The sequence below is a fragment of the Biomphalaria glabrata genome, chromosome 2, assembly GCF_947242115.1.
Source record: "Biomphalaria glabrata chromosome 2, xgBioGlab47.1, whole genome shotgun sequence".
In the NCBI taxonomy this organism is placed as follows: Eukaryota; Metazoa; Mollusca; class Gastropoda; family Planorbidae; genus Biomphalaria; species Biomphalaria glabrata.
Genome location: NC_074712.1, coordinates 38,632,322 through 38,865,623, shown reverse-complemented (window position 1 = coordinate 38,865,623; position 233,302 = coordinate 38,632,322). Strand labels below are relative to the sequence as shown.

General features: G+C 34.5%; 7 protein-coding genes and 1 non-coding gene across 27 annotated transcripts; 3 read left to right on the top strand and 5 right to left on the bottom strand.

The window, feature by feature from the left end:
* Positions 1–1,625: 1,625 nt before the first annotated feature.
* On the bottom strand, positions 1,626–17,907 carry LOC106058614 (N-acetyllactosaminide beta-1,6-N-acetylglucosaminyl-transferase-like). Its single transcript, XM_013216070.2, has 7 exons — positions 17,482–17,907; positions 16,533–16,584; positions 15,408–15,814; positions 6,817–7,082; positions 5,795–5,931; positions 3,535–3,780; positions 1,626–2,019 (listed from the first exon to the last, which is right to left on the bottom strand). The coding sequence occupies exons 1-7, from the start codon at positions 17,512–17,514 to the stop codon at positions 1,724–1,726; spliced, it is 1,437 nt and encodes a 478-aa protein (XP_013071524.1). The 5' UTR covers positions 17,515–17,907; the 3' UTR covers positions 1,626–1,723.
* An 11,397-nt stretch (positions 17,908–29,304) lies between these two features.
* Positions 29,305–36,100, bottom strand: LOC106075637 (uncharacterized). Its single transcript, XM_013236549.2, has 6 exons — positions 35,978–36,100; positions 35,758–35,866; positions 34,384–34,505; positions 31,699–31,737; positions 31,402–31,458; positions 29,305–30,706 (listed from the first exon to the last, which is right to left on the bottom strand). Exons 1-6 carry the CDS (start codon positions 36,036–36,038, stop codon positions 30,633–30,635), a joined length of 462 nt encoding a protein of 153 aa, XP_013092003.1. The 5' UTR covers positions 36,039–36,100; the 3' UTR covers positions 29,305–30,632.
* A 211-nt stretch (positions 36,101–36,311) lies between these two features.
* On the top strand, positions 36,312–36,382 carry Trnag-ccc (transfer RNA glycine (anticodon CCC)). The gene has a single exon. It is a non-coding gene; the product is annotated as a tRNA-Gly (tRNA).
* A 4,226-nt stretch (positions 36,383–40,608) lies between these two features.
* Positions 40,609–94,098, top strand: LOC106075636 (ubiquitin carboxyl-terminal hydrolase 31-like). 2 transcript variants are annotated; one of them, XM_056020446.1, is made up of 21 exons: positions 40,609–40,865; positions 46,621–46,753; positions 47,914–48,004; positions 48,434–48,639; positions 49,541–49,648; positions 49,782–49,870; positions 51,078–51,148; positions 61,943–62,020; positions 63,540–63,653; positions 63,783–63,821; positions 65,959–66,063; positions 74,595–75,251; positions 82,101–82,421; positions 82,707–82,915; positions 83,285–83,402; positions 83,711–83,814; positions 84,754–84,834; positions 85,510–85,636; positions 86,235–86,357; positions 86,548–88,069; positions 88,661–94,098. In XM_056020446.1, exons 2-21 carry the CDS (start codon positions 46,734–46,736, stop codon positions 89,155–89,157), a joined length of 4,680 nt encoding a protein of 1,559 aa, XP_055876421.1. In that variant the 5' UTR covers positions 40,609–40,865; positions 46,621–46,733; the 3' UTR covers positions 89,158–94,098. The 2 variants fall into 2 exon arrangements, with proteins under 2 accessions (XP_055876421.1, XP_013083650.2); XM_013228196.2 differs by lacking the exons at positions 40,609–40,865; positions 46,621–46,753; positions 47,914–48,004; ... (6 more) ...; positions 63,783–63,821; positions 65,959–66,063 and having other exon boundaries at positions 74,102–75,251; positions 83,288–83,402.
* LOC106068743 (methylated-DNA--protein-cysteine methyltransferase-like) lies at positions 70,383–77,911 on the bottom strand. Of its 9 annotated transcripts, none has more exons than XM_013228197.2 (4): positions 77,707–77,911; positions 73,083–73,238; positions 72,062–72,207; positions 70,383–70,834 (listed from the first exon to the last, which is right to left on the bottom strand). In XM_013228197.2, exons 1-4 carry the CDS (start codon positions 77,745–77,747, stop codon positions 70,575–70,577), a joined length of 603 nt encoding a protein of 200 aa, XP_013083651.2. In that variant the 5' UTR covers positions 77,748–77,911; the 3' UTR covers positions 70,383–70,574. The 9 variants fall into 9 exon arrangements, with proteins under 9 accessions (XP_013083651.2, XP_055876422.1, XP_013083654.2 ...); XM_056020447.1 differs by lacking the exon at positions 77,707–77,911 and adding an exon at positions 76,110–76,224; XM_013228200.2 differs by lacking the exon at positions 77,707–77,911 and adding an exon at positions 74,124–74,208.
* A 1,273-nt stretch (positions 94,099–95,371) lies between the features above and the next one.
* Positions 95,372–121,957, top strand: LOC106068745 (uncharacterized). The gene is made up of 12 exons (XM_013228209.2): positions 95,372–95,793; positions 97,153–97,227; positions 101,822–102,009; positions 102,597–102,659; positions 102,797–102,883; positions 104,048–104,167; positions 106,587–106,715; positions 107,666–107,824; positions 108,707–108,812; positions 117,794–117,888; positions 118,708–118,820; positions 119,427–121,957. The coding sequence occupies exons 1-12, from the start codon at positions 95,598–95,600 to the stop codon at positions 121,828–121,830; spliced, it is 3,735 nt and encodes a 1,244-aa protein (XP_013083663.2). The 5' UTR covers positions 95,372–95,597; the 3' UTR covers positions 121,831–121,957.
* Positions 121,958–123,516: 1,559 nt separating this feature from the next.
* Positions 123,517–206,320, bottom strand: LOC106068744 (probable E3 ubiquitin-protein ligase HERC4). 6 transcript variants are annotated; one of them, XM_056020440.1, is made up of 54 exons: positions 206,163–206,320; positions 198,875–199,165; positions 197,237–197,402; positions 190,623–190,699; positions 189,632–189,830; positions 186,578–186,609; positions 185,363–185,454; positions 183,322–183,452; positions 180,975–181,218; positions 180,767–180,891; positions 179,418–179,474; positions 176,211–176,322; positions 173,441–173,627; positions 172,733–172,782; positions 172,403–172,465; positions 172,241–172,300; positions 171,631–171,774; positions 167,975–168,085; positions 167,278–167,418; positions 167,101–167,148; positions 165,304–165,399; positions 164,918–165,051; positions 164,403–164,450; positions 163,788–163,854; positions 163,627–163,670; positions 161,466–161,649; positions 143,961–144,243; positions 143,046–143,211; positions 142,698–142,774; positions 140,987–141,179; positions 139,487–139,518; positions 139,176–139,267; positions 138,723–138,853; positions 138,230–138,434; positions 136,126–136,250; positions 135,767–135,823; positions 133,902–134,013; positions 133,565–133,760; positions 133,311–133,360; positions 132,692–132,760; positions 132,209–132,268; positions 130,423–130,566; positions 129,763–129,852; positions 129,381–129,545; positions 129,165–129,212; positions 128,174–128,269; positions 127,724–127,842; positions 126,937–126,984; positions 126,244–126,310; positions 125,946–125,992; positions 125,137–125,320; positions 124,243–124,345; positions 124,074–124,126; positions 123,517–123,805 (listed from the first exon to the last, which is right to left on the bottom strand). In XM_056020440.1, exons 1-54 carry the CDS (start codon positions 206,236–206,238, stop codon positions 123,650–123,652), a joined length of 6,147 nt encoding a protein of 2,048 aa, XP_055876415.1. In that variant the 5' UTR covers positions 206,239–206,320; the 3' UTR covers positions 123,517–123,649. The 6 variants fall into 6 exon arrangements, with proteins under 6 accessions (XP_055876415.1, XP_055876416.1, XP_055876418.1 ...); XM_056020441.1 differs by lacking the exons at positions 180,767–180,891; positions 180,975–181,218; XM_056020443.1 differs by lacking the exons at positions 190,623–190,699; positions 197,237–197,402; positions 198,875–199,165; positions 206,163–206,320 and adding an exon at positions 187,448–187,552 and having other exon boundaries at positions 189,632–189,771.
* A 5,874-nt stretch (positions 206,321–212,194) lies between these two features.
* On the bottom strand, positions 212,195–231,324 carry LOC106062766 (probable E3 ubiquitin-protein ligase HERC4). 6 transcript variants are annotated; one of them, XM_013221085.2, is made up of 29 exons: positions 231,104–231,323; positions 230,617–230,859; positions 229,585–229,750; positions 229,079–229,155; positions 227,862–228,060; positions 226,984–227,015; positions 226,585–226,676; positions 226,246–226,376; positions 225,477–225,714; positions 224,928–225,049; positions 224,258–224,314; positions 224,051–224,162; positions 223,710–223,899; positions 222,918–222,967; positions 222,764–222,832; positions 222,605–222,664; positions 222,281–222,412; positions 220,787–220,876; positions 220,193–220,363; positions 219,807–219,854; positions 219,012–219,107; positions 218,765–218,883; positions 217,983–218,030; positions 216,738–216,804; positions 216,341–216,387; positions 215,183–215,366; positions 214,993–215,095; positions 214,818–214,870; positions 212,195–214,728 (listed from the first exon to the last, which is right to left on the bottom strand). In XM_013221085.2, the coding sequence occupies exons 2-29, from the start codon at positions 230,849–230,851 to the stop codon at positions 214,573–214,575; spliced, it is 3,144 nt and encodes a 1,047-aa protein (XP_013076539.2). In that variant the 5' UTR covers positions 230,852–230,859; positions 231,104–231,323; the 3' UTR covers positions 212,195–214,572. The 6 variants fall into 6 exon arrangements, with proteins under 6 accessions (XP_013076539.2, XP_055876409.1, XP_055876411.1 ...); XM_056020434.1 differs by having other exon boundaries at positions 224,928–225,046; XM_056020436.1 differs by lacking the exon at positions 230,617–230,859 and having other exon boundaries at positions 231,104–231,322.
* Positions 231,325–233,302: the final 1,978 nt, after the last annotated feature.

Below are 233,302 nucleotides of genomic sequence, written 5' to 3'. Positions count from 1 at the left end.
CAGATGTAGTGTTAAATATCTTATCTTATATAATACAGACGTTACTTCAAAAAAGAAACCAGTGACTTAAATTCTGCTAAGTCTTAGGCGAACCCTGGAAAATCGTTATTCGACCCCCCCCCCCCTTTTTCCAAGGGGGTCGCGATCCACAGGATGAGAACCCCTGCTTTAGATCTAGTAATTAAAATGATATTAATTCTGTGTTTGAACCTATACATAATACAATCGCACTTATATATACATATATATATATATATATAGTCTATGTACCCAACGTTCTATGAAAGACAAGAAATCCAAACCCTCTTGGGCTTCATAGTGGTAATGTCGGAGGTATAGCATTGACTTAAGATGTCAGAGCACGAAGGTTTGCCCTGTTTCTTGTACGTGAACAAACTGCGTCCAGAACTCATCTCAGGCCTTATTAACTAAATCAGCCTGTTAGGTTCTTTGTACACAACAATTCACTTTAATAATATGGTCTTTTAACAGACTATAGCGTACATAGATTTTGTTTTACAGCTAGAAATATTGGTATTGTTTCTTGTTAACATTTAGAACTATTTCCTAATAACTCGGATGACTGATCTAGTAATGCTAACATATTGTATTGGTCAAACTGTGATTTAACAAGAAAATCATTTGCTAAATGCTTCGTGTAACCATTCACACGATTTTGAAAGCACCACAAAATCTTCTGTGTCCAGACAGTTTGGAAGTCATTCCTGTGTCCAGACAGTTTGGAAGTCATTCCTAAGTTGTCACGTGTCTTCATTGGGAACATAAAGCTGCTGGGGATGATCCTAATGAAAAGTTCCTTCCAATCATCTCCACTCTGTGAGCGTTTGGAGTTTTAAAGATTCGTTTAACATTCTGAAATCAATCAAATACAGTCAGACAGAACAAGAAGAGAAAGCGATATGGGGAGAGGGAAACCTCGGGAAAAAAAACATGCAATAAACAGATTATGAGAGATTTTTTAAATAAATAGACATTTCTAGAAAGAGGTACAATGAGGTCACAGTATCGATTCGTGATATTGTCTATGTCAATGAATAATTGTGCAAAGTTTCAACTTGATCCCAGAATGTGGGAGAAATAACCTGTACAAACATTTTACCAGAGTCAGTGATATAAGCTTTGTAATCGAGCAGATCAAGAGTTAAGAACACCAGCTACTTCCGCATCAGAAAGGAGAAAGGGTGGCCTTGATGGAAGTGGGAAGTAAAAATTATTTCAATAAAAGAAAACGCCAGATGTAGATCAATATCTTCTCGTTCTTCTACGTAGTGTAGAGTTGTGTATTTGTTGGAAAAGTAGTTCGCCTTTCTCTCGTTTTACCTAGAACGTTATCAGTGTATTGTCTAAGCCTTAGCGTGTGGGTTAAACGAACCATTGAACTAAAGAACAGAATGATGTGCCCTGCTTGAGACAGCTCATTAAGTAAGACTGCAGGTAAACAGGATCTTTTGAGTAACGCTTTTAGCAGGAAAAAACCGGTCAAAACGTGGTGTCGCCCCTACAAATGCAACTACAGTATTGATTATTTCCACAAACATAGAATTTCTACTTCTTATATTTAAAATAATACAGAGTAACACAGAAGCAATTCAAACACTTGAAAATGTGTCTTGTAAATAGTATTTTATTTTCGGACTCCAAAATAATAATTTTTTCTCAAAATAATTGAATAAGTTCGTTATTTCCACGTCCTAATTCTTGACTAAACATGTTTTATAGAAGACAAAGTGTTGGGGCCTGTTGAATACGTTTGTCCACTGGTGGCTCGAGGCACAGCCGTCAAGAATGTTATATTATAAATGAGTTGGTCCAGGCAGTGTAAAGCCGTGGGGTGATGCTCTATGTCGAATTTGTTCAGGAAAAACTCTTGTCTGTTCTTTAGGCGGTGAAGGTCTTCTGTGGCGTAGATGCAGGTGTTTCGAATATATTTCGTGGAGCATGGACCTGACCACTCCCAAGTGGCGTAGGAAGTTCGATATAGCTTGAGCAGTGATTGTCCTGGAAGAGAGACAAGCTTTTTAAACTTTAAATCAGGCTTATAATTATAGATGATAGATAAGTTAGTCTTTACTTTTAAAGGTATATTGTATTTACAGGATTGAATTTCTATAATTATAATAAACAAGAGTTCCACAATGTGACCTTACAATTCAAACTGTTTAAATTTCTTCTTATCTTATAGGATACAGACGTTGCTTCAAATAAGAAGATGATTACGTCCTAAAGAGGTCCCTAGGTCAATCTAGGCTATGACTTAGCAAACCATTCCATGCTTTAATAGCACTTGGGAAAAAATGTGTATTTGTACAAATGTGTCCCAGCATATGGTTAAGGGGTCCTCTACGACATTTGTGTAATCTTTTATTTGTCTAACAAAAGTTAATTAACATTTCATTTTTAAGTTCTTATTTAACTTGTAGAAATTTCTTTTAATAAACCCTAATACTTTATTTTGCTTTTTTAAATAATTTCATCAGTATGGGAATTCCATGATAGTTTTTCAGTTATTATATTAAGTCTTTATTAATTAATTAAATGCTGAACATGATAAACCATCGTGACGCCGAAAGCTGTCGCAAAGGACAATAAAGCAGCGCTGGCAGCAGAAAAGCAGCAGAGAAAAAATAAAGGCAACTGACTTAAGCTCCAGCTGGAATAGCCAGCCCAGTGTGCAGCTGAACATAAGTCTACACGATGAGGCTTAAAAAATAAACGCAGTGCAAAGCACCCATCACACGTATCCGGCCCTCTCTAAGGACCATCAACAAAAGCTATTGTAGTTTACCTTTCTCATATCCTATGGACTCGAAGATGACTGTAAAGTCTAATTCTCGCTTGAAAATGCCGGCCACATACGTAGCATGGGTATGTTTGGACAGATGCAGATAGGCCTGCTTGTTCCTTCAGCTTTTTGTTGGTTCGGCGCTCTTTCACCCTAGCCACTCTTCTTGCTTCAAATCTCGAGACTCCGAGGTTGACAGCTTCACGCCATGAGGAATGATCGAGAGCTAGTGCTTCCCAGCCGTGAATGGCAATATCGCATTCCTTGAAGGAGCTCTTGAGAGTATCTTTATAGCGCTTGTATTGGCCTCCCTTGGAGCGCTTTCCTGCACACAACTCCCTGTACAGAAGTCGTTTAGGAAGGCGATTGTCTGGCATGCGGACTACATGCCCCGCCCATCGAAGTTGTGACCTTTTTACTGTCGCATTGATACTGTTCATGTTGGACAGTTTTAAGATTTCAGTGTCTGGTATGTGGTCGGACCAACGCACCTTATGGATACTCCTTAGGTGGAAGGAGTTAAACTTTTTGATGTGGCAGGACTCTGATTCATATAAGAATGACGGGAGTACTACAGCACCTAAGATTCAAGTCGTATCCACTAATCAACAAGGCTATTCCTGCACTCAATGATAGTCACGCCATAGAATGTTTTAAGCAGACGTGACCAGATATGACGCTTACTGCTTTTCTTTGTGCATTCAACCTACTTATCTTTAGATTGTACTTACGCGAAGAATTAGCGCTACTTCTGCCTGGAACACTTAGATTATTAGCATAGTTTAAAGTTGACCAGAAGATTTCGTCGGGACTGTAGATCTTCTGTGACCATTCCAGTACATCCAAGGCTATTGGGCTACTCAGAACAAAAGCAATGAATTTTCTTGAGAATGATCCGTAAGCGCTGCCTTTAACCACTTTAAGACCATGGGGAACTGGTGAGTGTGGGATATTGGTTTTGACCAGTTCAAATCGATCTGTTGAGAAGAATATAATGGAGAATGTTTATTTTACTTTTGATGTAAGAAGACTCCTCATCTGCTTGTTCCCATGCGCTGAAAGGCCGCAGCGAGAAGTAAGATGCAGGCACATTTTTTCAATGAGAGGAAAGACGAGCGAATGTAGCGGAGAGACGCAGATAATGAACTTTGCACACGGTCTGATCCTGAATGAATTCCTGGCTGAGCCAATTGAAAATAGTGAGCCAATGTACAATACAAGTGAGCCAATGTACAATACAAGTGAGCCAATGTACAATACAAGTGAGCCAATGTACAATACAAGTGAGCCAATGTACAATACGAGTGAGCCAATGTACAATACAAGTGAGCCAATGTACAATACAAGTGAGCCAATGTAGAATATGAGTGAACAAATACGAGTGAACAAATACGAGTGAACAAATACGAATGAACAAATACGAGTGAACAAATACGAGTGAACAAATACGAGTGAACAAATACGAATGAACAAATACGAATGAACAAATACGAGTGAACAAATACGAGTGAACAAATACGAATGAACAAATACGAGTGAACAAATACGAATGAACAAATACGAGTGAACAAATACGAGTGAACAAATACGAATGAACAAATACGAGTGAACAAATACGAGGAAGCCAATGTAGAATATGAGTGAACAAATACGAGTGAACAAATACGAGTGAACAAATACGAGTGAACAAATACGAGTGAACAAATACGAGTGAACAAATACGAGGAAGCCAATGTAGAACTTGAGTGATTCAACTCAATTGATTCCTGTGCATGCGAGTGAGATACTATTTAATACAAGTGAAACACTATTAGTAGGCCTACACCAAAGAATCCAAAGAAAGATGACCAAGTATAGAGAATATTACGAGAACGAGATGATTTAAGTTCCTTACAGGCATGGTTTATCAGTTAATTTCCATAAGAAAATACCGCATAGCAGTGCCTCTTGTAAAGACCGGTCAATACATTGCTACACTTACAAAACTAACAGGATAACAATGGGGTATATATTTATGAAAACAAAACAAAATGATGGAGACTGTTTGAAACCGAACTCCAACAAAATAAAGATTGATAAAGTTGGTTTGGAAGTGACTTTGTTTGTTTTACGTGTGCATTATTTCATTTTATTTCATTAGGTTGTTGTTTTGTATAAACCCATTGACTACCCTTTGACTGATGGGCTACAGTATTGTTTCCTTTACTTTCTAGCACTTCCTAATGCAATGCTTGTTTTGTTTTTTCCAAAGCTTTTATCAACTCACTTTGTCTGTCTGTCTTGTACACATTTTGTACACATTATTTCTCCCACTTCCCATTCTCTGATCAAGTTGAAACTTTATACAATTATTGATTGTCCCTGACAAAACACGAATCAATTTTAAAAAATTAACGAATTAGTTAATTTATTAGTATTAATTAAGTTTTTTTTTTATATAGAACATGGAAATAAATCTTACAGCATTAAGATATATGGCTGTAAATGTACAGTTCTTTTCTTAATATGAACTTTGTTTTTAAAAGTATTTAAAAAAATATTTTGCTTGTTAAATTAACCGTTTGATCCACACAAATGGCCACATGTGGCCCATGGCCTGCTTATCATTTGACTAATCAACTCATATTGCCATTACAAACCAATAAAACGATTCTCTGACCCTATCCTAGAAATGTTAAGGACAAGAAGCTGTGGCAACAAAAAAGAATGTCTCTACTTTCATTGATGTAACAACATGATGTAGCATTAGTTCTAACACGTGTTGTAACATGATGTAGCATTAGTTCTAACACGTGTTGTAACATGATGTAGCATTAGTTCCAACACGTGTTGTAACATGATGTAGCATTAGTTCCAACACGTGTTGTAACATGATGTAGCATTAGTTCCAACACGTGTTGTAACATGATGTAGCATTAGTTCTAACACGTGTAGAAAATAGTCAACCGTGAAACTAAATTCTCCCAAAGTTTGAGAACCCAGCGGCTTTACCTGTCTTGTTAATTTTAAGGTAACTGTGGATCCAAGATGTCCGCCATTCTATATCTTCCTTGACCGTCCGTATGTCGTACTCAATGTCATTGGAGCCGTTATAGTGTTTCAGGATATTCACCACTTCCAAGTTAGTCCTAGTCAAAGAAAGACAATGAAGTGCATGTCGTGGTGACTAGTAGGCCTACTGCTTATTTCTTTTTTTCAACACAAACAATGAAATAATATTCATCCTTTACCCACTATGTAAGCCTCAAAGCATAAAAGTGCGTTTACAACTAGCGTCAATGGATTTGGTGATTAGGTAGCCTATTATTACATTTCATAGAAATGTATTTCAGGTTACTTGGTTATAGAATTATGACACCAACTCCATTACATTTAATCAGCTCCTCTACAAAGCGACCATTACAACATTTTAAAGGCCTTTTTCAAAAGGGGGAACTACACATGAACATTTTTTCTATCCCGAAATTCTCAAAGTGTGAGTTGCTGCTGCTGCTCAGCACGGGTATATATCTCCAGAAATATTTCCAATAGCTACAGAGTTTCTCATTCAAAATGTAATACTGCTCTCGCAGTGGCCCAATGGTAGGTAACTCCATTGAGCATTACAGATGTATGGTGAGGAAGGGGGGGGGGCTTTATATTTAGGTAACCACTTGATCTAGCATTCTTCAGCTTACTGCCATTCAATTAGGCCAGGGGAAAGTAATTCAGCTTCTTGGTAAGTGTTCTCTAAGCTGTTCATGATTGAGAGACATATAGCCATGTCAGCACGAGAGAACCCAAAGTTTGCACTTAGTTAACGCTCTGTAATGAGGCTCAACATTCACAATGCTTTACAGTGCTCCCGTATCCCAGTCATTGTCTTACTTTAATGTTTTCTTTTCATTTATTTGGATGTTCATTTGGTTTTGTAATTTTAAAAAATTGTAAAATTAAAAAAAATAAATATAGAAAACAACAAGATAATGCATTGTGGTCTACATTCACTGAATTCAGTCGCCATTTTGATTCACCTCAGAGGAAATTGCTGTCCAGGCATGTTGATAGCATACTTCCACTTCACTGGATGGTCAAGTAAATCTTTGAAGCAGTTAAGGTCCGCTTGTAATCTAGAGAATCCAGCGTACACGATGTTCTCTAGCTTGCTGGCCACGAAAACATTGGCCAAACACCTGGACACAGAACGGACAGCGTCCAGAAACTGAACGCTAGACTTAGTATCAACGCTCAGACAATAGACATTGTGTGGCCGGTAGATGGCGCGGAGAAGGAACAGAACCTGGGAAATAATGAAACACTGGTCAGAAAATCAGTAACGTATAGTTGAGTTTGCCTCCAATAGCACATTCAGAAGAAGAAATGACATATATCTATAGCCCTAAGACTCGAGGTTTTCGAGAATATTTAGCTAGACAAGACTATATTTATATGAAACTTGCGGAGTGATCCAAAAATGTACCTACAGCATTACAAAAAAAAAAAATAAATTCAACCATATTGATTCTATTTGTACATATCTTATAATAATTTGTGTACATCTTGTAATAATTAAAATATTTTTTTTTTGAAAATCAAACAGGGACATGAAACTAAAAAGCTATTTAACCTTAGGCCAATATTAAAATATGAGTTATCTGTTTATGACCCCTTAACTCAATAAAACATATAGAAACTAGAACAACCGTAAAATACAGCAGTGAGATTTATAACAAACGAATAATCCCATTTGATTAGTGTAACACCATAAGTAAAATCACTAAACTTTGAGAAACTTCAGGACAAAAGAATAAAAAGGACAACTAGGCCATTTTCAAGATCGAAACCGCAGAGGTTAAACAGAGGTTAAACAGAGGTTAAACTGATCAAAATGTTGTTTTTTTTTCCACAATTTCTTCCAACTATGCATATGAAAGTTGACATTAATAAATTAATGTTCAGGAATATTGTGCGCACCGAGAGAGAAAGAGAGAGAGAGCAAGTAATGGTACTTTGTAACACTGTCATAAAAATACCTTTACTTGCTCTCGCTTTCTCTCTCTCTCTCTCTCTCTCTCGAAAAGAAAAGACTCCAAATCTATCTCATTAATGCTAATAGGATTGGTTTTGTTTTTTATTTTGACAGCGTCTAGAACAGGAGTTCTCAACCTGTGGGTCGCGACCCCTTTGGGGGTCGAATGACCATTTGCCGGGGGTCGCCTAAGACCATCGGAAAATTGAGAGTGGGGGGGGGGGGAATTTTTTATCGGAATTTTTTTGTTTTGTTTCTAATGTCTTGTAACAAGTATATTTGTACCATAGTAGATATAGATTTACATAAGTGGGGGTAATGGTAAAGGACATTACTCAAATTACATTATTACCAAACAAATTATGAAACGATCGTTAATTTTAATCTTCAATTAAAATAAAAAGTGTGGGGGACGAATATAAACAATGGCATACTGCCAGGGGATACACAGGGCACTTTTAGTGAATGTATCCGCCTTGTTGGAAAGTAGACATGTTTTTTTGTTTTAATTGGTTCTTCTTCGTTGTTGTTATTTTGTTCTTTATATAATGGTTATTCAAAACTAGATGCAGCAGACCATATCTCCGTTGCTGCACAATAAAATTTTGAAAAAATTAATTTACTGTCCATCAATGCGTCACCATTGCGGGATCAAACATTTCTTTGGTGAAGATCTAATCACGTCAATAATACGCTATTGTATTAGGCTATAGTCAATGGAAATAAATTCATTATGGAACAACTCATGAACAGGGATCGACTTCGAACAAAAGAAAGCTTTAATAAAAGAAAAGAGAATGACAATTTTTTTAAGGTATAGTTTTACTTTAATAGTTTAAGCATGAATTCAGAGACCTCGATGCAACATTTGTAATGAAGTTCTCTCTGACGTAAGTATTGAGGCCGAACAAACGTCCGAGCTTTGCCGATAACGAAATTCAGTTGTTTAGTTTTGAATCCTGATGAAATTCAGACTTGACTCAGATGGAAAGTTCCATAATTAAAACATATTAGCTTATGAAGCTTCTTATTTTGGTGGCTCTCAGAATCGCCATAGTTCTGAAACCTCACACCATTACCAAGGAGTTATTGTCAGCGGACAAAGACATTGCTCGTTATCATTGGAGCCAGATTTAGTAATACATTTAGTGCAATTTCCATACCTAATGAGTCTATTCACAGGAGATAAGTTGACATGCCTCCTGATATTAAGGAAATGATATCTGCTTCTTTTATAATATTTAGCACCCAGCTTGATGAGTCCACTGGTGTTGTAGATTGTTCACAATTACTAGTTCTGGTATACTTACGATATATACATAATGGCGATTTTAAAGATTAGTTTCTATGCAAACCTCTATAAACGACCTCTACAGCGCGTGATGTAACTGACAAAGAAAGTTAATTTGAAAAAGTAAAAGACCTCTTGGAAAAATATTTGTGTTGTCTGCACAGATGGTGCTCTAAGTATGCTTGGACGTCGGTGTGGATGTCAATGTTTGGCCATTAGAATCCATTGTAACTCTTTGTATGATTCAGCGAAATATGTTAGCAACGCCAATAGAAATGTATATCAATATTTATCTTCAATGTTAGTTGCACGATTCTGGATCAAGTGTTTGCAGTCTATAAGAGATTTTTTTTCGTATCTTTGTAAAACATGTTGTTTTTTTTCTGCCTGTCAGTTATCAAGTTTTAATACAGAAATAAACTTGATTTGAATTCCTAATCTAGTGAAATAAAAACAAGCTCAGCCTTCGCACTAACTTTGGTTGAAAATACAGTCGCAAATTTTTCCATTATTAGTAATACTTTTTAAATTGTAAAATAATTTTGCAACGTATTATAAACACGCAATGAAAAGTAAAACAAGATTACAAAGAGAGTTTGTGTTACACAAACTCAGAGGCGGCCCCCGTCGAAGTCGGATCCCTGTCGGATCTGCATATTCGCAAATAATATTCAAGAGGTGATTTAATTTTGATTTAAAATGTTTTACACGTTTCGGATGTTCCTTCAGAGTTGAAGATAATTACTTCCTAGTCCAAACCTCCCGCAGGACGACGGGGGATGGGAGCGGGCAGGGTTTGAACCCTGGGCCATCCATAAATCTGAACGACAGTCCAGCGCGCAAACCGCACGACCAGGCAGCCATCCGATGGTCAAAAGTAATAATGTTTCAAAGATTCATTTGCCGTAAATTTAAATTAAATAAAAAATAGTAGATTAGTTTTAGTATATTAAAACATTACAATATTGATCAAAACGTTTGGAAATGAAAATCTACACTTTTTTTTTACACTTTAAGTTTAGAAATTGAAATTCTAAATCTTAATCTAGTCTATTTTAGTCTAAACTAGATCTAGAAATTCTAGATCTAGAATCTAGAATAATTTTAATTAGAATATAAATCCAGATCTAGATATACTGTAATAAAAATCTAGATCTAGTTTAAAAAATCTAGATTAGATCTAAATCAAGATATCATTCCTTTTTTAAACGCGAGTCACATAACGAGGCTTAATAAACATTACTATACCGAGTTCTTTTTTCATTTCATTTGAAGAATTAATTCCATATAACGACAGAGGGAAAAAAAAACACTACGTCACACGGCCTAGCTAGACTAAAAATCGCCTTCATCGATACGAGCCATTTATCCGAGTGTTCATTGACTTTGGTGCACCGAGTGCGTTCTTTAAGCATTTCATTTAAAGAATTCATTCCATATGACGTCAAAGGAAAAAAAAAACACTACGTCACACGGCCTAGCTAGAATAAAAATCGCCTTCATCATTACGAGCCATTTATCAAGTGTTCATAGACATTGGTGCACCGAGTGCGTTCTTTTAGCATTTCTTTTAAAGAATTCATTCCATATGACGTCAAAAGAAAAAAAAAACACTACGTCACACGGCCTAGCTAGACTAAAAATCGCCTTTATTATTACGAGCCATTTATCGAGTGTTCATAGACATTGGTGCACCGAGTGCGTTCTTTTAACATTACATTTAAAGAGTCCATTCATATGACGTCAAAGAAAAAAAATTCCATTACCTCACAATAGGCTAGTACCGGTACCATAAAAAAAAATGTCTTTATTTACACGAGATATTTAACGAGGGTTCATAGACATTGGTGCACTGAGTTCTAATAGAATTTATTTAAAAAGGATCAAAGCCGCATTGTTTTTGCGTTTTGTCTGTCAGTCGGTCTGTCCATCATCTTGATATAAAAAAAACAACAACTAAAAGTTATTAAAAATTGATTAACCTTTATTTTACGTTTCAAAACATCCCAATAATTTTTAGGTATGAACACAATTGAAAAGTTTATAATAGATTGTTCCGGATGTTTGTATAAATAGTAAAAGAAAAAGAGAATTTCAGTTAAATGTAATACCGTTAATTAAATTTTTTGGATGGTCTCGTATAAAAATTAGATGTACTACAGCCATGTGGAGAGATTTTCATACCTTACTTTGGTGTTTGGATTCTGTTTTCCCTAAAAATCGGAACATAATATTAACGATAATTAGATTTTATAATGTTTTAGGTAGAAAGTTAAATGTACTGCAAGAGAGTAGTGAGTTAAAATATTTTTCATAAAAATCCGTAAAAACATTATTTCGTAAATGAGAAGATTATTTGTTAATTAATTAGAAGAGTTCAAACAATTATTTGGCGTTAGTAGATTTTTAAATAAATTCGGAAATTTCTGGCGACGATTTGTAAGAAACAAAATCCGGAACTTTCTTTATCGATTACAAAACTTCTATGTTATGTTTTAGCAAGAAAAATAAATGTCTAAAAAGTAATTTTCAGTAATCAATTCTAGTAAATTACTTTTTTTTAAAGCCCTGAACAACCTATTGTCGATATTTTTAAAATTTGTTTAAAGATGAAAATACGGAACAATTTGATATTGATAACCAAATTATAGTGACGCATTGTCAAATAATATAAGTGTAATATTAGTAAATTATGCGATTTCAAACAATTATTAGGCATAATTCATGCTTTATAAAACAATATCCGGAACATTTTTACACTTAATGAAATATAAGTCAGTATAGAGATTTTGATTTAGCATTAATATGCTATTTACATAAAAAACGGAACAACATATTATTGATAATGATAATTGATATTGAGATGTTACGGGAGGAACATTAAAGTGTAAACAGATTTTCAATAGCTTTTAGAGTTCTAGTTTTTTTTATCTAATCGTGACGGACAGACCGACCAACAGACAAAACGCACAAAAATAATCTTCTTTTATTTGGATGTGGGCACTAAACAAAAATAAATAAAATCTGATTTTTTAAAAAAGTTTAAGGAATTGGTTTAGCACCTGATCATGTAGCGACGTTACGCTACTGCACGAAAATCGCTGCATAAAAAGTCCATTAAAAAAAATGTGCGTGATATTTACATACAAAATGCATTATTAGCCTTTATCATCATCATTCCTTTGAGTTCCTCATGGAACATAGGGCCTCGACATAAACACGCCACTCTCCACGGTCTCTTGCCTTTATAAACAAACAGAAATGTTTTCTTTTAATTTTAGCAGCTAGTTGACCAGAAAAAACATCTTTAACTATTATTTATTTTTGTTGTAAACATTTCGTGTACATTTTTTAAATATATTTGACTTAGTGATACTGAAAATACATAAATATTGTACATCTTTGTTAGCATATTGTAACATTGCCTCCCTTACATTTACGTAATTGTTTTAGAATTGGTGTATTTTTATGAAAAAATCGCTTGCATAATTAATTTTATAAATTAAACGGTTTGCTTTTAGAAAACCAAAAGTAGCCATTGCACCTAAACTTTTCAAGCCGCATTTAATGATGAAATAATATTTTTCGTATCTCTTCTAGTTTTCGAGATCTGAGTGTGACAGACGGACAGACGGACAGACGGACATTTTGCACAAACCTAATAGCGGCTTTTTCCCCTTACGGGGGCCGCTAAAAATAAAAATAATAAAATCTGCTTTAAAAAAAATTAAAGCACAAATTTATTTTACACTCAATAAATAGGATACGTTTCTAACCATGAAGTTAACATCATGAATATTAGTTCTATACATGTTGACAACCATTTTATAACAATAGCTAAATCACATTTACCTAGTAAAAGTAAAGTTCCCCTTTGCAACCTTGTGGTCTATAGGGCAGATGATGTAAAGTTCATCTGTTTCTGAGGCCTACGGTTTTACGAGTGTGTTTATGTGGCCAGCACAACGACCAACCGCCTTTACTTTTCCCCAACTAATGTCAGGTACTTATTAGAGCTGGGTGGACTCAAAGGCGCCCAAAGATCCCGAAATTGAAAAACCCAGTCTTCACCAGGATTCGAACCCGGGACGCCCGGTTCAAAAGCCAAGCCCTGTACCGATCAGCCATCGCACTTCCACATTTACCTAGACCTATGACAAAAAAATATGGTTGGGGGTCGCCTTCTAATGAAAAATTGTATTAGGGGTCGCGGAGCTAAAAAGGTTGAGAACCGCTGGTCTAGAAGGAAGTGGAAATGACGTAAGGCCTATTAAAAAATAAGTAGACTGAGTGGAAAAGGAAAATATTGCTTTAAAAATACGGAATTCGTGCTATTGTTTTTGTTAGTGCTTTCTAATTCGACTGCAGCCTTTGGGGGAAATACCGAAAATAAAATACATAGATTTGATACATGGGCGTAGCCCGGAACCCCCCCCCCCCCCCGAAATGAATTAGTGACTGAATTACTGACGGAATTTAGTGAATGATTTTTTGCTTTGATTTTGTTTATTTTAGGTGAGATTTTATTACTAAACCATTACTTGTCCCAGCGCAGCCAAAGGGGTTTTGAGTTTGAAACCCCCTACGAGGGGGGTTTGCAGTTAAATTCCCCTCTTCTATAAAACAAGACAAAAAAAATAATGCAAACGACAATCCCCAAATTCCAAGACCATAGCTAAGGAAGAATTTGATTTAAACCCCCCCCCCTCCGAAATTAACGATAACCCCCACTCTTCAATATAAGACTATTCATTCATCAGTCACCAGATTCTGTGAGTATAGCCAAGAGGTATGCAGCTAAAAACCACCTCTTCAATATAAAACAAAAGCAAATTACAAACTAAAAATTCCATGGGCGTAGCCAAAGGGCGTTTTGAGATTAAACCCCCCATCCAGCGGGGTTTGAAGCTAAAAAAAATACCTTTTCAATATAAAACAAAAATCAAATTACACACTCAAAATTCTATGATCGTAGCTAAAGAAGTTTTGACTTTAAAACCCTTTCCTCCAGAGGGCTTTTTAAAAGTTTAAAACCCCTCCAGATGCTTTTGAGTTTAAAATCCCCCCTATAGAGAGTTTTGAGGTTGAAAACCTTTCTCTTCAATGTTCATCTAAAGCAAACTACAGTCACCTAATTCTGTGCGTAGCTAAGGGGGTTTTGAATCCAGAGACTTTTAGGTTTAACCCCCCCCCCCCAACAGATGATTCTGGCGATAAAACGTACCTTTTCGATATAAAATCTAAAGCAAACTACAGTCCCCTAATTCCAAGAGCGTAGCCAAGAGAGGTTACAAATTTCTACCAGTGGCATTCACTCCATTAATAAAATGCAGTGAATAGTCATCTGCCGAAATTGAAAAAGCTAAATGTGGCCCAACAAAGTTGGCTAAGACGAATTTTAGGAGTCAGTTATAGAGATCGGGTCTCAATGAAGGAAATCCTACGCTGAACTGGGAGTCAACCCCCTAGTAGGGTTGTGACAGAGCGTCGCAAGAGGTTTGCGGAACATGTTCTCCGACAAAATGAATTACGCAAAATAAGATTTGCGATGACATGGAGGCTATTACGAGGAAAGCGCAAACAGGGACACCCTAGTACAACTTGGCGCCACACTTTCATGGAGGTCCTCAGAGCAGGTGGGAAGAGGCTTCAGACATTGCCAATAACAGATTTTTGTGGAAGCACCTTGCCGCCCAATGCGCCGGGTGTGACAGAGCGTCGCAAGAGGTTTGCGGAACATGTTCTCCGACAAAATGAATTACGCAAAATAAGATTTGCGATGACATGGAGGCTATTACGAGGAAAGCGCAAACAGGGACACCCTAGTACAACTTGGCGCCACACTTTCATGGAGGTCCTCAGAGCAGGTGGGAAGAGGCTTCAGACATTGCCAATAACAGATTTTTGTGGAAGCACCTTGCCGCCCAATGCGCCGGGTGGGGGAGAAAAATTCCCCCCAACCCCAAAAATCCTGGCTACGCCCATGATATATATATTCATTTTTAAAAAAATACTGGCTACGCCCATGGTTTGATAGAGGATAGAGCTTGCAGTTTTCCGCGAATTGCGGCGGTCAGCTTGCGTATCTGTCAAAAACGTTCTTAGTGAGCATCTAGGAGCATCTAGGAGGTAAAAGGAACCTCTGTACGAAATTTGATGCTGATACGTACGATAGTTTAAGAGATCTCGTGACAGATCAGTGGAATTTTTGAGTATTTATAGTAAATTCTAATAGATTGATTAACTAAAGTGTTTACATACGTAATGTTTAAACACAACGAAACATTGACATAGAATTAGGCTACCTGATCCAAGTCCTTGTGAATCAGCAGTACGAATGCCAGTGGGAATTCCTTTTCTTCTTGTGAGGCTGCCGGGTATCGATAGAATCCCATATTTTCTCTGAACTCTTGGCATTTGCGGCTAAGAATCAAGTAGTCTTCTGGGAATGTCCGTCTGACTTCCTGTGGGAACTTTTCATTTATGGCGTTACGGCTAAAAGCCTTGTGGCAGTCGATGTCTACCAAGTCTGGAAAACCCACCCACTTTTTCTTAAAGCCTTTGAGATGATCGGTTTGAAATATCCAATCTTTCACCATTTCTCTGGGTTGGTCACATACACTTGCTGGACGAATCTCTACCGCGATATATGAATGGTTCAGACATAACCATCCCAAAAAAAGAACAAGGATTAATATTGCGATGCAAGTCTCTAGGGAAAAGAAATCACAGAACAATATTTAGTTCTGTTTATCTAGAGATAGATTCCAAGATCAATATTACGATAGATGGACAGAAAGATAGATAGAAAGATAGATAGATAGATAGATATATATAGAGAGAGACAAACAGATGATGGATGGATAGAGATATATGGGCAAATAGACAGATAGATAGATAGATAGATAGATAGATAGATAGATAGATAGATAGATAGATAGATAGATAGATAGATAGATAGATAGATAGAGAGAGAGAGAGACAGAGGCAGATAGATAAACAAACAGGTGATGGATAGATAGATAGATAGATAGATAGATAGATAGATAGATAGATAGATAGATAGATAGATAGATAGATAGATAGATAGATAGATAGATAGATAGATAGATAGATAGATATAGATAGATAGATAGATAGATAGATAGATAGATAGATAGATAGATAGATAGATAGATAGATAGATAGATAGATAGATTAATTAGATAGATTAATTAGATAGATAGATAGATAGATAGATAGGTAAACAGATGGATAGAATGATAGATAGATAGATAGATAGATAGATAGATAGATAGATAGATAGATAGATAGATAGATAGATAGATAGATAGATAGATTGATTGATTGATTGATTGATTGATTGAAGAACGGACAGACGCATTGATGGAGTGAGTGATTAAGATGGTATTTAACTTTCAGTGACTCACTTTTTCTTTCGATTTTCAAACATATTCTCTGCTTTCGGAAAATTCTGGTCAACTAAAAAAAAAAGTATAAATTAATTCACAAAATAATAGAAAAGCAAATGTCTTATTAGGAGTGGTAAAGCGCTTGGCTTCTAAACCGAAGGGTCACGGGTTCGAATCCTGATAAAAACTAGGATTTTTAACTTCTTTAGCGTGCTTTTGAGTCCACCCAGCTCTAATGGGTACCTGACATTAGTTTGGGGAGCAGCAAAGGTGGTTGGTCGATGTACTGGCCACATGACAACTTCGTTAACCGTGGGCCACAGAAACAGACCATCTGACTACATCATCTGCCCCATAGATCGCAAGGTCTGAAAGGGAAACTTTACTTTTTTAAATGTCTAATCAAATCAATGTCTTGTAAGACGTCTTTATCAATAGCTATCAACACGAAGAGGAAATAAGATTTTGATTTGATTTGATTTTAGACACATCGGCACAATTTAAGCCATGTCGTGCCTGCGAAGAGGAAATAAATTAAATCATTTACGGACTTACTGACATTCAAAGGGGGCCCATTTGACGGGGCCCCACTGGCCATTTGCCCAAATGTTAATCCAGTCCGACCCTTCTTTTATAGCATGCTAAGAGCGATCTAGTCCAATCTCTTTTGTGGACCAGTGTGGGGGAAGGTAGGCCTATCGTACAATTTCAGATTTTATTTCATTCAAATACTATTTATAGCCATCATGATCAGTCTAAAAAGTAATTAAGCTATTTATACAAAATACTTTTTTTGTTTGCACTAAAAAAAAATCCAAAGAAAAAACTCATTTGGACACTCCCAGAAGCTCAGTTTACTGAGACTTCCCTAGAAGACCAGTTCATTTGGTTTGTGACATGACCATATTTATTATATAGGTCTCCTATTGCAATCCTTTACTAATTCCAAGATATAATTGTTTCTTACCGAAATAAGTTTGCCAATATATTTCCAATACATTACATCCTTTGGCGAAAAGTACACATTATAAATTATTGTATGTTTAGAGTCTAGCTCCCGGGAACTTTTATTAGAAATATAAAACTTGTCACTTGACTATAATACTAATGAATGGATCTAGACTATCAATATAATCTAATCTAGATAAAATCCAGTCTAACTATTCTAAGACTAACATTTAAGTCAATATTAGATTAAATGTAGTCATCAAGTATGTCTAGTTAATAGCTATCTTTCAAAGATCTCTAGCAATTTATCCGTAAAGACTGCTGGGTTTTTATCTCTTTATTATAATTTAATGTAGATTACAATTAAATTTAGAGTGAGTTAATACTATTCTACATAGTCTTGGTCTAAATGTTTCAAAGTAGACCTTAACAGTGAAAGAATTAAGCACTTATTTGTGCGGGTACCAAAAGTTAGAAAATCCGATTTATTCAAGGTACGAACAAATGTACGCATTAATGCGTAAAGCCGAGGGAAGATCGTTGGTTTCCGTTCCTAGAGTCATAACTCGCTATTCTCGTCTGTCTACTTTGTTACACATCACACAACAACCATCAGTAATGCTAAGTTAATACTTCTTGCTCTTGGGTTTAGCCGGAGAGATTAAATTTGTAGGCCTAAAGTAGCAATTTGGCCTAACAGGCCTATACATGAAACACTGAGCTATAATCTTCAAATACAAAATCTTATAAACTACTCAGAAAGACACTAGGATAAAGGCACATTCCTCGTTCCATATGCTAGGACAAATGTGTACAAATACTCCTTCTTCCCTATAGTGATATTAGAGCATGGAATGGGTTGCCTGAGCCAACCAGGAAAACCAGTGACTTAGCAGAATTTAAGTCATTGGTTAACATGCATGATGCATAGGACGTAATCATATTCTTTATTGAAGTAACGTCTCTATTATATAAGATAAGATAGGCTCAAATCCCACCAACACATACACACACACTATTTTACACACTGATCTGTTTTCCATCCAGTCACTGGGCTTCATTAATAAATTTAATCTACGAGAACCAAACAACACCTGTGATAAACTTATCAAGCTACTATTACCAAATTCCTTGGGGGAGGGGGGCATTACTACAGCAAAACTAGTTCCCAAATTGTAAGAGCACAACCCCAACTGAAATAAAAAGTGCTGCGCTCTTGCACTGCCATAAGATCAAAATCATCAAGAGCTTGCCAGATGATCCACATATATTCGTGCAGGTCCTCATGGAATCCAGATGCTATAGAAGGTTTCTAGGTCTCATCTACATTATCTCCCTAACTTTGTCCTTAATGGAACACTTCGCACAGTCTGAGCATTTAGTGGAACACTTTGCTTGTTTTTTCTAGAGAAATTAATTCACGTGGTGGCCTATTAGTTCATTGTTCCAGTAGTTCGTGGAACACATTCAGGCCTCGCGGAACACAGTTTGGGAAACACTGATCTACAAGATCGTTCTAAAAATGATTTGAAAATTCGAAACAGTCACAATGACCATTGGGCCCCACAATGACTTGTTGACCATAGTCAGAAAATACAAATTTAAATTGTATGGCCATATCAAGAGGTCCATAGGGCTCGCAAATATCTTCCTGCATGGAACAGAACAGTGGAGGCAAACAGAGAAAGGATGGAAGACAAGATCAAGAATGGACGGGCCTACCATTGAAAGAGCATCTGCTGGAGGTAGAGAGGATTGGAGAAAGACGGTCTACAGATCATGTGTCTTTCACCCGGCACTAGATTCATTATTAGTAGTTCTCAAAATCGAATTATATGATCTTGTACTAAATAACCAGAATCACTGCCTAAATCTTGTTTTAAACATTTTGTTTAGGTATGGGAAAGCAAAGTGTATAGGTTTGTTTGTTTTTTAAAGTAAACGTATACCTAAGTGAGAGTAGCAAATACAAACAAAAACACATAAAATATTTTTATTTATAAAAGTAATGCCCTTTGTTGTTTTTTCTTCTCTCTATGTATATCATAGTATTATATTGAGAAATAAAACAACAACGATGTTACAAAATACTACTACTACCAGTTTGTTTGATTTCTTATGGCATCATTATTACTTGTGTTAGAAAGTCTATAAACGATGTTGTTTTGTTTTTTTTCACCAGAGTGGTTGTATGGAAAACAATGTACATGCTTAATTTAAAAAAAAACAAGAGAATTCCCTTAAAAAACAATACAAGTTTAACTTTTGCACCATTGGAGCACGCTCAAAACAAATGGTGAAGGCGCTTTTAGTTTTTGAGCTCTAAACGTGAACCCCTGACAGACCATACATAGTTTTTAATAATATAAGTTGTTTCTGTCCGAAATCGTTAAAAAAAATAGAAGGTATTAGAAAGTAGTATACAGTAGTCAGCATTCAATGTGGACATCTTCCATTCATTTAGCCTAAAAGCCTCTAACCCAGCGGTTCTCAACCTTTTTAGCTCGGCGACCCCTTTTTACTATTCCCCACCATGCGGCGACCCCCAACCGTAAATATTCTAAAGTAACAGCTCTTTTGATAATGATATAAAAATCGTAATCATAATGAGGAATTGAGGATATAAGCACCTGTGTGGAAGTCATCTATAATTGTACCTGTGCCAAAGGTTTCCAAACCAAAGGAAATGAATGACTATAGACCTGTTTCACTTACTTCCATTGTGTCTAAATGTTTAGAAAAATTGGTTAAAATGTTTCTTCTGAATGATCTTTGTAATAAGTTAGACCCTTTACAATTTGCTTACCAAAAGGGTAAAGGTGTAGACGATGCCATCCTAAATATTTTAAACTGTGTCTACAAACATCTGGACTTACCGAATACTTATGTAGGATTGCTCTTTATGGATTTCTCATCAGCTTTTAACACTATACAACTTCATTTACTCATTGAAAAGATGAAAGCGTTGCAGATTAGTCCATACATAATACTATGGGCTAATGAATTTTTGACCCAGAGAGCTCAGAGGGTTAGGGTAAACAATGTTATATCTAATGAACGCATAGTTAACACAGGGGCGCCCCAGGGGGCTGTAACATCGCCATTGTGGTTCATTTTGTACACCAATGATTTTCAATCCGATAGTTATTGTTGTTCCTTCACAAAATTCGCTGATGATGCGGCTCTTCTTGCCCTGCTCTCAGAGAGCTCAGACGTAAATGAGTATTTCAAAGAACTAGAACACATTGAGGAATACTGTAAAGATAATTTTTTATTATTAAATGTAAAAAAAAACAAAGAAATGATAATCGATTTTCGTAGGGACAAGAAGGGAAATGATATTGTTTCTGTAGCTGGAGAGACTATTGAAATTGTGCAAACCTTTAAATACCTTGGTACTATCCTAGACAATAAACTAAATTTTACTGCAAATACTGATTATATCAGCAAAAAAGGGCAGCAAAGATTACGACTACTAAGAAAACTGTCCTCGTTTAATGTTAGCGAAAAGGCCTTGGCTATGTTTTATCACGCTCACATCTGCAATATTTTAAGTTTCAATATCACAGCCTGGTATGGCAATCTGAGCATTAAAAATAAAAATAAACTTAATAGAATCCTAAATGCTGCTGGCAAAATCATTGGCAAAAAACAAACCCCATTTGGGCAGTTGTTTGAGACAAACATCTATAAAAAAGCTAACAAGATCCTCGAAATAAAGAATCACCCTTTGTGTCAGGACTTTGTGATTTTACCATCACAAAAGAGATACAAGACACCGATAGCAAAGACAAACAGACACAAACACTCTTTTGTTCCCCTGGCAATCAAATTATTAAATAAGAACAATATGGTATAAACTTTGTCACATGTAAATTATGAGTGAGTCTGGTGTGAATGTACACTTTGGTTTCTAATAGTTATAATGTTTTTTGTTTGGTGTAATGCACAAATTGTAAGACAAATTTCCTTACGGATAATAAAGATTATTATTATTATTATTATTATTATTATTATTATTGCAAGGGCTTTATGTCAATTACGAAATAATATGAAATTATCATCATCATCACTCCTTTGAGTTCCTCATGCAACATAGGGCCTCGACAAAAACACGCCACTCTCCACGGTCTCTTGCTAGCTTTTTGATGGTGTCCCAGCTCTTCCCGGTCTTCTCTGCTTCTTCAAGTACACTGCGTCGCCATGTTCTTTTTGGTCTTCCTCTGCGTCTTGTTCCCTGGGGGTTCCACTCTATGGCCTGCCTAGCTCTGTTGCTGGTATCTTTTCTAAGGGTGTGACCAATCCATCTCCACTTCCTCTCTAAGATCTGAACTTCTATATTTTTCTGTCCACTCATCTCCCACAGTTTGGTGTTTTCTACTTTGTCATACCAGTGTATTTTTAGGATATTTCTCAGGCATCTGTTGATGAAGGTCTGTATTTTTTTTGTTGTGGCTTCATTTGTTCTCCATGTTTCAGAACCATACAGTAGGACAGCCTTTACATTAGAGTTAAAGATTCTTAGTTTAGTCTTGTTTGAGATGTAAGGAGATTTCCAGGTTGGTTTTAGCTGTTTAAATGTCTGACGTGCTAGATTTATACGGCGTTTAATGTCTTCATCTGTTCCACCTGATATACTGACTACACTCCCAAGGTATATAAAATGTTTTACTTGGTCTATTGTCTGAGAATCCAATACTATGTCTCCACTTTGTGTATTGTTTACTTTAAGTACTTTAGTTTTTTGGTGGTTTATTTTGAGGCCTACTCTTTTTCCTACTTCGCTTAAAGCTGTGACCTTTTCTTGCATATCTTGTAGTCTGTGTGATAATAGGGCTATGTCATCAGCAAATTCCAGATCTTCCAGCTTTTGCGTGAGAGTCCATTTGGATTCCTTTCCCTGCGTTAGAGTAGGCTTCTTTTGTGACCCAATCCAGTACTAGAAGGAACAGGAGTGGTGAAAGAAGACATCCCTGTTTGACTCCTGTTGTGACTGGAAATTCCTCTTACAGCTTGCCACAGTGGGTTACTTGGCAGGTGAAACCATCATAAAGGTCCTTGATTATGGTTATTATTTTATTGGGGATCCCATAATGTCTCATTACAGTCCAGATAGATTCTCTGTCGACACTATCAAAAGCTTTTTCAAAGTCAACAAAAGTTGCATAGAGAGGAGATTGCCATTCGACACATTGTTCTACAATTATCCTGAGTGTAGCTATTTGGTTAGCACAAGATCTCCCTTTTCTGAATCCGGCCTGTTCTTCCCTTAGGTGTTCATCACATGCTCCCTTTATTCTGTTTAGTAGGATTCTGCTAAAAATCTTGATTGGTACTGACAGCAAAGTGATGCCTCGCCATTTCTCACATTGTGATAGATCTCCACTCTTTGGTATTTTTATTAGCAAGCCCTTTTTCCACTCACCCGGAGGTGTTTCTGTTAACCAAATTTTGTTGAATAGTTTGTGCATTTGGTCAACTATTTCACTTCCTCCTTTTTTTTAGGACTTCGGGTGGTATGTTGTCAATTTCAGCTGCTTTACCTGTCTTCATTTGTTTGAGTGCATTCCTTATTTCTTCTTTTGTTATTTCTTCCATGTTTATGTCTAGTGTTGGTCCTGCATTTAGATCTGGTGAATTTCGTGGTTTAGGTCTATTGAGCACTTCTTGAAAATATTCTTTCCATCTTTCAAGTTGTTCATTTATTGAAGAAAGTAGTTTTCCGTATTTGTCTCGGACTGGAACATTGCAATTAGCCTTTTTGGTACTGAGAAGTTTGGTGATTTTGTATAGTTGTTTTATATCTCCTTTACCTGCTGCTTCTTCTGCCTGTTCTGCCAGATTATTGTAAAATGATCGTTTGTCTTGTCTAAGCATTTTGGTGACTTTCTGTGAAACTGCTTGGTAATCTTGTTTTGATTGTTGCTTGTGGTTTCTTGTTTTTGCTAGGTTAACTGCCTGTTTAGCGCATTTCCTTTCTTCGATTAATTTCCATGTCTCGTCACTAATCCACTGTTTTTTCTTCTTAGGGTTAAGGCTTAGTACTTCATTGCTTGTTTCAGTAATAATTTCTTTGAAATTTTGCCAAGATTTATCGATGTTTTGTTTGGCCTCATCTAGTTGTAGCACAGCAAATCTATTTTGAAGGGATAGTTGGAATTCCTTTTTAATCTGTGTGTTGTGGAGCTTGTCTAGGTCAAATCTTTTCCTTTTGTTTCTTTCTGTTTTATTGCTAGCCAGCTTCATTTTTAGTTTGGCAACAACTAGGTGGTGGTCTGAGCCAGTGGCGTAGCTAGAGTATATGGTGCCTGGTGCGGTACTCATCTTGATGCCCCCCAAAAAAAAAAAAAAACAACTAATCAATAACATTGCAAAACCTTACTTTTTTGTTTAAAATAATATATATTCATTAATCAAATATTTTTAATTCAAAAAAATCGCTTTTACATAAACATACTACAAATGAATTTTACGCGCTTTCTTGCTGGCAAAAGTATCAATAATTTTATCAATTTTTTCCACCAGCTCTTATTTAATGGACAAAATTGACAAATTAGTGAGTCATCGTTGATCGCAAGTAATTCTTCATCAGTTTAAGTTTGGAAAAACTTCTCTCGCATGTAGCGACGTTTACCGCAATAGTCAAAAATATGCGAATCATGATGACGATATTCGGGACTGAATCATCTAGCTGATCTTTTTTTATAAATTTCAAGAGCTCAACAGGTCCTTGTTTTGGAAGTGCGGAGGCTTCTGATGAAACTGTGACAAACCGTTGAAGCCTCTTTCGCTCCAGCAGAAATTCGTTTTTATCAATGTCGCTAGGAGTACTATCGAGATTGATTTCGACCTGAGGATTTAATAGCTGGTAAGGGGACAAAACTTCATATCTATCTGCTACATCATGAAGTTGCTCGAATCGGGTGATTATTTCTTGAACAATCCTGTCCACGGTAGAATAAATTTCCCTTCGTAGCTCTTCTTTGTGTGTAAGTACAGAGTCGTCACTTTTCTCACCAGGCATCTTTTTCTTATGGCCAATACGTTCTTGAGGTTCTGTACTGATTCTCAGATCTGAACACACGCTTTCGGCAAAGGTAATGCTGGCTTCAGCGATGTTGTGGTGATTATGTTTTGTGTATAATATTGTAAACGGTACGTCAAAGAACCTTGGTTGTAAGACTGAAAGAATTCTATGTTTATTTATTAATTTTACTATTATTTGATTGGTTCATTGATTGGGACAGCGCTTGAAGTTTTGTTTTTGTTGACAGTCGGACCGGAGTTTGGTGATAGCATAGTAGGGGCCATTATAAGGCAGTTTGATAGTTAATGTATATTTAGGAATTCAGCTTTTGTTGGCGTTATCTACAGTTATAATTTATTCCTATTTTCTTTATTAAATATTCTTATTTCTAATGCATCCCTGGTGTTCTTGAAGTATTGCAAAATGTAATGTATCCATGTCAAAGTCATAGGCTAGGAGTTCACAACAATCACAACAGATGTCCTCTCGATTACTACTTAAAAATGTCTCTAATGTTTTTAGTTTGAGTGAGCAGTCTTGAATAGACAATCCTTGTTTTTGAAGGTAGACTTGCGCATCATTAATTTTAGTTAATACAGGAGCCCAAAATCCAAGATAGGTGAGAAAACTATAAGACTGAATAGCAACCAATAATCCACCTGCTTCAGATGTAGTCGATGAATTTTCATCTCTGCTAGTTAATGTCTCCAGAGTTTCAATAATTTTAGAAAATGTATCCCTAACCATCTTGACGGCTTCTCCTCTGGCGCTCCAGCGGGTCTCAACTAAACGTTTAAGGCTAGTTCCGGTTATTTTGATGAGGATATCCCAGCGGTGTATTGAAGTTGAGAAAAAGGCGTGTATTCGGTCCAGTGTACCAAAAAATGTTACCGAATTGACTGACTTCAGCTTCAGCAGCTCGAATTTCTGCTAAATTAAAAGAATGGTTTGAGCAGGCAATGAATAGTGACTTCTAGAATACGTTTTTGGACACCGTAATTTTGACCTTTCATGACCGCAGCATTATCATAGCCTTGACCCCTGCAGTCCATTATGTCTAAGCCATCCGAACGCAGTTTCTCTAGAATCATCTCAGCGATTCCAGCAGCATGCTTGTCCTTTGTGTCGATGAAGTCAACAAAAGACTCACAAACTTGCACCCCGTCATTATCCATGACAGCGTACAGTAAAATTTGGGAAGTTTGATCAATTTTTCAGATGTCAGGTGTACTGTCAAAAATAATAGAGAAATATTTGGCTTGTTTTACTTGCAGTATGATTTATTTTTTAGCGTGATCCCCCAATATTGTAATAAATTCATTTTGTATTTGTGGGGACATGTATGTATTCGGTCTGGAACAAAGCTTAGTTCGAAGCACATGCTCCCTCAAGAGTGGATCGTACTTTGATAGTAATTTTACTAACTCTCCAGGTTTTCGTCTCTTGTATAATCAAATCTTGGGCCTTGTTGTCAATATTGTTCCCTACTCTCAGGCGAACTTCAAGTTCCCTCCAAGCAAGCGATGACTGAATGTGAGCCCTGCTGGTCTCATGTTTTTCTATTTTCGGAGATACCCTCCACCACTCATTGAATCCATCTTTGGATTTAAATGAAGATTTGGTACTTGATCTTGTTGAGAAAAGTATGCAGGGGAAGCAAAATAAGGATTCTTTTTTTTTTTTTTTTTTTGCGAATAACACATCCACTTTCTAAGAACTTACTCAAGTTTTCTAGACTTTCCTTTTGCTGATTCTTGATGTCTATACGCCTCTCTGAATTGACTATCCACACGCTGAACTGTTTCAGATCCTTGAGTGACAAGGTGTATGCGAATATTATCTGTGATGACATCAGGCCAAACCCCAATGTCGTTCAGTCTAGAGTTTATTATCCTGCTTTCTGTATTGTTTACACTGTCTGATGGTTCAGCTTCTTCAGTATGAATTTTTGAGGAGTGTGCTAAAAACATGCTTGTGTGCTGTCCTTTAGTCTATAGAACCTGCGGTATTGAAGTATTTTCTTCTTTTTCATCATTCAGGATGTTTTTCTGGATTCAATGATAACCGTCTCATCTTGCTTTGTTGCTTTTAATAGTTCAGTTAATTCATACCCAATAACAGCTCGCCTATAGTCGGTGGACTCTGGCAATGATGTGACTTGAAATTGTCTCGATGCTTCTTTAGACTTTATAGTCTACCCACACCGGACAGAACCAGAGATGCCGATTTCTCCGACTGAGCTTAAAATGGTTTTGAGGCGCCAGCCTGACTAGTCAGCCTTGAGCATTGTTCATCATTTTTTTTTACGTTACAGTATTACAATTAACTAGTTAGTTAAAAAAAAAACTCGTAGAAAACAAAGGTTAGCTTATTTAAAAATATTGACATTACAATAGAATTATTTCCAAAATTAAACTATAAAGAATCATAAAGAAATGAATATACTAAGACAATTGTTTAGAGCTAGAGTTTAGAAATATATTTGTAAACTCAATATCTAGATTAAACCAATGGACTAAACAATGAAGTAAAAAAAGGTTGGCCTATCTTCTTCTTTATATTACAGAGCATTGATCAGTGTAGTAACAACATATGCCGTGTGTTCGAAATAAATGTAGTAAATTAGATTCAAACTGTTCTATAGCTTACATTGTATTGAAGAAATAGTCAAGGAGATGAAACAAAATAGCGACATGACTAGTTTATAAATCGTTAGTTCATGTTTAAAATACAGTAGTTTATGTTTGCTCGTGTCCATACAATTAGTCATTTTTACTGAAAAGCTCTGGGAAATAGGAAATTAATACACACTGGGGGGAGTTTTGGTCACTTTTGGTGCCCCTCTCCACTTGGTGCCCTGTGCGGCCCGCACCACCCGCACATTGGTAGCTACGCCACTGGTCTGAGCCAATATCTGCTCCTCTTCTGTTTCGTACATCTAGTAATGTGCTTCTCCAGTTCCGCCGTATGGTAATGTGGTCGATTTGATTCTCTGTTTTATTGTCTGGTGAAACCCATGTCACTTTGTGGCATTTTTTGTGGGGGAAAATGCTGCCTCCTATCACTAATTCATTAAATGTGCAGAAGTCTGCAAACATTTCTCCTACCTACAAGAGATGTTTTGATCGTCATGGGAGACTTGAATGCCAAAGTGGGAAGTGACGACAGAGAGAGAGAGAAAAGTATGGGCACCCATGGACTTGGCACCATAAACGAATATGAAATTATAATTGGTCTAAAATGTATTTCTGCTTATAATTAAATTTAATTAAAATTTTTGATGACTACCATTTCAATTGAGCTTTCCCCAGATTCATGTTTTATAAGTATGTGACTATTAGAAAAGCTTGAGAGAAAGACAGATAGTCAACCACACACTGCTGCAACACTGGGGCCCAAGCCAGAGTATAAAAGACAACGTCCATGCACAGGTTGAGCTAGTTCTTGTTTCACAAGGTCAGGAAATCTCTTAGCAGTTTTAGTACGATCACAACGAATGGCTACTTCTGTATTTCAACTTGAAAAGTAACATACTGGAACATTTTGTTTTGCACAAACCTGTTATTGGCTATGAAAGAAAATGTCGCCACACAGACACAACACGATACGACTGAAACTGACATTGAAGAGAAATCCTTTTTCACTGCATCACTATTAATTGAGTTCAATAAAGGTTTTCTGTCATGCCTTCGTAACATCGCCAACTTTGAGCGTGAATGGACTCCTAACAAGGGCAAACGGTAAATCTGGCAGATGAAGTATGAAATATCGTCCGCAAGCATGCGCCACTTTTTTTTCAAAGAAATTATAATTGTATTTTCATAGAAAGCAGGTACTATTGGAAGCATGTAAACATTCATTTTTGTCCAATTGTGTCTGCACAAAGCTGAAGTGTTATTTGTAAAGAGTCGGATGTTTTCAGACAAATGGAGTCATGCTGCGTTTGATCAATGCCATGACGTTTTTCATTGCTTTTGTAATTCTTGTGGCAGTGCGTTACTAGTAGTTGTCGATGAACCATACAATGAGTTGAAATCCAGACCAATATCATTGCAATGAAATCACAAATAGTTGACACGAGATTTTACACTTTCCCAAAATGAAGTCACTTTGATCAAAGTCGCCTACATAGCATAGCGTAGTATTCGTTCCAAGAGGTTTTCAAATTGTCTAAAATACGGCGTATCACTTTCGGTCAAGTTCGCATGCTTCTGTTTCATGGATTTATCTAATAAATTCTGCTGTAACTATCAAAGTAAAAAATACCGTTAAAAAATCGGCAATATATTTTCTTTTCTTAACGTTCTTTGTTCAAGATTCATTTTCACTACCGGTAGCTGTTCCATAATAAAAAATTTAAAAAAAAAATTACCTTCAATAACATGAATTATAAACAATGGCGAAACAATTAATCATAAATGAAAATCCATTTCAAATACCTCATGGCATGCGCAAATTTCCCCATAGAAATAATGTCTAAGATTTACAATTATTTCGTGTTACAAAGAAAAACAAAGAATATTCTGATTCAGTTTTCAGCACCATCTATCCTCGAGCAAAAAAAAAATGTGACTGCCAGTGGGAAAAACTTAAAAATTTCAAGTTTTCCACTTTAAAAAAAAATCCATATTTCTGTTGATCTTAGGCGACCCCTGAAAAATCGTCATTCAACCCCCAATGGAGTTGCGACCCACAGGTTGAGAACCCAAAATGAAAACCGATCTTTGTACCGGACCCCAGTTTAACACAAGATGCATGACATTTCATTGGGGAAAAAAGACAACCACACAGTGGCACAACAAAAAACAAACAAACTTGTATTAAAAATAATTGTATTTTGTATTTGTGTCAACAATTGAACAAATCTAACACAACTCCAGACAAACGGATTCAATTGTAGCCTTCACATGCACCCAGTAGGCAATGGCAACTACACAAGGCACGCTGTATTTTTCACAACAGCTTAATAAAAGCTCACGCAAATTATAAAAAGTCATAAGACTGAAATTGTTACTCACTATTACAGCAGCTATAATTATCAATCACTTGTACAAAATCTCAGTTGGGAAGGATGACCGTATTGCAGCTAATGGGAGACCTCTACACGTGTAGAGCAAGAAGGGGAGACTAACCTCATTTACACAATTCTCATTCTAATAGTCATACAATATACTCTTAGCAACACATGAAAATGTAAAAAGAAAAAACCAACTGAACAGCAGACACAAAAAACAAAGATCAGATCTCAACATGAAATGCTGTCATTCTATTCAAAATGCCACTCTATTACTCATCTCACTACTCACTAACTAGACAAAAAAAATCAATGTCCACTTATTTCAGATTAAAAGATGAAAGTTATGCCTATAGGAATAGTTCAAATAAAACTTGGTCAAACTTGGTAATCCTTTCCATTCAATAATTGTTGAAGTGGGTTAGAGTTCTAGGAACTGCAGATGATATTTATCTATTTAAAAAAATTACATTTATGAATACAAAGTGTGAACAGATTGTTCTACAACTTCAATCAAAACAGAACAACAATTGCTTGACTCCTATTCACCAGTCCTGCTTCTTGTTAATACTTTAATATGTTAGGCATCAAAAATGAAAACATGGGTAGCTGCCATTTATTCTTCTATTTACATTTTAAAAATGTATATTGAAAATTAAATTATGAATGAAAACTGAATGCCACAGTTCAGATTTCTGGACTTGACACTAGCACTGGAAGTTTAAAACAACTGAAATACTTTCTTTTTAAATCAACAAAACAACTTTTGAACAGTGTGGTAAATCTAAGAAATTCAATTATTATAATGACCAAATATGGATGTACCATAACCATATCATTGAATACAAACAAGGAAAACAACTCTAAAAGCTGAGAATAATTATAGAACAAATCCTAAAATAGAATTCATGTTGGGGTATCCCTGTAACATGGATGCTCTTCCATAAACTGCATCAGAAACATTCCAAAACTTGATCTGAATAACCTAGTAGCAGCAAGCAAACAATTGGTTTGAGCTCAACCATATGATGGTCATAGTCCAATTAATACATTGGTTGCTGCTTTTGTTTTTTGTTGTTTTTTTTTAAAGGAAGGTTTTTAATTTCTAAAAGGCACAATAAACATTGGTTCAGCTTGTGGATTTTCCTATAATTGTTAATTGCTTGTTCTCCCAAAAACGCTCCAAATCAAAAGCTTGGTAATCTGAGAATGGAGGAAAATATATTTTCTTATTCATTTCATGCTAATTTTTTTTTTTTTGTAACTTTTTAAATTAACAATGAAAAATGAAATAAGAAGTAAATGTAGTCAAATCAATGAATTATGTTTTAATTAAGCCAACACAACAAATGAGCTCCAATAAAAGCATGTAGTCAAAAAAATGTTTAGTAGACAGGTCATTAATAAAACCCAGACCATGTAAATGACAGACATTCAAACCAAATAGGCACCCTAAAGCAAACATTACCTGAAGGACTAAGTCCAGTCAATAAAGAAAAGACATATTTAGTCTATCAAGCCAACCAAAACATTCAACATTTTAAAGGTTCTGATAACAATTGCTGATATTACAAAATAAACTTAAAAGTAGAGAAAAGACAATTATTCTATCAAGCCAACCAATTAGGCCTGCAGTATACTTTGTTTTTTATTTTAATATACAAACTGAACATTTACAATTTTCCTACAAGTGAAATAAGTGCTGTGTTGTTTTTTCCAATGAAACAAAAAATTCAACATTAGGAAGATTCATATAAAAATGTCTGATATTACAAAATAAACTATTATTGTTTTTTTGTTAATGATATAGGAAATGGAGTTTCAAACAAAGAAATGAATCTTCAATTTTAAACCTTTAAAGAAAAAACTTTAAAGTCTCAAACATTTGCTACACTTACTTGGGTCAGTGCGTCGCTTTGGCTCTCCCCTCTCCTTGTAAATTTCATAGCTGTTTTCTGTTACATCAGTAAAACAAAACCATTGAATAAAAATAAAAATGATGAAAAGAAAAATGTTTTACAATAGTATAAAATTTAAATGCTGTTATTTAATAAGCACAATAATAGAACTCATCATTAGAAGTTAGAATATTTTAAACAGGTAGGTATAGAATTACAGTTATGTCACAATTATGTAATACACTTTCAAAATGAAGAATATCAAGAAACATAAACAATTTTTAAAAAAAAGAATACCTCCGTCTTTGGTTAAACTTTCTTGAACTTTTTGCCACTCTGTACAAAAATAAATAAATAATTGTACAATAAAATGCTTCTATATTCATTACAATGAATTCAGACTATGCCAGAGGTGTGATTGTCAACTAATAAAGCCCTGAGTTGTTTTTTTTTTAATTAATTTTATTAATTGTTGCATATTCTGCGTATTTTACAAAATTATGAAGAAAAAAAATACAAAAGACAAAATAAACTTGTAATGCACACATTCTAATTAAATTTGTAAGTTATTCACATATTATATATAAGTGTATGAGTTTGTGTGTTCTCATTTAAGAATTTAAGCTCAACAGAGGTGGAAGCATAAATCAGAGTAAAAAAAAATTATTTATTCTTTTATTATTGGATATCAATCAAATCAGTCAAACTGTGAGTACCCCATTGGCACCAGAATATTGCCATTTTAACTCTTTTGCTCCAAATTGACAATACCATCGTTGATTTGAACTCATTAAATTAAATTAATGTTTGACTTTATAAACTTTACTTTGTCTTATATAAAAAGAACATGCAGTCGTCTTTAATTCTATAACAAATAAAACATTTTCTGATAACAAACAAAAAAGTTATTGAAGCTTATTCATAACAGGGTAGTGAAATACTACTGAGCAAAATAAAGAATCCCGTTGAAATGTGGAAAATAATTACGGAGAGAAAGAGTTAAAGAAGTTGTAGCACTATAGCTTTTTCTACAAAAAAATGGAGAGAAGAATTCTTAAAAAAACAACTTGAGATAAACTCATGGATGCAAGCAACAGAGCCCCGTTTTGCCTGCAAGGGGGGGTCGGCAATCCCAAAAAACCCGCAAGCATGATGCCTCTTATACTTCTCGACATAAATATATATATATATATATAAATATATATTAATATATATATGTCTTTAAATAAAAACTATAAATTCTAAGCTTTTAAGCTTTTACTTAAATTACTATAATCTACATGTATGTTTAAACATTTCATTTTTTATATATATAATATGCACATAGATAGGCCTACCTACTACCACTATATTAGTATAAATCAAACTTTGTAGCACCTATGTTAAAAGTTAACTCTATTTCAAATAAAAGATCTAATAGATCTAAATATTTATTGGCTGACAGAGTACTAGTCAGTAGATCTTACCAAATATAGAGCTAGTTAACTGGATCTTCTAACTAATAGTAGCTTAGAGTACTTAGACTGATTTTTATACTAGATATCTAGATCTAGTCAAGATGTCATTTTAATTCTATGATAATAGTAACAGAGTAGATCCATCAATTTAAACCTATCTATGTCTAGGTATAATAAAGAAACTAGTAACTAGTAAGTATTAAGTTAATTAAGTATTATGTCTAGACATACAATAGTCTAAGTCTAGACTTTAACTTGTCTAGGAATAGAGTGTCACTAGAGCTACTATTTAACTAGATATTAGATTTTCTCTAGATTTAGGTCTAGACTAGACCTAAATCCAAATTATATACTCTAGATTTAGTTCCAGATCTTGAAGTTAGATCTATATACACACTAATCTAGTACTGCTAGATCATAGAAGTGAGCCCTGTCCCCCTAGCTAGAATCATCTACTAGATCTAGAGTCTTGCCTTTTTTAAAATAAGTTTTTTATTATTAGATCTAGAATCTAGATTTAATTAGATCTAGACTTTACTAGTAGAATATTATATCTGATAATAGATTATAATACTTAAGTAATAGATACGATCTACTTTTGATCTACGCTGCTTCTGCCCAGGGACTAGACCTAGTCAGGCTAGTGGTAGATTGTAACTGTAAGATTCTAACTAATTATTCCAATTATCTAGATCTAATAGTTATTACTCATTGAATTGATATCGCTCTATCATTATCATCCACTGAGACGTCTGAGATGATCTATCGACTATTATACCACTGCCACTACTAGATCTAGTGACTAGTCTAGACAGTCTACCTAGTGCACTAGCTAGCCTGACTAGTCTAGGTCTAGTCCCTGGATATAATTAAATCTAGATCTAATAATAAAAAACTTATTTTAAAAAAGGCAAGACTCGAATTGACTAGATCTAGTTCTATATTATTATATAAGTTTTAAAACTATCGTTACTATGATACTATCATCATTCATACGCCGATACGGCGACGATAATTATGATACGGTACGGTAAATTCGCATTTTCGGGTAAATACTAAATACGTTCAACTTCTAAAATCATTTTAAAATGTAGAAATAGATCTAGATCTCTAGACTAGATCTAGCCTCTAGGTCTGGTTTAAATTTTTATGCCGGCAGATCAAACTTAATAGAATTAGATCTACTTGCTAGATGTAACTTAGGCGTCTCAGGCCGGGGTCATACGGATTTGTTTCTAACTTTTGTTTACGTTTTTTTGATACAAAGCGAAAGTTCGGAAATAGCGCATGCGCTGTAACTTAAGAATTGTAACTTCCTGTCTTTCTTTGAATTCGACTTATTAAGTTTTAGTTTTAAAGTACAAAACGTGAATGTGAAAAAAAAAAAAAAAAAGTCCGATACTGAGCCGGCAATCAGTCGGACTGGCGTTTGCCGGCAACCTTTTTTTTTTAACTTCGATTTAGCCGGCATGCCGGCTATAGCCGGCGATCTTGCACCCATGGATAAACTGAAGAAAAAACTTACGTTTGGTTAAAAAATTAACCATTTCCTGATGATTTTCCTGCAACGTGGAATCCTGACTGACAGAAGGTTGAGGTCTTCTATTTATTGTTCGTCTCTGTTGTTGAAATGTTGGTCTGGGATTGCTGCATAAAAAAAACATAAAATATTTATATATATCATTATCACTTAATTTAGTAAATAGTGTTACAAGAGACGCTGTACAACTTTTCCACATTCAGAGCAAGAGTACTATTGTATAGCTGTACCGGTACAGAAAATTGAAACCTGACCTGAAAGGATCTTCCACTTTTGAGGAGAAAAATTACAAAAGACAAGAACAAACTTGAGATCCACATAAAAAATGGCCTTCTCTAGTAGAGATCTACAAAAGGACAGAATCAATGGGGGTATAGTAGACTTTATAGCTGCCTAATCAAGTGGTAGATCTACATACTCTGGACTGTCATCATAAAGATTCCAAAATCTAGCCCTGCCTGTCACTCTGCTAGTTTGAGCAGAAATATTGTTTGGGCTCTAGATATATTGATCTAGATACTCTAGATCTAATAATTTTCATTTCCTAAAAAAAAAAGGGGGGAACTTACAAGTCATTTCAAAATTTCATTGTACAGCCTAGATTTAGAAGATGCATATGGACTATGAACAGATTAAAGAAAGATCTAGATCTAGTCTAATACTACTAATTTAATAGGTTATAGATTCTCTAGCTCTAGATTTAGACTGTAAAGTTGACTTATCAGACTCAGTTAAAGTTAACAATATGATAATGATTGATGAATCATTTAAGACTTAAAATGACTTCAGTTATCAGTATTCAATGGATTCAAGGAATATTTATGATATTCACCAAGACAACTGACTATTCATTATTCAGTCTATCTAACAATCTAGTAAATATAGTATATAGATCTAGTCATTATAATTATATAAATTATAAATAGTCTATGTCCATATTTATATAGATCTATTAATCTATTACATATGATATTACTATTTTAGTATATAGATTAATAGATTAGATCTATTAGTTTAAGTTTAGTCTAAACTTTCTAAAGTCTAAGCCTAATATATAATAAAGTTAGTCTAGCTAGAGTCTAGATTAGATCCAAATCATAGTATAGTGTTAGTATAGTCTAGTAAATCGAGATCTAGATCTAGACATAGATCTACTCTAACTCTAGTCAGTCTAGAGTCTAGATCTGATTGTCATGTCCATGATGAAAGTCTATCAGGGGTCAAATAGGACAAGTAACTTATTGTAAAAATGGGTAACAACGTTGATATCGATGCCATTACAATACTCATACAGAAGTATTTAGAAATTTGATACTCTGCATAGACCTAGATTCAATACACACAATAATCATGTTTTACCTCATTTCTGCTGCTTGTTCGTCGGAAGCTTCGGTCTTACTTAAAGATTTTGATGAAACTGTGGTGTTTTTATCTCGGTTTTCGTAGCTATCCAGATGTCTTGGAGGCCCTAAAGAGTTTTCAATATTTTTTTAAGGAAAAGAAAATAATACAAACGTAAATTTGATATCTAATTGATCAGTGAAACGTATTCTAACACAATTAACTACAATTTTTTTACCTCTGCTGTGAGCGCTCGCGACAATTTTACTTGGTGCTAAGCCTTTAGTTAGCGTGTACATTGTATGGTGTGTTTACAGTCCTTTGCGCATACCAAATGCGCATGCGGTTTTTGACATTACTTTTGAAGCAAGAGTGTGGAGAGATCAATGCAACTTTTTCATTTTGAAATAAAAAATATGACATAGTGACACCTTTTTTTTTTTTTTTGAAAATATTTATAATCTCAAAATTAGTTTATTATAAAAAAACATTTTTAAAAGAAGGGAGGAAAAAAGCTTGAAAGATGATTTTTTTAAAGCATTTAAATTTATTTTTGAACGCAACGTCATCGAGCGCCGCTGGTGTAGTGGTATCATGCAAGATTCCCATTCTTGCGACCCGGGTTCGATTCCCGGGCGGCGCATGTTTATTTTTTTTTTAATAATTCTTTTTAAATAATTATTTATTACATAATGAATATTTTCCTGTCATGGTTCATTTTTTTTTTAAATTAGAACAATATTCGAGGCCCACATATTTTGCGTTTGTTTGTAAGACTTCTCCAGCTGTCTCTTCCAAAAGTTAGTTGTTATTCTCTATTCCAGATAGCACAAACTGACGCCTGAATCTGAATTTGTCTTTATAGCGATTACGGTGAGGGGGCGAACTCTGTTACGCCGTCCTCCTTTAAATAGCAAATGTATAGATTCCCATACGATTTATAAGATAAGATGCCCTACCCAGTACAGCTGTCATACAAGAAGTAGTCCTCCTACAGCAGTGTTTCCCAAACTATGTTCCGCGGAACTATAGTGTTCCGCGACGCCTGAATATGTGTTCCACAAATTAACAAGTGGTCCACCAAGTGGATTAATCTCTCTAAAAAAAAAAAAAAAAAAAAAAAAAACTAAGTGTTCCACTAAATAGACTACTCAGAATGTGCGAAGTGTTCCATTAAGGAAAAAGTTTGGGAAACACTGCTCTACAGTGCTAGATATTGTCCACACTGGCGTTCAGCGTAAAATGGTTATCTGTAGTGTAGTCTTGACAGTTTTGTACGTATATGCTCAATATGGAGCGCGAGCTCCTTTGGTGATCAGATGCTTCCTTGGTCTCAGAGCCGTACAAAAGGGTAAGGATAGCTATTGTTTTATAGACAGAGTTTTGTTATGCGACATACTCCACCATTCTCTAGTTTGGAGACAATTAATGCTCTCTCTCTCTCTCTCTCTCTCTCTCTCTCTTATTAACTTTATCTCTTCATCAGCGTACTGTTAATTCAATTAACAACCAGGCACGTCTACAAAACATTATTAACAGCGTGTCAGACTCACTGGCGGATCCAGAACTTTGGAGTGGGGGGGCGATTTTTTTCCCAAACCCTAACCCTAACGCCCAGTAAACCCTAACCCTATGCATAAACGTGCGTACAGCATGTATATATATATATATATATATATATATATATATATATATATTCGACATATGAGAACAAAATAAGAATGTTTCTCAATCTTCGGCGAAAAAAACAGAAAAAAAACCCAGTCTTTCTCTTGCAAGCTTGGGGGTCTGGGAGAGCGCTGTAAGCTTCTTAAGTGGGGTTCGGGGCCCAAAAGCGTTTTCTTGCATTTTTCTCTGCAGAAACGCATTCTTCTGACATCTACAGCTCATTACTTATTATTATTTATCACCCCGACGCCAAAAGCGTTTTCTTGCATTTTTCACGGCTGAAACTCATTCTCCTGACATCTACAGCTCATTACTTATTAGTGGTGTTCGGGGCGAAGCCCCGACGCCAAAAGCGTTTTCTTGCATTTTTCACTGCAAAAACGCATTCTTCTGACATCTACAGCTCATTATTTATCACCGGGGTTCGGGGCGAAGCCCCGACGCCAAAAGCGTTTTCTTGCATTTTTCACTGCAGAAACGCATTCTTCTGACATCTACAGCTCATTATTTATCACCGGGGTTCGGGGCGAAGCCCCGACGCCAAAAGCGTTTTCTTGCATTTTTCACGGCTGAAACGCATTCTCCTGACATCTACAGCTCATTACTTATTAGTGGTGTTCGGGGCGAAGCCTCCACGCTAAAAGCGTTTTCTGGCATTCTTCACTGCAGTAACGCATTCTCCTGACCTACAGCTCATTATTCATTCTATTATAAAGTGCCTTTTGAATAATGAGAAAAATATTCTAATATGAATTTATAGTCCCTTAATACATTGCAAATAAAACCGATTTGTTCTTTGAAAAGATAAGATACCCCACATATTTAGATTAAGGTTTTGAAGATCGCCGCCGAAAAAAAAAATTCGATTAATAATTTTCAATAAAATTCTAGCATAAATTGTGATAAATTGTTATAGTCCTAAATTTATTTAACTAGAAAAATATGAGATAGAGTAAAGGTTGGAAAAAGTCGACTAGGAAAAGATTATCTGGCTTTTGAACTCATCTCAACCGTGACTGTTATATTGAAAAATTTCGTTTGAATTATAACTTTTCCAAAGCAAAGTCTTTCTTAAAATAGTTATGATAAATTCATGTCAAATTACACAAACTCTGTAAAATGAAAACGATTAATTCTCGCTCCTTTTTATAATTTCTGCTATTGATTGCATTTTGCATTAAAGAATAGGGGTTGGGCGACTCGATATAAGAATTTACTTTATAGCATATATAAATTATATTAGTGACAGATTTTTGTAATTTTGTAATTTCTTACTATAATACAAAAAGAAAAAGTATTGATTTGTCCGATGGGGGGAAGGGGATTGCATGTATCGCACTTCCACCTGTTTATATTATATAGATATTCGACTAATTTTGTTCACATACTATGATTTCTCCATAAAAGTAGGACCGCCCCCCCCACTCAAAGGGTTTAGATGGGAAGGGCGGTGGAGGTATTCGCTCTTCCCTTTCCAATCGGCCAACAGGTGAACGAAATTATATAAAACCGGTTAAAATACCAATAACAAGTTTTAATCATATAGATATTTAATTGATTCTGTTAGCTAGCTGTGATTTCTACAGATAAATAGGACCGCCCCCCCCACTCGAAAGTTGATGGTGGGGGGGGGGGGCGGATTGATGCCATCGCCCCCTCCCGACCCTACCAAATCGGCCAAAATACTAGAAGGGGGGGGGCGAAATAATCTAAGAATAGGTTGAAATATAAATAATTAGTATATATTATTAACATAAGTAATAAATTCGCATACAAATTGTGTGAATTCTATACTATAATTCGTCCGCCCCCCTCCCCCTCTTCGGGGGGGGGGGGGGTCGACCGAGTGGGGGGGGGCGATCGCCCCTACCGCCCCCCCCCCCCTGGATCCGCCAGTGGTCAGACTGGACCAGCCCTCTTTGAGTCCCTAAGTTCGGAAGTCAAGCACTTTACTGGGGCCTTTATTTACCACTCTGCGACCACGACCTTAGTTACCAAGGTAGCCTAGCTACTTCATTTTACAATACGCACGAAAATAAAGATATGGATGTTTAAACCCATCGGTCATCTGTTTGTTAGGCCAGTATAACAAATGCCATCAAGATTGTTTCGTATTGTAGCAACGCATCTTTATATTTCGACTTCAATAACTTTGTCGTCTTGGCATTATAAGTGTTCATTTGTAAATGCTGTCCTGTCATCATAACGTTGGTGAATCTCTAGCGATTGCGAGAAAACATTAATAATTTTACTGCATTTATTTTGGCACAGGATTCCAGCAATAGTTGCTTTTTATCTTCATCGTTCGCATTCAAGGCATCTGATCCTCCATCAAAGAACATAATTGTTTATTATTCACTTTCACTTCTCGCCATTTTCTCAGGCATATGGACTTCTATTTACAAATACAAATCTTCATACTCCATTATTTAACAGCCCATCTCACAAGGTCTTGGGGGTGCGGTGGCTGAGTGGTTATTCGCTTCCGAACTTATGGTCCTGGGTTCGAATCTCGTTGAAGACTAGGATTTTGAATTTCGGGATTTTTAGGGTTCCACTGAGTCCAGCCAACTCTAACGGGTACCTGACTTTAGTTGGGGAAAGTAAATGGCTGCCTGGTCGTGCGGTTTGCGCGCTGGACTGTCGTTCGGATTTATCGACGGTCGAGGGTTCAAACCCTGCCCGCTCCCATCCCCCGTCGTCCTGCGGGAGGTTTGGACTAGGAAGTAAACTATCTTCAACTCTGAAGGAACATCCGAAACAATGTAAAACAAAACAAAGTAAAGGCGGTTGGTCGTTGTGCTGGCCACATGACACCCGGCTCGTCAACCAACAGAATACCTTAACATCATCTGACATATAGATCTAGATCGAAAGATCTGAAAGAGAACTTTACTCACATATAGGGATATAGGGCCTACTTTTTGTTCTCAAAAACTTGGAAACCTAGTTTTACTGCATCTTAGAAGCTGGCTACACACAACAGAACATGTGCACTACATATAATCTAGAGTTTAATGCTTTTTTTAAATTATTAACTTTTTAAAAGAGTTAATAAACTAAATCTAGAGGTCTAGATCTCTATACAATAAATAGTTTCCTTCAAACGACGAAAGTTTGTGCAGTATAATAGTATAGTTCCATGGTTTGTTCTGTTAGAAGATCGACAGTATAAGGGGAATAAGTCTGTCTTGAGTTCCGTCTATAAAATTCATGTTTACGTTTGTTGTTGAACATTTTCTGGCAGCCGGTTAACTTTGTGAAAAACCACATATGAAACACAAATTCTATGTAGATCTAGACTAGATCTAGTCTGTGGTAAAATTAAACACGTATTTCTCCGTTCTCATTTTAGATTTACATGTCGGAGGGTTCAGATCAGTAATTCTTTATCTGAGATGAATCGCGCATTGCCAGCAGTGGTTTCCAGTTCCAGATCACAGTCACAGTGACAGTCAGTGAGTCACAGTGAAGGCAGTTCTGTTGTCAGTAGATCTAGACTCTAGCTCTAGATTAGATGTATCTAAAACCATCTAGTTTTTCTTCTATAGAATGTTTTTGGGGCTTGAGCCTTATTTGGGCCTCTTGATTTAGTTATACTATACTCTAGATCTTGTAGCTAAGTATAGACTTAGTCTTAGACTAGTGACTAGTATCAAGTTTGCAGTTTTGTTAATCATAATGAATGATAATGTTAATTGTTATGGCATGGTCAGCATTCTGACATTCTCTGGGACTCTGATGATGCTCCACAAGGGCATGTTAGCCATGTTTTAACTAGGTCTCCTTGGAGTGTTGCCAGTAATTTTTACTTTCTGATCACTGCTCCTGGCTCCAAAAGCAGAGTTAAAAGAACCACCAGCTTGCTTGTGTGGGCTCCTTTGAGGCGGAGAGCATAGCCCCCTATCTGCATGTGGGGATTCCATAGGCAGGAAGCCACATCCAAGACAAGAATCATTTAACTTCTGAACTCCTACATAGATGAGGTTGCGCATCAATGTGTTATGCGCTAGGAGGCCAATTGACTCCAGCTTCATCCTGCTTAGTGCTTTTCTTTCTGGGTATGCTCCCATAGTGGCCATAGCCTATGATCAGCTGAGATCCCCAGCAAGGCATCAGTTGTTTTATAATTTATTTAGGAGTTGTCTCTCCATGATGAATGAATTACTCTCCCTAGTTAATGAGTTCCATCTACCCAGGTTTAGAGTTAAAGCTCCTTATATTCGCTTTTTGCAATCATTTCCATGGTTTTAAGTGAATATCCTAACCACTGGCATACCCCAACTCATCCTCCATGACTGCAAACCAGTTGGCCCGCGGCTGTTTATTTGATATTCACAGCTAACCCATAAATCTAAGGGTTTTTCTCCTATCCACCACCAAGGGTGGAAGATGGTAGCTCCCCCAAGTAAAATGAAACATAATCTCCACCTACACATTTATAGATCTAGATAAGATTCTCTATAATCTAGATCTAGTTTAAGTAGTATCTATTTATAACTATTACTGATAGTTATTCTGTAATCTACAAATAATAATAATAATATACTAATATATAGATCTAGATAGATAATATATATATAATATTAGATAGAATATATACACTAAAGTATAAAGTACTATAAAGTATATTCAATATTCTATAATTTATAGTAGATATAGAATTTAACTTAGAAATATAATACATATAATATTATATATTTTAGAATCTAGAATTAGAGCTTTAACTACATAACTAAGTCACTAAAAATTGTAAGAAGACTAAAGTGTCTAAAAGATTAAATATCATTAACATGCTATGGTATAGATCTAGATCTCTCTCTATATGAGTCTTATTACTGAGTCTAGATTTTTTCTAGATCTATAGTAAATCTATATATGCAGAGTAAGCATCTTTGCATCATGTCATTCATAATTAACTACTTTGTGTACTGTCACACTGTGATACTTGCCTGGTTTATCAAATATGAAATAATCAATGGACATGGCCTGTCATGGGTTCCAGAATCATCTGCATTGTAACTAAAAATCTGCGATAACTGAAAATCTGTAAATTGAAAACTGCATATATATTTATTTTATATCTATTTCTTCACCATCTTATTTGAATCAGTAAGCTTTGGGCAAGAGGGGCTCATTAGCCATGGCTGGCTACCCACCTAGGAGAAGGAAAATTCTGAATTCAAACCTCTTCTGTCTTACAGCTATACCCAATTTTGGTAAAGGCTTCGGGAGTCAACCCTGAGGAAAAATCAGGAGCCTGCGACCCTTAAGCAGTTTGCAGCACCCAGTGCTACATCCTGACAGAGCCTGCGCCGCTGCTGACTCCAAACTGCATCGGCACTTGCCGTTCTTTTGGATACATCAACTGTGTGGAGGGGGGGGGAACTTATGTGTGAACGACATCATTCTGACCACAGCTAATGCCCAGGCATTCATCTCATTTCCATGAGATGATCCATAGTCACTTTGTGACTGAAGGAGGCCATACTTATACACTATACATTCTAGTATATGAAACCAATATATTATATATTTAAGGCCTTATGATTATACTCCCTCCTTCTTTCTTTTGCTATGTTACATGAACCTAGATCTAGGTATTGTACTGTACATAAGAGGTCTAGATCTACAGTACTGACAAAATATCACAGCAAGAGGCAGTGGCGTAGCTAGGGTATTTGATGCCCTGTGCGACAGATCCTTATGATGCCCTCCAAAAAAAAACCTTTTAAAACAACGAAAAGTTTCTAATTTTGAAATAAATTGCATTCATTATTTAAGCATTGCTATTTCGCAAAGAATCGATTTTACAAAAAGATGATACAAGTGAATCTCACATGCTTTCTCACCTGTAAACTATCGATAATTTTATCGAAATGAGTTTTTTCCACTAGGTCTTTTTCAATAGACGAAATAGCCATATTAATGTGTCGTAAATTTGTCATCGTTGATTGTAAATATTTCTTCATTAAAGTATGTTTGGAAAAACTTCGCTTGCATGAAGCCACACTTACCACAATAGTACAAAAAAGTATGCGAATCAAGAAGGCAATATTTGGGACTGGCATATTTTATTTTTATAAAAATCTAAAGCTCAATAGATTTTTGTTTTGGAAGTTCGGAGACTTCAGGAGAAACTGCGACAATTACCTGAAGCCCTCAGACAAAAATGGTTTTAGTCTATGTCGCTGGGAGAATCATCGACATTGTTCCATCTGATGATTCAATAAAAGCGACTAAACTTCATATTTATCAACTATATATAACTGCTTGGCTACAGCTTGGCCACCTTACATGGGGGCTTGAGTTTGAATCTTGACTCTAGCAGGATTGTGTTTGCTGAGTGGTTGGAAAACCTTCTCCCAGATACCCCCTCCCCCATAGGTCCACAAAAGAGATTGGACCATTACTAATTTGTAATTTTAAAAATACACAGTTATAAACTTTTCTATAACCAGTGCATTGAACAATGAATTAACATTATGTAAGTGTAAAAGTGTGTTGCCTTCAGAGATTTAAACAAACCTGGTAAATTTGACCCAAGCTGGTCTACAGCTTACATTTAATTTAATTTAAGAAAGAATATAGGACATAGCAATTACCAAAACAAATAAATGGGTTCGTTTTTATTTATATGTGTGAGCAGGTCAGGCAGGCGCGAGTGGGAGGACCTATTCTTACTGCTGCTCAACATTAAATTTTATACAGTAGGCAGATGTTTGCGCTACTGGGTGGGCCCAATCTGTGCACCTCGGTCTGCGACCAAGGGGCTAGAGTCACCTAAGCAACCAGACAGCACAATTAAATTAAACTAACTATTAGAAAGCAATAACGAAACTTTTACTTTAGGATAAATAAAACAAAAGAAACTTTATTTACATACACAAATAAATCAATAATAAAATATAACATTTACACTAACACTACAACTGAACTCAGCAACTAACTAAAACCCTCTAAATCTACACCACTACAAACACTAATAAGAAACCCAAATGTCTAACTATCTTCACTAAATTACACCTAAAAATATCAACACTAAGCACAACAGTACAACAGAACTAATAATGACAGGTAGGCAGTAAATAATGGCAGCTATAACTGCGTCAAACAGGCAGTAGACTAACAACAGTTACAGTAGATGTAACGACAGGCAGTAAATAATGGCAGTAGACGTAATGACAGCATACAGTAGATGTAAGGACAGTTACAGTAGATGTAACGACAGGAATTATAGCCTGCAATTACAAATATAAACAATATTCAGATAAGAAAAATAAAATAATAATGAACTACTTGAATTAGACTGGTCTAGACCTAGTCTAGCGCATACTCCCAATACAAGCATGAGGTAATTTCAATTACCTACATGTAGCTAATAAAAGCAATACATGAGTTTCTAAGCCACAACCAACACAGGTCAGGCTAGACTACCATAAATATAAGCTAGATTTGGCTCTACAAAGGCCGCCATGACAGCGATGCTTAGGGCGCAACCATCTTTTACATTTAAAAAGTAGGACAAATTGCCAACTTAATAGAGCGGTTATCCTAACAATAAAATATTAATAAAAATACATAAGAAACATAAGATAATAAAATATTTACAAATAGACATAGTATAGAAAAACAATAAGGGGGTTATTAGGGATAGCTGGGGGGGGGGGGGAGAGGGGTGACGCTGTCCAGCTTAATGGACCTTCCGGTTCCATCATAGACAATGGCTAACTAAGTAATTAGCCTGAGATGCACGGCACTAATCCGTTTACATCTAAACAATCTAACAACAATCTAACAGCAATCTAACAACAATCAATCCTAATTAAAATATATCAAGTAAAAATAAAACAATTCCTCAACGTACAGGCGGTCCCAGCCGAATATAAGCACAACAATTAAATATCTATTACTTCTACATGGTCACACTGACCAACGGTCAACACTGGAAAAAAGAAAGAACTGACCGCACCCTTTCTATTTATAGAGCCAGGTCATGACTCATACAAACTAACTTCTAAAGTAAAAGAGCTGGCGGGAGACAGGCATGCACTCAGCACTAGCCTAGATAGTTTACAAATTAACAACAGATATAAATAGATAAAAAATTAGATCTAGGATCGCCAGCTCACATATGATTACAATTTGTAGTTCTACTTAGAAAGTTTGTCCTCAGTTTGATGCCCCCCACCATCAAACTGATGGCCTGCACCACCCGCACATGGTTAGCTAGGCACTGGCAAGAGGTCTGGTTAGTAAATGATAATAACACAGATAATAATAACACTATACTGCACAGTAGCCTAATATTTTGTTTAAAAATTACTGTTTTTGACTGATCATAAAGAAATTAAGCAAGGAAGTAGTTATGAAATTTAAAATAAAATCACATTAAAAGTTTTATGCATTATTTTGGTATGTACCATGGAAATCTCCATTTTCATTTTATTTGCCCCAGGCTACAAAAATTGAAATAGTAACAAATTTAAAAATGTCTTGTCTCACAGCAAACTTTTCCTACATTTTATTTAGATTTATAGCCATTTACTTTTTTTTTTTAAAGTCAATTAACCTTTCACAAAATTAAAAAAAAATTCACACATTTTATTGTTTTATTTATTTAAAAAAAAAATGTCAACTGGTTTTACTAGGGTTTTTCATTTTAAAATTAGCATCACCGCACACATCAGATCTGGTATTACATTCTGTTTTTTTAAATCCAATCTTTAAGATTACTTTCAACAAATGTTTTAATATACTGCTTCCTTGTAGTGTACAATTTAGAAAACGAACTAATGAACTATAATTTCAATTTATAAAGAGTTTTTTTGTTGTCTTTTCATCCTCGTTGGAATGTTAAGCAGAATTAGAAAAATTATCAAAACAAACTTCAATGGAAAAAAGTTATGAAAAAAATACACCATTTAGTGGGATGTCTGTGAAGGCTGTACTGCATTTAAATACTCCTTTATCCCACTTTCAGTCAGAGTGTTACAAGATCAGCTGTCGTCATCGAGAAGTACATAGGTGTCAAATTCATAAAGCGCTTGTTGTGTATGTTTTTCGTGTGTGAATGTCGTTCGAATTTTTCATCTATACTGTTATTGTACAGTAGTTACGCTGATGTTGTTAATTGTCAAACTGAATTTTCATTTGATTGGATCAATAAAATTATCTTATCTTATCTTGTATATATATTATATGTCTGTACAGAGCAGATCTCTGCCAGGACAAACAAGGCAAGTATTTGTGTATATAGAGTGGAGAACAAGATTAGCTGGCAATTTGACCAGTCAGTCACATTCTGAACTTCTTATTTGAATTAGATGCTTAAAGTATGTTTTAGGTAACAAACAAATTTACTTTTAATGAACTCATATAAACTATTTACTCTAAATTATATTTATATGTTATTTTATGACTAAAACAACCTTAAAGCTGGTAATATACCTTGTTGATAGAAGAATGATTGTTTAAATCCTATTCACTGAGCTATAATTGTCCATATTATTAGCACTTGATGAAAAAATCATGCCCTGTCATTATATCCCCAATTAGATATTTTTTTCTTAGTCATTTTGTTGTAAAGGCTTTGCCTTTAAGCCCTAATTTCATCTAATATATAAATATGTTTATTTAGAATGCTTTTGGATATGTTTGGCATGTTATTATAGTGTTCCCCATCCTCTCTTCATATTTGTTGAGAAATGAAAGAATATAAGTAAATAAGTAGATATATTATAATGTGGGATTTGTATTTAGTTATATTTTATTTCTATTTGAGATGAGATGTTAATATTATCATGCACATATTGCATGATGTAATGATTAAAGGCCAAGGTGTGGTAGAAATAGTGGAAATCTTTTGAGAGATGAGAATGATTAGAATACTTATGATCATGCCGCTAATAACTTATCTTGTGAAGGCCATCTTTGACTTTTACTTTGTATCTGTCCATCATTCTTTCTTGAATTAAGGCACGTCATTTTTATTCTGATAAATGCTGACTTCAACCCTCCTCCACATCTGATTAATATGACCAATATAAATTTGTTTTAATCCCCATTATAACATTAAAGTTATAAATTCAGGCACTGAAGAATGTCCAATAAAGAGATATACAACACTGGCCAACAAATTACAAATGATGTATAGCAATACGAATCAATGAATCATCATCTATACCTACGTATTGTCTATCTTATTGATTTAGACATGCAAAAACAATTTTTACATTAGCTATAGAAATTAAATATTTATATTTTTAATGACATTTAATTATATTTTTATTTAATGTGTCACACTTTTTGTCATGTAAATAAAAATAAATGAAATATTCTTAATATCATACTTTTACAATTATTATTTGTTGGATCAGAGGATGAAGTGACCAAGGATGAAATAACCGGGTACTATATTTAAACCTATAAAAAAATGTGTTTAAAATATTTTGTTATAATTTTCACCAACTGTGGCTATTGGTCTGTTGAATTTCTCTTTTCCAGGTCTCTTTATACAATGAGTCGAAGTGCACACATTGACATTGATGCTATTATTGCACAGCTCTTAAGTGTTAAAAATCAGCCAGGCAAACAGGTAACTAGTATTTCATTAAATTTTAAATATCTTTACAAAAATTTACAAAAATAAAAACCTTTGATGATTCACTTTTTATAAAGTTAGGGTTGGCTGAGGTTGCATGAGGGACTAATCATTTCTAATGGCTTGCATCACTGCAAAAAATCAGTCAGTCTAATGGAACTCAGCCTCTGTGGATTCCTTATGCACTGTTGGAAGAAGTTTCAAGACTTTTGAGAGACAGTCTTTTTTTTTTTACATATACCTATGAATAGTATCTCCTTGGCCATTGTGAATGATTTTCATGATAACCAAAACAAAGTCAGTTGACTAGGAAGCTGTGTGCTTTCTCTTTATGAACATTATTGTAAAAATCCTTACAAAATTACATCAACCATGTTGTATTAACTGATCTAGTTAAGCAAACCTCCATCTGTATTTATCTAGGTTCAACTTCCAGAGGCCCACATTAGACACCTTTGTGTTGTATCCAGAGATATATTTATGGAGCAGCCTATGTTAGTTGAACTCGATGCCCCTGTCAACATCATTGGAGACATTCATGGCCAGTATGATGATCTGCTCAGACACTTTGATGCTTGCGGCTACCCACCCAATGCTAATTATCTCTTTCTAGGTGACTATGTGGACAGGTAGGATTGTGCCAAGGCAGCATTGGTTTCTTACATAAAGTTATTATGGGAGTAATAAAATATAAATTAGTTGTTTTTTTTAAATACTTCTTTAATGTAAGTGTCAGGTTCCTTTTCTCTGCTTGGTGTGTTAGGGGGTTACTTAAATAACAATAAAGTAGTACTAGGTTAAATTCAACTTGAACTCTAGATATCCAAGGAAAATACAATAATACTTTAATATCCGATAGAGCACAAAAATGACAGCCACTCTCAAGAGAAATAAGTACATAAACACCAGTCCAGGAAACAACTGACTACCAATTTCACTCTATCATACAAGGAAACACTCACATTCAAAGCCATCACGTGTAGACTGTTCACATTCATGCATGGTGAAAATAAACAAAGGGATATAACTCTTTCATACTAAAATAGTAAAAAAGAAATAACACATTCACTCTCACCATACCTGCCCCTGACAGTAAGTTAGTAGTTTTTTTAATTTTAGCGATCCTCAGTCTATTAATCAGATGATGTAAAGCTCATATCATTCTATGGTTTAATGCAGTGCTTCTCAAACTTTACCTGTAATCCTCAACTAGATGAAATACATTTTCTTTGCGCTCCCCTTAGCCAGCTTGGGGTTTGCAGGAGCATTTAAAGTTTTTTCTGTGTTCTGAGCATCAGAAACTTATTTTGCTGCCATCTACCTCACACATATTCTCAGAGGAAGAAAAGAGAAGGTCAAATAAAATTAAAACAAGAAGCTCCAGGCCTCTTTTATCTTGGCCACGCTATAATTTGCTTTCTTGTCTCAACTTGTCTGTCTGAAAGGCCAATCATTAGAAGTGAAGACCTTTTTTTTTTTTGGAGGATGTGAATTAATATAAGTAATATACTTATTTTCTATATTCTATAGAGGACGCCAATCTTTAGAAGTGATTTGCTTACTACTGGCCTACAAGATAAAATATCCACAAAACTTTTTTATGCTTAGGGGAAATCATGAGTGTGCTTCAATAAACAGGTAGTGTATAGTGCAGAAGTTCTGCTAACCAAAGGATAATCTAAAATTAAAAGTTGATTGCTAGACTGCCTCTAGAAACCAATTTAATATCAAGAGCAACTTTTTACTGACTAACTTTAAAACTCTATAACAGAATATATGGCTTCTATGATGAGTGTAAAAGACGCTATAATATAAAGTTGTGGAAAACATTCACTGACTGCTTTAACTGCTTACCAGTTTGTGAGTTTCCATGTGAAGTACTTGTGTCACATCATTTTCCATTTTTTTTCTTTACATTCAGTGATTTGTGTTCTTATTTACTATGGCTTGAGTTCAATTATGGTCCACATTCATTGAATTCTAAAAGAAATAAGCAAGACTTTTTATAATTAAATCTCAAATGAAATGTTATATTTAAGTTATGATAAATTTCAACATTTTATATTAATTTATTTAAAATGTTATAGGGTTAAAACTTTTTTTTTGTTGCTATTGATTATAGGATAATCAAACTTAAAAACTAATAATGATTAAAAAATGTAAACGTGTTTTATAAGTTTTTAAAATAAATACTTTTGTTTCAATGTGTTATTTTTTTTATCAGCCTTTGCAGATTTATTTCTTTGTGAATGTTTGGTTACTAGAAAGGATAACGTTTCCTGTTTTAAGAAAGCACTGTTTTATTTCCATTTTGTTTTAATTGGATGTTAATAGTCTTCATTCACCTTTTTATTTTGTTTTCCTTTAACAGATTGTTAGTGACATTGTTTTGTTTTTTTCAATTGGAATATTTTCTTTAGCAAAATTTATTTGTATCAATTCTTTTCTCATGTTGAAGAAGGTTTCAGTTAGTTAAATCTGTAGTTATCAATTATATTCCCAACATAGCATGTTGTAAGTTTGTTCAAAGGTTGATATTCACATTCCAGTTGTTTAATTTTTTTTTTATACCTTGTGAATGTTGACATATAATAATAATAAAAATAATAATAATAATAATAATCTTTATTATCCGTAAGGAAATTTGTCTTACAATTTGTGCATTGAAATTGAAATATATATGTGTATAGTTAACAAATCAAAGGTCTCTAACTGAAAGAGTAGGTGTTGAAAAGAAACATAAGATTGATATAAACAAGAACAAAACCTTTTTTTTTTTATCTGATAAAAAAATTAAGTAAGAGATTTTATCAATAGAATTGAATTATTCATTGATTAAAAAAAATATTATACTTACTAAAAATGTAGTACTGATGTGATTTTCTAAGTTTATCTAAATTTATTATTGTCTAAAAATTTTGTTGTTAAATAATTACAATTTTTCTTTAAATCTAAAAATATTTCTTTCTGTGAAATAGAAAAAAAGTGTTATTGATTGATGATTAATCAGTTTTAATGCATAGAATACAAAACCTTAATATAGATTCCTTCAATATATTTCCTTCAGCTGCCATTGTAGACTGTACTATATTGTGCATGCATGGAGGCCTTTCACCAGATCTCACAGAACTAGACCAGGTAACATTCAATGCAGAATTAAAGTTAGTTAATGAACGCACTGGTCTAAAGTCAAGCTCAATTAAAACTAAAAAAAAATAACTTGATGCTATCCTACCCTCACTACTGTCAGGGTTGTATTTTTTGCCTTGGCTCATCTGCCCGGGCACCCCTGACAGTCTATCAACTTATTATGTTAATTAAGTCAAAGAAGTAATGCCAGTGGGCTAGCATACAGTATTTAACAACAAGCAGTAAAGTTACGTAAAAAATGTTTAAAGATAAGATATGATATGAATGTTAGTTCATACATAGCGATTAGAGGAAAACAAATAGTGACTAAATAGTCAATATTATATATTAAATACTATTTCAGTGAGCATGCATTATTTACAAATAGATTTTTAACTTAACATTAAGGCATACCTTAGTTACAGTGCAAGCGATACTATCTGGGCTCACACTTCCCCTTAACCAAATACGGCCCATACATAACAACCAAGTATCGTCCCGAGACATGACGTTAAACTGCGCTCCTCTTTCCTTAGCACTTTTGGAGCTCAAAAGTGCCCTACCTCTTTTCTATCATTGTGTCTGCCTCCTCTTTTCCTAAGTCTGCCTTCGTTGATCATCCAGGGTTCGTAGCCACCTTGAAAACCTGGAAAACACCTTGAATTTCATATTAAATTCAAGGCCTTGAAAAAGCCTTGAATTTCGTAAAAAACGGTGAAAAAACCTTGAATTTTAAAACTGGACCTTGAGTTCTTTCCCTCCCGATACCTGGTGTTTATTTTCGTTTTTTTCCCGGTTACATTGAGCTGACCAGTGACGACGCGTCTACACCGCCTTTCACCCACTTGTGAAGCGCGACCTCGTGATTGAAAACGACCTTGGCTCAAGCAAGCATTTCACTTAGCACTATTTTCCTTTCACTGTTACGACTGAAGACGCGCTAGATCTAGTCTGTAGTGACTATTGTCTATAACTAGAGCAATTAGCAGCCTAACGTGAAGGCTACACCCCTCCGGGCCCTCCCTCGCCGAAAATCTTCTTGTTGTAACAGTAAGAGTGACTTCACGTGGAAAGTCCGTATATCATCTTATTTTTGTGTCTTTCTGAGTATTTTATTAGATTTTGTATTTGGAGATTATGATTCAGTGTTTAAGTATAATTGCTACCGGTACTTTACTTTTGAGTCTTCTCACGATCCATCCTTCTCATCTAACTAGAAATAGTATCTAGATTTAGATCTAAGTTAGATCCAGTGAAGATAATTCGCGCTTAACCTGAAAACTCCGTGAATTTTAGTTAATTTAAGGATCTAGATACAGGTAGGGGCCTACATCTAATGTCTAGATTGCTCTACAAATACTCTAGATTTACGCTAAATCACTAGAATCTAGTGAAGATAATTCTCTCACTGCCGTTAAAAGTCCGCGAAGTTTAGTGACATTGAGTTAGAATCTATAGAGTCTAGATCTACGATAGATTCAGTGAAGATAATTCGCACACAGCCGTGAAAAGTCCGCCAATTTAGTGGCTTAATTAGATCTAGACTGTAGAAGCAGTGACAGCCGTGAAAAGTCCGCGAATTTAGTGACTTAGATCTAGACTCTAGATTTACAGTAGATTCAGTGAAAATAATTCGCACACAGCCGTGAAAAGTCCGCGAATTTTAGGGACTAGATTTACGGTGATTCAGTGAAGATAATTCGAAAAAAGTCCGTGAATTTAGTGACTTAGACTTAGATCTAGACTTAATTTACGCTAATCCAATACAATATAGAGTGAAGATTATTCTCTCACAGCCGTGAAAAGTCCGCGAATTTAGTGACTTAGATCTAGACTCTAGACCTAGATTTACGATAGATTCAGTGAAAATAATTCGCACACAGCCATGAAAAGTCCGCGAATTTTAGGGTTAGATTTACGGTGATTCAGTGAAGATAATTCGAAAAAAGTCCGCGAATTTAGTGACTTAGACTTAGATCTATACTTAATTTACGCTAATCCAATAGAATATAGTGAAGATAATTCTCTCACAGCTGTGAAAAGTCCGCGAATTTAGTGACTTAAATTAGAGTCTAGATCTACTGTAGATTTAACGAAAATATTTCGCACACAGCTGTAGAAAAGCCCGTAGAGTTATTTTGGTTGTAATGTACTTAAAACTGATGGAAAGCAAGTCAACTGCTATAGTAAGAATGAAATATTTTTTTTACAAATCTATGTCAATTTAAGAAAATTTCCAACTTCAGATTGCGACAGTTTTAGCTGAATTACATCTCATATTTTTAAAAAGTTATTCTTCTGTAGTGCAAGCTTGTGTGTGTTTTCTAATGTATTAAAAAGTTGCATTTAAATGCTTAGGAAACACTAGAGATGAATTCTTTTTTTTTTTTTTTTTTTGGAGGTATGATTTCAACTTATTGGCATACATTTTAATGTGGGTTTTTAAATTTAATATTTATATATATATATTGTTCTTTTTACATATTAATGTCATATGTATGTAAATATATATACATATATATATTGCTGCTATGGTGCGATGCATACCTTGAAAATCTAAAACTCTACCTTGAAAACCTGGAAAATACCTGGAAAATCATTCATGAAATTGGCTATGAACCCTGATCATCACACTGTCTCCTTAACTTTAAATTCTCACTACGTCCTAGACCAGTCCGTTTGCCGTGGACTGCGACGGGTAAGGGGGGATAAAGAGATCCTGGTGTTTGAGTGGTGGCTATCTGAGGATAAACCACAACAACACAATACTTTGGCTCCAAGTTCCCCTAGACCTGAGACCCAGATGGCCCGCTCTGGGTCAACTGGCTGGTCATGCCGAGCTACCAGCATAGGTCGTCGACCTATGCTGGAGGGCGGTGGCTGGAGGGTCAATCAGGGAGCTGCTGTATCGGACACATGTCCGATGTAGCAGCTGACTGAGTATAGCACCTGTATAGCCCTGGTGGGCTCATTCTGGACATCCGAATGGCCCGTCCCCTTGTTGGACTCGATGGCGGGTGGGGAGCACAGGTGCAGAATTAACGAAAATATATATGGACAAAAAAACACACACAAAACTACTTGCCCCAGACCTATGTCTGGGCAAGAAACGTCGAATTGATGATAAAAAAAGAGGAGGTCCCAAAAAGCTGTGCCACCTGGCCATTATTTCTGGTGGTTAGGTGCACAGAGGAGGGAAAAAGCCTGACAAAGTTGAGCCCTTTTATTATCTATAAGGGACTCAAGTCAGTAGTGGGAGAGCCCAAGAGTGTGTCTAAGCTACACAAATCAATGGAACTCCTTGTAGAAGTAGACAGCAAGACACACTCTGATGGGCTTTTAAGATGCCGAAGACTCTGTGATCTCCAAGTGGAAGTCATGCCACACAAGAGTCTGAACACCAGCAGAGGTGTAATCAGCTCTAGGGACCTACTGGAATGTTCCGAGAAGGAAATAGTGGAGGGCATTGAAGGAGTCACCCATGCCAGGCGCAGGGAGGGTGAGGAGGTCAAAACCGCCACTATTATCCTCACATTTGGAACTAGGACACCGCCAGATTATGTGAAGGCAGGATACCTACGAGTTCCAGTGAGGCCCTACATACCTAACCCCATGAGATGCTTCAAGTGCCAGGGTTATGGACACGGCGCGGCAGTCTGCAAGAGGAACACTGTGTGTGCCAGATGTGCTGGAGAGGGTCATGAGGACAAGGGCTGCACCGCCCAGTTCAAATGCCCAAACTTTCAAGCTGGCCACTCAGCCTACTCCAAGGACTGCCCTGTGTGGAAACAGGAGGTTGCCGTGCAGGAGTACAAGGCAAGAAACGGATGTACCTTTAGCCAGGCGAAATCGGCTGTACTGGCTCTACCCAAGGGCCAATTCGGCTTGACAAAGACCTACGCCCAGGCTGCTGCTAAGATAGGAAGATCCATAGCCACACAGACGGACACATTGACCCCACCACCCCTTCCTCCTCCTCCAACTCAGAAGAAAACACCACCAAAGAACACACCTCTGAAGAAACAAAAAAGCCCTGTTGTCATGCTAAAGAACAGGTTCTCTGTGCTCGCTGATGAGAGCATGGAGACTGAGCAGCATGTCAAAACCAATACTCCGAGAGAACCCGGAGACGTCATGTCTGACACAGGTTCTCCTCAGAGAACCCAGCCAGACACCCCAACCTCTACCGAGTTAGAGGTTGACCAACTCCCTAAGGGGAGAAATCAAAGCGGAGAGGATGCCTGAGGTGAGAGAGGAGGAAATAACCTCCGCTCTAACCAGAGGGATCTCCCCTCTCCAGAGAGAAAGACTTCCCCCAAAAGGGGGTTGTCCTCCTCTCCATCCAAACCCAAGAATAAAAATACCAAGGTCACTGGAATAAAGGGAAACCCCTCCGGGGGCCTCCCAAGGCCAAATAGCTCCAAGTAGGTCATCTAGAATAAGCCATGGATTCCAGAATTGTACAGTGGAATTGTAGAGGCCTCAAGGCCAATTACGAGGAAATGCAGCTACTGATGGACTCTGAGACTCCTGTAGCTGTCTGCTTACAGGAAACATTTCTGAAAGATTGCATCAGCTTCCGAAACTACCGTGCTTACAGCAAGAATGTTGAGGATGCAGAGAGAGCATCAGGTGGAGTCTGTATCCTTGTGAAGGATAGCATCCCCCATGAGAGGGTAGAACTACAGACCACACTACAGGCCGTAGCAGCTAGGATAACCCTTCACAAGGTTATCACTTGCTGCAGCCTGTATCTACCACCAGGCACTCCATTAAACCGAACAGACATGGAGGACCTATTGAAACAACTCCCCCGGCCTTATTTAATCCTTGGGGATTTCAATGCCCATAACACCATGTGGGAATCCAACAATACCGACACAAGAGGTCGTATGCTGGAGGATATCTTCCTCCAACATGATTTATGCATACTTAATGATGCATCACCGACCTACTTGCACCCAGGAACTGGATCACTCACATGCATTGACCTCACCGTATGCGTCCCCGGACTTCTGGACGACTTTAAATGGTCAGTTAGCAATGATCTACGGGGAAGTGATCACTTCCCAATCATCATTACTAACAATCTCCCTTCATTAGGACGACCTCAGCGGTGGAAACTGAATAAGGCCGATTGGGAACAATTCCAAAAAAGATGCTCCAAGGATATCACAGAAAATATCCTCGATGAACAGAACCCAGCTGATACCTTTGCTAGCAAGCTACTAAGTATAGCCAGGAAAGTTGTACCCCTAACCTCTGCAAACCCAAAACGGCCTAGCAAACCATGGTTTGATACAGCTTGCAAAAGTGCTATTGGCGATAGGAAAAAACGACTGGCGGCAATTATAAAGAATCCTTCCCAGGAAAACCTAAAGCTATTCAGGATAGCTAGAGCAAAGGCTAGACAAACCATACGGTCAGCCAAAAGGAATTCCTGGAGAAGTTTTGTCGGCAGTCTGGATGCCAAAACTTCTGCTAGAGCGGTTTGGAAGGCAGTAAGGCGAATCAAAGGGAAAGAATCAAATGCAATAGGGCATTTGAAAAACCAAGGACGAACTGTCACGTCCCCCAGAGAAATAGCTGACTGCCTTGCATCCTCAATAGCAGAAAAATCATCCACTGCACACTACACGCAAGAGTTCCAAAAAGTCAAAACCAGGGAGGAAAGACACCCCATTGATTTCAGGTCAGAGAACAATGAAGACTACAACAAACCGTTCTCGCTTGAGGAACTGAGGGAATCGCTGGACAAGTCACATGACACAGCGCCTGGAGAAGACGAAATCCATTACCAGTTCCTCAAGCACCTTCCCGAACCCTCATTGGCAGCCCTGCTAGGGGTCTATAACTGTGTGTGGCAAACAGGCGCTTTCCCAAACAGCTGGAGGAAAGCCACAGTTATACTGATACCTAAACCGGGAAGAGACGGCTCTGACCCAGCTAACTATCGACCAATAGCACTTACAAGCTGCATCTGCAAAACCATGTAAAGAATGATTAACAGTAGGCTGGTCTGGTACCTGGAAAGGAATAAAGTGATCTCAAACTACCAGTGCGGATTCCGGCAGGGGCGGACAACAACTGACCACCTGGTAAGGCTGGAAGCTTATATTAGAAATGCATTACTCAGAAGAGAACATCTAGTAGCTGTATTCTTCGATATAGAAAAGGCCTATGACACAACCTGGAAACATGGCATTCTACGTGACCTGGTGCTTATGGGGCTTAAGGGACACCTCCCCCGTTTTGTGGAGGAATTCCTGAAAGATCGAAAATTTCAGGTTCGAGTGGGCAACTCCGCTTCTGACACTCATGACCAGGAAATGGGTGTACCCCAGGGCAGCATTCTGACAGTCACCCTATTCAACATTAAAATAAATAGCATCATAAATGCGCTGTCCCCTGGCATAGAGTGCTCTCTGTATGTTGATGACTTTGTCATTCTTACTTATGGGAAAAACATGAACACCTTAGAAAGAAAATTACAGTTATGTTTAAACAAAATTCAGGGTTGGGCAAACTATAATGGTTTCAAATTCTCAGACTCCAAAACAGTTAGTATGCATTTTTGTAATCTAAGGGGACTCCACCCAGACCCTGAACTATTTATACACAAAAAGAAGATCCCTGTCGTGAAAACTACAAAATTTTTAGGCCTCACCTTAGATTCCAAATTTAATTTTCTCCCCCACATTAAGGAACTTAAGAAGAAATGCCAAAAGTCATTAAACATACTAAGAGTACTCAGCCATACGGACTGGGGAGCTGACAGAGATACCTTGTTGCTGCTCTATCAGAGTCTAATTTGATCCAAGCTAGACTACGGATCCATAATATATGGAGCAGCAAGGAAGTCGTACCTAAAAATACTGGAACCAATACAAAATGCTGCCCTGCGTCTCTGTCTCGGCGCGTTTCGTACATCACCTATCCCAAGTCTCCATGTGGAGGCTGGAGAACTCCCCATGGATATAAGAATGAAAAAGCTTGCAATGCAGTATATAGTCAAGCTAAAATCCAACCCCACCAACCCTGCTTTTGACTCCATATTTAACCCCACAGAGGTAGAATTATACAATCGAAGGCCTAACGTCATACAGCCGTTGGGCCTTCAAATGAGAGAACCCATCCAAAATTTAACCCCACCCATTGACCAAATCTCTAAAATAGAAACCCCTCAGAACCCTCCTTGGCTAATGAATAAACCCAAATTAAATTTATCCCTCCTCAATTTCAAAAAAGAAAATTCAGACCCAAGCATACTACAAGTCCACTTTAGGGAACTGCAGGAGAGCTACGGAGATTGTGGCACCATCTACACAGACGGATCCAAAATGGAGGGAAAGGTCACGTGTGCCTGCTCCTTTCGGAACAAAACAATCTCCCGTAGACTCCCCGATGGCTGCTCCATCTTTACGGCCGACCATAGGGATGTCAGCTTCATCTGGGTCCCCTCCCATGTTGGCATTGAGGGAAATGAAGCCGCAGACAGAGAAGCAAAGAGAGCCCTAAATCATGCGGTGTCAGGAACCCAAATTCCCTACTCGGACCTGAGACAAAGTATTGCCTCTGCCACCTATCGAGAGTGGCAGGACCGATGGGAGGCTGAGACTCACAGTAAACTCAGGCAGATTGTGGCGGATGTCAGGTGGCGGCCCACATCTAAGGGTCTGACAAGGCAAGGTAGCACGACCATGTCCAGACTTAGGATTGGCCACACCTACATCACGCACTCTTTTGTACTGAAGAGAGAGGAGCCCCCACTTTGTGAGTACTGTGACTCTCGCCTCACCGTGGAACATATCCTCGTTGATTGCCCCAGATACCAGGATGTCAGGGCGAAATACTTTAGAGTCACTAATTTAAATACACTATTTGATAATGTCGACCCTGGGAAGGTACTGGGTGTGACAAGTCAAAAACTCGCTGTCAGAGTCACTCAAATTTATCACAGCATTAATTAGTATTTTTCATTATTTATTTATTTTATTTTAATTATTTCCCCATCCTACCCCTAAATCATTCACCCGCCACACCTTTTCCGCTCCAGGCTAGACTTAGTTGACCACATTGGAGAAAACCAGGCCAGTCCTTTCATTTATCTGCCCTTGACCGGGGCAAAGATAGACACGTTCTCTTTGATCTTATCGGCAGGATGTCTGACAGCCGCAGTGGACACCACCTTGTGTGGAATGCAAGTCACTCCCCCCCCCTTTTCTCCTACGTCTCTCTTTGATCTAGGAGATTACTCGAGTCCAAGTGCCTCTCGACGTACCCATGCATGACTCCCATCTCAAGTCTAATTCACCAACGTGTAAGATAAATCTTAGCCTAGGACATTTCCTGTGTCCGCCCACATTTTCCAGGCCTTTGTATATAAGGTAAATTAAATCGAGTCAGACTCTCTCTTTCTCATTCGAGCTGAGCTATCGAGTCTGGACTATATCATTTATTCTCACTCCTAGAGGAATACCTGGTGGTAAGCCGAACTTAATCACAAGTTCCATCTTAATTACTTTTGTGCTATTTCCACTGGATATTATCATGTGTATTCTATTATTTTATTTACATTAATTAGTGCATTGTGTATTTCTCACTGGCGTAAGTAGAAAACATAAACATGTCCTATGTATTTATTTATGTATTGCATTAATCTATTAATGCTATGTTGCTCAATTGATCATTGATGCAACCATGTATATATTTGTACATCTTATTTTATTTCCTTTATCTCGGTTGACAGCCTTGATAATTTTACTAGCGCACTAATACTGCGTCTAGAAAAGAGTTATGAATTATCTCCCCTGTATTCATTTCACTCTAACGAGAGTTGCGCCGCTTGAACGGACACCCTCTCCATTCAAGCGCGCTCCATTGTTCTCGACCTACGGTCATATGTAAACAAACCGTCTTGGTCGCCGACCACCGCCCAATTCACCCCCTCCCCTTCTCTTTCTCTATCCACCTGTGTTATTTATTTCAGATTATTATTTCCCCTTTTATGTACATTTTTATATTATTACTTTCCCTTTTATGTACCCTTTTATATTGCTACTATCAGCCATCTATTTTCCCAATCCCATTTGTCATCATCTCCCCATTGTGCTCTAAAGCAATTTTACCAATCTGACGAATGCACCTCAGGCGAGGGCATCGATAAGATGCATGAGAGACATGTCCTAACTTATCTTTATTTATCCGCAGCCTCCCTCAGGTGTCTGCCTATTTATTGGATCAACTATTTGTTTGCTATCCAGAATCACCTACTATCTTTGTGCTTAGTGCTATTCAGCACTGCACTAGCTCACTGACCTGCCTATTTATTCCTTGGATCAACGATCTATTTACCTGCATCTGTGCTTAGTGCTACTCAGCACTGCACTTGCCTACTGAGATCTACTCAACTCTACCACTTGGCGCTATCGGCATTGCCCGCCTATTCGACAGCCCACCTGTCAAGCTATTAGGTGCGACATCCCTATAGATTCAGATCTGTGTGAGACGTCATAGCTACGCCAACCCTCTGCAACTCACTGGACATATCCTGTCAACTACGCTGCCCACGGCAGATCAGCTCTGCCCGCAGTATCCTTGTGCCCACGGTAGCCGGCCACCCGCCCTACTGTGCCCACTACAGATATTAGATTTTGGGGATTGAGACTCCACAAGAACTATATCACCGGCGTCCCTCTATCCGCTAGAGCGCCACCTCCAGCTGCAGAACCTCAAGCCAGGACACAGCCAGCTGCGACATCAACAGGACAACCAGCTAAGTCAGAGGACAAAGTGACATACTCTCTTATTAAATGCAAGAGTGATGATTAAAGCTAGTATTATTTAGAGATAGAAGCAAACCCTCCCCCTTTTTATTCTTATATGTATATTTATGTAAATAAATATTCTTCATTTTTAACTTTTGTATCTATCTTTCATTGCTTTGTCTCGTTGCGTGTCTGCTCCCGATTCATATGCTGATAGGTTGGTGTGTGATAGCTTTAAAAATAATCATCCCCTAGACATAAAACGCGCCAAACACACATCACATTTCCCCACCTGTCACACTGGGCTTTATCCGGGAAGTGGGGCTATCTACGAAGATCTGATTTATGAATTTGTGAACATGCACTATTTACATTAGATCTTTTCCAAATATTTAAATTTTTACTACCTTTACTATTTTAAGTGTGAATAGACCTTGATTTTAATGATATGACTGTATAGAATCTGGTCCTTGGTGTTTAGAGAGAGAGGGATCCTTAGGGGACTGCAGGCACGACATGGCCTAAATTGTGCCGATGTGCCTCAAATCAAAAATCAAATCAAATCAACAACCAAGTATGGCCCATACAAAGCCAACAGTTAATGCTCAGATCAAGCTTGACTACCACAGAGCCTGAGTCCCTAAACAAGACAAATAAGAATTCCTTGTCATTGCCACATGACTATAATGTTCAACCAATTTCAAGTAACATAAAACTTAAGTTGCTTAATACTTGGGAACAACAAAAGAAAGGCTACAACAGAGAACAAGCCATCCAAGTAAAAATACTAGAAGCAATGATGTTTACAAAACACGTCTGTGGAAATAGCGCATAAAATAATGTTGTGCATAAGAGAGAAACACAGAAACACAGAACGAAGAACCAACTCAATATGTGCATGACATTGGTATGGGCTGTATTTGATTGTGACTTAGTAAAATAATATACCGGCTGGTAAAGACATTAAAATGACTTATACAATTCAAGTAGCATAAAGAGTATTAATGAAACACTTGCCTTAATTTTTTTTTTAAAGATTCGCCATCTTCATCGACCCAGCGATGTGCCTGATCATGGACTCCTTTGTGATATATTATGGTCAGATCCTGATGAGGTAATAGACCTATTTATAGACCATTTGGCCTAGTAATCATACTTTACATATGTTATGTATAGAAATCATAATAGATATGGCTATATACCAGCATACTGTGAAGATTTTGAAGTTTATTTTTGAACAGAATAACAGAGCTTTATACTCATGAAGTTTTTTTTTGTTCCTATTATATATTAGTATCATCAATTAAGTGTTATATATCTGGGTTTTTGTCTGACTTGTAGTGTTAGATTTGACTTTTTTTTTTTGTAGTGCTAGATTTGAACCAGCTGTATATAAGCATTATCAATAATAGTTAAAGTGTTGTGTTTTGAGTTTTTTTTTCTGACAGTATAGTATGCATGCACAGTAATGAAACAGCTGCTTGGAAGATAATTGATTATTGAAAAGAATATTTTTTATGTTTATTGATAAAAAGTCTCGATTACTTATGATGATATAACAAACTGCATCTAACACTGTTTAAAAAAATATGCAGTTTTATATGGTTCCTTCCTGGGTCTCAGAAGGATCAAGGCTGCCTTGCATCATGGTTTCTCTTTCAACTGTACTGCTGTAGGCACCAACTTATTTGAGGAGCTGTTGGAGGGAATACCATAAGCTGATAGTCCCAACACAGGGTTGACCCCCTGAAGCCTTAGCACAGCAAGGCAGTGGAGGTTTGAAATCTGAGAACCCCTCTCCTAGAAAACTTGCCTTTGAGGTGCCAAGTATCTGCTTACATCTGTCAGTAGAAACATGTTTACACAAGTGTTTATAACCTACTGGCAGCTTGGGTGTTGGATTTAATTATCAAAAAGTAATTGAGACTCTACTGATCAGTGGCTTTTTAAGACTTTATCTGGGTTTTGCTGAGACTTTATTTATCAAAGACTATTTAAGACTTTATCTGGGGCTAGTTGAGACTTAGTTATCAGAGACTATTTAAGACTTTATCTTGGGCTTGTTGAGACTTTAGTTATCCGAGACTATTTAAGACTTTTTCTGGGGCTAGTTGAGACTCTAGTTATCAGAGACTATTTAAGAAACATGCCACATTGGAATATTTTATAAAGGAGTTAATCCCCATTGACATCTCTATAATCTTTAAAGTAAACAATTAATTCAAAATCTGTATCTCCAAGATTGCATTGTTTTGGAATATATAAATGGAATCATTCAGCACCTTAATTCTGCAGCACAACTGTTTATACACTTCACTGTTTTAAAGTAATTTGTACCATCAATGGATTCTGAATGAAGTCAAATCCATTATCCCACTGCTAATGCACTGTTCTTAATGTTGACATCTATCCCACACTTCTGCTCTTAAAATATGTCTACACCAAGAAGATGCATGTACAGTGTTATGGCAAGGTTTACATTTAAAAATTGTTATATATGCTCTGCAGAGGTCACCTTCTGAGTTTTTGCAAAGTAACACAAACCCTCTTTGTCACCTTGTTTTTTTTTTTTTTTTTTTTTTTTAAGCTCTGTGCATTTATTTTGATCAAATATCTTGTGCTCACAATGTTAGGACATCACAGGATGGGGAGAGAATGACAGGGGTGTGTCCTACACATTTGGTGGAGATATTGTCAAGGAGTATTTAAGGAGGTTTAGTTGCAGTTTAATTGCTAGAGCACACCAGGTTAGTCTCACACATTTCTGAACTCAGAATTTCTTAAAATTTGTTTTGGTAATGAAATAAATATTTAAAGCACTCAACAGTTTTAAAAACTGAACTAGTCTACTTATGACACTTGTCTCTTGTGTTCAGGTTGTGGAGGATGGCTATGCTTTTTTTGAGAAGAGAAAGGTTAGTAAAACTTATTGACTCACGGATCTAGCTTGATGTATTCATTGTTGCGCTACTATTTGGGTCAAAAGATTCATAGTTATAATATTTGAACTACTATTACTTCTCATCTCTCAAAGTCATAGAACAGAGAGAAGTGGGTGAGAGTTGCTGAATGCACATCAATTTGTACACAGCTTATTACTTACTCACCCCATCTGTCTGTCTGTAAACGTTGACGTACTGTTTCTCTCACTTTCCATTCTTGGATCAAGTTGAAACTTTGCACAATTATTTAATATTTCCAATCACACAAATGTATTATTGTTAGTCTAGATCTATTAAAAATTAATTACAATTGATTTAAAATAATTAATGCAATTTCACTCAATATAAGTTCAGGTTTTTAACAAAAACAATATTTGTTTACGCCTGAGCACTTGTACACCTCTTCTGTAGATTTTTAGACATACTTTGAAACTTTATTTTTCAGTGGAGAGCTGTGTTAAATCCTTGGTTTTGTCTGTATGGTAACAAGTTTGAACATGTTTTTTCTCCCATTTCCCATTCTCAGATCAAGTTAACTTTCACAATTATTCACTGAACCTGACAAGACATGAATCAATAAAAAAGAAATAAAAAACTAGTTAATTAATTGTTGGTGACTAATTATTTTGCATGATTTCAAAGTAAGGGGAATAAATGCTATTTATTGATAGATATGTATATATATTAAATCCATATATATATATTACATTTTGACACGTTTTTCTCCCACTTCCCATTCTTGAATCAAGTTGAAATTTTGCTTAAGTATTCATACTAATAGCAATACACGAATCAATCTAAAAATTAACCAATTAGTTAATCATTTAGTACTAAATATCAGGTGACTGAGCCTCGCTCGGATGAATAATTTGTTAAGGAAGGATATATACCCGAAGTCATTTTGAGAATATTTTTGTACCAGGTGGCCGAACCTCGCTCTGTTAAATAATTTTGGAAGGTTATATACCCGAAATCATTTTGGGAATATTCTTGTAATTACGAAAATGAACGATCGGATAAAGACTACTAATCTGTTCTGTTAGTTCCAATTGTAGGCCTAATTGTACATGTCGATTAAATTTAAAGTCTTTTAAGTCCTCCTACAGTCTAGACAAACTACAGCTCACGTCCGTCTTATACTTTTACAATCCATCTTTTGCGTAAAACTATTGTAGGCTTACTATTATTGGCTTGGAAGAAAGTCTTTGCAATGTAACTTCTCTACGTTATAGGGTAAAACATGCACTTAGTGACAAAGTAAAATGGCGCATTTTTTCTTATTAGACTTAAATCATGGCATTAGTTTTCTAAAGAAACGTTTCCGTGGGGCACCTCTGTTACGCCAAACAATATGCTCGTTACCCATACGGGATACGTGCCCTGCCCAGCCTGACTGTCGGACTATAGGAAGTTCATACCGGCTTTTACCATCCATCCATCCTAGTGGTGCTATGGCCTGCTTTTACACATCCATCCATTCAGATCTCTCCTGGCCCTAACTCCAAGCTTTTTACCGAAGTTTATAGTTAAATCAAAAGAGGCTGCAGTGTACGCAAACTCGTTGACCGCTAGATGGATATCATGTTTAGTGTGAGCAAGTAAGGCGTTAAGAAGCTGTGTTATGACCATTTCCTTTGTTTTGGTACATGAGAGGTAGACACTGAAGCATGAACACATGGTAATAATTCACCAGCAAAATAATAATAATAATAAGGCTTGTCTTAGAGTCCGAAAATTAATGAGGGTTGCAGCTGTGACCTACATATCTTGCCACATCCAGGGCAAGCATAACCATTGTCCGCGGTGCTCGATTAAGATTTTCTTTTAGCGTCTGCGTCTGTCCTCGGCAACAATTTTCTTTTGGTCTCAAATGTGTATCCGCGGCCTTGGATAAAGGGAATTCTTTAAGTCCGACAGTTACGCTGGACAGAACAGTATCCTGTATGGGAGACGAATCTCAGACGAACGCATGCCAAAGGCAGTCTTTTTTTTCTTTGTTTACTAATATACAATTCATGAATAATTGTGTGTAAAAAATCATTCCTACTTATTTCTCAAAGTAATTGGTTTGTGAGTTTCAAACAAAGCATGCTTTTTTTCTTTCTAACAGCTAGTAACAATATTTAGTGCTCCCAATTATTGTGGTGAGTTTGACAATGCAGCTGCAGTGATGATTGTCTCTGAAGATCTGACATGCTCTTTTAAGATCCTGAAAGTAAGTTTATGATCATTGCTGGCTTTCTTGGTACCATTGTGTCTTTCATGGCATTCTGATTTCACTACTCTCCCTATCTGAAGCCCAAAGTAGTTGACCAAGTCATGTATAGTGTATTAGAACAAACAATTAAACCTAAATTAAAAAAACAAAGGTATCATGCAAGTCTCTGCTTTCTTCTGATTGTTTTAAATTTTGATTTCTCCATTCTAATATTGAATTTTTGAATACGGTTGTTGTTTTTTTCAGCCATCAACATCAGAGCCATCAAAACCAATACCATCTAAAGGCAAAGTAAGATGAGTTGAGACCACGCTAGAGATGACTTGACAACGTGTATTGCTCATTTAGTCTACATAGAGTAAATACATTCAAAGTCTGCTACTTCATTTACAACAAACTTAAGTAGAGAACAACTGAGACAATGAAATTTTTTTTTTATTTTGAAAAACTGTATCAGTGATTTACAGAAAATTTTTCGAACTTCTTATTTCATGATATATATATATATATATATTTGGATAAACTAAGCAGAAATAGTTTTTAAATAGCTATGCTATCTTCAAGTTTTGTTTTTTTTTACTGTTCAAAACATCAGATGGCACATACATTTTGACTAATCCTCCAAACTTGTAGAGATAAAAATATATTTGTTGTCAATGCTTAGGACTGCAGTGAATGTATCTACTAGACATCTATAGTGAAGTCTCATATTGTTTCTCTTTGTCTAGCTTGCTCTATTCAGTTTTAGTTCAGTGCTGCAGTTTTATTGTGGCATACTAGATAGTATTGACATTATGTTGGGCTTGCTTCTAGAACACTTGCGTTAAATGAAAGCAGTCATCAAAGTTATTGAACTTCTGTTAAATATTCTCTGCATATCTACCCTAAAAATATATTATGGAAAAAAAGTCTTAGTTTCTTTGTATCACACATGTTTTTGTTTTTCATCTTCTCTCTACATGTGTATGTTTCAGTGCATTATTAATCATCCGTTTGAATATTTTTTCATAGACTTAAGTTCAGTGCAAACAGGTTTTGCAATAGTATGAATATTTTAATTAGAACTAGCATTAATGGTAAACCTAAATGAACTTCCTTTCCTGTTTTGAATCAACTATTTTGTTGAATAATCAAACTTGACAAGTAGGGATTTGCTTATTTTGATACATTTTTGTCCAAGTTTTTATAATTAGGGAATATCAACATTTAGGGCCTAATGCTAGACATAATGGGTACATTTTTTTGTATTTCATTTGTTCTAAAAAAAAATTAAACATAAATATAATACCACAATTTTTACTTTCATTAATTTTTCTTTTGCCAGTGAATACATCCATTAGTCGGTGAATTATACTAAAGACTATCAACTTGTTTAAGTATTTACCAAATACTTTAGCAAATACTGTGGCTTTTTTTTTAAATTCCTAAATTATAATAAGTGAATCAGAATGATTATGGCTTTATGCTATTAATAATATGTTAAATAATAATAGTATTATTTTCATCAAAGTATTCAAAGTTTTATCAACTATTTATTTTATGTTGGTAAACATGTGATGGGTTTTTTTTTATAAAGAATTATATTTTCTCTTTTTTTTCATATAGTTAATATATTTCTTGAGTTTATAAGGTCTATCTGTGTATAACATTACTGGCAAATCTGTTTCAACCTTACATTATAATGCCAATATTGTTACCCAAATATTAGAAAATCCCTTTGTAGAATCTTTTTTTAATATGTATTAAATGAGAATTCAAATATATCTATCCCTGTGCTTTTGAACCAATCAGTTTGTTTTTATCTTGTGGATAATGTTTTCCAAGGTTCGGAAATTCAAATCTGAATTCTGTTTTGCAAATTTCACTGTGTGTATCATTGTTTACAATTTTATTTTGTTAAGTCTTGACCTAGTCATATTTTTGCAAATAAATTAATTTTTCTAATTGGGCAGCAAAAAGGTACATTTCATTTTATTATACACATTTTTTTTTTAAACTCTTGCGTGTGTGCTGTTTATAAATGACCAAGACTTTGCTGTTTTTTTTTCCAATGCTACTAAGACTTTTTTTTTTTATAATACTATGTTTTAAAAGTCATCTTTGTAAAATTTATTTATTTGAGGGCACTTAGATTTTGTTTCATGGAGATTCAGGCTTATAATAAATCCTTACGAAATTTATATTATGCATTTTTTTTTTTTAATGGTGTTAATCCAAGTAACAAGTGTACATGACTGGGGTAAAGTAATAATGATTATATGTTAGATTGTATAAATATGAATAGTTAAAAAATTAAGTGGATCTTCACTATGTGAATAAGCCAGATTATTCAGTTTAAAAAGACTTGTTATCATTGGATGCATTTAGCTTGAAAGATATAACATCCACCTCTCAAATCCTCTTTCAAACAAGAGTATTACATTCAGACAGATGTCACAACCTTACAATCTTGTTTCAAAACTTTGTGCACAAAGTTAGAGGATGGCAGCATTGAACTTGTATTTTTGTGCCATCAATAACAAAACTATAGCCTACTGATTATTTTTTGTATACATCTAGATACTACACAGAATCAAAGTTTTCAACTGTTGCTTACATGTATTGGAAGTTTGCTTCAGTCCAGATACTATTCAGAATCAAAGTTTTCAACTGTTGCTAACATGTACTGTATTTGAAGATTGCTTTATATTGACTGTGATAACTTGGTGTGTGTGTGTGTACAATCTGTTGTTGTTGAGACTGCTGTACTGATCATAATAATGAGATGTTGTACTCTTTGTAATATTGCTAAAAAGCAGTTTAGTGGACTTATCATGTTCAGACCTTATTGGAATTTTTTATAGCTTAATACAAAGATAAGAATTATTCAAGAGTTCCAATATCTTCATCTAAAAAGCTTTTTGCAGTGGAGTTTTCTCTAATTAAGTAGCAGAAAATAACCTTAAAGTAAAAACTAATTTATACAATCAATTGATACTTAATTGAACTTGACTAATAGTTCAATTTCAGTTCAACATTTCTTAGATTTTGTTTTGTTTCAATCTCTAATTTTTGGTCCCCAGTAAATGCACTTTTATTTTGACACAGAATATTTATAATCAATGTTTAACTTCTATTCCCTATATGTGACTATACTATGGTTTTGATATGTGTGTATTAATATGTTAAATATAATTTATTCCAATGTGTATCATAATGTGATGTTGACATAGTGCACAAATGGTTTATTGGTCAAACTAAATCCCAATTCTAAGATTGTTTTGAATGTCTGCTGTCATACAAAATAATGCTGTATTTTGTGTGTCTCTCCTGCTCCTTACCTATTTGAACATCTAAATGTAGTCTATCAATGTAATATGCTTAAAGTACGTCTTGCTTAAAAATTTGGAAAGCATATGGTAGGACTTACACATTTGTATGCAGTACAATTCTATGCCTCACTAAATGGTAACATTTTTTTATCTTACTTTGGAGAGAAATAAAATATTGCATTGGCTACTTCTAAATAGAGACATTAGTTTGTTTCGTTGTTTTTTTTTTAAATTAAATATTGTCAGATCATATGATTAATTTTAGCTGTACTGCTAAGTCAATGGGACAAACATTTTCTTTGAAATAAATGGAGAGAATTGTGTTTATTCCAGTGTAGTCTTTAATTGTCAATGTATTGCTTTCAAATGTATTCCAATCTTATTTTTAAAAATGCTGATGTAATACCTTTGAATAACCATATTTAAGTCCATGCTACTACAATTGATTTTATACACTTAACAAACAATAAAATTAAATTATCATTGGAGACCTATCAGCAATGTTACCACACTAAAAATTACTCTAGTACATTTTTAAAAGTTATAAAAATGTATTGATCTATTAAGAAACTGCAGTTACTTGATAACTAACATCATTGTATTTATTTTTATTTGAAACATTTTTTTTTTTAAATCTTTTTATAAAATTCTGTGAATCATTATTTTACACTGTTATTTGAGGTCTTATCTTTTTTTTTAAATTTAAATTTGAATTTTTTTTTATGTTTAGTATTGATGTTTTTATTAGTCATCAATAAACAAATATATTTTGATTTTAAATAATTTTGTTTGTTTTTTAAGGTTTCATTATTTTATTTGAACCATTTCTATAAATGGGCTCATAATTTATCAATTAGCCCAGAATTTTTAACTCTCATTAAAATCATTCTACAAGCACCATCCATCAGAATCCTTAAAAATTTGTCTGTGACCTCTAAATCTATTATAATTTATGTAAAACATTTGTTTTTTTAAATTAACTTAATATATTTGAACAAACTAATGTTTTAGTGAGTAGAAAAAAGTCAATTGTGAATTTATTTATTTTCATTTCTTTCAAGAATAGTTCAAATCTAATCAAATAATAAATATTTTTTATTATTGTTGAACAATGACAGAAGCAGAGCAATAACAGAAAAATGCAGAATTAACAATGTGCAACACAAGTAATAAATTGAATTCCAATATAAAATAAAATTAAGACTCCTTTTCGAAATTGAGAAGCCATTGTTTTACTGTGTTTCTCCTGCCTTTAGCATAATTCCCAACTTCCCCATTGGAACAAATGACTCTGTGACAAGGAATGATGAGGATAAATGGATTGCTTGACATGGCATGTCCGACAGCTCTGCTGGCCTTGACATTGCCACAAAGATGAGCCAAATCTTTGTAACTTATGGTAGTACCGAATGGAGCAGCAGCAGGTAGACACTGCAGAACTTTACTGCAGAAAGTATCTGAAGAAAAGCCTCAAGTTATTACTAAATTTCTCAAAAAAAAAAAAAAAAAAAAAAAAAAAAAAAAAAATGTAACCTAAAAAACATTTCAATTTAGTTTTCAAATAAAACATTTCAAAAGTTGTTTTCTAAGGAGTTAGCTTTAAAGATCAGAGCTCACAATTAGCTGCAGTTTTTTTTCTTCATATAATTTCTTTTAGAAGAAAATCGTTTTCAATTTAGCTGTTCCAAGTGTTCGATATCCTTCTCTACAAATGGAAATGTAATTGAAATCTACAATCATAAATAGGGAATAAGTATTTTATTTTAATTTTCTTCATTTTTTGCTTGGTGTGATATTATGCACTTGCTTAACCTATGTGGCAAAATAATTCTTTGCACTAAACTCTATAATAATACGATGTTATTATGATGTAATAAAGTAAGAAAATAAATTCATTCATTGTTTGAATAAGTAGTTCTGGTTTAAAACACATCCAGTTTTTTTCATTATGTACACTCATATACCCTTTTATTACATTGAATATTTGTACATGTCAAATTTAGTGTGCTTCTTTACATTGTTTATAAAGTAATTATGTTCAAGTTATCATTATATTAATGAGTAATAAATTCTTTTCTTATTTTTAATCTGCATCACATATAAATGAGGAAGCTAAATCACTCATTATGGCTTTTTACATTTAATGTGACAATAACCCTAGCTTCCCGTACCAACTATGGATGGCTGCCTGGTATTGTAGTATGCATCTAGACTGCCATCTTGATGATCCTGAGTTCGAACCCTGCCCACCACCATCCCTCACCGTGGGAGAGGTTTGGGCCAGGAAATAATAATCTTCATCCCTGAAGGAATGTCAAGAATAATGTGAAACAAAGTATTTTGTTGCTTTAGATCAATAACAGTGAATGATTTCCCCTTGAGGCCTTTCTGATGCCATAAAAAAATAAGTGCATAAAGTAACTTTGATTTGATGATTTTATTAGCAGTGAATTAGTAAGAAAAATTATAAACAATGTTGTTGTTTTTCCTATGACAAAGTTTGGTAATCGAAAAATTTAATTATGATGATAATTACCACACATAACCAACACTCTATATAGCATTGAAAAGTAAAGCATAGATTGCAAAATAACCTTCATCACAACAAAAAAGAAGCTGCGGCTAAAAGAAGAAAAAATCACTAAAACATCACAGGAAAAAAAAGGTTTAAAAAGTTATTTTACCTGGTTTCATAACAAATTGGCATAATGGTGGGATATCTGGATCAGCTTTCCTTAAAGAAAAAAAGTTTTTTAACCATTGGTAGCATTTCTCTGCTGGACTACATTCTGTTATATTGGAGGAGTTTGACTTAGCAAGTACAGGAATGCTGCAAGTAAATAACAAAATAAAAAAAAAAAATCTTTTGCAACTATAACTTTAAATTTTGTAACAGAAACATATAATATGCAAAAACTGTGATCAGAGGTGGCCTTTGGGTGTAAAAACAGGGGCTTTGTCCCAAGGCTCTGTCTGAGAAAGCCCTGCGATAAAAATGGATTTTCTTGTGGCTATTAGCCCATTATCAATATGTTATAGACTGAAATACAGTTGGTAGATTTACTTGAAAACTATAAAAGGCCCTGTTAGACTTGCTTGGTCTTTTATACCAGTTACTATAGCATGAATTTTAAAGCTCTGAAGTAAAGTAGTAAAGTTCCCCTTTCAGATCTTGCCATCTATGGGGAAGATGATGTAAAGGTCATCTGTTTCTGTGGCCCACGGTTAACAAGGGAGTCATGTGGCCAGCACAATGACCAACCGCCTTTACTTTTCCCCAACTAATGTCAGGTACCCATTAGAGCTGGATGGACTCAGAGGCACCCAAAGATCCCGAAATTAAATCCTAGTCTTCACCAGGGTTCAAACCGGGGAAGTCGAGTGCTTTACTGCTCATCACCCCGCCTGCTATGAAAGCTCTTTACATGATATTATGTTATTTTGGGTTAGACCCTATGCATATAACACTCGACTGGGGCCCTACCTAGTGTTCTTTACAATTGTACCATAGTCCAACTTTAACTGAACAATAGATTAAAAGGAATAATAAATATCCTTTAAATTCTTTTGATAATAAAAAAATAGTCTATTTGATTTTCGCAACTTTTTTGGTCCTAATTAATGTAGAAACAAATATCAAAATGTTTAGTTTTTACAATGATTTTAAGATAATATATGTCTGTGTTAAAATGACTATGACTCAACTGTTTATCTGGAGTGATTTGTAGGCTGTCATCATTACTAAAAGAAACAGAGTGTAAACCTTCAGAGCAGCTCACAATCTTAATATCTCCAATAGGTGAAGTGACAATAAACTTTGACTCAAAGCAAGAGCAAGTTAGTGAAGAGTGTTTCATTTTCCTACCAAAAAATATATATATATATATATATATATGTAGGCTAATTTTAGCATAAGAATTATAGGAACTATTATATATATATTGGGTTGCAAAAGAAATTAATAGTTGAAAATAAATATGTGTTTATTTATATTGGTTTATAAAAAAATGTATGACTATACTCTACATAGGCCTATAGCTGTTCTATCTATATAGGCCCACATGCCAATATAAATCTAAAAAAATTATATGTAAATTTATATAGGCCTAGATCTAGATCCAAATTATTCTACATAGACATAAGGATTCGAGCCATGAAAAAACAAATCTTATAAAGAAGAACAATTATATTTCATTATGTAGCTTATATTAGCCTATATATATTATACTAATTAATAGGTTATAGGCCTATAATATATTTATCAGCAGATTATCAGCTCATCAATTAGGCCTATTTTGTCATTAAACCTAAATTTACAGCAGAAACAAGAATTTTAAAATATAGGAATATAGGCCCTATTCTATTATTCATAAAGATACTATAATCTCTTTATATATGTATAGGCCATAATATATATATCTAGATAGATAGATATAAATATATAGATAGAACTGAGTTTTTTTTTTTACAAGGTTTTATATTTTACCGCCTCTAGATCTATAGACTAATAATAGACTCTATCTATATCTGACAATCTGACTAGATCTAGATCTAGCCCGCAATCTAGATGTAGGTCTAATAGATCTATATTCTATACTATATAGTAATATAGTTTCACTAGATGTTTTGGGCTAGAGCTAGTGTGGACAAAATATTCATTTGATATTTGGAAAAAAAAATATCCAGGGCTAGATCTAGATCTCAACATTAGGATATAATTTTATATTTATTCTATTCGTTTTGTACGTTGTTCGTTTTTTTTTTAAATCTGGATCATTCATGAGTTTTGTGACCGATTGTCATATAGATCTAGGTCTAGTCCAGATCTATCCCAAGATTCATAGAAAAACTAGAAACATTATGGCTGACGTATACACAGGTGAAATTATTAGTGTTGACCGTGTCGCTATTGTTAACATCACCTAAGCCGTGATGTTTTAAATAATGTCTCAAGTTATTCCAGGTGGTAGACCAAGAGCTTCTTCTGATGGTGATATTTTAGATGAGGGTTTGTGTGGACCATTGTTTGTTAATTTAAACGATCGTCGCAACGACGAATATCGGAAGAACTATGGCAAAGTAGTTCATGTAAACATCAACAGTAACAACGGCAATCGCAATACGAATTGCCTAGATTTAAGTACCGATGCCTTTGATAGCGATGGTGAAGTAAGTTCTCAAAGCCAAAGCAGTTTTGGGACATCAAGACGCATAAAGTTTTTAAAATCTATGCGAAAAGCCGTCTCTCGTGCTTTTGTCAAAGATGCGAGCTCATCTAAGAATGAATCAACATTAAAAAAAGCAGACAAGCTTCGTGCCTGCAACCTATCGAGAATTTGGACACCAGATCTTCGACACTTAACAGAACTAACTCATGGTAAAGTTGTAAGTAGTGATGAAAATTCTGACTTGGGCACAATGTCTTCGAACCGTCCACTGATTACTGACCCAAGTATAGGAATGACATCTCCCAGGTGGAAAGTAACTCCTGGAACTATTGGCATTTTCAATCATGATAATAGTTGCTTCATGAATGCTGTCCTTCAATGTTTAAGCAACACTGATTCATTCACAGAGTATTTTGTGAAAGATTTCTTTAAAAATGATCTTAAAAACAACAAAAATGGGAAAAAGGGTGTATTTCGTTCTAACCATGGAGAAGTTACTGAGCAGCTGGCTCGGTTACTCAAAAGCCTTTGGTCTGGAAAATACACAAGTGAAATTTCAAAGGAGTTTAAGTCTGTTGTTGGTAAAGTTAATGCTCAATATAAGGGAGATCATCAACATGATGCACAAGAATTTCTTTTGTGGCTTTTAGACCGTATACATGAGGATGTTTGTGTATTTTCAAAAAGAAAAACCAAGTTACCCAAAGTAAGTTTATTTAGATGTTTTCTATTTGATATATTAATTTATAATACTACTAGATTCTCTAGTTTAACTTTTATGTAATGTTGCTTGGTTTCTAATTCTTATTTTTTGTTGAATTTAATAAGAGGAAAAGATGCATTCACAATTATTGATGTTTAAAGTCTCCATCCAAGATATTTTCATATTGTTACATATTTCTCTCTTCTGGCGTAATGCATTTGTTGAAACACAAATAAAATCATGCAAAGAACTTGACTATATTCCAATTTCAGTTTCCCATAACTTTATTTAGCCTACTATTCAAAATCAAGCGATATATATATATATATGTCACTGTACAAAAGTAGCGTAAAAGACTGTACCATATCTGTGCTTCACTGTACTTTTTGCACTTCACTCTTTTCAAGTGTATTGAGCCATATTCCATTCTATTAAACTGTTCTAGTCGTACTCAATTATACAGACTCTAGTCCACTGCATTTAACTCTATTCTAGTTAACTTGCATTGAGTTTTCCAAATTTTTTACTGTCTTGCACTGTAATAACTGTCACAACTGTAGACAACTGTACCAAATGTCCTTGCACATTCTCTCACTGCTTTATAAGGTCCAAACAAGCCTCGAGAATATGGCAGAATCATACAGCAACTGTTGCATTTCTATTTAGAAAGATTACATGACCAATTTGAACTATATCTATGTCTTGTAACATCATGCTGAACTGTCTGCTGTGAGGGACGCATGGTGACCTCTACCTGCAGTTCATTTGTAACAATATTTTTTAATTCTTTGTGTGGGCATTTAAAAATGATAGTGTTTTATACTTAATAAATATATATGCATGTGACATACATTCACTCACCTTTTTTTTTCAGGTTCAAATACTTTTTTTTGTACGACATTGCTTGACAGCAGTAAATAATGTTTAGCTGGTTGTTATAATTGTTTGTAAAGCATTCATTATCCTCTGACTGTCTTTTAACAAAATAATAACACATATTCCTTTTTTGACCCAGTGGGGCTAAGGTTTTTACATTATTCTATATATTAAAAATTTAAAAAAAATGATGACTATCTTGCATAAATTTTATGCATCACGATTAAGGACTGCCAGAATTATCTTGATTATTTTTTTTTTATTGCAACATGTATGATCTGTTGTTGCATTCTTTTGTCTAAATTGTTATTCCTGCTTAGACCCTATTCAGTTTGTTGGTTGTCACTTTCCAATGGTTTTTAAGGTTTTTGTCACTGGTGTTTGATGTCTTTGTTGGTGTAGTAGTAGAGAATTTAATCCTGTTTTAAGCGAGTTATTAAGGAGGTTGGTTTACAAGCATCCCAAGTTACATTTATGCTACCATTTATTTAGGAATAGACAAAGACCTTTGTTTACTTCTAGGGAGTAAGTATTAGGATCTAACGCTAGGTTCCATTATCTGATATTAATAGAGTGTTGAGATCCATGATGGCTCATTAATGTTCCAACAATGTTGAGAAGTTTTGCTCCATGTCAAGTGCTAGGAAACTGCAAGGTGCAGAGCACTTAGTCTTAACTAGTCTTAATTGTTACTTAGAAAATTTCAACCATCTATAGCATAGGATTTAGACAAAGATGAACTTGTAGAACTCTGAAGTTATGTCAACTTCACAATGCACTTACAGCATTATATCTCTACTTATTAAATACTGTATGTTTTAGATTTTTCATTGTGTGCAAGAGCAAAGACACTTGCACTTTATCACTTTAAACTGTACACAGGCATTAGTAAATACTCATTTCCACCATTAGATGTTTTGTTAATCTCACTTCTAAGTTGATTATTTCATTATTAAATCACATATATCCAAATAGCTGCATGAGAAATAACCTGTCAGGAAACCCAGGGAAACCAAAATATTGATATTTCCAACTCTTGGGTAATTTAGATTTTTTTTTATTTCCTTTAAAAAAAAAATAATTTTTAAACCTTTCATGATTTTTTTAGGAATGTTTATAGTATAGAGTTAATTGTAAAATAAAATGCAAACTGCAAAAGTTTTTATTGATTTTATTTTAAAACAATTTTAAGAACTGTTAATCATAAGAAGCGTACAGGTCAACTTATCGACACGGCTTGATAGATTTACTTTATTTTCTGGTATTGTAACATATAACTTATATATAATACAAATCAGTTAAGGTTAAAGTTATGTCTTGTACTTGTGGAATTTTCTACATAAATTAGTCACAGCAGTTAATTATGCATACTCTTATTTGTTCCTTGTGTTGAACTCTGTGTCTCAGTGTTTATTTACCAGTAAGTATTTTTATAATGATTCATGGATGTAACATTGCATCACTTGGTTAGTGACATTAAGCAATGTCTAGTCTAGTACACGGTGACAGAAACATGTCTGAATTAACAATGAAAGTTACTTGTATTTGATGTTAAAGGGCTCAAAACATTCATACTACTTACCTGTATTGCTGTGTCCAAAAAAGTTTTCCGTTTGAATACATTGTTTGTGGTGGTGAAATGTAAGACTTTTATTTAATAGGGATGTTGTTGTTTTAAATAAATGTATTTCCATTATCATTGGTTAACATTTCATAACCTTTCTATTTGAGTAAATGTATTGTATACTTGTTGGGCTGTCTTCTGTTTTATGGTCATAGACTAATGGCTATCATGTGGCCTGCATCCTTTGAGTTTTTTTTTTTTTTTTTGTGTCTTTGAATATAGAATATTACTGCAGTCAGAGCCTTCTGCAAACAAAAAATACTTCATGTGGTGTTTAGGCTGCAATGTTCTTAGTTAAATAATTGTTGACTTTTCTGTTCAGACTGCATGTTATTGACTTTCTTTGATGTGTCCTGCAACTTAGATTTTTTGTTTCCCTCTCTGCAAATTGAGGTGATGGTGACCTGAATCTTAGTATTTATTCTCTTATCACTTAAAACAATTATTGACCATTGTTAAGAAGCATTCTTTCAAAATGTAAAATCTGATAAAGGAACATTAATTCACAAATTGAGAACTTGTAAGCTTGTTCCTGTCCAATTATAAGACACATGGCTATGTAATTATTGTTTATTGTTCCAAGGCTATCCTTGTTTATAATCATGGGATAGCTTTTTATTGAATAAAGTATGTTTTCTTTTTAATGCATTGTTTTATTTGGAAAAAAAAACAGGGAGAGTCATATCCGTAAACAACATAATTTTGTTGGGGGAGGGGGGGGGGAGTGTTGAACCAAGGAGATTGAACCAGCAGTCAACAGGTAGGGGTGGGGCATAAGTAGGTCAGGTATTTTCAGAGAGTAGAATAAATCTCTTTTCACTTTGTGTTCGAATCTACTTCTGTTTCATACATGTTTTAGTCACTTATTTTAGTGTATATGGGAATGCCTTGTAGAAACCAGGGGTGATATTTAGAGTAATGTGTTTTCAATGAAATATATCAATAGTTTTCACTCCAGTATGTGTTCAGATGTTACTGAGAACAAGAACTTATGAAACCAAACCTTGACAACGCTGTGTACAGAGGGGGGTCACTAACTTCTGTGAGATTTAAGATTGATTATAGTCTCTTCAGTAAATGTATGGACTTCACCTGAAGGCCTACTGAAACTCCCTGTATACTGGGCCTACCACTGAATTGATTCAACAGTAGACAGCTGAAGGATTCCTCCGTATGGTCTCGAATATCAATAAATAAATTGATACATACACATACCTGCACACTTTACTTCATCTGCCCTTCGAGACCGCAAGCTCTTAAAGGGTTACCTTGACTGTAATAGAAGTAGAATTGGCACTTTCAAAATGGTGTATTTGTATGGGAAAAAAAAAGGTTTGCTTTTATTTAATTAAAAAACCTATAAAAGGCTTCGCTTTCAGAAGACCAAAAGTTGCACCTATTATTACACTCAAAACGATTTTAATTTTTGAGATCTAGAGACGCGCAAACAAAACCACACAAACACACACAACTAGTTCCTGATTTTCACCTTTCAAGGGCCGCTTCAAAGTTTTAGCAAATCTTGTATAAAACTTACTTTTGCCTAATACTAAAATGAATATCATCAGCCATTGTTCACAATAATTATTTATTCAAAGTACAAAGAGACGGAGTCAGCGGAGATCTGATTGTTCGCGCATCTTTTCTTTGTGACTCTGTTCCTACTGGGTGCTACATCGCTGAAACAGTTGTGAAGGAACTGGAAGCTTGGTTTGTATTCAGCAGTGGATCTCTGCGAGGCATGGCTTATACACTGAGTAGAAGGAAGCATTCACTGCTCTTTCCCACAGTTCTTGCTTTAAAACGAGAGTTGCAGCTACCGTGTGATGAGGTCTTGTGAAGCCGCCGAATCATAGGTTCTGTCACATTACTATTAAAAATATCACACACACCCACACCCCCACACACCCCTCCAGTAGCCACCCGGGATATTGACCATTCCTGTTGTACAAGTGTACTGCGAGAGTCGAACCACGGACCGACGTACGCCAGCAAAGCCATCCATCTGCCGGTCATAGATAACTCTTCATAAGCTATTGAATTCTGCGGTCATCTGAATCTTTGGTAAATAGCCCCTCACATTGTGAGCACTAGCCATGTTCAGACGCTCCTCCAAACTTCTACCTTCATTTAGGTCTCGACATACTTTGGTAGCGTCTTTTGCTTAGACCAAAATGCAGTTCATGGATACAAGCAACAGAGTTGAGTGGACCAGTCCTCGAATGCTGTACGCGTTTGATATTCAGTTGTCACACTCCACGCTTTCAACAGTCAAGACACTTTGTCACGCTTGGCCGAACAAGCCATGAAGGATGTTTGTACACATGTACAATCTGTAAGCCATAAATATCTTAAATTAAGAGATACACACTTTTCCCCAATAATTAAACAAAGATTGAAAAAAATGAAACTTTGTTGAAAGATTAAGAAAGATTAAATTGTAGGAACTATATCATCTCATACACACCAAATTGAATTGTTCCGTAGGGCATACTTAATTAGTGAACTTTGAACCAATAATAACGTTATTGTATCTTCGTATGTCGACACGGTATTGTTGTCGCGTGCATGTTTATTGCATTTCTACTTCCCGTTAAAACCGTAAACCACAACAAGGTCAGCGCTACTACACTCAAATCTCCCAGCCCCCGTCAATACTGGTTCACACTGGCCCACAGTCCCAGTCTATGAGTACTGTTGTGTGTTCCAGCGTGCTGTGTACAGCCTACAGACAGGGTAGCAGCTTGTGGGTGCTAGGAAAACAAAACACAAAAGTTCGGTGGGAAGTATTTCGTTCTGGATGAATGCGTGCCCCCCCCCTCTCTCTCCTCACATGTGGCTAGGCTGTACCTGTGGTGTATGGTCGTGACTCGAGAGACATGGTATGTTACAGGCGACCTACTTGTCCCCAGGTACTGATGCTTCTGTTCTCTCTCTCTCTCTCTCTCTCTCTGTATCCCCTCCCCCCTCTTTCTTTCTTTCACTCCCGTTTTTCCTAATCAACCGAAATGTGTTTTAACAGTCCCCCCTTTCTTTTTTCCCCACTCCAAGTTAACCGCCGCAGTTGTTGTTTTTTTTTACAAGAAAATGTATGTAGACTCGATATATTTATCTGAGATTTTTCCTATTTTGTTCCAGATCATGTTACAATTTCAAGTCATTTATTTATTTTGTTTCCTTTCTCCTCTTTCGACTTCTGATACTTTGAAAAGCTAAGGTTTTTTTTTGTCTTTTGAAGTCCCCAATCTCCACATCACGTGGTGGGTTACTTGACTTTTACAACAGGAGTCAGCAATTAGTGAAGTCTAGCTTAACTAGAAATAAAAAAATATATATATATATCAAGTGAATTTTCATTCTCCATTGCTCTGTCTTTCCCACTCAGGCACTGTGATATGTGCTTGCAAATCAAGTCCCTTTTTCAATACTACTGTGGACAACAAATACAACTTTTGGAATTGTGGAGAATATCCATTACAAAGAAAAAATTATTTATTTGTATACATACAATATGCTTAATGAATTATTTTACAATCAAACGAGCAAAAAACTTTGTGCAGACAATAAATAGCTGTCAACTTAAGAACATCTTTGCAATACAATGGTGATGATAGATACAGTTTACAATGGGACACAATATATCCATGATGAGTGTACTGCAAACTTTTTTATTATTTAAAAAAGAAAAATTATTTCTTCATATGTGCTGAAAATATGATACTTTAAGAAACACAAGAATATGATAATTTATGGATGATTAAAATTAGCCTTTGCACCTAGGTGACATTGAACAGGGCATTTATTTTTGAAATGACATAAAAAAAGATGAACTTTCTCTTCTACTTTATTTTCAAAATGTTTGATGTACTTAGTGCTGGATTTACCTTTAAGCAACATAAGCTATAGCTTAGGGCCCTCCCCCACCCCCACCAGGGCTAGTTACAATCATTTTGAAGAAAGAGAGCAGAAAAATGTCCTTATTTGGATTAGAAGGAGGCCCCATAAGGCCTTATCACATCTAAAACGGCCCTCTGTATACATATGTGTCACAGTGTGTGACTTCCTTGACCCTCATTCAAATGCTATGAATGTTTGAAAAACAAAAATTGCTATGCCTCAGAGTTACAAATTATAACTTAAAATTAAAAATTGTCTGCAAAATTGGTTCACTATTGAACTGCATTTACAGATCCAACATGCAGTTTAAAGACATGTCATTGGAATGGGTTGTTTTCTTTTCTTTTCTTAGGGAATATTTCAACATTGGAAACTTGGCTGCTAAATTCTCTGATATACACATACCCACATGTTTTTGTTATAAAAATTCTTATGATTTATTTGTATATCAACAGTTACCTGTGGAAAAGTCAGATGAGGAGCTTGCTATTGAAGCTGCCTCTGTGAATGGGGAAAGTTTTGTGCTGAAGCTGTTCCAGGCATTACACAGTTCCACATTGATCTGCACTACTTGTGGGGAACGCAGCAGCACTTTTGACCCCTACCTATGTGTGTCCTTGCCGCTGCCCCAGAGATGCCCTCGTCTAGTGAATGTGGTGGTGGTTCCACTGAAACGTGGCCGAACAATGAAGTATACTGTGATATTAAACCAGTTTGATAGCGTGAAAGATTTAAGAGAGCGTATAGCTTCTGAAGCTAAATTAGCTGCTAGTCAGGTAAGAACTTAACTATATCAAATGTCTTCATGTTCAAACTTTACAAATTTTACCATTTGTTTTTTTGAGTCATATATGTTATGTGATAATAACATTATAAGTTTTTTACTAGTACTATTCATTAGACATATAATATGTATGTGGTGACTTTTTTTTTAAATGAATAAAAAAAAAAAGGTCTTTATATTTGTTCCTAAGCAAATGTATTTTGGTTTTATGATAACTAGTTTGAAGTCTATATTAATGTAATACATTCAGTACGTTTTGACTTGACTATTTTACTAGTTGCTCTTGGTGCAAATGAAAGAGGATGGCTTTGGTTCAACCTATGGAGATGAACAACCCCTGAATGATGTGGCTGATAGTGACTTGTTGTATGCCATAGAAATGTATTCTAATGATACTAGCATGAATAGTTCTGTACAGGAATTTGAGACAGCCACTGCCCAGATTGTAGTAACTCATGTGGAAACGTTTGCTGGCTCAGGGCGCAAGTGAGTCTGAGATTGAGTTGTTGTGATTCCTAATAGTAACTAATGTTGTACTTTTTAGTACTTGTAAAAATATGCTGTTGAACAGTGAATTTTATGTTTGAATTTCAACCTCCATTAAAGTAAGTTAACATTTAAGTAATTAAAAGCAGTTGGTTAATGTACTGGCCACTATGTAACTTCATAAAGTGTTGACCTCAAAGACAAGAAAACTTTGTGTCCCTTGCATAGATGCTAAAACTGTTATTGTTTTTTAGATCAGTTTGTTTAGAGTGAACTGAATTTTTTAAAACAAAGCAGTATATAGATTTATAGTAGAGTACTTTTTTGTTTGACTTCCAACATAAAAAAAAAATTCTGTTGTTATCATAGCAGCCGATTCAGTTCTCCAATGTTGATTAAAGTACGAAGAGATATTACATGGAAAGAGTTACAAAAGGCAATATTGCTGGCATTAGAGGATTCAGTTCATAAAGAAATATTTGGACAAGTAAGAAGATTTATTCACCTTACATATTTCTTCCTAGTTCATGCTCTTTGACAGAGTTAGATCTAGTGATATGTTTGGACAAGATAAAAGTTAATCCTCTTAACAAGCTACTCTTACTTTGTACTATTTGTCAGAGGTAGACTTTACAGTTGCATGCTTATCTTTGTGTTTTAAATGAAGTAGTGATACTTTAAACCTTTAAATTAGAATAAGAGACTGTCTCTAAGCAATAAGAATTATGAATAGTGAAGCATATGTTTTTATAAATTAATGTACATGTAATTAAGATGCTTTCTTTCTTCCTCTAGAAACTCAGTTTGCTCTTTCAACTAAGAGTGTATGATGGCAGTTCCCACAAAGTTTATTTACCTTCTGATGTTGAGATGCCTCTGTATACACAGATAGTAGAGAGGTTAGTACTTGTCTGTTTTTATTATGGTCTTCAGAGCTGCAATATGCGGAGAAATGTATTTATCATCAAAGTGTTTTGCTGTTTTTAAAAATACAGTCAAATCCAGTAAATTAGACTATCAGTTAATTAGACCAGCCACTTATTAACAAATCGTATAATATATGTGTAATGTTATCTGCTTATTCTATGTGAAATGATTTGTGCTATTTTGTGATGGCTGAAGTTGCCAATTATTGTGTATCTTATTATGAAGAATAAATATTTCATCTGCTGCTAGAGAGTTTGTTTCTGAATATACATGTTGTGGTACTATAACTCAGTAACCATAGTAAAACTATGCAACAACAAAGTTGACGAGGATAAGGATATTTATTAATTGCACAAAGAACATTCTAACAAGTCCAGAAGAGGCCCTTATACAACACAAAAGAACATTGGCGTTATCAGCACATAAAAACATATTACACTAGGAAAGGCATTGAAACTCTGCACTGTTATTTCATGCATTAGAGAAACCTAGGCAGTTCCATTTAGGTGATTTTGTTCAAGTGCAGTTAATGCAGATCATACAGGATCAGATGTTGACTGGAATTGAGTAGGAAATTTTTGTTAATGCTTGGCTTGGCTGTAGTTCCATTAAAAAAAAAAAACTTGTTTAAAAAAGTATTTTTCAATGAATAAGGTTGATTTATTTATACATTTGCTATACCTGTATATTACACAATAAAGGTGTAATGCAAATTTTAAATGTTACATAAATTATAGCATGTCCCACTTTGTAACAAGTTTGCTTAAATCTGACCAATTGGTTATAAGAATTAAAATAATCATACCTTTATGTAGTCTGATTAACTGGATTTGACTGTATTTATTAAGATGACAATTAAGTGATTTTTTTATTTGTAAGATTTTCTACTTCCAATGTTTCTGCTATTCCAGCGCCTACACTGAGCTTGAAAATGAATTTGATCAGCCTCATATCAAACTTGTGGCTGAATGGGATTCCACTACAAAGAAATCGTAAGTCTCAGACATTGTTCAGTTTGTTCAATAAGTTAAATTTAGTGAAATCCAATATCTTATTAATGTTTATTATAATCTATTATACTTGAAGGTCAGTTCTTTAGTTTTGTTTTTTGTTTTTTTTGCTAAGAAAAAGTTAAGAAATAAATTTATAGCTTTTATATTTAGCGCTACTTTCATGCTTAGAGCATGCTCAGAGCGCTATGGGCCAATCTCATTTGTGGACCGGGGGGAGGGGATATCTGGGAGAAGGTTTTTCTGTGCTGCCTTTAGGCACTCAGTAAACACAACTCTGCCCGAGTTGGGTGTTGACCTCGAGCCCACTTCATGGGTAGCCAAGCCAATCCAAGTTCAAGCGTACGTAGCCTTCCGACCACGCATCTCACATAATGCTGAATAAAACCCCCCCACAGGTTTTTCTAATTTTATTATTAACATTACTAGTTTAAAAAAAAAATCAAGATTTTCATTGGTTCAATACATAGGCAATTGGTTATTTAATAATTTAACACTGTATATTAAGATGTTAACTGAATCCTCAATCCCCCCCCTTTTTTTTTCCCTTGTATCTTGAATGTAACCTGATTGAGATGATATTTTTGATGATTGAGGAAACATGAGCTTGTGACCTTGATGAAAAGTTTAATGATTCACTATTTTTGTGTACCAAAGTGTCATCAAAGATGACAGAGAGCACATTGAATTGCATCCATCAGTTGTTGAGGCTCAAAACAGTCTACCCACCCAAGGAAAAGTCACACTGGAAGAGTGTTTCAAATTATATACTCAAGAAGAAAAGGTAAACACCTACAATGAGTTCTGATGATTTGTTACTAAAAAGCTTTATTTTGAAGCTCGATATTTCACTGCTTTAATGTCTGAAGTGGTTCCTCTCATTGCTAACACAGCACTCTCACAACATTCACACAAAACCAAACACATCTTTTGGTGTATGTCTCTAGTAGTCCAGTCTTAAGATTCAGGATGAGTGCAGATAATGTTGGTTGAAAATAATGAATTATAAACCATGAACTGCCTGTCAGAACTAGGAAGAGTGGTATTGCTCTGGTGTAATTCTGAAAGGTTCTTTATTTGGTATAGCCTATTACAAAATAGATTTGATGAATCATATGTCATGACGTATATTTTTTTTTTAGCCAAGTGTCGTACTAGTTGTCTTGAACCATTATTTGTTGCATTAGGAATGGTGTGGTGAACTAATATTTAAATAAACATTTTTCCAGGAACCATAGTTTTTTTTTTATAAATGCTATTTTAACATAAACCTTCATTCATCATCACACAGTCAGACTTGTCAGGAGTGCTATATTGCAACCATTTTCAGAAGCTGCATCAAATACTTTTTTTTAGCCTGGACTCTTTCCATTTACTTTCAGTTGATTGGTGATGACGCCTGGTTGTGTCCACACTGTAAGCAGCAGCAGCAAGGTACTATCAAAACCCTTGGACTCTGGTCTCTACCAGATATCTTGGTGCTGCATCTGAAAAGATTTAAGCAGGTTGTAACTATTCTCATGTTTTTATTATTTTTTGTATTTCACTCCCTTTGCTTCAAATTAGTTTTGTGACATTTTTTTCTCTATTTTTTCAAAATGTTTTTCTTTCTTATTTCTTATGGCTTATGTTAAAAAGAAAAATACTGTTAAGAAATATTTTTAAAGATTCATTTTTTTCTTATATCTTTTTTAGAGTGGTCAGCGTCGGAGTAAATTGATGACTCTCGTTGACTTTCCTGTTGATAATCTAGACATGTCTGGTCATTTGTCACAACGAGAAGGCCTTAGGGCTCCCCTCAAGCGAGACAACTATATATACGACCTCTTGGGTGTTAGCAATCACTATGGCAATATGATGGGTGGTCACTACACAGCTTATTGTCGTAGTCCTGTGGATGGAGTGTGGCGAGAGTTTAATGACAACAAGGTGACAAATCTGGAGGGTCCTATTGCAACTAAAGAGGCTTATCTGCTGTTCTACCAGCGCAAGAGTCTCACCAAGGACATCAACCAAAAGATGTTTACTGGAGACCACTGGGTGTTCTCCCTTAGTCTGGCACCAAGCCTTGAGGCAGAGCCTAATCTGGCCAATGAAGTCATTTCTAAAACTGCCGACAGTGTAAACCATACAAAGCGGTCCAGATCTAGGTCAGTGTCACCTTCCTCTCGTAAACAAAACAGGGATGTCAGTGTTGCAACAAAAAGTCAACCTTTGACCCCGCAGCCACCCAGGCATCCTGTGTTGACATTTTCCAATGGAGTTGACCATGACACTGATTCTAGTCCTGACAGTCCTAATTCACCACCCTCTTTTAGTTTAACTAACAGAATGTCAAGGCCTCTTCAACGGCAGGTGACAGAGTCTCACTTTAAGCGAGAGCGGTCAGCTGGTGCTATCCCATCAAATACCTCCAAGCGAGACCTCAAGAAGGATAGGCCATTGCTCAGCAGGAGAAGTATAGAAGATGATATTAATGGTCTTGATTACAACAGAAACAATACAAAATATGACTTTACTAATGGTGAGACAGGTCAGAAAAGGTCACGTGTGAATGATAAACCCCAGGTGACTGTGATTAGACATGAAAAGTCGAGTACACTTCCAAATAGCCTTTCCAAAACTAATGGCTATGTAGCTTTAGACTCTGATGCTAAATACCCTAGTAGTTATTCTGATGGCTCATACCTCTCTTCTTCTTTTGAACCACCAAGCATTCTTCGAGTGCGCTTGGAAGAAACAGAAAACCAGTACTCCAGGTACGCTGAGTCTGAAGAGGCCAGGCGAAAACTTGCCCAGTTAATAAAGTCCAGCAGCATAGACAGATCCACTGAAGACAGATACCTTGCCAGTATAGATACTATAGAAGAAGAGACTAGCGCTAAAACCAGGAACCTTAAAAAATTAAATCTTCCGAAGCAGAATTTAAAAGATGTAACTCATTTATTAAACAGCGATGTGGGATCTAGACTTGACTATGACAGAGATGAAGAGAGGGACACCATTCTGTTTTCAGGCTCTCATTACAATAATTATGATGATCTCAATAAGTGGAAGAGCGCTAGGACTAATGTACTACAACAGTCCTCGAGACTCAGTGATCAGAAAAAATTCCAAAAATTAGCTCAGCAACATTTTGGCAGTAATAACGATAGACCTTATGATAAGGAGAAATACAGAGCCAGATTTTCTGATGATACAACTTTCAGGGACTCAGGTCAGTATGTTTGTATAGATCAGTTGGAGTAACACCATTTTCATTCAAATTAAACTGTGCTAATAAACATGTTTTTTTTTAAAGCTACAATAACTTTTTCTTTCTTTGCTATGCCCCACCCCATTGCATTTCCACTCTGAACTATAATCTATTCCTGAGTATCAAATGTTAGTCTTAGAGAAACAATACAACCAAGACAAATTATTTGATAATATCTGAATGGTTTTGAATGTAAAAATTACTACAGTTAAATCTAGCTATACTTGACTTCCCAGGATGAATACAATTCTTTGGTAAATCTCAAGTTCTGAAATAATTTAAGTTTTTCCATGTTGGTGGTCTAATGTGCTCATAACTGTAGGAATAGACTCATTAAAAACATCAGCATACAAAACATATTTGAAACAGAATTTGATTTCACCTGAAAGTCTCATTAAACTAGAATGAAAAGATCCACTAATAGTGATAGCATTACATCAACAAGTAGTATAAGTCAGTTTTAACACACATTGATATAAAATTTCATCATGGGTACCATATAGTTAGGTTGTTTTAAGGTTTAAATCACATTTTTTTATTTTTCTATTTCAGATGATCTTGAAACAGGTTACGATGCCCTAACAAAATATGCCACTTTAGGTAGAAAACAAGATATCTCAGACAGAGGCAGACTTGAAAAAGATGCAATACCTCGCTCCAGCACAGATTATGGCATTCAGTATAGTGTAATCAATCCTCAGCCTCCTCCTTCGCCCACTCCTCCTCACACATTACGAGAGGAGAGGACGATCAGCAGCTCTGGCCTCTCATCTCTTCCTTCCTCCACAAGTGACTACTTCTCTTCAAGTCGCCTGACTGAAAAGGAGGTAAACTCCCTGTCATCATATGAATTCCATGGTAGACCACCCCTGGACCAGAGAGCAGTGGCTCATACACTTCCTATTAAGCAGGAAAAGAACCGCTTTAGACCACCTAGAGGTATCTGGGGCACAATTAAATCAAAACCTTCTTCAACACTTGTCAGTAACTTGTCCTCAACAAATGTTGGCAACTTGCCAACTCCATGTTTAAGGGAATCATCAGTTTAATTGACCATTTTTCTTCATTCCATGTCTGTGTATTACTCCATCCATATTTATAGATTTTTTTTAAAATGCAAGATTCTGCTTCAACTGTACATTTTTCACTATTTTCCAAAACAAATTATAGATACTATATATCAAATTGTTCAATTGAATTCTTTGACAAATTTATAATTATATATGTTGTTGTTTTTTTGTTTTTTTTCAGTAGTTCTACACGTTTTTTTTATTGTTTCTGTACAACCTGTCCAAGTTGTGACATTGACTGTAAATACAATTAGGGAATAGTGTTCTAAAGCATTTAAGAAAGTTTTGCCAGTTTCATACATTATAAATTAGAACTGTTTGAATCCAACATTGTTTTCCCTCTTGTGTTGTATACTTGAAGAAATAATGCTTTGAGAAAGAGGTCAGATATGTGCCCTGTACTTAAAGTCATTTGTTTGTTGTCACTTTTAGAACATATGTCACTCTTATCACTTATGCAATATTGTTGGTGAGGTGAAAAAAAAAAAAAAAAAAAGTTGTATATAGACAAGAGACCATGGCGATGGAATCATAAAAAAAACAAAAACTGCTGACATAAATATTAAATTCAGATGTTCTGTGTTAATTCGACGTGTGCATGTGACAACTTCACTGTTTGTTTGTTTTTTTCTGGGCTTCCATTTAGAATCTTCCAATGAGTCAGTCAAATATTGTATTCAGGTGTTAGTGCATATATATTTGTATGTCTCTCCTCTTAAGTGTTACATTTTTCATATTTATGTGCTGGTGTCATTTTATTTGTAAATGTAATCAGACTAATTGAATAACTTTGATATAAGCTATTCCAAAAGCTTTGTAAATAAAGTGAATGAGCCCATGCACTGTCAAAACACTTGTCCTATACTTGAACATTTTGTTATAGCCATGAACTAGTTTATAAAATTGTAAAGTTGTAGGTGGAAACACGCATTTGGACAGCTCTTTTGTCTTGTATTCCTAGGTCCAAAACTTTGTTTGGAAAAAAAGTTGTTCAGACCTATACATTATTCTGTAGTGAAAAACAAAATGAGTCTCTAAACATATGCTGCAGGAAAAAAAGGTGAAAATGTTATGAGTTTAATTGTTATGTTTTTATTTTCAATTTGTAAGTACAAACTATAAACATGTCAAGAATCCTCTTGGAATTTTAATTAATTAACTTAGAAAGTAAATAGGACGATTGTGTTGATGTCTTTAAATGTGATGATTTGTCAAGAAAATATTTATTTTTGAGGATCAGATATAAGGATTGATTAGTGTGAAAGAGTTACATATTTAAGTTATCACAGATCTTTGGTTTTGTAACACAAATAAGGCATCAACTGTTTGTACTTGTCTATGCTGACTTCCTCTTGGGCTCTCCTTACTTGGTTACTCCTCCAACAACAAAAAACATTTGTCTGAATGTGTCTGAATCAACTGTTTGTACTTGTCTATGCTGACTTCCTCTTGGGCTCTCCTTACTTGGTTACTCCTCCAACAACAAAAAACATTTGTCTGAATGTGTCAATTCCATGTTTTTTCTAATTAGATAACCAAAGGACATCATTCATTTGAAACTTGAACATTTCTGGTAGGAGTTAGCTAAAGAATAAAATGCTTTGACAAGGCCACTACAGTCATTAATAATATCATTACCAACATATCAGGTCTTAAAATTACACTAATGGTCCTTGACTTTGAATGCATACCCACACTTTATCTAAAGAAAGAAACTCCAGTTTCTTGGATGGTTCCACTGTGTACAGTGATGTATTTCTATTCTCCTATTTTGTTTTAGAAGTATTTTACATTGATTTTAAACCTGTTTATATATACTCCAATGCCAACTTCTATTCATTGTATGTGTGTGTTATGTTTCTTCATAACAAAATCTCTTCATTTTGTATACAGTCAAAGACTTGTCAATGATTTAGATTTTATTTTTAAGAAGTCATGCAGAGCTTTTTTTTTTTTAAATTTGTAGAGCATTAATTTAATTATATTCTTAAATTGCTAATTATTTATCATAATTTTTAATTTATTACATTTTCTTTTTCTTTTCTGATGATCCATTTCTTTCAAGTTTAAGTCCAAAGATTCAATAGCATCATGTGCTAAACCTTTTGATCCGTTGTTACTGTGTGATGAGATGAACATAACTTTGCCTTGTCCCTTGCTTACTGTAGCTCTAGGAATACAACATTGAGTTCAGAGAATCATGGCTTTCACCCAGACCACAATGTTACGATGGCATTTGTTTTAGACTTGTCAGGATCTCTTCTTTCACTTTGGTTGTGCTTCAAACATTCCGTTTGATTTTGTTTTCAGTTGTCATTTTGAATCCATTGCTTGTACAATCTTAGTGCAGTTTTCCAAAAAAAATATTTTTTTCCCCCTAACTTCATGTATTATGAATTCAAAGTTTTAAGAGCCTCTGCTGCTATATATACTAGGATGAAATAACTGTGCAAAGTAGAGCAAAGACAACGTTACAATGAACTTCTGAAAATATAAAATGAACTCATTTTCACCTTTTATTTTATATTTCATAAAACAGCACATCAATTTAATTTAGCTTGTTAATCATTAAGATTTCCAATTAGCTCTGGCTTAACTCAAATATTTTTTACAATGGTTCTAATAGTAGTGTAGTAGTAAAACTGTTAGTAGCAAATGAAACTTGATTCTGGGGGAAAACAGTCATGTAGTAAACATGTATGGTAAATAGTTGAGACAAAACAAAAATTGTAAAAAAGAGTTGAATTCAAAGATCTTATCAGAGAACATAGAAGTATTCAGATGTATTTATATATCAAAGATGTTATTTATATGTTGCTGTTTTTGTATGTTGTATTAACTTGAATATTTGTCTGTAGACAGAGATTTAGACTCAACATATTGTGTGTGCTTTCATAATGATGTGAGATGACTTGACAAACAATGGGCTAACCTTATGCCATGACCAAACCTTTCTATTGGCTTCCTTCTGAGGAAAAATGTATTATAGGAAATAATGATGACGATTTTGGATCTCATCTGTTTTCCCTGGTAGGGCCCCTCTCCACCCCCACCCTTTTTTCCCCAGTCTTGTTTGTGTGAGAACACTCCCTACAGATTGTAGAAATATTGAACATTTTAAGAATAATGGGCAGAAATTAATCTTTTTTTTTTGTTTGTTTATTTTGAGATTGTTTGCACTTAGTTTATAGTCAATATCACCTTATTTTGAATTCTAGTGAGTCCATTGCAAGATGCTAACAGAAAGAAAGTCATTGAAGTGGAGATCTGAATATACTCATGTATATATATATCAAATAAGTCTATATTTGTTCATTAGGATGATTCACATTGTATTTGTTATGTTATTGTTGTAGCTTACTTCCAGTAAGCCCTAGTGAAGATATTAGATGTTTTGAAAGATGTACTCCAGTGAATAACAGATTCTATGACTTCTACACCAGATACAAGAAATGTTATATGTAAATAATTAAGTAAATACAACTTGCCCCAGAGATTATGTGATCCTTCAATTTAAGTAGAGGAGCCAGTCTGTGTTGAGTACATCAGTCCGAGTGGAGTATCTTGTGGTGATCAGTCAGTGTGGGCAGTACTTGAACAATTGTTCTACTCAGGAATGTTCTGCAGTCCCTTAGAAATTAAATCCAGAAGAGTGGGATCTCAATGCCTATGGCTCATTGGCTGCTCGTTTTATGCCATATTGGCTGTACATGGCTATACTAAATGTCAAGTGATGTGTATGAATATCTGTTAAGGTGTCTGAGAGTTTATAGAGAGACTTTTTTTTTGTTGTCTTTAACAAATGAAAATGGCAAATTTAATTCTTTAAGTGTACATTTTGTTCATATTGTTTTGGTTTTGTACATTGTATGTTGTTTTTGATGAGTGTAATATATCCAAGGAGCTGAATGTAACAAGTGATTGATGTCAATAAGTTTCTGCTAGAACTCAAGCATAATACACTTGCTTGTAGCTCTCTAGTGTGTATTTCTTGTTACTTAACTGTTTTCTTGATCAAACCCATTGGCCATAATTCACTTTTGATTATAGCATTCCTTCAGTTGATGTGTTCCCGGTACCACTAGGACATTCTCTTTGAGTTTGTATATTCTAACCAAACATTTCTAAGAGTCTCATTAGAGCTTGCTACTTTTTGTGATATTTACAACATTCTGTGGGTGTGTTTGAACTCTTTCATTACTGTGAAGTATTTAGCTCATGACATACAAGTCAATTTAGTTGGGACTTTTTTTTTTTTTAATTATACTGGTAACTTAAATTCATTTACATGATACAGTACTGTCCTAGGATAAAAAAGTCACTTAGATTAATTCATCTTAATGCATAATTATACCAGAGCAGCTGTGTAGTCTATTTAGTCAGGATGATCCTAAAAGTAGCTCAATCAAAGATTTGAGCAGCTCAATTTCCATATGCCTGATGTTTATAGATGAATATATCTATCTATATCATAGTGTAAAATAATGTTACCAACAAATGTCTTCTTTTTACCTAGACTATTGACATTTTGACATGAGGATGTGAACACAAAGAAACTTTTTATTATGGTACTTGGTGTTTTATAGACAAAACTCAGTTGTGGAACTAGAGAACTAGTTAGGACGCACAGAATGTGTACTTATAACATTCCTTGCCAACACCCAAGGGATAAGGAACCATTCCTGGATGTTGGTGTTATAGTATCAGTAGATAGACTATGCTAAGGACTGATAGTCTTTATTTTCAAGGGATACATGACTGTATGCTCAATGGCTACTCTAGGTCAGATCATGACCACTGTGTTAGACAGCCATGACAGGAATCTTCTCATTTGGAGTGAATGAAATTTTTCTTTCTCTCTTTTGTAGATTCATTCTTCATTATTTTGTTTGTTTCATAATAAATGTTTTTTTTTTAAAACAAAGTTAAATCTTGGAATGTTTCATGGATAACTGTATTATTGTGTGTTATGTTTGTAATGTTACTGCAATCCTGTTCTAGCCAAATATAGCTCTAGATCTAGAGAACTGGTAGAAAGACAGATCATAAGTGTGGAATAATTTATTGGGTGAATAGTAGATTTGATATTTGACCTGCATTTTTTTTTTTTGTAAGAAGAATTTGTAGGATATTGAGCTGAAGACAAAACAGAAAATGCATTTTTGAAGCTCCAAATAAGAGAATAATCAATATTTAAAAAAAACAACAATGCTAAATCACTTACACATATCTCAATACTGCAGGAATAAGCTCCCTTTTATCTAAATAAAACAGAATTAATTTCCACTAATTGATTAATTGTTTAATTTTTTGTATTCATGTATTGTCATCGACTCTGAAATAATTGTGTCAAATTTCAACTTGATCTGAGAATGGAGAGTGGGAGAAGAAACTTATACAAAACATAATAGGGGAAATAACACCACATATACAGCCACATCTCAATAAATAGCATTTATTTCCCTTTAGATACCAAACAAAATACTTAATTATCAATAATTAATTAACTAATGGTTAATTTTTAAATTGATTCATGTTTTGTTAGGTAGAACAAATAATTTTTAAAGTTTCAGCTTTATCCGAGAATGGGTTCGGGAGAAATAACGTGTATACAAATTGTACCAGAGTGAGTTGATTTCAGATTTGTAAAAACGTTTTGCGGCATGGCTCCCCCTGGCTAGCTTGGGACGAGTAGGCCTACATATTGTTTCAATAACTCCAGAAAGAATCTAGTTTCAGGGTAAACAAAGACATTAAAATATAATGCGCGGACTGTCATTTCGTAAAGAGGGTACAAAGGAAAAGTTGACAATTTTTAATTTCCCCACCCCCCGGGAGCCAAAAAAAAAAATCCCGTTTACGGCCACAGCTCGCTGAAACCACATCATCAAACTAGATCTAATCCTTGTTATTGAAGTGCCTACAACCAACAAGAATAGGTCTAGACTTACAATACTCCAAGGACGCTGGGATTACTACCAGACCCCTACCTGCATGGGGGGGGAGAGCGAGAACTGGTCACGCTGATTGCCCGATATAAGCCCTAAGTAACTGATCTGATCGTTTCTCTCTTGCAACAAATGGCACCTACTTTAATGTAAGCACCTACAAGGCTAACTTCTATTGATGACAAACTATAGTGTGCATTTCTTTATTATTGAACGGAACTTTTCCTTTGATCATTTCTACTAGATCTAATTCTCTTACCAAAAGAAAACAAAAAAGTGCAAAACAATGAAATTATTCTTTTTAGATGGTGGTGATACTTGGGCAGGCCCTAGCGTTAAGCAATTATTAAATTAGACTCTAGATCAAGTTATCTAGGTTCCTAGCTTGACTTAAGAATATATTGATGGCTTTATCAAGGAGATAAGATTACCATCTAAATCGATGCAAGCGCCGAACTGCCACTCCCTCCCATGAATTCCTACACGTTGATCGGTAGTAGGCCTACTACTTGTACCAGTGTGGTTATGTTACTGATGTCCTTACAGATGACCAGTCTGGGGGCTGTCAAGTGTTATGGGAAGACGAATGACACATTAACACGCAAGTGTGCGTTGTTCTGTACAGAGAACGACTGCCCTTCCTATTGTATCTGTGTCCATGACAAAAGTAAGCGTTATATTATAAGTCAATTTTCTTGAGTCTACATGAACTTGTGTTGTTAGTTTAAACTAAAGGTACGTCAAAGTGTCAAACAAGAAAAAGAACACCCCAATTTTAATTCGTAAACAAAAATAAATTAAAAAAAAAAACGCTTATATTAAAAGGCACTAAAATAAAATGTATTTGGCGATGAGTTTTATCCCTTTGGATCCGGTCAGTATAGAAGAGAGGCGAGTGTTGACGTGTGGGCAGCCCGGCACTTGTAATTTTTCCAGCCAGGCTTTTCCCTAGCAATTGAGATATTACTCCCTATCTGACAGCAATGTCTCTGGGGAAAAAAAGAGTAATAGTTACTGGTAATAAGTTCCTAGCTGATTAGCGTAAGCTGGAACGCCAGGGACCACTCGACTTTGGGAGAGGGTCTTCAGTCACATTGAATAGCTATATACTGCCTGCTTAAGCCGAGCAGCCCTCGGACAATAAAGTGATATCCCGCCACAGATTGCCGCACCACGAGCATGGTACGAACCTGTGACCATCGAGAACATCCGAACGACAGTCAAGTAAGCATACCACAACCAGGCAGCTATTACGTCAAGGAAAGCACAAGAAAAAAAAAATCACAGATCTTGAAAAGCTTCAGGAAACATGCTTCCTTTGAACACCTTGAATATTGGTCAAACAGTTGCACATAAAGAAGGTTCCAAAGAAAATCATCTTTCTTCTATTTAAGAGTGAGTTTGTGTATTCAAATAAGAATAAAGGAAAGATTAAACTCGATTGCTCCAAAAATATGTCTTTGCAGTAAACAACAGATTGCAAGCCGACCATTTTCACACTTTAGGCCCATGCCTGTCGGACGAAATACGTGACCCTCCAAAAAAAAAAAAAAAAAGGACATGCCTTTTTTCAACCAGGTGTCCGGCTACCCTAGGCAAAGTTGTATAGCAAAGATTGGGCTTTTTAGTTGATTACATGGAATATTTTACTCATTTGAAATATTTCTACACGCGTTGAAATGATCGATTAGAAGTGTGACAAAATTAGCTCATTAGAATGTAGATGTAGGCCTATTACTTTATTGTGACTTCTTCTTCTTCTTCTTGAAACTGTCAGGTAGAGTTGAGCCTTCGGCTCTTGGAACTCTAGGCCAGCAAAAGTGAACAAGAGCTCTCTCTCACCGGTCACGTGTAGATCTAAGTTGAAGCCTTGGTCCCATGAAGTCCGATCTAACTGCATATAAAGGCCTACATATTTATTTTGTGAGTGCATGCGAGTGCGCCTGTGTGAGCCAGATTGTATTTTTAAAATGCAGGATAAATTTCTTTTAAATTTCGTATAAATCTATGATCCATTTTTCTACAGGTGAAAACAATGCATGCTCCTATCTGCCAGTGATTCCTAATAATACTTTACAGGTGAAGGAAACGATCACTGCAGGTATTCAGGCTAAATGATGTCTCCCTCCACAGCACCATGGCGTAGCCAGGATTTTTTTTCGGGGGGGGGGGGGGGGGGGAGGGGGGGGGGTTTGGGGGATTTTTTTCTCCGCCCCCAGCATTTTGAGTTTAAAACCCCCTAACAGAGGGTGGTTGAGTTTAAAGCCCCCTACCAAGGGGGTTCGAGTTTAAAACCCCCGACCAGGGGTTTTTGCAGTTAAATGCTTCTCTTCTATAAAACAAAACAAAAAAAAAATGCAAACGACAATCCCCAAATTCATATAACACAGTTAAGGAAGATTTTGATTATAAACCTCCCCCCCCCAAAAAAAAAAAAAAAAAAAAATTACGATAAGCCTCCTCTTCAATATAAAGAAAAAAACAACAAATTACACACTCAAAATTCTATGAGCGTAGCTAAAGGGGTTTTTAGTTTACCCCCCCCCCCCTCTTCAGTATGGTTTGAAGCTAAAATACTTCTTTTCAATGCGGTATTAAAAAAAAGCGAATTACGCACTCAAAATGTTATAAGCGTAGCTAAATGGGTTTCGATTCAGTTTTGAATTTAAACCCCCCTTCAGCGGGGTTTGAAGCTAAAAATACCCCTTCAATTTGAAAAAGCAAATTATGCACTCAAAATGTTATGAGCGTAGCTAAATGGGTTTTGACTCAGTTTTGAGTTTAAAACCCCCTTCAGCGGGGTTTGAAGGTTAAAAAAAACTTTTTAATATTAAAAACAAAGCAAATTATACACTCAAAATGTTATGAGTGTAGTCAAAGGGGTTTTGAGTTTAAACTCCCCTCCAGTGGAGTTTGAAACTTAAAAATACGTCTTCAATATAAAAAAAAGCAAATTATGCACTCTAAAATCTATGAGTGTAGCCAAAGGGTTTTGAGTTTAAATCCCCCGCAAGCGGTGTTTGAAGCTAAAAAATACATCTTCATTGTAAGAAAAAAGCAAATTACACACTCAAAATGGTATGAGCGTAGCCAAGCCAATTGGGGGTTTGAGCTTCAACCCCTCTCCTACAGATGGCTTTTTTAAAAGTTTAAAACCCCTCAAGATAATTTTGAGTTTAAAATCCCCCTACAGAGCGTTTTAAGGTTGAAAGCCTCTCTCTTCAATATTATTTCTAAAGCAAACTACAGTCACCAAATTCTATGACCGTAGCTAAATGTGGTTTTGAATTTAAAAAGAAAACAACTCCAAATATATTTTAGTTTAAAACACCCAACAGATGATTTTACGATAAAACTTCCCTTTTCGATATAACATCTAAAGCAGAATAGTCACCTAAATCCAAGATCGTAGTCAAGAGAAGTTACACATGTCTACCAGTGCAATGAAATTGAAAAGCACTAAATGTGGCTCTACAAAGATGGCTAAGACGGATCTTAGGAGTCAGTTAAAAAGATCGTGTCTAAATCAAGGAAATTCTATGCCGAAGTGGGAGTCGACCCCTTAGTAAGATTGTGATAGAGCGTCGCATGAGTTTTGCGGGACATGTTCTCCGACAAAATGAATTACGAATAATAAGAGTTGCGATGAAATCCTAGTACAACTTGGCGCCACAGTTTCATTGAGGTCCTCAGAGCAGGCGGGAAGAGGCTTCAGACATTACCAGTGACAGATTTTTGTGGAAACAGCTTGCCAGCAAATGCGCCGAACGGCTCCGGAGGGTCTAAGTCAGTAAGAATAGCACATTAGGTTTTTGAAATAAAACTTTTTAATAGCAAAATAATGCACTGTAGTTACCTCAGAATATGCATTTAGTTGGCTTTCAATACCAGAAATAGTGCTTGGCGGCGGTAGCGGCCTTAGGGGGTGGCAAGTGGGGCAATCGCCCCGTGCTTAAGGGGGCCCCGCAATCGTAGATTCCCTTGTCACCTTCAGGTCCGAAAACCAGACCAGTTTTCATAATCTAGGACTTGTTGCTCAATATTTCTTGGCAACTATATGATACCAATGACCATGTAAACTCTTAAAATAACATGTTTTGGTAATGAAATACCGTTCAGGTAAAGACCGCACCTTGTACATCCTAATTGGCTATCATTGTTTAACGGTTCACATTGGCATAGCTGGAAGTTACCAATCAAAATCGTTTATTTCGTAAATAAAGAGTCATACAGTACTGTTATGTCGCATTACAGTATAAAAAGAACTGGTTCGTGTAAAGTAAATATACTGTGACTTTAGTAAGCCAAAGAAAAAAAAAGGGACAAGAGTATGTGTGAAGGATTTCTTTTTTTTTTTTTTTTGTACTGAGGCCTAGCTCGTACAGTTATTTCGGCCAATCAGCATCCAGAAAGTTTGACGATGACGTAGTCATTTTTTCTCCAATAGGCTAATGTGCATGTACATCTGGTGGCCGCGGATGTATTTTTTTTTTTTCATTAGAAAGTCGGACCTGCGAAAGTCAATGGAGCACTGTACACTTTGTTCTTATACCAAAGACTAAATGCTGTATTTTCTTGTCCTAGTTAGTTGTTTGTCTCGAGAGCTAATGAAAGCCAAAGTAGTAAACGAAAGTTTCTGCGACTGCAAACATTTTGGTAATAAAATTCAGCAGCACGAGGTTTCTGTCAATCACGTTAAAATGTTTATAAAATGTTTTAAATGTTTCGGATGTTCCAAACAATGGTATGTTTTTAGCCTTGGTTGAGATGCTTGACAAATTCAACCCAACCATGTAAAATGATGCAGGAACATCTTCGACGAATTAAGGACGCCGAAGCTCACGACCAGTTCCTCGGATATAGGATTGAAAACGAAATTAAAGACCCTATGACATATTTTCCCGTCATCCTTGACTACATGCTTGATGCTAGCCACAAAGAACCCATGTCTTTTATATAGCGTTTTGTGGACAGATCAGCTCCAGAAGTTAAGGTGGAGAAATCTTCTTGTGGATGTAGTTAAAAGGTCAATAATGGCTGCCTGGTCGTGCGGTTTGCGCGCTGGACTGTCGTTTGGATTTATCGATGGTCCCGGGTTCAAACCCTGTCCGCTCCCATCCCCCGTCGTCCTGCGGGAGGTTAGGACTAGGAAGTAAACTATCTTCAACTCTGAAGGAACATCCGAAACATGTGAAACAATAATACAGTACTTCAGCGTTAGAAGCGACGATCCCTTAAGCGTGACATTGTACGATAGGTCTATTTATACGCTTTAGCGCCCCGCATACGACATTCGACTGGGCCCCTGCGCACTGCTAAGGCCGCCTCTGGCCCTAGGCGAATGTTATATACGGGGCCTTGAGCCTATTATATACCGTACCACATCATGCTAACGGGCTCGTCCGTCTTATTCTTGCTACTAAACATTACGTAGGTACTGTTCTACTGGCCTTTCACTAATTGCTTACTGTATTGTATTTGTTCTGTATGAAAGATTTCGCCTTTTAAGGTTAATAAACGTAACTAATGATTCAGAAACATTTTACATAAAAATTAACAAATTAGATAATACTAATTTCTGCTAAGCTGGAGTCGGAAAGTAACTATTAAATACGGAGGAGAACCAGTACACTTGTAGTAACCAAATTGTTGCCTTGACGGCTACAGACTACAGACGGGTTCAGTCATGGAACTTTCCTGGCTTGACACTTTGCACTAATAATATTATGTATCTTATCTAACGATGCGCGGTCCAATGCCGAAGCTAAATTGATGTTCTTTAGGAACAAGGTGTGCGATAGGAGCTACAGTTGTCCCATACGCGGCAGGGCTATACAATGGGTTTTCAGAATAGATAATGAAAAAATGACTCCCATATTTTTTTATATGCCCAATGGTATATGCACAGTAGCCTGTTGGTAAAAAATGAATAAGTCATCGCCAAACTTTCTGGATGCTGATTGGCCGAAATAACAGTATAGCACATTAACTGGTTCAATCGAGACCAATCGTCGGTGACAAGGAAATATAAGATCGCGGGGCCCGCCTCAGGCGCGGGACCTGGGGGCGGTTACCCCACTTGCCACCCCCTAGGGCGGTTGCCCCACTTGCCACCCCCTACGGCCGCTATTTATTATTGTTGCTCTAGATCTTTTACAAAATTAATTACACGACTGATGCAAACTAATTGATACAAATACACTTAATATAAGCTTTTTTTTTTTAATTTTTTTCTTCTTGTTCACTATTCTAGTGAGCACAAACTGTCGCCTGGATTGGTCTTTATAGTGCTTCCGGGGGGTGGGGGTGGGAGCGACCTCTGTTACGCCGTCGTCCTGTAAGTATGTGCAGATCCCCCATAGGAGATTGATGTCCTGCCCAGAGCATACAAGAATTGCAGCTTTCTGCAACTCGGAAAGCTTACACATTTTCTCCCTAGTTTGAACACCTTCCCCCAATATTCCCAAAAAGAATGAAATAAATAACTATTGCTTAAAATATAGTCCTAATTACGTTCCAGTAACATCATAAAACCTTTTCCACAACATTTTATATTAAATACCAACCATATTCCATATATCAAACACAAGGTGTAGGCCCATATTACCTGAGAGGTATTTTTTTTGTTATGTCTATACTACTATAGATTAAAAACGTATGTAAAAATTAATATATATATATATATATATTACAAGGTACACCTATTTTGTCTATCAACTCAACTGGTTCGGACAAGTGGACACTAGCCTTACAGAGATCTGGAGTAGTGGACGGTTCAATCTGGAACGAACTCAGCTCCTATTTCAAACTCTATAAATTCGGAAATATCTACGAGATCATTCTTGACCAGACGCCAGACTTGGAAGGAATATTCGAGCGCTTTGTAAGAAACTTTAAGACTTGATTAATATATGTGTAGTGCGAAGTACCATTCCTACATACAGTCTGTTGCAATACTGAGGCCAAGACGATGGAATCCGTTTTGATCTCAGTTATTCTAGATAGTTAGTTCTAGATCTTGTAAACAATCTGTTAAAGATTAGATCAACCTAGACTAACAGTTGTTGATTCTTTATACTAACAGTTCTAGATCTTCTGAGAATCTAGACTAAGAGTTCTAGATTTTCTACATCAATATTGCTAGAAATTCTAAATCAATTGTTCTAGATCGTCTGAATCAGAAACTGTACATCTTCTAAATTAGATTCAGCTTTGTTTTTCATTTAAGTTAGCCTAATTAAATTCGGGCTTGCAATCAGTACAAAAAAAGAGCTCTTTGGACGCAATGCTTAATTAACACTTGAAGAAGTCTTAGTCTTTACATCTTATTCTTTTCATCATTTGTTTAGACTATGTTGTTACGATTATTTTTATGCTATTCTTTACAATGACATTTAATGGATGTCAGCCTTTGTATTCTCCACTCTGAAATATTTATTACAACGTTATTACTTTCTTCCCGAACTCTAGGCCATCAAACTGAAGCAGCTAACTGTAATACTGACTTGTAAGATAGCCTCAAACCCAGACCAGGTGACGATGTTTTCATTAGGTCATTTAATTACTTATAGCCCGGCTACAGTTCTTGTATTTCTTTGATTTATGCTATTGTAGCATTCAGTAATTTCATGACGATAGCACACAAGGCTTCTATTTGCATTTATTTGCAGTCTCATTCCGTCCATCTTGAGATTCTACCAGTCAATGAGTTTGCACCGGAATACAAGGAGGCGATTTTAAAACAGAATGTTTCGGAGGTAGACACGTAGTCTGTTTTGTTTTAATCATTATAACCCATCAGTATGTGCAATGAGGTTATGACGTACAGATAAAGCAAGAAAATGAAAAGAAAGCGTGTTGACATTGTCACAGTCTCGGTTGACATTGCCTGTTATATGTTCACCTCGGGTCATGAAGGTGAAAGACATGTGAATCCTCCGAGATAGAAAGGGGAAGTAAGAATGACTAAATTGACTTTTAGTCAGTAGTATATTTTAATCAGTAGGCCTACATTATTATTATTATTGAGTAAATCTCATATTTGTCTGCTGAAGATCGACTTTGTTTACTGTTCATGTTCGTTGCGTGCTAAGTGGGCACACGAACCCAGCATCCTACAGCATTACACATTCAGCATGTTACAGACATAAATTGCACGTTAAATAAAACAAGAAGTTAGCTCTTGTTATGTTTTATTTCGAAGGTGTCAAAATCGTAGCCCAAGTCTTAGGTGTATAATAATAATATACGGCAGTATAACTTATTTATTTAAGATTGTTTAGTAATACATATATGATATAGGTCTAAGATTTATAAGAATGTATTTGGATCAAAGATTTATAACAATGTATTTAGGCCGAAGATTGTATACAAATGTTTAATTGATAGGAAAACTTTTCATGGACAATTATATTTGAGTGGAGGAATCAAAGAAACAGCATCCAAATAATGGAGAAATAATGTGAACAGTTATCTAAGGGGATAAAACTCCAATATTTAGCCACATCTCTGAATACTGAAGAATTCATTTCCTATATCGGTATCAAACAAAATAATTAATAACCAGTAATTAATTGACTAATTGGTTAATTTTAAAAATTGATTCATGTCTTGTCTACACCAATGAATAAGTATCCAAATTTTAAACTTGATTTGAGAATGGGAGAAATGACGTGTTCAAGCTCTGCAAGAGACAGACAGACAGACAGAGTGAGTTGATATAAACTTTGTAAAACCTTGCTTCGTGCTTAAATTACGTCAGAGCTTTTGATATCGAAATTGCCCGAATTTTTGACTCTGTACATACAGGCGCACAGAAGCAAATACCCAAAAGCACACTCTTAATTTTTTTTCAAAATAAATTGTTTGTCTACGAACTAACGACTGTTATCCAGAGATCTATATCTTCGTTATATTTTCAGAATACTAAACTAGGCTCTGTGATTCTAATGTTAATAAACCTGACTATGGATCGAGATGTGAATCCAGATGGCAGAGAACTTGGGGACTTCGGCATGACAGATTACTTGTTTGACGCCATGGTAATTTGATTGTTAGATTTATTTTGTTCTTAGTCTGCAGGACGCGATTTACTTTTTAGACTTAGCGTACGAAACTATCCCCGGTGTGCTCTGCTCTAGGCCTCACCTCTAGTCCATAGAGTCTTTGGACATAATTCATCAGAAATAGGGATGTGATTTATTTGCATCTGCTTGATTTCCTTCCCGACAGAACAATGGTTCAGGCAGGCCGATGGATTTTCCGTTGGCCTAGAGCCGTGGTCGCAAACCTTGGATGCAGCTCTTTCCCTCCACAAAAAATGTTCAGTGCAGGCCTGAAAAAAAAATAGTGACTATTTTGTTTTGTAAGAGCGCAATACATTTATTTGAAAAGAAACACACAGAAATGAGAAAAGAGGCACAATTTTAGAGAGCATAAAAGCACAGATATTCACTCGCAAACATGTGTATCATTATTTCCGTGGCATTTTTTTTCTACATTTATTGGACGATCAAGGCGACGACGGCGCGAAGGAGGTGTTTTCAATTCATGCATGAGTTATTATCTCTACTGAAGACCCTAAAGAGGAACTTAATGGCCATTTAAAGGACCATTGCGTGGAGTTAAACTATAGTAGGCCTAGATGTAAATGAAAGCTTCGAAAAAGCATCGAATTCTAAAAGAAAAAATAAGTATAACAAGTGTTATACAAGACTCTGGCCCCAAAACCCTCCTATAAAATAAAAAACTGACTGAGCTGCGCGGTTCATATCAAATATAGGATTATTGATCTGAACCCTCCGACATGTAAAATGAGAACAATGAAGAAGAATAATCTGGAAAGGGTTTTAAACTTAAAGCCCTCCTGGATGGGAGTTAAACTCAAACCCCACTTGGCTACGCTCATAGAATTGTGTGTGTGTAGTTTGCTTTAATTGTATTTTTAAGAGGTGGTTTTTAACTTCAAACCCCGCTGGAGGGGATTTTAAACTCAAAACCCTCCGGCTTTAACTTAAAGCCCTCTGGGGAGGGATTTAAACACAAAAGCACTCTTAACTTTGCTGATAGAATCTCGTGTTTGTTGTATGCTTTAGTCTTATACGGGGAAAATATGTAGGTCACAGCTGGAGCTGCGTAGCCACAGGAAGTACTGCATTTCTCATTAATCTTCGGACTCGAAGACAAGCCTTATTATTATTATTATTATATTGAATAGGGGTTTTGTCGTAAAATAACATTAGAGGGGGTTTTAAACTCCAAATCCTTTTGGCTACGCTCATGGAATTTGGCGACTGTCGTTTGCATTAATTTTTAGAGTGTCCCAGACTAAATTCCTACAACAATGACAAATCTTGAGAAACGCACGCATTAGAGTCTAGGTTTAAGAATAGGAGCGAGAAAAGAGAACACAGCAAATGGAATCTAAAAATCACTCGACAGAAATGAAAATAGCCGTTAAATGAAGATAAAAGCTATTCTAAATGTAATGAAAAATATAAACGAATGCCATATATATATATATATATATATATATATATATATATATATATATATATATATATATATATATATATTAGAAAAAGAATTAAAAATAATTATTAGTAAATAACAGATTGATATATTAATATTTTAAAAAGTATATGTAGTGACTTGTGATACTATGCAGCTAATTATGTCATTATTTTGTCACTTAAGGTGCAATGTACTCATGTAGCCTAATATCATTGTGGACTATATAACTCTAACATCAATTGCTTTGGTTACTGTCGATTCTGTTCAATTAGACAATTATCGAAATTCTTCCCAGACGAACAAGCATACTGAAAGCCAGGAAGACTAATGAGTTGGCAGAGTTTAAGTCATTGATTAACATGCATGACAACAAGATTGACATAGGAATACGCGTAGGACGTAATCGTCTTCTTATTTAGAAGTAACGTCTTTATTTTATAAGATACGATGATAAGGTTTGTATTCATTGTTGACGATAAAAATGATTAAAACGTTTATAAGCACTGCACTAGGAACAAATATTTCACTGTAGGCGTGTGGAAAATAAAAGAAATCATCGAAATAAGAAAAACAAAAAAAATATTATCTATATAAATAAATCTATATAAATAAATCTATATAAATAAATCTATATAAATAAATCTATATAAATAAATCTATATAAATAAATCTATATAAATAAATCTATATAAATAAATCTATATAAATAAATCTATATAAATAAATCTATATAAATAAATCTATATAAAAAAAACTAAATTTAAATTTAATCCTAAATAATATTTCAATCTTTCCGTGTCTTGTTCTCCCATTGATAAGGCCACCATTGTACTAGATCGTGCCGCTGACTTTGTAATATTCACATATGACGAATCAATTTCCGAACACATTAGATGAACAATGCCTTCACTTTAACGTAATACTAATTAATAAGCTATCCCTCCACAGCGTGACGGCAAGGAGTACTTTGAAATGAAGGATTTCTCTCAGGGCAGCATCGTAGTGAAGAAACTTTTAGACTTCGAAGCTTTGGTACCAATGAATGCCACACGATTCTATCTCAACGTGTCGGCATCTGTAAGTCACGTGACTTCTTTGTTGATGATAACAGCTTCTGGTTTCATGTCTTTTAATATCATCAACATTAGTGTAAACTGTAATGTTTGTGTGTCACGTTTGGAAAGGGCCCCACGATGCTATAGCTGGAGAGTTCGTGACCCAGGTGGCAGGGTCAATGTTGAAGGCTTTCACCTACGCTTCGAGGGTGTCCCTGAAACGTTTATCTTTGTCAACCTTGTGCTCGCTACCTTCCCTTCGCTGGCCATAAAGAATTATTTTAGAGATGCGTGAGTCCTGCCCATCGCAATTGAGACTGCATCAGGATTGTCTGGATGCTTTGCAGGCCCGCTCTTAGAAGGGCTTCAGTGTCCGGTATTTTGTTTTGCCACCTACCATTCAGTATTTTTGTGAGGCAGATCAGGTGGAAGTAGTTCCTGATCAGTTATTTTGCCTTTCCCTGTATACTGTCCACGTTTCTGAAACATAGATCAACGTTGGGAGGATGACAGCCTGATAGAGCCCTAGCTTGGTGCTTGGTCTATAGTACACACACAGAGACGCTCTCTTATACACACACACATAGGTTACACGTTCTCTTTTATATACAGGCTCATATACACACACATGCACATTCTCATATACACAAACACTTACACATTCTCGTACAACTATACATTACCTTATACTTAAACGTTCATTATATGCTTATATATAGGCTAGATCTAGGCCACATGCATTCCCCTTTAATTCTATACCAAATACAACATTTTCTGATAACAAACAACAAAAACATTTGAAGCTTAATCATAACATGGTAGTGAAATAGCAAGGAGCATAATGAAGAATTCCTTCAAAACGTGGAAAAATAATTAGGGAGAGAAAGAGATAAGATCTGTTGCTGGAGTGACCACTACCTTCAAGGCATTGATATCTGAACATAAACTTATATGATTAATATCTGTCTACAGGATATTCATGGAGTGACCACCTACACGACACTGACTATCAACATAGTGGACGTGGACGATCTGCCTCCTGAGTTTTACTACTCGGGATGTCCAGTTGTGCTCGACAAAACAGCTCCATGTCACGTGGCCTACGAGGCACTACTATCACTGAACTATATCGTAAATAGATCTATACATTTATTTCATTCGACCGAAGCTACGTTATTTAAAAATATGGAATGCTGGTTATGCAGGACCTATAATTTTAGGCATGGAGATTTTCATACATGGCGGAAAAAGCTTTTTGGTGTATCCGGTGTGAATAAAATAAAGGAAGTGCCGATAAGCTATAATTTAAAAAAAGAAAAGATATAGAATAATAAGATAATAAGATATATAACTTTTTTAAAAAATTCATGACCACTTATCCTTTCCCCATCGATACTGATATCCTAATTAGAAATCAATCCACACAGCTATCTAACTATTTACATTCTGGTACTAGTGCTACTTCACAAAATGATTATTATTTATTATAGCCACTTACTCAATATGTAGGCTATCTGTCATCTGGGCGGGACTAGCGTTTATTGTTTTGTTTGTTTTACTTGTTTTGGATGTTCCTTCAGAGTTGAAGATAATTACTTCCTAGTCCAAACCTTCCGCAGGACGACGGGGGGATGGGAGCGGGCAGGATTTGAACCCAGGACCATCGATAAATCTGAACGACAACGCGCAAACCGCACGACCATTGGAAGTAGATGTATTCTTTAACATAGGCCTACAAAATATTGCTCGTTCTAGAAAAAAAGTATTTGGATCCTAATTATATTTAATATAACATAGAAAATCTAAATTATTCTAAATCGACCACATGGTTATGTCTGCGCAGGTTGTTACAAAATATATAGGTCGCAGCTGGGGCTGCGTAACTTCGGAAAATACTGCCTTCCTCATTAATCTTCTGACTCGAAGACTAGCCTTGTTATTAAATTGGATATTATCTGCCTTCAGTTTTCCGTTTAAAAATGAAATAAAGCGGATGTTGTTTTTTGTTGTTAGGGTCCAATGACAGACATCGTTCCCAGTTTGATTCATGCTAGAGACATGGATACTTTGAATACTGAGCTGGAGTTTTCTTTGGAGTTGTCTGCAGGAGAAAAACTAGGTATTGGCATTTGGTTTCAGTTTTGAAGCTGAGTGGTAGGTGTAGTAGCTTCTTAAAATGTATTTGATGTATAGGGTTAACAATTCCCTTTCTAACCGACTTCGACTCTGTAGTAGAGATGGGAATCGAACCCAACTTTTAAAGTTCGGGTTCGGTTTGGTTCGTTCAGATTCGGTCAGGTCTAAAGTTCGGGTTCGGTTTCATGTTATGAAATTATGTAATCACAAAATTACGTACATGTAATAATGTTTAATTCAGTTATTCATTAGATAAAACAGCGATGTTAAACTTTATTCTGCCGGTGGGCCATACTCGTGTCGCGGGCCACAGATCAGAAAAGCTACAAAAAACATTATATACAAAAAAAAAAAAATAAAACACTTTTATTAGAAATCCGTGGATATAATTTTAAAAAGTTTCCCTTTCAGACCTTACGATCTATAGGGCAGATGATGTAAAGGTATTTTATTTTTGTGGTCCACGGTTAACGAGGGTGTCATGTGACCATCACAACGACCAACTAACTTTTCCCCAACTAACGTCAGGTACCTATTAGAGCTTGGTGAACTCAGAGGCGACCTTAAGATCCCGAAATTAAAAATCTTAGTCTTCACCAGGATTCTAACCTGTGACCCTTTGGATCGCAAGCCAAGCGCTTTGCCACTCAGCCACCGCGCTTCCCACGTGAATATAATATTTACACCAATTCATGGGAAGATCCCACTGCAATGATGAGACACCAAGTTGAAGCAGTAAGTCTAGATACGCCCCTTTCCACCTGCTAAATGAAGAGTTGCAATTTGGTTTAGAAGCCGCGTATGTCAGCCTAATACAACTTATTGCCACAGAGGTTCTGTTTGACTTGACAAATTTTCAAATAACTCTTGCTGCCAGTTCGCCATGTCACCCAGCCATACTTCTGGCGGTATCAGCCTCACTCCCACTAGTTTCTCTCAAAGGAAAGAAGTCTCCGCCATGATGTCTAAGACTTCTTTGAACAGGTCTTTGCCAGTGGTGGTCCCAAATGTCCCAATGCATGTTCCTCATAGCAGATATCTTTTCTGTGATTTAAACATTGATTTTCGTACTGCGAACAAGTAGCAAAAGTTGGATATGTCGGCGCTCCAGCTCTTCTGCTCTATCTTTTAGTTTTTTATTGAGTTTTCTGATTGTCATGCGAAATAGAGTGGCCTTTCTATTTTCATGGCACATTTCTTCCATCACTGATAGTAATCACCTCTAAAGCATTGCCCGCATGTCGAAAAAAAAAAGACTTCATTCCACTACATACAATGTGACCAACTCTGTACCATGCCCTTACCGCCGACTTGTCCCTTCTTGGTAAATATTCTCGTCAATCCTCTCATCTCTAGGCGTTTGTTTGCAATTATTTCTTGCTGGCTCAAACTAAGAATGCCGCAATATTTGTTTATCTTTTTGATTACATAATGCCGTTTAAAGTTACGTTCTTTAAAAACAGCCACGAATATCTCAATACTAATAAAAAAAAATATTGGCTTATTTTCGTGCTCCATAAAAGGGGACTTTTCACTTTTCCTGCTAGTCTCTAGATAACCAAAATGATCCAGTTTTCCAGAAATTTAAGATAACTGTCAAATCATCTCACTGAAACTAAGTATTTATTTTGTCTTGCTAAAAAATATTGATTCTGTTCGGTCAAGGTAATGACAGTTCGCTCGGTTCGGTTCGTACCGATCAGTTTTAAAGTTTGGGTTCGGTTCGGTTTGGTCGTAAGTGAGGTTCAAGTTCTGTTCGGGTTCGTTTCCCATCTCAGCTCTGTAGCCCATGGGAACTGTGAGGCTTAGATCTATATTATATGCACAATGTGATGCAAGGGCGGATCCAGAACTTTTGAGGATGGTAGACGATTTGCTAAAAAATAAATCCTAACCTTATATATATATATATTATATATATATATATACAGAGAGAGAGAGAGAGAGAGAGAGAGAATCTTTATTATCCGTAAATAGATAGATTAGATAAAGGTGACCAGATGTCGCATTTTGGACCGTCTGTCACGATTATGTCATGTTTGTTTTTAATCTTTCTTAATCTTTTGACTAATAACTGCAGAGTTACCGCCTTGAGATGTTTTCTTGTTGATACTTTTGTCAATCATACGGTTATCCTTTACAAGTTTAAATAAAGTGGCTACACTTTCAAATTGTTTCAAAATGTATGAGCCAGAGGTACAAATCTGCAAGAACCAAATGTTAAGCAATCCTTGCTAAAGGTTTGGCCCCTATAAAATGAACAAAGAGAAGAAGCAGGTTAGCTATGCCCAAGTTTTGACAGCGTTCATAATAAAATGAAATGGCTTCCCTTGATGATATGATTCTTTGTGCTACCTTAACCAAGTAGTCTTGTGGAATAGAGCAGAATTTCGGGCTACGAAAGACCACGTGGATAGCTAGGTCAGGAGTTATTTAAATTTCATCCTGCTTTGAAATCATGATACTTTCCCCACCATATTCAAAAGCTTTTTTGAAAATCCGCGTGAGAATTGTGGCTACAGTTTGTACACAACATAACGAAAAAATTCCATGCAGCAGTTCTGTTTATTGAGGCACAGAATATCAATGCTCTTGAAGTATCTTCTGCCATTGACTTGGTTCAGAAATGCGTGAAAAGAAGAGCATGAAAAGGTTCCTCCCCAAAGAAGTACGCATGCAACTTACCATTTTGGATGAAGCGAGTTGGCTAGAAAAAAGTGATGTAGAAGCGAACATCTCAGAGAGAGAGCAGCTGTTATTTTCAATAGGTTGCACTGAAAGTTGTTCTATCTTGGAAAAAAAAATATTTACATTATTTTGTGCAGGTCTATAGTCTGTGTGCAGGTCTATAGTCAGTGTGCAGGCCCATAGCACTAGCGGATCCAGAACTTTGGAGTGGGGGGGGGCGATTTTTTTCCAACCCTAAGATTTTAATTATCTAAGACTCAAAGCCCTTGAGGATGTCAATGTTAACAACTGCTTAGAATTAGCGATTACTAAAGAGCAAGTTTGTAACATTTTCAAAAACGTCAACCCAATGAAAGCTGGTGGGCCTGATGGAATAAAAGGGCGAATCTTAAAAGAATGTGCTGAACAACTAGCTGAACCTTTCCAAGATATTTTTTCTACTTCATTACTAAACCATGAGATACCACCTGTGTGGAAGTCATCTATAATTGTACCTGTTCCAAAGGTTTCCAAACCAAAGGAAATGAATGACTATAGACCTGTTTCACTTACTTCCATTGTGTCTAAATGTTTAGAAAAATTGGTTAAAATGTTTCTTCTGAATGATCTTTGTAATAAGTTAGACCCTTTACAATTTGCTTACCAAAAGGGTAAAGGTGTAGACGATGCCATCCTAAATATTTTAAACTGTGTCTACAAACATCTGGACTTACCGAACACTTATGTAAGATTGCTCTTTATGGATTTCTCATCAGCTTTTAACACTATACAACTTCATTTACTCATTGAAAAGATGAAAGCGTTGCAGATTAGTCCATACATAATACTATGGGCTAATGAATTTTTGACCCAGAGAGCTCAGAGGGTTAGGGTAAACAATGTTATATCTAATGAACGCATAGTTAACACAGGGGCGCCCCAGGGGGCTGTAACATCGCCATTGTGGTTCATTTTGTACACCAATGATTTTCAATCCGATAGTTATTGTTGCTCCTTCACAAAATTCGCTGATGATGCGGCTCTTCTTGCCCTGCTCTCAGAGAGCTCAGACGTAAATGAGTATTTCAAAGAACTAGAACACATTGAGGAATACTGTAAAGATAATTTTTTATTATTAAATGTAAAAAAAACCAAAGAAATGATAATCGATTTTCGTAGGGACAAGAAGGGAAATGATATTGCTTCTGTAGCTGGAGAGACTATTGAAATTGTGCAAACCTTTAAATACCTTGGTACTATCCTAGACAATAAACTAAATTTTACTGCAAATACTGATTATATCAGCAAAAAAGGGCAGCAAAGATTACGACTACTAAGAAAACTGTCCTCGTTTAATGTTAGCGAAAAGGCCTTGGCTATGTTTTATCACGCTCACATCTGCAATATTTTAAGTTTCAATATCACTGCCTGGTATGGCAATCTGAGCATTAAAAATAAAAATAAACTTAATAGAATCCAATATGCTGCTGGCAAAATCATTGGCAAAAAACAAACCCCATTTGGGCAGTTGTTTGAGACAAACATCTATAAAAAAGCTAACAAGATCCTCGAAATAAAGAATCACCCTTTGTGTCAGGACTTTGTGATTTTACCATCACAAAAGAGATACAAGACACCGATAGCAAAGACAAACAGACACAAACACTCTTTTGTTCCCCTGGCAATCAAATCATTAAATAAGAACAATCTGGTATAAACTTTGTCACATGTAAATTATGAGTGAGTCTGGTGTGAATGTACACTTTGGTTTCTTATAGTTATAATGTTTTTTGTTTGGTGTAATGCACAAATTGTAAGACAAATTTCCTTACGGATAATAAAGATTATTATTATTATTATTATTATTATTATTATTATATATATATATATATATATATATATATATATATATATATATATATATATATATATATATATATATATATATATATATATATATATATATATATATATATATATATATATATATATATCATTTCTCAACCTTCGGCGAAAAACAAAACAACTGGGGCAGAGCTATAAGGCCCCGACGACAAAAGTGTTTTCTTGCTTTTTTCACTGTAGAAACGTATTCTCCTGACAAGTACAGCTCATTATTCATCAATGGAGTTCGGGGCGAAGCCCCGACGCCAAAAACGTTTTCTTGCATTCTTCACTGCAGAAACGCATTCTCCTGACATCTACAGCTCATTTTCATCAATGGACTTCGGGGCGAAGCCCCGACGCCAAAAGCGTTTTCTTGCATTCTTCACTGCAGAAACGCATTCTCCTGACACCTACAGCTCATTATTCATCAATGGAGTTTGGACGCCAAAAGCGTTTTCTTGCATTCTTCACTGCAGAAACGCATTCTCCTGACATCTACAGCTCATTATTCATCAATGGAGTTCGGGCGAAGCCCCGTCGCCAAAAGCGTTTTTTTTTGCATTCTTCACTGCAGAAACGCATTTTCCTGACATCTACAGCTCATTTTCATCAAAGGACTTCGGAGCGAAGCCCCTACGCCAAAAGCGTTTTCTTGCATTCTTCACTGCAGAAACGCATTCTCCTGACATCTACAGCTCATTATTCATCAATGGAGTTCGGGGAGAAGCCCCGACGCCAAAAGCGTTTTCTTGCATTCCTCACTTCAGAAACGTATTCTCCTGACCTAAAGCTCATTATTCATACTATTAAAAAAGGACCTTTCGAATAATGTTGTACTTGAAAAATATTCTAATATAAATTTATAGACCCTTAATACATTGCAAAAAAAAAAATGATTTGTTCCTTGAAAAGATAGGATACCCCACATATTTAGATTTTTGCTTTGAGGATCGCCGCCGAAAAAAAAAATTATTCGATAAATAGTATTTAAGAAAATTGAAGTATAAATTGTGAGTTATAGTCCCAAATTTATTTAACTAGAAAGATATCAGATTGAGTAAAGGTTGGGAAAAGGCTACTATGCAAATATGATTTGAGTTTAGAACTCATCTCAATCATGACTTTTATACTGAAAAATTTCGTTTGAATTCTAACTTTTCCAATGCAAAGTCTTTCTTCAAATAATTATGATAAATTCATGTGAAATTATATAAATAAACTCTGTCTGGAAATGGGAGGGGCGGTAGAGTGAAAACGATTAATCTTCGCTTCTTTAATAATTTCTGCTAAATATTGCATTTGGCATTAAAGAATAGGGGTGTGGCGACTCGATATAAGAATTTAATTTAAAGTGTATATAAATTATATTAGTGACAGATTTTTTTTTAAATTTTGTAATTTCTTAACTATAATACAAAAAGAAAAAGTATTGATTTTTCCGATGGGGGAAATGCGATTGCATGTATCGCCCCTCCCAACTGGTACAACCCTTTTTCATTTAAATTTACTAATGATACAATTTGAGATTAGAGTATGGTACGACATAATATACAAGGGGTCACATATCAATACGTAGTTTATATTATATAGATATTCAACTAATTTTGTTCACTAACTATGATTCTCCACAAAAATAGGACCGCCCCCCCCCAGCACTCAGAGGGCTAGAGTGGGGAGGGCAGTACATGCAATCGTCCCCCCCACCGCCCACCCCACCGAATCGGCCAAGATACCAGAAAGGGAGCGACATAATATAAAATGTATATTCAACTAATTTTGTTCACAAACTATGATTTCTCCATAAAAACGGACCCCCCCCCCACTCAAAGGGTTTAGGTGGGAAGGGCAGTAGAGGTATTCGCCCCCCCTACCCCCCACCAATCGGCAAACAGGGAACGACATAAAGATCGGTTAAAATATCAATAACAAGTTTTAATAATATAGATATTTAATTGATTTTGTTAGCAAGCTGTGATTTCTACAAACAAATTGGACCGCCCCCCCCCACATGAAAGTGTAAGGGGGGGGGGGCGCGGGATTGATACCATCGCCCCCTCCCGACCCCACCAAATCGGCCAACATACTAGAGGGAGGGGGGGCGAAATAATCTAAAAATAGTTTGAAATATAAATAATTTGTATATATTTTTAACATAAGTAATAAATTCGTATAAAAATTGTGTGAATCCTATACTAAAGTTCGTCCGAGTGGGGGGGGGGGGGGCGATCGCCCCTACCGCCCCCCCCCTGGATCCGCCAGTTGCCCATAGTGTGTATAAATTGCGGGTGTAAATTGCGTTGTAATAACATCTAAGTTGTTGAAAGCAATATTACTCTAGAAAATGTAAGCCTGTTTTTTTTACTCCCCGTGATCAACACGTGCCCCGCTTTTGCTCCTCAAATATCTGGTCACCTTAATATAGACCTAGACATAGATATCTGGTCACCTTAATATAGACCTAGACATAGATATCTGGTCACCTTAATATAGACCTAGACATAGATATCTGGTCACCTTAATATAGACCTAGACATAGATATCTGGTCACCTTAATATAGACCTAGACATAGATATCTGGTCACCTTAATATAGACCTAGACATAGATATCTGGTCACCTTAATATAGACCTAGACATAGATATCTGGTCACCTTAATATAGACCTAGACATAGATATCTGGTCACCTTAATATAGACCTAGACATAGATATCTGGTAACCTAAATATAGATCTAGACATAGATATCTGGTCACCTTAATATAGACCTAGACATAGATATCTGGTCACCTTAATATAGACCTAGACATAGATATCTGGTCACCTAAATATAGATCTAGACATAGATATCTGGTCACCTTAATATAGACCTAGACATAGATATCTGGTCACCTTAATATAGACCTAGACATAGATATCTGGTCACCTTAATATAGACCTAGACATAGATATCTGGTAACCTAAATATAGACCTAGACATAGATATCTGGTAACCTAAATATAGATCTAGACATAGATATCTGGTCACCTTAATATAGACCTAGACATAGATATCTGGTCACCTTAATATAGACCTAGACATAGATATCTGGTCACCTTAATATAGACCTAGACATAGATATCTGGTAACCTAAATATAGATCTAGACATAGATATCTGGTCACCTTAATATAGACCTAGACATAGATATCTGGTCACCTTAATATAGACCTAGACATAGATATCTGGTCACCTTAATATTGACCTAGACATAGATATCTGGTAACCTAAATATAGACCTAGACATAGATATCTGGTAACCTAAATATAGACCTAGACATAGATATCTGGTAACCTAAATATAGATCTAGACATAGATATCTGGTCACCTTAATAGATCTAGACATAGATATCTGGTAACCTAAATATAGATCTAGACATAGATATCTGGTAACCTAAATATAGACCTAGACATAGATATCTGGTCACCTTAATATAGATCTAGACATAGATATCTGGTAACCTAAATATAGACCTAGACATAGATATCTGGTAACCTAAATATAGATCTAGACATAGATATCTGGTAACCTAAATATAGACCTAGACATAGATATCTGGTCACCTTAATATAGATCTAGACATAGATATCTGGTAACCTAAATATAGATCTAGACATAGATATCTGGTCACCTTAATATAGATCTAGACATAGATATCTGGTAACCTAAATATAGACCTAGACATAGATATCTGGTCACCTTAATAGATCTAGACATAGATATCTGGTCACCTTAATAGATCTAGACATAGATATCTGGTCACCTTAATAGATATAGACATAGATATCTGGTCACCTTAATAGATCTAGACATAGATATCTGGTCACCTTAATAGATCTAGACATAGATATCTGGTCACCTTAATAGATATAGACATAGATATCTGGTCACCTTAATAGATCTAGACATAGATATCTGGTCACCTTAATAGATCTAGACATAGATATCTGGTCACCTTAATAGATCTAGACATAGATATCTGGTCACCTTAATAGATCTAGACATAGATATCTGGTCACCTTAATAGATCTAGACATAGATATCTGGTCACCTTAATAGATCTAGACATAGATATCTGGTCACCTTAATAGATCTAGACATAGATATCTGGTCACCTTAATAGATCTAGACATAGATATCTGGTCACCTTAATAGATCTAGACATAGATATCTGGTCACCTTAATAGATCTAGACATAGATATCTGGTCACCTTAATAGATCTAGACATAGATATCTGGTCACCTTAATAGATCTAGACATAGATATCTGGTCACCTTAATAGATCTAGACATAGATATCTGGTCACCTTAATATAGACCTAGACATAGATATCACGCATTAAGCTTTGTACTTCATTTGTTTTCTTTTGCAGCTAATTTACTTCACTTTACAATAGATCAAAGTCTGGGCGATATCAAGGTCACTGCTCCATTCATTCAGACAACTGAAGTGAACTTGGTCGTTGTGGTCAGTTGTATGTGTCCTGAATCCTTGATAATTTTTTAACAATTATTTTAACGACAATTTCAATTTCCAAATTCAGCCCATTTTGTTCGGTTTGGGATTCCTCAGTCTGTTGCCATGAAGTTAAATCATTTTAATTCTGGTTCTAAACAAAACGATTGGGTTACATGTACACATATCCGTCATCAACATCAGCCTTAGACGAAGCTGTCCTATTCTGACTTTATAATTAGTACATAAGTCTACTCGTTAAAAATAATCAGTGCATTCATAAGAGACCTCAGAGGTAGCTTAGGTTATCCAGGTCATCTTGGAAGTCAACTGTTTAAAAGAAAAAGAATACAATTGTTATTCATAACAAAATTACATTTTAACCTTTTGAAAACTGCATTTACACACACACACACACAAACAATCAAGGTCATTAGTCCTTTTCTCTAGCGCTCACGCTCTCTTTCTAATTCTTTAAATCAACGAATAGTAATTTAAAATAGTAGGCTTAATATGCAAATAAACCATCTATATAATATTTCAATCAGTTGTCTTAACTTATATATGAATGGATAATAATTAATATGCTTTAAAAAAACAAAGCTTATATTAGGCGTAGTTGTATCAATTAGTTGGGATCAATCATTTAACTGAATTTGTAATACATCTAGACTAACAATATTAAATATATGAGATTTTCCGACCTCGTTTGGGCCTCAATACCTATTAAACAATTGACCTCACGTGTATTTGGTTCCTCTAGCAATAGAAAACAGCACTTTGAGTGTCCATCTTAATCAAAATCAATTTGGTTCTACTATCTTTAAAAAGGCACGAGAAAAGAGTTTCTTGTCCAAATCAAGTCGAGCATCACTCCACGTGCTGGTGGAGGATGCAATGTTGGAGGTCTTGCCTTTGAAGAATGCTGAAACGACCACCGCAAGGTAATGGGCGTTCAAAGTGTAAGTTGGATTTTAGTAGGGCATTTGTTTTTATTTGAGATTCATGGTTTAACGGTCTCAATACTATGCTATAATAACATTTGTAATTTGTACTAGACGCCTCGTGCTTTTTTTTTTAAAGTAAGCTTACATAAAGTTATCACGTTTCCCAAGAGAAGGTTCTATTTTCTGGGTAAGGAGGTAGGCCTTGACGTTCAGTGTTCTTAGTTCATTAAATTCATCGAGGCAGCCAATCCTCTTTAACTTCCTTAACAAATAGCAGGCAGAGCTTAATGGCCCCATTCTCTACGGTTCCAGGCCTAAAGGTGTTTAAAAATGTTTTTGTTATTAGACAAGTCGTAGAATGTATTTACATAACTGCTAGATCTACTTCAACCTTTGAGTGGAACACATTTTTAAATCTATATAGCCGAATTTTATTTTTAACTCTAAGCAACACAGTAGTAATATTTGTAACACAGCTGGCGATGAATTTAAAATTGAAGTATAAGGTCCATGGATTGTTTAGATTTCTAAAAAAAATACCTTCGTTTTTTATCACCTGTTAGTGCCCATCTAAGTTCAACTCTTTTCTTTTAATTCATATAGCCTGGCCTACCTGTTTAAAGGTGGACAATTCTATGCATTAATAATACACTTGGTCGGAGGCGTCATCATTGTACTACTAATACTGCTGGTCATCTACTTGTGCGTGAGATTGAAGAAGCTTAGCTCTAGCACAATTTATCCTGGAGACTCTCCCGAGTCTGCAATCAAACTACGGCAAGAGCCCAATCAATCAGTTAACAATGATTCTCTAGTTTCTCCTACAAATACTTTTAAAACTGATGACCACATTTCAAATTCAAAGAAAGACCAGCTTGAGCTTGAGACTTCGGGTCAAGACAAAACTCAGAGCTCCTCACAGGGAACAATCGATCTAGTGGACAATAAGGCGAGGCGTCAATCAAAAACATTGAAGAAGCATAGTCTAGATCTAACACTGGAAGCAAACAATCCTTTTTCACACAGAGAAGACACGAGTCTCGGAAATGTGAACAAATCCTGCTTCAACGGGAATGAGAGTAGCACAGCAATTATCACATATTACTTTAACGGCAGACAAAGTGCCGAGTTCCAGTCGAGTCAAAGTCTGATGGGTGCACAGTGCATTGTGCCAATGGAAGACAAAGAGCTCTGGGGAAGGCACATCGTTTCCAGGCAGTTCAACGACACTCTCCTGGACAAGTTTCGCGTCAACAGCGCAAACATTTTAGTGGACCAGGACGTGCGCAGTGTGGGCTCACTGAGGAGCTTCAGTCAGCACATCAAACAAGAGCACGACAGCGGTAGAGAGGGTGACTCTTCCAGCAGTGAGTCCAGCACATGCCTCTACAGCTCTTCTTCTACGACATCCCCTGAGCCAGTCAAATTTACCACCAAAGAACCATGTTCTAAACCACGCCATTCTGGCAAACGTGTAAATATCTGGAGAAACAATTCAAAAACGTGTAAAGCCAAAACTGACAGCGACTCAGAGAGTTTGGCTAGTGATAAATGTAGCCCCTCAGAGACTAAGTCAGAGACATCTTGCTCTGGCAAAGGCCAACCAACAAACAATCAATCTCGAGTTAACACTGAAATAGATCAACCAACCTTTTCCCAGTCACAATATCAACCAGAAGCTTTGACAGCCTCCCAGAAAATGACAGAAAGTAAAATTTTATCAATAATGCCATTGAACCAACATTCTTTTATTTTTATGAGTGATGATTCATGCTCTCAAAAACGAGATTCAAATTTGGCCACTGTTCATCAGAAATTACTTTCTTCTCATCAAAATGCAGATTCGTCAAATCAAAGAAAAAATTCGACTCCTCATAGACGTAATTCACTCCATCATGATTTATCTCTATCTCACCGCAATCACGACTCACGAATTAAAAGGCCGTTTTCCTCTTACCAAAGACCAATATTTAATCGAAAAAGGCGAAACTCATTCCACGTGAAGTCTAACTCGCCCGGACTATTAAGTGGTAGTAAAGAACAAAGCTCAATTCTAGGCACCAATTTCAAGCATGGAGCCAGTACTATTTCTGATCAGTTCCGGAATTACCAGAAAGAATTAAACACGTCTGTTGAACGAATTCCCACTTTATTAAATGCAGACTTGCAATCTCAACAAGAAGATGGGCATCAGAAGCACACAACTTTAAATGCACAATTTTTAAAATCCGCACTTCGGACAAATTCTCGGCCTCACACCTGTCCGAGCGAAACTCACGCAGCCGAAAACTTTCTGATCACTTTGCCAAACAGACCATGGACAAGTGAGGTGAGTGCAGCTAGGCCAATGACATCTCATAAGAAATCTTTTGTAGATGTAAGCGTCACACGTTGTCAGCAAACTTCCCAAAATGCCACAGTGACCCAAAAAGTTCAGGCTCCTGAACACAGTCCAGCCCCAAAGGAAGTCAACAAAGACCCACCTAATAAAAGAACCAGCTCAGGTGTTTCCTTTCATAATGTTACTCGAAGGGATATCTCCAATGCCCGACTTCCTCGTCGCCTTAACAGAGTGAAGAAGAAACGCCAAGATAAGCAGCAGACCTCAGAGAGACGCATCTCTCAATTTCCTGTGAACCGCAACGAAATTGGTGACTCGGCTAGTCGCCACCGTAGCGGAAAGGGAATCAGGTATTCGCACATGTCTCCCCAGCAAAGACCATTTCCAGCAGACCTAAATCAACAGGAAGGGTGCTGGCCACCAGACTTGTCAGTCAAGCCTAGAGTGCGGCGTCTGCCATCACTAGAGAAAAGACCAATACCAGAATTCCCTTGGCCGAATCCTTTAATCATACAACCGCCAAATGAACAGAGAATGCCCACGTGTTCATCACTATATGCAGACACTAATGAACATCTCCTGCCATCAGAGCAAGTTGGGAGACACGAGAGCAAGACTTCACCCAATGCACGCATCAGTGTGACAGAGGGAGACAATACACAGTAAAATTGACTTAACCAGACAATGTTAGTTGAATACTTTCCCCTTAGGACCTGAGATTGATATGCATTAAGTCTTAACTTGATATTTTTTTATTCTGTCTTAAAAATTTCAATAAATATTGAAAATCACATTGTCTGTAAACATCCCTTTTTAAAATTAGGTCGAGAACAAGAACAAATCTTTTGTAAGATAGAATACATTTCATAGAACTATGTCAGAGAAAGCTTCAGTTACAAAATTACAAAAAGCAGGTACAGAGAGCCTCCTTTGATAACGTTTGAAGATGTCTGCTATTTGAAAATTATTATTGTGATAAAATACTTCAGCTTGTTATATACTTAAGATTAAAGTGCCACAAAACATGCAAAACTTAGACTCTTAGAAACAGAAGGAATGAAATGTATAACAAAGCAATTGCTTTTATCATTATATTTTTTATTTGGCCATTACATGATTATTAAGAACTATATAATATTTAGCTTTAGTTTTTTTTAAACAATTATATTATTTCGTAAAATGTAAAGTTACCACCTTGCCATTTAAAGGGCAGATGTAAAGGTTTATTGATTCTAAAACCAATGGTTAACAAGGGTGTAATGTGGCCAGCACAATGACAACCTCCTTTGTTTTACCCTAACTAATGTCAGGTACTTATAAGATTTGGGTGGACCCAGGGCATCCTAAAAATCCAAAAAGTTCAATACCAGTATTCAATGAAATACATAAAATCATAAAACAAAATAAAATCCCACAATTCAGGAGCCAAGCACTTTACCACTCAGACTTTACATCTCCAAACAATTATATTAAATTATCACAAATATTTATTTTTTGCTAATTGACAAATCATGATAAATCTGAACATTAAAGTCAACTCTTTAAATGACAGGTTGTAACAAATCAGAAAACTGAAGTCAACTCTACATAAAGGATGAAAGAACTCATTTTCTGTTTATATTTTCACAACATTTAGATTACTGATAAAACTATTTTAAAACATTTTGTATTCTTTTCAAAAGTTTAGTTAAAATATTGGACTACATTCTGAAATATATATATATATATATTACAAAAAACATTTCCAAAAATTAAATAAATATAAATATTTTATGTATATGTACATATATAAACTGGCAATATTCTTTTCCAATCTTCAGATGAGTTCTTATTTAAAACAGGTACTTCTACAATTAGGCAGATAACATTTTTGAAAAAACAAATTTTAACTAAAAAGAACACTTCATAAATAATAAACTCTATTGAACTTGTAAATGACTACATTTGTTTCAGTCTTTGCAAGTTGGATTATTCAAAAGCATATTCACTGTAAATTTAAACAAAAATATATCCAGCATAAACATTCTGTTACATAAGACAATCAGAACCATAGTTTCAACGAAATAGACAAAACTAATTCTACTGATTCATCAGGCTTATGGTACAATAACAGGATGTACAATAGAAAAATAAAGATTATTATGATATAAATTTAATGACTTAAAAACATTCTCATAATGTGAACTCTTGAAGTATTTTTCAAATTGTGATTTCTATGACGACATACTTAAGGTAATGAAAACTACATTCTTGCCTGTGAGATTGCACTAGCGACCAATACAGTGTTATTTTTTTTTAGAATTAAAAAAACAAATGAATGTTCTCTACTACCCCTAAAATATTGATTATTGAGTTTCACCAAAAAAAAAAAAGAAATGTATGAAAAAAATCCAGACCAACATTATTTAAGCCAATTCTGTTTTCTTCAAAGCCAAAGTCTCTACAACCTTACTTTCAAATGAAACTAAAGCAATATTTCAGTTGTTTACATCATGCCAAAGCCTTCAGTTTGTTGTATGGCCATTAGAAGCTTTGTTTGCAGAGTTTCCTTGTCAGTGTAGCATGGCAAATGTAAAATGTTGAAGCATGTATGGGCAGATGGTAAGAATGAAACACCTCTGAAGTCAAGTTGAATAATTATCTAGAATTTGATTAATAATACAATTAAAAACCATTTAAAAAGAATATTTTATCAAACAAAAATAATTCTTGCATATGGTGGGGATGTTCATGAATGGAGGCCTACCAATAATTAAAATCAAAATTTCTTAAAGCTCTTCTTCTTGTAGCTCAAGGTAACTTTTAGTTGGAAACTTTTACTTGGAGCTTTCAATAAGTGTCAATAACATTGCTTATTTTGTTTATTTATTTTAACAACAAAAATCTCCTATAGACAATGATGTTATTACCTTAACATATTTCATGCCAAAGATTGGAATCCTATCACAACCTGTTAAAAACACTGAAAGATAAAAAATATAGTTTTTAACATAAGTTAAAAAAAGAACCAACTGGTATGTAGTATTATATGATCTAATAAGTTTTCACAAGTCATTACAAAAAGATCTGGAAACTCACATAAAAATTTCTTTTTGTCTTTCAAACTCATTGCATGGAAAACTTGCCAAAACATTTTGATAACTGCATGATCTTTGTTGTAGCCACATTCATATTGAGTATTCTAGTGGAAAAAAAAAAGAATAACTTTTTCACAATTTATGTAATAGATCAAATTATTGAGTGAAAAAAAAAGAGGAAAATATTTAAGTTATAACTTTAAAAGTTATATTAGATCAATGCTATTGTAAAACTCAATACACCAAGACTAATTCTCAAACTAGCTCTAAAACTTAGATTTCTAAACTCAATCCTTAGACTTAGAACAAAATGTTACACTACACTTAAAAGGACAATGGGGTTTCTAAGAATTCCATCTATTTTCATTAAATAAAAAAAATAATACCCCAAATACATCTAATACATGTGTAAACTTTTTTTTCAAAATGAGCTTAACATACAAGAATTAAAATCAGAGTGATGTTTGCTTTGCCAGAGTAAATCAAATAGATTTTGCAAGTAGTGAAGTGTATCAAGGGAGTCTATTGAGACTACATTTTATTAAACTGATAAAAATGCTATAATTTTTTTAAACTAAATTTTATCACTAAGTGTATTTGACTGTTAGGCCCATAATATTTCACTAATTGATTTTTTAAATCAGTTTCAATAGCTAGAGCCTCTAAAAATATTATACAGTTTTATCATGTATCCAATTGTATGATTTATAAATGAGCAATGATAATAATGACAAAATGTTATCAAAATGTAATGACAAGATGTTATCAAAATGTTTAAATATATACATATCTTAATATATAGCCCCACTGTAATACTTAAATAGCAAACACATATCCAAATTTCAAGAGAAATAGCATACAAATACAAAATAATGAAAGAAATAAAAAAATTTACCCTTTCTAATTCATCAAAGTCATAATCTTCATTCCCAACTACCATGGCCTGGAGTTCTTGAGGGTGAAATAAATCCAAGATATTGCCACCACACACACTATGAAATCCTTCACTAAAAGCTTTGAACTGGACTTCTACTGACTTGTTGAATAATTTATCAACATGCAGTTTGGTGTATTCTTCTCTAAAGCAAAAGATAAAATATAAGTTGCTAACACAAATTTTCTAAATGAGTATGTGAACTGAAATAGCATTACCTCTGCATGACCAAAAGTGAAACTTGCATTTAAGAGATTCATCTTTAGTTTTTTAAACTGGTTCATACACAAAAAAAGTTCAATTAATTCTTCCATACAATGTCAGGGTGGAGGACACGCACTAACCATGAGATATATCAATTATATGAAGACCCACCAATAGTGACCGAAATAAAAAAGAACAAACTACGTTGGGCAGGTCACCTTGAAAGAATGTCAGATAACAGAGGAGCGAAAATCATATACAGGCAAAAACCAAAAGGCAGGCGACCCAAAGGCAGACCCCCGAATGCAATGGATTGATGATCTAGAAGCAGATCTGCAACAGCTTGGGGTTAGGGCGTGGAGACTAAAGGCCCAGGAAAGATTTGAATGGAAGGATGTGTTGAAGCAGGCCAGAGCCCTCCATGGGCTGTAGCGCCACTGGGATGGATGGATGGATGGATGGATGGATACAATGTCATGAAGCTACAATTTTTAAGTGAGGTTTAAAAAAATGTTGATAATGGTTTATCTTGTCTAGGAAAATATTTAATTTGAATATAAACTTACTTGTTGGTGTGATTTACTGGCATGTTTTGAAGTTCTGGACATACATCCTGTAAAGTAAGTTTTAGAACAATTCTTTTTTTGTAAACATCTTTTTAATTACTGCTAAAAAAAAAAGTAAATTGTTGTTTCTTTTACACTGCTCAGACATAAAGAAAATAATCATACATGCACAATTATAGGCTTTTAAAATATAAAACTAATTTTATTTTTAAAAGCTTTATATATTTGACAAATGACAAAACTGGTGAAGGAATTATGAAGCTAAAATATAGGCAATACAAAAACATTCAGCATTTACCTCAAAAAAGAAAAGAAATCTATTCTCAATATCAGCATCAAAATAATCCAGTAGGTCTTGCAATCCACTTCAACGAGAAACAAAATTAAAGACACATTTAAAAATGTATTTTTATACCAAATTAGTTACAAGGTCACAAATCAAAACTTGACAATTCTAATTTAACTTGCTTTCATCAAAAGGAAAGAGTGATAAAAATATAATGTTCAAAACATATATTTTTAATAACAATTTCTAAATTTAATGTCTAAAAATAGTTACATTCAAACATTGATTTTTTATTAGTACTCTTGTAATCAAATGTTATGACTTCCATTTCTCAGACATTAATAAAGTAACATTGTATCATTTTTGTTCTAAATGAAAAGTTTATGTTTGGGTCAATTGAAAGATACTTAATTTTGCTAAAAGGTTGGTGTAGGTAGGTGTTAGTATATATCAACAACACATTCTCACAACTTTATTCTCTATTCGCAAGTAGAACAAATTGATTTTTACATGTCAACATTTCTGTTTTTTTTTTAACAGAAACACAGACTTAATGTTTTGACAGAAAAGTTCTCTTTGAAATTGGTTTAAACAATTTTCCAAAATAAATTGTTTTTCTCTTTTAAAATGAAATTACAATTTTTTCTTTTGACTATACTTCAAGGAAAATTAATAAATGTTTAAAAAAAAAAAAAATTACAGTACCTTCCAAAACCTGGATCAAACTCTTTCAAATCATCTAATGTGACAGGTCTGAAATTAAAATCTAATTACAATAAGGATAGTCTAAATTCCATCATCAATCAAAGTCCCCTGATATAAAAGGTATCTTAGAAATAAAAGTACTTTCTACATGTTTCAAAAATAGTCCCAATTGAAGATATTTATTTTTTTATATACTTGGTACAAGGAAAAGAAACTTTAAGGTTTTAAACCATCTTGGTTCGAATCCTGGTGAAGACTTTTTAATCTCGGATCATTGGGGCGCCTCTGAGTCCACCCAACTCTAATGAGTACCTGACATTAGTTGGGTAAAGTAAAGGCGGTGGGGTCTTGTGATGGCCACATCACATGCTTGTTAACCATGGGCCACAGAAACAGGGGCAACTTTACTTTACCAGCTTTTACTATATGCACTCTTGACAAACAGAAATATATGTCAAAGTGTTTTTGTCAAGATCCTCAGAAAGGCAATAGCAGAACCAAATAATATTAGAGCAATGTCCAGGCTGGTTTTGTAAATAGCAAAAGATGCTCCAATTATTTATCTCTGAAAAATGTTAGCATCCCAAAAAATTAACCAGACAAAGCTTTTTTTAACAATAAAAGGCATTTGTTAACATGAAATTGAACAAGCACTGGAATGTGTTGGAAACACATAATGGAATGATAACTCTAGTATAGATCCTGATTGTCCATTGTCATCTAGATAAAATGAATATTGATTTTTTAAACAGAAAGTCTAATGACATAAGAAAAAAGGGGAACTCACTTTTTCAGTAGCTTTTTAAACAATGCTAATGGAAATTGCAGATTAATGATTGTTAAATTATATATTGCAAGTCCACATAAAACACCAACCATGTGAAATTTCTCAGGCTTTTCAGAAGTCTGTGGATTTGATAATATCAATAAATATTGGATAACTAATTCCATGGACAATAAAATATGATGCAGAGAAACTTGTGCCCAACATTAACCCAGAAAAAGTATCATTTCTATCTTGCAAATGTAACTGTCCAGACTTATTTATCAAACTAACAGCTATTTCTGATTTCATCTACAGTGCATTTAACAAACCAGAAACTGGAGCAAGTATTCTTAAACTATACTGATAAATTTATTACTATAATGATTATTTCTTTTAAGTACAAAAATGATGGTGATTCAAAATAATGAGAATCGACATAACAAGTGAATGCCAAAAAGAAAAGATATTTACCAAGGGATTAAACCACTGAAGATTAGATTGTTCATTAATTTGAAACATGCCATAACTAGGATCCAAAACTTCACGTAGAAGCAACAAAAAGAATTCCTAAAACAATAATGAAACTAACAAAAAGAATTACTAAAAAAATAATGAAACTAACATTTTTCAATTCCTACCATCAGCTGAATTTTTTTTTCATAGTCAAAAAGTCAAAAGTAAAAAAAAATTATATTTTTTTAATTTTGACTTTTTATTATCCTATTGAGCTATTGTTGTGTGACTTTTCATTTTATTGAAATGATGTTAAAAAATGATGTACAGTACTTTCTTTGCGTAAAGTGGGTGGTCTCACTTGCCAGTATCAGTTAAACATGCTACAATTCAGAAATGTTAAAAGTTACACTTCTAAGTAGTGAAGTAAAATTATTTTTAATTATGAACAGATTGATTGTATTAATTTAAATGTACATTTAAACTTAATCTTTATTTTTTAACTTTCAAAAGTTAAAAACCAATTTAACACAATTTTTTTCTTTGTAGTTTTTCCCCCCATTGGCTAACAATTGTTTTTTTCTCCAATATTAAAATATTCATATTATGATACACTCAAATACTTCACATAACCTATATATATATTTGAAACATAAATAGATGACTGACACAGTTGCTCTCCCCACTAAGAAGACAATTAAATTGAAAAACTCATTTTCCAGTCTGTGTTTGACATCATTAAATAAATAATTATGAAGGGATTCTTATTGAATATTGCTATTTTACAAGATTAGCTCAAAGACCCATAGCAGACAAGACATCACCTGTTAAGAAGTGTGTAGAATACAGTTGGAGTTTAATAGCAAGGTAATCATCTGTTACCTTCCTATAATCTTCAGACTTAGAAGTTGTTTTTATTATTAATGATTCATATAGTTTAGGTGAATTTGAATTGAGATCTAGATTTAGCTCTAATTCAATCATATTCTTTTAAAAACAAAAGACTTACTTTCCTTACTCCTCCAATATCAAGAGCTTCCTCTCCTGTAAAACTAACCTATATAATAAAACAAAAAATTAATTTGGTAATAACAAATAAGTGAGCTTAATTACATCACTAATTTATTATTTAAGATTAATATTAAAAAGCATTTCAAATGTAAAAAAAATGTTTTTCTTTAGTGCAAGACAAGCAAATTAAAAAAAAAAAAGAATTTCTTATGACCTCAAGTGGTTTCTTGAAATCTTTCCTATCTTTTGATTTCAGTTCAGTTACAGTGTCTTCAATTAAATTATTTCTGTTTATAGTCAGCTGAAGACATCCAATATCAGGATCAAAGAATTGTGCAGGACAAAGATTAGTTGACTGATAAGCTGTCATAAAGGCCTCCTAAGGGAAAACAAACAAAATTGCATTTTCACACATTAATAACAACAAACAAATTAAAGGCTGTTCAAATTTTGTAATAATAATAACAATAATAATAATTATAGCTTTTATATTTATTATAATTATAGCGTTTATAATAATAAAAAGCTGGATAAAAATGACTATAGGCATATAAAAATTTTCTTTCAACTGTGTAATATATACTCCATAAATTTACCTGCATTTGATGTGCAGCATCTGTTTGAAGTAAAACACTTTTAGCAACTCCATCAAACAAAAATGGATAATTGCAGAAATACAAATGTTTCTATAACAATACAACATTTAATGTAGTTAATGCAAATATTCATTTAAAATATAATACATAAGTTTTGCTCATAATAAAAACATTCAGTAGGCCAAACGAGAACGAAGCATACTGCAAATGTGAAACCATACAAGTTATACCTAAATCACATTCACAACAGGTAGTAAAAATTATCTTATATTTTGAGACCATCATTAACAGACAAGGAATTTGTAGAAGAAATGTTAAGATCTTTGTCAATTTCTTTGTAATCTATTTGGATTTGGAGATACACAATTACTGAAGTACACATAATGGCTTAAAAATGGCCTAAATGACTTAAGAGGACCATAATTATTTATTGCCTATATGTCAAGCACGATGGAGGCAATAGTGAAATAATGTTCTCACAAGTTCTTTTAATTTTCGGATATTAAATGTGACAAGCTGACAGAGAACACACAAGATATAGAGACTTTACCTAATGGGGGAGACTAAAACACTCAATTAGATACATTATGATGCAAGTATTTTTTAAGGATGAAAATTTGTTAATGCTAAGCTTGCATATAAAAATGTAAATTTGCAAACCGGTATGGTCACATTCCACAACAGACTTCTATGAATAGTTCCATGTTTCCAGCTGTCATAGTCATCTCGTATATTCACTTTGTCTTTTAGCTCAGCAACATAAAAGTTATAATATGGAATGATCTGACCATGAGCTTCACTGACCTGTATAAAAAATCATTGAAGATAAAAAATGATGGTGGGTTTGGAAGGATCAAAAATATAATTTTCAAATTATTTAATTGAAATATATATTAAAGTAGGCAGCCTCCAACTGTGGTTTTGAACTAGTCCCCAATATTATTGTTGAAGAACACCACACTGGTGGCATCCTTGTAGAGGTTCTGGATAACTTTGATTATGTTTTTATTGATGTTGTACTTTTCCATTGTCGCCCAGAGTGCCCTGTGCCATACTCGCTCGAAAGCTTTCTTGAAATCAATAAAGACATAGAAAAGATTCTCTTGTTGTTGGAGATTTTTTTCACAGAGTATTCTGAGGTTTAGGATTTGTTCGGTTGTGCTGCGAACTTGTCTAAAACCCGCTTGTTCTTCTGATATGATGTTGTCTGCTATTGGTTTTAGCTGGTTTAATATAATTTTTAACAGTACTTTGCTGGGATGGCTTATGTGGTTGATGGTGCAATAGTTTTGATAGAGTTGTAAATTGTCTTTCTTTGGAAGGGTTATGATGAGTGATTGGGTCCAGGGTTTTGGCCCTTCTCCTGATTGCCAGATCTTGTTGCAAATCATATAGAGTGCGTTTATCATGGTTTCTCCTCCCGCCTGTAGAAATCACCAGGAATGTTGTCAACTCCGGCCGATTTTCCCTTTTTCAGGGCTGCTGCTACTTCCAAGCGAAGAATCAGATAGTGGTCAATGTTGGCATTTAGTATCCTGTTAAGTCCCTGTTCAATTTCTTCAATATCTTCCTTGAAAGGATAATGGAAGATGCTCTCGAGGGCTATGATGGTACTGTTAACATTGGAGGAAGAAGAAACACTAACTTGCGCTTCGCAGATGACATTGATGGCCTAGCAGGGACAGAAGAAGAACTAGCTGAACTGGTGATGCGCATCGACAAGACTTCCGCAGCATATGGCATGCAAATAAATGCAAAAAAAAAACAACAAATTATGACCAATATCCAACAGGGCATCAGTATTGGAGGTGAAGAGCTGACTAGTGTTAACAGCTTCAAATACCTCTGAGATATTGTCTCAGATGAGGGAACAAAACCCGAACTACTGGCCCGAATAACTTAGTCCACAACAGCCCTTTCAAAACTGAAAATAATTTGGAAAGACATGGGCTTAACCCTAGGCACCAAAAACAGACTGATGCGCTCCCTGGTCATGGCCACATTTGTATATGCTTGCGAGTCTTGGAGCTAGAGAGAAGGATCCTAGCAATGAAATTGAGATGCTACAGAAGGATCCTAGGCATCACTTTCAAAGACCGCATCAGAAACCAAGAGATTAGAGACAGGATTACTGCAGCGATCGGACCCCATGATGACCTGCTAACTATTGTAAAGAAATGCAAGCTTAAAATATATGACCATATTACAAGATCCATGGGGCTCGCAAAGACCTTCCTTCAGGAAACAGTACTAGGAAAAAGAAGAAAGTGATGGGAGGACAACATAAAAGAATGGTCGGACCTGCCATTGAAAGAGGTTCTAAACAAGGCAAAAGACAGGGAAGAATGGAGAAAGGTGGTCGACAAATCTTGCTTGGTGCCCCAACGGTCGAACAGACTAAGGGATAGGTAAAGGTAAAATATATTAAAACTAAATATTTTCTTACTTCATAGAGTTTCTTCAACATTTCTAATGAAGTCTTGAGTCCTTCCCATCTATTGTTAATCTAAGAATTCAAAACGGAATAAATGAAGAAAGATGCATTTTTTACTTGGACATAAGTTACTTGACACTATGGTATTACAACAATGCAATTACAAAAGCAATAGTCTATTTTTCATCCATCATTCTATAGAATACCTGCATTTCGCACCCTGCCAGTAACATCTATATAAAGAAAAAATACATTTTTATGTAAATCAAAATCCATCCACATGGGATTAATTTCTATTTCTGCAATCTGGCATGTGGATTCTTTTCTTTGATATCAGCCATAAAGGTTTTAATTATATAAACTTATTTTATAAACTATTTTGTATTTATGTTGATATCTTCCAAATGTTCTTTTTCTTTGATCCAACAGGCTTTCCTACATTTATTGTAAAAGCTTAACAGTACTTACTTCTTATCTATACCAATTCCTACTTACTTCTAATTGTTCTGTGTTATTTGAAACATTTGGCGATTGCAGAAAGTAATGAACACATTTTTTGTATATCTGAAAAAAAACAACTATATGTGTAATAAGAACTTATGACCATTTTGACCCACCAGTGGATAGGAATTGCAAAATGGGATGACACAAAAACTTAAATATAGCAGTCATGGTAAACGTTAAAATTAAAGGTTTTTGAGTGAAATCAATAATTCTTTCTTTTAATACATACATAAGATAATGTTGAATTATAATAGTTGCAGAAGCTATTGCCTTTTTTAATGTTATCAAGATCTTTGTCCTTCTTCAGACACAAAACAACCATGGCTCATCTTATGGCTCATCTTATGGCTCATCTTATAGAACTGAAATGGAAGCAGGTAATGACTCCTAATGCCTTTCCCATGTTTATGTATAGCTTGAAAGGAGCAGAGGTTTTGATTCAATGTAGGTTTTTTCTCCAGCCAAGATAAACAAGCAGCTTCTACTCATAGCTTACTGGTTCAAGTGCTCTTCACATGCCCAGTATTTTATTTCAAACCTGCATTATATTCATGTGGGAATAAGTATAAGGCTTATATTCTCAAATTTATTAATTTATAAGCCAACATACCAAAACTAATCTTTTGAAATGAGATGGTTGATTCAGTAGCCACCAGGACTCTGAAAATGAAATTTACACCAAAAAATAAACAAAACAAAAGATTAAAAAAAAAGGATAATAAAATATACAAATTAGATATGCTAAAAAATTAGTTAAGAATAAAACTTCACACTGCATGATTTACCACTGCATTAATCTATTTTATTTGATAATTGAACAATTAATCTTTCAGTTCAATCTATGATACAATAGTGCCAGCTTACCAAACACACTGAAGACAACTTTAAGGGAAAGAACTTTTAGAAGAGACTTGGCAAAGGGACATATTATTGAGCTGTACAACTCAGGCTGATCAAACAAATGACACTCTGGTAATATAAGGTAGATACGTAGGACTTCCATGTCTGCTGGTGACTCTAACAGTGATGGATACAAAGTTTGTTCTATGGCTTTAGATATCTGAAAAATATAAAATCCTACAGTAACAGAAACCTGAGAATAGTAAAAATAGGTCGCTGAGCTTTAAAGGTTGAGAACTGCAGTTTTACAGTATCTAAAATAGAAAATAAATAAATATTTCTTTCAATGGATAAATCTTACTTTTTGTATAATTTCAACATCCAAAAGCTTAAACACTTTATGAAAAAATGTTCTGACAGCATTCATGTCAATGCCATGTTTGGTCCTGGTAGTATTATAGTGCTCTTCATTACTAGAAAAACAGAAAAAAAAAATATAAAAAAAAAAAGGTCCATTAGTGAGTTTTGTCTTCACTCTGCCTTCCAACTTTTAAAAAAACTAATAGTACTGACTTATTACATCAATGTCACAAAACTTTCAAAATGCTTTCATTAACATTTTAATGATTTAAAATTGAAGTCTAATTTTGCATTGCATGCTTTTAGTTAGATCAATTAATAAGAAACTGAAACTTGATTACCAGCTTTGAATAAGGTAATCCAGAATAAGTAACTATGTTTTAAAAATAATAATAATAACAATAATTTTATTTATAAAGCGTTGTTAACAAACAAAATGTAGGCTCAAGGCGCTGTAATAACATTACAAACACAAACATGACAATAGAAATCAAAAACTAATCTAAAAAAGTTTTAAACAAGTAGGTTTTAATTTTCTTCTTAAAAGTGGTATAGCATGTTGTCTGTCTGAGATCAATGGGGAGTGAGTTCCAAACCTTTGGTCTGTGCACTGAAAAAGCCTGCAGACCATAGCTTTTAAGGGAGAAACGTGGCACTACTAAAAGCGTTGAGTCCATTGAGTGCAGGGCTCTCTGGGGGACATATGGAGTAATCAGTTCTCTAAGGTACAAGTGCATCTCATTTTTATATATACACACTGATGACAAAGTGTGGCCACCTTGTAATCGATTCTCGCTTTCACTGGAAGCCAATGGAGTGTGCGCAAGAGCGTAGTAGCAGAATCTTGTCTTGTTTTTCTAAGTACTATTCATGCGGCGTTGTTCTGTATACGTTGCAGTTTGGCTATTTTGTCATCAGGTATACCTGCTAGCACGGCGTTACAGTAGTCAAGGTGTGAATGCCACAGCTAGCGTTTTTTTGACTCCATTGTTGAATATGGTCGGATCTGGCCTAATCTACGCAGCTGCAGATAAAGACCCTTGCAGAGCTGACATGTGTGGGTCGAAAGATAGTGTTGAGTCGAAGAAAACTCCAAGATTCCGCACTACATGGACAAAAGGAAGCTGGCAGTTCATGATAAAAAGAGAATCTGTGTTTTCAACTTTTGAGACGTTGTTCCGAGTGCCAATCTTAATTTTTTTTGCCTTATCTTCGTTCATCTTGAGCTTATTTTCAACCATCCAATTGCTCACCCTTGCAACGGTACTACTGATTTTCTCTGTCAGATGCGACACCTCTGATGGTACTGAGGAATCGTATAACTGTGAGTCATCGGCAAAGAAATGGTATAGGATGCCGCTGAGTGGATATGTATACATAGTGAACAGTACTGGACCTAGAACTGATCCCTGGGGTACTCTGTATTTCAAGAGTAAGCTTGTTGATTCTGTTCCGTTAACGACACTTTTGGTGCGTTCAGTCAGGTAGGATCCAAGCCATTTTAGGACTATTCCTGCTAAACCAAAAAGTGGCAGAGAATCTGGCCATCATAATTTCGTGGTCTAGCATATCAAAGGCTGGGGACAAGTCCAGCATTGAAAGAATTGAGATGTGGCCTATGTTGGAATTGTGAAGTAAGTCGTTTAGTACTCTGACCACTGCTGTCTCTGTGCTTCGGCACTTCCTATATGCAGATTTAAATTCTTCCAAGAGACAGTACTGTTCAAGATGAGAAAAGAATTTGCGCTAACACGATGCGCTCCAGAAGCTTTGACAGGAAGGGAAGATTTGATACCGGGCGATAGTTTTTTTTAGACTATTTTGATTTTTTTTCTTAAAGCATGATCTTATGTTTTTGTTACTCACCTTAAAAGAAAGGAGCCATTGAGACAGGAAGCATTTGAAAAAATGGTGAACAGCTCACTGTAAAAAAAATACATCAAAAAATCAATAATTTAGCTGTTAATCAACTAAAAATGCAGAAATCAACCAGAAAAAATCTTGACTAAAAATCTTATTAGTTAAATTGTGTCTTTTGTTATACACTTTGTCTTTTAAAAATAGCACACACTATTTTACAATCAAGAAGATATTTTGGTGGTAAAGAGAGTGATTCCATTAATGCAGAGTTCAGTTCATTAGAAGATATACATGTATTCAACAAAGCGACTTTTATAATTGAGAAAATGAACCAAAATACATTTTCAATTACTTGCCATACTTACTTGATTGTGTTACCTAAAGTGGTTTCATTGTTTTTTAAATGACAAAGCTTCTCAATTCTATCCTGTGATAAAGTTAATATTTGCCTTGTTGGTTCTTCTAATCTAAAATCATCTGGTTGACATGACTGTAAAATGTATTTGTTTAATTTTTTTATCATACATAAAAATTGCTAAACTAAACTATTCACAATAATAAATTCTATAACAATGCTTTATCAATATAATTACTTATCTATTTTTGTTTAATAAAAAAAAATTCACTGCTCATTTAAAAAAAATTCTAAAAGACTTAATTTCTTAATCACCTATCATATTTTTCAGAGTTGTTTTCTTAAAGAGATATAATCAGACTTTCCACCAATTTTAAATTAAGTGTACTTATAATTATTGCTAAAATTAGACCAAAGATTGTCTTTAAATGATTTTAAAAGAAAAGGTATCACAAAGATTAAACATAATAAAACACCTAGCAGAAACATCCTGAGGAGCCAAAAAGAAAAACTTAAAACAGTTAGACACTGGATATTTCAAATCTGTCATGGATAACTATCTTTCCATACAAAAAGCCACCAGCAAACTTATCAATCATCATTAGACATAATCCAAAGCCTTGTGTCTAATCAGTGGAGGTATGGAACTACTCCTACAGCAGCCTGTGAAATAGACTCCTATATTAAACGTCTCAAGTTAAGGCGCAACAAAGCAGCACTTATAGAGGCTATTGAGAGATACAGAAAGTAAGAAAATGACCATCCTAATAAACTATTGATACAGAGAAACAGAAAAGACAAACAAATGAAGCAAAGAACTCTGATCCAACTTATTGATGAGCTAGCCCTAAAACATCATCTACCTAACAACAGAAGAAAAAATAATTACAAGATTTTCAAACATAGTTAAGGGACATAACTACAAACAACCAATCATTAAAACGCATTTATTATTATGCCGTAACAAAGGAATTTCAAATTTGCTGGAGCTCAAAGTTGGTATGCTAGAAACAATTGAAAGCTATTCACTAACAGCTATTCATATATCAGCTGGTCTTGGTGCCCTCCTGTCTTCCCCAAAAATTAATGCTCAAACTTCCAGGCTGAAATTGAAGCAAACACCATAGCATTGCAGACAGTTGAAAACAAACTCTATGATGGAATACAATCACCATCAGATATTATTATCTTTACAGACTCCCAATTCACTCTGCAAGCATTTACCAGCAGCAACTCATCCGCCCAAGAGAGTTGACAACACTAATCATGATAATCCACCAAATGATGTCAAAATTAAATATCATAATCACATTACAGTGGATCCCTGGGCACAAATTGAAAAGTCTGATAAACTATCAAAGGGGGGTAATCTATGGAGCAACCAGATAGACCAGTTAACTACTTCAGTCTAAGGTCAATGTTAGTCAACAGTCACAATGAGGATTTGCTCAAGCAATGGGCATCAGGAAACACAGGGAGAGCTATGTACAAAGAAATGACCAAGCCAAACAAACTGGACAGTATTAATTCCGCCCCCCTCCAAAAAGCAATTTACTATCTTCCGAGAACAAGACACACACCTTAAAATTACTTTAACAAAAAAAAATCCCACAAACATACCAATATGTAGACATTGTGCACACCCTTATGAAATAGTGAACCATATCCTCTTTAATACCTAATCTTAATTCACCTTAGACTTACTACCACTACAGCCCAACATTACCAACACTGTATGGCAGTGCTGAGCAAATGAAGAAAACACATTTTTCCTAGGCACAGTCTGCAAAAGAGCTAACAGCTCAGCAGCAAAAAGCTGACAAGAAGAAGAAGAACTGGTACTTAAGAAATGTCTTCCTCTGGATAATTAAAACATGGTAATCATACTATATAACTTAATTTATGACCAACAAGGCATTGAGAACAATGTGTTTGCTTAATAGAGGATTGTGTAGCTTTCACATGACAAAATTACCCTGATATTATGTGTCTAGGAAAAAAACTGATAAAATCTTTAAGATAACTGTTTACAAAATAATAGCTTAAGAAGATCCAGATTGTTTTTACAGACATTTTATTTTAAAAATAGATTATGAGAACAAAATGCAGCTTACATCTTCATATATCACAAAGCTGTGATCACCACCAGCATAGATACTTTTCTTTTTCATGTGCTGTGCAGTAGCTGAGACAAAAGTATCTGGTATAAATACTGGAGAGTTTATATTCTCTATAGATGAAAGCCCAAGTTGTCCAGTTAAACCCAATCCAAAAGTATATAGACATCCAGATTTGGCATCAAAAGCTAAGGTGTGAGAGCTATAAAAAAAGATCATTTTGAAAACTCAACAAGTATACTTTATCATTTCTGCAGAAAAAAAATGAAATCTTAAAGAGTTAGATACATTTGGCAATGATTCAATTAAACTAATTTTAATGTCTGCACAAAATTGTAGGATAGGAATCCTAAAATTTACTAAGGCTTTAAAAAAAAAATGTAATTAGTTCAACAATTCTTCTTTTTAGAAAATCATGTGTAATATTAAAAGAAAATATGATATTATCATTTAATATTATGACAAGGTTAGTACATCTAACACATGTTACCTTCCACAAGCAATCTGTGAGACCTCACTTCCTGACAACTCTATCACCTGCCTAGGTAAGATCTCATTGTTGTAACTACCATGGCCAAGTTGACCATAAATACCTGCGCCAAAGGTAAATACTCTACCATCCTGATGAAACAAATACTAAACAATATAAAACTTATTCACCTGTTTTGTAATTAGGTCAATTTTATGATAGTGAATTTTTTGTTTGTTTTTTTGTTTTCCTAATGTATAAATATATTGATAAAATAATTGTATTAATAAGATGTACAAAAATGGAAATTTTTATGTAGAACATTTTATAAATCTCATTTTAAAATTATTATTATAATAAGGTTAAAGCTAACAAAAATGTTACTCAACAACAAAAAACATCAAAAAATAACTTGTATCTTTTACTCTTATTCATTCACATTCCACAAAATATTTAAGAATTAAAATACTCTACCACAGTAAGACAAGCTGTATGGCTTTCACCACAACAAATATATTTAACTCTTTGACTGCGCAGAGGTTTACATTGGTTAGGTGAATAGCGATCTTTAAAAAATAAATTGCAAGGAATCAATAGAAAATCATTTTATTTTAATAAATAAATTAAAAATGAATTCCATTACACTTAAATTTTTCATCATTTTTTAAATTGTAGGCCTAAATGATAATGAAAGTTACAATAATTATAACAAAAACTTTCTAGTTTCACTCAGACTAAAACAAGAGCTGAATTATACAATCAGCAGGTTATAAAATTAATCCTACCTGTTGTGTCATTTAGTCCAAGTTGACCAAAACTAAAAAAAAAACAACAGAAAAAAGGCATCAAGAGTTAACTTTAAACAAACTTTCATTTTGCAACAACATACGATTTAAAGGAAAGAAAATTTGCTTATAGTCTTCACCTCAGTCAGTTCTCTATAAAATTTTGATACAACCAAACCTACTGTAGGTATGAATCTTGAAAAACATTGTCAGCATTTTTTTATGGCAGGAAATAATCTTTAAATGAAAATAATGCTAAGATTATTTATGACATTGGCTTACAAAGTGATATGTTATGTAAAATTTAAAAAATTTTTAAGCAAATTAAATTGTCTTTAAAATTGTGAAAACATATATAAAATAAAGTTGTTACATAGAGGCAAACAAAGAAGACAAAAAGAAAACTTAAACATAACCTCTGTGGACATTGCTTTTGTCATCACATTAAATATGCAAGTCACAACTGGGTTTGTCATACAAAATACTTTGCACTTATCTTTAATTTTCAGGAATCAAAGACGTTGCCATTAATATCAAGGCAGTTAATGGTTTAGAACAGGGGTGCCCAACCTAATTCGACCCCTGGGCCATTATAATTTCTAACACTCATCTCAGGGTCACGTGACCGAAAAGTTATAAAATGAAATGATATTGTTCTGACACTATTTTGTTAGAAACCTATGGATTTGATACTTAATTAATAGATTATTTAACAATTATATTTTTTTTTATGTGTCTGACAATAGCTTCATTTCTCTACTTAAATGTGAGCAACACTGAGTCATTTTGTGGTCTTTTTATCATAAATATTTCCATGGATCCTCCAATATCTCGGAGTAGTTTAACAATCTTTTATTCGCGACTCAAACCAAGAATGCCACCATATTTATTTTATAAAGCCGTTTTTATGTTGTTGTTTTCTTGGACAGCCACACTTTCTTTATAAAATAAATATGCTGTCTGCATGTTCAACAAAAAAGTAAAGATATGTTCACTTTTCCTAGTAGATTCTACGTTAAGAGTTCTGTTTCATAAACACACAAATGTTAAAGATCATAATACCAATCCATCAGAGAAAAAGAGAGGGTATAAACATAGGTAAAGATTCATTTTGTCAACCTTTTTTTTTTTGTTTTGGAAGGGGGATTTCTATACTTGGTGCAGACGTTTCAACAGGCTGGATGGAACCAAATCGCGGGCCGGATCTGGCCTGCTGGCCATAGTTTGGGCATCACTGGTTTAGAAAAATGGTGATGAAAATATTCCCAGGTTAGGATTTCTTAATAAATACCTAAATAAATACTTAATTTTAAGCTACTATTAAGAAACCTGTTATACCAATTAGCTATTCAAAGCATAGATTTAAAATACATTTAATTTTAGTCATTCCATCACGTTGAATCATTTCGTGTGTACCAGAGAGGACTCCTATCTATTGCCATTATCATAAATCTAAATAATATATGAATATTTTACATTTCAAGATTAATGCCCCCCTACCTGTTCCTGCCCCATCCATAGACTGCACCAGACTTTGAAAGGATCAGAGAATGATTGCCGCCTGCAGCAACTTGGGCAATAGGTAATCCTTTCAAACAGGTGATAAAATTAGGTATATTGATCCAGGGACTTTTGTTTGGCCCCAGACCAAGTTGTCCATAGGCATTAGAGCCCCATGTACCAACACAGCCCTCTGAAATGGCATAATATGATAGTTAAATGAATTGCACAATATCAAAACAGTTTCATTTCAGACATTTAGGTCTAATTGGCAGGTAGAGTTCACCCATTTTCTTTGACCAGATGTTTATGAAAAAGTGTTGCTACCAAAATGACCAATAAATAACATGCAAACTATTCAAACATTTTTTTTCCTTCTTTCTTCTGAAAAAAAAAGGGTTCAATTACTCAGTTACTGACAATTAAAAAAAAAGCCATTCCATGCTTTGTATGCTTACACAACCATAACAAGCCAGTGGCCACCTACGCTGTTCACCAAGCTTTCATCATGCTGCTATCAACTGATTTCTAGCTTTTCTTTATGTGTATGTGTGGATGGGGTATAGTATATGTTAATCATGTGAAGGTATCTAGTGGCCTAATACGAGGGACAAAGACCGATTGACAAAAACCTATCACACAACTATACACAGACTAGAAAAGTTACTTAGTTGTTGAGGTTTGGATGATTCTTTTGTGTCCACTGCATGAAGAATATCACATACCAAAATGTACTATGTTGAAGTCTGGACATTGCAGTCACTATCACTTGATATAAAGCTTTTTTTTTCTAAGTTCTAAATGTAAGGGTATCATCGAGTTCTTCAAGTCCAAATTATCCAAAGATAAAATGAAAAAGCAGAAACATAAAATATGAAATACTCTTATGTTAGCAGCACTATCATTTGATATAAAGCTTTTTTTTTTCTAAGTTCTAAATGTAAGGGTATCATCGAGTTCTTCAAGTCCAAATTATCCAAAGATAAAATGAAAAAGCAGAAACATAAAATATGAAATACTCTTATGTTAGCAGACTTCACAAACTAGATATACTTATTCATTAAGTAATTTCCCTTGCTGAAATATTCTTCAAATTTGTGCCTGTTCTCTTCCAATTCAAATGTAGAGAGTCCCAATGGCTTTTAGTAATATTTTTATTTCAAGATGTGTAGACACAATAACATGTAATGAGGTATTGAGAATTTTATAGATATTAAACTTAACCAGAATCAAAACAAGGTAATACCATAAACAGTCCAATACTCTGCCCAGGCTTCACTATGATCATTAAATGGAACTGACATTAGTGACATAATAACTTTTTTGCTAATTACCTGATCTACCATTATGTACAATTAATTGACCATATCTGTTCCATCTTTACAAGTTAGATCAACTCGATCTACGCTATAAAATTCTAAAGATATAAAGCCATAAAGTAATTTTTCCTTATAATATGTATTCACATTTATTATCTGTATCTAAAAAATAGTACCAAAAGTTGTACGTTTCTGTTAGTTTTATCTCTAACATTTGTACATTCCTTTATTGGTTCTACTCTTCTGTTTACAATAAGAGATATATAATGTAAAAATATTACTCTAGGACAACTCTATAAAATTATATATAAGCATTAATTTAAAAAATGACTTTAGTCCTAGAATAAAAATTGCTAGTAGAATTTATAAAAACAAATAATCATATAGCTTACCATTTGTTAAGACAATAGTATGATTATAACCACAAGCTACCTGCACAACACAGGACATGGCAAGAGACTTAACCAATCTACAACAGTTGGGGGAAGAAAATAAATAGTTTCATTGTTAAACATTAATTTAATAGGTGAGATGTGAATATTTATAAACAAACATCTATTCATCAATCACACTAACTTCAAATAGAATAAAAAAAAAAAAACTTAACAGATTTTTTTTTTTGATCATTTTTTTCTAGCCTCTGACTCACAAGATCAAACTACAACAAATACTTGTTTTACATGTTTCAGATGTATCTTCAGATTTAAAGATTACAGCCTAACCCCAGGTTTTATACTTACTTAGGTGTTCCTCTAGAACTTTCTTCCACATCTCCCCTTCCCAACTGACCCTCAGTATTTTTGCCCCATGTAAGAACTTCATGAGCTTGAGTGAGTACAACACTGTGTGAGGCTCCAGCAGCCACTTGAATCACATGATGGGGCTGTAGACCTTCTCCAACTTCACCTGTATAATCATAAGAATTTTATAAGATACCGGTACTTTTAAAAAAATTAAAGTACTAATACATTATAATTTACAGGGTATAACAAGATTATTTGAATTTAATTAACGTTTCATATTTCTTTTACAAGATTTAGTAATGTCCTTTTTTTATGTTATGTTATGACTTCAAGACATAGTTTTTTTTTTCAATTTTTTTTGGGTACATGTCTTTAATGGATAAACCTTTATAATCACAATCAATATTTAATTAAATTTACAAGATTCTTATGAAATATAGACGTTACTTCAAAAAAGAAGATGATTATATGTCCTATGCATGGTCCTAAGTCAATCCAGTCATGCAAGTTAATCAATGACTTAAATTCTGTCTCTTGGCTGACTCAGGCTATATACCCATTCCATGCTCTAATAGCAAAAGGAAAGAAGAAACATTAGTACATATTTATCCTAGTATATGTAACAAGGAATGTGCCTTTATCTTTGTGTCTTTCTGAGTATTTAATTATGTTTTGTATTTGAAGATTATCCAATGTTGAAGGCTACTTAAATTGGTTGTGCAGTATGTGCCAATTAAGAATATCAATACAATGGTCTGAGTACAACCTTATAACAGCCTTCTGTCATTGTCTTCAGCCCCCTACAATGTCCTGCAAGAGTTTTAGGCAACAAATTTCATTTCTGAAGGAACTCAGAAACAAGTATCAAAATGAAGTCAATATTGTTTTCTGGTAATTAATTGTTATACTTGCCTAGTTTATTTAGTGTAGAAAGACTGTCTAATCCACATTGCCTGAAGTCATTAGAACCACAGCTAAGAACTTTGCCATCTTTCAAACACACCAATGTATGAGCTTTACCACTGCTTATACTTTGTATTTCTTTCCCATTTAATGAGTGAACTTGGGTAGGGGATGAAACTGTGTGTTTTGCTGAGCCACCTAGATCTTGATCTATTATATTTAGTCCAAGAGCTCCTGTAGTCTCATCTCCCCAACCAAAAATTACTGGCATTGTTGCCAATTGTTGGTAGAACTGAAATTGATTATCATTATTCTAAATTGATCAATCAATAGGCTATATTAATATTATTAGACCTTATAATAAAGGCTTAATTTTTATTAAAATCCTTAAATTGACTCTAACTAAATTTTAATTTTTAAAAATTTTGTTTCTAACTTATTTCATTTTAATATAATTTCCGTCTATTAGATCTCTCTATCATGTTCATACAAAAAAACATCTAGAATGATCTCCACTCAACTGCCTGACCTAGCCCTGAATCTGGCCATTGATAATTTTGATAAATATCCTAATATGACACCTATAAGTAGATCTAGAGATATATTCGGAAATTACACTGTAACTAGTGTAACCTTGTAGAATTATTTATAGATCTAAGCTGTTTCTAGTTCTAACATCGGGGATTTCTTTCTGCGAAAATTAAAATTAGATCTGCAAGGTTTTTCCGGAATTTATTTACTTTAAAATATTGATATATTGTTTCTAGAGCTAGAGCATTGATCAATAATGTCTATATTAACTAGAATCTTGAATTGGCCAATGTAAAATTATATATATAGATATAGCCTACTCCCATAGATAGATCACCCTGGTCTATAGGCCTATATTGATCTACTAACGCTAGACCTAGGCCTATATGAACAGGACACTGAAAAATAAAAATCCAGATATAGCAAACAATAACAGTTATACTATTAATTATATAGGTCACAGACAAACGTTATTCAGTTTAGCCTACACAAAATATATGATCCATGGGCGTAACCAGGGGGTTGACCCCCCCCCCCTTTTCCGAAATGAAATATAGTGACTGATTTTTTTGCTTTGATTTTGTTTATTTTAGGTGAGATTTTAATACTAAACCATCACTGCCCCAACGCAGCCAATGGGTTTTGAGTTTAAAACCCCCTACCATGGGGGTTTGCAGTTAAATTAAATCCTCTTATTTTATAAAACAAAACCAAAAAAAGAAAAAAGAATGAAAACCTACTACAATCCCCAAATTCCAAGAGCATAGCTAAGGAAGATTTTGATTTTAAAACCCCCTCCGAAATTTACAATAAAACACCCACTTCAATATAAGACTTTCCATCAGTAACCATGATGAGCGTAGCCAAGTGGGGTTTGTATTTAAAACCCCCCCTTCAGCGGGGTTTTGAGCTAAAAATAATTACCTCTTCAATATAAAAAATTTAAAGCAAACTACACACTCAAAATTCTATGAGCGTAGCCAAAGGGTTTTTGAGTTTAAATCCCCCTTCAGCAGGGTTTGAAGCTAAAAATACCTCTTCAATATAAAACAAGATTACAAAGAGAGTTTGTGCTACACAAACTCAGAGGCGGCCCCCGTCGAAGTCGGATCACTGTCGGATCTGCATATTCGCAAATAATATTCAAGAGGTGATTTAATTTTGATGGTCAAAAGTAATAATGTTTCAAAGATTCATTTGCCGTAAATTGAAATTAAATAAAAAATAGTAGATTAGTTTTAGTATATTAAAACATTACAATATTGATCAAAACGTTTGGAAATGAAAATCTACACTTTTTTTTTTACACTTTAAGTTTAGAAATTGAAATTCTACATCTTAATCTAGTCTATTTTAGTCTAAACTAGATCTAGAAATAATTTTAATTAGAATATAAATCCAGATCTAGATATACTGTAATAAAAATCTAGATCTAGTTTTAAAAAATCTAGATTAGATCTAAATCGGGATATCATATTCCTTTTTTAAACGCGAGTCACATAACGAGGCTTAATAAACATTAACTATACCGAGTTCTTTTTTCATTTCATTTGAAGAATTAATTCCATATAACGTCAGAGGGAAAAAAAACACTAATTCATACGGCCTAGCTAGACTAAAAATCGCCTTCATCATTACGAGCCATTTATCGAGTGTTCATAGACTTTGGTGCACCGAGTGCGTTCTTTAAGCATTTCATTTAAAGAATTCATTCCATATGACGTCAAAGGAAAAAAAAACACTACGTCACACGGCTTAGTTAGACTAAAATATATTTTCATTAATACGAGCACTTTTTCGAGTGTTAATTTAATAGACATTGGTGCACCGAGTGCGTTCTTTTAACATTACATTTAAAGAGTCCATTCAAATGACGTGGAAAAAAAATCTATTACCTCACAATAGGCTAGTACCGGTACCATAAAAAAATGTCTTTATTTACACGAGATATTTAACAAGGGTTCATAGACATTGGTGCACTGAGTTCTAATAGAATTTATTTAAAAAGGATCAAAGCCGCATTGTTTTTGCGTTTTGTCTGTCAGTCGGTCTGTCCATCATCTTGATATAAAAAAAGAACCACTAAAAGTTATTAAAAATTGATTAACCTTTATTGTACGTTTCAAAACATCGCAATAATTTTTAGGTATGAACACAATTGAAAAGTGTATATAATAGATTGTTCCGGATGTTTGTATAAATAGTAAAAGAAAAAGAGAATTTCAGATAAATGTAATACCGTTAATTAAATTTTTTGGATGGTCTCGTATAAAAATTAGATGTACTACAGCCATGTGGAGAGATTTTCATACCTTACTTTGGAGTTTGGATTCTGTTTTCCTTAAAAATCGGAACATAATATTAACGATAATTTGATTTTACATGTTTTAGGTAGAAAGTTAAATGTACTGTAAGAGAGTAGTGAGTTAAAATATTTTTCATAAAAATCCGTAAAAACATTATTTCGTAAATGAGAAGATTATTTGTTTATTAATTAGAAGAGGGAGTTCAAACAATTATTTGGCGTTAGTAGATTTTTAGATAAATTCGGAAATTTCTGGCGACGATTTGTAAGAAACAAAATCCGGAACTTTCTTTATCGATTACAAAACTTCTATGTTATGTTTTAGCAAGAAAATTAAATGTCTAAAAAGTAATTTTCAGCAATAAATTCGAATAAATTACTTTTTTTTAAGCCCCGAACAACCTATTGTCGATATTTTTAAAATTTGTTTTAAGATGAAAATACGGAACAATTTGATATTGATAACCAAATTATAGTGATGCATTGTTAAATAATATAAGTGTAATATTAGTAAATTATGCGATTTCAAACAATCATTAGGCATAATTCATGTTTTTAAAACAATATCCGGAACATTTTTACACTTAATGAAATATAAGTCAGTATAGAGATTTTGATTTAGCATTAATATGCTATTTACATAAAAAACGGAACAACATATTATTGATAATGTGTTTTTGCAACGTTTAAGCATGGAAATTGAATGTAATATAATTTAGAAGAGCAAACAAACATTTGTTGGGGTTGATTAGTTTTGCACAAAAAAATCCGGAAAAATCAATTTTTAGATACTTAAAACTATTGAGATGTTACGGGAGGAACATTAAAGTGTAAATCAGATTTTCAATAGCTTTTAGAGTTCTAGTTTTTTTTTAATCTAATCGTGACGGACAGACCAACCAACAGACAAAACGCACAAAAATAATCTTCTTCTATTCGGATGGGGGCACTAAACAAAAAATAAATAAAATCTGATTTTTTTTTTAAGTTTAAGGAATTGGTTTAGTACCTGATCAAGTAGCGACGTTACGCTACTGCACGAAAATCGCTGCATAAAAAGTCCATTTAAAAAATGTGTGTGATATTTACATACAAAATGCATTATTAGCCTTTATAAACAAACAGAAATGTTTTCTTTTAATTTTAGCGGCTAGTTGACCAGAAAAAACATTTTTAACTATTATTTATATTTGTTGTAAACATTTACTGTACATTTTTAAAATATATTTTACTTAGTGACACTGAAAATACACAAAAATTATCCATCTTTGTTAGCATATTGTAACATTGCCTCCCTTACATTTACGTAATTGTTTTAGAATTGGTGTATTTTTATGAAAAAATCGCTTGCATAATTAATTTTATAAATTAAACGGTTTGCTTTTAGAAAACCAAAAGTAGCCGTTGCACCTAAACTTTTGAAGCCGCATTTAATGATGAAATAATATTTTTCATATCTCTTCTAGTTTTCGAGATCTGAGTGTGACAGACGGACAGACGGACATTTTGCACAAACCTAATAGCGGCTTTTTCCCCTTACGGGGGCCGCTAAAAAAAGCAAACTACACACTCATAAATCTATGAAGTAGCCAAGGGGTTTTAAGTTTAAACCCCCCTCCCTTTAGCAGGATTTAAAGCTAAAAAAAAAATACCTCTTCAATATAGGCCTATAGTCAAGCCAAGGGGTTTTTGAGTTTAAACCCCCCTCCTCCAGAGGGCTTTTTTTTTTTTAAAGTTAAAAAAAAGCAAACTAGGCCTATATACACACTCGAAAATCTATTAACGCAGCCAATGGGTTTTGAGTTTAAACCCCCCTTTAGCGGGGTGTTAAGCTAAAAAAATACCTCTTCAATAAAAAAAAAGCAAATTACACACTCAAAATTCTATGAGCGTAGTCAAGCCCTCCTCCAGAGGGCTTTTTTTTTAAAAAAGTTTAAAACCCCTCCTGATGGTTTTGAGTTTGAATAGGCCTACCCCCATACAGAGAGTTTTGAGGCTGAAAACCTCTCTTTTCAATTTTATTCTAAAGCTAACTACAGTCACCAATATCTATGAACGTAGCTAAGTGGGTTTTGAATTAAAAAAAAAAAAAAAACTCCACATATTTTTTAGTTTAAAACCTCCCAACAGATAATTTTGACGATAAAACTTCCCTTTTCGATATAAAATCTAAATCAAACTACGGTCACCTAATTCCAAGAGCGTAGTCCAGAGAGGTTACACATTTCTACCAGTGGCTGGGCTCCATTAATAAAGTGCAGTGAATTTCATCTGCCAAAAATTGAAAAACACTAAATGTCGAAATGGGAGTCGACCCCTTAGTAAGGTTGTGACAGAGCGTCGCACGAGATTTGCAGGACATGTTCTCCGACAAAATCAACTGAAAATGAATTACCCATAATAAGAGTTACCCATATGCTAGGACAAATTTGTACAAATACTCCTTCTTCCCTAGTGCTATTAGAGCATGGAATGGGTTGCCTGAGCTAGCCAGGAAAACCAGTGACTTGGCAGAATTTAAGTCATTGGTTAATATGCATGACTAAATGCATGACGCGTTGGACGTAATCATCTTCTTTTTTGAAGTAACGTCTGTATTATATAAGATAAGATAAGATGACATCCTAATAGAACTTGGCGCCACACTTTCATGGAGGTCCTCAGCTGTGACCTACATATTTTGCCACATCCAGGGCAATCATAACCATTGACAGCAGGTGGTCGATTTAGATTTTCTTTTCGCCGTCTGCGTTTGTGCTCGGCAGCAGATTTTCTTTTGCTCTCAAATGTGTATCCCGCGGCCTTCGTGGGTGACCTCCAGCTGTCTCGTTCTGAGGCCGCATGCAACCAGGTGCTCTATTCTATGTCAGCCAAGGAAAGTTGACGCCTAAGCTGGTCTTTAAAGCATTTCCGTGGGGCGCCTCTGTTACGTCGACCACCTTTTAGTTCACACTAAGCTGCGCACGTAACATATATATTTTATTTTATGTCTTTTTTTTGTATGTACGAATGTCTAAAACGTTACCTACGTGCTTACAATGCGGGTGCAAAAGTGATCTTTCTTTTTATTGCATTGTAGTTTTTTTATATTTTAGTATTAATCAGGTAAAACGACAGGGGCTTGCCAAATTTTAAAAAATCAAAATATTAATTTAACTGACGTGGTTTCAACTTCTAAGTAGAACCTTTCTACCTTAGCAACACGATTAATTCAATAACCTTTTAAAGAGAACATTTTAATGCCTCCTTACCAACGCGATTCTAGATCTATAATGTACATTCTTTTAAGCGACAGAACGGACCAACTTCTGACTAACGTACCATCGTACTATTGGCGTTTTTTTTTGCGTGAACAGAACAGGCCCGCTACAAAACACAAAGATGATCTTAGGACTACAAGCCCATTTCAAGACGTCTTGCTAAACACAAAGATGATCTTAGGACTACAATTTAAGCCCATTACAAGACGTCTTGCTAAACACAAAGATGATCTTAGGACTTTAAGCCCATTACAAGACGTCTTGCTAAACACAAAGATGATCTTAGGACTACAAGCCCATTACAAGACGTCTTGCTAAACACAAAGATGATCTTAGGACTACAAGCCCATTACAAGACGTCTTGCTAAACACAAAGATAATCTTAGGACTACAAGCCCATTACAAGACGTCTTGCTAAACACAAAGATAATCTTAGGACTACAAGCCCATTACAAGACGTCTTGCTAAACACAAAGATGATCTTAGGACTACAAGCCCATTACAAGACGTCTTGCTAAACACAAAGATGATCTTAGGACTACAAGCCCATTACAAGACGTCTTGCTAAACACGAAGTTGATCTTAGGCCTACAAGCCCATTACAAGACGTCTTGCTAAACACAAAGATGATCTTAGGACTACAATTTAAGCCCATTACAAGACGTCTTGCTAAACACAAAGATGATCTTAGGCCTACAAGCCCATTACAAGACGTCTTGCTAAACACAAAGATGATCTTAGGACTACAAGCCCATTACAAGACGTCTTGCTAAACACGAAGTTGATCTTAGGACTACAATTTAAGCCCATTACAAGACGTCTTGCTAAACACAAAGATGATCTTAGGACTACAAGCTCATTACAAGACGTCTTGCTAAACACAAAGATGATCTTAGGACTACAAGCCCATTACAAGACGTCTTGCTAAACACGAAGATGATCTTAGGACTACAAGCCCATTACAAGACGTCTTGCTAAACACAAAGATGATCTTAGGACTACAAGCCCATTACAAGACGTCTTGCTAAACACAAAGATGATCTTAGGACTACAAGCCCATTACAAGACGTCTTGCTAAACACAAAGATAATCTTAGGACTACAAGCCCATTACAAGACGTCTTGCTAAACACAAAGATTATCTTAGGACTACAAGCCCATTACAAGACGTCTTGCTAAACACGAAGATGATCTTAGGACTACAAGCCCATTACAAGACGTCTTGCTAAACACAAAGATTATCTTAGGACTACAAGCCCCCTACAAGACGTCTTGCTAAACACAAAGATGATCTTAGGACTACAAGCCCATTACAAGACGTCTTGCTAAACACAAAGATGATCTTAGGACTACAAGCCCATTACAAGACGTCTTGCTAAACACAAAGATGATCTTAGGACTACAAGCCCATTACAAGACGTCTTGCTAAACACAAAGATGATCTTAGGACTACAAGCCCATTACAAGACGTCTTGCTAAACACGAAGATGATCTTAGGACTACAAGCCCATTACAAGACGTCTTGCTAAACACAAAGATGATCTTAGGACTACAATTTAAGCCCATTACAAGACGTCTTGCTAAACACAAAGATGATCTTAGGACTACAAGCCCATTACAAGAGGTCTTGCTAAACACAAAGATTATCTTAGGACTACAAGCCCATTACAAGACGTCTTGCTAAACACGAAGATGATCTTAGGACTACAAGCCCATTACAAGACGTCTTGCTAAACACAAAGATTATCTTAGGACTACAAGCCCATTACAAGACGTCTTGCTAAACACAAAGATGATCTTAGGACTACAAGCCCATTACAAGACGTCTTGCTAAACACAAAGATGATCTTAGGACTACAAGCCCATTACAAGACGTCTTGCTAAACACAAAGATGATCTTAGGACTACAAGCCCATTACAAGACGTCTTGCTAAACACAAAGATGATCTTAGGACTACAAGCCCATTACAAGACGTCTTGCTAAACACGAAGATGATTTTTAAGCAGAGTTGCCTACAAGTAGACCAACGCATCTTGCGTAATTTGTACGCAAATGGACACGAAAATACGCGAGTACGGTTTATCATCTGAAAATATATATATATACGCATTTGCTCCGCAAAAGAAAAAAAAAATTAAACAAAGCAAAAAGTTGTTGCTAATCATAATGATCAATATAAGCCTAGATCAGTGCGCCAATGCCTGGAAATGGTCTATTTCTATTAGCCTAGATCTACCATGAAAGATACTTTTTTTTTTCGCGCGCTGACTTAAAATAATTACTAGATCTAGAACTTGCTGATGCAAATAACGCGGAGTTCCTTTCTATGAGTCGGTTTATTTGTAGACTCTATATGTCTTCAAACTGATTGGGAATAAATTGATTTAGTTCTAATTCATTTGACTTTTATAGATCTAGTAGGCCTATTTGGGTTAAAACGTTAATATACGATGTCAAGCACTACGAATTTACGTACGTAAATCTAGATTTAAGAAATCAAACTGATATGCCCTGACTAAAATTACAGAAAGTAGGCAGATCCAAATTAAGGTACCATTACCCATGAAAGTTTAACTTCAAAGAATGAAATCTGGGACATTGAAGGCTGAGTTTGCTTACAAAAGAAAAATTTTGCTTAAAAAAAAAAGCATCAAATTCTTTATTAAATCCCTTGTGCTCCTTCAACACATATGTCTTATAAGAACCCAGAATAAAAAGCTATATCTTACAACAGCTAAAAAGAATATATAGGCCTATATTCAGCAGACTCATTAGAATGTCTCATATAACTTTATGCTGTTTGAATTATTTTATTTTTTGGGGGGGGGGGGATTGCCCCATTTCTTGTATATAAATGTGCTTGAATGATTTTAGTCTTTCCCGAGTATATTGTTATGACTCTACGTTGCGCACTGTCATTCGGCGCGACATTGTGTACCAGAGGACACGATAGAGAACAGAGGAAGGAAGATGGCCGATGATTAGAGATGTAAACAAGAAGGCCTGAGATGTGACTCTGGGGTTTGGCTCTAGATCCAGTTTATAACTGATTATTAAACGTTCTGTTTTATATCACTTTCGTTGAGGTTAATTGCTAAGTTATAGCAATTGGTGTCAGAAGTGGGATCCTCAACGAAAGTGGAGAAGAAGGTCTAGATCTAGGTATAAGACATTGAACGATTCCATTTTCGGGTAGATCAACATAAGTTTTGGTTTTAGTTGATCAACGTTTTGATACGGGATGGCGTCTAAGAAAACACTTAGTCAACTGTCATTACAGGAACTTAGACAGGAAATGAGAGGGAGGGGGCTGAACGTAAGCGGCAACAAGAAGGCACTCATAGAACGTATTAGGCCAAGCATCATAGATGAAGAGCAGGATCCGGACACCTATTTGTTTGAAAAAGAACCAGATATGAGGGATCATTTTCAATCGATGCAAGAACAAATGAAGGAAGACCTGGAATCAGTAAAGGATGAACTTAAAGACGAATTAGGTAATAAACTGAGCTCAATAGCATCCTTTGTGACCGAATTGAAAAATGACAGACAGTTTCAAACAACAATTAAGAAATGAGGTCGCTGAATTAAGGTCCCAAATGGTGGGAGATGTTGATTTTAAAATTCAACAATTACGAAATGAAATGAAGGCGGAGCTGCAAAAGAAACAAGATGCGGGTGCCACTGTGACTGAAATGACGGGAAAGATTAAACCACCGGTGTTTGACGGCTCTGTGTCTTGGTCGGTGTATCGATTACAATTCGAGGCGGCGGCGCAAATCAACAGATGGGATACCCAGGCAGAGAAAGCAACTGGTCTTATGTTGGCACTCAGAGGAAAGGCAGCCGAATTGTTACATTCTATGACGGATCGGACAGACTACGATGCCATGGTCAAACAATGGAACTACGATACGGCAATGAACACCTGCAGGAAGTTTTCAGGATGCAATTAAAGAATCGACAACAGAAAAACGGAGAGACATTACAGGAATTAGCAGCAGACGTAGAACGTCTCGCCCGTCTTGCTTACCCATCGGCAACACAGAACTTTTGGATGTTCTGGTCACAGATGCTTTCATAGATGGAGTGCGAGATTCGGAACTTAAGAAAGCCATCCGAATAAGCGGAAAACGGAAAATCAACGAAGCCCTCATCTATGCCCTGTCCTACGAGGCGGCCGAAGTTTTAGCGAGGAACATACACTATTGTCGGACGTTAGATGTGGCGGAAGAGGAGGATCTGCCGAGGCGGATTCGAAGAATGGTAGAAAAGGCTTTAAATGAACGGGAACATTATCAGACCTCAAGGCGTAGTAAAAAGACTTTTCGTTGTTGGAATTGTAACACTCCAGGTCATGTAAGGAGGAATTGTAACATGTTGTGCCAAGGCCAAGGCTGTGCATCAGAACGTCAACCGCTACGATTCTACGGGCTTAGGGAGCAAGAACTGGCAACCCAGAAAATCGAAACTCCGAAAATAAAGACTCGTTTCAGAGTGTTAGAACAAAGCAGAACCTTGAGAGTGCAGGGAAAGATTGGCGCTGGTTCTTATAGGTTCCTCTTGGACACAGGGGCTACGCGGTCGATAGTTGGACCCAGTCTGATCGGAGATCAGGAAATAATACGAGTGAATGACTACACTCTTAAAAGGGCAGGTGGCAAACTGTTACCTATATTAGGACAGGTACGGCTTAATTTTAAAATAGGAAGTCAACCATTTAGTCATGATTTTCTGATCGCCAATGTTGTCGACGACTGCATCCTTGGTCTGGATTTTATGCAGGAGTTCGGTTTATCTCTAAACATTGGAAGTGGAACTGTACAATAAGGACACATAGAGTTCCCATTGCTTGATGATGGTGTGGAAGGCATTCAGGTGAAACGAATCGAACATACGACCATACCAAAATGGTCTAATCTGTCAGTAAACAGGTATCATAAAAGGGACAAACTGAAGTGGACCAAACTGGAAGGCCAGCTACATCCTAGAAGAGCGGAGATTGAAACATCAACCAATCATTGTTGTGGCTATACGGGTAGTTACAAGGAAAGTGTTGGTGGTGGCAGCGCCGTCCATGATCATAATGACAAATCAGATGGGTCTAGCTTTCAAGATAAAGAAAGTGGCACCCTTTTCAACGACAAGCGCAGACCCGAAAAGAAAACGCTAGATGAAGAAACTAGAGGAGTGACCTATAAGCAGAGTGAAACTATTGCTTTCGATGTCCTTGATACGAGTGCTTCAATGGGCATGACCAAATCAGACAACGTTGGGTCTGTGTCCAATACTACTGTTTGGCTACCAGTACTAACTGCAGACATGAGGCGCGGTGGCTGAGCGGTAAAGCGCTTGGCTTCCGAACCGGGGACCGGGGTTCGAATCCTGGTGAAGACTGGGATTTTTAATTTCGGGATCTTCGGGCGCCTCTGAGTCCACCCAGCTCTAATGGGAACCTGACATTAGTTAGGGAAAAGTAAAGGCGGTTGGTCGTTGTGCTGGCCACATGACACCATTGTTAACCGTAGGCCACAGAAACAGATGACCTTTACATCATCTGCCCTATAGACCACAAGGTCTGAAAGGGAAACTTTACTTTACTTACTAACTGCAGACAGGAATCTAATAAGAACTGTACGGGCGGCACCTCGAATGAACAATGCAAATACCAGAAAAACCATCAACAGGTCTGGACTTGACAAACGTGTGTACGTCTGCCTTCACAAAGCAGAGTAAAAGATGAATCAATTTCAGCGGAAACTGGACACTGATAATGTGGGTAATGGACATGTGTAGAAAGGCATACCTTCTGGAGATGGCTGAAAATGACAGTGTGTTTATGACCTGGCCTCCAGTGGAACTCTAACTTTCTTGCCAGAACTTCATCTGCACTGACAATTCTGTAGCCCTGTCGAAAAGCTGGTCATGTTCGGGACGAACATAACTAAGGAGGGGGCAGTGTTATGACTCTACGTTGCGCACTGTCATTCGGCGCGACATTGTGTACCAGAGGACACGATAGAGAACAGAGGAAGGAAGATGGCCGATGATTAGAGATGTAAACAAGAAGGCCTGAGATGTGACTCTGGGGTTTGGCTCTAGATCCAGTTTATAACTGATTATTAAACGTTCTGTTTTATATCACTTTCGTTGAGGTTAATTGCTAAGTTATAGCAATATTTATTAATATTTAGGCAAATACACATTTGCCCTTCAAAATACACATTTCCAGGTCTGGGAATAGACATTTCTATTTTACCATGTAGGCATTGATTTACTTCAGTTTTTCTCAAGCTGCTGGGGAGAAGGTGAGAAGTCCTGACCATTGGGAAGTGTGCGAAGCCGTTAAAATTATTTTACAAGGGTAAATAAATTAATACATGTTATTTCATTTTAGCTATCAATCAACGATTGAATATTAACCAGTAAAATTACATTATTATCAATGTTTACAAACTTAAAATATTTTAAGTTACAAAACTTCGTATCGTCTTCTGTTAAGGACATTTTTAAAATGTTTCGCGAGAGGAGTTTGCAACAATATTCAAAACTTTTTTTATTTGAAAACTTCTCTGCTTACGGGATACGTCTCGAATGGTCGAAATTCTCTCAAGTGTTTAACATCGTTAAGTTTACGACTTTTGTGAAGAAAAAAAATGTTTGAGTTAAGGCTTCTAACTTAATAACACGAAGTTCATTTTAACTTGTATTAAGGCATACGTGCGCTATATGTAACTCAAACATCCTTCGCATAGAAGTATTGACCAACGCTGCCTTCTTTTTTTATTAGACTTATTTTAAACGACTATTTCAAGAAAATACTTCAGTATCGGAACGTCCAACTTCGTTATACTTTAAAATTGACATGGACTCTTATAATTACGGGAAGAAAAATGCGTTGTAGACGACAGAGAAAGAACTGATGAAGCTCAGAACGCAGGAAAGACGGAGATAATAGCGCTTCCCCAGACTACACTTCTGGATGGAGAGGGAACCGGATGCTTCTCTAATACCATCTCCAAAAAGAACTTTTTCGGTTATACAAATCACTTTAAAATTATCTACAAAGCGATATTTCTGAAACGAAAAAGACTTCACGTTTAGCTGGGCGCCAACAGTAAAAGTTTGAGAAGTCGGATGTCTCTAGCATTTCAGATACGGCCAGTACCACCCTTTCTTAATTTAATTTTATGTGACTTGCTATGTTCTTACTTTAAGAAACAGTACAGGCTAGACGTTATGGAGAATGAGTTCCCGAAGATCAGAAATGCTGAAACATGCTTGGGCCCGGGGCTCCGCCCTGAACTCAGATATGGAAGCTTTAAGCGCTCCCCAAGACAAATTGCTGACTAATGAGAAGGCAGACGTATATTTTCTTGTCTAGATGGTAGTCAAAGTTTTAATAACACATCATAATGTTCTACCGTTTCCGTCTAAAAGTCTAACAAAGGAAACATGTTCAGGTGATTTTCAGTCAGTTTCTAGTAAACTTGCATTAAATTTGCAATAACTTTTGAGTAGATGTCATAAACAAAAGGATTTTATAATATAATTGACATTCATTTAACATTTGTACAACAATCAATGAAAGTAATCAGCTCACTTTATTAGTTCAACAATAGGAGCAAACTACGATAGTGATTACTGGGAAATGTTTGAAGAAAGTTGATAAGGGAGGGGTATGACGCTCTGAGTTAACCGCACCGGGTGACACCGACCCTAATGATGCCACTATTCTGGTGCACACTATAACCGTCGGCACAAAAGCATAGTTATAACAATATCTATCTATCTATCTATATATATATAGAGAGAGAGAGAATGAGATAGAGAGAGGGGAGGATACATCCCTGTTTGAGACCCCTCAACTATCTATCTATATATCTATCTATATCTATATAAAGAGAGAGAGAGAGAGAAAGAGAGAGAGGGGGGAGGATATATCCCTGTTTGAGACCCCTCAACTATCTATCTATCTATCTATATCTATATATAAATTATATATATATATATATATATATATATATATAAAGAGAGAGAGAGAGGAGGATACCTCCCTGTATGAGACCCCTGAAATCAAGTCTTTATTTTAGGCTAAAGATCAAGGACTAAAAAATCTAATACATCTGATAGTAATAGATTTAATTAATACTTTGCTTTTAAACTGCAAATAATTATAAGTGGATTGAATATGGCTGTTGGCCCACAATTTTTGGCTTCCTTTCCCTCTTAAGAAAGTTATACATATTTCTATGGATTAGAACTAGCCTATTTTAGAGGCCTATTATTACGTCTTCCATAAGTCTTCTAGTATAGTAGAATGAAGAATGCATGTAGTTTATAAAATAACTTGATTATTTATTCTAAACTTTGCATATTGTGTGAAAGCTCTTTAAATTTAATTTTGCACATATTTGGGTGAGAAGGCGAGGTGGCTGAGTGGTTAAGCACTTGGCTTCCAAACCTGGTGTCCTGGGTTCCAATCTCAGTGAAGATTGGTATTTTGATTTTCGGGATGATTTTTAAGGCGCCCCTGAGTCCACCCAACTCTAATAGGTACCTACAGCTGACTTTAGTTGGGGAAAGTAAAGGTGGTGGTTGGTTGTGCTTGTTAACTGTTGGCCAAAGAAACAGATGACCAATAGACCACATGATCTGAAAGGAGAACTTGACTACTTTTTCTTTTTTTGCACATATTATTGGCATAATTTGCTGTAGAGAGAGAAGCAAATTACACAATAAAAATAATAATCCTTTGGATATATATCTAAATTTATTAATTTATAACTTTCCCTAACAATACAATCAATGGCACATCATATCTGTCACTAAATCTTTCAATATTAAAAATAATAAAAATAAATTTCTTAAGAAAAACAACCAAAAACTGATCGATACATGCTACAAAAATAATGTGTTCACATTTGAGATCAAAAGCCAGAACAATAATAATTTAATAGAAAGAACAATGTAAAGTATGAATCTATAAAGCATAAAATTGAAGAAACTAATCCAGCTGTTAGAGTAAACAATCTAAACTGGTTTATGGAAAGTGCACATTTGACACATCTAGATAATTTTAAACAAAGAATAATGGAAATGAAGAATCCCTAAGCTCAGGCACATTTAACTAAACTAAGCCTGTTGAAAAGAGTTACCATATTTTCACCCATATACCCTGCATACTTGTATAAACCACACAGGTGTATACCATAAACAAATTATGAAATAATTATAACAAAATTGTACAACCTGCACCCTTTAATACCCTGCATGTCCATGACTTGCAGTAAACTTAACAAAAATACATAATGAAAAGACAGTTATATGTATTATTAATTCCTGTACACATGTATAAACCATGGAAAAAAACAAGCTATTAGGGAGACAATTTAAGTTATGGTGTTTAAAATGATAGACATGTTATTTTATTTATTACCATATCAATTACCTGCAATGGTCACCAATTGATAGTCCAGCATGACCCTCCTACAAATTAATTTGTAAATACAAATTTGTATCTTACTGGGTTCCCATTTAATAGTTAAGGGTAAGATAAAGATCAGATTCATAACAGTTTTTATTGTCAAAAAGTAAACTGGGGCTCTTAGTTGGCAGGAAAGATATTTTTAAAAAAAATATTTTAAAATGTTTAATTTATATCTATATCATAATTGAGAGAGAAAATATAATTGTCAAACATGTATTTAGTATTGAAATGTTAAAATAATGCATACATTTTACAAAAATAAATTACAATAAAAATGTATAACATTTAGCTCTCTTGACTCAAGTTTCAGACATTAGAACTGAAGATTATTTTATGGCCTAGCTGAAATCTTCAGTAGAAAAGCAATGGATGGTGGGGGTGGAATTGAAACCAGGGTCATTGTGACCTCAGTCCAGAGTGCAAACCACATGATACATACATAAATTTAACCTAAGAAAATGAGTTCAAACTAATATAAAAAGTTACATTTTAAAACAAAATCCAGTATATCGGATCTATATTTGAAACTGTTCATGATGTTAATTTTAAAATAAAGAAATTGTTGCTTTTTCTTTCATTTGATACTGAATGCCATTTCTGAAAATATGCTTATTATCAGGCTCTTATGAGACCAAATCTTTCTGTTTGTTGGATGGCCATAAGAAGTTTTTCTTTTAAAGTTTCCTTCTTGGTGTATATTGGCAATTCTAAGATGTGATGACACAAGAGAGCCACTGGTAAAAAATCCTCACTTTGCCATGTAGGCTGAATCTAGTGAAGAAAGAATGTTGAAAGAAATGTGAATGTTTTACACTGAAAGAAATGTGAATGTTTTACACTACTCCAAAAGAACACTACACTGGCCAAATGTGCTTGTTTTTTTTTTAATTTCTTTTGTTGCTTTGTACGCCTTTCAATTTTAAAGCTTTGCAGTTCATCTCGTATATTTGTCTAGTCGTCTGAACACCCCAACATAAAAATGAGAACGAAGAAGAAAAAGAAGAAATGGTCTAATTGGTAACTTTTTCTTTTTATTCATATCTTGTCTAATGAATAATTGTGCAAAGTTTTCAACTTGATCCAAAAATGGGTGAGGAAGGAATATCGTGTACAAACAACAAAACAAAAGTAAAACTATTCTCAGATTCCCTAATTTATTTTCAACTTTTTCGTTCAATTTGAAAACATCTTAAGTATTCTGCCTTGATATTCAGATACTGCTTCAGCTACATTGATTTAAGTCAAAGATTAAAAAATTATAAATAAGATTTCAACCACACTCAGGAGTGTTTTTGATGCTAGTAAATTGTGATGAAAATAGCAAAGCAAAGCGTAGGGAGAATTTTCTTCACAATGTTGCACATTCAGACTTGCGTCAATTTAAAAGTTTTTTCCTCTTAATTTACTGCTTTCTTATATAATTTGACTACATACTGTATCCCCTAAATAAGAACCCATGTAATATTTACTTTTGTTTAATATTGGGGATACAAAGAGCAAATGTAATTGTCCTGTTGTGAAATAAGAGCCTGCCATAAAAATCAGTGAAAGACCTCCAATAAAATTTAATAACATACCTGAATGGGTTTCATGCCAAAGATAGGGATACGATCACTGCCAGTCACAAAAACTGAATGTAAAACAAAATTTAAAATTTATGACTTGTAGGTAAAAAAAAATTATCAAGAATGTAATTACAAATTATAAATGATGAGTCACTTACTTAAAAATTTCTTTTTGTTCTCCAAGCTCATCTCATGAAAAACTTCCCAAAACATTTTAATGGTTTGATGATCTTTGCAGTAAAAAAAGGGGTAAATTGTTTTCTTGTTTAAAAAAAAGGAAAATTTCCATAAGAGACCAATAAATACTTCAATAAAGTATAAAACACGCTAACATACCAGAACTTAACAGGACAAACTTTGTACCTTCTCTAAATCTTCAAAGTCATTATCTTCCTCACAGGCTACCAAGGCATGGAGTTCTTGAGGGTGGAATGAATCCAAAACACTGCCATCACACACACTATGAAATCCCTCACTGAATGCATTGAACTGAACTTCTACTGACTTGTTTAAGATGTCATCAACATATAGGTCAACATATTCTGCCCTGTGTAAAAACATGTTTTAGTCATTCATCCAAAATGTAGAAAAAAATATGATTTTCTGCTGACAAAAAAAACAACAGGATGAGGGTACATGTAGTGAGATCATGTTTAGGACAATTAAGCAATGGGCTTGAAATGATTTGAAAAGAACAATCTGTAAAACAGCAGAATAACAGACAGAAGAAACAAGTTATTGTGTTTGATATTATGTATTATTCTACGAAACATGACTTCATAAGCCCAGATGTGATCTACAAATTTTGCTACATCTTATGTAGACAAAGCCTTTGTCTGATCTGACTTGATTGGGATAGGGAAGCTAAAAAGAGAATAAGAGCAGACCAGAACCAGATGGTTTTTCAAATTTGAGTTAATAACATATTTAGGAGCTGTGTAAAAAATTTGTTATAGTAAACACTTTACCATTTTATTTAAATGCTTAGAAACATTTATATTTAATAAATTAGACAGTAAATTCTTGACATCTAAAAAAAATGGGTTCTTTGTAATTATGATTTTAGGTTAGCCATATGACACTCCGCTTAACAATACTGAAATCGAATCTAGATCTAAATAAGCATTGACGGCTAATCCACAGCTATGGTACAGATATATATATATATATAATAGCATTAGGATAACCAACTCTAGAAAAAATGTAAAATTTTCATCTAAACCCCAGTCTGTCCCAAAAAGTAAATGCGTGTGTCTGATTCTAACAAACTAGTCAGTGTAAGGCTAGTCTGGGCTATGTATAGATGGTCATAATAACAAGGCAACCAAGTGATAGTGTTTTTGTGTGTTGAGTGGTCAGGCGAGAAAATACACACTGCCATAGTTAGTCAAGCATAGAGATCTACTCTTAACAAATTTTTTTTCTTTGCATATACCAAGATGTATTATTAAATTTCTTTTATGAAAATGTAAACTTTACTTTATGGTTTTTCGTTATAAGGTAAGTCAATAGATTAAATTAATAGGTTTGAGTGATGTTACATAGAAACCAAGTGAAAGTCTGACAGTTTTGGATACGCAGAAAAATTACATCAGAAAAACATCAATTACTAAGTTATTGAAAATAAAATAAAAAGAATAATATATTCATTTTCTGTAAATCAAAACACATAATTTATCAAAATTGTCAAAACCCTCAGAGTTTCTCTTTAAATTTCAGAACAATTTTGTTCTAGTTTGGACAATTACGATAAATAGGAAACATTTTTGTATTTTTATTAAAAACCTAAGAAAAACTAATTGCGCAGCTGTATATATGGTACTTTCTGTCAGAGAGGTATTATTGTAATTATCCTTTAAAATTCCAAATATTTTAAATATCTGTCAAAAAAGTAAAACAAACAACTGGTAGACTTAAGTGGCAATTATTTGGGTGACAATTTAAGAGACTGCACTTAAGAACCAAAGAGAATGGAACTTTGACTGATGACCTAAATATATATCTGTCTGGTCTTATGATATATGCCTCATATTGTTATCACAATAGTCCTAAGTTTGAACTCTGCCTGCTTCCATCCCTGACATCCTTTAGGAAGTTTGGATTAGAATATAACAATTTTCATTTATGAAGGAACATCCTAAAGTTAAAACAAAATAATAAATATGAAATTGAGAGGACAAGATTTTGTTTGTGTTTTTATTTGGTAACATAAATGGTAACAATCTTAAATCCTAAAGTTATAAAACAAATAAATATGAAATTTGGTGGATAAGGTTTTGGTTGTGTTTTTATTTGGTTAAGTAACATCAATGATCACAATGTAGACCAATAAATATTCTTATTTAACAGATGAGCTATACCTCACTTGATGTATGGTAAATAATAGTCAAGACTTTATTTGTATATATTTCACTTTATTTTAATAGTGCGATTAGCAAATGTATTGCAAAGTGCTTTTCAAAAGACAAATATAATATTAATAACTGAGAATATTTTTAGTACTAAAAGTTAAAAATAATATTACTTGCAAGTGTGATTGACCCTTCTTGTATCTCCTGGAATCAAAGTCTGAAAAAAAAAAGAACATAGTTTTAGGAATTCTTCATTTTCATTTCAATTTTGTTGAAATCTTTTTTCTTTTATTATTTTCTTCATTGAAAAAAAAATTGTATATTGAAAGTATACCTCAAAAAATAAAAAAAAATTGTCTTCAATATCATCTCCATCATAGTCAAGTAAATTTTGAAAGGCTCTGAAATAAAGAAAAAATTGGATCAAGACGTTCACAGTAATGTACACTTTGTGGTCAATAAAGATGTATGAATATACTGCATATATGTTAAAAGTAGTATTTTAAAAAATGTTTTCAAGTTGTTTATAACCTTCTGCATTAAAAAAAACCAAATGTTATTTCTTTTTACTAATGTCAGTTCACTGGTTGAGGAGATTCATTGAAAATCTAGTTCTATGACAATCACTTTCATGTCCTAGAAAGGAAATAACCTTCTTTATAAATTAGACTTAACAATAGTGTGATTTTTGCATATTGTTTTTACTATTTTTACTGCCATGCTAATCATATAAGTTCTATGACAAGAGTGCCCAGTAATCTTAATAAGTTACACTTGTGACACACAAGTTTGATTCATAATTTTCTTTTAAAATAATGCTGTAACATAAAAGAAAACTCTGCATTATTATTTTTTTAAACTTAAATTGTAACCATTTAAATTTTGTTTTAAATTACATATTTTACGTAGCAGTTTAGAGATATTGAAATAGCAGTCAAAGAATTATTACCCTTCCATATATGGATCTAATTCTCTGAAATCATCTTGTGTCACAGGTCTGGAAAAATATCAAGAAAAGAAACTGAAGTAAGAAATGTTTCACCTTTAAATTATATAATATCATATATTAGTTACTTCCACTATGTAGGTGGGGCTGAAGTCACAATATTCAAGGGCTTTAAAATGGACATTAGTATTGGAGGTGAAAAGCTGGTAGGTGTCAGTAGCTTTAAATACTTCAGAGCTATGTTTTCAGATGCAAGGTACCAAACCTCAACTACTGGCCAGAATTATAGACTCAATAGCAGCACTTGAAAAACTCATAACAATTGTCAATGCAATATGGACAGACTAACAGGGATTTATAACTAATAAGTTATTACATAGAACTGAAAAACATTTCAAGTCTAAAACTAAATAGTGAATGATATTACATTGATTCGAAAAACATTAGATCAGATTAATTCTACAGCCAAATAGTCTAGTAGTGAATACTGAAAAACAATATAAAGATATTAAGCCTACTTTTTGAGAAGCTTTTTGTATAATGCTAATGGAAAAGGCAAACTGGTGATGATAGAATTGTAGATTCCAAGTCCACATAAAACTCCAGTCAATCGAAACTTGTTGACAAGTTCTTCGGTTATTGTTGAATTTTCCTGTGAACAAGAGTGATGTTAATTTAACTTTTTGGTTTTATTGTTAAGCTGTTCTTTCTTACCATTCTCTCTTAAACAAAAAAAGGTATTAGCTTTAAATCTTTATCATTAATTTAAAAAATGAAACCTATAGACCTTCAAGCAAATATGCAAATACAAATAATAAGAAATAAATATAAATAAAAAAAAAATATCCATATATATAATCTTATCTATTTCATACTTGAGCATTTATAAGATCATATAACATACCAAAGGACAAAACCATTGCAAATTAGATTTTGGAGCGATTTTAAACATTCTGAAGTCTGGGTTAAATATTTGAGCCAAAATGACCCTAAAGAATTCCTGGTTTGACAAAAAAAATTTTAATCCATTGTTACCAAAATAAAATAAAAGTCTTGTATAATTTTGTTAAGATCAGTATCAAATTTACTTAATCAATGTTGGTGTAAAGGGTAACAAAGTTTTTAAGACAATGATTTAAATGGCAAGAGAATAATAATAACAAGCAAAATATATAGAACAAAAAATTATTTTCAAAAATACAAAGTTTATCTAAAGGGGAAGAACTCCATCCTTAGAGCTATATCTAACAATAATGTACAAGTTATTTCCTTTACTTGATATCAAACAATATAATTAATTACCAATAACTAACTTACTAATTGAGTAGTTTTGTTTATTGATTCATAGTTTTGTTAGGTACAATAAATAATTGCTTCAAGTATCAACTTGATTGGTGAATGCATGAGGGAGAAATTGCGTTAACAATAATTTAAGGGGACTAAACCCAACAAATTTAGCCATATATGTGAATACTGCAGTATTAGTTTCCCTTGTTGCTATTAAACAAAATAATTAATTATCAGTAATTAACTGGCAGATTGGTTACTTTTTTATTGATTCATGCCTTGTCTATGTCAATGAATAATTGTGCAAAGTTTCAACTTGACCTGAGAATGGGTGTGGGACACTAGCAGATGTGGGGGGAGGAGGGGGGCGGTAGGGGCCTGGGATTTCCCTTCTTGTTTTTATTAGCCATAGATTTGGTATTGAAGACAGAAGGGACCACAGGTAGAGATGAATGAGATGATCTATATAATATAAGGTACATATTGATGTTTTAACCCATTTGTATATTATGTTGCACACAGAGTCTGATCGCAAATTTTATCATTAGTGAATATAAAATGAAAAAGGGTTGTACCAGGTGGGAGGGGCGAGACATGCAATTGGCTTCTGCCCATCGGACAAACCAATACTTTTTCCGTTTTGTATTATAGTTAAGAAATTACAAAATTTAAAAAAAGAAATGTCACTAATATAATTTATATATGCTATAAATTAAATTCTTATATCCAGTTGCCCCATCCCTACTCTTTAATGCCAAATGCAATCTTTAGCAGAAATTATAAAAAGGAGCAAGGATTAACGTTTTCACTCTATCGCCCTCTCCCCTTTCCAGATGAAAACATGACATTTAAAACAGAATAGTCAAATATGGCAACAGAGTTTATGTAATTGCACACAAATTTATCTTAGTTATGTTAAGAAATAATTTGTTTTGGAAAAATTTAGAATTCATACAAAATTTTTCATTATAAGAGTAACAATTGAGATGAGTTCTGAACCCAAATATTATTATCCTAGTCACCGTTTTCCAACCTTTACTCAAACTGGTATTTTTCAATTGTATAAAAAATTTTGAGACAATATATATTTGAATCCTAAAAATGCAAAAAATAGAGTAGAATCTAATTGGCCCACTTAATTTCTCCTCCCACTTCTGAAATTGTTTGTTGTTTGTTTTTGTAATTCTTCTTTTCTCTTTTTCAGTATCTTGTGTTGTTTTTACTATTCTACATATTGTTAAATCCTCTAATCTAAATTTTCCTGAACTAATGCAATGTGGTAGGTTATTTATGTAAATCAGAAAGAGTAGTAGTACTTTGTCTCAAAAGTCACATTTTTATTTCAAATTTGATTTCCAGCTTTATGAGTTCTATTTAACAAGTTAGTTTAGAAATAGAATCAAATATTTCTTACTTTTTGTATAACTGGCTGATAAACATCCTCCTCTCCTTGTATTATAATCTGGCAATAAGAAAGTGTGCTTCATTGTTTACCAATCTGATTAAGGTATTAATCAGTAACTTCAAACAGTAGAGTAAGGTTTGATTTACTATGGAACACAATATGAACATAAGCAAAATATAACTTTACCTGGAAAGGCTTCTTAAGGTCACTTCTATTTTTATATTTGAGCTGTTCTATTGTGTCTTGAAGGATTGTACTTCGATTTACAATCAGTCTAAGATAGAGTCTTGAAAAATCTATTAATTGCCATTGTAGATTCATGACATTCTGTTAGGCATATAAAAACTAAAATTATTTATACAGATTATAATATACTATTAATCCTGATTATAATTACAGTCTATCTGACCTTGTTTGTAAGCTCTATCATTATTTTTCAATTTGCATTTGAAATTAAAATGTAAAAACATAAAATCAGAAATGCTATGTAAAGGCACCTCACAACTATTTTTCAATGTTGCCAATAATATATATTGCATACAGAGACTCCTTAATCCACTAGATATATCCTAATCTCAATTTTACAATCTAGATATGATCAAAGTCTGTTGCTTTGTTAATAATTTTAGATATTTGAAATTGTGTATAAATATGTTAAAATGCATATCAAGGTTAGTAAGTAAACCATGTGAATCACAACTGTTTGTCTAAGATAGTTATGCCTTTGAAAATATGAGCCATATGCAGAAGGTAAATTATACCTTAGATGTCTTTTAGTCATTGCAATGGTTTTAATAAAGTAAACATTTTTCAACCAATAAGTTTGTTTTTTTTATAAATGTAAAGGCAAAGCATAAGTCGAATAGCTAAAACAAAATCAAACCTGAGATTTCCCTTCTGCATCCTGCAATTTCAATTCTGAATCACTTTGAAGTAACATTTTTTTAGCTTTTTCATCAAATAAAAATGGATATTTGCTTAAAAACAGACCAGGCTAGATTTGAAAAAAAAAAAAAAAAAGAATAAATATTGTTATAAACCTATTGGGGGCGCAATAGGGTTAACTGTAGGTTCAGCTTACACACTCAGGCAAATCTATCAGGTCAACGGATGTCGATGGACAAGGGACGGTACTGCTAGTACACGCTAATATAACCCGTGTTATGGCCATGTGATCGAAATCCTTCACGGACAAGAGACATTGTGTAAGAAAGAGGAGACCAAGTCAGCCATGAAGTCGGTCCTGGCGGAGTCCTCAAGTGAATGTATGAGTCCAGGAAGAGATAGAGACAGTAAAGTTTAGTACAGTGATGTACAGTGTAACATTTTTAGTTGTTGATGTGTTGCCAATTGTCTAGTACTTCATTAAAGTACCAGATTATTAGGAACTCTTGTTGGCAAGTTCTTGATGTGTTGTGTGTTGACCAGTGTTTACAGAAAGTCTGAGTAGGAGAGAGAGAATAGTAACAATATATATACATGTTACCAAGAAAGACAGACATTGGAAAATCTCAACTTTCACCAGTCAATGTCAACACATACCAAATAAGTCAGAAAAAGGTCAAATATTTCATTACATTCTTGTATATTCAGACGCTCACCAGTGTGAGGTGGAGGTAGAAAAGAGAGGAGACTAGGTCCATAAATAGGCAAACATCTGTCTCCAGCCTGCTTAGTTCAGCTCTATCATTCTTATTCAAGGTTTGAAAGTGTGAACGTTTTCTTTTTTTTTTTTTCAGATACCCAAAATTTGAATGTGATCATTTCTTGAAAACTTAAATGCATTAATTCCAAATAAATGAGAAGAAAACTGTTTATTTTTCTCAGGGAAAGTAACTCTAAACTAATTTCTGGGATGATTTCTGTTAAAAGTAAGTGCAACACATTTTTGGATTACAGACGATTAAAAAATTTTTAATATTAAAAATTAATGATGAAGAGAAGTTAATTGTACTATTAAAACCATATAAAACAAATATTCAGTAACATGTTATCATAGGATACCATAGGAAACTCACACCAGTATAGACCATGAAAGAAGAACACCAATGCTAGTTGCAAGTTAAATATAAAAAAATTACATATGAAGTTGTAATGTTATATTTAAATTTATGCAAACAGTGTAAATGATCGATCCGCAGAAACACAGGGATGGTGACTATTAGTTCATAATGCTTTATCAAGATAATTTAACTAAGTGTGTCCAGCTATGACCTTTGAAAGCTAAGACAGCCAAGAAAGTAGCGTATAAACTTCTTGCATTATTTTTAACTTTTGGTGCTCCAGCAATATTGCAATCAGATAATGGTAGAGAATTCAGTAATCAATATTTTTAACATTTATTGCTCCAACAATATTGCAATCAGATAATGATAGAGAATTCAGTAATCTGAAGTATCTGAAATATGCCCTATGTGAAAAGATGTTAGTTATGATAGTTCATGGAAAGCCTTATCATAAACATAAGACTCAATTGAAAGGGCCAATTAGAATATATAAATTATGCCAACTGCATGGATGAATAATGGCACTACAAATAAACAGTCAGATGGTTTGCCCTTTGTTTAATTTGAACACTACATACCAATATGCCAAAGTTCTTATGAAGCTATGTTTGAGGTTAAACCAAAAAGATGCTTAGCAAACAAATCACAAAATATTGAAACAGAAAAACAGCTTGAAGAACAGGTTAATACTTCTGCAAAAAGAAATTTAGTGGTGGCAATACAGAAAACCATATTTCAAAGAAAACTGTTGAAGAGGACATGCAATTTACCACATCTTCACACCTAGTCATGATTAAACTATAAAAAGAGTGGCCAAAAAGGGAACCTTCTACTGCAAACACAAACCTCACAAAAACAATTTCTTCCTGCTCAAATTGGTAACTGGCAAATATAACTGATAGACTCAAGCAGCTTTACACAAATAAACAGTTCATAATTTGTGAAGAAAAGTAACTTTCTATAAATGAGAATTCTTCTCAAGAAATGTTGCTGAAGCTGCTGCAGCTTAGTCAAGAAGTGGAAGGCAAAAAAGAAAGTATTGCACAAATAAATGCAGTAGTAAAAGCAAGGAACTCTTGTGCAATTTAAAAGTTGAAATTGTCAGATAATTAAGTTTTCACCATTATTTCATTTTCTTATTTAAAATGTACTATTTCTTTGAAGTTCAACATTTACATGTGTTGTTTAAAATGCCAAGTTAGTTAAATCTTAATGAATAACATTATCCAAGTACAATTGCTATCATTCTCATGCTAGAATCTAAAGCAATGTGTCCAAACAAAATTGTTAGTGCACATTTGATTTTACTGGTTTACCAAGATTTTGTTTCTAAGAAATAACTAAAGTAAAAATAAATTCCATTTAATCTTTTCATTTCCTTTTTTATATTAAAATAAAAGCCAGAGTTTTTTAAAAAAGGTCTTTATTTTGGGTAAGGTTTAGAAAACTAAATGAAAGTGTGCATTACTAAAGTATTATCCTAACAATTGTTGCCTTTGATATTGCTATGACACTAAGATGAATGTTTCTTTTTTAAAAGACAAACTTACATCTTAACTTGAAAAAAAGGTATGAAAAATAAAAAAAATATAATGTGAAAAAAAAACATGCATATTTATTTATGTATGAATAAATTGTTAGAATTCTGGTGGTCCTGCGGTTAGAGATAGTATTATGTGTGGTCAGCCCCATGCCAGCGCTAGATGAGTGGTCAACCATGACAACATTTCTGGAAGGATCTGTGTGAATAATACTCAGGCCAATCACATCAGATCATGTGATCAATCAGAACAGTGAAGACCCTATATAAAGAGGAAAGGTTTCGCAGTCAAGATGGTTCACCACAGCATGATTCATGACAACTTGGTTCACCTTACGAGTACAAGACGTCTTGTTATCGATATAGATGATCAAGTCTGACACAACAAACCCAGTGTGTGAAGTCAGTACTAAATAGAAGTCCGGGACAAAGCGGAGAGGTCAGTGGAGTATGATACAGCATTACAAGAATTAATACAGTGGAAAAGTTGTTAATGGTGAAATCATTTGTACAGTCAGTGTTACGTGTTTCAAATTGTGCAGTATTGGCTGTGATTTATTGGACAATAAAGTATTACATTATTTGGAGCACTGAATTGTCAAGTTCTTTAAGTTAGTAATGTTGTGTGAAGCAGTTTGCAGACAGCCTGTATAGGGAGAGTTGTAACAATATTTTCAAATAATATCTATCCTTAAAGCTTAGACCATCTAAATATTTAAGCTTAGATGTTGAAAAAAAAATTCTATAATGGAAAAAAAGTGTTTTTTCTAAATTTTATATTATAAATAAATGGAGACAAAAAACTTTTTGATGATTTTCTTAAAATGTATGTTAATGGTAATGAAGAGAATCATGCATGGAGTAATTAGAAATTTTATACCATTTTCATTACAAACTTCTTATTATACTCTTAAAATGTATCATAATAGTAATAAGGAACATTTTACCAGTACTAGAAGTAATTAAAAGTTTTATACTAATTTCATTACATACTTCTAAGGTTACACCCCAAAAATGATTCTGGTGTTTTTTTTTCAGAGTCCAGTTAGTGTAGTCCTCTTTTATATCCACTTTTTCCTTCAGTTCAGCAACATAAAATATATTGTATGGGAGGATCTCACCATTTGTTTCATTGACCTGTTTATGGGAATAGTTGTTATAAGTCTATTGAATAGTTTTTTTTAATACAAAATTTGACCAAAACTAAATATTTTTACAAGTGTTCATTTGAAAGTTAATATAACAAAAAGTAAATTTCCCCTTTCAGACCTTGTGGTCTATAGGGCAGATGATGTAAAGTTCATCTTTTCTGTGGCCAACAGTAAAAAAATGTGCCATGTGGCCGCCTTATTTACTTTTCCCCAACTAACGTCAGGTACCCATTAGAGCTGGGTAGATTCAGAGGTGCCCAAAGATGCCAAAATTAAAAATCCCAGCCTTCACCAGGATTTGAACCTGGCACCTCCTGTTCAAAAGCCAAGCACTTTACCACTCAGCCACCTTGCCTAATAATATAATAATAATATAATGAATTAAAAAAATGTAATTATGCAGGATGATTTAAAAGGAAATTTTCTGACAAGCAAAAAAAAAACTAACTTACTTCATTTAGTCCTTTTAACATCTCCAAAGAAATGAAAAGCGCAGATTGACATTTACGAACCTGAACAAAAATATTTTTTTAAAGTGTTATTTCTGTAAATTTTACAAAGTACTGGTAATCAGAACTAAATTTCAGCACAGCCAAAATATAGACATTACTTACTTCTAGTAGACTTTTCTTTTGTAACTGTGGTTCTAATAAATATTTGAAACATTTTTTGTAAATCTGAAATGTAAAATGACTACTTTAAATTTAAAATAAATTACTAAAAAAAAAATATAAAAAAATCAAAACTTTGTTATATTGTCAATCTTGATTAATTACTCTTAGTCATACACAGTAATAGTCAAATATAACAGATAAAAAAGAATAATATTTTAAATATTAGAAAATAATTAATTTCAATCCAAGATTTAAAAAAATGAACAACATTGATAGCATTAAAATTGTACAGACTTCTATCAGGTAAAAGCTAAAAGCTGGTGAACATACCAAAATCAATCTGTCAAAAAAACATGCTTGGTTCATAGGCCACCAGAATTCTGATTTGAAAAAAAAAACAACCTAAAGTTCTAGATCATATATATCAATGAATGAAACAAAATAAACTTTTTCCACTTATATTTCAAGAAAATGAAGATATGAAATCAAGTTAAAATTATGAATTCTTATTTCTATTGTTATAATGTATTATCTATGATCCTATTGTAAAACATCTGTTTCTAGGTGCAACATAAAAAGTTCCTGGAAATGTTTCCTCTCTCAGATACATACAAATTTCTGAAGAGTGAGATTTACCTCCTAATTCTTTTATTGCTTCTTCAGATGATTTATCTAATTTAAATATATCTAGCTATCTATCTATATATATATATATAAATCTTTTTTTCACATACAAATTATGTTCCAACTGTAACCAACTGTAATAAATCACTTGAAAATAGTTACAGCAAATTTTCTGCATTACATGATGGTTAAATACAAGTCCCATTGATATTTTATACCAGACCATTCATTCATGATCTTTGGTTTTTTTTATTTTGTTAATTATAAATTGACTTTTAAAAATGTCATAATTCCTTACAATAACCCAATTTTACATAACATAAAGATTGAAATACAGGGAAAACTATAAGAATGATCTAAACAATAAAATTAAAGTTATATTGAGCAAGTGAAAGAAAGTAAAACATAGCTTACTGATTCTAATTAAGTTTACTTTGCTAAGTGAAAGAAAGGACTGAGCAAACGGACAAATGATGGAGCTGTACAACTCAGTTTGATCAAAAAAATGGCATTCAGGTAATATGAGGTAAACACGAAGTGCTTCTTCATCTAATGGACATTCCGGCATAGATAGGAACAAATTTTCTAATGCTTCTAATATCTGAAAGAATATAATTTAAACTCAAACATATTTCTTCAAAATAACAGAATGTCAAAACTGAATGTAACTTTAGATATTATTATATTTATTCCATCCTATAGCTCATGGTAAATCTCTTTTCTTTTCTGACCAAAAAAATATTACATTAATATTTCAAGTTTATTAATTGCAGTTCATAAGATTTTTAATTAAGACCTAGCTGATAAATAAGCTTTTTTATTTAAATTGTGATGTTAATTCATACTTATTTTTGAATTGACAGTGAAGTTGTATTAAAAAAAACAACAACAAATTTCTTCTGATTTCAAAGGTTAAAGAAAACAGTGGCATCACTAGGGAAGTGCAGGGGGTGCAGGCCACTGGGTGATACCTAATAGAGTGGTCACACCCAAATGGAAAAAATTAACTTTTGCAAAAAACAGACAAGTAGCAATATTCAAAAGCAACAAAATTGTTCTATAAGACTATGCCTTATGAGGTAAAAGTCTTAGTACTTGGATAATTTACTTACTCAATGGTAAGAAGTTTTATTGCTTTAGTTATTTTGTTAATTTGTGGATATGGCCAAAATGAAAAAATCAAGAGAAGACTGTAGAACATTTATCATGCTTTAAAAATGAGATAAATTTGCCAGCCAGAATTAGGCTAAAAAAATTATTAATAGGGAATTCATTGCTATGATTGACAAAAAGAAGAGAAAATGGAGAAATTATGACCCAGTACTTAAATAATAACTTCTAAGATTGCAAGGAAGCGAAGCACACAAAAAAATATTTTCCAACCTTGAATAAAAATTCAGAGTGAGTCTATAGCTTTTATAAGTGTTTTAGCAAACCATGTTAAGAATATACTTATCAGAGACATAAATGTTTGCTGGTAATCTGGTATTTTGCTTCACATACATTTCCAAAGTACAAGTAATTAAGATTAAAAATAAGAGAAAATCAATTTAAATGCATGACTACACCTTCCCTTTGTAAGCTATCTGGTAAAAATTCTTTATTAAAAAATGCATCTTGAATAACTTTTTTTGTCACTTTAGAAGGAATGTTTTCTTTCTTTGCCAATTTCACCAACTGATGAGATATTCTGTTATAGGAAAAGATTCAACAATGCACAAGAGTAACTTCAAATTAAAGAGTTAACTATCAACAAAGTGGTGGCTAGGCTAAAGTGCTTCAACATTTTCTCAACAAAAAGTGTGACATGTCAGCTCAAAATGTTATTGAAAAAGCTCAGATCAAACCAGCATGTTAATTTAACAGAAAATTTAATAGCCTAAAAACAAAGATGCCAGACTAAACAGTCAAGTAGACAACAACATTTAATGCTGGAGTACATTGATCCCCTATATGCTGAACCATTTGAAATTGACATGCAGAGTTGTGCATAGCACTTGGAACCCTAAGGCCAGCAAAAGTGAACAAGAGCTCCTTTCTACCAGCCTGAATGAGCGGAGCACACCTCGCATATGCCATTCTATCTGACGGGGGGTGAGACTCTGGGTTAAACTTGAAGTTTAGTTTTGTCTTCACTTCTGGTGGACACAGACACTCCAGACTGGAAATGTGGTCGAAGGCCGCACCACCAGCAACTCTGTCCTTTTACTTTGATCTACCAGGTTAACCGTGTGGGACACGCAATTTATGCAATGGCTCCTTGAGGGACGGCGACTGGACGTTGACAGATTGCTGTGGGAGCTCTTTTACATCCCCACACAGTAAAATGAGGATACTCTCATACCCTCTTAGGCACTCCCACAGGAGTCTAACCCTAACCCCACCAACCCTTTGATTATCATTAAGCCTTCAACTTTTTATTGATAAATGCTCATCTACATGGCATCATGTGAAAGAAACTTTTCAAAACTGAAGTTAATTTTATTAATTAACATTTTTGTTTTAAAAGATTTTTTACCCTTTAATGTATTTTTGTTGTTGCATTATGCCATTCTTTGTCAGTACAAAACTAACAGAATAATGTCAAACTGTTTCTGCTAGAAATGCTACCAAAGAAAGCATGTTCTGTTGACGCTAAATCTGTTTCTGATTTTAAAATTTAAAATTTTAATTTATGTAATAACTAATGATACAATGTCAAAAACAATGAAATTTTAAAATAGAGTTGACACTCAGTGTAACAATCAATGAGTGTAGGTAATTAGCTTTTTGTATTTAACAAATAGAAATAACCAATGGAAGTTTTTATTGGGAAGATTGCGTGGGGGGGGGGGGCGGGAGTTGATAGGGAGGGGGCAATACCCACCCAAGTGATGCCACTGAGAGAAAGTATTAGACCTAGCTAATTACTATCCATTTCTATTTAATTCATTAAGCTGTCTAGTAAAAAGCTAATTTGTTATTGTGGCTACTAAGTAATACTAAATACTATTATTGTTTGTGGGTTAGTTTAAATAGTTCCAGAATATAACTTTTAATAGGCAATATCATCCCAAAGCTTATTCAAGATGCCATTTTTTATATATATTTAGTTTAATGGTTAGTTTAGTTGTTGTATTTTTTATTTTCCCAATTAATAATTAGAACAAGAAATTGAAAGGAGGAATGAGAATGTGATCTTTACCTTTTGTCTGAGTTCAACATTAGAAAATTGAGCAAACTCTTGAAAAAATGTTCTGACTGCACTCATGTCTACACCATGTTTTGTGATGTTTGTATTGTAATGTTCTTCATTTCTGGATCAAAGAAAAATAGGTAGAAAGAAAATTTAAGGCAATTGAAACTATCAAATCTAAGCAATGCCTGATGCTAAGCTATGCTTCAATTTAAGCCGCTCACAATTTGTTTAGGATTGAAGATGTGAAAAAAAATTAAGACGTGAGTCTAGGCAATTATTCTGCATGGCGTTGTGCTGTGAAAACTGGCACACAAATTGCTGAGGAAAAGAGAACAGCTGCTGGCAGGAGAAAAGCACCAGAGATGAAAAGCAAGGCCAATGAAATAAGCTGGAGTAACCTGCCCAGTGTGCAGCTGAACATTCCAGGCTCACATAGGTCTCACCAGCCACATGAGGAGGCACAAAACCCCAGTGCAAAGCCCTCAGCCCCCTGGATGACAAAAGTGGTCATCATTGAACCATGATGGACAAACTATATGTATAGATATATAAATTCCATTGTATGTCATGGATGGCAAACAGAAATGATTACCAAGGGTAAAAAAAAAAAAAAGTCACATGTTGGCACAAGTCAATTTTATTACTATCCACTAGGGGTGCACCGGATAGTACTTTTTGATATTCGGCTGGAGCCGAATATTGCAGGATAATGAAATTTGATATTCGGCCAGAGTCGGAGCCGAATACCTACATTTTTTGTGTTGCTGAGCATTTTGCAAATCTGTTAAATAACATACTTATATTCGTAATAATTGTTTTCGTTTTATTTACCTTATTGCTTTAAACTCTGTTAATGATTGATGAATTAAAGCTGAACAGTATTTATAAACAGATAGGCCTATCAAGAACTAATCTGTTTAGCATGAGTGTGTGTATATGTACAAGTCCACCAACTGTAAAGGGGTGTGTGGTATGGACAATGTAAAATATGTAAATATATATTGAACTAGTTACTAATGTAAATCTCTCTAAGGTAAATTACAATCTGGCTTGTATAGTGTTCTTGAATTTCAGACCAACATCTATCTGGTCATCAGGCTTGTAATTTAAAGTTCAAGGACCACTTCTGGTTCTGGCTTGAAGGGTTTAATACTGATGGTAACTTCTAGTTAATAGTTGGAATCTGAAGCGTTGTAGGTCAGTATTTATTGTTTTAGATTAATTCATTTGCGGTAAACGATATTTTATTAAACTATTTATAGCTTGGACCTTAGATGATGCTGAAGCATAGATTAAATTGTAATTTGGTCTGTTATTGAGATCTATATTTAAATCTACAGTTATATAGATATAAGAGCATTAGGAAAAGATAATAAAAAAGCACAGAATTAAACCTTTGGGTGTAAAAAGTCGTCCTGGCCTAATACACAGTGGCTAAGTACGCATTGTAAGTTTAAAAAATCAGTACCGGTAATAAGAAGGAGTTACTTGACACTCAAATTATTAAGAATATCATCATCAAATCAAGATTAAGGCGGGAGTAAATATTCAAGTTAACACGTTAGGAAAAGTGATTTATATCCAAGTAATCAAACTAGGCATTCGTGAAGGGGTGTGGCCTTTGGTCCAGCCACGTGATAGAGATTTTTCTCAAAATAAGCAAACTCATTGTCTGGTTACTCCTGTTGAGGTGTGGCTTGAAAGACAGCCCCCTAATTAAGATTAGCTACCAAGTAAACAAATTCAGTTCTCTTGGGTGATCTCTAGAGAGTACCTACGTCCATGGTATTTGACTTGGTGGTCACCTGTCTATCAATGAACTCAATGTGATGGGCTAAACAAATAAAAGGGGGTGGAAGTTGTTCATTTCTACCATTGTTACCTGCGTAGAGGTGTGGCTTGAAGTCCAGCCCCCACCCCCTAATAAAGATTCTTCTCCAAGCAAACAAACTCAGTGTGACCTCTAGACAGTGTCAAAATGTTGACATCTGGCATAATGTGGTCACCTGTCTATCTATGAACTCAATGTTATGGACTAAACAAACAAAAGAAGGTGGGGGTTGTTATCTCTAACTCTGGGGATATACCTGCACATCTAGATATATGTGTGGTCAGCATGACATAGTTAAGCAATATTACACTTCAACTAGCCCACTCAAAGGTCAAGACAAAATTTTAAAATGTGCCAGCCATCACTGCTATGTATGTAATGCGAATTTAAAGTATAAGTTTTATTTCTATTTAGATGGACACACCTTGTCTTTGTACTAAAAGATGGTGCATAGTCACAGTTTTAAAAGCATATTCTTTTATTTGAAACATAAACGTTAATGTATTTTAGAACTGACATTACTGAATCATGTCCACTTTATGAATATTGGCAGGTTTTTATTGACAGAGATTTAATTTGACGACATTTAACTGTTCCATTCATTAAGTATGAAACTTCTTGTTCGACATCGTTTATCAGCGTGGACTACCCTTATATTGTTTGCCTTTCGCCTGCGTTGTTTTGTTATTTAAGTGTTTGATGTATCTGGAAAAGACTTAGCGCAGCGGAACCTAACAATATTAATAGAAATATAGGTACTACAGTGTAGTTTTTACTATCCAGCCAACTATTCGGCAGTGATATTCAGCCGAAGCAGAATAGTAAAAAATTGACAAATATTCGGCCGAAGTCGAAGCCACTATTCGGTGCACCCTAACTATCCACACCCTACCTTTCCCGCCCAGAGTAAAAATACCAACTTAACAACCAAGTCACAAGATAACAGTGCAATCGGAATCATGGACAAATGACATGTAAGTGGAAAAGTGAAGAGAATGTTTTACACCACAACTTTCAAGTAGTTAGAGTATTTATTGCTTAAATAGAAGGCAAAATAAAATCAGCTAAGCTACAGCTTGATAAGTTCTGTATCATGCGGAGGTAGAAATTCAAGTTGCTATGCATCATCTTAAACACTGTCAAGCATTGATGAAATGTATTAGAAGTGAAAGGATAAAACTAATACTTAAAGTTAGTAACTGTGGTGCATCAATCAATTTATAAGGTTGGTTTATGGTTTCAGGCCATGAATGTTAGCCAAACCAAAATTTAATGTCCTTCAAAATTAAAAAATAAAACTATGTGGCTTAGATTCAACTGAATATGGTATTGATGCAGTTTAAAATTTATTAAGATATGGAAAGAATGAAGTTTTAACTTACGGTAAAAGAAATGAGCCATTAAGACATGATGCATTAGAGAAAATTTTTCTCATCTCTCTGAAACAGAAATGCTTGCATTTAATTCACACATAGGTATACAAATATTTTACATTTGAAGATTTTAATTTTTATTTCAATTTTCTGTTTACACAAAGAATATACTGGGGGATTCTAAACAATTTCATAGTCATTAAGTTAATATCAGCTTATTTAGAATTTTTAAGAATAGATAGTATATTAAAAAATTAAATATTCTGTATAGTAATAGTATTAAAAGATCAATGTTAGCATTAATTCTTATAAAACATTATGCAGCTGCTCCAAAACTACATAACTTTTCTTGAAACCAGTATTTCTCACCAAATACTCTGCTACTAAAATGCTTCAAGAAGACAAATTTCACCTAAAAATTGTACCAGAACACAATATTTATAGGTTTTACAGAATCTAAAATGTTGAAAAAAAAATATCAATAAAAAATATCTGCATTTCTTCTTTTTTTTCTAAGGATGCTGAGACATAAAATACCTTTTCAGTGCTGAACAAATAAACTTCATGCTGAAGCATGATGACTAGAGTGAGAAACTAATTATATATACGCACAATAAGCAAGAAATATCAAATGTTTTAAATAAATGTAGAAAAGCTAATTCAATGCCATATTACAGATATATCTTATATATTAAAGACGTTTCTTCCAAAAAGAAGATAATTATGTCCCACACATTTCATGTGTCGATCTAGTCATGCATGTTAATCAATGACTTAAACTCTGCCAAGTTTTTGGTTTTCCTAGCCAATTAAAAAAAAACAAAGTTTGATTGTCAATGCTAATTGTACCCACATGCCTTGATTTAAATAATGAAGCTTTAGTGGTTCTGCATTTGTTCTTCATGTAAAAAAAATTAGTTCACGTGCTTAGAAATAGGCTAAATATGCCTCACATCCCTTCAATAGTGGATAAATTAATTATACTGCATTGTTTTAGATTGTTAGGTAAATCAACATGTTCAATGAAATTTTTCTATACAAAAAATTAGAACTAAGCAGATAATTTAATATTTTGTATACCTAGATATCAATGGCGCAAGTCAACTCTTTTGCCATTCACACGTTATCCTCTTCCAGGACAAGGAATGGAAAAATGAAGAGAGTATCTTACATCACAAATTTTAAGTGAAACAGCTTGCATCATTTAAGTATTTAAGTTTTAAGTATTTTTTAAACTAAAACTTTAATTAGTGTAAAAAAAACTTTTTATTTTTCCATATCTTTAGCTATGAAGACAAAAAACTTTTGGTAATATTCTTAAAATGGACATTATTGGTTATTAGGAGAATCACACTCACTCTATAAGCTCATAAGAAAAAATGTCATTCTTCTGAAATGAATGAAGCATTTCAATTCTGTCCTGAGATATAGTTAATATTTGCCTTGTTGGATCCTCTATCCTGTAATCATCAGGCTGACACATCTGTAATATATAGTCTACTAAACAATAAAAATTGTAAAGATAGATAAACTAATATTAAACTCCTCTTATAGCTTTAAACTCACATCAATATCTTCAGCTATTACAAAACTGTGGTTGCCACCTGCATGAATGCTCTTCACTTTCATGTCTGGACCTTGATTGTCCACCTGCATGGATGTGTGCTGTGCAGTTTTTAAGATAAAAGAACCAGCTACAATTACTGGTGTGTTTTTATTCTCACTAGTTGAAAGTCCAAGCTGTCCACATGCACCAAATCCAAAAGTATAAAGGTGTTCAGATTTGGCATCAAAAGCCATTGTGTGATTTCTAAACATAATTGTAAGCAGAAAAAGTTAGATAAAAAAAATTGGTCTATTCTATCTATAGTCATTTTATACAACTAAATAATTAATTATATTAGTTTTCTTTTAAATTGTTTACATGTTCAACCACTGTTTATATTAGTTTTAGTAACTTGAGCAATCCAGAAACAAAAATACAAGGCCTGACCCAATGTTTAATAACTTTTCTTTTTGTTTTTTTTACTGTAAGAAGTGGTTTGCAGCCTGCATGTAATCCTGCACCAATTTTTTGTTTATGAAGAAATGGATGTAAGATTTTATGTTTTTCATTGGCATGGACAAATTTGATGAAACGTATGACAAACTTCTAGACCATATCAACAATGTTTAAAATTTAAAAAATTGTGCAGAATGTCACATCAGGCCACACAAAACTTTTGCATAATGACAGACTTAATCACTTTATTATGAGTATACTTAGCAAACAAATAGGACAATAGATGTATGCCTTTTAATTTTTTTAAATTAGTGAGACTGGAACACAGTTTATTCTAGAGCAAGTTTAATATTATACAAATGCTTGTACACATATATATGTGTTGGCATATGGAACAATCTTTTGTGTTATACATGTCTTCAACAGTGTAAATATATCACTTTGCAGTCCTCCTTTAAAGTTTAAAATTGTTGCAATGATCAGCATTTGAAGATTTTCATTTACATCCTGAATGTCAACAAACAGATTCTAATTCAAGCCTACATCAGCTCCATAAACATAAAAGTCCTCAATACATTCAGTTTCAGGAAACTTCTAGGTTACGGTTTGGTAACTCACAAAATGATCTAGTTAGCAACATGAGGCTAAGTTTAATTTCATAAGACTTTCCAAAGGTATGACAGCTGGGAGTTATTTATCCTTGTGTTGCATTGACATGAACCATTCACATAAATGTAGTGTAAAACAAAATAAAAATACAGTCTGTCATGTAGCGTAAAGCAGCTGTTGAATTAAGTTTATTTTTAGATTTCTGCAGTGCCTGCAGAGCAAGATCATAGTTATATTTGTTGATAAGGTACACAAAGGTGCATGCGTTCAATATAATCAAGTATTGTTTCCGCAATGACACTAATGGTAGTTGTTTGTTTATTGCTGATTGAGGACCTAGATCTTAATCAACATGGTGGCAGCAGTGTATTAATGATCAGAGGTAATCATTAACCAGTATATAAAGGTTTATTGTTTGCCATAAGAAATAGACAACAATTACAGGGCTATGCCAGACAATGGTGGCACGAAATTTCCTTCCTGTACCCAAGCCGCTTGAGTTAGAAGGTAACATGGCCGTGAATAGGCAAAAGTTTCACTGGAGCTGGTGAAACTATGAGTTAGCCACTAAATTGGCGGAAGAATCAGAGAAGGTCAGAGTGGCCACTTTTCTAACAATTATATGTACAAGAGCATTACTTCCAGACCATAAAAGGAGCTGGGGAGCCATTTAGCAAGGTGAAAAGAGTTTGTTTGCTTGAAAATGCAGAGAGAGGCAGATGGTAAAAAGTATTTAAAGGACTGATATATTTAGTTGTGACCTTGAACGACAACAGTACATTTGTTTAATTAAATTGTATTGTACACTGTGTATATTATTAAAGTGATACCTAGCTCCAGAATTACACCTTTGTATTTATTGTTGAAGGATCTTAGTTTGTTTGAATCCATAGTTTACATTTGAACTTCGGCATCACAATATTGTTTGAGTGTACAGTATTTGTTTAAAAGTAGAAATCTATACAAAATTATAACATCAGAAACGCATTGTCTAATCAACATAATCTCATCATAATATCTAAACATCATCACATCTAGCACCCAGATATAAATATCATTACACATTCTAACAGCCACAAAAATCTGTATTTGTTTACTCAGAGTAGTAAAGAATGTGTTGTTTTTTGTTTATTCTGCATACAAATTATATTTTTAAAAGTAGATCCTAACAGTAATTGGACAATGATTGCAAGATATTGATGAAGACATAAAAACAGAGAAGCTAATTTTTAAAAAAGACAGTAAAAATTATATTGATATGATAATTTAATAGCCAAAAATGATTAAAAGAAAATTATTCACCGTCCACAAGCTATCTGTGAGATCTCACTTCCGGACAACTCTATCACCAGCCTAGGTAAAAGCTCATTCTTGTAACTACCATGTCCAAGTTGACCATATGTACCTAAACCAAAGGTAAACATTCTACCATCCTGAAAGCAAAGAGAATCTTGATTTTTTAATTTGTATTTTTGTATCATTACAAAGCTTATATCAACTCACTCTGTCTGGTAAGACGTTTGTACACAGTATTTCTCTCACATCTTATCTCGAGTTGAAATTTTGCACAATTATTTCTTGTACCTGACAAAACAAGAATAGATTTTTTAAAATAATTTTGTTTTGTATTGAACAAGAGAAAGAAATTGTACTTGACTGATGTGGTGGTATAAGTTAAATTAGTCCCATTGAGGAGGCTTGAGCCCTGAGAGAACAAGTTTTTTTTGTTCACTGTAACATTCACCCAGATACCCTGCTTTCCCAACTGGTCCAGACAACTGACAGCATCAATAGGTATTGAGAAAGCTAAAAAGCATGAAATTGCGCTAAACAAAAACAATTGGTAACAATATTTCTAATCACACAAGTTTATTATTGCTAGTCTAGATCTATTACAAATTTGATCACAACTGATACAAACTAATTGATAATATTATACTTAATATAAGCTATGTTTTTTTTTAAGTATTTGTTATGTTTTTCTTGTTAGGTTTTGTAAATTGAGTAACAATAAACCTTAATTCACCTAAAACATTTGTAATTTATTTACAGATCATAGCTTTATGTGTTATGTAGATAATTATTCTGAAAAAAAATTAAGAGTAAGCAAAAATAGTATAAAATATATAAAAGTTATTTAATAATCTTCTTTTTTGAAGTAACATCTGTATTTTGTAAGATAAGTCTTCAGCAGCCAGCATTTAAGAGTCACTGAGATTAATTTAGCATCTACAATACACTGAATTGCAGGTAAAATAAAATTATATTAAGAAGGAATGTCAGGATCAATGCTGAAGTTTAAGAGACATTTGTAATGGGTCTGTCATAACATCATCTTTATATTCAGCAAGTTGTCTTGTTTTGTTAATGTAAAAGATGTCAACAGAATGAGAAATTCGACTGTTCTGACACAACAAAAATAGATGGGTAGACTCTAGGACCACACTGGCAAAAACAAGTTGAAATGTCTTCCTCAAAAGAAAACTTTGGATTAATATAATGCAAAGGCCTCTCATGAAAACATTATGAAAAATAAAATGTCCCATAAGCCTAATTTAATTTTCTTAACATTAGAAATAATGTCATTTTTTATTCATTAACACTAAAATATAAGTAAAATTCAAATTCAAAATTTTGTCCTTAAAAAAAGACCTTGGCAGCACCATACACTTCCTAGTGATGAGTGCCTCACAGTTTAAAAAATGCTGGATTATGGAAACAATTCCAAATTTTAAAAATTTGTCCCTACTCTGGGAGGCAAGTTGGAATTTTTACTAGTCCACATGTAAAATCACACTTCCTTAAAAAAAAAGGCTATGTTTATTCTTTTGATATCAGTACATTTAAAATTAAAATACTCTAACAAGTACTGGTAATAATAGCTTTGAAATGTTGAATAAAAAATGTTTTTTAAAATGTGTTTACATACATTAGTTATAGGCTGTAAAATAGTCTTTTTTAATTTGACAAAACTTCAGACACCGACATTTGGAAGGTGGGGTGAAGTTGTTTTTCTTTGTTTGTTTTTTTAGCTTGAAGTTATTTCTGCACTATTCTGCTTATCACTGTTGCTAATTAATATAAGTATTTCATAAGTCTTTTTTTAATATCTGGAAGGGATAATGTAAGTAATTATAGATACACTAGTTATATTTTCCAATTTAGTTTCCACATTGTAATACAAAAGCCACCTACATATTAGCTTTTAGTGCTTACTAGAGGATACAGGTTTTTTTTCAGTGAATGTTATTTTCAGAATAAGAGCAAATTAATTTTAAAAAAAGGGCAGAACATACAAACTATAGTGTTGAAGAAAGAAGGCTTGAGGAACTAAATACTCAACCTTTGTAAGACATGCAGTATGATTTTCACCACAACAAATATATTTTATTTTTTCATTACGCAATGGTCTGCATTGATTAGGTGAATAATGATCTGTTGGACAAAAAAAAATATTTATAATGTCATATATTCTGTATCATCTGAAAAATGTTTTTTAAATTAATGTTTTACATTTGGTACTGATAATATTATTTCCTTTTTGAGTTCATAGAGTTTTTATTACATCACAAAATGCATTCAGAAGAGGTTTCTAGGTAACTTTCAAGTTAATAAAAAGCAATAAAAATTTATTAGAAAATATATAATAATTAATTGACAAATATTTTTAAAAAGCAGAAACTTGACAAAGTTATAAATGCCTATCAATTATTTTGAAATAAGAATTGAAAAGCAGAACAATTGTCATATAGTGTAATAAAGATTCCTCTTCTGCAGCACTTCTAGGAGAAGAGACAATAGAACAGATGTGGCAGAAAGTGAATGAAACAGTGACTTCCCCACATGCCAAGAAGTACTAGGTCCAAAGTCATACACTCACAAGGAGTGGATTTTAGCAGAAACTCTTCAGAATATCAAGGAAAGAAGAGAGAAGAAAGCAGGCGTGAACAAACAACAGTAAAAAAAAGAGCAAAAGGAAAAGCACAAAAGAATATGCTGAAACAGATAGGAATGTCAAGTGTAGCATCACTACATTGAAGCACTGGCCAAAAAAGACCTGTACTCAGTCATCAAACAAATATAGGGAAAATTTGGCAAGCCAAAGATCATACTTATGGTGGAGTCAACAAAACGTTAGCTGTAATACTTTCCCATCTAAACAGTACATGGACCTAAGGTTTGGAACTCACTCCTCATTGACTTCAGACAACATACTTCACTAAATTCAAGAATAACCCTAAGACCTATCTGTTCAAAACCTTTTTAGATTAGTTTTTCATTTTGGCTGTCGTGATTATGTTTGTAACGCTATCACAGCACGTACAGCCTACATCAAGTTTGTTGACAGCTATCTATAAATTGAATTATTATTATTATTATTTAGTCAGCATTTTTTTGAAAAAAAGCAAACATTTCATTTGTAGAAACCACTGCTCCTGTTGAAATTTTACACTGTGTTAAAACTAAATAAAGTTCAAGTTATCATTTTATTGCTGAGTTTCTGTGTACATTTATCACTTATTTCGACAGCTTATTAAATGTAACAAATATATCTTACCAACTGTGTCATTTAATCCCAGCTGACCGAAGCTAAACATATAAAAAGAACATATTTTTGTTTGTATTAAAAAGTTCTTACAATAAATACCATATTTTAAAATCATTTTAACTTAAAGCATAAAACTGTAATTAGTGAAAGGAATTTTTAAATGGTTCCTGGTCATTTCATCCTTAGTCACTTCATCCCCTATTCATTTTATCCACTGGTCATTTCATCATCTAATCCATCAAATAATAATTGTAAAAAGTATGAAATCAACAATATTTCATAAATTTATTTTTATTTACATGACAAAAAGAATTACCATTAATAAATCAGAATAGAATATAATGTCATTAAAGATTTTAAAAATTAACATCTTTAGATATAGTTATGTAAAATTGTTTTTGCCTGTTAATTGAAATCAATAAGATAGACTATTGCTTGTAGGTACAGAAGATGATTCTTTGATTCGTATTGCTGTAGATATTTGTAATTTCTTGGCCAGTGTGTGTATTTCTTGAAGTTAGCGGTTATTAGAATAAATGAAACGTTATATGACACTCTCATATTTAAGAAAGAACGACAAATATAGTAAAAGATGGCCTTCAGGAGATAAGTTATCAGCGGCAAGATCAAAAGTATTCTAATTGTTCTCATCTCTCAAAAGATTTCCACTTTCACCACACCTTGGACTTTGATGATAAATTATGAGTGCAGAGCGGCATTATCATAATTATTCAAATCATACTTCTATCTCTCAAAAGATTTTCCCTACTTCCAACACATCTTGGCCTTTGATCATTACATCACGCAATATGCACATTGTATCCCTACAACAAACAGAAACACTATAACTAAATAAACTCCGCATTACAATATGAATACTTATTGAAATATATTCTTTCATTTCTGAACAAGAGTAAAGGCATCCAGAGACTATCCCTCTTGAAAAAATTAGCTGGCACAGATTGGGGAGCTAATCACAACATCCTGAAAAAGACATATACCAGTTATGTAAGACCTGTACTAGAATATGGTGCCACAGCATGGGGCTCAGCAGCCCCAACCAACCTAAGAAAAATAGACAAGGTACAAAATATTGGTCTAAGGATAATGACAGGAGCAATCAAAACAACACCCATAAGAGCTATGGAGGAAACCGCTGCCCTGATTTCTCTGGATGAAAGAAGAGAAATAAAAATCCTTTCCCAATTCACTAAATTGGAAACCTTGGAGAGGCACCTACTCAGAACAATCCACAAAACTGGCACAAAAAAACATCTCAAAAGGACCAATTTCATACAGGAATCTCTAAACCTAAAAAAGAAACACCAACTTGAAAAAATTACTCTGGAATCCTCGATACACTATAATGAATCTCCACCCTGGGACGAAAGCCCTCTTCCTACTATAAGGGACCATATTGAAAACATAAAAAGAAAATCTGATTACAGACCAACAGAGCTCAAGGAAATAGTGAACTGTTTTCTACATACCAATTACCCTAGCAATCAGTGGATCACAGTTTACACGGATGGCTCATCCCATATAGCCACCACAAATGGAGGAGCTGGAATACTTATCAAATGGCCAGATGGAGGAAAACTAGAAAAATCCATTGCAACTGGAGAGCTCTCTGACAGTCACAGAGCAGAAAGGGAAGCACTAGCACTAGCTGCTACCATGCTAGCAAATCATCCAAGTTCCCCTCACAGTCAGATTGTCTTTCTAACAGACGCGAAAACAACCCTCCAAAGCTTGCAAAACTCTGATTCCCCTTGTATTAAAAACCTCAGAACAGCACTTACAAAGCTCAACAACAACAGCAAAAAAACTGTTATTCAATGGATACCAGCTCACATACAACTAGCAGGAAATGAGAAGGCTGACACACTCGCCAAGAGTGGGAGAACAAACTCACAAGTAAACTCTGCTCTCTATCCAGAAGAAATGAAGAAATTAATTGTAGATAAAATAAATGAGAAATGGACGAGCTCCCATCCAAATCACAAGAAAGATGATGCTTACTATAAGCTATCCCGACAAGACCAACGTCTAATCTTTCGACTCAGGACCGGACACAACAGAATGCGACAACACATGTTCCGGAAGCTCAAAATTGGAACCAGTGAAATCTGCCCATGTGGAGTATCACCAGAAAATGCCGACCACGTCCTCCAAAACTGCTCTCTCTACCAAGAGGCCCGTATAAGACATTGGCCCCAAATCACCCCAATAGAAAGAAAACTATATGGAGAGCTCCCTGATTTGGAAACCACTGTGCAGTTCATCTCATGTATTGGTCTAGTCATATGAACACTCCAACATAACAATGAGAACGATGAAGAAGAAGAAGAATGAACAAGTATGAAGAGAGTTGGGGAACACTATATACACTATAATAACATGTCAAAAATATCAAAAAGTATTCTAAATAAACATATTTATATATTAGATGAAATGAGGGCTTAAAAGTAAAGTCTGAACAGCACAATTGCACAATGACTAAGAAAACAATATTTCATTAAAAATGATGTGACCAGGGATGAAGTAATCAAGGATGAAATGACCAGGGATGAAGTGACTGGTCACCTTTTAAATATAGAGAGTTCTGATAGTAACAGTGAAATACATAAATGTTCAACAAACCTCTAAATGATTTTATGAACACAACTGTTATTTCAAAGTCTACTTATTTCAGGACCAATGCAAAATGTGGAAATTTAGTAATACTTGGTTGCCATTGTGTTAAATTGAGTTCCAAACATGCTAGAAGCTATGATATTTTTTTTTAATCTAGCAGATTTTTAAATTTATATACATTTAATTTCTGTCATGAGAAAGTAAAACTGATAGGTCATAAGTTCTGCCTTTATTTAAAAAATAAATTCACCTTTTTTCTAGAGTATATTCTGTGACAAATTGCAAAACTAAAAGTCTAAATATTAGACTTCTTTGAGTGAATGAATTATGAAGCTCTCTAGCAGGCCTACACACAAATGATTTCTCTAAGCTACTTACTAGGTTTCTTCAACAAATATGAATTCTACTATATATTTTTGTAATTACCTGTTCCTGCCCCATCCATAGACAGCTCCAGATTTGGACAGGATAAAGGAATGATTTCCACCAGCAGCCACCTGTGCTATAGGTAATCCTTTTAAACAATCTAGAAAACAAGGCTGATTTCTATGTTTACGCATATAGTTATCAACACCAAGACCTAATTGTCCAAACATGTCAGCTCCCCATGTAGCAACACATCCTTCTGAAATACAAAATAAATTTTGTTTTTTATTTTAAAATAATTTGATTTAAAATATCATAATGTATTGAGTAAGACATGTGTGTTGAAATAAAAAATGATAAAAGTACTAAAGACTTAAAACAAATAAAAGCAAGGGACTGAACAAATAGTATTACCAATAAATAGAAAATAACTCCTGCATATATGCTAAAAAAATACCTGGCATAAAGCACAAAAGTTGGCTAGTAGCTAGAAAGATCGGGTTAGTAATTTTTTTTATTTAAATAGAGTTTTCACTATAATTAGAAACTGTATCTAATTCTGAATAATAATTAGTAATTAGTTTTTAGAAAAAACATTAAGATTAGTGTGTGTAGTGTGTGTAGATGAACAGATCCTTCCAGAAGTCCTTGAAAAGATATTTATGTTAACAACTATAATGACTATGCTGGTCATTGAATAAAAGAAAGTTCAAACTAAGTGTCAAGAACTCTGTAACAATCCAGAAAATCTTTTTAGGAAACTATAAAAGGAAAGCAAAGCTAGCTATTGAGGTCACTAGTCATTGGTCACTAGTTACTAATCATTTCTAATCAGTCTTTTGTTCAGCAATTATTTAACAATACTTGTAATATATATATATATATATATATATATATATATATATATATATATATATATATATATATATATATATATATATTTATATTCAAATAATAAATAAATATCATACACAACTGTAGACCTTTTTTTTTCTTATCTTAACAGGCACACTGCAATGAGACAGAAATAATTCATATAGAATTAACTCACCATCTGTTAAAATTACAGTATGATTGTTACCGCATGCAACTTGAAGCACACAGAAAACAGAAAGAGATTTTACCAACCTAATAGACAAACAAACAAAAATTTGATAGCTTTATCAACTTTTTTTTCTAATTGGGTACCAGTACATAATAAAATAATGACCATTTACAAGCATTCCTAAAAAAATCAAAGGTAAGATGTCCATATTATCCTAATTATATAGATTTCAATTAAATAAGTTCATTTGTTTCCATAGTCAATACAGATAACCTTAAATGTATGTTCAAATATTGTCCAAAACTGAAGAATTTCTATTAATGATTTTGATGTTTAATGTTTTTTTTTTTTAAAGTACTTGAAAGGATGTAACATAATAAAGAGGATTTTTAATGTCTACTCTTACTTACCAAAGAAGAATTGTCTATTAATTCATTGGCTGAATGGCTATAAAGAGTCCACCTAACTCTAATGGGTAAATGACTTTAGTTGAGAGAAAGTAAAGGCAGTTGGTCATCCTGCTCTTTAACCATTAGCCAAAGAAACAGATGACCTTAACATCATCTGCCCTTTAGTCTGACTGCTTGGTCTGAAAGGGGAACTTTACTTGAAAAGATATTGTGACGTAATAAAAAGGGTTTTTAATGTCTATCTACCATTACCAAAGATGAAGTGTCTATTAATTCATTGTGTTAACTATAGATCTATATATAATAATATAGTTCTAGATCTAGTCTACATTAATTATTTCTCTGTAGTAACAGAACAATGATAGTTCTCTAGTCTCTACTCCTCTAGCATATACGTTCTTCTTCTGTATGATGAGTCAATGAGGAATGGTTTAATGTGTTAGAAATATTTACATTTTCTGCCATGGTTGTTTTAATATACAAAATCCTTCTTACCTACTTAATAATAGTCGTTTGTCATGAAAAGAATAAGACAGAAAGTCACGAATTAAAATGCTATATTCTATACTTAATGTAGAACATTATTCGCCACTCAAAATGTTTTAGACTCTACATGTTTCGTTTCGGATGTTTGATCAGAGACCAGTGCACTATAATCGATTGTAGTTTGAAAGTTGACAATAGCAAGAAAGCATGTGAAACATTAAAGGCTTTAATCAACACAAGACAAGTTAGAACCACAGTGATGGAAAATAACGATGGATCTTTTCTGACTGATAAGAAGTTGTGCTTAGAAGATAAACAGAAGGTGGCAATAGATCTGTATAACTTAAGATAATTTCCAACAACAGTCTAATTAACAAAACACATTGGGACAACAGAGAACTTTGTAACGCTCCGATTCTAGAGTCAGAAGTAGAGGAAGCAATAAAATCAGTGGCGTAGCGAGGGTGACCATGGGGGGGGGGGCTTGGCTTCTTTAAGGGCACCTGCATGTTAACATGAGCTAATGTTCTTAATAAATATATGTCTAATGTGTGGAATACATGCAGCATGGTCACTAATTTACATAACAACATGAATAGCAAGATAACATGGCATTGGCTTATTAATATTTAATGTAATAAAAAATAATTGGGCACTAATTTGGAAGTCCCCCCCCCTCAAGTGGGAGCTCGGGGGGATTTTCAAGTTTGGACCCTCCCACCTCCCCACTGAATAAAATCACTTAATCCCTATGACATCAGCTTTCCATAAAACTGTATTCTTCGCTGGTGGTCTGTACTTCTATATGGTTGTGAAAGTTGGACATTGAACGCTGAGGCTGAAAGAAGAATCCAAGATTTTGAGAGTAAATGCTACAGAAAAATACTGGGTATCCGATACCAGGAAAAAGACAAATGAGTTTTTACTTTTACAAGTAAACACTTTGGATGGCATAAGGTAGTAACCCCTTAATACTTTGAAGAGACGAAAACTGAAATGGTTTAACAATACTCTAAGACATGGCTCACTATCAAAAGTCAGTTACAATGGAGGGAGCATTAAGAAAGGATCGTCCAAAGAAATGCTGGCTGGATGACATAAAAGAATGATATCCTGCTAAAAACAGCTACTGACCGGGAAAAGTGGAGGGATTTGATTACGCTAACAGTCACAACACCCCTACGATGAAAGTCAAGGGACAGATGAGAGATGAGTCCAAACGTCCCGCAGGACGATGGTGGATGGCAGCGATGATTGTAGGAACCCACGACAATCGAGGAAACCGAACGACAGTCCATCGCGCCAGTGGCGTCACTAGGGTCGGTGTCACCCGGAGCGGTAAGCTCAGTGTGTCACCCCCCCCCCCCCCAACATGAGAAAATCTCTCCCTAAAAAAAAAAAATTTTGTTGTTGTTTTTGTATGTGTGTGTTTTTACAATAATACTGTAAGCAAATAAATTATATATCTGTTACACCCGAAAAAATGGTTTTCGATTCTATTTTATAAAGTCGTTGCTTTTGTCATTTTATCAATAGTTATTTCATAGATTAAAAATGTACAATTATTGAATTGAGAAGCATTGAGTTGAACATATTTTTTTATCAAAAATTATTTAAGAGCACCTTACGAAAAATGTTTTAATTATACTAGTGTTTTTCAGCTGCTTCCTAAAAGGCAATGCAAGCACTGAACAGGTTTACGACGTCATGCGAAACATCATCGAGCAAAGCCTGGAGTACCAACAAAGGAAGTTGATCAGTTAGGTAGATTTAGAACAAAAAAGTGTGATAGCGTCCATCGGAATCAATCATGAAAATAGCAAGAGAATATGGCATCTCTCAACAATTTGTCTAGATTCAGCGACATGTCTAAAGCAAATCAAGCTGTTGTGTCACAACAGACGATGGAATTCTTCAACATCGAGACGGATATGAGGTTAGGGTGTATCTTATCCCCATTTCTCTTTCTTGTAGCCATCGACGATCTCATAAAAACACATTAAACAGGCTGCATTTGGGTTCCCATGGCGTAAACTAAACCGAGTTTGATTTTGCAGAAGACATAGCATTACTTTGAAAATTGAAATACAATTAAATATATACACGAGATGACGGATAAAAACACCCTCAAAGTTATGCATATTGTATGCAGGTTACCCAAGACCCCCATAAACATTGGTCCTACAGATCTTGAACAAATAGAAAAGTTCACATATTTAGGGATTGTTTTCATAAGGGATGAAGATGCATATCATGGTATTGCATGTCGGATTGGAAAGCAGGAGCCGTCTTTCAAAAAGTAAGGCTTATCTGAACAAACAAATCAATTACACTGGAGATTAAAATTCACCTACTCAATACAATCATTGTTCCAGCAGCCAACTTCGCTTCGAGGCATGGAAGGTTGAAAAGAGGCTAAGCAGTGATGGCTGAGAAGGATCCTACAAATAATATGCCGAGATGATGTTACCAATAGAGAAATCTTTTCACGCACAGGCATTCGTCGTCTAAGGAAATGGCGATTGAACGTCGATTTACATTTGTGAAACTTATTAGACAAGACGTGACACGTTTACCAAAGTCCGCCTTAACATGAAAGCCGAAAAGAGGAATGCAAAAACATGGCCGTCCACGTCTAACATGGCGTCACACCTTTTTAGAAGTCCCTAATTCCGTGGACACCAGCTGGGAAGTGGCTGTGAAAGTCGCTTTAGAGACAGATTTCTGTGGAGAGAGCTTGCAGCCCTACGTGTCAAAAGGCGCTAGAGGGGTGCTTAAGTCTATGTGTTTCTTAACACTTTACAATTAAAAAATGTTACGTTCGCCACTCAGCTGGTCAGAACGCCTTAAGCTCACACAGAGTTATCCGGGGCGAAATGAAGTTCCCGGACGCCAAGCGTTTTTCTAAATTTCTGAGCTTCAGAAACTTTTTCTCTTGGGACTAAAATGCATTATTTTTTTCATTTTATTACAAGATTACAAGTAAAAAAAAATTAAGAATGTCTGGCACATGCTGATACTAAACTGTGAGAGACCAGGCAGCTAGCAAATTATCAAAACATTAAGTCATAATGGAGTTACTTCGATTATTTTTCTCATCTCAAGCTGTAATAAGATTAGTAAGGATTAATACTGACAGTGTGTAAACTACAGGAGAGCTAGTAGACGGCTAATGGCCTCTGACAACCAGTCCAGCTCCTGGCCTTCACTTATGGCTCAGATAACGAGTTCGGTGGAACTGTTTTCACTAACACGAGAAAGGGCGAAGGCGAGTAAGTGGCGCCTAAACCAGTATGCTTCCGGGCAAGAAGGTCTCGTTTGCCATGGGTGGTATATAAATACCCACTTAGGAGAATTCAAACCTCTGCTGCCTTGCAGCCATAAGCTACCCAATCATGGGGAAGACTTTGGGAGTCAACCTGAGGAAACATCAGGAGCCGGCGACCCTTAGGCAGATTGAAGACCCCTAATGTTACACGATGACAGCGCTTGCGACGCCGCTGACACCAAACCGTATCGGCACTTTCCGTTCCATTATATACATCAGCTGCGTGGAGGGGGGAGGGGACTGCTGTGTGGGCGACATCGTTCCGACCATAGCTAATGCCCAGGCATTCATCTCATTTTCTTAAAATAATCCATTGTCGTTTCTCGACTGAAGGAAGCCATAAAAAGGATATTGAGTTGCCCCTAGTACCCCCCCCCCATTCTCTAATATAAAATGCAATCATTAGCAATAAAGATAAATGCAATCATTAGCAATAAAGATAAAATGGAGAGATGACTTTTATATTATCGTTTTCATTCAACCAACCCTCCCCTCTATCGACAAAAAAAAATAACTTATAAAACAGAATAGTCAAATATGGCGACAGATTTTATGTAATTACGCATGCTGTCATCCTCCCTACATTGCTCTATGCCTCAGAAACGTGGACAGTGTACAGAAAACATGCAAAGAAACCAAACAACTTCCACATGACATGTCTAAGAAAAATACTGAATGTCAAATGGCAAGACAAAATACCAGATACTGAAGTCATTCGAAGAGTGGGTCTGCAAAGCATTCACACAATCCTGATGCAGTCCCAGCTGCGATGGACAGGACACGTCTGCAGAATGGAAGACCGCTGCATCCTTAAACGACTCTTGCATGACCAACTAAGCGAGGAAAGCTCTCGCAATGTGGTCAAAGAAAGCGCTTCAGGGACACCCTCAAAGCTTCTCTGAAGGCGTTCAGCATAGACCCAGCGACCTGGGAGACAGAAGCACATGACAGAGCACCATGACGTCGCGCTGTGAAAACTGGCGCACAGGTTGCTGAGGAAAAGAGAACAACGCTGGCAAAAGAAAAACGCCAGAGAAGAAAAGCAAGGCCAATGCCACTAGCTCCAGCTGGACTAACCTGCCCAGTGTGCGGCTGAACATTCCGGGCTCACATAGGTTTCACCAGCCACATGAGGAGGCATAAAACCCCAGTGCAAAGACCTCAGTTCCCATCGAACCACGATGGACGAACTATATAATTACGCATGCAAAAAAATAACAAACAATTGTCTTGCTGTTGTTAAGCTGTATAAGTGTTGTCCTAAGTCGGACCTAAGTAGTTTCACATTGGAGGAATTTTAGTTTTTCAAGCTCTGAAGAACTTTATTTTTGCATCGGTCAGGAAAACAATCTGACTGTTAGGCGTACTTGGGTGATAATTTTAGTTTTTCAAGCTCTGGAGGACTTTTTTTTTGCATCGGTCAGGAAAACAATCTAAAAGTTTGGCGTGTTTGGGTAGCTGCAAGTTCCCTCTCTGCTATCAGAAAGCTCATCAGTTGCAAAGCACTTGATTTATTAATGATTTTTCTCCATTGGGCCATTCGTTGAGTATTTCAGCTCCTTCATTTGTGGTGGCTTCTTCACATAAACTCTGACTCAATGGTTGTCATAAAAATGAATTTGTAGAAGAGAGTTCACGAAATTCTTGAGCTCTGTAAGATTGTTGTCAAGTTTTTCTTTCTTCTTATGTGATTTTTTTAAAACAACATATTTCTCCAAATGACATATTTCTCTATACAGTACCTGAGTCAACCTTGTCTGGTAATAATTTAGTATTTTTTGTATTGGCACAAGTTACATTTATTATAGATAAGAAAAATCCACACATAAAAAAATATCTTTGCGAAAACTTTTGCAGTGATTCTTAAGGCAAATTAATATTTACTGTTTGGAAGAACTACTTCGTTGAATAAATCCTTAAATGACATAATCTCCATAGCAACGGATGGTGAGCTTGCAAACCTTTTAAAACATGATAGAGCATCATGGCGGTAAATCAGGAGGCCGCGAGAAATCTGTTATAAGTTATAAAATGGTTTAATGTATTAATTTACACCTAGAATTAGCGCGGGTCCTATGAAAGTGCGGAGCCCAGGTTGCAGTGGCCTTAGGCCGGCCCTGCAAAATAGCGGCGTATGCTACGCCATGGGTCGACTAGTAGTAAAATAATATAATAATGTATAAAAAAAATGGATTGGAATCTATATCACAACTTGGGATAGAAACAAATTTAAACTCTCTATTTGGTTGTCCAGCAATGTAGGCCTACCACTGGAATGCTTTTTCGGGTAATATACTTGTGCTATATAAGTACAAAATTATAGAGTAATGCTATAAAATTAAAACCAAATTGGCAAGCAAATATCCAAAGATAAATACTGATAAACAGCGACTTACGTTGGTGTAGCTCTAGAGCTTTCTTCGACATCTCCCCTTCCCAACTGACCCTCAGTATTTTTGCCCCAGGTCAGAACTTTATGATTTTGAGTAAGTACAACACTGTGTGAGGCTCCAGCAGCCACTTGAATCACATGATGGGGCTGTAGACCTTCTCCAGCTTCACCTGAACAATATATATATCATGTTATTTGATTGATATTCAATGTGATTTGAACTTGTCAATCATGCAGGTGTTACAGTATGAATACAGAGTAGAGATGGGAATCGAACCCAACTTTTAAAATTCGGGTTCGGTCCGATAACGAGTCTAATTTGGGTTCGGTTGGTTCGGTCCAGTCTAAAATTCGGGTTCTGTTCACTCCTACTAATTTCTCCCAAAGGAAAGAAGCCTCCTCCTCCATGATGTCTGAAACTTCTTTGGACAGGTCTTTATCAGTGGTGGTCCCTCAATGCATGTAGCTTATAGCAGATATCTTTTCTGTGATTTAAAAATTGCTTTTCTTTCTGCGAACAATTAGCAAGAGTTGAACGCTATCAGATGTGTTAATGGTAAACATTTCCAGCTTTTCTACTTTATCTCTTAGTTTTTAATTGAGATTTCTAATTGTCGTGCGAAAAAAGAGTGGCGGCTTCAACAGCATTCTTATTTTTCATGACACATTTCTTCCATCACTGATAGTAACCCCAACTAAAGCATTGCCCGCATGTCGAAAACAAAGCTTCATTTCACTACTTAAAATGTGACCAACTCTACCAAGCCCTTACCGCCGACTCATTTATTTTCTTGTCCCTTCTTGCTAAATATTCTCGTCAATCCTCTCATCTCTAGGCGTTTGTTTGCAATTATTTCTTGCTGGCTCAAACTAAGAATGCCGCAATTTGTGTTTATGTTTTTGATTTCATAATGCTGTTTAAAGTTACGTTCTTTAAAAAAAAAAAACAGCCACAAACATCTCAATACAAATCAAACATATTGACTTATGTTCGTGCTCCATAACAAGCCAAAGATCTGTCCAACTTTTCCTGGTAGTTTCTACATTCAGACACTACTTTTCGTTTCTTCGACTCTCCCATTTCATTAACGCTCAAATATTAAATGTTAAGGTACCATTCGCGGTGAATCAAAAGAATACGACCCAAAATTATCCAGCTGTTTTTCAAAAATTAAAAATAACTGTCCAATCATTACACTAAAACAAAGTTTTTTATTTTTTCTTACAAAAAAATTTTGCTAAATCTTTGATTCAGTTCGGTCAAGGTAAGGACAGTTCGTTCGGTTCGGTTCGTACCTATCATTTTTAAAGTTCGGGTTCGGTTCGGTCGTAAGTGAGGTTCGAGTTCAGTTCGTTCGTTCGGGTCCGGTTGGTTTCCCATCTCTCATACAGAGTGATACATTGTGGTTGCAAATTGTAAGACTATAGAACAGTGCAGTAGGAATAAAGAGAGGTGCAAACGGGTTGTTAAAGGAAAACAGATTAGAAACAAAAACAACTGAGAAGATTGATGATTTTCGTTTACATCGTAATATGTGACATTTTTGCAAATATAAATGTTCAATATAGCCTAATATTTATTAGAGAATTAATTACTGGATGTAGCATAGATTTTCAATAGACAGGATATACTAATACTTGCCTAGTGTTAACTGGTTGAGATTAGTATCTTGTCCACATTGCCTGAAGTCATTAGAACCACAGCTAAGGATTTTGCCATCTTTTAAACACACCAATGTATGACCTTTACCACTGCTTATACTTTGTATTTCTTTCCCATCTAATGAAAAAACCTGGCTAGGAGAACATATTGTCTTTTTTTCCCAGCCATTGAGTCCTAGTGCTCCTGAATTTTGTTCTCCCCATGCAAAAACCACTGGCAACGTTTTTTTAAAAGGTGACGAACAATCTTGAAGTGAAACATGTGGAAAAACTGAAAGAAAAAAAAAATTAAATACAGCTATAAAGATTTTTGTTTTTCAAAAGAAACAAAAATGGAGATAAAACGATCAAAAAGAATTTTACTTTGAAAAAATCTGCCAAGAGAATGCAAGTTTGACAAGCTTCGTGATAAACTTAGAGATCAATTAGTATAGGCCTAGGTGGAATACAATTGGATGGAAAGAGAGAGAGACTTCTTAAAGATGTAGGCCTAGACTTGACTCTAGAAAAAGCAGCAAGTATAATATTGATAAATAAAGAAGATAACAAGCAAAATAAATAAGAATCCTTTTTTAAAAAAAGCAAAGGGAAAGAAATACGCACTTACACCTACATATCTCAATAATGTAGAAGTTATTTCCCTTATTTGATGTCAAACACAATAATTAGTTACCAAAATTAACTAATTGGTTTTTATTTTAATTGGATCATGTTTTGTTAGATACAATATATGATTGTTTAAAGTTTCAATTTGATCCGAGAATGAGAGTGTGATAAATAAATGTTCAATTATCAAAGCGGACGAAACCCTACATATCTAGCCGTATCAGTAAATTAAAAAAAAAGTCAAGTTCCCCTTTCAGACCTTGTGATCTATAGAGCAGATGTTTCTGTGACCTACGGTAACGAGGTGTCATGTGGCCAGCACAACGACCAACCGCCTTTACTTTCCCTAACTAATGTCAGGTGCCCTTTAGAGATTGGTGGACTCAGAGGCGCCTAAGATCCCGAAATCAAAATCCCAGGATTCGAACCCAAGACCTCGGTTTGGAAGCCAAGCACTTTACCTTTTAGCCTCCGCGGTTTTGTGAACACTGAAGGATTAATTCGCCATGTTGGTATCAAACCAAATAATCAATTATCAGTAATTAATAGATTAATTTTTTTTTTAATTGATTCATGTCTTATCAATACAATGCCAATGAATAAACGCGCAAAGTTTCAACTTGATCCGAGAATGAATGTTGGAGAAATAACGTATACAAGCTTTTTGCCAGACAGACAGACAGACAGAGTGAGTTGATATAAGCTTAAAGCTTTGTAAAACAAACAAAAAAGCAAGTCATCTGCTTGAGGACAAGATGTCTGTGATTCGATATCACGGGGAACATAATTGCCCATCATATAAACAAATATGTCGAGACTAGAACAGAAGAAATCATTGGGCTGTATCATGTCGTTCACAACATTTCAAGTTAAACAACAAAAAGTGTTACCTAATGCAGTACAAGACAGACCATGGACAAATATGCAATTGTTTTTTGGAATGGCGGAACAATGACAACTTGTACCGTATTTTCGCGCATATACCCAACATACGCGTATAACCCACACACGCATATACCCGCACAAATTACACAAAAAAGAGTTTTTTAAAAATTTAAAAAATCGTAAAACCAGAGCACGTATATACGCCGCATGTTAAGAATCAATTTATAACCCAACTGCTGCTGCCAACATGCTTCGCTTATTGGAAGAAGACAGTAAATATGATAAAAGTCTCGATGCCTTCCCAAACTATAGCGAGGACAGTGATATTAGTGAGACTGGCGATTGAATGTAGTGCATGCATTGTAGTCTTTGCGTTTTGTCATTGGTATATTAAAGATTCTCTGCAGCATCGGTATTATTAGTTTTCTTGAAATGCATAATTAGATGTTCATAAAGCTTTTCAATGTACATTTCACAACCACAAATCAACTTAGAAGGGCCCACTGGTAAATCCATAGTTACCGTCACGCTATGTTTAATAGTAAAATAATTTGTGTAAACCCCGAACCTTTGTATACCCCGCACAGCTGCAATGTGGGCGGTAAAACTTGTATAACCCGCGGGTTATATTCGCGGCCATATAGTAGTATTCTCTGAAATCAAGCGACTTGAAAAGTAAAAAGCAGAATATGTTACGAGGGTAAATTAACTTAATCAGAGGAGACAGTAAGCCACGACATGCCATTAGACAGTTGTATATACAGGTCTGGTCGACGTGGCAACAAGCTATTGGTCTAAACAGACTACAGGTTGTGACGTTGCAGGTCAGTGTTCAGGCCTTTTATAACGATTGGTCTCGGTCTACTCCACGTATTTTTTTTTATTTGCAGTAATCACAAAAGTTACTATTTATGGCCCCTAGTGGAGATAACAACTGTTGCCACCTGAACGCAGCGTGGATGCGAATGAAATGAGTTGTGATTCGTGCATTGAATGGAAGAAAAATGGATTGACCCAAACAAATATTATTAACACTCTATAAAAAGATTAAAGGGCTTATATTATACAATATAAAATCCTTGGCTCTGATGACTCACTAACTGATAATCACTATATTAATCCTCCCTTAAAATAGAAAAAAAATATAGGCTATAGCCTGGGAACCAATCAACGGGCGTAGCCTTTGGATATTGTTAGTTGTAGGCTAAATAGGGTTATGGAAAATGAAAAACATACAAATACTTAAAAAAAAAAAAAACAAAGCTAATAGGTCTACGAAGTGTAATTGAATCTTGTATAGTCATGTAATTAAGTTTGTAATAGATCTAGACTGTTCTATACCAACAACAATAAATCTGTGCGATTAGAAATATTTTTACCAATTGTTTTTATTTAGCGCTATTTCATGCTTTTAGCTTTCTCAATGCCAGAGGCTGACTTAGCAGAGCGTGGGGCCCGGGCGAGTGTCATATGCGGGTCCCTGGGCATATATATACAGTACCGTATCACGCTAAAAGGCTATATATATATAGGCCTTATTTTTGCTACTAAACATAGTAGGGCCTACCTTACGTAGGTGCTGTACTATTGGCCTTTCACTAATAACATGCTGTATTGTAATTGTTCTGCATGAAAGATTTCGCCTTTTAAGGTTAAAAAAACGTGACTATTGATTAAGAAATATTTAGCATGAAAAATCGGCAAAATAGATAATAATAATTTCTGCTAAGCTGGAGTCGGAAAGTAACTAAATTACGGGGGAGAACCAGTACACTTGTAATAACCAAATAGTTCCTTAGACGGTCACAGACGGATTCAGTCATGGAATTTTCCTGACTTGTCGCCTTGCACAAATAATATTATATATCTTCTCTCCCGATTCGCGGTCCAAATGCTGAAGCGAAATTGATATTCTTTAAGAACAATGTTTGCGATAGGAGCTACAGTTGTCGCTTGACGTTCGCAGATCTGACTTTCTCGGAAGAAAAATCAGCACGGGTTTAAGGGTTTTCATCAAAATAAATAATAAAAAAATTCACCCGCCCTTTTTTTTTTAACACGGGTTTTCCTCGCGGCCACCCGATGTATATGAATACATCCCACTCTGTGACACCAATGGCTGTAACTGTGCCTACAGCCAGCCCAAAGAACCTCAACGAAAGGGATAGATCAAAACAGCAGTTTAATAATAGAATAATAGTCGGATCACAAATGTGAATTAGAGTAATAACGACACTTCTTAGTAATAACAACACTTGTTTACATGGGCCATCTTAAGGCATCTTTGACTTCCCCTGTTTCTTCATCCTGTCATATAATATACAATATCGCGCCTAATGACTGCGCAATGTAGAGTCATAACAATATTGTTTGTTACTTTAAAGCGGCAACCTATAAAGAGGACTAGTTCAGTTTATAGGCCTACCACTACTTCAGTCAAGTACAATTTCTTTCCCTTGCTCAAGATACCAAACAAAATAATTAATTTCTTGTGTTGTCAGGTAAAAGAAATAAATGTGTGAAATTTCAGCTTGATCCAAGATTGGGTGTTATCTTATCTTATAAAATACAGACGTTACTTCAAAAAAAATGATGATTTCGTCCTACGCGTCATGCATCTAGTCATGCATGTTAACCAATGACTTAATAACGTTTACAAACTTTTTTACCAGATAGACAGACAGAGTTGATATAAGCTTTGTAATAAAAAAAAATAGATACCATAGTTTAAATTAGTTTAAATATATTTTCGACATGCGCACTTGTGCTTAGAAACTTTATAATAGTATTACACGTAAAGCGACACACAAAATAATGATTTATAGGGTTGAAAGTATTGTTATAAACTTGGTGGTGGCACAGAGAGGGGTAGTGGTGTGTGTGTAGTCAGACGACGCAAATCGCCCCAGGCCAGCGCTAGACGAGCGGTCAACCGTGACGAGTTACGACGATCGGCCGAGACGAGTATCAACATGATGGTTCGGGAAGGATCGACATCGTGAACAGAGCTCAGAAGTGTCACGAGGGATGTAGTCATCTGACCACCCAGAATGGTCGAGCGACGTTCTGCCCGGTTCTAGAAGGCCAGTAGGGACCCTATATAAAGAGCGAAGGTATCAGAGGCCAGTGAGTCACAACGTCCCGATCTACAGTTCGTTACAACGGCTCAGTACAAGTCCGAGGCGAGACAGAGAGAGACCAGTGCAAGAGTTGACACGGCGGAGAGATATTTGTACAGTCTTGTGTTACGTGCTGCCAATTGTACAGTATTGGCTGTTATTTATTGACATTAAACTATTACGTTATTTTGAAGCCCAGAGTTGTCAAGTCCTTTAAGTTGGTGGTGTCTGGTGCAGTTTGCAGAGAGCCTGGATAGCGAGATTCGTAACAACTGGTGTCAGAAGTGGGATCGGATCGGATTGGATCGGATCTACTATGGCTCGTCTGAAACTGCTGTACGAACTTGAATTTAGAGAACTGAAGGAAGAACTCCGTGGACGAAGGCTGAAGGTATTTGGTAACAAGGAAACTTTACAAGCCCGCCTCCGAGAAGACATGTTGGAAGAAAAAGAAGATCCGGACACATATCTTTTTGAAGTCGAACCTAACTTGCTGGAACAGTTCACCAGTATCATGCAGGAAAAGATGGCAGCTATGCAGGGACAGATCGCCAGTAGCAGACAGGAGCAGATGGCAGCTATGAACTCGGGGCTGGAATACACCAATTCCAAGATAGATGCCATGAACACCAAGATAGCCGCCATGAACCAACGCATACCTGCTGTGGAGGAGAGGATCATCAACTCAGACGTTCGTTCAGATGCTAAAGCCAGAGAGAGGCGCCTTGGTGGTGATCATGAGAACCCATTGAAACCTGACGAAGCCGTTGAGAGACATATGCAAGTCGAGAGATACCAGCCAGGTCCGAACCTAACAGACGTTGGTCCAGTTGCCAAGACTGGAGAGGAAAGTCCTGATGGTGGTAAAGAGAATCCAAGGCAGTCTGACGGTGACATTGTTGGACATTTGAAAGACGAAAGTCATCGACAAGGTCTGAAACCAACAAGTGATTGGCCCGATACTGAGACGAAAGAGAGAGGCCCTGATGGTGGTGAAGAAAGCCGAATGGAGCCTGAAGCCGAAAACGAGGGACCTTTGCACGAGGAGTGTTGCCAACCTGCCCCACGAGCATGCCCTCCAGACAAGGCTGAAGATGATGACCTGTCCCACAATTCCCTGTCCTGTGGATTTGAAGCCCATCCCAGTTCTTCTTCGCAAAGCCCTATGAAGCCACCTCTTTTGCCAACGATCTTGGTATCCCCAGCCCTTACATCTTATACCTCTCCATGTGTCAAGTGGCTGTCCTCAGTACCGACCGACAAGAGATCGATGCAACCACAACGTCACTGCAACAAGAGGACGATCAACCGGAGGAAAAGAAGAAGAAGAAGGCGTTTGCGTAGTCCAACGTGCATGGTGATTCTACCAAGAAATAACTGCAGCCACATGAAGACCAACTCGCGGAGAAGAAGAAGAAGGCTACTTTTGTTGAGTGCAACATGGATGACGATGCGACAACGACATCGATGCAACCAGATGAAGGCTAACTGGAGGAGAAGAAGAAAACGTATTCTGAATTCAACGTGGATGGCGATGAAAGCACGACGGCGAAACAACCAGGTTAAGGCCAACTGGAGGAAGAGAAGGAAGCGACCATTGCTGACTGCAACATGGATGGCTCCATCAAGCTCAAGAGGCAAGCCAACTGCCACTGATCGACCCCCGCCTGCAGCGATGAAACTTTACAGCCAATGTCATGATGTTGATTCTGTCCGGGACGGACAGATCTAAGGAGGGGGCAGTGTTATAAACTTGGTGGTGGCACAGAGAGGGGTAGTGGTGTGTGTGTAGTCAGACGACGCAAATCGCCCCAGGCCAGCGCTAGACGAGCGGTCAACCGTGACGAGTTACGACGATCGGCCGAGACGAGTATCAACATGATGGTTCGGGAAGGATCGACGTCGTGAACAGAGCTCAGAAGTGTCACGAGGGATGTAGTCATCTGACCACCCAGAATGGTCGAGCGACGTTCTGTCCGGTTCTAGAAGGCCAGTAGGGACCCTATTAAGAGCGAAGGTATCAGAGGCCAGTGAGTCACAACGTCCCGATCTACAGTTCGTTACAACGGCTCAGTACAAGTCCGAGGCGAGACAGAGAGAGACCAGTGCAAGAGTTGACACGGCGGAGAGATATTTGTACAGTCTTGTGTTACGTGCTGCCAATTGTACAGTATTGGCTGTTATTTATTGACATTAAACTATTACGTTATTTTGAAGCCCAGAGTTGTCAAGTCCTTTAAGTTGGTGGTGTCTGGTGCAGTTTGCAGAGAGCCTGGATAGCGAGATTCGTAACAGTATTTATACGTAACACATGTTAGGAGAAAAAGCTTCTCAAGAGAAAACATCATGTTATAGCATCTAGATCTACTCTAGTGTAGGCCTATATCTACAGACGATAAACTGCATGTTAAAAAAAATAGTATTGATGCTGTTTCTGATCATACTGACGTTTTGGACTATTATTTAAAATTGTTAACAAGCATTTAGGGCCTATCCCCTTACAGACCATCAAATATATCGAATGTGGGTAACATATATGACAGAATTAGTTCTTTACGCTTACTAAATCTAGCTAATTAGCAGGCCTATTAGTTAATTAATTATAGTTAATTAGTTACGTTATTTCAGTATTTGAGCTTTTGATCTCGGTCTACTTACTTAAACTCACGATCCTAATTATAAAATTAGAAATATAATCCACGTAAAACCAATAGCAGCGACTCAGAATTGGCATTTTTTAAAAAAATAATATTTCTGGAGAAACATTTTACATTTTATATAGCCTACTAAACCTTTTATTTTTTCAATGCCACCTCTGGAAAATCCCTATTTTTGGCTAGTAGACCTATCGTCATCACCGTATTTACCTTGTAAAGATATTGATCTATCTTGTGCATGATTACGTGTACATGATTATGTCATTATTGACAACGAATCATAGATCTAGACCTACCTAGCCTAATTACTCTGAAATGGTTTCGAAATCAGTCGAGCATGCAGATGTACATCATTTTAGATCTAGTTCTCGTAGGCTACTTCTATTTTTCAGTAGTTTCATTTTCGCTTTTTTTTAGGCCATATACCATTCTAAGAATAATGTAAACGAGCGATATCTATCTAGGCTATAGAATCTTTATACTTTATCAATAAAATGCTTTGAAAATAAAGTTTGAAAAAAAAAAAAGGTTAGCGCTTTAGCCGGTTACTTAGTGTTATGATAGGTCTAGATCTATAGGCTATAGCTATACCTATTAATACCCTACTTTTAACAAAAAAATAATATAAAGGCCCACAAGTAAATGCTACCCCCCCCCGGGCCGGATTGAAGGGAAGGCAGTTTGGGCTACATCTACTACAGCCCAGGGGACTCCACAAGAAAGGGGCTTCACAAAAGAAAAAATCTATATTTCGACGGGCCAGAAACTTTTTCTTTTGTTGAACAATACTTAAAATCTTACAGTTGGCATCACTGTTTTTTTTTTTTTGTTTTTTTTTTTTAAAGTGTCGGCTACTAGTTTTCGGATAAACCAAACACAATGTGTAAACCATAGACTTATATTGGTGTAAACCTTTAAAAAAAATATTTTTTTTTTACTAAAATATGCATAATAAATGATTTTATTTTTTTAAAACGAAGGAGAATTACATTTAGTTTACAAGTAGGCCTACTTTCTTTTATTATAGGACATGCTTTTATATATAATTTTTTTTCAGTAATAAGTCGATTTTTTCGAAAAAGTGTAGGTACCTCCACAAAAATTCTGCCCTGTTGCCTCAAGATATCTAAATCCGGTCTTGCCCCACCCTCCCAATACATTCGAACTTCTTTCCAACGAATTCTATCTAGTATCTACATGGGCCTAGCTAGGATTTTTTTCGAGGGGGGGGGGTTGGGGGGGGGGTTTGTCTAAAAAACAAATTATATGTATTTATGTGTGTGTGTGTACATAATCTTTGTTACATTATGAACCTTCATTCTTTCGGAAGACGTTTATTGTGCCCTAGAATAGGTTCTTCCTAGAGTTAGTGGAAAAATTGTTGATTCTCGCAATTACTATCAATTTAAGGGGTCTGGGGGAGCGCTAGGAGCTCCCCCAGCGCGGGGCGGAGCCAAGCACTATTTCTGGTATTGAAAGCCAACTAAATGCATATTCTGATTTATCTACAGTGCATTTACCTGCTATTAAAAAGTTTTATTTCAAAAACCTAATGTGACTTAGACCCTCCCGCGCCGTTCGGCGCATTTGCCGTAAAGCTGTTTTCATAAAAATCTGTCACTGATTTAGACCCGATCTCTATAACTGACACCTAAAATCTGTCTTTTTGAGACATATTTAGTGGGGTTTTTTATTTTTATTTCGGCAGATGATTATTCACTTCACTTTTTTTTAAATGAGCCCCGACACTAGTAGAAATGTGTAAACTCTCTTGAATACGCTCTTGGAATTAAGTGACTGTAGTTTGCTTTAGAATAATATTAAAGATAGAGGTTTTCCACCACAAAATGCTCTGTAGGGGGATCTTAAACTCAAAACCATCTGGAGGGGTTTTAAACTTTAAAAAAAGCCATCTGTAGGAGAGGGGTTTAAACTCAAAACCCCCAATTGGATTGGCTACGCTCAAATAATTTTAGTGTGTTATTTGCTTTTTTTTATATTGAAGAGGTATTTTTAAGCATCAAACCCATCTGAAGGGGGGTTTAAACTCAAAACCCTTTTGGCAACGCTCATAGCATTTTGAGTGCGTAATTTGCTTTTTTTCTTACACTGAAGTTGTATTTTTTAGCTTCAAACCCCGCTGGCGGGGGGTCTAAACTCAAAACCCCTTTGGATACACTCATAGATTTTAGAGTGAGTAATTTTCTTTTTTTATTTATATATTGAAGAGGTATTTTTTAGCTTTAAACTCCACTGGAGGGGAGTTTAAACTCAAAACACCTTTGAGTACACTCATAACATTTTGAGTGTATAATTTGCTTTGTTTTTATTATTAAAGAGGAATTTTTATCTTCAAATCTCGCTGAAGGGGGGTTTAAACTCAAAACTGAGTCAAAACCCATTTAGCTACGCTCATAGAATTTTAAGTGTGTAATTTGCTTTTTTTTATATTGAAGAGGGGGTTTATCGTAAATGTTGGAGGGGGTTTTAAAATCAAAATCTTCCTTAACTGTGCTCTTGGAATTTGGGGATTGTCGTTTGCCTATTTTTTTTTTGTTTTGTTTTGTTTTATAGAAGAGGGGGATTTAACTGCAAAAGCCCTGGTAGGGGGTTTTAAACTCGAACCCCTATGGTAGGAGGTTTTAAACTTGAACCCCCCTTGGTAGGGGGTTTTAAACTCAAAACCCCCTTGGTTGTTCTGGGGCAAGTGATGGTTTAGTATTAAAATCTCACCTAAAATAAACAAAATTAAAGCAAAAATATGTCACTAAATTTTCGATCCCCCCCCCCCCGGCTACGCCCATGAGTATCTGTTACGTTGAATTGGACCTGCTCGTAAATTCAAGTAGGCCCTTCACTCGCACCTTTCCCCAACTATCCGCCTTTTAGAGTCCTGTTTACTGTTATGGCACTATTAGGAATTTGGCGCGAAAAGTAATTTGTTTCATGTAATATTGATGTTTTACTTAGAGACTGACGTGACTATTAAAAACCAACACTATGATTTAGGAAAAGTCGCGAAAAGTAAACAGAAGACTTTTGGCAGCTCAAGAAATAGAGTAAGGTCGGCTTTACTTTCAGAAGTAGATATTTAGATAATACAACAATCGACGGTTCTCTTCATTACGTATTAAACTTCGTGTTCGATTTCGTTAATAAGTGTTGATTGCCTTCATATTGTTAGCCTTTCGCCTGTATTATTTCGTTATAATTATTAAGACTAAATCACTTATGATGTCTTATCTGCATGAGACACACACAGAGCTGAGGCGCCTAACATTACAATATCTGACTATTCTTCTGCTTTAGGCCTACATTTTAAATTCGAAATATTTGAACGTTGGGGCCTGTGTTCTTTTTATATTATAGGCCTACCCTGTAACCCTTTAAATCCTAATGGTAAAATACATCTCCCTCTTATATATTTCTTTCTTTTTTTTATCGCCACGACTCCCGCTTCTTAAAAAAAACAACACTTTAATTCTAGTATTGTTACTTCTAATTGGCTTTAAAGCGCTACCCCTCTCAAACATAGACTTTAAGCCTGTGACTTCGATGACCGGTATCACCTACTCCCCTTCCCTCCAAACAAGAACATATATCCTACACTGTTCAACTTTTTATCTGAAAAGCTTTCTGAAGCTTTCCTGGTGGAGCCCTTTTTTATTATTGCATCCTGCGCATCGACCCCCCCCCCCCACACACACACACATTTTAATGCTCCCCTAACACAATTTTGGATCTTAAGTAATAGTTTGATACACTGAATTAAAATGACTGTCACATACTAACACATATTTTTGACCTGAGAATTCTAGTATCATTTTTCTCAACCGTCACCACCCCTAAACAATACTACTACATACACTCACTGACTTCGTTTCTTAATTCAATTTAAAAAAAAAAAAGATATGTCATAAGCTCTATATATGTTGCTTTTGGTCTGACCCCTTTTTTTTTGTAACCACTCTGGAGTTGTAACGCGTTCTCACCAATGAATACTATTATCTATTAATATTTGAATAGAATACAAAAGCAAGTTACGCACCAAGCTGTGCTATTGAAAGTTATAAGGACGCATATTCTTTCGATATGTCGGCTTTAAAAATAAGTGGGAGAATGAGGGATTATCTATGAGTGATCAGGGCCACACACACATTCACTCAAATAAATTATACGGTTTTTTTTTTAACAATGTCCTTCAAAAACAAATGTTAGTAGGCCCAAATTCAAAGCTGATAAAAAAAAACTGTTTACTAGAGCTCCTAATCATAGGATTATGTTTTTTTAATTATTATTTTTTTGTCTTTTGCATTTCCGGGTACAATTCTAACGTTGAAAGTGCATCTCTATTGATCAACGAACAGTGAACTATAAAAGTACTTGAAAAAAACAACACACCTTTGCTTCAATTATTTTGAATCGATCGTGTTATCAATTATTTGACCATATTATCTAGGTTTGTTGTTAATAAGGATAAACCGTTATTTGGTGGACCTTACCTTTTTGAGTACGATCCGAGTGTAGGGTCTACTAAAGAATTTTGTCATCTTGTTGCAATCTGTCCTTTGTTTTACTTTTTTTGGAAAAGTTGGAGGGAGAATTAAGGTTTCCGTGCTGCCTTTTCAAAAGCGATTTTTAAAAAAATTGCTCGAGCCTTAATTCGAACCTTCATGGTGGAAGGCCGACATGTTTTTCCACTTAGCTATTAAAGTACATATAAAATATAATTTATTATTACTTAAAAAATTTTAACCAACGACCTAATTCTCTACATTATATTGTGATTATTGTCACTAATTAATATATTAATTACACATAAAACAAAATTAATTAATTAATTACGACTAATTGATTCAATAACTTTTAAAAAAAAATATTGATTCTTCATGTGTTGTCATCGACAATAATTGTGCAAAGTTTCACCATGATCCGTGAATGGGAAGAGAGAACTGTGACCAGACAAAGTGACCTGATATAAACTAAGTCCAAATATTTTCTCCGTTAACTAACTGCGAGCATTTTTGTTCCCGTCAAAGTTAAGTCTACAAACCAAAGAAAATGTCCAGACATTCTTCATGGACGTGTGAACGAGAAACTAGCGGGAAAAGTCGCTCATCTTTTATCGAAGAACTAGTTAGCCCAATGTTTAAAGTTTACTTGGTCTATTTTTGTCCTCCTTTTTAAGGGTTATATTCTCCTTCATATCATCCATCTGGAGTTGTAAGTGGGAGAGTGATTACCAAGTGGTTAAATGTCCGTATGGAAAAGTAGCTATCAAGTGATTAAGTTTTCCTATGAGAGGGCCCCACACACCATCAAATCGGACAACAAACTAGAGGGTGTGGGGCGGCATAATCTAAAAATTGGTTACAGTTTAAATAATTAGTATATATTATTAATATAAGTAAAGAAATTCCCATACAAATTTTGTGATTTCTCTACTAAAATTCGCGGGCCCCTACCCCCATGGATGTGCCAGTGTGGGAGGTTGGTTACCAAGTGGTTTTAATGGCTGAAACAAGTTGCGAAAGAAGGCCTGCGTGAAGAAAAAAGAATGCAAAGGCATGGAGGGCATAACAGCACGAATAAAGGGCAATTTAGCTAGTCTAGATAATAGTCGGACACACTCCAATAGGCGCTAACTTTGGATAGTTTCGATTGAATTACTGTGCCAGATCCCTCCACAAAGGAATGTACAATAATTTTAAGAATAATTACTACATTTTTTAGACTTGTGCACAATAGAGAGATGGATCTGGTTCAAGGTCAGGCTTTATTCTTGTAAGGGTTAGGGAAACCACATTCAGATGCTTCGAAGTATAGGCAGACATAGGACACACAATTGTGGATGAGTTGAAATTATTTTAGTTGCACACATTTTTTTCCAAAAGAATTCTATTTGGGTAAAACTAAGGAATTTTAAATACTTTTTTTTTAACATGACAGAAACACACAATTAGAATTCATATTAAAATAAAAAAGCTACAAGTGCCATATAGTTTTTTTTTAGCAAATCAACTCATTAAAAAATTAGAAATAGAGCTTTGTTTATTCTGTCACATTTGTTTATTTATCAGTTTGATTTTCATTAGATTTCTAAACTGTTATGCTAATTAAAAGCATTTTTTCTTTTGCGCTGAATGATTTCCATCTCTATAATGAGTTTGTAAAAAATAACTAGATCTAGATCTATTTATTAGCCTCAAGAGAACAAAACGTTTGTAAAATCAAAGTGAGTGTATTTTTGCACCTTTTTAGTTTAATTATCTTATAAACTACAGACATTACTTCAAAAAAGAATATAATTTTGTCCTAAGCATTTCTAATGTTAGGAGGCATGGTGGCTGAGCGGTAAAGTGCTTGGCTTCCAAACCAGGGGTTCAAATCCTGGTGAAGACTGGGATTTTAAACTTTGGGATCTTTGGGTGCCTCTGAGTCCACCCAGCTCTAAATGGGTACCTGACATTAGTTGGGGAAAAGTATATGCAGTTGGTCATTGTGCTGGCCACATGACACCCTCGTTAACCGTAGGCCACAGAGACAGATGACCTTTACATCATCTGCCTTATAGACTGCAAGGTCTGAAAGGGGAAATTTACTATTTATTTCATATCTCAATCTAGTGTCATGCATGTTATGCAGCTTTACACAGATCACTAAAAATTTCACATAAAGTTCATTTAGTAAAAATTCATTAAAAAAAAAACAATAGAGAAACTTTTTCTCTTGTATGATGATGTAAAAACAAAAAGTGAAATATCACTTGATCACTTTGATAACTGATAAAAATTACTCTTTTAATGAGGCATTAAGTCAGCATTCATAACAGTGTAAATGGTTGGTAAATTTTTTTCTTCTAATAAGCATCTCTCTGTTCACAACCAATCCTTATATAATAACAAAAAAAGGCTATTACAATTTATATAATTTTCTTCATAAATAATTCATGAATGTCATTTTTTAAAAAGTAGTAAATAAAGCTACTGTCATGGTCACACTATAAGTATTGTAAGTACCAATTACCCCAAGGTTGAACTTAAAAGGCAAAATTGTGAATTCAAATTGTAAGTCAAAACGAAGTATAAATAAGTAAATAATTATATGCTCTTATTTTGTCACATGTGGAGCCTACAAATACAATTTATAATATACATTATTTTTACTAAGCATTATTATTTTACAAGGAAGAAAAGAATGTATAATAAATGAAACTTGATAAGTGATCACAAAATATTCCTGTTGCATGAGCCTATAAATTTAAATAGTTTTGGAGTTTAAAATGTAGATTAGTTGGCAATTTTAACAAGGTACAGTAAAAATCTATTTAGAAATCATTAAAATAAACAAATAGTGTCTCTTTTTTTCCCTTATCATTAATATCACAGCAACACTTATAAAACAATCTGAAAAAACAAAGGCATAGCTCTTGACACTAGAATCAGATTGATGTGATCCATGGTCATGGTCACATTCTTATATGCTTGCGAATCTTGGACGCTGACTGCAGAACTAAAGAGGAGGATCCTAGCAATGGAATTGAGATGCTATTCAGAAAGATCCTAAGTATCACATAGAAAGACAGCATTACAAATGAAGAGATTAGAAGCAGTATTAGTACAGCGATTGAACCTAACAATGACTACCGTCAAAAAACATAAGCTAAAACTCTGTAGCCATATCACAAGGTCCTCAGGGCTTGCAAAAGACATTCCTTCAGGGAACATTACCAGGAAAAGAAGAAAAGGAAAACAGAGAAAACGAAGGGAAGACAATATAAAAGAATGGATGGGCCCGTCATTGAAAGAGATTCTATCCAAGTCAAAAGACAGAGAGGATTGTAGAACAACAGTGTGTTGCCCCAACAGTCTAAAGAATAGGTGAAGGTGAAATTACTACCATTCCTCAATGGTTCATTTTTCATAATTTTTTTTTATCTCATGAACAATTAAAAGTGACAAGCAAAAGCTTAATAAGACCTTAGAAAAATACATTAAAAACTAATGGTCTAAGACTAAAAAAAAATATTTGTGAATGATAGCTGTCAAAATGGTTAGGCTGGAGTGCTATAGCATAAAGAAGTTCATGGAATTTCAAGGCATCAAAATATTTATGAAATAAACTATATACCAGAGTAGATTGAGTTAGACTGATGAATAAAAAAAAACAATGTTTTACTTGAGATCATTTAGTGGGTCACTATGATATTGATATAGAAAGAAGATTATAAAATGGTAAAAATCATCCCCTAGTTTTAAAATCTTATTGAAATCTATTTGTCAATAATGAAAAATTGAAATGTCTTAGCATGGAATATCATTATTTTTTTTTTTTTTTTTTTAAGAAATAAAAAAAAAAAGAAATGTTATAAAGCTTTCTGGTATTTGAGAATCTTCTTTCTCAAGGATGTTTCATCTCATTCCAAAGCCTTCAGTTTGTTGAATAGCAATAAGCAGCTTTTTTTGCAGAGTTGATTTTTCTTTATAAATTGGCAAATGTAAGAGGTTGAAACAAGTATGTGCTGAAGGCAAATATTGTTCACCTCTTGTATCAGGATCAATAATTATCTGTAGAGTAAGACAGCATTCAATGAAATGTCATTCAAATTTTGCAATAGAGAACAGAAATTAAAAGCTGAAAACTAAAAAGTGTTTACCTTGACTTCTTTCATTCCAAAAACTGGAATACGATCACTGCCAGTCAAAAACACTGGAATTTAAAAAGCAGTATAAAAAACTAGTTTAAGAAAAGAACTAAAATTTCAAAATAAATTAAAACAGAATCAACATTCAAAAAAGAAATTCATTAAATATTTTTGAAAAAAAACTTACATAGAAATTTCTTTTTGTTTGTCATACTCATTGAATGAAAAACTTCCCAAAACATTCTAATAGTTGGGTGGTATTTGTGATAGTCTAATTTGTATTCTGTGTTCTTGAAAACAAAATGTGTATTGTTATTAAGATTAAATCAAGAATACACTGAACTAAAAAATGTAGATCATGTTGGAAGACTAAATACCTTTTCCAACTCAGTGAAGTCATAATCTTCATTCCCAACTACCATGGCCTGGAGTTCTTGAGGGTGAAATAAATCCAAGACTTTGCCACCACACACACTATGAAATCCTTCACTAAAAGCTTTGAACTGGACTTCTACGGACTTATTCAATAATTTATCAACATGCAGATCTATAAATTCTTCTCTGGAGAAGCAGAAACAATCAGATAATAACATTTTAAAAATCAGATAATAAAAGAAGTTAATGTGGAAGGCTGATTCAGTCTCTCAACATGGTTTTTATCCATTCATGTTGGACAAAAAGGCCAAATTAGACACAATGGTGACCTATCTGATTACTTCCCCATAGTAAATGGCTTAAAGAAATATTGTATACTTGTTCCTAATCTGTTTGCTATCTTCTAAATCTCAACACTAGACTATAAGTATAACAAAAAGGAAATGGGGAAATAAAGGAAGCCTTTGTTTTGTTTGATGTAATGCACAAATTTCCTTATGGAGCTTAAGCAAGCAATTCTTGTATGTATGTATGTATGTATGTATATATATTATAATCTTGTTAGCTTGGACTAGGAAATAATGTCAAAAGACAGCAATATTTAAATGAAATGTTTACATGTAGTTACATCAACATCAGAGATCTAGTAAAAATTACAATAGACTGGTCGCCATAGTTTTTCTATGTTGTTTTTAGTTTTATTAACTCATGTATATCATATTTGAAACTATATCAAAATTGTTTAATTTATTTGTTTTCTATCAATTATTATACTTTAACCAATTGAATTACTAATGTTGCTGCAACAACATGTAATCATTTCTTTTTATATGTTTACCATGATAAGCACATTTGTACCATGCTGCACAATTTAACCAAGGATTAGCATCAAGGGGAATAACTTAGGGGTAAAAAACAAAAGCATACTAAAAAAATCATTATTAAATTAAAGTTGAAAAAATCAATTGTTTTATTAATCAATAAATATTACTCTCATAAGAAAGAAAAAAGGTTTGATATTTTACAAATGATAGTTCTATTTATTTTACAGTGTCTTTAAACTAACTTTGTTTACTTTAGTCTGTGATTATCAATTAACTGGGATACACTACTCACAGATGTGCAGATGAAATGATATGGATGCCAGGCTATAGACTTACTTATTTGTGTGATTGACAAGCCTGCTTTTTCCATCAGGACATAGATTCTGTTAATGAAGTTAATGTGTTTGATTTAAAATAGTTCTTAAAACTGTTTCTTTAATTTTATTCTTATTTCATTGAAAGTTATAAAACCACAGTAATGATTTGGCATATAAAATATTTTGAATTTTCAATAACCTAGACATGTAAATATTGGTCCTCTTAATTGTTTTGTTTTTCTCGTTCCTCCATTTTCTAATGTTTTGTTTTTTTTCAATGATTAATAATTATGTTAATCTTTTTAGTTTTTTTTTTTCAGCATTTTTTTTCCATACTCATTTCAGCATTCATTAGCTAGAGAAAAAGACACTGCAACATAGAAAGAGATAAAATTTTTCAATATGGGCAATTATACCTCAAAATCTAGAAGAAATTGCTCTTCAATATCATCATCATCATAGTCGAGTAGGTTTTGGAGGCTTCTAAAATGTCAACAAAAAAAATACATGCATTATTTTATATTATTTTATTTTTAATACTGAGTGAAATATTAATAGGACAAAATTAGGTGCATTGCTGATATTTTTACATTTTTTAATGTTTGTGGTACTAAAAAAGCTGAATTTGTTTTATTATCTTAAAGACTACAAACATTTCTTCAAAACATAATTATGTCCTATGCATTTCATGTGTCAATCTAGTTATGCATGTTAATCAGCGATTTGAACTCTGCTGAATCATTGGTTTTCCTGGCTGTTTATAGTCACGCATGTTAATCAGCTATTTAAATTCTGCTGAATCGTTGGTTTTCCTGACTAATTCAGGCAGCTCATTTCATTCTCTAATCGCACTTGTATGAATTGTCCTAGCATATGAAATAAGAAATGTGCCTTTATCTTTGTGTATTTCTGAGTATTTCATTAGGTTTTGTTTTTCTATTTGTAAATCATGGTTCAGTGTTTTAAATATTATTGTTACTTTACTTTTTATTCTTCAGTCCTGAAGTATCTCTAAAGTTACTGATTTTACAAATGGCATTACTCTAATCAAATGTTAAAATTCATTTGCTATAAATCTTACTGCTCTTTTTTGCATCTATTCTAGTCTCTTTATGTTTTCTAGAGTTGAGGGGTCCCAAACGGAGGATGCCTATAGTAATATTGGCCTAACTAAGGTTAAAAATTTCTTTTAATAAACCATAATGCTTTAATTGTTTTTTTTAATAATTTTATCAATATCGGGGGTTCCCTGATAACTTTTAAATTATTATTACTCCTAGATATTTTGAATTTTTAGTCTGTGTAACTGGTTTACCATAAGTAAAGTAAGTAGTTTTTATTTTAGTTTTGTTGTTACTCTTAATAACTGGCATATTTTTGGGTGACTTTTGTTCCTGAACTAATGCTATTGGGTAGGTCATTTATGTAAATTAGAAAAAGTAGTGGGCCTAAGACTGTTCCTTGAGGTTTTGATTGATGTATTGGTTTCAAAACCTTTGAATTTTTTATTAATGCGCATTTTATAGTCACACACATTTTTTTAATGTTTATAGTTTCTTTTTTCAACGGCCAGAATCACAGATTTTTTTTCAAGAATATGCATTACCAATGAAGTAGACGTAGTTATTTAACATTGAAACGAATACTTTAAAAAATATTACCTTCCAGCAACAGGCTCTAATTCTGTTAGGTCATCAAGTGTGACAGGTCTAAGTATAAAGATATGGAAACTTTTTAAAGTCTATCATTAAACAAATGTCATATGACAAATTTACTTAAAATTTGTAACTTGCATCTCTAATATTCTTTACATTAACCTTTAGAGAATTTAAATTTAGCTAAAAGTTATTGATGCATTTAAGTTGATTTGAAAATAATGTAAGCTTACATCTTAGAATTCATAAGAATTAAAATTATTGTCAGATACAGAGGCATACTAGTTCTTTTTTTTAAAAGGAATTTAAAGCTCACTTATTTCTATAAAAAAAAAAAAATTTACGACCATTGTGCTGCCTACCCAATGAGTTTTCATCTTTCCATGACATTTTTTTTTTAAAGAGAGTAAAACATATACAGATCTAGTTAAAAATCAGTTTAGTATTTTGATTAAGCAATAAGTTTTTAATGTGTCAAAAAAAAAAAAGAAAATGGAAAAAAATATATATTTACACACAGCTATTGGGTTCACAAAATATGTATCAGCTCAAGCTTTCATTTATATTCAGGTAATTAAGTGACTTAATTGGGATGGAGCTTCTGACCAAATTGAAAGAGGTTGCTAGGAAGATAGCACTTCATGGATATTGATATTAACTTCCATGTACTAAAAAGCAAAGATCCTGATTACAAACTGACTATGAAAATGTAACTGTTTGACTTGAGAGTACCAAACAAAATGACAACACAATATTAAAAAATGAAACATATTTTTAAAACATATTACCTTTTTAGCAACTTTTTAAATAATGCTAATGGAAACTGAAGATTTATCATGATAAAGTTGTAGATTGCAAGGCCACATATAATTCCAAACATATGAAACATACTTGAATCTTTGGATGACTGTAGATAGTAAAACATTTATTCTCAAATACAGAGAAATGCATCTCTTTATTTCAATCTTGTTTCAGTTCTTGTTTTAAGAATAATAATTTTAAAAATATTATGCTATCAGCAATAAAGTTACTTACAGAAGGATCAAACCATTGAAAATTGGAGTCTTCATGAAGTTTAAACATGCCATATTCAGGATCTAGTAGTTTACGTATAAAAAGCATGAAAAACTCCTGTGAAAAGGCATGTATATTTATAAGCTTAAAAAATCATAATATTATACAAGTAAAAAATACTTTGGAGGCACGGTGGCTGAGCGGTAAAGCTCTTGACTTCTGAACTGGAGGTTCTAGGTTGAAATCCTGGTGAAGACTGGGATTTTTAACTTCTGGATCTTTGGGCACCTCTGAGTCTACCCAGCTCTAATGGGTACCTGACTTTAGTTGAACAAAAGTAAAGGCGGTTGGTCGTTGTGCTGGCCACATGACACCCTCGTTAACTGTAGGCCACATAAACAGATGACCTTTACACCATCTGCTCAATAGACCACAAGGTCTAAAAGGGGAACTTTACTTCTTTTAAAAAAAAAAACTTACAAAAGAATGTTCTTTTAAATTGCTATTATAAAGCACAACTTTCATGCTTAAACACTATGGTCCATGTCCTTTATGGACCAGTGGGGGGAGGGGGGGAGAGGTATCTGCAAGAAAGTTTCCATGTTGCAAATACAACTCAGCCACACATGCCATTTTTTTATTAATGAAAGATAATTGGAATATATAATATAAAAAATTATAAAAAACTGAAACAAAAAAAACAACTATTTAGCATATAATTAAGATTTAGATATTTGAATCACTATGCTGCCTCAAAATTAAAAAAATATTATTAAAGTTTATTTTGTATATAAAAACAGAACTGAGGTAACTTACTTTCCTAACTCCTCCAATATCAACTGCTTCCTCATCTTCAAATACAATCTGAAAAACAAAAACTTAAATGGGGATGCAGAACAAAGTAAATGTGCAATGTCATTAAAATAAAAGCACTCAACTAGAAGATATTTTCATATGTTCAAGGAATATGTCAAACATGCCTCTGATGTTGCTTGTTTGGGATGAAAGCTGAATGCTTTCACCGAACTCAACTCAGTATTCATTAGCACAATGCCATGATGTCCTCTGTATTACAACCCTAGCCTCTTTCATAGTACACAGGTTGTATGGAGTATTTTTATTAGCACATAAGACAATATCAATGCTGCATACACACCAAAAAAAAAAAAAAGATGATAAAAAGCATGTGTTCTATGTTTTACCTTCAGAGGACTTTTTAGCTCTGTCAGCTCTGTTTTTCTCAGTTCTTTTAATGTGTCTTCTACTAAAGTGTTTCTGTTTACTTTCAGTTCAAGGCATCCAAGATTAGGATTGAACCATTGTAGTGGAAAAAATGACATTAAATTGTTCTGTACTGTTCTTATACGAGCCATCTACACAAATATAGTACATTTTAAATGCAGAAGGGCACTTTAAAACCAACTAATTAAAATAAATGTGCTAAAACAAATGAAAGGAATTGAATTTAAGCTATAAATACAGTTTTTAATATGGATTGTAAGATTAACATTGAGGTGATTTGATGGAATGATGTATACGAGTAATGTAGTTATATGAATCCTTGAGTGGACTGCTAAAAAAATGAAATAAAACATCTTGATACAAAATTGAGTAAGTACAAAAAGTTTTTCAATTAATTATTTTAGTTCAACATTAATGGATGTCAAAAATATATCTGATAAATTGCTTGTAAGACACACAAAAAATAGATTGAAAAGTAAAACAAAAATTTTACAGTAATATATTTTTTAACAATCATTCTGATTACTTATACATTTAATAGTTTATGCAATTACCTCCCTTTGTAGAGCAGCATCTGTTTGAAGTAATACACTTTTAGCTTCAGCATCAAACAGAAATGGATAACTGCAAAAGTAGAAGGCTTTCTAAAAATAAAAGAAAACATTGAATTTTATTAAACATAAAAAGGTTGCTTCTTTTTTTTTTTAATGAAAACAGAATATGAACGTCAATGTTTTGTTTTTAACCTTCAAATAAATTGTCACTTGAAATTTCAACATAATTTTGATTATAAAAACTGAAAAAAAGAGCTTAAGTATGGATTTACAGGTCTTGAAAAAGACTTATATACAGGTATATAATTTATTACACATTTTTACCAAAAAACAAAGCATAAAAACTTTTAAAGTGTATATGTAACTGAATCAATACTGTTTCCCTCAAAATGTTAAATTTAAAAATTAAAGGCCATATTGTCTCAATTAAAAAGGTTAATTTTTCATCACAGGATAAAATGTAAGAACACTGGCATTTACAGTGTTAAATTTAAATGTACTAATTGTAATGTAATGTTTAAATAGAGTTTGTGGTTTGATCAAAGTCTGATACTTTAATTCTCTAAAAAAAACCAGTCCAAATGTTGTGACTTGTGTGGTGATCCTATCAAATAACAACTCTTAGTTCTGTCTTGAAACTTAAGTCATCTTCAGTGTTCTATTCTATTCAGCAGTTGTTATTATATAGAAAATTCTACAGTAATTTTCAAAACAAATGGAGAGCAGATCAACCTGTTTGTTTTTGTTTTGTAAACAGGATTTTCCTATTTGAATGCCAAAAAGCTAAAGCTTTTAGTGTATGTAATGAAAAATTTGGTGGAAAGTTGGCTGGGTGGTAATGTGCTTGGCTTCTGAACCAATAGGTCCTGTGTTCAAATCATGATGAAGATTGGAATTTTTTATTTTGGGATCTTTAAAGGTCCTCTGATTCTAATCAGCTTTAATGGGTGCCTGCAATTAGTTGGGAAAAAGTAAAGGTGGTTGGTCATTGTGCTGGCCACAGAAACAAATGGCCTTTACATAATCAGCCATATAGATCACAAGGTGTAAAAGGGGAATTTTTAAAATGAAAAATTATGTAAATGTTAACCCAAAATCTCTTGTCTTAGTAACACCATTATGTCTATTGAGATGGCTTTAAGAACAATGTGCCAAGTAGATGAATAATATGCTACTTATAAAATTGTAACACCAGAAAAAATATTAGTTACAAATATATCTTGTTACCCATTTAGCTTAATGTATTAATTAAATTGGTGAAAGTCTAGTTCAAAGTTATACCCATCAATTTAAAGTACTTTATACCTAAGCGGACTTGTTCAATATCTAAATAATCCCCTCCCCCTTTTCAAAGAGAAAAAAGAAAATCTTGTTCAACAATGACTTAAAAAAAAGATTTTATTTATTACAAACAACTCTTTTCTGCAACCAAACTAAGTCATCACAAACACATTTACTCCACACAACATATATGTTACCATATAGTTTTCAAACCTGTTTAATTAGATTTGGGAAAACAGATGCTTGGACCAATGTGGTGTAGTCATTTATAATATCCACACTGTTTTTCAATTCAGGCAAATAGAATTTATCATAAGGAATAATCTGATTATGAGCTTCATTGATCTGCATTATAAAAAATAAGTAATTAAATTATTCAAAGAATGACATTTTATTTCAAATTTTATTAATAATTTATTACCACACAAAATGTAAATTAAATATCAAATGAATAAATGTTTCAAAATGAACTGTAAAGCAAATTATTTTACAAAAAAGAATAATTCTATGGCAAATTAAGTTTGTAGCAAATCTTACCATATAAAGCATACTCAACATTTCCAGGGATATTAGTAATCCAAACTGAAGGGTCATATACTATAGAAATAAAACAATTAAAATTCATGTGAAAGCAGTATTAATAATTCTAATATAAAAATGTTTCAAATGATAAGATGTCAAAAAAAAAATACTTACTTCATCTGTGCTGAATTCATGAACTGTTACTGGTAAGTGGAATACATATTTTATGACATTTTTGTAACTCTGAAAAATTGGCATAAATATTTTGAAAAGGTTTAATAAACTTTTGTTACAATTAGTTATTTTTTATTGGATAAAAGCTACTTACCACAACTAATCTGTTAAAAAAAGATGGTTGGTTTAGTACCCACCATGAATCTGAAAGTAAGATTCAGAATTGGCCAAATAGTGTTAAAATGAAGAAACCAAAATTTGAAATTTATTTCTGTCAAAGATATGTGCTAAATAAAACAGCTTAAAATATATGATGTAAAATATTTATTCTAATTCCTAATCCTAAAGATGATATAATTGAGCATTGGAAATGGAGCAAAGTTATTATAGGTGACTCCTGATTTTATTAAAATTTAGAAATATATTTCTTTATTTCATTGCACTAATAACAACATGTTTTTTTTTCCAAAAATTTATAGGGATGTAAATATAATGATGGTTAAAAATTTTTTTACTTGCAAGTATAAAAGTTGTCTATTTTTTTAAAAGATTTTTGTGTATTTAATAGTATGAATAGAAAATAAGGGTACGTAAAGAGAAACCAAAATTTTCAAAATAAGTTTTTATCAATAATTTTTAACCCTTAAGCTATAGCTTTAACCTTTTCTTCATAAAATACCACAATTTTCTCTAGTGTAACCAATTTGTTCTTTTTATATTCAAATGATATGCATTTTCTACTTGTTCAAACGATCTAAAAATCATTATTTGAAAGATCAATAAAGTGAATTAAGACAATTTAAAATGTACGCTCTGATTATTTATTGAATTATATATCTGCAAACATGGACTTAGCAATGTACAGTGATTGAATAAAATAAAAATAATGTTTTGCCATTAAAAAAATTGCACTGATATAATAAGTAAATTATGTACTAAAACTTACTGATTTTATCTAGAACAACTTTGCTCAGTGAGAGAAGAGACTTGGCAAAAGGACAAATGATTGAACTGTACAACTGAGGCTGATCAAACAAATGACACTCTGGTAGTATAAGGTAGATACGCAGGGCTTCTACATCAGGTGGAGACTTCAGTAATGATGGACATAAGCTTTGTGCTATTGCTGTTGATATCTGCAATTTGTAAAAAACAAAAATGACTGAAGGACACTGACAAAACAGGAATACATTTGAAAGATTTAACAATAGTCAAACAGTGAAAGAATTATATTCTCTTCTCACTTCTAGATAAATATGTCAATTAAAAAAAAAATCAGAAAATTACCTTATGTATAATTTCAACATTGGAAATTGTAGATAGGTCTTGAAAAAATTTTCTCACAGCAATCATGTCTACACCATGTTTTTTACTGGTAGTATTGTAGTGCTTATCATCACTGGGAGAAAATAAAGTTTTTAAATACCTACCCTTTTATAATTATTTTTTTTTGTCAAATAACAGATCTACGCGGAATATAAAGTTTTCACTTACTCTAAAAGAAATGAGCCATTGAGACATGAAGCACTTGAAAAAATCTGGATAATCTCACTGAAAAAGAAATGATTTATTTCTTTTTTACAGAAAATTTGTATCTTCCTAAACAATTAAGCTGAATTGTATTTAAATTTTTTAAGCAGTTCTTTTATTAGTACCAGTACAGGGTAACTGTATAAAAAAAAAAAGCAATCTTAAAGTTATGCATTAACTTTGTGAACACTTTGAATATTTACACAAAAAAGAGACAAAAAAATGAGTGGGTGGTAATGCTAGCTACAATGTTGCTCACATTTTAAGTAGAGAAATGAACTCCTTTTCCAATTTGAAAAAAAAAGATTAACTTCAAATAACCCATTAATTAATATAAGTACTAAATTCACAGATTTCTCATAATAAAATTAATTTCAAATCAATTTTATTTCATTTTTATATCTTCTTATTGATGTAGCTTGTGACATCAGAGTCAGAAATTAAAAGGCCCGCTGGTCGAATTAGGTTGAGCATCACTGGTCTACATAATCAGGAATAAGAATGAGAAGAATAGATAATTAAAAACCATCAAAGAACAGAAGTGCTTCCAGACAACTAATTAACTGGGCATCTATTCAATTTCTAACAAACTAAGTGAGAAGTGTGTAATTAAATAAACTTGTAGAAATCATACTTAATATCATCTGATAGAGTTTCATTTTTCTGCAGAGACCGAAGCATCTTAATTCTTTCAGGAGTTAATGTTAATATCTGCCTTGCTGGATCTTCTTTTCTGTAATCTTCAGGTTGACACTGCTGTAAAAAATAACTTTCTTTTCATTTTATTTATTGAATATTAAAACATGTTTTAAATTTCTAATATTCTTGTTTATTTTTTTTATCTAAAAATTTTATATACTGTGATTTAAGTAATAGAAAACTATATACATTTCTTTAAACAAGTCCTCAAGAAAATCTTTATATTTTTACAAGACAATCTTTGTATAATATATATATATATATATATATATTTACTTTTTAAACAATTTTCCAAAAAATAAATAAACAGAATAACCACACTTAAATTATTTAAAAATTGATCTATTCATTGAGTAAAAATATTAAATATAAATATACATAGCCTATATAATTAGTTTTTAAAGCATTTGATTAAGAAAATTTCATCTAGTTGTTTTCTAAGCATTAAATAGAACAGAAAATGATATTTGTAATTAAAACTTACATCTTGAGTAATTACAAAACTGTGATCACCACCTGCATATATACTTTTCACTTTCAAATTTAGACCTTGATTCTTTTCCTGCATCAATGAATGTTGTGTATTTTTTAAGACAAATGGACATGGTATAAAAACTGGAGTGTTTTTATTATCTGTTGTTGAAAGCCCAAGCTGGCCAACTCCACCTAATCCAAAAGCATACAAGCGTCCAGATTTGGCATTCAAGGCCAATGTGTGATTTCTGAACACACAAATACACACAAAAAAAGAAAATGTTTTTGTTGTAAAATAAAAAACTACATAAAATATAGTAGTAACAAACAATCAAAAGAACAAAGTTTTTCTCAAGTCTACAACTGTATTTTTGTTTGGAGTTTTAAATACTTAATTAGCGAATTAGTTTTTTTCTTATCTATTAGATCTACTTGCATCATAAGAATTATCATAAGAATTTAATAACAATTATTAACTCATAAAGAAATGTAAGCTTATATAATTTTATAAAATGGCAATAATTAGTTAGCTTAGTGACATTGTTTAAACCCCAAAAAACTTACATGGCATGATCCAGTGGATGGCTGCCTAATCAAGTGGTATGTACTCTGGACTGTCATCTCAATGATTCCAAATTTGAATTCAAATGAAGTAATATGTATAGCATATTTCTTTTAACTTCTAAGTAAATAGTTTAGGTATCTAAAGATATTTATCAATCTACAGATCAAAGTGTTGATCAATAGCTTGACATGAGAAAGAGAAAAAAAAAAGTTACCTTCCACAAGCAATCTGTGACACCTCACTTCCTGACAACTCTATCACCTGCCTAGGTAAGATCTCATTGTTGCAACTACCATGGCCTAGTTGACCATATGTTCCTGCACCAAAGGTAAACACTCTACCATCCTGAGAATCAAAAGCATCATTATACAATTCAAATTATGTCACACAATGCACATGACCAAACATCACAAAATAGAAAGAAATGTTTCCTAGAATCAAAATATCTGTTTTAAAAATAAACATTTTTCAATCTAAATTTTAAAGTGCTTTTCATTTTTTATACTGTTTTTATTTAAATTTTAAACTACATGTCAGAAATAAAATACTCAACCACTGTAAGACAAGCAGTATGATTTTCACCACAACAAATATATTTGATTCTTTGACTGCGCAATGGTCTACATTGGTTAGGTGAATGGAAATCTGTTTTTGAATAAATATATGTGAGAGAGAAATAGTATTACCTTAAATTACATTTCTTACAACTTAGCATTTTCTACATTTACTGTGCATTTGAAAATTAAATTATATTCAATCATACATTTTTCACTTAACCTTTTTGTGCACAAATGGAGCATTGTGGAAAACTAGAAATGCTATTCAATGAAAGAAAAATTGTAAGACAGAGTAACTAAGAAATGCTTCAAATTATACAACCAAAATTTGACTTGGTAGAAGGTTATTTGAACCTAGTAAAAACTTACAAGATGCGTCATAAAATAAATCTTACCAATTGTGTCATTTAATCCCAGCTGACCAAAACTGAAAAAAAAGGTGATGTTTTATCATAAAATTTGAAACTTAGATTCAATTTAGTGACCTTAGCCTGTGTATGTACCTTCTTTTTGTGAGGAGAAAAAACAACAACATTGTTTGCTTTATCATTTGAATGTATGTTGAAACTTTAGTGCAAATTACTCTGTGTTTCTTTTGTTAAATCCTCCAAGGGAAAAAATATTTAGTGCACTATTATTTCTAACTAATTATTTAACAATATTAAAATACTTTATTAAATAGGTGTAACAAAATCTATTTTCAATTTTGAATATTTAGTAATTGTAGCAAAAATTATTAGAAATATTATTTATAATACATATTTAATGATGTAAAACAAACAGAAGTCAAACAACAGCCAGTAAAGTTATAAAACTTCCCAAAAATTTTTATTTTTCTCTGAATATAATGAAGGCTACTGTAGATTAAATAAATACTCTAATAAACTAACTTCCCCAAAAAATATTTTGCATTGCTCCATTAAAAATCAGAGTAATGAGACATTATCGGTGCTAATGCTTGTGAATTCTCAGACTATATGGTTTTCATAATTGCACTGAAATAAGAGAGGCAGATGAACAATAGAAAACCAATAAGAGAGTTCCTGTATCAAGTTCAAATTAATTTTATTTTAAATATAATAAATTATGATAAAATTTCTATATTTTACAATCATATCAATGAATCATATTTATTCTATAGAGTTTATATCCTGTCAACTTTCCCAATAAAATTTAAGATAATAATTTCTATTAAAGAAAAAAAAATTAATTTGATAAGTTTGAAAATAAGTAATCTTGCATTGATAACTAAGATCAATATATGATCTGTTACCTGTTTCTTCCCCATCCAAAGATGGCTCCTGACTTGGATAGGATCAGACAATGATTGCCTCCTGCAGCCACTTGAGCAATTGGTAATCCTTTCAAACACGCAATAAAACAAGGCTGATTTCTATATTTATACAGGTGTTGATCTAGACCGATTCCTAACTGACCAAATGAATTGGAACCCCATGTAGCAATACATCCTTCTGAAAATTCAAAACATAAGTGAGATGTTAAACAATGAATATTATCTTATCTTATGAAATATAGATATTACTTCAAAAAAAAAGATGACAACGTCATACATGTGTTCCTACGTCAATCTAATCATGCATGTTATGTCAAATCATTGGTTTTCCTAGCTGACTCAGGCAACCCATTCCATGATCTATAAGCATTAGAAAAGTAGAAGCATTTGTACAAATTCATCCTAGCATATGGAACAAGGAATGTGCCTTTATCTTTGAGTTTTTCTGAGTATTTTATTAGGTTTTGTTTTATATTTGAAGATAATGTTTAATGTTTTATGTATAATTGCTACTTTATTTACATATTATAAAATACTAAATACATGTTTTGGAACACTATAATAGATAGAAAAAGTGTAACTGGAACTAGTAATACTTTGTCATTGTCATTTTTTTTAATCACAAAAACACATGTATGGGTACTGTTTCAGACAACTTGTGGTATTGAATAAACAAAAAAATGTCCTTTATGAATCTATAAGTGTTGGCAGAGTTAATCCACAAACATATCCTGAGAAACTCTTTACAACAAATGATCCCAATCACTAAAACAGTCATTTTCACTTCCAATCTTTAAGGAGGTGTGGTGGCTGAGTGGTAAAGTACTTGACTTCCAAACTGGGGTCCCAGGTTTAAATCCTAGTGAAGACTGGAATTTCTAATTTTGGAATCTTTGGGTGCCTCTGAGTCCACCCAGCTCTAATGGGTACCTGACATTAGTTGGGAAAAAGTAAAAGCAGTTGGTTGTTGTGCTGGCTACATGACACCCTCATCAACCATGGGTCACAGAAACAGATGACCTTAACATCATCTGCAATATAGATCGCAAGGTCTGAAAGGGCAACTTTACTTACTTTTCCAATCTTCAAAAGTACTAAATTAGAATAGATGATATTACTCGATGACTTTAAAAAGTAATTAGCTTTATTTTTTTTTACTCAAAATTTCACAATGAACATGAAAAAAAAAGACTCACCATTTGTTAAAACCATTGTATGGTCATTACCACAAGATATTTGCACCACACAATGAACAGCTAGAGATTTTATTAACCTGCAAAAGATATATAAATACATAGAAAAATAGATGTATTCTAAGAGTACATAAACAAAGTCTGAAGGTAAAATTAGTTAAAGATGATATAAACACTTTCATCAGGAGTGCTGCGAAAAGCAGGGTGCCCAGACACCTGCACTGTTATCAGCAGTAGATGCCTTTGCTGGCTTGGTCATATGTTCATACACAAGAAGTAGAACAAACATTAAATATCATTAAAGGAGAAATATCAATCTTTTGAATGTACACACAGAAATGACTGAAATGCTGTAGCATAAAATTTAAAAAATTTAATAATGAAAATGAAAAATGAAGGGAACAATAATTTTTTTTTAATTAATCAACATATATTTACATATTCATGATTCAATAAAAAAAAAAAAACAACTGAAAAAACATTAATATACTGATTGGACTTATACTTACTTAGGTGTACCTGTGAAGTTCTCTTCCACATCACCCCTTCCCAACTGACCCTCAGTATTTTTGCCCCATGTAAGAACTTCATGAGCTTGAGTGAGTACAACACTATGTGAGGCTCCAGCAGCCACTTGAATCACATGATGGGGCTGTAGACCTTCTCCAACTTCACCTGTATAATTAGAATCTTTTTGTTTCTTACATGTGTTATTTAGTAAGCTGGTAACTAAGTCATAAAATACTTGGCTTTTAAAATTAGGATCTCAAGTTTAAATTCAATTCAGATGTATGTGTGATTATGAGTTTATCTTATGATATTATTTAAGGAAAAGATAATTGATTACATAGATGTTGAGTTGGCTAGATTCTCATATTATAAAGTGCTAGGTCTGAAAGGAAATCTTTTACTTTTTACATGCATTATATATGTTTAATGTCCCATATTATTTACAGAGATAATGGTAAGCAAATGTGGTAGGCTATTTGTGTGTATGAAGATCAAAACAAATCAAAGCATTTGAAATTAACATCATAAGAAATAAAGATAGAGTAAATAAGTACAGACCTAGCAATCTATAGGACAGATGATGTAAAGGTCATCTGATTCTGTGACCAGCTCAAGGACCAACCACTTTTACTTACTAATATCCGGAACCCATCAGTCAGCTGAGCCCTAAAAATCTAGAAAATGAAAAATCCCAGTCTTCACCAGGATTCAAACTTGAGACACCTTGGTTTAGAAGCCAAGGGCTTACCACTGAGCTACCATGCCCCACAGAGTAGAACTAAGAATGCAATACTGATATAAAATATATAAAGAAACTTTATTATTGAAGTACTTAAAATAAAAAAATTCATATTGTTGTACAGCACATAAAAGTATTATACACTACATTAAAAAAAAATCAATATTTACATCAACAAATATGCACCCTGGATAAATCATTTGATATAACATTATAGCCTTCACTAGCCATTTTCTCCTTTTTTGAGAATTTTCTTTTTAAGAAAAATAATGTTTATATTTTAAACACTTGCCTAGCTTGTTAAGTTGAATATCTCGACCACATTGTCTGAAGTCATTATAACCACAGCTAAGAACTTTGCCATCTTTCAAACACACCAATGTATGACCTGTACCACTGCTTATACTTTGTATTTCTTTCCCATTTAATGAGTGAATCTGGCTAGGAGAACATATTGTCCTATTATCTGAGCTGCAAAGTCCAAGAGCTCCTGAGTTATCATCTCCCCATGCAAAAATGGCTGACATTGTATAAACTTAAGGTGCAAAATGAATGAAAAAGACAGAATGCATGAGAAAAATTTATAAAATGATATAGGCCTATATTTAACAAATGTTCATAAATACTAGTCTACATCTTAAAAGAAATGAGAAAGTATATGAGTAGGTATCTATAGTATATAGGTACTCATCATGTCAGTAGCCTAGTAGGCTATTAGTTTGGAGAAACAAGCTAGACAAGATGACATAATGATTAATTTAATTAACTAAAATGAGAACCTGCAGTCTTTTTGGCTGCTTTTATATCTAGGTCTATAATCTAGTGATAGCTAGAGTATATCTATTTCGTGGCACGGTTTGCACTAGAAATTTCAGCGAATTCTGAATTGCATGATCTAGAAATTAAGAAATAGAAGAAATAATCTAGATTCTATAATCTAATTCTAAATCTAGACTAGAATATGTTATCTACAATTCTAGAACTAGTTTTAGTTAGATTTGTATTTTCAATAACCGAAAGAACGATAAGGGTGTCAGTGTTATTTATAGCTCTATATAATAGGCCCTATAGTCTATCAATATTTTACACCTATTTTTTTTTTCTTATGTTGTTTTTAAACATGCAAGTGAATAGGCCAAATAAAACTATTTCTAATACTTTTCGGAGAAATCCGTTCGTTTCTGACTAGTTCTATTTTAAGAACAGGTTTCCTTGAAAATCTAGACATTACCAAATTAGTTTTGGCTAAGATCAAAGTGTAAAAAAAAAAATTAGATCTAAGTTACTTCTGTATTTTTTAAATCAGATCTAGAATCTGGTTCATGTTTAATTTAAAAAAAAAAAAAAAAAAGAATTTGTAGTATGTTTTCCCGCCAGGATTGTAGGGCTAAACGAATTTGGCGTTGTAATGAAAATAAACATATATGACATCATGTTTATAAATAAACAACGAGTAATCTACAACTTAAATGCAGATCTAGATCAGCGGGTCACAGTTTATATTATTTAATCCTGCTTTTGTCACAGTGTTTATCTAGATATTTATAACTAGCAGTTGCGGCCTTAGCACTGGCGGATCCAGAACTTTGGAGGGGGGGGGGGCGATTTTTTTCCAAACCCTAACCCTAACGCCCAGTAAACCCTAACCCTATGCATAAACGTGTGTACAGAACACACATACACATCATCATCATCATTCCTTTGAGTTCCTCATGGAACATAGGGCCTCGACATAAACACGCCACTCTCCACGGTCTCTTGCTAGCTTTTTGATGGTGTCCCAGCTCTTCCCGGTTTTCTCTGCTTCTTCAAGTACACTGCGTCGCCATGTTCTTTTTGGTCTTCCTCTGCGTCTTGTTCCCTGGGGGTTCACTCTATGGCCTGCCTAGCTCTGTTGCTGGTATCTTTTCTAAGGGTGTGACCAATCCATCTCCACTTCCTCTCTAAGATCTGCACTTCTATATTTTTCTGTCCACTCATCTCCCACAGTTTGGTGTTTTCTACTTTGTCATACCAGTGTATTTTTAGGATATTTCTCAGGCATCTGTTGATGAAGGTCTGTATTTTTTTTTGTTGTGGCTTCAGTTGTTCTCCATGTTTCAGAACCATACAGTAGGACAGCCTTGACATTAGAGTTAAAGATTCTTAGCTTAGTCTTGTTTGAGATGTGAGGAGATTTCCAGGTTGGTTTTAGCTGTGTAAATGTCTGACATGCTAGATTTATACGGCGTTTAATGTCTTCATCTGTTCCACCTGATATACTGACTACACTCCCAAGGTATATAAAATTTTCTACTTGGTCTATTGTCTGAGAATCCAATACTATGTCTCCACTTTGTTTATTGTTTACTTTAAGTACTTTAGTTTTTTGGTGGTTTATTTTGAGGCCTACTCTTTTTCCTACTTCGCTTAAAGCTGTGACCTTTTCTTGCATATCCTGTAGTCTGTGTGATAATAGGGCTATGTCATCAGCGAATTCCAGATCTTCCAGCTTTTGTGTGAGAGTCCATTGGATTCCTTTCCCTGCGTTAGAGTTGGCTTCTTTTGTGACCCAATCCAGTACTATAAGGAACAGAAGTGGTGAAAGAAGACATCCCTGTTTGACTCCTGTTGTGACTTGAAATTCCTCTGACAGCTTGCCACAGTGGGTTACTTGGCAGGTGAAACCATCATAAAGGTTCTTGATTATGGTTATTATTTTATTGGGGATCCCATAATGTCTCATTACAGTCCAGATAGATTCTCTGTCGACACTATCAAAAGCTTTTTTCAAAGTCAACAAAAGTTGCATAGAGAGGAGATTGCCATTCGACACATTGTTCTACAATTATCCTGAGTGTAGCTATTTGGTCAGCACAAGATCTCCCTTTTCTGAATCCGGCCTGTTCTTCCCTTAGGTGTTCATCACATGCTCCCTTTATTCTGTTTAGTAGGATTCTGCTAAAAATCTTGCTTGGTACTGACAGCAAAGTGATGCC

Excerpts from the sequence above, each read along its gene's own strand:
- LOC106058614 (XM_013216070.2), bottom strand. The coding sequence starts at position 17,514 with ATGTATTGGAAATATATTGGCAAACTTATTTCG. Across the intron at positions 16,585-17,481 it reads ATATTGGCAAACTTATTTCG|TTGACCAGAATTTTCCGAAA; the intron begins GTAAGAAACAAT and ends TTTTTTTTTTAG. Across the intron at positions 2,020-3,534 it reads AAGTAGCGCTAATTCTTCGC|GACAATCACTGCTCAAGCTA; the intron begins GTAAGTACAATC and ends TCTCTCTTCCAG.
- LOC106075637 (XM_013236549.2), bottom strand. The coding sequence starts at position 36,038 with ATGTACACGCTAACTAAAGGCTTAGCACCAAGTAAAATTGTCGCGAGC. Across the intron at positions 35,867-35,977 it reads CGCGAGCGCTCACAGCAGAG|GGCCTCCAAGACATCTGGAT; the intron begins GTAAAAAAATTG and ends AAAACTCTTTAG. Across the intron at positions 34,506-35,757 it reads GAACAAGCAGCAGAAATGAG|CAATCCCAGACCAACATTTC; the intron begins GTAAAACATGAT and ends TTTTTTATGCAG.
- LOC106075636 (XM_056020446.1), top strand. The coding sequence starts at position 46,734 with ATGCTTAAAGTATGTTTTAG. Across the intron at positions 83,815-84,753 it reads TATACACAGATAGTAGAGAG|CGCCTACACTGAGCTTGAAA; the intron begins GTTAGTACTTGT and ends CTGCTATTCCAG. Across the intron at positions 86,358-86,547 it reads ATCTGAAAAGATTTAAGCAG|AGTGGTCAGCGTCGGAGTAA; the intron begins GTTGTAACTATT and ends TATCTTTTTTAG.
- LOC106068743 (XM_013228197.2), bottom strand. The coding sequence starts at position 77,747 with ATGTATTCAAACGGAAAACTTTTTTGGACACAGCAATACAG. Across the intron at positions 73,239-77,706 it reads TTTTGGACACAGCAATACAG|GAAAATGAAACACTCTTCAC; the intron begins GTAAGTAGTATG and ends ATTTTTTGGTAG. Across the intron at positions 70,835-72,061 it reads CCAATTTGTTATGAAACCAG|ATACTTTCTGCAGTAAAGTT; the intron begins GTAAAATAACTT and ends GCTTTTCTTCAG.
- LOC106068745 (XM_013228209.2), top strand. The coding sequence starts at position 95,598 with ATGAATTCCTACACGTTGATCGGTAGTAGGCCTACTACTTGTACCAGT. Across the intron at positions 102,884-104,047 it reads TAAAACAGAATGTTTCGGAG|AATACTAAACTAGGCTCTGT; the intron begins GTAGACACGTAG and ends TTATATTTTCAG. Across the intron at positions 107,825-108,706 it reads TACTATCACTGAACTATATC|GGTCCAATGACAGACATCGT; the intron begins GTAAATAGATCT and ends TTTTGTTGTTAG.
- LOC106068744 (XM_056020440.1), bottom strand. The coding sequence starts at position 206,238 with ATGCCAATTCTGAGTCGCTGCTATTGGTTTTACGTGGATTATATTTCT. Across the intron at positions 144,244-161,465 it reads ACTTTGAAGATTTAGAGAAG|TTCTACCAACAATTGGCAAC; the intron begins GTACAAAGTTTG and ends AATCAATTTCAG. Across the intron at positions 133,361-133,564 it reads AGTTGTCTTCAGTGTGTTTG|AGTCCTGGTGGCTACTGAAT; the intron begins GTAAGCTGGCAC and ends TTTCATTTTCAG.
- LOC106062766 (XM_013221085.2), bottom strand. The coding sequence starts at position 230,851 with ATGTCAGCCATTTTTGCATGGGGAGATGATAACTCAGGAGCTCTTGGA. Across the intron at positions 225,715-226,245 it reads TCACAGATTGCTTGTGGAAG|AAATCACACATTGGCCTTGA; the intron begins GTAACTTTTTTT and ends TTGTGTGTTCAG. Across the intron at positions 218,884-219,011 it reads TTCAATGGTTTGATCCTTCT|TCATCCAAAGATTCAAGTAT; the intron begins GTAAGTAACTTT and ends TACTATCTACAG.